The sequence below is a fragment of the Polypterus senegalus genome, chromosome 10 (genome assembly GCF_016835505.1).
Source record: "Polypterus senegalus isolate Bchr_013 chromosome 10, ASM1683550v1, whole genome shotgun sequence".
In the NCBI taxonomy this organism is placed as follows: Eukaryota; Metazoa; Chordata; class Cladistia; order Polypteriformes; family Polypteridae; genus Polypterus; species Polypterus senegalus.
Window position 1 is genome coordinate 15,429,311 of NC_053163.1, and position 288,358 is coordinate 15,717,668.

Genomic DNA, 288,358 nt, shown 5'->3' on the forward strand with positions numbered 1-288,358 from the left:
TTTTGTTTTAAAGCAGCTAACTTCATTATAATTGTACTGTCTCAAACGACCTTAGTCCTGCAGTAGCCAAATCAAATAAAATAAATAATCATCAATTATGTTGTCTGTAAGGCTTTCCTCTGAATGTACTATCTTACTCTTCTTTATTTATGTATTTGGTTTAGCACAATGCAATATACTGTATAAAGATAGGGTGAGAAGCTCAGAGTAGAGCCGCTGCTCCTCCGCATTGAGAGGAGTCAGATGAGGTGGCTCGGGCATCTGATCAGGATGCCTCCTGGTCGCCTTTCTAGTGAGGTGTTCCGGGCACGTCTACTGGGAGGAGGCCCCGAGGAAGACCCAGGACACGCTGGAGGGACTATGTCTCCCGGCTGGCCTGGGAACGCCTCGGGATTCCCCCGGAAGAGCTGGAAGAAGTGGCCGGGGAGAGGGAAGTCTGGGCCTCTCTGCTCAAGCTGCTGTCCCCGCAACCTGACGTCAGATAAGCGGAAGAGAATGGATGGATGGATGGATATATACTGTATAATCTGCCGTTCTTTCTTAAACTCTGTGAAGTGCCTTAAGTATCAGCAGGGTGCTATATAAATAAAATGTATTATTATTAATATTATTATTATTATTATTACATAAAAAAAACACAATTTAAACTGCAGTATGGGGCACCCTTGAACACCCAAGGCCGATCTTTCAGGATTCCTGTACCATTTTAGCTGCGTAAGGCAGCAGGCGCAGATCCTTTTTTTGTACCACAGGAATGCTTTTCTGCGAAACTGACACTTTGTAGAACTTGGATGATTTTTAGCAGTTTGACTGTTTAGCTACAAAAGTGTAAACCGCAAATAAGAATTTGAAATTAGCATGGCAGGTCTGAATGATGTGCCCAGTGCATAATAAAGACGGCTGCCGAGAGCACAGGGGGCCTTAAAACGGCACAGAGAGAGTGAGAACGCTACATGGAGCTGATTGCTTCGGAACGAGTCACCACATGTGCACTCCAAGTTCTCGGAGAGAAGCGATGTCTTCTCAGTAATTTCAGTATCTCACCCGCAGATACACGACGAACTACACAGCGTGGTGCAGAGAAAGCGGGGACCTCTTTAATCGTCGCACCTTTTGAGCGTCTCACGGCACCCCTTCCTGCGCCATTCACACTTTTATTTGTATGGAGACGTTCTGTTAGCAATAATAAAGAACGAGGAATCAACGCTCTTACTGTTCGTCTCCCATGCAGGTAGCTTGGACAAGTCTTTCTGTCTCCAGTGTGAGACCTTCTCATCTGACATTGAAATGGCTGCCGGCCAGCTTTAAACAGAACTCCTTGGTACTGGTAAATAATCCATTTTTTTCCTCAACGCGTATCTCTGTTATTCAGTCTTGAAGACTGAAGATTAATTCCGTCTGGATGCAGTCTCCTCTGCTTCTAGATGGGCCATCCGTTCACTTCCGGCTCTTTTACATTCTTCCATAACAAGTGCAATTTGACCCATCAACCAGAGAAGTGACAGAACACATCATGGAATTGCACCGTAAGACCCATTGCTTTCAAAATAGTTGAAAAGAACAATAGATGACTATAATTATCTATCTATCTATCTATCTATCTATCTATCTATCTATCTATCTATCTATCTATCTATCTATCTATCTATCTATCTATCTATCTATCTATCTATCTATCTATCTATCTATCTATCTATCTATCTATCTATCTATCTATCTATCTATCTATCTATCTATCTATCTATCGTCAAAACAGCCATAATTACTGTGGCCTAAAATCAAACAAACTACGATAGGAGAAGAGATTTTTATAAAACTGAACCAGCTGAATGCAATGCAAAGTGACCGCATGATGGCGAGAGAAGCAAACGTGCATGAGGGGATTTCTTTGAAGGCGATTAAGGTTCCTCTATTGTTTAAACATTCTTCTCAAAAACTTTTTGGATCAGACAATGGACATTCAAAGTGTCTTAGAAGAAGTTTACCAAATGAACGGTAGCCCTTGAGCCCATCAAGCTCAGATCTGCAGTTAATAGGTAAAGTGACCCAATGGCTCATCCACCTATTTCAGGCTGTATGCTTTTGTGCAAAGAAATGTGAGCAGTGCCCTCAAATACATGAATCACTAAATCTGTTGGATCAGCTTTATTGATCTTCTGAGAATTTTTAATTACATGGATTAGCTCTTCTCTGTCCCTCAGTCTGACAGTCTTGTCCATAGATATACCGGCTTACTCTCCTTTGGGTGTTTCCTAGAGCTTCTTATACATTATAATCACCAGAACCTGGAAGAGGTGTTGGTGGAGGTAAGGGGTCGCTCAACTTGGGGTCTGTGTGTGGTTTCCAATAACCCAGTGAAGAGACATGGACACTGTATTGCCATCCTTACGGCGAGACCTACAACTGAGGTCCTCACTCAATGTGTGCATAATCTTTCGAAAGGGGTAGGGTGTTTCCTGATGTTCTGGCTAAACTGCCTAGCACGGCCTGGTCGTTCTGAGCCCCTAATGACTCCCCCTGTCTCTAATTTGCTATCTCTTTCTCACCACCATCTAATCTGGTGTGCATTCTGGAGCAAGAATGGCTGCCATTGCATCATCCAAGTGGAAACTGCACATTGGTGGTGGTTGGACTGGACCCCCACAAGCTACGTAAAATGCTTTCAGTTGGTTAGAAAAGCACTATTTCTATATATATATAAAATCCAACATGTGTCTGTCTGTTGTCTGTCTGTCTGTATCTGAGATATTTCTTTGTTTTTCCAATTGGAGCACTGACAGATGAAGTAGTGACTTTCTGGAAGCCACATGGTGTCAGTAGTGGGATTTGAAGGCACAACTTCAGGGTTTGAAGTCCAAGTTCTTAACCCCTATGTTACGCTGCACGCCTTTTCTTCTGTATATATATATGTAATGTCAAACGTCTCTCTGTCTGTCTGTATCTCTGTCCGCTTTTCACGAGAAAACTACTTAACGGATTTAGGTCATTTTTTTTTTCTATAATTTGCTTGAACGTTCCGGTTGATTTTGTGACTTCTCTTATCAGAGTTCGCTTGCGGTACCGATTTATTTGCGCAAATCCGAAAGACGTGTAGCAGACCGAGGGGTGGGACCCTCCTCACTCACATGCCAGCCTCGGGGCCTGCCTTACCTCCGCTTAGCTAGCGATTGTTCTAGAATTTGCAGGAATATTCCGGTTGATTTTGCGACTTCTCTCATTGTGCTAAGAATCATAGTTCATCGTGTAGGAGCAATATATTCGCGTTGATCTGAGACAGAGGCTGCAGGCTGAGGTGAGGGGGAAGAGTGACGCCAGCCTCAGTTCAAGTTGGTCTATCCGGGCGTCTGCTGCCTCTGCTTAGCTAGCGATACCTGTTTTTTTATTGATTTTTTAAAGTTTGCCCTGTTTCACTACGTGGGGGACGGCTAGTATATATATATATATATATATACTGCGGTGGGCTGGCACCCTGCCCAGGGTTTGTTTCCTGCCTTGTGCCCTGTGTTGGCTGGGATTGGCTCCAGCAGATCCCCATGACCCTGTAGTTAGGATATAGCAGGTTAGATAATAGTATATATATATATATAAATGGTATGTCAAAAATCAAAATATCCAAGGCGTTCCCAAGGAAATGTAATTGTTGTACGCAGACAATGTAAAATATTTTCAAGATACAATCAAAGAGTTCAGTCAAATAATCTCATTGGCCACCAGTCCACAGTAATCAAGCTGAGTGGGCGGAGTTGTGCATGTTAACTCCCTGCTCATTTACATTCTTCCAAAACAAGTGCAATTTTTGGAGGATGAGACTCTAGTATGAAGCATAAAATCGCTATCTGGGAGGTTCCATTGGAGACAGAGGGAACGTTCTTATAAAAGTGAAGAATGAGCTTAATGTAAACGCTTCAAGACATAAAGAGCTGCTGAAGCGGACATCTGCAAAAACAAGCAGGATGAGGACCTTGGATCAATCTACTATTAACATTCAATTGAGCTTAAATGTTCTCATTTGTAGCCTTACATTCCAAGATGCCAATACAGGACATGCAAAAGTTGATATGTAAAATGTTACCCCTTACATAAGAAATAAGGCTTACATGAGAAATACAAAAAATGAGGAGTTAAATAGTAAAATCTTAAAGATTTCCATACAATATTGACATTCCTGGGTGGCATGGTGGCGTGGTGGGTAGCGCTTCCCGGGTCCTCCTTATTTGGAGTTTGCATGTTATCCCCACATCTGCATGGGTTTCCTCTGAGTACTCCAGTTTCCCCCCACAGTCCAAAGACATGCAGGTTAGGTGCATTGGTGATCGGAAATTGTTCCGGGCGTGTGTGTGCCCTGCGGTGGGCTGGTGCCCTGTGTTGGCTGGGATTGGCTTCAGCAGAGTGGGATATAGCGGGTTGGATAATGGACGGATGGATTGACATTCCTATAGAGAAGGTATAAATTAGAAAGAAGGTGTAAAGGAGAAGAGGATAAAACGTGATGTGTTGGACATTCAAAATGTTTCATTCAAAATACGAGTTCTCATGTAGGAGATAGGAAGCTTCAGATCAAAATATTATGGCCATATCACATTACACGACTTATAGTCGGAGGGGATGTCAAACTTGACGACTGCTGTTGTTGATTGTGTTGACCAAGTATGTCAAATTGCACAAACATGTAAAACATGAAACATCTGACAGACGTGCCAAGGTCCAAAACACCTGCTTTCCTTAATCTTTGTCGCTGCATTATATGCATTGGACTTCCGGGTTGAGCGTTCATTGGTTGTCTTCTCTAAAGCACACAGAGCCCAGCTCCTACAACTAAAGGCAAAGTCAAACCTACTTGATTTTGTCGGGGCGAGTCACAGACCAGTTGGAGTGAGTTGCTGGTAATGTCAAACTACACAACTAGCGGTCAAAAACAGCACATCCCTCTGGACTGCTGGGATTAATTAAATGAAGTCTATGATGGGAAAATTACTGGAGAAGTCATGTAATATGACATGGCCTCTAACTAAAAGGCTTGTGTAGGTAAATTAAAGGATACATAAATGTTTACATCAGAAATACAAATGAATATGTCCTGGCAAGCGGGTTATGGCAATGGATGGCTGTGTTTATATGAAGAAAAAGTGATATACAGAAGAAATTACTTTTAAATGGGAGATTCGGAGTCCTGGAGAAAAGTAAAGCCTTATTTTGGAGGTTTAAGCCTAAGGGGCCGTTACACATTTCTCAATATTCGTTTATCCGTCACCAAACCTACTTAAAATAATTTAAGGTTGTTAGAAATTTTACCGAAGAGCTGAAAAGTCTTCAAAACAGTTACAAAGTCAAAGATTAAAGGTATAAAATCTTACATAAGTACGGACTCTTTTCACGTCCAGTGCTCCTCTGAACCAGTTGCTCCAATTCCCTTCCAGTCTGAATACAAAATTCGACAATATGTTCCAATATGGGAGACACAAAGTTGGGCCTTTGCCACGTTTCTATAGCATGCCAGCCAAGCCCCTCACAATTCTAGTTGATAATAGGCTCTGTCCAATAACTACACAACATTTTCATTTTTTTCTACGGGTATTGTAGAAAAAAAAGATAAAACGAAAACCGGTCTCGTCGACTCTTCCTGAAATTTGAACGAATAAAAAAAAAAAAATATATATATACTGCATATATTAAACGTTTTTGAGGTGCATCTTCAGCTGCAGAAGAACAACCGACTTGAAGGAAGCCGCTCAACGGCGTTCCAGGAATTTGAAACCGCAGCCACTCACGTGTTCCAAGAGTCAGTGAAAGAGAAGCAAACGAGAAAAAAAAAAAATAAAGCCTCAGCCCGCTTTCAGCTGTGAACAAAGTGCAAATCCGATTCTTCCTAAGTCTATTTTAAAATTCCCTTTTGTGTCGTCTTCATATCATCTCTGGAGTTGGCAGGCAGCAGCATGGCAAAGCTTCTGATATGCAGCTGTGCAGGGCGATAGCAGATCCAAAATTGGAAAGGAGCGATTGGGTTAGGAATCTGCCATGTTGTTTCCCATCGATAATTCACTTCACCATTCCGGCTATGGTGACCAGCTCAGCAGCTCCTAACTGGCCAGCTCTCCATGAACCCTGAAGCGGTACACACACGTGTATTCTGGGTTGCCCCAATTACTCAACACGCGGAGCTCCATGACACCATAGATGTTGTTCTCTTCGTTCTGTAAGAGGAAAAAAAAAAAATAAGCGATAAACGATAAGTGAAAATTGTAATATTTGTAGAAGAACAGAGCCGTGTTTATACAAATGATACCACGGTAATAGAAGAGTGTTTTCCCTTTAAAAAGACACGCTCACTTCCTCTTCATATCTAATTCCCCCAAATAAACAAGCAAGTCTTATCTGCCTAACCAGTAAATGTCAGGATGATGAAGAGGTAATAAAGTACCTGAACACAATGAACAGCAGGAAATAAAAGCGAAAATATATCACCTACAAAAACAACTCACATTAGCCTCATCTGTCACAACCGGCTTCCATACATCATCCTACACATGTGGCTTTCAGGATTAAATCAGTTCGGCTAATATGAATGGTAAGTAGCTAACAAAGTTAAATGGGCTGTGCAAGCCTACAGGGCAACAATCTGAAATGAGCCAATCAGAGGGGTCATTGGGTAAGAGAATGAATGGCCGCTATACATCCAATATGTTGCGCCACAGGATATGGGTATTATGTAATAACTGGGGTTTGTTCCCTGCCTTAGAGTCATGGGGAAAATTTTTTACGTTTCTAACAATATTTGTGCAATCAAACAGAAGACTTTCTTGCAAACGGTATACTACAGATAAAGGCAATAGACTTGGATAGAGTTGTAGCAGTGCTACTTAAATTGCCAACAACTCCCAGCAGCCATGGCAGTATTATGACATTGGGCAGACTCAGGGGGTTTCAAGGGTTGATGGGGAGTTAATTAACCGATCTCTTTAAAAAGGTGCCAAAAAGACGCTGAAAGCAGCCTCATCTTATATATAAATGTTTAAACGTGGAAGTATGTTTGGCCCGGAAGTGCGAGGCAGCCTGGAATTGTGGAGTAGCCCTGAAGTGTGAGGTTACAGCATGAAGCTCAAAGAAAGCGATTCTGTCACCAAAGTGAAACTCGCTTAGCTGCTAATATACAAGCGAGGCGAGCACATCGGCAAAACGAAACCTCCGAGGAGAGAGAGAGAGAGAGACAATCTCGCTTAGCCGCTGATAGACAACGAAACCAACGAGGAGCTGCTAATGCACAACCGATGTGATTGATTGATTGAAGTGCTAGAATCCATGGTTTCTTGGAGTCCAGGCTTTTTACAGCATGGACTTACACAGGTAGTCTGTCTGTGTTTGCTTGTATGCATCACACACACTGTTAGATTACAACTACAACCACCGTGTGTTACAGTTTCTATCTGGATGTATGTGCTTGTCCTGAGCCTGCACGTCTGTGCAATTTTTGTCTTGGTTGGATATGTCATCTTTGCTGTGCGGTGTGTACTCCCAATCACTCCAGATCTTCACACTACAACTGGAACCTGGTAGGACAAAACTTTACAATTTCTTCAGAGGGCTCTTCACTGGGGGTTTTCAGTCCACACACCATCATAATCTACACCTGCAGTCCTGGACTGTGTTTGGATGTTATTGTTAGTATTAATTGTTTACTGAGTAGTGTCTGTTGTTTCATTCAGTTTCACATATGTAGTGTATGTAATAATTATCGCCGTCGTGGACCTGGGGAGGGCTTTTGCATACAGTGGAACCACGGGTCACGACCGTAATTTATTACAAAACTCTGGTCGCAACCCAATTTGGTTGTGACCGAAGTAATTTCCCCCATAGGATTGTATGTAAATACAATTAATCCATTCCAGACCGTACGAGCTGTAGGTATATATATATATATTTTTAAATATTTTTAAGCACAAAAATAGTTAATTATACCACAGAATGCACAGTGTAATAGTAAACTAAATGTAAAAACATTGAATAACACTGAGAAAACCTTGAACAGAGAAAACTAACATTGCAAGAGTTCACGCTATATCCTTACGAACCGTTCTCTGTAAACACTTTTTTTTAAATAAGTTTTAAGCACAGGGAAAAAAAATGAAAATTTGAAAAACCCGTAATTTATACAAAACCTAACCTTGCAAGAGTCGAGTTCTGGCATGAAGGAAGTGAGCAGGAAGCTGGGTGGAGAGGAGGTTACAGTTAGAGGCTCGTCCCTCTTGTCGATGCACGTCTGACCGAGAACAATGTACTGTACAGGGAGAGACTCAACATGTGTGGAAATCATCGGCGCGTACGAACCAGAAGGGAAAACGAAATAAAGCACAAAGAGTTCACAGCGAATGTACAGGGAGAGAATGAACATGTGTGGAAATCATCGGCGCGTACGAACTGGAAGGGAAACTGAATTGTTCGTCACCCGAGTGTGTGGTCGTGAACAGATGCAAAAGTTTGGCGAACTTTTTGGTTGTAACCCGATTTGTACGTGTCCCAAGACGTTCATGACCCAAGGTTCCACTGTATGTGTCTTTGGTTTAATATTGTTTGTTCTCTTCATTATTTGATTAATATATACTTTATTATCTTTATTATTGACAAAGTCATATGATCCACTTACCAGTGTATTTGTGTGTGAGTGTGTGCATACTGGGTCGAGGCTGGGTGTGTTCCTGGGGTCCCAGTAATACAATAAACAAATTATCATCTTCAGACAGTGTGAATCTTAACGTCCTTGTGAGCGCTACATAGTCACTCAGTCATTTATTCAACAAAAATATCAATAGATGGAATGGTCTAGTGGGGGAAAAGTAAGTCCACCATTGGCCCAATAATAGAAATTACTTTTTTGACCATTTTTTGGCCATACCAAATTCCTTTAGTTGTAAAATGTTTGTGGGTTTTCTTGCATGCACCGCCCATTCCACTACTACATCTCACTGGGATTCACATCAGGGCTCTGACTAGGCCAGTTTATAAACCTCAATTTCTTCTGTTTGAGCCATTCCTCAATAGGTTTGCTATGGTGCTTTGGATAATTATCACATTGAATGCTCCATTTCCAGTTCAACTTTTGGTCAGATGGCTTGATTTCTTCAAGCACACTTTGATATGATGCCGAATTCATGACTGCAAGCTGACCCTGACGTAGCAAAGCCCAAGCCAGAACATATCCACCACCGTGCTTCAAAGCTTGTATGAAGTTCTTCTTCTCAAATGCTGTCTTCGGTTTGCATCAAACATGTCTACTGTTGCTGTGCTCAACTCTATTTTTGATTTATCTGTGTAGAGCACATTGTCCCAGAAGGCTTGATTGTTTCCTAGATGTTCTGTTGTTTCATTCAGTTTCACGTATGTACTGTATGTAAATAATTATCGCAGTTGTGGACCTGGGCAGGGCTTTTGAATATGTGTCTATTGTGTAATATTGTTTGTTCTCTTCATTATTTGATTAATAATTACTTTATTAGCTTTATTATTGACCTAGATGTTCAATGGCAAATTGTTGTCTTACTCTATTGTTCTTTCTACTGACCCACGCCACATGCAGGTCAAATTTCTGCAAATCTCTTTCTCATTGAAGACGCAAGTACTTTGATATGAATAGTTGCCTACAGATCCCATGATGACTCTGTACTACAAAACAGGGTCTCACTGTTTATTCGATTGTTTCTGTTACACAAAAACTTTTCAATAAACTAACTGGAATAATTGAATAAGCCTAGGCTAGTGGTTGTTAAAACCATTTTGTATTAGATAGATACACCATGATACCCCAGGTCACTACAGGGCAGACGTCTGAGAAGATGTCTGACCTCTATCCAAAAAGAGAGGAAATCCAAAGCGGACAGAAAAGTGATTCTAGTGCCAGGTTACCCATTTAGGGATAAGAACAGGGAGGACAGGAAGAAACCAGAACCCTCCTGCTTGTTATACATTTTGGTTTTGGTCCTTGCAGAAATATCAAGAACCATTTTTCTTCAATCTCTGAGCTTTTTATATTCAGTTATATTCATCCAACACTGTTATGATGTGAGATTTTACATATAACTTGATATTTTGTACGTCTTTATTTGTAATTTAGGCAAAGCAATGTAATTTTTGTGTTTACCTCCCAAACCATACCCCCCAACCCGCCTTTATGGGTGAGTCGCTTTGCATTTTACGACAGAGTTGGGAGAGGATGTGTCATAAACCAGTTTGGCAAGTATTTCTCTGCTAAAGTCTTTCAACACCCCATCCCACAACCCCCCGCGCAAGGAAGCCAGGTTAGCTTAACATATGGTCTCTAGGTGTTAAGATGTTTTATTCCCTCATTGGTCTGAGGTATGGTTGTTTGGAATTGGCTTGTCTCAGAGGTCTTTAAGTACCATGATGTCCTATTGGCTGTAGGGGTTGGACAGAAAACCCATAAATTTGCTTGCTTTATCTCACTCTGTCTCTCTCTTGCTTGCTAACCAACATATGATGAAGAAGCATCTCTCTTACTGATCTGATGAAGAAGACCACCATGAACTGAAGACAACACAATGAAGAGCACAGCTTCAGCCATATTGAGACAGGCTTGAGGCCTGTTCTGAAGAAAGCTCAGCACCAATGATGCCTTAACTAGTGATATTTTAAGTAACTACAAGTCTGTGTGCCACCTGAAACAACAAATCACCATTTAATCAGGTTGTATGGTTGCCAGTATTCAAATGTACTTTGCATTTTGTTATTATTTATTAATATTATCAATAATACATTATCTTATGCGTAACTTAACTCCTGCCTGTCTTTTTACTGAGGTTATAGATATAGAAGGGAAGGTGGGGATAAGTTATAAACAATAATACCTTATAAACAGTGGTAAGTCTGTGAGATTAGGCATTCTAAGGCTACATATTAATAATACAATAGGGGGAAGTAGAGCAATATATATATTACTCTACCAAGATAAAACAAACACCATTGCTGGCTACAGTTTATTGGTTATGAAAACTGTGCTGTTGCTTCTCATGTGAGGTGCAGATCCCAGATAGATAGATAGATAGATAGATAGATAGATAGATAGATAGATAGATAGATAGATAGATAGATAGATAGATAGATAGATAGATAGATAGATAGATAGATAGATAGATAGATAGATAGATAGATAGATAGATCACTCTGCCACGGATGTCAATCTGTCCAGCTCCGTGCCTACAATAGAGCCTGCCTTCCTCACCAGTTTGTCCAGGCGTGAGGTGAATGTAATCATTGGGTTATTTCTGCTTTATAGGAACATGAAGGAAAAATGTAAAATCTTGATTAGTATGCAGTTCATTTCAATTAAAACTGTTAATTAAGTGATTACTTGTGATTATATTTTTTAATTGAGGATTCAATTTTGTGTCGGCCTTCAGCAAAAGTGGTGACTGCTGAGCTTCCCTCGTTTTAGCCCACTCAAGTCGTTTTCAACGTATTTTATAAATTCGCCCAGATTTAGTCCTGCATACACCTGAACGCCATAATCTTTTTCAAAAAAAGCAAATGTGTTACATTCGAATGTGTCTTTGAATTCTGTGCTCGCATATCCGACAATTTATTTATGTACAAATGTGTCCTTCATTTCCTTAAATTATTTATCGAGACCTTTTTACATAAAAAACAGGTTAAAAAAAAGGGTGACTCACAAAAAAACAGAGAGCAGCCAAAGAGGTGGGTGGGCATTATGGACACTGAGGGTTTGGCATTTATGTAACTCAAGCGGCGTGTGCTCCGGACACTGAGGGGGACCTCCCCGGACCTCAGCGTCTTAATAATACTGATTACACACTATGGACAACAAGGGCCATCACTACAAAAAAAAAGTTTGGAACTTCTGGCTGCTATTAATGCAGACAAGAAGAAAACAGACGTTGCCTTTGAGTTTGGCACTCCGCATTGTCAACTGTACGTGCTGAAAGTCCGCGCTATATTTCAGTTCCATTACAGCAAAATCCCAGTTATAACAAATTCTTTTTTCAGTCCCGAGCACTTTGCTCTAACGGAATTTGACTTGTAGTATTGAAGTTGTTCACTTCATTCAATTTCCTGTCCATTTTACTCTCCATTTGTGTTCATAATAAATATAAGTTAGTATACTTGCTTGTATATCCTTGTAGAGTACAATCAGTTGTGTTGTATTGTAAAAGCTTCGGTTGAGTGATTTTCTGCGGTGTCACTAAAGTGTCATTTGGTGTTGTATGGACCATTCCGTACTGATTCTTTGTTTAAAGAATAAAGGCAGAGGCCCACATGGCCTCCGCTTTCCACAGTGCAGTTTATCAGGCTATGCTTTCCATTCCTCTTTAATTAAGTGCCACACACGATATTACAAATGGATTCGTGAAACATTTCCTGACAAGTTCGCTGGCATGTTTCCAAGATGAAGTTTCAGATGATATTTGTATGATGGATGAGACAAATGCAGTACACTTGAGAGGAAATGAAAATCAGTTAAAAAAGAAGCTGTCACATCGGAGACGGGAATAAAGGTAAATGTCACTTGATTGTTATGACTACTGCAGGAACAGCAAATACCGGAGAAATTATTTATAATTCTTTTGCATTTCAAAAGCAAAACTGTGCAACAAACAAAAATAAATTAGAAATGTGCTGTCAGTTATGTGGGTTGCTTTGCAGTTCCCAGGCATTATGGGATCTGCTTAGCCTCCCTAGTTCTGCATGGGGTTTTCTTCGTTACTCCCTGTGACTCCTATATAGTTGAAGGACTGGGGGAGAGAGCATATTCAGGACAATTCCCCCTGCCCCTCTGCCCCCAGAACACTAGAGGGTAGCCCTCCTGGGTTGCAGCAGTGCATTGGACTCCCACAGGGCACCTGGGGAGCTGGAGTTCGGAAGCAGCCTCGATGGGTGCCACCAGGGGCGTGGCAGGGACAGCTGAACCCTGTGTGGCAGACCTGGAAGTGCTACCAGAAGAAGGTCGTCGACCACCTGGAGCACTTCCGGGTGCCCTATAAAAAGAGCCAGCTGCCACTACTCCGTGAGCCAGAAAGTGGTGGAGGTGGACAAAGCTTGCAGGAGGAGGAGTGGAGGTGAAGAAAGAAAGAAAGAAAGAAAGAAAGAAAGAAAGAAAGAAAGAAAGAAAGAAAGAAAGAAAGAAAGAGTTTTGTGCTGTGTTTAGTGCTGTGAACTGTGCTGTGCAGGTGGGAAACAGGGGAAAGTGTTTCCCACAAGGTAAAAGGAAAAAATTAAATAAATAAATAAAAGAGTGTGTGCTGCACTTGTGTCCAACATCTGACCGTGTCGGGTTTGGTCAGCAGTAGTGCCCTATGCAGGCCACACTACTTTATTCCAAAAATATCCCTTTTAGGTTAGATAGCCCCATACCTGTGAACGTGGGACAGTGTGTTGTCACGCATGGGCACCTGAGGATCACCATCCAGACTCTGTTAAGGTGTTTAATACCACCTCAGGACGAGAGGGGACACAGTTGCGAACCTTGTCATCTCTTTTTGACTCTGAAGCACCAAGAAACCGCCCATTAAGGTCTGCCGAACTCCACCCACAGTGTCCCAGAGGCTGCACCTATGTGGACTGTGATGCTTTTAAACCGAGATGCTCACAGAAAAGGGCATCTCACTTCAGGGAGAAGCCTCCACATGACTCAACTCTTCACTTTTTTCATGAGCCTAGTTGGCTAATAAGGAATTTAAAAGAAGCCTGATTTCCATACTTGTGCCCATTTTCTTGGACTATTGCACTGCATGGGGAGGCCCAGATGGTACCCCAACTTTTCTTTCCATCATTTCTCATACAGCATACTTTGTTGTCTGGGATAGACAACTGCCTTCCTTGGCCATTAACTGGACAAGCAGGTTAGTAAACGGTTGGATGGAGAGATGGATGAATGGATGGAGACTTGGATGGATGGATGAAAGAATGTATGATTGGATTGCTGGCTGGATGGATGAAAAGGTGGAAGGCCTATTAGTAATAGTAAAGTACCAATCACATTTTCCAATGGCAGAAATGCTGATGAGCTCCTAGACATGGAGTTTTCCTCCAACATCCCAAAGAAATGTGTGGTTAAGCTAAAACTGTAAGCGTGAAAGTTGGAGAGTGTGGCACACCACTCAGGTTAGCCACCATCTTAAAACCAATGCTGCCAGAAAAGACAAACCAGCTTCCCACAGCCCTGAACTGGATAAGTGAATTTGAAAACAGATGGTTTGATAGTTATAGGTGTATAAGGTCACTATTTTAGATTTTGTGAAGTATAGTGCAGTTCTTACTTGCACGTGTTCATCATCTTGCATCATGTCACCACTCATCAGTACCATGATTAATGTTAGCTGCTCCTTTAATGGTTGTCCCTTGTCATCAATAGTATTAAAATAACAAAAACATTTTAATATTGTACCCAAAGTGGTTGGTAATTGCCATGTCACACATCCATGGGGGCCTGCTCACCACATTGATTTTGCCCAAGCCCACCATGTCTGAATTGTATTTTCTCCAACATTCCAGACACTAACAATGGACTCTGCACTGGTTCAGTGTGAATTTGTCCAAACCGCAGCCAAGGTTGGTTCAAGTCTAAACAGGATTCGGCCACTGAACACTAGAATTACCAGAGCCAATGAAAAAACGTGTAGCTCCGTCACACCTTAAAACCCTTTGCACCTCTCTGTCAACGTCTTTTGTCCTTAAAATATGTTGATAAGCAGTCTGCTATCACATCCCCCACCCGGCACAGTTTTCTCAGCTCAAGTCTGTTTACCTGCGTGTCAGTTGCTTAGAGTTCTATAGAGTGAGAAGACAAGCAAAATGTGATGTGATAGCAGGCTGCTTGCTGTTTGCTGCTTATCAACACATTTAAAGGACAAAAGACGCTGACGGAGAGGTGCAAAGTGTTTTAAGGTGGGATGGATCTACAAGTTTTTTCAAAGGCTCTGGTAATTCTAGTGTTAACACACTGTGTCAACACCAGTAGGTCAGAAAAACAGATTCATAAGTTCTTCTGAGACAAATTTCACAGCTGGTCTCTAATTGAGACATCAAGTCTACTCACCGATAAGTAGAAGGTCTGCAGTGGCTCTCCATCTTGATCAAAAGCAAAGCTTCCCAAAAGTGTGCCTTCCTTCTGGGATTCATTCTTCAAACCCTGAGATGAAAAGTTTCATGATAAGAGCAGGTCCAAACAAGGCCGGCCTGTTATTGACCTGATTAACTTTTATGTCTAAGTTTACTCTTTAACTACACAGTTTACTAAATTGAGCAGGCGACTCTGTACCTGAGAAAAGAAGTCTCAGTTTGCTTATGATAGCAGTCCACGTGTGGACAAAGCACGAAAAAAAAAGATATATGATGTGTGACCAAAAAGTGGGATGAATGTTGATGCAGAGCACCATCCCAGAGCAACGCAAAACAATTCAATGCAGAGTCTGACATGTCCATCCTAGAGCCGAGTTTGTGACCAGTTTCAACTTGTTTGATACTTTCAGTCATTTGTGAGCCACTGTAGTGTTTTTAAATTTGTCATTAATAACAGATATCGAGCAATGCATTAACATGAAATTTTGTTTCAAATTGCAAAAAGCTCAGAAAACCCATCAGATGTTAAAATTGGTTTATGGTGACACTGCACTGACAATTAAGACTGTTTACAAGTGGCTTGATCAATTTCGTAATGGTGGTTTCTCGGTTGAAGACGAGAAAAGATCAGGACGTCCTTCAATATCAAAAACCGAGGAAAATGTTGAAATGGTTTAATTCTTCATCATGAGAATGCACCTTGTCACACATCCCCTATAGTATGACAATTTCTGTCGAAATAAAACATTACGCTGTGTCTGCAGCCACCTTATTCGCTGAATCTGGCACTGTGCGACTTCTGGCTGTTCCCTAAATTGAAATCGACCATGGAAGGCAAACGATTTCAAGCCATTGAGGACATCCAGGCAGCGACGACGACAGCTCAACTAAAGACATTCTCGAAAGAAAACTTCCAGAATTGCTTCACAAAGTGGCAGGAACATTGGGATAAGTGGAGGAGGAGAGTATTTTGAGGGGGACTAGTAGTTGGAATTCTTTTACTGGAATAAACGCTTCTTTGTTAAAACATTCACCGTATTTCTTGATCACACCTTGTAGAAAGGGTCTCATTTTGTTTGAGGCAACTGTTCACATGCTGGTAAAGCTGTACACATGGGTGGGTTATAAGGCAGATATGTCTAAAATTCATACAAACACCATAGTTATCCATAACTTTGTTTTCTTCTTCTTTCTGCTGCTCCCATTAGGGGTCACCACAGCGGATCATCTTCTGTCCTCTTCATCTTGTTTGGTTACACCCATCACCTGCATGTCCTCTCTCACCACATCCATAAACCTTCTCTTAGGCCTTCTTCTTTTTCTCTTTCGTGGCAGCTCTATCCTTATCATCCCTCTCCCAATATACCCAGCATCTCTGTGTGGTACAATATGGAGCCATCCATTAGATGGAGACGTGAAACAGAGGTCTTGACTCTCTGTTGTCATGAAACATCCTTCATAAAGAGTTGGGTGTATCCTGCCTACTATGATCTAATTATTCTGCCCATAATCATCCCCTGTCTGTAACTGTCTCTCATCACTTCACCATCTAATAGTTAATGTGTGATGAGTGTCTTCTTCTTCTTCTTCTTTCAGCTGCTCCCGTTAGGGGTCACTACAGCAGAACATCTTCTTCCATATCTTTCTGTCCTCTACATCTTGCTCTGTTACACCCATCAACTGCATGTCCTCTCTCACCACATCCACAAACCTTCTCTTAGGCCTTCCTCTTTTCCTCTTCCCTAGCAGCTCTATCCTTAATATCCTTCTCCCAATATACCCAGCATCTCTCCTCTGCACATGTCCAAACCAATGCAATGTCGCCTCTCTGACTTTGTCTCCCAACCATCCAACTTGAGCCGACCCCCTAATGTCCTCATTTCTAATCCTGTCCATCCTTGTTACACCCAGCGCAAATCTTAGCATCTTTAACTCTGCTACCGCCAGCTCTTTCTCCTGCTTTCTGGTCAGTGCCACCGTCTCCAGCCCATATAACATAGCTGGTCTAACTACTGTCCTGTAGACCTTCCCTTTCACTCTTGCTGATATCAGTCTGTCATAAATCACACCTGACACTCTTCTCCACCCATTCCACCCTGCCTGCACTCTCTTCTTCACCTCTCTTCCACAACCCCCCTTACTCTGTACTGTTGATCCCAAGTATTTAAACTTATCCACCTTCGCCAACTCTACTCCCTTCATCCTCACCATTCAACTGACCTCCCTCTCATTCACACACATGTATTCTGTCTTATTCCTACTGACCTTCATTCCTCACCTCTCTAGAGCATATCTCCACCTCTCCTGGTTCTCCTCAACCTGCTCCCTACAATCGCTACAGATCACAATGTCATCAGCAAACATCACAGTCCACGGGGACTCCTGTCTAATCTCGTCTGTCATCCTGTTCATCACCATTGCAAATAAGAAAGGGCTCAGAGCCGATTCGTGATGGAATCCCACTTCCAACTTGAATACATCCATCACTCCTACCGCAGACCTCACCACTGTCACACTTTCCTCATACATATCCTTTTACAACTCTTATGTACTTCTCTGCCACTCCCGACTTCCTCATACAATACCACAGCTCCTCTCGAGGCACCCTGTCATATGCTTTCTCCAGGTCAACAAAGATGCAATGCACCTCCTTCTGGCCTTCTCTATACTTGTCCATCAACACCGTCAGAGCAAACATCTCATCTGTGGTGCTCTTTCTTGGCATGAAACCATATTTTTTCTTCTTCTTCGGCTGCTGACCCTCATTTTGAATCCTGTCCATCCTCATCATACCTAATCATCTTTAACTCTGCCACCTCCAGCTCCGTCTCTTGTTCTTTGGTCAGTGCCACTGTCTCCAACCCATATAACATAGCTGGTCTAACTACCGTCCTGTAGACCAAGTAAATCAGAATAAAGATTGGGTGAACATTCACAATAATATATCATGCCCCTACTAATAGCTGTGCCAGGGCAACCTCCAAAGCTTAACTCTGCCGTCACTCAGTTTTCCTACCTTACTTAGGACTTGGGTGGCCCTATCCATGTCCTTACCTTGCCGACACTTTTCTTCATAACCTTAATATATACAGTGCTGTTTTATTTATGTTATATTTTTGACTTTTCTAAGTCACCTTGTCTACAGGCAGTCAGCCAAAATCACAATAGTAATAATGACAGTGAGTTAGTAAGAAGACAGGCCAATTCAGAAAGGACAGGCCCTACCTTGTGAGATGAGGACTCCATCCTTCAGGACACCTGTTTTCAGATACCCAAAGCAAACAATCATACGTTCTCCTTACGTGAAAATTCTCATAATAAAATAAGGCCCTTAAGAAATGTCAAGATTCAGTATGTCAGTCGAGCAGACTCACGTAAACAGCAAACTCGCGTGGTGCACTGTCGATCTTGTTCTGAGGAGAGATGGACTTGGGGATGTGTTCCAGGGTGACAGCGGTGGGACGGATCTGTGAAGCCAGCTCGATGACAATAAAGCCATGGGATCCTCGGAAAGCCCAGCAGTTCCCAGGGTGCACATCTGGCTGTGGAGAGGGGATATGGAAAATGAACAAATTAAAACAGGAAAGCACTCCTGCAAAATACTTCATAAAAGGACACAGTTTGTTTTTTTTCCCCTAGAATAAGGCCACCGATCCTAAATTATTAAAAATGAGTTTATTTATTTGATGAATAAATACTACAGAACAGCTGTTTTTTTAAACTATGAGTTGAGAATTCCAATTGTGGAGAAAACACAACCATCAGTAGACAACAATGTTATGTCAAAAATCATAGCAAGTAGCCCTACACCTGCCTGATATCCTCTCCTTATCTAAATTATTAAGTAAGAGTTGGATTGTCGAAGAGTTTTTATCCAAAGCTTGGATGTTATGAAGAGCATGTTGGCTAATTAAACAGCGTTAAATGATCGGAGATGTCAGATGGAGTCTGTCCTCGAGTTCTTAAGGCTGTGCTGATCAACTTTATGGTGTCCTCTGTCACCTGTATAGTCTGTCCCTAAGGCTTCAGAAAGTGCCCCTTGTTTTTGAAAATATCCCGCATTGTTCCTCTTCCTTCACCTAATGACTACAGACCAGTGACACTCACGGCTCACATTCTGTAAAAAGCCACATTCAGGCACATCATCTTCATTTCACTTCTTGCATTTTTGTTCTGATCGAACAGGTTTTTGCCTGGTTGGCCACCATAAAACACCTCACACTGCTCCATTCCCTCTGAACTAGTTAGTTGGCTGCAATCGGATCCTAATCTGGGGTCCTGAGTTGGTATGTCATTAGGTGGGTGCGGCAATGCTCTGTATCAGTGTGTGCTCCTAACCTCTCTCTCATGTACAGGACCTCTGCCATTGAATTTTTGCTTTTGCGTCCTTCTGGAGGATACGTGTTAAATGTTCTTGCACTACATTACACGCAAATGGGTTTTCATTGTATGAAACCAATATTGGAGTTGAATTAAATTCAAAATGACAAACTTACTTCACACTGGCTATCACATGCCTACTTTACCTGTATAACAACTCTTGGAGACTGGGATTGGTACCACAATGGTATTCCAAACAGGCTGATGAGCGCGGATTTGGTCTCGTAGGTCTCAGAACAGCGAGTGTTGATCACGCTGGCACCTTCAGAAGAAAAGTTAAAGTAAGCAGGGAACTGAATCAAGCACATCAGATCTATGCACTATTAGCTGAAGAACTGAGCATTTACAAAGTACAAATTGGATACATTAGTGACAAGCACCAACAATCTTATCACTTGATCATATTCTTAGCCATGTTTTAGAGATGGACAATAAAGAAAACATGGAGTGGGTGGTGCATGCAGTCATAAAAACAAGCCGTAGCTCAAAAGGAGGAAATAATAGTGTGTTGGACATAAAAATTAACCAATATGAAAATTGCAGCATTTTCGGAGACTTCACAATTTTTTGAAAACTATGAAGATGGAAGTAATCCAGGTATTTGTACTGTGGAAATTGCTGATGGACAACCAGGAATCTGCAATATCTGAATTATAAAGGCCTCTTTCTTTTGTGCACCACCACACCTGTTGACAATGCAAATCCTGCCGACTACGCCAAGTGTTTTTATCATGAAATAACATTGTGATCCATCCCAGTCTGGATATTTGCAACACTGTAACTGTTGGCCAGGGATTGGCTCCAGCAGACCCCCGTGACCCTGTAGTTAGGATATAGCGGGTTGGATAATGGATGGATGGATGGGTAACTGTTGGTGGCGAAGTCAGTTTTACACACGATACAATAAAGGATTTAACATGATATTTTTCATGAAGATAAAAAGAAAAGTAAATAAGTCTGGTGATTCTAAATTGTCCCTAGTGTGTACTTGGTGTGTGGCTGTGTTTGTGTGCCCTGCGGTGGGCTGGCACCCTGCCCAGAGTTTGTTTCCTGCCTTGCGCCCTGTGTTGGCTGGGACTGGCTCCAGTAGACCCCCGTGACCCTGTAGTTAGGATATAGCGGGTTGGATAATGGATGGATGGATGGAAATAGGTCAAGCAGGTATCACATCACTTCAAAAATAACATGACCTAAAAATGCTATTTCTGAGCTTAAACCATAATTTAACTTTTTAAATCTGATATATTAAAATTAGGTGCACAGTTAGTGTTAAGGCACAACTCAATAAATGTGGATATTTTTTAAATGATCTCACTTGGAACTAGCAGCTAGAAGAGCATTCACATGAAATGTTCCTTTTTAGAAGAACCCATAATTCCTTTAGCACATGAAAACAGCCCTATAGTTAGCATGGAGCATGCTGGGATATGGTTTTCTTGGTTAACTCACTGTTCTCCATCACTTCCACTCTGTGTCCCTTACTCTCCCAAATGTTTCTACACCTATCACCTCTATTCGGAAATATTAAGGATCAGCTCAGCACCAGACTTTACAAATGTACAAACGTTTGGCGTTGTTCCTGCAGAATAAAACCATAAACCAGACATCAGCTTGACATGTGCACCTGACTGGGAGAGTTTCTTTCTTTATTATTTAGGGTGATGTGGTATTTGATCAGATAAATGAGCACAGGGGAGGATATGTCCACCGATGACCTTCTATCATGAAATGAGCCAGGGCGAAGAGATGCGAACACTTAGTCTGCTCCTTTCGGAAATCTCACTAAATGTCCTGCAGTGAGCTGAAAGGCAATGTGTTAGAAGAGACATCGTGCAACCAACTTTTCAAATAAATGCTAAAATCCTTAACTCCCATCTCAGATTCATCTTTTGATCTCAAACCCAAATACCTTCAGAGTATAACAAAAGCAAATGAATTGGCCTCACTGTTCCAAAACCTTCCGAGGGGACTCAACACATTTGAGAAGACATTACAGTAACATGTAACATGATGAGTCCCATAGTTTACAGACTGAGCCTCCACGTGTCCTGTACTTCAGGGAGAGCTCTAGGGAGATGAAGTTGCATGCATCCATCTTCATCTAACCTCTTAATTTTTTTTCAACTTTTAGTATTTACCTGCAGACTCCAAGGCATAGTCCACCATTCCGATCCCATCTGCCCTGAACAGATTCAGGGCCCTCTGGACAATCCTCTCTTCATCCTGTAAACAATCAAACTGATCACTGATTGCTCACCAGTCTCAAAGGATGATTTAAAAAAAAAATTAAAAAAAATATATATATAATATATAATATAATATGCAAAAAGAAATTTTGTGCACTCTGGAAGCAATGAATAAAAGACACCGGGCAGTTTGAGCATTGGTAAGACGGGTTTGCCATCCCAGACATGCATTTAAGATCTCAGTTCGTCACATCTAAGCAGAGCAATTGATTCTGACATTTTGAGTTTGAAACAAGTGATGCTTTTTGACTTTGCTGCTTGGTGCACTGCAGAGAGGATCATGTGCCCCCTCTGACCCTGCTCGCTACCCAAACGCCCCCCCCCCATCCTCACCGCCTTGGTGATTCCTGCAATTCCAGCTCCCTGCAGTGTGGCTCCAACTGTCTGGGAAACAAGCACGTCGCTGCCCTTCTTGTCCTTGGCAACCCTGTCCAAAATCTTCCTTTCCAGGTCCAACAGTGCCCTCTGCAGATCTGCGTTGTGAATGACATCTGGATCGCTGTCACTAGGCCTAGTGGGGTTGTTGCGTTTGAGGAGTTCCTCGATCTCAGCCAATAACTGGAATGGTAAAAAGAGTAAAAGGAAAAATAAAGTGTGCAGTGCTCAAGCCTGCATCTGTTGAAAGTGGAGAATGTTTTAACTCTTTATTTCTATATTATATAATAACATGTAGTAAAAAAATATAATCAGAAATAAAACAGAAATACGTGCATCTCAGTATTATCCACCAATCCATTTTCTTAACCCACTCATCTATAGCAGGGTCACAAGGAAGCTGGCGCTTATGTTAGCTTGCCTTTGGTGCAAAGCAAGTGCAATCCCTGGACAGGATGCCAGTCGATCACATATACACACATATACACACACACACACAAGCATATGCAAACACACATATATGTAAATGCACACACACACACATACACGCACACACACCTGGATATGCAAACACAAACACACACACATATGCAAATGCACACACACACGGACATTTAAATACACACATGCACACACACCTGGATATGCAAACACACACACACATACACGCACACACACCTGCATATGCAAACATATACACACACACACATGTGAACAAAGACACACACACACACACACACTAGGGCCAATTTAGCAAGTTCTATGAAATCTTCAGGCTTTTCTGTCACATACAATAACCTTCATTTCTTATAACAACAACAGACTGATGTGTTTCTTTCTTTTTGGTCACCTTTCTAAATCCAGAATTGAACTTCAGTAATGCCAGCACCCTGCAACCCAGCGAAAGCCAATTTACTTCCTGCGCTATCACAATTTTAAGGTTTCTCTAATAACTATTTACTGTTTAAACTTGATGAATTGAAGATGAGCTAAGAAGGTTTGCCATTAGGACCCTAGAATAATCACAGCTGAAAATGGGGGCTTTTGCAGTCTTATGTGAATAATCAACGTACTGTATAATAAAGGGCAGATCTGTGTGTGTGTCCACCATGTGAGGGACTGGCACCCCTCCCAGGTGTTGTTACTACCTTGCGCCATGTGATTTCTGGGTACAACAACGGTGCCATGGATAGATAAGAAGGTTATGAAGATGGATGGATGGTGTCCACTACAAAGGTGCTGACATTGGTATTACTAAAATTGTAATTATCAACACATTTTTCGAATAACAGGAGTAAAATCTAACAATGAATTATTAAGAGGAAAAACGTTGCATATCTCTGTATATAAAAAAATCCAACGTCTGTCTGTCTGTCCGATTTTCACGAAAGAACTACTTAACGGATTTACATATAATTGGATTGAACATTCCAGTTGATTTTGCAACTTCTCTCATTGTGCTATGTATCACAATTCGCTTGCGGTACCGATTTATTAGCGCGAATCCGAGAGACACACAGTGGGCCAAGGGGACCAGGGCAAGGACCACCTCACTCATGTGCCAGCCTTGGGGCATGTGCCTTACATCCAATTAGCTAGCGAGCAAGAGAACTACTCAACGGACTTCTCTCATCACCCTAAGAATCCTAGTTCACTTGCAGGAGCGATATATTTGCGCTAATCCGAGGGAGGGGGAAGCGTGACATCAGAAGTGGGGAGCCGGGCAGTGCCCTCCTCACTGTCCTGTTTCACTTATACGCGGGGGACGGCTAGTATAGGAAAGAGAAAGGACATTGAAGGTGACCTTATAGCCATTACCCTGATGATGTTGTCACATGCTGGAGAATTTTGCATCATACTAAATAAACTAACAGTGGCACCAGTGAAAAACAATGAAAAAAGAGCAAATTCATTTTAAACATTGTCAATAAATGCCAGAATGAATAACAAATGCACATAATGTATCCACTATAAGTAAAAACCAATTAAACCATTTCCATTTTAGCAATCAATGAAATGCAAATAGGAATGACATTGTAACACTTCCCATCGTGACCTGTAGACCTGAAGACTTCAAATAAGGAGTATACTTTATGATTCAAAATACCTTTTACAGTTTCTTCTTTAAATCAGCATAGTCCCAGTCCCAGTCCCAATTCCTTTAACCCTTTATCCTTCTCTTCGTCCACTCTCCTCCAGAGAAGCTTTAGCCACTATTGCCCGACTCCAACTCCCCGCGTAAGATGGAGCAGCAGCTTATCATCCCGGACCTGAAGATTTCCTCATGGAAGCACTTCCAGGTCAGGTGGATCCTCCCCATGACAAGAGAACATGCCTCCAGCAGCTCACCCTAGTGGCCCCCGACAGGACTGCCCATCAAAACTTAAACTCCAATGCAGCCCTGCAGAGGAGTACTGCCACCTATTATACTGGGGGAACAACTCTTTCCTGATTGGAAGCTTCCCCAGTCCATCCACTAGTGAAGTGTGTAGTACCCATCCCAACCAGAATATGCATGTACTTGTGCTGTCCTACCATAGTGGCCATCCGGCCAGGTAAGAGAGCGTCCTCCATCCCAGTTGGGACGTCGGTCCTTCCATTAGGGCGATTACACTGTCTAGCTGGTTTGATTTCTAGTTTCTTGCTCTGACGATTAACTAAAAAAGCTCTGCTGCACTCCAGCAATGACACTGACCTTTGGGAAGACAGAATCGGACGCCACAATCTGCCAGTCAGTGCCTGTGCTGGGCTTTATGATTGTGTGTGTCGGACATTATTAATTACCTGGCTCCTAATGGTCCCCATCTTCTTGGGCACAGCACTCAGCTCACCCCTCATTGCCATCTGGCTCCCCTGGATCTCACTCATCTCTGCACGCAGGCTGCCGATCTCTCGCTCCAGGCCCACCACTTTGCTGAGTAATGAAGTGAAATCTTGGGAATGATGGCTGAAGAGAAACACAGGCGTGTAAGATTAGGCATCACATCTCTTAAGATCGCTGCTCTTTTTTTCTTCGTGTTATTAAATATTAGACTAACAGTAGTCTTGGAAGAAAATGACAAATGAACCCTGGGTTGATAAAATCCCTGAAATGAGTTCACAAATGAAACCACAAAATTCTTTTAATTCATTGAGTGGTGACGATATTCAGTCCAACTGAAAAAAAAAACAAAAGTGCAGTTGAATAGGTTGATGGATAAAAATATGTGTAGGTGGCACTATCACCGACCCCAAATCCAAGTAATGCTAAAAATACCAAGAAAAGGAAAGGGTTTATTATAACAAACATCTAATCAAATAGAAACATAAAAGGCTTTGGAGGTTTAAGTCTAAATATGAATGATAAAGAAGACTAAACCTTTCACGTCTCCCCATCTATAACTCCCTTCTCTGAACTCTCGCCCACTCTCCTCGCCACTCTGTGTTAAGCTGGTCAGGAAGGCATGGTTGTCCTGATTGAGCTTCCCCTAGTGGCCCTGCATCTCAGCCTTCCAATAAATGACCAGGCAACCCCCCACCAGGACACTTTTCCCTCTTACAGAGGAGTTAGTAAGTTAGCCACGCTTCTTTTGTCTTCGATGCTGCGTGCCCACCTGTTATAAAGCTTCCTCCATTGTTCTCTATCTTGTGCCACTTCCTCCAGGATTCTTCTTCTTGCTTCCTCTATTACCGTATCTTTCCACATCTTTCTTGGCCTTCCAGCTCTTGTCCTTTCTATGGGAATCCATCTTTCCACTCTTCTTGCTGTCCTCGAGTCATCATTGTGCAATACGTGTCCTGCCCACCTCATCGTTCTCGAGGTGCCTACTTCTCTCAGTCTCAGTCTGACCAGGCTTTTCTCTCAAATCTTCGTTTCTGTTAATTCTTGGCGATCATATTCCATTTTAAGCACCTTCAGTTAAAATTGGAGTCGGGAAACACACTTTAAAATGTCTCCCAGTTACCAAATAATGACATGCCTCACCTCAGACACAATTCTCATTGCCCACCATTAAGGTTTTCCATCTTATAGAGGAGTTAGGTAGTTAGCCATGCTTCCATCATCTTTGACGCTGGGACCCTACCTGTTATAAAGCTTCCTCCACCTCTGTCTATCTTGTGCCACTTCCTCCAGGATTCTTCTTCTTGCTTCCTCTATTACCGTATCTTTCCACATCTTTCTTGGCCTTCCAGCTCTTGTCCTTTCTATGGGAATCCATCTTTCCACTCTTCTTGCTGTCCTTGAGTCGTCCTTGTGCAATACGTGTCCTGCTCATCTCATCGTTCTCGATATGCCTATTTCACTCTGTCTCAGTCTGACCAGGCTTTTCTCTTAAATCCTCATCACTATTAATTCTTGGCAATCTTAAATCCCATTATTCATCTTAAGCATCTTCAGTTAAAATTGGAGTCGGGAAACACACATTAAAATGTCTCCTAGTTACCAATTAATGACATGCCCCACCTCAGACACGATTCCCATTGCCCATCATTGACGTTGTCCATCCTATAGAGGAGTTAGTTAGTTAGAGCCACTTCTGTCATTTTCAACTCTGGGTCGCCACCTGTTATAAAACTTCCTCCACCTCTTCTCTATCTTGTGTCACTTCCTCCAGGTTTCTTCCCCTTTCTTCCTCTATCACCATATTTTTCCAATTCTTTCTTGGCTTTCCTGCTCTTCTCCTTTCTACCAGAATCCATCTTTCCGCTCTTCTTGCTGTCCTTGAGTCATCCCTGCGCCATACATGTCCTGCCCATGTCAACATTCTCTACTCCTATTTCACTCAACTCTACCTGACCAGGCGTTCCTCTCAAATCTCGTTACAGATCGTTCTTGGCCATCTTATTCCCATAATCCATTTTAAGTATCTTCAGAAGGGGAAGCAGGGAGACATACTGTATATTAAAATATCTCCTGTCTATCACCTAATGACATGCTTTGCTTCCCATTGCACACCATTCCATTTTTTCCAATTTAGATATCTATTATTATTATTATTATTATTATGATTGTTATTGTTGTTGTTGGATGAACCTCCTCTGTTTTTTCATTTCCTTCCTCTGGTTACTCTGTGAGTTCGTTTTAGGTTGTTCCTATTAAGTACTTTCAGTTGTTTTCAATCTTCTAATAAGCAAATTTGTTTTAATTTGTTGTAGCCATGTGATTATGGGAGGATTATTCATCTTTTTCTTTCTTGTAATAATTAATCATAACACACCCAGCAGACATAAGAGTCCAATTAGCAACATGGAGAACAGGCTAGCTGCACTCAGAACTAGAGTTGTGGAGGATTTGTGAGAGCACCTTAATTACTAAGTCCACAACAATGGCGTGTCACACACATGCACATAGGAGGCAGTCAAAGGGCTTAACTGGGGGTAAGATGTCAAGTCGGGGGGTGATGAAGTGTACTAACCTCTTTTCTCCATCTTCTACAGATCATCAAAAGGGAAACCCAGATAAAACCGGCAGCAACTTCCACACCCCTGTCCAGACCACGCCCACCTACTGACCTCACTCCTGCCACTCCCCTCGCAGACCCGCCTCTTCCTGCACACCACCAATAAAAGCCAAACTCCACTCCTCCCCAGTTAAGTTCTATTTGGACTCTGTCCTTTGTGACTACTCAGGTGAACTTTGTTTTTCGTTCATTTATTGTTATATTGTATAAGGTGGATCCCCAAATCTTTTTCTCCTTGTCTTCTCCTTATTACTGGGGTCAGATAGTCCAGCCCTTCTGCTAAATTTCAGCTTTCCTAAACCCTTAGATTGAACATTTTTTTACATTTACTTATACAGTCGACACCTTCATCCAAGGCGACATTTGAGACACAATGGCTTCCATTTCTTTTGTTTTCCCAATTGGAGCACAGGCACGTGAAGTGACTTGCTCGGGGTCTCACAGCTTTTTGTAGCTATTTTAACCCACACCTTCTGGGCTTGAAGCCCAAAGTCTTAACCACGATGCCCCACCGCACATTCAACATTGCACATGGCGAGTTAGTTTTAAGAAAATCCATACCTTTGAAAAGAAGATTTTATTTGGGCCAGCTTAGCTTGAACTTCCTGGAAAAGAGAAGAACACAAAGCCATGAAACACGTTTGAGACGGAGAGCATATCATCTAAAGTTTTATTACCCTGCATCTAAAATCTTTTCTCTGTTTTCAGATCTCCCAAAGTCTTGACATCAATAAACAAAATCTTTCCATATATTTTTTCCCACTTTCTCTATATAATTATGTTCATTACTTCTTTACTTTGGCTTTGCAGTGGTTTCAAACAATATTGAGACCCCTTCACTTTCTGGACACATTTTATCGTGTAGTCGAGTTAAATTTAAATGGATAAAATTCACATTTTGTCCCATCAGTCTCCACTCAGTAAACCACATCGACAAAGCGAATGCATGCTTTCATAAAGGTTTGCAAATTTATTAAGAATCAAAAGCTGAAATCTCTCATTAATATACACATTCATACCGTTTGCTGTTTGTTCTAATTCTCCTTGAGATGTTTCTAGAACCTCATTAGAGTCCATCTGTGGCAAGTTGAATTGATTGGCCATCATTCAGAAAGGCACACATGTATACCTGTGTAAAGGAGGTCCAATAATTCACACGGCAGGTCAGGACCAAAACCAAGCCATGAAGCCTTAGGACCTCTCTGTGGACCTCCATGATAAAATGGTGGTGAGGCTAAGATCAGGGTAAGGGGATAAACCCATTTTTAAAGACTTGAGTGTTGCCAGTGGCCTCAATAACAGAAATGGAAGAAGTCTGGAGCTTCCATGACTTTTCTTAGAGTTGATCATGCAGCCAAACTGAATAATCAGGCAAGAAGGGCCTTGGTCAGGAAGGTGGCAAAGTACCCAATGGTCACTGTCATGTCCTCTGCTAATACGGAACGGAAGCCAACTCAGCAGCACTTCATCCAGATGTTTGTGGTAGAGTGGAGAACTCCAAAACAGTACTTAAAGGACTCTGACAGCATGAAGACCAGCTGCAATTATTCTTGTTTATTCTGAAGTAAATGATTACATTTCTCATGAACTCTCTAAAGATTTAGGGCAGCTTCTTCTAATTCAGACTTTTTACATGCTGTCACAACATTTTTGGAAATTGGTTTGTAGCTCTGTCAGCAAAGCCTCTTAACATTTTCCAATCTGTTTCTTTTTCTTAGACATTTCCTCCTAAACCTCCCTCAGTCTTTGTCAATCAATCCATTTGGTTTTACACAGCTCCTTTCAGGGGGCACTTTATAAAGTCCATAGAAATTCAGTTAAAAAATAAAAAACATGATACAGTGGAATAATCAGTCTATTCAAAGAGAATATAAACTACAAGGAAATACAGAGATAATGGACAGGGTGCCTAATGGGTTCCCCCATCCCTAAGGATGCTGGAAATTTTTGCTTTTTTCTTTGCTCACCTCCAGTATGACTGAGTCTTTAAGTCTGGCATCCTGGATTTGGATGGTCACCTTATCTTTATCCCAGATTTCGGCTCTCATCCTCATTGTTTCCTCTTTGTTCTTCACCAGCTCCTGCTCAAATTCATCAATCTTCTGATATAAAGCCCCATTCTCGCTGTTCAGGGAGGTCAGGTGCTGCTCCAGAGCAGCCAGACGAGACAGAGTGCTGGTGTCCTGCAGGGGGACATGGGTCAATATCATAGAGGACTTAGCTACAGTAATCTTACAGCTGCCCTGGTAGAGCAAAAAACTGATTATTATTTTAACATTAGGGGTCCATACATTTTAGGGAACAAAAACATGTGTCAAACTGGCCCACCAACACTATGGTCAAGCAGAAATGGCACAGTGAGTGTCCTCAATCTCTAAGATGAATGAGTAAGTGAGAGGGGAGCAACATGACCCTCCTCAGCCTTTACAGGCAGATTGATAACAATTTTAGTATAGTTGGCAGGAAAACATATCTATCTATCTATCTATCTATCTATCTATCTATCTATCTATCTATCTATCTATCTATCTATCTATCTATCTATCTATCTATCTATCTATCTATCTATCTATCTATCTATCTATCTATCTATCTATCTATCTATCTATCTCCTTAGCAAGAGATTAGAAGCCAGGCAACACCTTACAATATATATTCTTTTTATGGTATATGCACATATATGCTTTTTCATTAGCATTTCAGGAACAAGCAATAGTGTATTAAGAAATGTTAAAGTTAAATTAGCCAAATTAGTTGTAAAATTTACCCAAAAAGGTAAGTCAGTGTATTTAAAAGGTTATCCATAACTAGCCTAACTTTTTCAGGGTATCAGGAGAGGGAGGCTATACCAACCGCATCAGATGCACTTCAGAAACTATCCCCAGATGGTATGCCACACCATTGGAGAGCACATACGTCTTTACATTTATAAAGGACCGATATAGGTCAGAATTATAGATAAAAAAATATGTGGATGTGAGCAAGCAAACAACATTGATACACACAATGAGCAGGCCAGGATTCAAATCTATCACACTGGTGATACAAGGCAGAAGCAGCAACCACTACTCTCTCATACAGTCTTTAAAAGGACAGATATAGCTATATTTAAATCTGCACTTGCCTATATTATACTACATAAATTAATTGAAGGGTATCTCATTTTATTGTAAAGGCTTAAGAGGGTAACATTTGGCATACCGTAAATAACACAGATTTCCAGGAAAATAAATGATTTCAGCGGTCCCTGAATTTTATAAAGATGTGCTACACTCTACTACCACTAGATGGTGCCAAACACAGATTATACCTTTTAACAAAAAATACATTATACAGATAGATAGATAGATAGATAGATAGATAGATAGATAGATAGATAGATAGATAGATAGATATTGACTTTAGTATAGTAGGCAGGATAGATAGATAGATAGATAGATAGATAGATAGATAGATAGATAGATAGATAGATAGATAGATAGATAGATAGATAGATAGATAGATATTGACTTTAGTATAGTAGGCAGGATAGATAGATAGATAGATAGATAGATAGATAGATAGATAGATAGATAGATAGATAGATAGATAGATAGATAGATAGATTTTGATTTCAAGTCCAGATTAGTTTCTGATTCAGATGTTTATTTTACAATAATCACACTCCCATAAAACTTGTGGCTCAGTCTAAAACTGACTCTCAAGACACCTTACAGCGCTTTGGGCCTACCTGTTGCGGCACGTACACTTTGTTCATGGATTCTGAAGGCACTTTTGTCTTTACAGGCTGAGTGAAAAATTTTGGGACTCGTAGAGCCATAATCCAGGGGTACATATACCAGCCTCCTTGAACCAAAAGAGAGAAAAATAATAATTGTAAGAATTAAAAGATCTCCTCGAATGTCCTGCTAATTTATTTGTTACACTATTACAGTTATACATTATTATCTCTTCTCTGGCTTTGTTATGTCCCTGGCAGTTGAGTCTTCATCCTCATTCGCCATCTTGATTTTTGGCTCACTGGGCATCCTAGTAAGTTTTGTTTGTAAACCTCAAGTCATGTTTAAGCCTGAGTTCCTCCACTGGCTTATGTTTCAATTCCTGTTTATTCATTTTTAATGCTTTCATTTCTTTTGCTTATGCAGACATTGTTATACGTATATTTTTTATTATTTGTCTTGTTATGTATAATATATTTTATTACGTTCTCATGTATGAAGTATAAGAAAAGCATTGTAATCGTCCAAAAATTTGATTTGGAGATTGTGATGAATCTCAACGTTTTAGACCTCCCCGAGTCCGAAAATACAATTTTTGGAATTATGTCTGTGTGTGTGTGTGTGTGTAGTAACCTGAGTATGCTTTCAGTTAGGTTAACCAAATTTTCTATACAAGTATTAGGTACAAAACGTAGATTTCTATCAACTTTTGGGCTATTTCCGCTAACCAGAAGTGGTATTTTTTTTATTCATGCAGCTGCAGAGTCTGATTTATTCAACTTTACTTTGATAATAATTGTTCAATATATTATTAATTTGATTTGTTGTTGATGGTTATTTAATGTACATAATATAAAATACTGTATAATCATTGCCTTGCCATTTACTCCTCAAATATCCATCCCCATATCTGAGTCTATGAGAAAGTCTAAGGGAGACCTGATTTTTTGTATTGTGTGATAATTGAATTCTATGTGCGTATTTTTGGTTTGCCATGTGTCCTGGATTTTGTGGGTGGATCCCCAAGAGGAAGGACCCCCTGTCCAGCCCTATAAAAGGGTTATTTGTAAATGCACTCTGGTTTGAGGTGGTGTTGTAAGTATTGACCTCCTTTTTCTTGCTGGAATTTCTGAATTTCTTCTGATTCTTTATATGGTTTTTGATCTCTGGATTTGTCTTGGGAATTGGCTGCTGCAGATTGCCTTTAGGCAAATCCGTTTGCTTTCCTTTCTTGAGTATTATTATTTTTTTGTTATTGTAATAATAAACATCTCTTCTGTAAATATTATGTGTTTCTTCTCTTGTCAGATTTTTCATTGTCCTTCTTCTGGTTAAGACAAACTTCATGGTTTTTTGGCACTTTTTGCTATTGTTTGGAATGTTAAAGCCACTTTCTGTGGCTTTGCCAGGTCTCCTGGAGTCAGACCCGCCTTTCTTGCCCATTATTGTCTCTTCTAATTTGTTTTGTGCTGGCAGAGCAATCATAATACCTGAGGTGGAGGATGTTTCTGCGCCAATCACTGAAATCACTTCCAGGCTTACAGATACCCCTAGAGAGTGCTGTTACCATCTTAGCGGTGCTCCCTCTGGTGATCACAGGTGTTGCTGCATCCTTGAGCCCTCATGCTAATTTGAAGTTCAAGTTCAAGTTACCTGAACGGAGTACAGCGAAACATTTAGCTGTGTGTCTGACCAACAAGCAACATGGGACCAATGAGCTGGAAAAACCTCAACATAGACTCACCCCCCATAAATTGGTAGTGAGGAATTTTACACCGCTACCGTTCGATCCTGGTTTTTTCTGTAGAACTTCTCTCTTTTACTCTAATACTTTCAAATTATGGGACCCTGGGGCACTGCTTATCACACCTGGCTGACCATACAGGTCACTCAAGGGGCCTTCTTGTCGCCCGGTTTGGTTTCTACATTTTCATTATGACCCATATCTGTTATGTTCCTCCGATGACTTAAGACCTTGGTTTTAGTTTTCTCCTTAATCCTTTTATGTTTTATATTGCAGACTAAGGGGCTTTACACCCTGCTCGCTTCGCTTGCAAACCCCCAGGCCTGCTCTACGCGCGACCCACTTCGCAGATCTGCCGCTCGCGTATGGAGATACAATTTAAACAGATTGTTATTTTCATGGGAATTGTTACATATGCGTAATAGACCTAACTATTTTACATTAGAGTGAGTGATTAACTAGAGTAAAAAATAGTCAAACGTAATAATTTGAAAGAAAATTATGTTTCTTGTTGCGTTAGAGTTATTCATTGCGTTTTACGATTCGATCTGTTTGGATTTGAAATTAACACACAAAAACGTTTTAAACTTACACTTTTACTGTAAAACTTCAGTAAAAACTATTAACTTTTCATCGATATTGCATTGAATTTTGATTCTGTGTTTGGACTTTCATCGTGACAATGCAACGTATAACTGCCCGTGAGTGAATATCATTTCTTTCTCTCTAATAAATTAACCGACTTTTTTGAATATTTAGTTCTAAGATTTGTTAATTGTCAAGTCAAAAGTGTGACCCAACATTTGCGCGATAGACATATGCGCGCCGACAAAATAGCGCAGATTAAAACGCGCCGACAAAATTGTGCCGACAAAATTGCGAAAGTTTCATTAAATATGAATTACTAGTATAAAGCATATATAATAATGTTTATTTTAGAAGTCAATATTATGAGACGTGGCATGCCATCAGCACGGCACGCAGAGAGTCCTTAAGAACACGCCCTGCATATGTAGGAAGAATTGCAGCAAGGGCGTCCCACTCTCTTGACCTCTCTCGTGATTTTGTCGGCGCGCTTTTGTCGAAAACAAGTTAGCGGGTTTGTCGGCGCTCATTTGTCCGTCGCGGTTTTGTCGGGGCGCATATGTCTATCGTGCTTTTGACGGTGAACCATCAAAAGCTATTCTAACAGGAAACCGTTAACGTTTTAATATGAATGGCATATCAAGATCTCCTTTGTTGTCTAATGTTTTCCCCTGAAGATTTACTACATTACCTTTCTTGGATACATCCTACTTTGTACAGTAATTCGTGTGGTGGAAGACCAGATGGTGTTAACGGTTGTAGACATTCTTCATGATATTGTAAGTTGATGTTTTCATCTTCTGCACCATCACCACCATCTGTTTCAGCATAGTCTATTGATACACATTTAACCAATCTGTCGTGTAACCGATCAACAATTTTCACGTTAATTTGTTTGACTTCATCGTTTCTCGGTGCTAGGACTGCCCGTGTACTCATTTCTTCTGTTGATAACCCTTCGTGATGAAATTTTTCAATAAGATTTGGATATAATACATCTTCTTTAATTGGGAACTTAAAGTGAGGAAAACATTAAAATTTATAAGAGCTGAGACAGCAGGAACTGTGTTTGTCAAAAGCATTCACACGAATGAGAGGTGAGAGGACCGTGTGCGTGGTTGAATATGGTTGAGAGGAGGGCAGGACTTGAAAAAATCTCTTGGCCAAAGTCTCGTCCCGTTGCAGGATTATTTTATTATAGTAGAGAGATTTTTTTTTGTTTTTACCAGTGTTTTTGGAGATATTCCTAACATTATGACTTCATGTCTAATAACTTATGGATACTCCCGTCCAAAATACACGCGTAAGGCCAAAACTACTCACCCAAGCCAATTAAGAGCAGAAGCAGAGCTGCCAAAAGGCCTTTCTTCAGAGCAGCGCTGTACCTGGAATGTCAAGGGATGCAGTTGGGGTCATCTTATTGTCAGACAAGACGATCACAACACACTCACTCGGGCCTTACCTTGTCAGCACAAACACATCCAGCAGGGATGCTCCTGTGGTCAGGCTGTACCAGGCTGTACCCAGCCACCAGTAGATCATTCTCAAAGCATTCCCTGTGAAAGACAGACAGACAATGAGCGTAATGATGATTATGATGTAGGAATTAAGGCCACTTAAGTAAAACATTTGGAAATCAAACATCACTCCAAAGGATCACATAAAGAGTACGACTTCTGAAAAACATGGATGATAAAACAGCAGAAAGACACAGAATGTACAGCTGTATACCATGAATAGCAATCATATATGGATTGTGGGAGACGAAGAGCTGGTGTAGATGCAGAGGATTCATTGCAGTACATGACAGAAATCAGGCCGTAAGATACCCTGGCAGACAGAGTATTGACAATCTGTAATGCAGTGCCAGGGCAACTGGGCCATCACAACTAGGGCATATGGTGTTCCTTAACTATAGATGGAGCTTGGGAGTATGGGATGGATTGCATGATGAACACTCGATAATGGAGCAGCATTGAAGTTCTTAGTTTGGTAGGTGGTTGAAGGTACATCCACTGCTTTACACAGTTAGGTCCATAAATATTTGGACAGAGACAACTTGTTTCTAATTTTGGTTCTGTACATTACCACAATGAATTTTAAATGAAACAACTCCGATGCAGTTGAAGTGCAGACTTTCAGCTTTAATTCAGTGGGTTGGACACAAAGATTGCATAAAAATGTGAGGCAACTGAAGCATTTTTTTTAACACAATCCCTTCATTTCAGGGTCTCAAAAGTAATTGGACAAATTAAATAACTGGAAATAAAATGTTCATTTCTAATACTTGGTTGAAAACCCTTTGCTGGCAATGCCAGCCTGACGTCTTTAACTCGTGGACATCACCAGATGCTGGGTTTCCTCCTTTTTAATGCTCTGCCAGGCCTTTACTGCAGCGGCTTTACTTTCAGTTGTTGTTTGTTTGTCGGCCTTTCTGTCCGAAGTTTAGTCTTCAACAAGTGAAATGCCTGCCCAGTCGGGTTAAGATCAGGTGACTGACTTGGCCATTCAAGAATTTTCCACTTCTTTGCTTTAATAAACTCCTGGGTTGCTTTGGCTGTATGTTTTGGGCGATTGTCCATCTGTATCATGAAACGCCGCCAATCAATTTGACGTCATTTAGCTGGATTTGAGCAGACAGTATGTCTCTGAACACCTCAGAATTCATTCGGCTGCTTCTGTCCTGTGTCATATCATCAATAAACACGAGTGTCCCAGTGCCACTGGCAGCCATGCACACCCAAGCCGTCACACTGCCTGACTCCACCTTGTTTTACAGATGATGTGCTATGCTTTGGATAATGAGCTGTTCCACGCCTTCTCCGTATTTTTTTCTTGCCATCATTCTAGTAGAAGTTGATCTTGGTTTCGTCTGTCCAAAGAATGTTTGTCCAGAACTTTGCTGGCTTTTTTTAGATGTTCTTTAGCAAAGTCCAATCTAGCCTTTCTATTCTTGAGGCTTATGAGTGGCTTGCACCTTGCAGTGAACCCACTGTATTTACTTTCATGGAGTCTTCTCTTGATGGTAGACTTGGATATCGATATGCCGACCAAGCCCTGGAGAGCGTTGTTCACTTGGTTGGTTGTTGTGAAGGGGTTTCTCTTCACCATGGAAATGATCTGCGATCATCCACCACTGTTGTCTTCAGTGGACGTCCAGGTCTTTTTGCTTTTCTGAGTTCACCAGTGCTTGCTTTCTTTCTCAGGATGTACCAAACTGTAGATTTTGCCACTCGTGATATTGTAGTAATTTCTCGGATGGGTTTTTTCTATTTTTGAAGCTTAAGGATGGCTTCTTTCACCTGCATGGAGATCTCCTTTGACCGCATGTTGTCTGTTCACAGCAAAATCTTCCACATGCAAGCACCAGACCTCAAATTAACTCCAGGCCTTTTATCTGCTTAATTGAAAATGACATAGCGACAGACTTCAACACACCTGCCCATGAAATAGCCTTTGAGTCAACTGTCCAATTACTTTTGAGCCCCTGAAATGAAGGGATTGTGTTAAAAAAACGCTTTATTCGCCTCACATTTCAATGAAATCGTTTTGTTCAACCCACTGAATTAAAGCTGAAAGTCTGCACTTCATCTGCATCTGAATTGTTTCATAGATCTATCTATCTATCCTGCCTACTATACTAAAACTGCCATCTATCTATCTATCTATTTATCTATCTATCCTGCCTACTATACTAAATCTGCCATCTATCTATCTATCTATGCTATCCTGCCTACTATACTAAAACTGCCATCTATCTATCCTGCCTACTATACTATAACTGCCATCTATCTATTTGGCTGATGACCTGAGGGGTGTGTAAGTGCTCAGCAGAATTATCCGGCATCTCAGGAGAAAAGTGGGATGCTTACTGAGGAGGGAAGCTGAAATGGAACAACAGTGATAGACTGGCATCTACAGGGGATTCACTTGAAAGAGGCCCTAACTGTAAATATTCTGTAAATTCTGTAATAGCTAGGATGAAGCAATCTGAACGAAACAACGTGCAATGTGCTCCTCTGTCTATGGAGCTTCGAACAAGCCAGGATGCCCCTGCGTTGGAGCGATGATGTAGGTGCTGGACAGCCATTGCGATGTTTAACCTCCATTTGCAACTTCTGGGTGCACACAGCCCGTACCCCTTCACTCAGTCACTCGACTTCTCATCAGGATGGTGGTGCACAGTAGTGATCAGCGTGTCTTCATGGTGTGAACCTATTGGGTCACCAATTCGTTTAAGCGATGTCAGAATCAACGGGATGATCGTGAGTTAACGGAAGTTTACTTCCAGCAAGATGGAGCAACGTGTCAGACATCGGCAAGGAGCAGGGCAGAAACTGAGTCCTTCTTCGGCAACAGGGGCTTTGGCCACCATAGTCGCTGGATCTGACACCACTAGACTTCTTCCTTTGGGGTCTGCTCAATGGAAAAGTCTATCGGAACAAGTCTCGCACTGTGGAAGATTTGAAGGAAAACATCCAATGTGAATTTGCTGCTATCATCCCCCAAGAGACACTTGCTGATACTTTCAAAAACAGGGAGCGCTGCATCAAAATGTGTCTGGCAGAAAACGGAGACTACTTCCAGCATGGCATGTAATACAATCGATTACACTCACATCAAGGTAGAGAGCGTATTTTGTTTAGTTCAGATTGCTTCATCCTAACGGGAGTTACAACAGAATATTCAGGGTGTCTTTTGAGTGAATCTCTCTGTACTTTGAAACATGCTGCTCCCCTGGCAGCATCCCAGTACCTCAGTAATTATGCCGAAACCTGCAGGGCATAATGGGAGTTGTAGTGCCATGAGTCAGTCCTCCTAGATGTTGTGGGTGCCATCCGGGGGTACTGCAGGGATTCATGGTCCCAGTTTCTTGGGGCTTCTTTTCAATTTGCTTCTATCGGGCTATGCCCTGGCACTGGAAGTACTCATGGGTACAACATAGAAGGAAGCCGTCTAGTCTCCGCTATTTGAGTCAGAGTCGCATTCCTTGGAGGGAGGTGGATGGAGTGAGAAGAGATGAGAAGGAAGGAAGAAGAATTCAATTGTAATTGTGCTTATGCAACCTTAGAAGAAACCTTTGTGTGGTAGTTGAATATTAAAAACCACTGTTAGGAACCTGTGACTGTATTTGTGTTAGTTGTGTCCCCGGTTTGGGTCTCAGTGGCTCCCCCCATCTGTCACAGACTCTAAGACTGATTTATGCTCCTGCGTTGAGCCTACACCATAGCTACGCTGAAGCCTACATAGTCTGTGGTGTTGCTCTTTTGGAACCCCCCTCAAAAAATGTGACAACATGTCGCACCGATGTGGACCCTACGCAAACCCCCACGATTCTGATTGGTGAATTAGGTAGCTACATATTTCCTGAAATGTATTTCCGTTCTTCTTCTGCTATTCTGAAGTAAACATGGAGCAGATCAAGAAAAGACTTGTCAAAGAAGTTAGACGATATAAGCATTTATATGATATCTCATCGCATTGTTACAAGGACAAATAGATGGCAGCCAATTCGTGACACAAAATATCGGCTAACATTGGTTCAGAAGTCAGCGAATGTATGAAAAAGCGAAAAAATGCGAGGAACAAATATGTTCACCTATGTAAGAAAACGTATAGCAAGAGGAGCGGTGATCCTGGAGGGCAACAACTGCCTGCATTTAATGGATCATTTGCTTTTCTTGTGTGATACAAACGGCACCAGACGTGTGGTGTGATGCGGAAGTATGAACTGCTTTCGATGGCGTAGTCGGCAGTGTAGGCTCAATTCAGAAGTATAAATCACCCTTTATAGCTCGGATCCAGGAATTGCAAGGAAACCAACTAGAGAGAACCCTAAGAGAAAAGTCCCAGGAGTTCCCAATGGAACTTCTTGACCCTGGAAGTTATTTTTAAGACGTCCCCTGAAGTGATTTAAAAAGCCCCTTCTTAATCGATAGTGCAACTTGGAGTCGGGAAATGAGCAGAACAAACATTCTAGTGGTGGAAGGAAGAGAGTTCACAAAATAAAAACATAAAGTTACGTAAAATGAGACATAGGAGTACAGATAGGGTTATTTGAGATGGACAAATGCACAAGCTCGACAGACAAAGCACACATCCTGAATAGACAGGCCCAGTGTGGGAGCCAGGCTTTGTCTTCGGCCTTTTTCTTTAAAATTGTGTTACTCCTGGAATTCCCCTTTCTTGTGCTCTCTATTTTCATTAATACAAATGTCCTACTTAATATGCTTCCATATTGTGCACAGGATCATCCGAGAAATAGGAACACACAGGTCAAAAGATTTACCTGGTGAGAAGAGCACATCCTTCAGCTGTAGCGGCTTATTCACAAATGCCTCAGCCTGCCCATCACCTACGAGGAAAAAAAAAATACAATCAATAAATACACAAAACCTTGTTGGGACGGAGGAGCTTCAGTTTAATTTATATAACGACCCGTGTTGTGCAAGTTCACACCTCACAACAAGTCACCCAAAGTTCAGTTCACACAGATTAAAATGAATAAATTTTAAACATTCGTAGTTCACCACTTCAACTTTGAACTCGTTCACGTTCAGTTTATTTTGTATTTTTTAAGGAGTGAGAGTAAATGACCCATGAGTTCAATTTTGCATGCCTTATAATAGGCTATTACAGTGTTCTTGAATAAAATATAATAATTATTAAGACTTTTTTATTTAAATACACTTTATTGAGTTATACCTAGTGTGACAGGTGGCTGGCGTCCATGCCCAGCCGGGACGGCCCTGCACACCTCCTCCTGGATGCTAGATGGCCGCCCCCCTGGGGTGGTGTAGTGCCTCAGTTTCCCACAGGTCTCCCCGGGAGTTGGAGTTGGGGGCAGCCCTGTTGGGTCCCACAGGTACCGCCAGGGGGTGCTGTGTTTGGGACTCCTGAGCCCGCGTGGGCAACAGATTCATCACACCTGGAAGTGCCACAGGATCTTGGTGATCAAACACCTGGAGCACTTCCAGGTGACCTATAAAAGGAGCCAGCGACCACCACTCATCGGCCAGAGTCGGGTGGAGGAGGACAAGGTTGCTGGGGAGGAGTGGTGGTGCCAGGGAAGAGAAGAGTACTTGTGCTGTACTGGTGTTTGGGACTGTGTTGTGGCTGGGGGGAGTACGGGGAAGACGTGGCCCTCCAGCTGAAGAGTAATAAAAGTCTTTTCTTTTACACGTGCCTCCCGTGTCCAATCTGTGTCGGGTCAGGCGCTATATAGCATCTTATCACACTAGCAACAAACATGTATAACCATATATGCTAACATCCTCCCGGTCAAAAAAGAAATTGAATGGATGCAAGTGTACATATAAATTATCACTCTGTTTCCACACGTGTGACTCAAATGGTGATGGTGGAAGCAGAGTGTAGATGAACTAACCGATTACGCTGCCGGTCAAAATTCACGTCACTTATTGCATGTCCAATGGGGAAAAAATATAAAGTGGCCTCGTGAAGTGCAACATTGTCCAAAAAAACGAAAGCGGAGCTTCACCGCATGCTCATGTCAGCACAAGCAGGCAGACACAGACAGCACCAATTTTAGTTCATGTTATTTTTTCCGAATACAAATTAATGGCAAAAAATTTGTAAGAAATAAATATTCATAAAAATCCACTATTTGTGCTTATCCGAATGCCGTATTCAGATTCGGCTCCACCCCTGCATTACAAGGTAAGGCGAAACGTTAAATCTTGACCTAAACCAGATCTACACTGAACGAGCTCACGTTCAAGTTCTTCACTTGCAAATACGTTACGTTAAGTTCACCGTTCTAAGAACCATGAGCTTGTTCAACGAACGTGCTCTTTTGAACTAGTTCATGCACAACACTGATAATGACTATTTATTCTTAGGTAATTCTGTCACTTTGGACAAACAGATGACTGACTGTCCAATATTATAAGATGATTTATCACTCTCAGATGCTTAGGACTTTACATGTACAGGATTTCTAATACGTGCATATCAAATAAGAGCAGATGCTCTAAAAATACAGAAAACACTCAAATGCTGTATCACTTTATTCTTACCAACGTGGCCTTCTTCAGAGGAAGAGTAGCCAGAAGAGTTTCCAAAGGCATCTCCACCCAAGGACGAGTATGGCTTTGTCTTGATGTTCCATGCTTTTCTTTGATCAGAAGACTCCAAATCTTGAGATTCTGTGAGGGCAAATTCAAAAGATTAGGAAGAAATGGGGATCAGAATTTGGATTGCAAGGCCTGAGTGATTGTAAGGGGACAGTAATGAATTATAATTCTTCACATTTAAATACTTTTCTCATTACTCAAAGTACTTTATATAGTGAGTCGGGAGCCACTTCAACCAGTGCTAATGCGACAGCAGCCATTTATACACCATTACACTCAGGAGTAGCCGTGGACTGTGATGTTTGCTGATGACATTGTGATCTGTAGCGAGAGTAGGGAGCAGGTTGAGGAGACCCTGGAGAGGTGGAGATCTGCTCGAGAGAGGAGAGGAATGAAGGTCAGTAGGACCACCAAGACAGATTACATGTGTGTAAATGAGAGGGAGGTCAGTGGAATGGTGAAGATGAACGGAGTCGAGTTGGAGAAGGTGGATGAGCTTAAATACTTGGGATCAACAGTACAGAGTAATGGAGATTGTGGAAGAGAAGTGAAAAAGAGAGTGCGGGCAGGGTGGAATAGGTGGAGAATAATTATAATTGAATACTAACCCTCACCTATTCTGTTTCTTTTCTTGGTACCCAAATGTGGCAATTGGTGCCACGGCACACCTGCCAAGTTGTTTGCCTGCCTATGGTAAAGTCATCCCTGATGGAGGATCACAGGAATCATGGGAAAGAGGGGTCCTTTCATCGGAGCAACGTTTCAGCCGTGGCATGGCCAAATGGGGAGGCAGCTAGATGGATGAGGTCTCCAGGACTCTAAAAATATCCAAACCTAATTATGTCATATCATCTACTGTTAAACCGTACTTCTAAAATTTTTATTATTATGCTCTATTAAGGAATTGTTCTGTTCTGTGTATTGTATTGTATTGACCCCCTACTTTTGACACCCACTGCACGCCCAACCTACCTGGAAAGGGGTCTCTCTTTGAACTGCCTTTCCCGAGGTTTCTTCCATTTTTCCTACAAGGTTTTTTTGGGAGTTTTTCCTTGTCTTCTCAGAGAGTCAAGGCTGGGGGGCTGTCAAGAGGCAGGGCCTGTTAAAGCCCATTGCGGCACTTCCTGTGTGATTTTGGGCTATACAAAAATAAACTGTATTGTATTGTATTGTATTGAATAGTGTCAGGAGTGATTTGTGACAGACGGGTATCAGCAAGAGTGAAAGGGAAGGTCTACAGGATGGTAGTGAGACCAGCTTTGTTATATGGGCTGAAGATGGTGGCAGAGGAGACAGAGCTGGAGGTGGCAGAGTTAAAGATGCTAAGATTTGGTCTGACGAGGATGGACAGGATTAGAAATGAGGACATTAGAGGGTCAGCTCAAGTTGGGCGGTTGGGAGACAAAGTCAGAGAGGCGAGATTGCGTTGGTTTGGACATGTGCAGAGGAGAGATGCTGGGTATATTGGGAGAAGGATATTAAGGATGGAGCTGCCAGGGAAGAGGAAAAGAGGAGGGACAAAGAGGAGATATATGGATGTGGTGAGAGAGGACATGCAGATGATGGGTGTAACAGAACAAGATGACGAGGACAGAAAGATATGGAAGAAGATGTTCTGCTGTGGTGACCCCTAACGGGAGCAGCTGAAAAAAGAAGAAGAAGACACTCATCACACATTAACTATTAGATGGTGAAGTGATGAGAGACAATTACAGACAGGGGATGATTATGGGCAGAATAATTAGATCACAGTAGGCAGGATACACCCAACTCTTTATGAAGGATGTTTCATGACAACAGAGAGTCAGGACCTCGGTTTTACGTCTCATCCAATGGATGGCGCCATATTGTACCACACAGTGTACCCGTCACTGCAATGGGACATTGGGGTCCACATTCAGACCACAGGGACTGGCCTCACCAACACCTCTTCCAGCAACAACCCCAGCTTTTCCTAGATGATCTCCCATCCAAGTACACTGCAAAATATCCATCCGGCCATTCTCTACCTTTCTTTATTGAATTCTTGGTTGTGGTGTGGGAGGCCATCTCATCAACACTGGGTGCCAACCTGAAGGAAGTGCTAACTTGTGGCAAGGCGCGCACACACACACACACACATTCACCCTTACTGGGCCAGCTCCCCATAGCAGAATACTAGAACAAGAAAGACAAAATGATAGCAATGGTCCTACTGCCTTTTGTCCAGCAGGTGGCACCACAACGGGGGAACGTTGCATACTCCAGTCATCAGCTTTCAATGTGGTTAAATGCATGAGGGTGACCCAAATGAGTGCATTCCTAAGGTCTAGTAGGAGGCCTTCATGCGCACACACATATACAGGGTACCCAAGGCGGGTGTTTAATCCCAAATAAAGCAATCAACAGGCGGTGGCCATCGTGTTACATACCCCAGTACGTTTTGTTTACAGTTGATTCTTCCAGGGGTTCGCTGTTGTAGGTGGTCAATGACTCAGCAGAGTAGGTGCTGCTCCCGTACCGCGGGGTGGGCGTCGTACGTCTGCTTGTAGACTTCCTTTTAAAGATCCTGTCAATACATATTGTGTGCACAGATTATAAGTGGGGCAGTCTCATTTCAGAACGCTAAAACAATCCCACCCTTTGCAGTCGTGCGGAAAAAGTAACTTCCCCCTCTGTTAATTCTAAGCTTTGGAACAGCAGGACTTAACTAGCAATTGTCTTGTCCTTGGCAGATCCTAAAAGTAGACAAACCCACCCTCAACTTACAAACGACTCTAAATGTTGCCATTAATTATTCAGAGAATAAACAAACATGTACAAGCAGCAAGTGCAGCCTTACTGCTTCCAGGTCAGTTAAAAAGCCGTTCAAATCAGGCGTTATTAAAAGAGGCAGTGCTAGGCGGGGGCTTCTGGGGGCTTTAGCCCGAGATCTCAAGCGCTCGTCCCCGCGACCAATCAGAATTCTCCCCCTTACCCTTCCTGATTTTTGACTGCCCAGCCCTTGCTCAGTCCATTTAGACATTTGGATTGCGCTCTTCGACAATGCAAAAACTTCATGGGGGACCCCCCTTTACACTCATCAACAACGGTTTTCTATCTGACTGTTATAATTACAAGATACAAGTTTATTGTCATATACACAGTACAATACACACGTTAAAACCATGTAATGAAATTCTTACTTTGCTTGCTCACTTTCATATACAACAGCGGTTCTCAAACTGTGGGGTGCGCTGAAGCTGTACAAGGGGGGTGTCGAATAAATGAACAAGACATCAAAATTCATTTTTTACATTTTTATTTCAAATTTAAATTTGCAAGCATATAATCACAGCAAATGCATTGTGACTAAAATTAAAATAAAACATTTCTATGGCATAGATCTAATGTCTAACTGATGAGCGGCGCCGCTGCTGCTGCTTTTATAGTCGCGTATTTTCAATCCAGAAAGTTCGAGACGTATCGGCATCTGTCGTGAACATTCGGGTAACAGTAGATCAGGTGATAATGCAGTACGACTGCACCACATTGGCAGCGTAGCCAATATTGCCAAACTGAGTTAAGTAATTTACTGCGTATTGGGTTATTTTCATGATACAACTAACAGCGGTATATTATTTGTCGGACAAAAAAACGTTCGTCTCGCGCAGATTGACTTCATCGGTGTCCTCGTTTACGAGATTTTTAAAAATCAAAACATATTTAATCGTTTCTTTACATAAAAACATAATTAAATAAGAATAAATAATTTATTGTTTGTTTTTGGGATTAGAATTACTACCAAAAACCACACAAGGCATTTTAACAGTTATTAAAGCACTTTAAAAAAAATGAAATTGCAAATATTTCATCGGTTAGCTGAACAAATGCAAATCTTATGGAAGTAAAAATGATAGGATACTGCGATTCCGCGCACGAGTATCATACCTTTGTTAGTTGTATCACGGGTTATTCTCATCTACCTTATATTATGCAGGGGGCGCAGAATTATTCCAAATAGAAAGGGGGTTGCGAAATATGAAAGTTTGAGAACCGCTGGTATACAAAGACAGAAAGACAAAAGAAGTATAAAAACAAATAGCAATTACAATTATAAGATTACAAAATAAGGTGCGCATTGCGTAATGACATACCGTAGCAGTCCATTTTTGAGGCTATGAGTTGTGGTTTGGATTGACTTTAACTTTTAGCATTGTTGTGGAGTCCGATTGCTTGTGGAAAAAAACAATGCGTCAGTCTTGTGGTGTGTGATTTCACAATCCTGCAGCGCCTCCCTGAGGCAAGCAGCGTGAAAAGCGTGTGTTGAGGATGCGTATTGTCTTTAATTATGTTGTGCGCCCTCCTGATGACCCTACTGGTGTAGATGACCTGTAGGGAGGAGAAGGTTGCTCCAGAGATGTGCTGTACAGTTTTAATTACACGCTGGAGTGCCTTCTTTTCCTGCAAGGAGCAGTTACCGTGCCATACAATAACAGAGCAGGTGATAACACTCTCTATTGTAGAACTTGGGTGAGAATTTTGGTTGGCATGCCAAATTTCTTCAACTTCCTCAGAAAGAACAGTCTTTTGTGTGCTCGGTTAATGAGTTGTTGTGTGTTGTAAGACCAAGTCAGGTCCTCGCTGATGTGGGTTCCAAGGAATTTGAAGATTTTTACTCTCTCCACCTCAGCCTCAACGATGTAAATAGGAGTGTACTGCAACTTTCTCTTCCTCGGGTCGTTAATCATCTCCTTGGCTTCATCTGTATTTAGGGAGAGGTCGTTTTCCTGACACCAGGCCACGAGTCCTGCCACATCTGTCCTATATTATGCTTCCACCCCAGCAAATTTAATGATGCTGGTGTTGTTCTGAGAGGCCACACAGTCTTAGATAAACAGGGTGTAGAGCAGTGGACTCAGCACTCAGCCTTGGGGGGCAGCCTGTGCCGATTGTTCTTGTGCCTGATGTTTGGTTTCCCACTCTGACTGACTGGGGTCTGTCTGTAAGGAAATTCAGCACCCAGCTGCAGTGGGATGATGTCAGTCCAACGGAGACAAGTTTATTGCACAGCTTTAGTTGGGACGGGGCAAAGAATCTAATAAGTGCTGAAGTTAATTATTAATTGTAAGTAGTAGAGAAATTAGAGTCAATGGTTAATTGAGGGGTGGCACGGTGGCGCAGTGATAGCGCTGCTGCCTCACAGTAAGGAGACCTGGGTTCGCTTCCTGGGTCCTCCCTGCATAGAGTTTGCATGTTCTCCCCGTGTCTGCGTGGGTTTCCTTCAGGTGCTCTGGTTTCCTCTCACAGTCCAAAGACATGCAGGTTAGCTGCATTAGTGATCCTAAATTGATCCTAGAGTGTTTGCTTCGTGTGTGCTGGTGCCCTGTTTCCTGCCTTGCGCCCTGTGTTGGCCGGGACTGGCTCCAGCAGACCCCCGTGACCCTGTAGGTAGGATATAGCGGGTTGGATAATGGATGGATGGTTATTTGAGCATTTGTGGGAAGGTGGGAGGAAGACCCACACAGACAAAGGATGGACATGCAAAGCCAACACAGACAATAGCAGAACATGGGATTTAAACCCCCGGATGCTGGATCCATGAACCACAGTACTCTTTGAGGTGCTACCATCTCTGTACAAAAGTAAATCTGCAGCATTGAGAGCTGACTGAAGATGACAGATTTCGATGCATGAACTGTCACTTATTCCCATGTGGGCTCCACTCTTCTCCTGTTCCTACTTTGCCCAATTGTTTAATTACTTTAAGTTAAGGTTCCGCTTAATGAAAAGTTTGGATTCAGGGCAGTTGTCTAGTAAAAGTGGGCCCAGGGGCCTCACACAAAATGGATGGTGTTAATGCCAATACAAATAGGTGCTGCATATCATTTAAGTCCCCAGAAATGCTAGAAATGACCTTATCTGGTGCAATCAAACAAATATCAGAGGTCAGCCTGGTCTTACCCAAACAGTATGAGTGAAGAATTTTGGTGTGAATTAGCAGCCCAGATGGGCAGAATGTCATCCTTCTGCTTGGCCAACTAAGGAGAACAGTAAGTGCCTTGATATATTTTAGACTTGGGAGTGATAAAAGTGAACTTCTTATAGTGCTATCTGATGCAATTGAGTTATACAGCATATCCACATCTTACACATCTAGTAAGAACATATCGGCAAAAGCACTTGGGGAAAAAAAAGGGAACGTTACAACTACTGTATGTAAGATAGAAAACCGAATATGTGGTTGTATGATAAGCTGTGATAAGAGTTCAAACTGCTGGCTCCATGTCTCAAAATCTCTTCTTTGTGGTATCTAATCTTCACCATTCTTAACCTCAATAGTCTTTTTTTATTCTGTTTGCTGGTCACCATGTTTTTTTTTTAAATTTTGTTCATACATCCATTTTCTTAAACAAGTAAATTCATTTCAGGGGTCCTGGGAGCTGGATCAAGGTAAGGACAAGCACTGGTGCACCACAGGGCGGCCTCGCATGTGCACTCACTATCACTCATAAGGGAGAAATTTACTGTTGGCAAATAACATAACATAATGTAACGTAACGTAACATAACCTAATGTAATGTAAGCTAACATAACCTACTGAAATGAAATTCAGTGTAACGTACCATTAAAATATTCTAAACAAATAACTAAACAGAATCTTCAGCAATTATATGCTACCACACCTAGTGCAGCAGCAACAATAACCAGAAAAACGGGTGACTAATGGTGCAGTAAAGAAAACACACAAATAATAAAAAATGAAAAATATGAATATAGGTTAGAAAATGAAAGGCAATGTAAGTCCACATTCCTATTTACAAACCCTCCTGGAATCCTCCTGAAACAGAACTATGAATTTTACTTCCGATGTATAATACAAACAAACAAATAACTGAAAGCCTGGAAACAACAAACTGTTTTGAATGGATATAGTCCTTATAGGTGTCACCACAGAGGAACATTCTGTGTGCAGAGGGTGCAGACCTCTAAATACCTGGGAGTACAGCTGGATGATAAATTGGACTGGACTGTCAATACTGATGCTCTGTGTAAGAAAGGTCAGAGCAGACTATACTTCCTTAGAAGGCTGGCGTCCCTCAACATCTGCAATAAGATGCTGCAGATGTTCTACCAGACGGTTGTGGCGAGCACCCTCTTCTACGCGGTGGTGTGCCTGGGAGGCAACATAAAGAAGAAGGACACCTCATGCCTGGACAAACTGGTGAGGAAGGCAGGCTCTGTTGTAGGTATGGAGCTGAACAGTTTGACATCCATGGCAGAGCGACGGGAGCTGAGCAGACTCCTGTCAGTCATGGAGAATCCACTGAAGAGTATCATCTCAAGACAGAGAAGCAGCTTCAATGACAGACTGCTGTCACCATCCTGCTCCACTGACAGACTGAGGAGAACGTTCCTCCTGCACACTATGCAGCTCTTCAATTCCACCCAGGGGGGTAAACGTTAATGTTATACCAAATTATTGTCTGTCTGTTATACCTTCATTGTTATCACTCTTTAATTTAATATTGTTCTTAATAATGTTGTGCTGCTGGAGTATGTGAATTTCCCGTTGGGATTAATAAAGTATCTATCTATCTATCTATCTATCTATCTATCTATCTATCTATCCATCCATCCATCCATCCATCCATCCATCCATCCATCCAATTTATTAAAGAAACATATGATCAAATGGGTGGCCGAGTTTCTTTCCAAATGGGTAAACATACGAAGGACATTCAACAAGTTTCCACACTTTTTTTAAACTACTGTATATTTCTTAAGAATTTCAAAAACAAATTACATACAGTAACTTTTCAACACAGTCCCCTTCCTTTGCGATGCAATTTTCCCAGCGTCATACCAACTTTTAAATGCCCAATTACTTCTCCTCCCACCTTCACCATTTCCAACGAAAATATGAAAGTGAGGAAATTTTGTTGAACGTCCCTCGTAGCCTGAATTGCCTAACAGTAGACATCTTCACACAACACCCAAGCCCACTCCCAGCACTGTTTCCTTCCAGAAAACATAGAGGTTTGGGTTCATCAAGACGTCCTGAGTAATGAGGAGGTCCTAAGTCTTCTGCCCTTCTTCCTCTGTTATGTCACTCCCTTTTCTTCTTCTACTTGTTCTTTTACAAGAGATCTTCCCAAGTAAGCTCCATCCTTCGTATTCTTGATCGTTCCCAGAGGATCTTTTTTTGTACTTTTTAACCTGCAACACCTCTTTGCATCCCCAGCAAGACGAATGAATTATTATTTATTTAGAAAAAGATGTTACAGTAACAGACAAACAAGAAGTGTGCAGACACCCCTGACTTTTTACAACATAACATAACAGAACAAAACATGACTATTATGTTACATTCAGGTTTTGTTCTCTATGTTATGTTTATTTTTCTTTTCTGTGCCTTCTTTGTTTATTATAAAGTAATATTTTTCACGTGTCTGTTGTAATTATGTACAGTATTTTTCGTTAATATTAATGTTCTGTTATCATTTATTGCCTATGTATTCCTCTTCTGTGCTCTCTTCTATTCCTTGTCCTTTGTGGGTGGAGCCCTAAGAGGTGTGGCCACTCTGATGTCACTGCTGAAGGACCACCCTCAGCCTTTACAGTCTAAAGTTGGGAGCAGATCCTTCAGTTTTTCATTGATATTTGGAGAGTTCTGTTTTATTGTGTGTATCGTTTTTTTTCAATTCTGGATTTTGGCTTCAATTTAGGATTTCTTTTTGGGATTTGTTTACCTTGGATTGCCCTTTTAGGCAAACTCTTTTTACAGGTTTTTTTGTTCTTTTTTGGTTGATATAAATGATGATTCTTTGATAAAGATTCTTTGTAGGCTTATTTCTCAAGCCAAAGGTTGTTATAATGGTTTTTTATTTCTCACGAGAGGCATTTTGATATATTTTGATACATTTAAAGTAGTTTCCTATTTTTCTGGACTGGTTGGGAGATCAGGCTGCCTATGATGAGGCCTAATTTAAGCTGGCTATGGAAGGCCCTGAGCTGATTTTGTGCATCTTTTAGGGGACTGAAAGCATTTTTCTATTTTGTGTGCTGCTCCATTACAACGATAACATAATATGACAGAGCTTGGCATACGATAACATGACACAATATAACATGACATGACATAATCTAATAAAACAATTCTCAGACCAGTTCAGCAGATTTAGAATTTGCAGTGATAAATATCACTTGCTTGGGAGGCAGCCAACGGGCTCAGAGGTGAGTAAAATATCACGAGATATGGCGTTGGAACAGATCACTGATGCATCTCTCCTTCTTTAAACAGACCAGCAGAAGATTAATAATTCCTGCATTTATTTCTAGTAGAATTGACTACTGCAATGTGGTGTTCACTGGATGTTCAAACTGTTCTTTATACAGCCTCCAGTTAATCCAAAATGCTGCTGCAAGAATTATTACAAGAACAAGAAAATATGAACACATAACTCCAGTTCTTAAATCCTTACACTGGCTCCCGGTTAAGTTTAGGGCAGATTTCAAAATCCTTCTTTTAACATATAAAGCATTAAAAAGCCGAGGTCCGGCTTACTTCTCTGAACTTATCATGACTTACAAACCTGAGCGCACATTAAGATCTCAAGACGCCGGTCTGTTTATGATTCCAAGAATTAATAAAATTACATTGGGAGGTCGAGCTTTTAGTTACAGGACCACTAAATTGTGGACTGGTCTGCCTACTACTACAGTCATGTGAAAACATTAGGACACCCTTTGAAAGCATGTGGTTTTTTGTAACATTTTTAATAAATGGTTATTTCATCTCCGTTTCAACAATACAGAGAGATTAAAGTAATCCAACTAAACAAAGAAAACTGAAGAAAAGTCTTTTCAAGATCTTCTGTAAATGTCATTCTACAAAAATGCCTATTCTAACTGAGGAAAAAGATAGGACACCCTCACATGTATTCCCTCTTAAATTGGCTCAGATCTCACACAGGTATATCACACCAGGTGCACATAATTAGTAGATCGTTACTCTGCATGTTGAATGAGGCTTGCCCTATTTAAACCTCAGACATTTAGTTTGGTGTGCTCCTGACTGTTGAAGTGAGAGTGAGCACCATGGTGAGAACAAAAGAGCTGTCAGAGGACTTCAGAAAAAAGATTGTAGCAGCCTATGAGTCTGGGAAGGGATTTAAAAGATCTCAAAAGATTTTGAAATCAGCCATTCCACTGTCCGGAAGATAGTCTACAAGTGGAGGGCTTTCAAAACAACTGCCAACATGCCCAGGACTGGTCGCCCCAGCAAGTTCACCCCAAGAGCAGACCGCAAGATGCTAAAAGAGGTCTCCAAAAACCCTAAAGTGTCATCTCGAGAACTACAGCAGGCTCTGGCTACTGTTGATGTAGAAGTACATGCCTCTACAATCAGAAAGAGACTGTACAAGTTTAACTTGCATGGGAGGTGTGCAAGGAGGAAACCTTTGCTTTCCAAGAGAAACATCGAGGCCAGACTGACATTTGCCAGAGATAAAGTTGACAAAGACCAGGACTTCTGGAATAATGTTCTTTGGACAGATGAGTCCAAAATTGAATTATTTGGACACAACAGCAGAGGACATGTTTGGCGTAAACCAAACACAGCATTCCAAGAAAAGAACCTCATACCAACTGTGAAGCATGGAGGTGGAAGTGTCATGGTTTGGGGCTGCTTTGCTGCAGCAGGACCTGGTCAGCTCACCATCATAGAATCCACGATGAATTCTACTGTGTATCAGAAGGTGCTTGAAGAACATGTGAGACCATCAGTTAGAAAATTAAAGCTGAAGCGGAACTGGACCATGCAACATGACAATGACCCAAAACATACTAGTAAATCAACCAAAGATTGGCTGAAAAAGAAGAAATGGAGAGTCCTGGAATGGCCAAGTCAAAGTCCAGATTTGAATCCCATTGAGATGCTGTGGGGTGACTTGAAAAGGGCTGTACGTGCAAGAAACCCCTCAAACATCTCACAGCTGAAAAAGTTCTGCATTGAGGAGTGGGGTAAAATTTCCTCAGACCGATGTCGAAGACTGGTAGATGGCTACAAGAACCGTCTCACTGCAGTTATTTCAGCCAAAGGAGGTAACACTCGCTATTAGGGGCAAGGGTGTCCTATCTTTTTCCTCAGTTAGAATAGGCATTTTTGTAGAATGACATTTACAGAAGATCTTGAAAAGACTTTTCTTCAGTTTTCTTTGTTTAGTTGGATTACTTTAATCTCTCTGTATTGTTGAAACGGAGATGAAATAACCATTTATTAAAAATGTTACAAAAAACCACATGCTTTCAAAGGGTGTCCTAATGTTTTCACATGACTGTATAAGAGATGCCCCTTCACTCTCAGGCTGAAGACTCACTACTTCAGTTTAGCACACCCTGACTAGAGCTGCTGATTAACTGTACAGACTGCATCTCTGTTGTTAGTCATTAACACTAAAACATAAGTAACATGATAATTATAATTTGTTACTAACCCTCACCTACTCTGTTTCTCTTCTCTGTACTCAAATGTGGTCCTTGGTGCCACGGCCCACCTGACAAGTTGTTTTGCCTGCCTTAAGTAAAGTCATCCCTGATGGAGGATCGCAGGAATCGTGGGAAAGAGGGGTCCTTTCATCGGATAAGCGCTATTTCAGCTTTGGAATGGCCAAATGGGGAGGCAGCTTGATGGATGAAGTCTCCAGGACTCTAAACAAATCCAAATCATTTTATGTGATATCATCTACTGTTAAATTCTGCTCTGTACTTCTAAAATTTTTATTTTTATACTGTATTAAGGATTTGTTCTGTTCTGTGCATTGTATTGTATTGACCTCCTTCTTTATGACACCCACTGCATGCCCAGCCTACCTGGAAAGGGGTCTCTCTTTGAACTGCCTTTCCTGAGGTTTCTACCATTATTTCCCTAAAAGGGTTTTATTGGGAGTTTTTCCTTGTCTTCTTAGAGAGTCAAGGCTGGGTTGGGCTGTCAAGAGGCAGGGCCTGTTGAAGCCCATAGCGGCACTTCTTGTGTGATTTTGGGCTATAGAAAAATAAATTGTATTGTATTGTATTGCATTAACAATCCAGTTTTTTCCCCTATCTTTTAACATTTCCGGCTCTTCTTCATGATGTGACTCCAGACGTAGCCTTCACTTCTGACTCCCGAAGATGACGTCATTTCAGTCCAACTGCTTTAATGTCACCTCCGGTCCAACTTTGATGATGCCACTTCCGTCTGCCTTTGATAACGTTATTTCCACTTCCACCACCATTCTGTTTTCATTTCAGTTGTCGGCTGTTTTTTGAATATTTTGATCCTATCTTGCCTCTGTTTTTTCATCAGTCACTCTTTATGAGCTTCTGTCTCGCTTCATTTTGTGACACCATTAATATTTAGTGTATGTGGGCCTAGACATGGACTGCTTTCAGCTGGTAGAAGTGCAATACCAGCATGGCATCTCAGATTTCAAGCAACTTCAGAGTTGTGTGCTACCAGGAGACTCATGTGGTGATAACTTGGAGTCAGAAGCTGAGCAATTTCTCAAGCAAAAATCACCACCTTCTGGAGATAAGAAGTACCAGGGTGTGATCTTTCATCCCCCCGGAGCCTGCAAGTGCTTATAAATTGACTGGCTGCCAGAAGATGGGTAGCATCCATTTTGTATTCCAAAGAGTGATGAACACCTTCTGTTGGAAATTTGCAGCACTTGGTGTAACCTATCAGTCACTGCTTGTGGGCTGCTGCCAATGTGAACAACAGAGGAATACTCCTCACATGGTGATCGCCATGTAGTATAAAGACGAGAAGTGCTCAGCTTGCCCTGCACAAGCTCTGGTTAACAGCTGCCTGTATGTTGGCAGCACTAATAGATGATCTCTCACTCCTGGGAGATGTGAAGTGTTTGTGTGATACTCGCATGCTGCCAGGAAACGGCCGACACTCACGTGGTGAACTTGCGTCTTGAGGAGCTAACATGCAGGCAGAGAATTCCTTCTGCTGTGAGACAAGCAAGCAAGCAGAACCCAGTTAAATTAGGATGGTCTCCATCCATCATGCATCTGTTTACATTTTTTGCAAACTTTTTTTTTTTAAATACTAGGGGGCTTCACCCCCTGCTCGCTTCGCTCGCCAACCCCCATTTTTGTTCTTCCGGATACACACTTTTAAAATTTTTTTTTCTTTGAATTGTTGCTATTTCATTAGTTTCACTTTTATTTCAGAACTTCTGTAAAAACAATATTTGGAATCTTTTGAGTCCCAACGTGCTGAATCTTTTAAAGGAGGTCAGTGAGACGAGTGCTTAATGACTTTGTACCGTAATTCAGGATAGGTTTCTCTCTTTGGAATTTCAACACAGACAAAACAATCGAAATCATCAGCAGTTAATACTTTTTTTGCAAAGTAACCAATAAATGCATGTGAGGTAAACTCCGTTTTTGAAATTCTCTTGACTTAAACTTCAAAGCCTTACAATATTTACATAATCTGACATATCACCTGTGTCCATATATTTGATCTCTATTCGCCTTTTTGTTATTTCTCCGAGTAATAATTTCTCTTTCTTTGCGTTAATGCGATCTTTACTTTTTGTGGTTTGACCCTGTCTTTTTTTATGCTTTCTTATTCTGTATCTTGCTCTGCATGTGTTTCTACGAGTCTTTTGAATTCCAGTTTTCATTTTCTCTAACCTGCTCTGCATGTGTTTGGCCCCCTTGTTTTTTAACCTCTTTATGACGTTTTAATTTGTTTTCTACTCTTTGTCTTTTATTTCTGTCCTCGCTTTATCCTGCTTTTGTTTCAATGACATCTGGTCCCTGGTGATTACTTTCCCTTTTTTGAGTAATAATTTCCATTTGTTTGCGATACTGCGATCTTTACTTTCTTTTTTTTATACTTCCTAATTTTCCTACTTTCATATTCTTTAACTTTCTCCACGTTTTATTTTTTTGAGCCTTTCGAATTCCACTGCTTTCATAATCTCTAACCTGCTCCGCATGTGTATAGTGCCAACGTTTGTGAACGTCTTTATGAATTTCTACTTTGTCTTTTACTCTGTCTTTTAACTCTGAGCCCGATTAGAGCTGCTTTGTTTCAATTCCACTTGTTCCGGGCTGAATTCGCAGCTAGATTATTCATTTTCTGTCTCTCCAATGCTTTTGAGTCTCTTTTCTCCACGCTGCTTTCTTCTTTGCTTAGTCATCTACGTTTCATTTATAACGTATTGTCCTTATACGCTTTATATGCGCTGAGAGCCCTGGATCTGCATGTGCTCAAAGCCTTTGCACGACTGAGTGTGTTGCTGCCCGTGCACTTATTTTAAGTTTTAAGTAGGGCATGTCTAGCAAGAATCTCATGTTCTTCGTCATCACAAAACGGTCCTGGGTCAATCTCTTGGCACAAAGTCTCATGTTTAAACTCCCCGCGAGACGCTCCGTGGCCAATCTCTTTAGTCCTGCGAGTCTTTTAAGTGTCTTCCGTGATCATCACATGCAGATCACATCTCGTCGCCCTACTGTTTCTCTCCAGGACTTTTTTTATAATAGAGAGAAAACATTGAACAAAGTTGAAAGGAAGTCAAAGGAGTTTAAACAGTCAATACACGTCTAAACATCTCAGTGCTGCTTATGACGTGGTTTGCCACGTCTTCTTATTGACTGAATGGGAAAGTTGCTCGAGCTCTTTGGTGCTGTGCTTTATTGGTTTCAGTCCTATTTATCAGATCGTTCTTGACTTGTTCTCACAGGTAATAACAAATCTCGCTCTGTCCAAGTACGCCATGGTGTTCCAACAGGGTTTTGTCACGGGGGTCTATTCTGGTCATATCATGGGTTTTCATTGCTATGCAGATGACACTCAGGGGTTGGAGGCATGTACTGATAGTGTGTTGATGCACCCACCACATGACAAACTACCTGGATTGGGACCCGGGTGAAGCGGGTGACACCTCAGCCCCACAATGGAATAGTGCAAGTTTTTTTTTTTTACGGTGACCCCCAAGTTTTCCCTATAAGTTGGAGGACCTGCTTGTAGATTAACGTCACACCCAGGACAAAGCAATTGCAGGTTAAGGGTTTTGCTCAGGTGCTCAACGGAGTAGAGTCGCAAACTTCCAAATGCCGACGCAGATCCTTAGCCTCAGAGCCACAGTTGCTTCCAAAAAGAACAAAGCTATGGATGCAACACAGTTTTTTAACTTAATTTGAGGTTATTTCATTCTGCATTTCTATACAGGGTGGTCCAGATCTAATTATGCAGATCCAGATCGTCTGGATGACTTTGATTTGATCCTCACAGGTGGCGCAGTGGTAGTGCCGCTGCTTTGCAATAAGGAGACTGTGGAAGATTGTGGGTTCGCTTCCCTGTGTGGATAGTGCTTTGAGTACTGAGAAAAGCGCTATATAAATGTAATGAATTATTATTTGATTTATGCGGGGATGATTCCAGTTCGGTGCGAAGACGATTCTTCATGTCATCAATTTGCGATGGTCCAGGATTTTTCAGGTGATTTTCTATGTAATAAACTTAATAAGTTATAGCGTAATGAAAATTGCATAATTACATCTGGACCACCCTATACATAAACTTAACCATTTTAGTTATTTATTTAGTAATAATGGGTGGAGAAAGAAGAGCTGCTCAGGAAACAGCAAGCGCATCAACCTCTGAGCAAACGAATGCTAAACGTACAGAGAAAGAGGATGAAAACTAGGAATGCTCAAGTCAAGTGTATTCATGTCTTGTATTTTGTGACCCCGCTACCAGGGGAGAGTCAGGTTCCTGAGCAGTGCAGGCTTTCTGTTGCTTACACAACCTCATAAATATGCACAATTTCTACTGCTGACATCGATTTTGTTTTTAAGGGAGTACTCACTTGACAGGAATTTCCCGGTAGGTCACTTGGCTCCCCGCGACAGAACCTGCTGAGCTGCTGCTGCCCCCGTCGTCTTCGTTGTGATGGTACCCGCCGATGGCTAGCCGCTGGCTACGGCGGGAGGTCATTGTCGATTCCGAGTTTGACTGATGGCCTTGCCCTGCTGTCTCTGATCAGTCCGCAGGTCTCTAAAACGTAAATCACACAGCGCGTCAATGACATGAAGCATCTGGCTATCGGCAAATGGCTCTGAGAACAAACACACAAACCGAAACTGGTCAAGCAAAGAGGTGAACTTTGAGTGTAACAATCACGGGATTGTCTGGGATTCAGTAGCTGGAATGATCCCAGGACGGAGATAAATTACCAGAACTTCATTTTATGGTATGCCCAGTTTTTACACAAAATAAAATAACAACACTCTGAAACCCTCTCATCCAATTCAAGAATGGTAGGGGCCAGAGCCCATCCTGGCAGCATTGGCATCATATGAGAAATTACGCATCATCTTAATAATAATAAGTGACATTTATCAAGCGCCTTTTCAGGTTAGGTTTGTTAAGGATTGGGGCAACTGCAGCAGTTTTGAGGGCAGTAGGGACAGAACCTGAAAGGAAACATGCATTTACCAATGAGGCGACAGGAATACTAATTACGCATCATCTTAATAATAATAAGTTACATTTATTGAGCGCATTTCACAAACCCAAGTTCACTTTACATACAGTGTAAAAAAAAAAATACACAGATGATAAAAGTTTGCAGAAGAGGAAAGTTTTCAGTTGAGATTTAAAAGTGCAGAAAGAGGAGCAAACTCGGAGAGACTGAGGAAGAGAGTTCCAGAGTTAAGGGGCGGGGCTATAGCACTGAAGGACCTGCCCACCCAGGGTGGAGAGTCTGGTACGTGGGACAGTAAGAAACTGAGAGAGCGACAAGGAGTGCAAGGAGCTAGTAGCTGAGTGAGGTAGAGGGGGGCAAGGTTATGTAGGGCTTTGAAGGTGAGAAGAAGAGTCTTGAATTTAATCCCGGATGGAACTGGTAACCAGTGGAGCTGGGAGAGAACAGGGGAGACGTGAGCAAAACGCTTTGTGTGGGTGAGGACTCTGGCTGCGGAGTTCTGAATATACTGGAGCTTCTGTATAGATTTTGCAGGGAGGCCAATGAAGAGGGAATTACAGTAATCAATACGAGACATTGTGAAACAACGAACCAGAATTTGAGCATCATTAAAGGACAGAAAGGGACGGAGGCAGGCAATGTGATAAGAAGGACATTTTGAAAAGAGACCTAATGTGTAGCTCAATGTTAAGTGATGAATCAAACAAAACACCAAGATTTCTGACAACAGGAGCAGGTTTGACAGGTGGACCATCAACAGAAATAGAGAAAAAGGATGCCTTACAAAGTTAGGATTTTGGACCTACCAGTAACACTCCAGTTTTATTGGCATTAAGTTTGAGAAAGTGATTTTCCATTCATAGCTTAAGATCAGTGATGCAGTCAGTGAGTGTGCTGGGAGGTGAATCTGTAGAGGAGTTATAACTGCATTAAGTTATAACTGTTATGGCGGGCGGCTGGGAGTTGGGAGAGAGGGACTATGCCTCCCCCAGACCACAAGAGGGCAGCTGCCCTGGTTTGTGTGGGGGTCACGGGAATATTGAGCATGGAAGCTCAACCATATATGGGCCCATGGCCACCGCCAGGGGGTGCCCTGAAGACTATGAAGCCCTGGATATCAGCACTTCCGCCACACCCGGAGGTGCTGGCAGAAGTATTTCCAGGGATATCCCGAGTGCTTCCGGGTGCTAATGCAGCACTTCCGCCACACCAGGAAGTGCCACAGGAAGCTCATCAGGAGGCACCTGGAGGTTGTAGCCGCCTCCCTCCAGTTGTCAGCTGGAGTCGGGTGGAAGAGGACGAAGCTCGGAGGAGAGGAGTGGAGGCGGTGAAAGGAGACAGGGATTTGGAGAAGCCCAGACTGAGGGTGTGTGGTGTGTGGATCAGGGGCACTGGGTTGTGTGCAGGACACTTATAAATAGGACTTGTAAATAAAACGTGCTTGAACCAGTGGTGTCTGCCTGTCTGTGCCAGGGCTGGCCTCCACACTTTATATCATTTGCATACCATGTCTGCGAATAATCTCACCCAAAGGAAGGATATAAAGTAGAAAAAAGTAACAACCCAAGGACTGAACCCTGAGGAACACCATGTGACACACAGGTGAAGTGGAGGATTTCTATCAGCCAAGTGTGACAAAGTGTTGCCTGTTAGAAAGATATGATGCCCAGAGATGCCTACAGCAGAGAGACGTGACAGTAGGATTTCATGATTAGCAGTGTCAGATGCTGCACTTAAGTCACAAAGGAGGAGAATATGAAGTGAACCGCAATCAGCAGACCAGAGAAGATCATTGACTACACGGAGAAGAGCTGTCTCAGTGCTGGGCTATGACTGGAAAGGCTCATAGAGTGTATTGTCAAGAAGAAAAGCATGGAGTTGTGTAGCAACCACACGTTCCATCGCCTTAGCCAAACAAAGGGAGATTAGATATAGGCCTGTAACTGGAGAGAGAAAGGAAAGATCCAGGTTAGGTTTTTTCAGGATTGGGGTAACTGCAGCGGTTTTGAGGGCAGTAGGGACAGAACCTGAAATGAAACATGCATTTATCAATGAAAATTACGCATCATCTTGAAAGTAATGCGGCCTATTGAGCAGTAGAGGTTTGCACAACTGGCGTGAATAACTGTATTATGAGTAGAGGTGTTTACAAGGGGCTATGCTTGTAACAGGCAGCTCATATGTTATAGAGGAGCTGAGGCACACTTAACTGGGGTACAGAGTTTATTAGAATGAGTTGTGAATATAAAAGATATATTACATTGGGAACATGGAACTGGCTTACAACGAGTAAATAATTCATTTGGATGTAGTCGGTTGATAAGGAGTACACCATTTATTACGGGGACAGAATTATATTAAGGATTTGAAATTTATGAACTCGCAGAGTTATGTTTATTAGGTATACACACCTATTGAAGAATGCAGTTATGGTTACAAGGGGAGCACCATTTATCACCAGCAGTTGACTTATGCTTAAAAAGTGTGATAAATGCATTATAAGGAGTCGACAATTTATTATAGGGATTTATATTTATAAGGGGGGGCACAACTTTACTTGGATTTCACAGTTTATTATGAGGAGTTGTGCTTATAAGAGGTACACCTTTTAATATGAGAGACTGATTTATGCTTAAAATGTATTAAAATGAGGAGCTATGTTTATAAGGGGCACACAGTTTATTATGATGATTGTTATTTGTATGAAGATTATCCAATTTATTATGATGAGTTATATTCAGGTAAGGGGTAGACAATTTATTATGATGATTTATGTTTATAAAGAGTACTCAGGTTATTATAAGCAGCTACATTTGGTTGATTGTGGATAAGTTAATAAGCAAAACACAATTTATTACGAGCTGCGTACACTTATGAAGATTACAAATGTATCGGGAGGAGTGCCGGCTCATTAACCCAGCGTCCATTAATGGGAATCGACACGTTCTCCCTGTATAGGTCTACGTTTCACCTCCCGCATCCTAAAGATGGCTGTTTGGTAATTTGATGATTTCAGTTTCGAAAGGGGGGCATGCTTTGGACTGGGGCTCTAACGAAGGGTGGTACTCACTTTGAACCTCCGGCCCACTGCGTCCCTGATTGAGACTAGCCAGGTTTGAGAATAGAGGTACGTATGCATGTATATTTATCAGAGTACACAGGTTATTACAAGCAGCTAAATATATAGCTTATTGTGGATAAGTTATACAGCAAAACACAATTTATTATGAGTTGTGAGGATTACAAAAGTATTGACAGGAGTGCTGTCTCATAAATCCAGTGTCCATTAACAAGAATTGGCACGTGTGTACAGATGCCCTCTACAGGAAGGGGCAGAGTGGGCTCTTTTTATACAGAAGACTCCAATCATTCAACATATGTAACGAAATACTGTCTGTGTTTAATCAGACATTCGAGTCCGCTTTTCTGATGCTGTTTGTTGGGGAGGCAATATGACAGGTAAGAACACTAAGAGGCTGGACTCAAGGTGGTGAAGTAGGCTGGACTATGGACTCACTGGGAATTGTGGTGGAAAGGAGTATGGGGAAGGAGGTATGGGCCATCCTTGACAACAACAGCAGTCACCCTCCCAATAACATTTTGGTGGGTCAGAGAAGTAAACGGAGCAGTCGTCTTCTCTCACTGCGCTGCGGAACAGAATGCTCCGGAAGATCAGCTGGTCCTGCTGCTGCAGTGTGATTTTAAAACGCTGTTGTCAGTACAAGTGATTCATGACCTGGTCACCGCTGTACCTTCTGACACTGTAACTATTGACTCACTTGTACTTTTCATTTTTTATATAATTATGTTTGAACGTCCCTTAACTTCTCTAAGATGTATGAGTAAGTGGGAGGTGAGTAACATACCCCTCCATGGATTTAATAGACAGACCAGTGGAACAGGTTTAAAAATGTTTTACATGTAATGCAGGACAGATACATACCTAAATTTGGAATTAATAGGAAACTAAAAAAAACTCCACGATGGATTAATAAAGATTTAAAAAAGAAGTTGCAAAGGAAAAAACTGCTTTATAAGGTATATAAGACTAATGACTGCAAAGAGAACCGTAGCGCGTATGAGAAAATGAGGGCAACCATTAAGAAGGATATCAGAGAGGCTAAAAGACAGTTGGAGAGGAATAGAGCAGATAAGGCGAAAGAAGACCCCAAGAGATTCTTTCAGTATTTTAGTAGTAAAAGAACAGTTAAGGAGGAGGTCAAGTGCATCAGGAATAGTAAAGGGAATTAAAAGATACAGACAATGAAATAAACTTAACATTTTTCTGAGGTGTTCACAAGTGAGCAAGTGGATAACCTCCCAGCGGTAACAGGGACTACTAAGGAGGTACTGAGGGATTTGGAAATTGTAGAAGGAGAAGTGCTGCTCAGATTAAATAGACTGAAGTCAAACAAATCACCAGGACCAGATAATATTTATCCTCAAGTTCTTAAGGAGGCTAGTGAGTACAGATTGACACATATTTTTAGGAAGTCACTGCATGCTGGAGAGATTCCGAAGGACTGGAAAATATCATATAAAAAGGGAGACTGGGCAGATCCAAGCAACTATAGGCCGGTAAGCTTAACATGCATCACAGGAAAATCAATGGAAGGAATTATTAAGGATAAGATTGAGCAACACGTGGCAAGGACAGGAGTTATTAGGAACAGGCAGCATGGAGTCAGAAGAGGGAGGTCGTGTTTTACTAACATGTTGGAATTCTATGAGGAGGCAACAAAAGGATACGATCAAAGTGGAGCAGATGATATTATTTATCTGGACTTTCAGAAAGCATTTGATGAGGTGCCACATGAGAGGTTGGGCATCAAATTAAAAGAAGTGGGAGTTCAGGGTGATGTTTTTAGATGGGTGCAGAATTGGCTCAGACATGATCCAACCTGCGAACATTGCAACCAAGCCCCAGCCTCACTGGGTCACATGTTCTGGGCCTGCACCAAATTAACATTATTCTGGACAAAAATTTTTAATTACCTCTCAGACAGTCTTGGACTCACAATCCCTCCTAACCCATTAACAGCTGTGTTTGGGGTTCTTCCAGAGGGTCTTAAGGTGGAGAAAGACAAACAAACTGTGATTGCATTCACTACACTGTTGGCACGCAGAATTATTCTGATAAACTGGAAGAACCCAAACTCTCCTCTTTTAAGTCAGTGGGAAACCGATGTGTTATACTATTTGAAATTGGAAAAAATCAAATACTCAGTTAGAGGATCTGTGCAGACTTTTTTCAAAACATGGCAGGATCTAATCAGTAATATTTTGAAATGAGTTTATAAAGCACAGAGAATTTGTTGATTTAGGTATTTTTTACAAGCCTTAAATTTTACACCATTTGGCTTGCTCTCTCTCTCAAGGGTGGGGATCGATCTGTTCTTAGTATAATTCTTTTTTTTTTTGTAAAAACTTGATTACTATGTATTGATTATAATAAAATTAATAAATAAATAAAAAAAAAAAAAAAAAGAATTGGCTCAGACACAGGAAGCAGAGGGTGATGGTGCGAGCAACCTCATCAGAATTGGGTGACGTTAAGAGTGGTGACCAGCAGGGGGCAGTGCTGGGGCCGCTGTTATTTTTAATAAATATAAATGATTTAGATAGGAATATAACTAACAAGCTGGTTAAGCTTGCGGATGATACCAAGATAGGTGGATTAGCAGATAATTTGGACTCCGTTATATCATTACAGAAGGATATGGATAGCAGACAGGCTTGGGCAGATTTGTGTCAGATGAAATTTAATGTCAGTAAATGTAAAGTATTACACATAGGAAGTAAAAATGTTAGGTTCGAATACACAATGGGCAGTCGGAAAATCGAGAGTACACCTTATGAGAAGGATTTAGGAGTCATACTAGACTCTATGCTATCGACTTACAGACAGTGTTCAGAAGCCATTAAGAAGGCTAACAGAATGTCAGGTTATATAGCACCTTGATGTGTGGAGTACAAGTCACAGGAGGGTCTGCTCAACCTTTAAGATGAGGCCTCATCTTGAGTCCTGTGTGCAGTTTCGGTCTCCAGGCTACAAAAAGGACATAGCAGCACTAGAGAAGGTCCAGAGAAGAGCGACTAGGCTGATTGAGAGCTACAGGGGATGAATTATGAGGAAAGATTAAAAGAGCTGAGCCTTTACAGTTTAAACAGAAGGAGATTAAGAGGAGACCTGACTGAAGTGTTTAAAATTATGAAGGGAATTAGTACAGTGGATCGAGACGTGTATTTCAAAATGAGTTCATCAAGAACACGGGGACACAGTTGGAAACTTGTTAAGGGTAAATTTTGCACAAACATTGGGAAGTTTTTCTTTACACAAAGAACGATAGACATGTGGAATAAGCGACCAAGTAGTGTGATAGACAGTAAGACGTTAGGGACTTTCAAAACTTGACTTGATTATTTTTGGGAAGAAATAAATGAATAGGACTGGCGAGCTTTGTTGGGCTGAATGGCCTGTTCTCGTCTAGAGTGTTCTAATGTTCTAATATTAGTCTGTGTGTTACACATACGTAGAGGACTTTGGCTTATGAATGGAGTACTGTATAATAGCCTGTGTACTCATTTTTTTGGATAGATAGATAGATAGATAGATAGATAGATAGATAGATAGATAGATAGATAGATAGATAGATAGATAGATAGATAGATAGATAGATAGATAGATAGATGTGTAGGGGGCCTTGCGTTGGCCAGGGGTCCGGTACAAGGGTGCTTCTCACCTTAAACTTGTGCTTCTGGCCTCCAGCCCACTGCATCTCTGAATGAGGTTAACTGGTTTTTAGAATATTTGTATGCATGTGTATTTACTGGTGTACACATTTTTATGATAATGTATATTTATAAGGAGTATATAATGTATAAAGGGGAGCTAAACTGTGTTTGTAATGGATGCCCAGTTTATTAAAACACAACAGTTGTAACAGCAGGCCATTCCGCCCATCCAGCTTCCCAAGCCCATTCTCGCAACAGCAAGTCTAGAGCTGAAGACCCCCTAAAGCTGTCCTTTCCACCACACTACTCGGTCACTTATTTTACGTGTGTCTATGGTTCTTGTCATGAAGTAGAACTGTCTAACATTTGTACAAAATCCGCCCTTAAGAATTTTCCAACTAAAATGGGGGAACCATTTAGAAAAAAGTGTTGTGTGTCCAAAATGTATGCAAATCCCCTTTCAATGAAATTCTGCAATGTGCACTTTAATCGCATCTGAATTGTTTAATTTGTAATTTGAAACTGAGCGCGGGGGGACAGAGTGGTGGTGGGGGGTGTAACTCAAGTTAAAAATGTGTCTTTGTCCCAATCCTGACGGAGGGCGCCGCATGTGCACATTTCTGTGTAAGAAGCTGATCACATTTTGTTATCAGGCCACTCAGCCCCACTAAGTAACATCCCCTCCATTTTTTTATTTCACTCCTTACGCCTATAAGGAGTTGACAATTTATTATGGGGGTAACCCTTATGAGGGGCTGAAATTTAACAATTCACTTTGTGTGACTTAACCTGGGAGTCGATGTTTGCTTATCAGAAGAGCGCTATTGAGACAATGAGCTCTGCTTGTGAAGGACACGCTTATAGAGGTCTGCTCTGTTGAATATCGGCTACACATTCCATTCTAAAGGGCATCCTGCAGATTATGAGAGGGCAGCCTTTATTTTACAATGAGTACCCGCTGTTTATCTTTTTATTATTTGGGCGTTTTCGTGTCTACAACGCACACAGTGTTGATTTGGTCAGCTTTAAATCGAAGGCCTGCCCATGAATGTAAAACACATGCGTGCTGAGGTCTTGGAATTCTTGAGCGGTGCATCTGTTTCATTGCACCTGCTTGTATGGGCACTGTGCCCCTAACCTCATATAAACAGTCATTATAACACTCAGCAGTGGCATGTGAAGGGTATAATCACGTGGTGGGCACACAGAGAGTGCTACATTTTCCTTCATTTTGCTTTAATTACACATGTCTGAAATGAATCCTAACAGGGCATCATTGGTACCGGCAGACAGTCAAAGGGGTAAACTGCTTCGTGCCAAGGCTTTGCCATCCTCCGCCAGTAAATCTTCTCTGCACTTGTCGATGACCCTTAGAAGACGGAGTGTAACCGAGGAAAGCTGAAGGACCTGAGGCTGTCTGGACTGTGAAGCCTGAAATCTCAGCCCCTCTAATCCCTCGATTATCTTCTTTTTCTTTGTGTGTGTGTGTGTTTATGTGTGTGTTTTGCTCCCCTGCAGCAAGAAAATCGCGCCAAGGCAAGAGGCAGAGGCTGTGATAATGATCAGCTTCAGCGAGAGTGCCAAAGGAAGTCGTCTCAGCTCAAAGGGCCTGCTGGGGAGAAGTCTGCGGTTGTGATGTGCGCGCGGCGTGGCGGCTCTGCTCTGAGGAGCTTCACTCCTGCTGGGTGATGCAGGGGCACGGGGCATGACGTTAAGCCAATAAAGAAAACAGGAAACAGCAGGGGAATTAGACTGGCAAGAAAGAAAGAAAGAAAGAAAGAAAGAAAGAAAGAACTTGCAACCCTTGTATTTTTAATAAGGGGAATGGGTGGTGGAGGTAGACTGGCAAGAAAGAAAGAAAGAAAGAAAGAAAGAAAGAAAGAAAGAAAGAAAGAAAGAAAGAAAGAAAGAAAGAACCCTTGTATTTTTAATAAGTGCCTTTCATAACAACAGCAACATTAAAAGCCACAGAAATGAACAAAACAGAACGGAAACAACTTAAGTGGCAGGAAATGAGGCAGTGAGCCTGGCAGACTTGCCTGGTACTGTACCAGCCGTCTGAGAGGCGTTCACACTGTTTAGGCAAACAGAATCCTGCGACTGGTATCTGCTTGTCAACTCTATCAACGTACTTTCCCGTTTTATATAGCAAAGTTCATAAGAAAACACTCCATGATGTCATTTAATAAAATGTAACTTACATAAATCAGCCACTGAGCTAGATCTATCTATCTATCTAGAGTCTGGTATCTCTCTCTCTCTCTCTCTCTCTCTCTCTCTCTCTATCTATCTATCTATCTATCTATTTATAAGAATGTGTGAAAAAGCCACGACACAGCGTCTGAGTGCTGCCAGGTGGACTGCACTAAACCTGTAAAGCACTCCTTGAATGCTACAATGGGCACCGAATTCTCAGCATAGTAACTGGGACAAAAAAAGAAACCAAGAATGATGGGTTGCTGGGTTTGGGTACGACTAGCATCAGACAGTCAGTGACAGTGACGTTACATGTGACTTGAAATGACAGAAGAATGGGTGCTTTGAGCCAACCACAAGAGCAATGGGTGATTTTTTCAAAGAGTGTCTTTCATAGTCAGCGCTAAAACCAAATAAGATTTAAAGTTCGATGGAAGTTCAACCCAATTCGATGAGACATAGAGCAACAGAAAACAAAATGGTTGAAGCTTCAACTAAGGCTGCATATTCACTTGTTTTAAACTTTGCCTTCATTCATTGAGATGGCCATGGTGGTTTTCATAGCATGTAAAGTTTTAGAGGAGAGGAGAGGAGCCCACGCTGATACAGCGCATTGACGCACTCACCACATGACAAACCACCTCAGGATCCCAGATTAGGACCTGAGTGCAGCACCTCACCACCACACCAGTTCAGATGGAATGGAGCAATGGGAGGTTTTTCATGGAGGCTGGAGTGCCATTCCTGCCACCAACCCTTGCAGGGCTGGATGCAGATTAACGTCAAACCCTCGATGGAGCGATTACACGTTAAGGGCCTTGCAACGTATTAGACAGCCCTAAATATGTACAGCGCATGTCATTTTTTTGTTTTATACCTCACCCAGTCAGTTCTGTTTTGGACTCAAGTCTGTACACTACTGTAAAAATCATTTACCAAGTACACAGGTGGCTGCCCTAATCCTCTGTGTGGCCCTTTTGTTGTTCGTTTGACATTATAAGAAGGTCACTTCCTGCACAATATATGGCCTAAAAATGGAGGAGAAATGAAGGTTTTTTCAGGTCCCCTGTAAGCTGTGCGGGTGTTTGGCTGCACACCTCTTTTGAGGGTGTCACGCAGCACTCTTGACCTACCGTGGAACTATTAAGGTGCCACTCACCTCAGCTCCCGCGCAGTGCTGCCCACCTGTTTACCGCACACTTCACCCATTGGTAATTCACCCACGGCACCTGAAACTCCACGACGAACGCTCATGTTTTTTTTGTGCTGCTGCTTCTCCGTGGCCCCCATAACTCTTTGGCTCATTGTTTATTTGTTTCGCTGCTTCTCAGTACTTCACCAGAGGAGCAGCTCATGTAGTGGAGCTTCTCACCGCTCGAAATTCACAAGAGGATTGAAGAAATAGGTTGTGAATGGCAATTACCAGCTCTAGGGTTATTCACATCCAGTTATCAGTAAAAAAAACACATTAGAGGGAATATCGACCTAGAATGGGGTCCCCAAAAAGCTTGACGTTTTGCATAATCAGACATCACGATGGCTCATTACACGTAGGGGTTTTCTCGTAACGGTGAGACAGGAAGCGCTGAAGGGGTTTCAAAGCGTTCACAATAACAGCTCGGTGATATGAATTATGATACGTGGAGGCCGTCACGTTCCCTTTTTTGATCAAAGGTGGCGCCACTTCCCAGTTTCTCTGAGACGTTGCGTACAGATGTTTTAGAGTCGCTGCAAATATAGGCACATTCTTTTTACAAATCTCGTTGAGTGTGCTCATTTTGGGTGGTCTTTACACCCACTAATCGTTGCACACTCGCACGTCTCGTATTACAAGAACGTCTCTCTAATAATGTCTAATAAAAAAAATCTTGGGAGATGAGACTTTTTATCCTTCAACGGGACGTGACCTTTTGAAAAGAGACACTTTCAAGTCCCTTGAGACGAGTCTTGGTGCCAAGAGATTTAACCACACCCGGGGCCAGGGAGCATGCACTGGCACAGTGCATCACTGCATCCACTACACGACGAAACAACTTGGGATCCTTGTTAGCAACCCCCCTGGCAGACACGCGGCCCAGTCCCACCCACTGGAAATGACCCTCTATCTGCTGCGGCCATGTGTTACGTGGGCGACCACTTGGCCTGGTCCAGCCACTCAGGTCCCCAACAATAAGGATCTTATGAGCCGGATCACATTCTGGGAAATGCGCCAAATGGCCGTAGTGCCGTAACTGACGCACCCTCACAGTGCAGGTAATGTGCCTCATTCAGGACTCCATGAGCAACACAAAGTCAAACCAGTGGTACCCAAGGATTTTCCGGAGAGACACATAAAGTAGAACGTCGTAAAGAATTTAAAAGTGTTGGTGCAATACACAGGTTAGAGATAATGAAAGTACTAAAATTTGATTGTCTCAAAAAACTGATAGTAAAGATTGCATTAGCGCAAACAAACAGAAATTATCAGTCAGCGAAATAATGGAACAGTGAAAAGAGATTGAATATATTGTTTGGAGGGCGGCACGGTGGCGCAGTGGTAGTGCTGCTGCCTCGCAGTTAGGAGACCCGGGTTCGCTTCCCGGTCCTCCCTCGTGGAGTTTGCATGTTCTCCCGTGTCTGCGTGGGTTTCCTCTGGGCGCTCCGGTTTCCTCCCACAGTCCAAAGACATGCAGGTTGGGTGGATTGGCGATTCTAAATTGACCCTAATGTGTGGTTGGTGTTTGTGTGTGTCCTGCGGTGGGTTGGCACCCTGCCCAGGATTGGTTCCTGCCTTGTGCCCTGTGTTGGCTGGGATTGGCTCCAGCAGACCCCCGTGACCCAGTGGTTGGATTCAGCGGGTTGGAAAATGGATGGATGGATATATTGTTTGGATTTAAACTTTAAGTCGTAGACTTGTAAATCGTCTAATTCGTGTATTCGTCAAACCCTCGACGGAGCGATTACAGGTTAAGGGCCTTGCAACGTATTTGTATTTACACCGTCCATTCTTACAAATAGTGCACACACACCCCAAAAGTCCCCAAAGTCCAGGTCAACTATCAAATGCCTCACTCTCTTCGGGCCGCCTCCTTGCCTCTCCGAGACCTTGTCTTTCTCCTCACCCGACTTCAGCCTGCGAATGGAGGGAGGCGGCCCCTTTCATTCACACCCGGACGAGCTCCAGGTGCTTCCTGACAAGCCTCCACCGACACTCCCCAGTGTGGCGGAAGCATCAGCTGCGCAGCCTGAAGCACTCCGGGTGTCCCCGATCCTCTTCCCCAGTGTGGCGGAAGCGCTGAGGTCCAGGGTTCCAAAGGCATTGTGGCGCCTCCTGGTGGTGACCACAGGCTCCTACAGGGCTGAGCTTCAAAGCTTTGTACCCGTGGTCCCCATAGCCACCAGGGCGGTCACCTTAATGTGGTCTAGGGAAGGCGTAAGCCCTAACCCTAACCCTAACCCAGCCACCTGTGACATGGGGTATCCACGTGAATTAAAAGATTTGATGTTGGTGAAAGTGAAATCCCGCAAGAGAAAATTTCAAGCCCCCAGAGATTTGTAAATTTGTCCTGCACCACATCTAAAACATTTACAGCCACACACACGGTTCAATCATTTCTCATTTGTGTGAACGCCGTTGTGAGACACTCTTCGTGTAGAGAGAAAGAAACGATATTCACTCACGGGCCGTTATATATTGCGTTGTCACGATGTAATTTTAAACACGGAATCAAAGTTCAATGCGATATTGACGAAAAGGTAAAAGCGAAACGAGATCGAATACATGGACATAGGTGATATGACAGAAGGATGTAGATATTGTTTGGCTTTAAACTTTTAAGTCGGAGACTTGTAGATCGTCTAACTGGTGTTGCCATCAGGGAAAAAGTAGAGTCTCCTCCCAATGAAGAGGCCTATCCGCGAGAATTCAACGTTGTGCTGTTTGCGAGCGGCAGCGACGTGTGGCGTGTGGCCAGCAGAGTGAGCAGGGGGCGAAGCTCCGTAGTTTTCTTTCAAATTTACAATTCACCAGGAGAGGGGCAGAGCAGAGGTTGGCCAGAGGCTTACAGCTACCTTGAATTTAAGCACTTAATTAACACTGCTGGCATTTGTGCCAGTGTCGCCATATATGTGAACATTCAGAATAACAGAGTGACAGATGCTGCTATAAGTGGATTTTCGAGAAATGGCTACCATACTTCTCTTCTGAATGTGCGATTTACCTCCACTCCACTAGGAGGCAACACTCCCAACCTGATTGGCAGAGATGAAAAGTGACTTCTAATGCACGTCCTTAAGAATTCCTAATAAGACAAGAGTGACGGCGAGAGAGAGAGAGAGAGAGAGAGAGATGCCGAGCCGTGCTGCAGCAGTCACGTGTCGAGTCTTTAAGAAGCCATAAGCCTTACTTTGGGCCACACTAATGACTTTGCACTGTGCCTGCCTGCAGACACCCCCTCACAACATGTGGGTCCTGCCAATTAAGGGCAAATCCCACAATTAATCTTGAAGTTTCAAAGCAGTTCAACGTGCCTGGCTGCCCTCGTACAATCCCTGTGTTCTTAGGGTAGAAACACTTCAGGCCCTCATTAGATCTTTGGTAATATGGCATCCTGTTAAAAAGTGCCAGTCCTTAAACTATCATTAATAAAGAAAGGCTTTCCCGATTTTTATTTTATTATTTTTTTCTTTCTAGCAACAATCATGCCACCCTCCCCCACCCCCAACCTTCCAGGCAGATCTCTGGAATTTCATCAGATTAGCCATCCGTCGGCTTTTTCCTTGTGCCAAGTCAGTTGGCGACACAGGGCTGGCTTGCATGTGTACTCCTCGTTTGGCCAACCGCCAGGTTCTTTGTCATTGTGCCAAGCCAAAAAGAATGAAGGCAGACCGGAGTGTGGCAAAGCAAGCCTCTTGGCCGGGATGGGCCACAAGCGGGCATCAGGGTTTGACAACCCAACCGTATTTTGAACAGCTGTTTGGCATGCACTAAAAAAAAAAAACAGCAATCCAGTTTCCTCACAGCTTATCTATTTGGCAGTTATTTCTTTTTGTTCTTTATTTCGCCTTATACAATTTCTTGTATTAGGAATTTGTTAGTGTTCATATACCCGTTGGAGTCAGGGCGCAGGGTCAACTAATGTACAACGCCCCTGGAGCAATTACAGGTTAAGGGCCTTGCTCAAGGGCCCAGGAGAATAGGATCTCTTTTGGCAGTGACGGGGACTGAAACCGGCAACCTTCGGAATACCAGCGCATATCCTAAGCCTCAGAGCCACCACTAACAGTTACCACCAGTAACAATATCCATCCATCCATCCATTATCCAACCCATTATACCCTAAATACAGGGTCACGGGAGTCTGCTGGAGCCAAACCCAGCCAACACAGGGTGCAAGGCACCCGGACAGGGTGCCAGTCCACCACAGGGCACAAACACACACCAAGTACACACCAGGGACAATTTAGGATCACCCATACACCTACCCTGCATGTCTTTGGACTGTGGGAGAAAACCGGAGCGCCCGGAGGAAACCCACGCAGACACGGAGAGAACATGCAAACTCCAACCAGGGGGGACCCGGGAAGCAAACTCGGGTTTCCTAACTGTGAGGCAGCAGCGCTACCCACTGCGTCACCGTGCTCCCCTAGTAATAATATGCAAGTGTGCAATAGCATTGCCTTTTTCTAAAAATCTAAGGTGTTAACGTGTTAACGTGTTAAGGTGAATTTCGCTCTGTCGGTTATGTACAGTATAATACATCCATCCATCCATCATCCAACCTGTTATATCCTAAAACAGGGTCACGGGGGTCTGCTGGAACCAATCTCAGCCAACACAGGGCACAAGGCAGGAACAAACCTTGGGCAGGGCGCCAGCCCACCGCAGGGCACACATACACCCACACACCCACAAGCCAAGCACACACTAGGGACAATTTAGAATCACCAACGCACCTAACCTGCATGTCTTTGGACTGTGGGAGGAAACCGGAGCGCCCGGAGGAAACCCTATTTTATATAACCCAAAATCACACAAGGAGTGCTGCAATGGGCTTTGGCAGTTAGTAACATCTCTTATCTCTTTGGCAGTTAGTAACAATATGCAGGTGTACAATAGCATTGCCTTTTTCTAAAAATCTAAGGTGTTAACGTTAATAAGAAATATAGCGTCATCAGATAAATTCAGAGTTGCTGTCATGTGTAAACAGCGCAATAAAATTCCTACGTGTGTACCTCAGAAACATGGAGCCGACTGCCACTGTCCTTGTGCGACAGCCTGAATTTTGCTCTGTCGGTTACGTATAATACAATTTATTTTATATAAATCATACAAGGAGTGCTGCAATGGGCTTTAACAGACCCTGCCTTTTGAAAGCCCCCCAGCCTTAACTCACTAGAAAAAAAAAATAAATAAACCCTTGTAGGGAAAAGAAAATGGAAGAAACCTCAGGAAAGGCAGTTCAAAGAGAGACCCCTATCCAGGTAGGTGGGGTGTGCAGTGGGAATCAAAAATATATTCATTCATCCATCCAACTATTCATCCATCCTTCCATCGATACCCGCTTACAACATCATAAAGCTCTGCGGCTAACGATGTGTGCAAATCCCGTTCCCTCCAGGAGGGATCCCACTCCGTTGGGCCCCCTGAGAAAGGCCCTTAACCTGAAAATTGCTCCGGTAGCGAAGTACAATAACTGACCCTGCGCTCTGAGCCCCCCAAAGGTTATGCGAAAAGACAATTTCCCCCCAGGGATTCATAAAGTATATCAAGTCGAATTAAAAAAATATTAGGTAATGTTGAGCGATAAAGTCAATTTCCTTTTCACATTGAGTTTTTCCAAATCAACACGGAGCTTTGTTTCACATGGGATCTCATAACCTGCTGTCGGCTGGCACCCTGCCCGGGGTTTTTTTTCCTGCTTTGTGCCCTGTGTTGGCTGGGATTGGCTCCAGCAGACCCCCGTGACCCTGTAGTTAGGATATAGCGGGTTGGATAATGGATGGATGGGATCTTATAACCGTGTAACAAACTACAAAGGGTGTTTCAGAGTTTAATAGTTTTTTGGTGAGTTGAATGAAAGGAACATTTCTCCTTAAGGGTCTGTCACCTGTTTTGGACTTGTAAATTTCTTAAAAAAAGGTCTAAATGTAAATTAAGAGTGAAAAACTGCCATTTGGGACTTCAACATGGCTAAATGTAACCAACAATGAGACAAAATAACATACACTCTTAGACTGAAGCTGTAATGCAGTGAGAAAAGATGAGAAGAAACCTCTGTGCCTGTGGTCTGAGATGAGACCTGGCTTCGACCAGAAGGAAACTTTATACGCACTAATAACGGGGTCCTCCCATCAGCCCCAGCTCACTCCTACTAACAGACTGGAATTCTAATCCCCTGTATGGCCATGAGGTTTTGGGTTACCCCCCTCCTTTACTGTCCCTTACAGTCCATGACAGTGCACATGCAAAATTTAATAAAAAAACTAGTTAGGCCATTTGAAGTGATTGGACAAAGAAAGAGATTACAGTTGAATCTATTGAGATGAGCCAAGGTGTTGTAACATGTAACAACCAACATATATGGTGTAAAGCACAACATCAAAAAGAAATTGATTAAGACAGCTGGCAAACATCTGAGAGTCTGATGGCCAAAAAGCTCCATTTTGGTCTCATCAGCGCACAGAACCTCCTCCCGGCCAACTTTATTGTCTAACATTGTGCATCCTGACAAACTGGCTGTTGTCTACACAATGTCTCCAAAGTCAGCCACTTTAGCCTGTAACCCTCTGTACTTCACTTTGGATGGAAATGTCAGCTAGAAATTATTGGGCTGACCTCATTTTATTTTCTGAGGTTTTCTTTTTTTATTTGTACCTAGACATCAAGACGGGTTGAAATCTATGTAATCAACGTAGATCTCAGTGTTAACTTTGGCAGTGCACCATGCGATGTATATGTCTCTGTTATATGTCATTTGGAATGGGGTTTGTAACAATAGTGTTATGTCTGTGATGTGCCATCTGTTGGAATGACAAATGCAATGCATATGTCTATGTTATATACCATTTCATATGGGATTGGTAAAAACAGTGTTAATGTTTGTAATGCACCATCTGTTGGAATGAAAAATGCAAAGCATTTTACTACCAAAAATGTTTGTGATGTGCCATTTGTTGGAATAACAAATGCAATGCAAATGTCTCTGTTATATACCATTTCATATGAGATTGGTAAAAACAGTGTTAATGTTTGCAGTGCACCATCTGTTGGAATGAAAATTGCAAAGCATTTTACGACTAAAAAAAGTTTATGATGTGCCATCTGTTGGAATGATAAACGCAACACATATGTCTCTGTTATATAACATTTCGTATGGGACTGGTAAAAGCAGAGTTAATGTTTGCATGGCACCATCTGTTGGAATGATAAATGCAAAGCATTTTACTACTAAAAATGTTTGTGATGTGCACTTTGTTAGAATGACAAATGCAATGCAAATGTCTCTGTTATATACCATTTCATATCCATTCATCCATTTTCTAACCCGCTGAATCCAAATACAGGGTCACGGGGGTCTGCTGGAGCTAATCCCAGCCAACACAGGGCACAAGGCAGGAACCAATCCTGGGCAGGGTGCCAACCCACTGCAGCCATTTCATATGGGATTGGTAAAAACAGTGTTAATGTTTGCAATGCACCATCTGTTGTAATGAAAACTGCAAAGCATTTTATGACTAAAAAAAGTTTGTGATGTGCCATCTGTTGGAATGAAAAATGCAAAGCATTTTACTACTAAAAATGATTGTGATGTGCCATTTGTTGGAATAACAAATGCAATGCAAATGTCTCTGTTATATACCATTTCATATGGGATTGGTAAAAACAGTGTTAATGTTTGCAATGCACCATCTGTTGGAATGAAAACTGCAAAGCATTTTATGACTAAAAAAAGTTTGTGATGTGCCATCTGTTGGAATTAAAAATGCAATGCATATGTCTCTGTTATATAACATTTAGTATGGGACTGGTAAAAGCAGAGTTAATGTTTGCATGGCGCCATCTGTTGGAATGAAAAATGCAAAGCATTTTACTACTAAAAATGTTTATGATGTGCCCTTTGTTAGAATGACAAATGCAATGCAAATGTCTCTGTTATATACCATTTCATATCCATTCATCCATTTTCTAACCCGCTGAATCCGAATACAGGGTCATGGGGGTCTGCTGGAGCCAATCCCAGCCAACACAGGGCACAAGGCAGGAACCAATCCTGGGCAGGGTGCCAACCCACCGCAGCCATTTCATATGGGATTGGTAAAAACAGTGTTTATGTTTGCAATGCACCATGTGTTGGAATTAAAAAGTCAATGCACTTTACTATAAAAATGTTTGAGATGTGCCATCTGTTGAAATGATAGAGACATAGCCACCAGACAGACACACAGACACTTATTAATGTGACTAAAAGCAGATATTCCACCCTGGGTTTTTACTTCAGCCACTGGCTCCAGTTACGTCCGACTGTAGCCCCACTAGCTGCATGACGTTCTCTCTTGTTTCTAACCCTCAGTGCTGAGCGAGAGGTGTGACTTTGTTTCTGTTTTGGGGAAGAATATGTGAGAAAGAAACAAGAAGGTAGGTTCTGTTTGCAAAATTGTGATATTGTCACACTTCTGCTTTCCGCTGAGACCACTCAAGCAACAACAGGCAGTTTGAGCCTCCCACCTAAAAAAGGAGGGGGTAGAAAAACATGACGGCTTCTTGGACTTGCACCTCCACAACAATGATTTAGAGGGATTTAATAAAACTGGACTTGATGTAAAGTAATGGGGAAGTGACAGTCCAGCAAAGAAAAGCAGGGCCTGTCTGATCAAGCAAAGGGGGAGGTCCGGAGCACCACAAGTGGGTTTTGTTCCTCTGAATGTTCTGGTTTTCCTCCCACAATCCCAGAGGCGTGCTGGCTACGTGAAGGCCAGTTTCAAAATGGCCCTGTGTAGGTGTGTATTAGGGTGGGTGCCCTTCCAGAGCCGACTCACATCTTACAGCCGGTGAGACTCTAAAAACAGCTTTGCCTCAAACATTGGATTAGCTGTTAAGTAGGTTAGAGATCGTTATCTTCTTAAGCTTTAAATGGGTGACAAATGAAACAACTTCAAAAGTATTGATTTCACAGGTTCCAGAATAAATTCCTAAATGTGAGAACAGGAATCAATTTGTGGTCCACTCCTGTCTCCGCTGTTCTGTCAGTGCAGGTTTTCAGACGACTCCTGCACTCCGTGACCCACTGACCCGTGTGGCTTCGGCTTTCTGTTTAGCCGATTGTCCGGCGATCGGAGTGAAAACATCTCATGACAGTCAGGCTGGAGCCTTCAAGTGCTTTTCATGTGTCAAGTGTCCTTTAAGGCATTTAGAGAAAAAAGAAAAAAATAACTGAGGCTGCTACTCTAGAAAAATAGAAATGGGAGAAGGAAAAAAAAAATAGATTTTCGATTTTCACTCCGCAGACTAACCAGATGGGAAATTTGAACGTTTTTGTGTGGAAACACAGTTATCCATTGTTATCGGTTTTATTGATGTATACAGCCTAGTGAGTGAGTGGCCTCTTATGTTCTAGCGTACTAGCATTTTATAAAAGTCTCCAGGCCCTGATTCCTAAAATCATTATCCGCTGCGGGATGAAGCGGTCTGGAATGTCAGTCACTTCCTGATCCCAGCTGTAATGGATGGCACACATGGGCTTGGCAGGGGCCTTTACCCCATGTTGTCTGCTGAATACTTTCTCCCCAGAGTACGCTATATGGCAGCATCCCTCAGCTTCGGTCACCCATTCGGATACCCACAGGGCATGCTGGGAACTGGAGTCCCGGAGTACACAACCTGTTGTTGTTTCTGTGGGTGCCACCAGGGGGAGCTGTAGGAGTTTTACAATCCTGCCACCTGACCCATGGGCTGTGACCCAGCAGCAAAAGTACTCCCAGGGTCTGAGATGAAAGGAGCTGCTCTGCCTGTCCTCGAGGAGTCGGGGTCGGGAGGCAGCAGGCGACACTCCTCAGGAGGAGGAGAATCTCTAATTCTATGTGTGTGTGTTTTGGATGGTATTTATTTTCTGCAATAAATAAAAACCTTTTATTTGAAGTCGGGGTTGTGCTGGGTGACACCGTGTCTGTAGTTTGGGGCTCAGTGGCATCCCCTTGTGGTCACACAGCGCTTTATAAAATACTTCAGTGAAGCAGGAGGACTATAAGGGAAGCTTGTTATTCTGCTGTCTTCAGTGTCTCGCCGAGCTGATAACAGTAATTAGCACCTCTCGGCTGCTTGGCCTCCAAATTAATGCGTGAGGAGAATTTTCCCTTTTCTAGCGCTTACATCAGTGAGTGTGCTGCATATTCAGCTTAGTCACTCACAGCTGAAATAAAAAAACCCTGTCTGGTAGTTAAACTCTGGAACAGGGGTGTTGAACTCTAGTCCTGGAGGGCCGCAGTGGCTGCAGGCTTTCATTCTAACCATCTTCTTAATTAGTGACCAGTTTTTGCTGCTAATTACTTCTTTTTAATTAACTTGACTCAGGCCCTTTAGTTGTTTCTTTTTTCTTAATTAGCAGCCAAACAATAACGAGACACAAAAAAAGCCGCCACATCACACAATATCTGAAAATAAAGAAAGGTGAAGGTCTCAGTAAGGTCGATCTCTCGACTCACCAAAACACTTTGACGATGTTCTTATGAAAAACAGAAAATCAACAGTTTTGGAAATGTCAGCTGTGGCAGAAGGAGAGCAGCGACAAGTCGTGGAATTAAATAATGAGTTTAATTAACAGCAAGAAGTGGCTTCTCATTAAGAAACTGGCTGGAGTTTGAAGCCCCAGTTTAGCTGGTCATCTGTTGGCTCGTTTCACGTCTCATTTCTATTTGGCTGCCATTTTAATGAGGAAACGAATCAATTCAGAGGACTGAATCCTTCTAACAGGGCTATTAAAATGTGAATTAGCAGTAAAAACAGGTCACTGATTACGAAAAGGGTCTGAATGAAATCCTGCAGCCGCTGCGGCCCTTCAGGCCTGGAGTTCGACACCTGTGCTCTAGAAGAAACAAGACACCATTTTCGCATTAACAATCTGGCATAATAGAGGAGCCAGCGAGAGTGACAGAGTGTTGGGGTGGCAAGCGAGCAAACCCTATGTGATTGCCATGGGGCATCCTGGTTTGACTACGGCGTGACCTCTTGGCAAAATGGATGGTGCCAGAAGCCGGACGTTCCGGGGCAATTCCATCCTCCATATGTTAGGTGGCAGCAGTCCACTGGAGGCATCCCAGCTTGGACACCCGTAGGAGTTCATGGGAATTGGAGTCCGGGAGTGTGACCCTGTCAGGGTCCTTGTGTGGCACAAGGAGGGGTTACAAACAGGGTAGGACTGCCCTTGTTCTAAAACAACCATCCGGACTGGCAACTACACTGCCAAGACCTATGGCCTGGCAACCTGAGGGGCAATAGACTTAGACAAGCTGTAACTCTTCCAAATACTTCTCCAATCGTCGATCAAATAGGCGAAAAAGGCAAACAGCTAGTAAAGTGAATATCACTTTATTATTAAGGAAAATCTTGAGACGAGACGAGACTATTGCCAAGAGAATTTTTTCAAGTCTCGCCCTCCTCTCCACCATTTCCGGTTATCGACCCACTGCCGCAGCACCTCTCATTTGTGTGAATGCTTTTGTCGGACACGGTTCCTGCGCTCTCAGCTCTTACAAATTTGTATGTTTTCCTCACTTTAAGTTCCCAATAAAAGAAGACGTATTATGACCAAATCTTATTGAAGAATTTCATCCCGAAGGGTTACAAACAGAAGAAATGAGTACACGGGCAATCCTAGCACAGAGAAACGATGAAGTCAACGGAATTTACAAGAAAATTGTCGATCGGTTACACAGCAAATTGGTTAAATGCGTATCAATAGACTGCTGAAACAGTTGGTGGTGATGCTGTGGAAGATGAAAACATCAACTTAAAATATCATGAAGAATATCTACAACTGTTACCACCGTCCAGTCTTCCAACGCATGAATTATGGTTGAAAGAAGGATGTATCGTGATGTTATAGCGTAATTTATGTCTGAGTGATGGGCTATGCAGTAGGACAAGATTAGTTGTATGAAAACTGGTTGAACAATTCTGACGTGTAAAGATGTAACAGGCAACAAGAAAGGTAATGTAGTACATCTTCAGGGGATAACATGAGACACCAAAGGAGATCTTGATATGCCATTCGTATTAAAACATTTACAGTTTCCCGTTCGAATAGCTTTTGAAAAGACAATTAACAAATCACAGGGACAAACATTCGAAAAAGTTGGTTTATTTATCAGAGAGAAAGAAATGAAATTAACTCACGGGCAGTTATACGTTGCGTTGTCATGATATAAGTCCAAACACGGGATCAAAAGTCAATGCGATATTGACAAAACGTTAATTCCAAAAATTGTTTTAACAGAAGTTTTACAGTAAAAGTGTAAGTTTAAAAAGTATTTGGGTGTTAATTTCAAACCCAAACAGAACAAAAACGTACAACGCAACAAATACCTCGAACGCAACGTGAAACATAATATTCCTTCGATTTATTACGTTTTACTATTTTCTACTATGGTTAATTACTCGCTGTAATGTAAAATAGTTAGGTCTATTTAGCTGATGTAACAATTCCCATGAAAATAACAATCTGTTTAAATTGCACATCCGCTTCCCCATATGCGAGCGGCAGAGCCGAAAACTGGAGAGTGCGTAGCGCCCACACAGGGGTTGGCAAGCAAAGTGAACAGGGGGATATTGATGAAAAAAAGTGAAACAAAATGCCATACAGTATAAATATCTCACCTCCCCTCCCCTAACGCACGAGTGAACGGCGGAATATTACAATACACGGTGCAGCAATAAATATATCGAGTAAACCATCCCTCGATCCTACCCTGAATGTAAAACAGATATCCACCCATCCATCCATTATCCAATCCCTAACTACAGGGTCACGGTGGTCTGCTGATAAATTGTTGATAAATTTCAGTCAGGTTTTAGAACAAATCACAGCACAGAAACTGCACTCGTTAAAGTAGTAAATGACTTGCGGGTAAATGCAGACAGAGGCCATTTATCTGTTCTCATCCTCTTAGATCTGAGTGCCGCATTTGACACCATTGATCATAATATTCTTAGAAATCGCCTTAGTCAATGGGTAAGCTTCTCTGGCAGTGTCTTAAATTGGTTTGAATCCTACTTGGCAGGGAGAAAATTCTTTGTTAGTTGTGGTAATCAAATCTCAAAGACCCCTGATATCCGATATGGTGTTCCACAAGGCTCTATCCTGGGTCCGCTGCTCTTTTCAATCTACATGCTTCCGTTAGGTCAGATTATCTCAGGGCACAACGTGAGCTACCACAGCTATGCTGATGACACTCAGCTGTATTTATCAATAGCGCCTGACGACCCCGACTCTCTCGATTCACTAACACAATGTCTGACTTGTATTTCTGAATGGATGAATAGTAATTTTCTCAAGCTAAATAAAGAGAAAACTGAAATTTTAGTGATTGGCAATAATGGATACAATGAAGTTATTAGAAATAAACTTGATGCATTAGGATTAAAAGTCAAGACGGAAGTAAAAAACTTAGGGGTAACTGTTGACTGCAACCTGAATTTTAAATCGCATATTCATCAGACCACTAGGACGGCATTTTTTCACTTAAGAAACATAGCAAAAGTTAGACCTCTTATATCATTGAAAGATGCTGAGAAATTAGTTCACGCGTTTGTTTTCAGTCGACTAGATTACAGTAACGCACTCCTCTCAGGACTACCCAAAAAAGACATAAATCACTTGCAACGAGTGCAGAATGCAGCTGCTAGAATCGTAACTAGGAAAAGAAAATTCTAACACATTTCTCCAGTTTTGATGTCACTACACTGGTTACCTGTGTCTTTCAGGATTGACTTTAAAATTCTGCTTATGGTTTATAAAGCCTTAAATAATCTCGCTCCATCTTATATATCAGAGGGTCTTTCACTTTATATTCCAAATTGTAACCTTAGATCCTCAAAGGAGTGTCTCCTTAGAATTCCAAGAGCAAAACTTAAAAGAAGTGGTGAGGCGGCCTTCTGCTGTTATGCACCTAAAATCTGGAATAGCCTGCCAATAGGAATTCGCCAGGCTGATACAGTAGAGCAGTTTAAAACACTGCTGACAACACATTACTTTAACATGGCCTTTTTATAACTTCACTTTAACTTAATCCTGATACTCTGTATGTTCAATTCATTATAATAACTATTCATGGTGGCTCTAAAATCCGTACTGACCCCTACTCTCTCTTCTGTTTCTTTTTCCGGTTTCTTTGTGGTGGCGGCCGGCATCACCACCACCTACTCAAAGCTTCATGATGCTCCAACAATGATGGATGGATTAAAAGCCAGAAGCCTGCATGACCATCATCATCAAGTCCTTCTGTGAGAACCCTAAATCCAAAGAGGACTGTTTCATTTATGTTAGGTAGAATGCCCAGAGGGTTGCTGGGTGGTCTCATGGTCTGGAATCCCTACAGATTTTATTTTTTTCTCCAGCCGTCTGGAGTTTTTTTTTTTTTTTGTTTTTTCTGTCCCTCCTGGCCATCGGACCCTTACTCTTATTCGATGTTAATTAATGTTGACTTATTTTATTTTCTTACTGTCTTTTATTTTTCTATTCTTCATTATGTAAAGCACTTTGAGCTACATTTTTTGTATGAAAATGTGCTATATAAATAAATGTTGTTGCCAATCCCAGCCAACACAGGGCGCAAGACAGGAAACAAACCCCGGGCAGGGCACCAGCACACCGCAGGGCACACATACATCGCAATTTAGGATCGTCTTTGGACTGTGGGAGGAAACCCACACAGACACGGGGAGAACGTGCTTACTCCACGCAGGGAGGACCCGGGAAGCAAGTTAGCAGCACTACCACCGTGCCACCGTGCCGCCCTAAAACAGATATGACGCACACAAAACACATAATACACGTAAAGTCCAGGAAATCGTCCAGCGAGTGAGTATTGATAATGAACTTGAACCAGTTAGAAACTGTCCAGCGGTAACTGAGATATGGAAGAACTCAATCGTTTGCTCCTTTCCCGAAATAAAAAGAAGCAGCCTCACCATACGGTCCACGGCGTGTCCTGTCACTACTGAACCCCGGGGTTTTGTGAGAATGGCGAGATCATTACAGGTCCGGCATTGAGAGCAGCAAGCTGTGGAGAGGTGCATGACGACCCACATCGGCGTTTCTCATTTTTCTGTGATGCGTTTTGGTGTTATGTTCTGGTTTTTCTCCTCTTACCCTTCTATATTCCTTCTTTCTCTCCCTCCTTTTGTTTAAATAATAAATAACCTGGATGGACTTGATGGATGGACAAGCAAATTACCTTGAGGGGTCACAGTCCTGCAGCGTTCTCCATTCACCCTTTGTTTCCAGGGGGACAACATTTCCACAGACGCAGAAACGGGACAATGCTAGGACTCAGCACAATACATTTAAGAGGACGCTAATCATGTAGCACCGCTACATCAGAAGTGTACCTCACAAGTCATGCTTGGTCACCGGGTTCAGTATTAGAGGAGGCCGAAAGACAGGATAGAGTTTCGTTATTTGTATGGTTATTGGCTGTGCTTCATTGAAAAAATGAAAAGTGTCTGGTGAAGCCAAAATCCATTATTTGAACCTGCGACTGTGTTTGCACATTATTGGGTCTGGGGGCTTGGCGGTGCCCTCTACTGGTCACACCTATTTAATGATGAAAAGTAGGGAAAAAAAAATAACTGGTGCAACACAGCATCCCGGCAAAGTGGATGGGAAGATCTGTTTGTAATCTTCTCGGCGTCCATGTGATCACAGTCCAGACCGTGACCTGGGTGGGCCGGAAGTGCCATCAGGGTTCACCCAAACGGTCCTCCTCCACTCTTAAGGGAAGCAATTCAGATGTAATTAACGACTGTGCTTCCCCCTTAGCCTTTCCTGTTTCCCTCTGCGCTAAGCCAGGAAGACGCTCCCCGCGGCTTGTGTGTGTGTGTGTGACACTGCTAAGTCAGCGTGACTCAAAATATTACTCCGACTTGACCTCTCGGAGTGTGCAAATTCTAGTTTAGCTCGATGACTTCCGGTTTCAATGCTCAACTGCCAATTTCTGAGAACGTCTTGAAGGTTCGGACTTCTAAAAGACCCCACCAGAGACCATTCCACGCTTCTGTTTGTCTTCCATCCTGCTGATCCATCCAAGGTCACAATCTCCTTCGAAAGAGGGCATATCACAAAAACAAAGACGAGCACTTGAGGTCCACAAATAAATCTGAGGTCTCAAAGTGTCCTGTCTGCAGCTACGCAAGCTGAAAAAACAGCCCTGGATGTGACGCCTTCCACTTTTCTCAGGCACGTTAGCACATATTTGAAATATTTACGTCATTTTCTGTTTTGATTGTATGAAATACATGCAGTAAAGGGAAGCTTTTGACTGACGTGTGAACATAATTTCTAATCGACATAAATAAGGAAGGAATATGAAGAACCTTGTGAGAACCGAATGAGTCAATGACAGTCTTCAGGTTATGTAGAATTTAACAGTAATGAAATACAATTCAGGTCGAAAGGAAAGGAAAACAACCTGATTGATAGATAGATAGATAGATAGATAGATAGATAGATAGATAGATAGATAGATAGATAGATAGATAGATAGATAGATAGATAGATAGATAGATAGATACCAGACTCTAGATAGATAGATAGATAGATAGATAGATAGATAGATAGATAGATAGATAGATAGATAGATACCAGACTCTAGATAGATAGATAGATAGATAGATAGATAGATAGATAGATAGATAGATAGATAGATAGATAGATAGATAGATAGATAGATACCAGACTCTAGATAGATAGATAGATAGATAGATAGATAGATAGATAGATAGTGTGATCTATGGCCGGCTTCTCATCCTGGCCAATACCCCCAGGCCACCAGGTGGCGCTCTCCCTGCAGCATGGTGGTGTCCCGAATACCAGCAGGGAATAATGGACGATGGAGTTTTCCTTTACAGCCCTGCTGGATACCACAGTGGCCAACAGAGGACGCTGCAGGGAGGCCCAGAGAATTGTATGTGCCCTATAACCCAGAAGTATGTCTTAGGCAAATCGACAGGGGAAATGATGTACTTCCGGGATGAAGAAGAGGAATTTTTATCTGACCCAGAAGTGCTAGGAAGTCACATGGACTGCGGGTTCGGAAGCACTTCCGGATCAAGGACTATAAAAGGATGATAGGTAATGCCAGACGTTGAGCTGAGCTGGGTGGAAGGGTGGCAACGTGCCTGGGAGTGGTGGAGTGTTATTGATTATTGTATTGTGGATTTGTTTATGAGTATTGTGGAGAGGAGGGTGCTTTGTGCACTATATTTATTTAATAAAGTCAACATTTAGATTTTTACCTGGTGTCTTACGTATTGTCCGAGGGTTCAAGGGGACAACAGCGCCCTCAATCTGTCACAATAGATAGATAGATAGATAGATAGATAGATACCCTAAGTGTATATATATAACAATGGACGGCCCTGTTGGGAAGCCTGGGAGAGCAAGAAAACCAAGAAAAGGGCAAGCCATTCCCGAGGACGTGAAAGGACAGCCACCCTGGACTACATTGGGGCTACGAGCATGGGGCTGTAAAGCTCAAGCCTGTTGGGTTATGTGGCCACCACCAGGGGGCGCTGGGATAATTCCAGAGCCATGGTCTGCAGCGCTTCCGCCACACCTGGAAGTGCTGCCGGAACTTAATTCAGGAACACCTAGGGTATTTCCGGGTGAGGTATAAAAAGGGGCCGCCTTACTTCACTTGGGAAGCCAGAGTCAGGTGGAAGAGGATGGAGCTTGCAGGAGAGGAGTGCAGGGGGTGAAGAAAAGAAAGACATAAAAAGCTGAATCGATTTTTCACTAAATCTTGCGTATGTGTTTCTCTTGGTCCAATTTAAAATATAGGCCATATGGTGAGGAGAGGGGCTGTAACGGAGGGGGCAACCAAAAATCAGTGCCAATATGAAGATTCCAATTTTCATCAGGCAGCTAGAGAGTGCTAGTAGCTGATAGGAAGACAACATTTTCTGAGCTAAGCTGGATAAACATTTTATTGTCTCACTGCTGTTATGCTTTTGTCTTAGAAGATGTCTTTTTGTTCCACTGTGTTTAGCCTTTGGCTACGTTTTTCCCTGTTTACTTTCACTTGTTCCTTTTCCCGAGGAACACCTCGATCCAAAAGGGATGTACAATGTAGCCTCACTCATAAGGAGTAATGTTCCTTTCTTCGGACCCCTCAAAAAAAATCCTTAAAAACTCCAAAACACCCTTTCCAGTAAATTTCTTGGTTAAAAAATTCTAATACGAAAGAAATGTTCAGCATCAGTTTTGTAAAACTCTACGAGAAAATAAATGTGTCTGTCTTGTTCACCATGATATATTATTTTGTGATGTTACATTATTTGCAGGTTTAGAAAACAGATGGATATAAGGCCAGATTAAGACCTCACAGGTACTTCAGCTAATTAAGCTATATGACTGCAAAGACTCTTTAAAGAACTATTAAAGTCAGAACAAAACAAAACAAAAAAAAAAAAATCTGTGAATTTCCTTAAAAACAAAGGTGCTGAAAAACAGAATAATACTGGCCAGGAGGTGGCGCTAGTGTCACTGGGGTAGTTCAGAAGACTCAGTTCACCTAACAGCATGTCTTGAAACGACAGCAGGAAACTGGAGTCTCAGAGTGGCATGCTGGGAAATGAAACCAGAGCTTGTGTGTGTGTGTGTGTGTGTGTGTGTGTGTGTGAATATGTAGAGCAATGTAACGCAGCACTGCAGACAGCAGACTGAGGTCAGTTTTTCTTGTGTAACATCTTTTAAATGAGACTTCATTCTTTTATCTCCTTGCCTTACTTTCTCAATTAAGTCAATGATGATATAATCCAGTGACCTAAAATGAACACTTTTATTTCTTTGTTAGTTTTCATAAAATCTCCACTTTGTCTCCCTTCTTGCTTTTTTTTTTTATTTTAAAAATAGAAATGCGATTCTGAATGGTATGAAAGGCACTACTGTATAGTACATATAAAAAATGCCAAAATCATATCATGGTCTTCATGCTTTTTATTTTATTTATTTTTATGGAAGAAGCCATTATACTGGGATTTGCTCTTCCTCTTTGATAAAGGTATGACAAAATACAATTGATGGCTTTCATTTTTTTCTTTTGTTTCAGGCCTCTCAAACAATAAGACCATACGAGACCAGCCTTTCACACACACTGCCAGATTTCAAGAGCACCGTTAGCTATTTTCAGGTTTTTTTTTTTGTGTGTGTTTGATTTTAATTGTTTTTTGTTTCTTCCAACATTAACCAATTAAATAAGATCTTTCTTTCTTTCTTTCTTTTTTTAAATGATCTCATTGTTGCTTTCGTACTAAAGGATATTTCTAGCATTTTTCCCTTCTCCCTCGAGCTCAGTGGTGCCTAGAGCTCGTGCTTTGTCTCGGATTTGTGATTTCCATAATCTTGGCAGAAAAAGAACAGGCCGGCTGGGAGAAGATGGTGGTTGGAACATATGAGGCAACTACTACTAAAGTGAAAAGGGTGGATATCAGAATGTGTGAAAGGGCGTTATGAACATTGGGTATAGGAGAGGAAAAAAACACAGATAGATAGATAGATAGATAGATAGATAGATAGATAGATAGATAGATAGATAGATAGATAGATAGATAGATAGATAGATAGATAGATAGATAGATAGATAGATAGATAGATAGATAGATAGATAGATAGAACTATTTGGCCCTGAGGATTCTTACATAGGGAATCTGAGCAAATTATATTTCCTAAAGGCCAAAGTATAAAGACTGATAGAGAATGCATGTGATCTCTCAATTTCTCTCAGAAGATATGGCACACCATGATTCTGTGATGGATATAACCATAAGAGATGGGAACACTTCAGAAACCCGTTCTCAATAATCACAGTTTGATAAGACCATTTGAAATTAAGTACAATTTAATGTCAAAGTAACAACAGACCTCTGCAAAGTGGTCTCATTTGTTAACAAAATGAAACATCTAATAATTGATCACATAAATACATTAAGTATTGACCTCCACTCAAGTCGATATTTAGTAGATGCACCGTTAGCAGCCATGATAGCCTTGAGTCTGCGTGCTCAGGTCTCTCTCTCTCTCTGACAGCTTTGTGTATCTTCACACTGCCATTTTTTCCTCATTCTTTTATGTAAAATGCCTTATGCTTCATCAAGATGTACACTGATCATTAGATAGATAGATAGATAGATAGATAGATAGATAGATAGATAGATAGATAGATAGATAGATAGATAGATAGATAGATAGATAGATAGATAGATAGATAGATAGATAGATAGATGTGAATTTTAGCCTAGTAGGCAGGATATCAAAGATAGATAGATAGATTTTAATTTTAGTATAGTCGGCATATTCCCTATTATAATCCTTATTATATTCCCTATTATAACCCAGCTGTTCCCGCCCCTTGCCCCACCTTTTGATGCTTATTGGTCATTTGTTTGCAGTTAGTTTTAGCACCATTAAAACATAGCCTTGAATGAAAATGTAATATGCACATGGAGAAGTCACTTAAGTGAAATGCAACACATCTGCTTTCCTTTAAGTTATGACATGCAATCTATGGACTGTCACAGCTGGATGGAGGTGGTACCCAGCTGGTGACGCCTGAGAAGACAGGAGGAGGGCTGGTGCCTCCTCCAGACCTCAAGGTGGCGACCGCCCTGGAGGCCTTGGGTAAAGAGCTGGGAAGCTCGACCCTGTAGGGACCCGGGGTTACCGCCAGGGGGACCCCAATACCTGGAAGACCCTAGACCTCAGCATTTCCGCCACACCAGGAAGTGCTGGGGGGAAGAAAAAATAGGGACACCCGGAGTGCTTCTGGAGTGACAGCCGATACTTCCACCACACTGGTGCATGGCTTTGGGAGATTGCCGGAAACACACCTGGAGCACATCCGGGTTCTTATTTAAAGGGGCCGCCTCCCTCATCAATGACAGGAGTCGGGTGGAAGAGTGACTAGGTCTGGAGAAGGCAGGAGGCGGTCTGAAGAAAAGAGAGAGAGAGAGAGAGAGAGAGAGAAGAGAAGAAGAAAAAGTAGGCATTGGATTGGCCTGGACTGAGGGGTATTGGGGATTGGTGAGCAGAACTGTAGAGAAAAATGAAAAATAAACTTGTGTTTGTGGGTGACATGAACGTGTCTGCCTGTGTGTGTCCGGGGCAATGTTCACAGGACGTATAATTAAATGCAGTACGCATGTGTATTGCCTTTTTAAACTGATAATAAAATTGTGTGCTGTAGTTAAGAACAATCACTTATTTAGTTGATATGATAGACATTTTCATATAGGATTAGATAGATAGATAGATAGATAGATAGATAGATAGATAGATAGATAGATAGATAGATAGATAGATAGATAGATAGATAGATAGATAGATAGATAGATAGATGCAGCGGTCACTAATGGGCTTTTACCAGACTGACAGATAATAATTACATATTTCTTCATTAATTAATTATGTAATTATGTATTATGACTGTGGTGGGTTGGCACCCTGCCCAGGATTGGTTCCTGCCTTGTGCCCTGTGTTGGCTGGGATTGGCTCCAGCAGACCCCTGTGACCCTGTATTCGGATTCAGCGGGTTGGAAAATGGATGGATGGATGTATTATGAGCAATATAACTTCTGACTTTGAAAATTTGCAGAAGTTATTTAAAAACCAACCAAAAAATGCTAACTGCACACATCTGTATTTTCTCTTTCAAATTTTACAACGCTCAGCTCCTGTAATCTTTCCTGTGGTGTTTTGATTTTATTTCTCTTACTTTTCAGCCGAACCCTAAGCCTTTTGCTCTCTTAGCCCCGTCGAGTGTTTATTAGGCCACTGCTTCCTTCTCCACTACTTTTGAAATCCAATAAACCTTTTCAGCTGTCATCTTTAATGCTCTTTTCAGTCTCATTCACTTGTCTTAGTTCTTCACTTCATCAGAATTTGCTCTGAAATTGAAGTTGGAATTCTCTTCTGTCTTCTCCCCAGGATTTCTGATTCTTCTACAATATTCCTGCTCCCTATGAGAATGAATGGTGGGTTTGAGTTTACCACGGAGTCTTCGTAGGAAGCCGGATATCAAACACAGCACCTAATACTCTGAATGTGGCTTCATTAAATTTGGGGTAAATAGTGGCTGGAGAAGATGTAGGCAGCTTCGGGCAGAATGAAGAAGCCAATTCTGGATGCAGTCCTGCAATGTGTGCTGCTCTCATACCACTCATACTTTTATCATGTCTCCTCTTTAGTCATCATTAGTTAGGAATACTGTTGCCGTGAGCTTGTGGTGACACAAGAGGAAAAGAAAGAAGAGAACGAGTGAAGGAAGGGGGCCTCCTCCTCCTTCTTCTCCTATTTTCAAAAAGGTGGCAATTTGCATCGCTTGGCACATACCCATTGTGACACAGTTACCACTGAGAGGAAATGGAGCACACATCCGCACGAGCATCGGTTAGCACAACTGCAAGCTAGATAGTGCAGGCAACCTCTGCAGCATGAAAATGAGTGCAAACCTGTCAACCCATCTGTTCTTATTCCATCCCAGAAGATCTGACCATAAAGCAAGAACCAGCTCTGAGTGGGGTGTCAGAAACCCTTTGTGAATAAATGAACGTAGCAACCAGCTTGAGAAAGATCTCAGTATAGCATCTTTACCACAAGATTGCTTGCCTCTCATCGCACAAAACCACACACTGCTTCCCCCTTGATAGCGTCAAGGTAATAATTTGGGGGTCACTCGTAAAGTGAAGATCGGGTTGAAGCAATAAGGGTGGGAGGAATAAGCACCCTGTAAAGTCCCGATTGCGTAGAAGCAATAATTTGGGGTTACAAATGAAGTTGTGATTGCATCGATCCAATAAAGGGGGCTGGATAAGTACCCTGTGAAGACCCAATTTCAGTAATGTTAGGTTCCCACGTAAAGTCATGGTAGTGTCGAAGTGTAGTAGGTTCATTTTGGAAAGACTAGGCGATGGACATTTTCCATAACTGCAATAATAAAATGTCGAGGGAAGGGTAGGGGGGCAGAGGATTAAGGGGAAAACTAAAATCAGCTTCTGGTAAAATCCTGAGAGGTTGATATGACACCGTTTCAAAATTTGGGTTTTTTGGTACTTACCCCATACCGGTATACTGTACAACATTAGTATGCACTGCTGCCAGGACAAGCACGGGACCAACCAAAAGTACAGGTTACAAACTAGAAGGATGTTAAATTAAAATGGACAGACAAAGGGGACATATGGTGGGACATGCTTTCTACAATAACTACATAAACCCCACTGCAGTGACCTTCTCCATCTCTATGCTCCTGTTTGCTAGCTGAGGGTCTCTGATTCTGGCACTCTATGGGTAACAGGGCTTTCAGCTCTATAGTGCCCAGACCTCCCGAAATGAATTCCATCAGCAGACTCCATTCATTCTTTTATAAAGACAACTGCAAACTCATCTGTTCATAAAGAACCTGACATTCTTCCTACCTCCTCCTTCAGTCTTCCTCTCTGTCTGGATGCTGGGTGTTATGTCATATTATATGCTAGGCTTTTCTTGGAGTATTGAACTTTTTCTCATTTAACTCTGGTTTGTCTTTTATTCTATTTAATGCTTTGTGTATCCCATATCTATCTGTTTCAGTGTTCTATTCCCAGAAACATTTGTATCCAATGCTACATATGATGGCTTGCTGTTTCTTTCTGATACTCAGTGAAGCGCCTTGAGCATGGAAAAGGAACTATAGAAATAAAATGTATTATTATTATTGTCAGCATAAAAATATAGACCACTAATCTTTGAAGCAATTAAAATGATAGAATCTCCAGCCAGCCATTGACTTTATCGGAAGCCATTATGAGTGTACAGGGCTGTTGTTTTAAGTTGGAGGGACACCACTAACTTGTGACAAATAAGATAAAACCAGCATATAGTGGTGAAACAGCACAAACTTTAAAAATCAATTAAAAAAAGAATTTAAAAATATGTACTAATGTGTATTGAGAAGAATTTATATTGATAGCTATCGTATCGGAGGGCCTCTTGATATTTACATGCACACATACTTTATTCCTCTAAAGCAATGTTTTAGTCCTGGAGACCGAATGGAATGGCACATTTTCAGTAAAGCCCTGTGCCAAGTCTTCATCCATAGGCATCTGAGTGTTGTCACCTGGTCCTTTGGCTAGTTAAGGTGCAAAGAGGCCTGTCACTGGAGGTCTGAACCCAGAACTTCTCGACTCAGTCCAGCTAGTCTGTGACTCACTCTGAGTCCTGTAGCTGGATAGGCCACATAGCCGCCTGTCAATGGAGGTCTGCATCCAGACCCTCCTCGACTCAGTCCAAGTAGTCTGTGACTCACTCTGAGTCCTGTAGCTGGATAGGCCACATAGCGGCCTGCCACCGGAGGTCTGCATCCAGACCCTCCTCTACTCAGTCCAACTAGTCTGTGACTCAATCTGAGTCCTGTGGTTGGATCAGCCACATAGGGGCCTGCCACCGGAGGTCTGCAGCCACACCCTCCTCGACTCAGTCCAACTAGTCTGTGACTCACTCTGACAAACTCAGACATGGTTGATTTGGCCTTAAGTCACAGGGATTGGGCTTGTGTGCACGAGACCTGACAATCAACAAGTAACATCCAAAAGTGCAATGCATATAAGGCTTAGATGAGAGGAATAAGGAATGTATGTTTTTAAACTTTGCAAGAAGAGAAGCTTGTTGTCTTATGTTTGATGCTTCATCATATAATAGGACTGCGGCTGAACTTGCTGTACCTGTAAGCCCGTTGTGCGGGTGTGCTGGAAAGTTCTCAAGCAGTCATCTAAGAATAGAAGGAATGTGACTGCGGCTGAACTCGCCATACCTGTAAACAGTTCATGTGTCAGGCAAGTACAGTCATATGAAAAAGTTTGGGAACCCCTCTCAGCCTGCATAATAATTGACTCTCCTTTCAACAAAAAAGATAACAGTGGTACGTCTTTCATTTCCTAGGATCATCTGGGGTGTTTTCTGAACAAAGATTTTTAGTGAAGCAGTATTTAGTTGTATGAAATTAAATCAAATGTGAAAAACTGGCTGTGCACAAATGTGGGTCCCCTTGTCATTTTGCTGATTTGAATGCCTGTCACTGCTCAATGCTGATGACTTGCAACACCAAATTGGTTGGATGAGCTCGTTAAGCCTTGAACATCATAGACAGGAGTGTCCAATCATGAGAAAAAGTATTTAAGGTGGTCAATTACAAGTTGTGCTTCCTTCCCTTTGACTCTCCTCTGAAGAGTGACAGACAGCATGGGATCCTCAAAGCAACTCTTAAGAGATGTGAAAACAAAGATTGTTCAGTCTCATGGTTTAGGGGAAGGCTACAAAAAGCCATCTCAGAGGTTTAAACTGTCAGTTTCAACTGTAAGGAATGGAATCAGAAAATGGAAGGCCACAGGCACAGTTGCTGTTAAACCCAGCAGGTCAGGCAGGCCAAGAAAAATACAGGAGTGGCATATGAAGAGTCAGGATTGTGAGAATGGTTACAGACGACCCACAGATCACCTCCAAAGACCTGCCAGAACATCTCGCTGCAGATGGTGTATCTGTACATCGTTCTACAATTCAGCGCAATTTGCACAAAAAACATCTGTATGGCAGGGTGATGAGAAAGAAGCCCTTTCTGCACTCACGTCACAAACAGAGTCACTTGTTGTATGAAAATGTTCATTTAGACAAGCCAGATTCATTTTGGAACAAAGTGCTTTGGACTGATGAGAAAAAAATGGAGTTATTTGGTCAGAACAAAAAGCACTTTGCATGGCAGAAGAAGAACACTGCATTCCAAGGAAAACACCTGCTACCTACTGTCACATTTGGTGGAGGTCCCATCATGCTGTGGGGCTGTGTGGCTAGTTCAGGGACTGGGGCCCTTGTTAAAGTCGCGGGTCGGATGAATTCAACTCAATATCAACAAAGGATAGTGTTCAAGCATCATTCACAAAGTTGAAGTTACGCAGGGGTTGGATATTCCAACAAGACAATGACCCAAAACACAAAGGCATTCATGCAGAGGGAGAAGTACAATGTTCTGGAATGGCCGTCACAGGCCCCTGACTTGAATATCATTAGAAAATCTATGGGATGATTTGAAGCAGGCTGTCCATCAAATTGAACTGAACTGCAGAGATTTTGTATGGAAGAATGGGGTCAGAAAATACCTCCATCCAGAATCCAGACACTCATCAAAGGCTATAGGAGGACAGCGTCTACAAGTTCAAAGGAGCAAAAGGAGGCTCAACTAACTACTGATGTCATATCTCTGTTGGGGTGCCCACATTTACGCACCTGTCTAATTTTGTTATGATGCATATTTTCTGTTAATCCAATAAACTTATTGTCACTGCTGAAATACTCCTGTTTCCATAAGGCATGTCGTATATTAAAAGGAAGTTGCTACATTGAAAGCTCAACCAATGAGAAACAAAAGTCCAAAGAATTAAGCGGGGTTCCCAAACTTTTTCATATGACTGTATAATATTGGCAGTCAGCACTCCTGCGCTTGCCATACTTTGGGAACTGTGCTATAAAGTTGTCATTCCAGTCACTTAACTTAATCCACCCTGCGATTTCTTGCCATCTAATATCACATCCTCAGGCGGCGTGATCAGAAACTGCAGTCATCAAGTTTGACATCCCTTCCAAATACAAGTCGTGTAATACCACATCAGCTTTACTCTGTAGCACTTAACACTTTAAACAAGGGGTTATTATTTATTAAACATTGTTTATATATTCAATTATTATGTAACATTGTTTATTAAACAATCAAGCTCAGATGACGTCACTTTGCTGGTGTTGCCATCCGACGGCAATGTCCCCATAGTTGGCCATCGGCATGATACCAAGAAGTTTTACGAGGTTACAACACGCACTTCTTCCTCTTTGCCGTTGTTGTTCCTGCAACTTTTGGTGCACCTCCTTGAAAGGACGTGCTTCTACGCGGGCTGACGATTCAAACCTGTGAGCAGATGTGAGTGTGCATGAAGGTGCGCTGTTAGGCCATTTAGGGTGGGTTTACTCTGTGCATCAACTACGTAACCACCAAAAAAGAAAAAAATCATGATCAAACATGGCACTGCCAGGCCTTCACATTCATTCATAATTGCTTATGTATTCCACTTTTAGCAGTAGAAGCTTTTGACGGAACACCAAGCAGGAATGAGCAAGTCAAGTCAAGATGGGGAGCATGCACTGGTACAGTACGATGACGCACCCACCACGCGATAAAACAGCTTGGGATCCCAGATGGCAACCCCCCCGGCAGACACGCGGTCCAGTCCCACTTTCTGGAAATGATCCCATATCTGCCGCAGCCAGGTGTTATGTAGGCGACCCCTTGGCCTGGTCCAGCCACTCAGGTCCCCAACAATGAAGATCTTACGAGCCGGATCACCCTCGGGTAAACGCATCACATGGCCGTAGTGCCGTAACTGACGCTCCCTCACAATGCAGGTCATGTGCCTCATTCAGGACTCCATGAGCATCACAAAGTCAAACCAACAGTAGCCAAGGATTTTCTGGAGAGACACAGTACCAAAGGAGTCCAGTCTTCGTCTCAGGTCACTGGATAGCATACATGTCTCACCACCATATAGCAAGACAGGAAGCCCCAGGACTCTAAAGACTTGGCCCTTTGTGCTTTAGTACAGATATGGGGGGCGCCACACACACCTTTCCAGTGACCTCATGACCCTCCATGCTATCCCAATCCAACTACTGACTTCATAGGAAGAGTCACCAGAGACATAAATGTCACTGCCAAGGTAATGAGCCCTCCATGGCAAACACAGATGGCCACTAAAGGTCTAACTATTGTATACGAATGTAAACTAGAAAATCCAATGAAAACTACACACACACACAAACACTGTAATCAGCTTGGGATTTGAGATTTGAGCTCAGCTGTGAGGCAGCAGTGGTAGCCATTATAGCTTTGTGCTGCCCAGCGCGCCTGCCATTTTTCCAGCAACATTACCCTTCGTAACAAGTAAACAAGTGCTTCACTTTGCATGCAAAACACTATGGCAGATTGGCATGGCCAAACAAGCAAATGCTTAAGTTTGCATGCCTGTTACACTCATGACTGTCGTGAGGCCAGAATGAGACAGAAGTGGATCAAGATGGTCTCCACCACACACCAAGGATTCCTCAAGTGATGCATTCATCAGCTGTACACACAACTGACAATGTCTGGTGAGGTTCAAATTGTGCATCGGTGTGAAGATGTCCGAGCAAAGCTGTAGATTATCTTGCAGTGTGAGAGTATAGCTGAATGAAGGAAGGTAGATTGTGACAGCAATCACAGGCAGTACCCTCTGGGCCCCAGCAGGACTATAAATCCCATGGATCCCTATGGGTGTCCACACTATAGAGCCTTGCCAGAGGAGCACTGCCTTCTGGGTAAGGAACTGCTCTCCACAGACAGTCTGCCTCCATCCATTCATTAATCTTCCACACAGACTGGAATACAAATCAAGGCCTCTGCATCCATCCATTATGGCCCCCCAGGAATCGACAGGGTGTCAGTCCATCCCTTACTTAGGGTCTGATTTACATTAAAACAACTTACTTACTTAATTACTCAAAAGAAGACGCAAAAAGACACGTAACTGAGCTGCTGAGAAACTGGATGGACTTAAGTCGGTGCGTGTGATGCGACAACGGTGGAGTGAATTGGATCAGTTTCATTTTCGTTTATTGCTAACAGGCATGAGCTCCAAATTGCTACGAATAGGACTATGACGGCATTGTTATTAATCCTGCTGTAGACAAAAGCCCGTTCCTTTGTCTCCTCGTGCTAAAGTTATTTTATTTTTCTTGTGTAAACCCTTGGGGTGTTGACATTCTGGGTGTGGATTAGTGGCCGCAACCGCTTTGGATATCTCGTTGCTTCTCCACATTTTTGGCATAAATGGGACTCGCCTACCTTTCCGATCAAGAGAGAACTCTGGGTCGTGGGCACCTTCTTTGTGAAGCCCAAGCGACGATGCTCGTCTCACAAAGGCGCTTTGTAAAACAGATGTAGTGCCTGACGGGTTGTTTCAGGTTTGAGTAACAAGCATCTCCTTTTAGCCTCGGGCTTCTTTAATTATCGTCTGATGTTAGTCGAGGTGCGCTGCCACGTCAGTCCTCACAAACTATTAAACAAATGTGACTCTTCGAGTTTATGATTGCTTTTCGCGTCGGGCTGCAGTCTTGAACACAATAAACGCACATTTGCTCCCCTCGTCACTCTGCTGATCAGTGCAATTTTCCGATTTCGCTGAATTTTACCCACCCGTGCAATTTGTTTTTATTTAAAAAAAAAAAAGTGTGAAATTATACCCTCAGAGCTTGGCTGCAATCACTAATGCATCACACACACCAGCCTAGTCCCCACGGTCACATGCAGCTCCATTCTGTCACATCGCTGTCCACTGGGGATATACCATCCTGGTCTAATTCTCACCTCAACGGGGATTACCGCAATCCGTCTCCGCTCATCCTGCACTTGACATCTTACTAAAAGTCCATCTGCCCCTCTCGTCGATTACTTGTTTTTGCCAGCTGCACATGCCCGGGACACTTTTGCCTCATCTAGGGCACACCCCTCTAGCCGAAAGGTACACACTACACACACACACGAGAACAAGCAGCCCAGGTTAGGGAAATGCTCATTGCTAGATACGGGACAAGCTGTTTATGTCCCCAGCACGGTAACCGATAGGTAAACGTGCCTCACAGAAGTCCCTTAAGTGCATTATGTTATTGCATTCTCTCCTTTACTCAACCCTCTGACGGGGCGCGTTCACTGGCAGCGATCGGCGCGAAAATCTGCGTTCATACCCATTGAAGTTAAAGGCTCTTTACCTTGTGCGCAGTCGGCCCGGTTCTTCGTTTTTATTCTTCCTGTCTTTACTTCCTGGGCTCGTTCCGCTCTTTCTTTTCTTCAAACTATAAAGCCTTTGCCCTCGAGAATCCGTTATGCTACTTGCGCAACTGCGATCGCCCCGTGTTCTCGTTTGATCGCACGACGCATGCCCTGGGTGGTTTCTCTTGCGGCGCCTTTGCTCTTTTGAATCGCCAAAATGACAGGTCCCATACGATATCCGGGTCGCCGATCTCAGCTTCTCTCCCTCTCTCTCTCTCTTTTGGCTCCGTCCCTTTACGTGAAGCAAAGCCTACAAGAGCCGCCAGCTGACGGAGCGTCGTCTCCCCGCTGTGGACAGTAATGAGACAGCAGCTTCACACCGCACCTGAAGATTGGAAAAGGGTTTAAAGTTAGCATGAGACAAAGCTTGACATTGTTACATCAGATGCAACATTTCAGCAAATGAAAAATATTTTAATGGTTTTATAAATAATTATGTTTAATTTATATACCGCCTTTTAATGGTTTAAAGCGGTTCACGGAAACAACAACAATAATAATAATAATAATAATAATAATAATAATAATAATAATAATAATAATAATAATAATAATAATGTAGACATATCTGATGTATTATAATGTTACTTATAACTAAGTTTTTCCCACCACACTTTCTGTAGAGTCATGCATGATAACTGAATCGTGGGTGCTGTCGGGAGGTCTTGTTAATTGTTATAAATGCCTCAGCATGTTCCTGTAACTCTAGAAAGTGTTTCTATTAAAAAGTGCAGTTAAAACTTCTCCCTTCCTCTGAACAAATTTCTACAATAATAATAATAATAATAATAATAATAATAATAATAATAATAATAATAATAATAATATATAACACCTTTCCCACTACTCAAAGCACTTCAGTGAGTAGGGAGCTACTCCAGCCTCCACCAATGAGCAGCATCCACCTGGATGATGCGACGGCAGCCATTTTGCTCCTGTACGTTCACCACGTATTAACTGTTAGGTGGTGAACTGGTGAGAGAGCGATAGCCAATTAGAGATCGGGGATGATTAATGGGCTAGAATGGTTAGGCTGTGGTTGGCAATTTAACCAGGACATCAGGATATACCCTACTGTTTACGAAGGATGCCCAGAGATCTTTAATGACCAGAGACAGAGTCAAGTTGGGGAGCATACACTGGTACAGCGCGTTGCCGCACCCACTACACGATGAAACAACTCGGGACCCCGGTTGCCAATTCCCCAGGCAGACACGCGGTTCAGTCCCACCCTCCAGAAATGACCCTTTATCTGTCACAGCCAGGTGTTACATGGGCGACCCCTTGGCCTGGTCTAGCCACTCAGGTCCCCAACAATGAGGATCTTATGAGCCGGATAACCGTCGGGGAAATGCGCCATATGGCAGTAGTGCCGTAACCGACGTTCCCTCACAATGCAGGTCATGTGCCTCATTCGGGAGTCCATGAGCAACACAAAGTCAAACCAATACTAATCCAAGGATTTTCCAAAGACACACAGTACTGAAGGAGTCCAGTCTTCGTTTCAGGTCACTGGATAGCATCCATGTCTCACAACCATACAGCAAGACAGGAAGCACCAAGACTCTTAAGACTTGAACCTTCGTCCTTTTGCATAGATATCGGGAGTGCCACACACCCCTTTCCAGCGACCTCATGACCCCCCATGCTCTCCCAATCCGTCTACTGACGTCATAGGAAGAGTCACCAGAGACATGAATGTCACTGCCGAGGTAAGTAAACCTCTCGATGAGGTTGATGCTCTCTCCGCAGACAGACACACTGCTCATGGCCGTGTCCAAGAGGTCATTAAAGGCCTGGCTCTTAGTTTTTATCAGGACGCTCACAAGCCCAGACACTCAGACTCCTCACTCATTCTCTCAAGAGCCCCAATCAGAGCCTCCATTGTCTCTGTGAAGATCACAGCATCGTCAGAAAAGTAAAGATCTGTGAATCTTTCTTCACCAACAGATGCCCCACAGCCTCTGGACCCCATGACCTTGTGCAACACCCAATCCATACAAGCATTGAACAGAGAATTGAGAAGAAGTGAGATGTGGCAGAGATGAGAATGTGGTGATGGATGTTTTTTGGAGTTGTAAAAAGGCAAGAATAATAAATGGGACCATCAGGGGTACAACAGAAGTGGAAGAGACAGCTAAGAAGGTACAGGAAAGTAAGCTAAAATGATACAGACCTGTGATGAGGAGAGACAATGATGAAGATGTGGGCAAAGGAGTGAATGCAATGGAGGCCAAAGTGGAGGTAGATGGACAAAGTAAAAAAAAGATTGGATGGAAAAAGGGCTTGACTGGCAAGGAGGTGCAGGACCGACATGTTTGGAGAAGGCTGGTCAAGCACATCGACCCCACACAGAAGAGGGAAAAGATGAAGAGGAAGAGCCTTCCAACTGTGGACTCTTCAATCTATCACTACTGCAACATTAAGTTCTCTGTGCTGGTAACGACGCATGTCGTATCTGGGCTTGCTGGTTCAAATCCCATTACTGCCAGAAGGGATTCCTACTCCGTTAGACCCTTGAGCACGGCCTTTAACGTGAAAATCGCTCCGAGGGGCTCTGTACAATGGCTGACCCTATGCTTTGACCTCCATCCCAACCCCCAAAGATAATGTGAAAAGACAGTTTTTCCTTCAAGGACTAATAAAGAAAATAAAAAAAAAAAAACGATGGCTTTAATTCCATGCCAGCAGTCCATCCCGTGATGCACTCACTCACATGGGAGGTTTGTTGTCAGTAACTGACTTCACAAGCTTGCTATTGTGTGGGAAACAAACAAAAAAAAAAAAACACACGAGGATAACATGCAGTCTGTAAGTCGGCTGTAAGCGGGTCAGGCAGCAAAGGTAACCACTGTGGCCCCCCTGCACCCCCTTATTCATCTGAAAGAATTTCAGCACAAGATGGAGGAGAGTTGGGTGAGGGTGTGTAGAAGATAAAAAGTGGCAAAATCAAAAGTTTGCTCAATATTGAAAAGAAAATCATAAACAGATATAAAGTCGTATTGAGCAATTTGAATGTCAGGTCAACGGGCTCAGTCCATCCAGGCCAGAGTCGGAGGGGTGCTGGAGCCCACCCGGGCTAGAATAGGGGGTAAGGCAGGAACAAACTCTGGACAGGAGGCCACTCCATTGCATGGCAACCACACACTCACACCCACATCGAACCACACAAACACACACACACCAACCCCCCTACACACTACGCACACATATAAACACCACCCCACACACACATGCACCCACACCCACTCACACACACACACCCACACAAACATACATAAACACACCCACCCACACCCGCCTATCCACATATCCACACACACATGGATACACACACCCACCTACCCACACAGACATGCATAAACACACACCCACACACGTGCACGCACACACACACACACACACACCCACGTACACATATAAGCACACCTCCACACACACATGCACCCAGTCCAACACCCGCCTACCCACACAGACATGGATACACACACACACACACACACACACACTCCTACACTAAGGCCCATATAGTGTCACCAATTTAACTAACGTGCAGGACTTTGGAAGGTGGGACAAGACTGGAAGACGCGGACCTTTGCATAGAAACGTTTCTGAGACGTGTGAAGAATCGATTGATGCGGTGAATGAGCAACATGACAGCTGAACTCAAGGTGATTCTGCTTCTTGCTCTGAGTGATGGAAAATGGACTGAGCTTAAGGGGAACTATGTGGAACAAGCTTGAATGCCATGTTGAAGTGACCAATAAACGAGCTTTTATTTTGGGAAAACATTTCTGCCTTGAAAAGCGAAGGACGTTTTCAATGCCCCCCTTGTATTAATCAATTCATCCTTTCTTCTGGTGAAACGCTTCATAAAAATGCAGCATGCCATGATGGCCCGGGATGGGGCACCATTTTACAGCAGATTAAACTCACACAGACACCGGCACCGACTCATGCGGGCCACTTTTGGCTCACCTATGAACCTAACATCCATGTTAGACAACACCAGAGTGCTTTAAAAATCAAATAACTAGAGAAACTGTTCACACACGTGTTATATAACATGTGACTTTTTTAATAGGATACACCAGCCTACCTATGCCCTCTGTCCATATTTTTAATATCATTTAGTTCAAATGTAGGGTCATGTGGAGGATAAGCCTACCCAAGTAGCATTTGGGACAAGCCAGGAAATGACCGTTGGCGGAGCACCACTAGTCCTCATTCAGGCCAGTTTGGTCCAGTTTTGCACCAACCCACCCCTAACAAGAGTTGTCTAGGCTGCCCATTTTTTTTTTTTGTTTTTCTTGCATTTAGGACACTTGGTTTGCATTATTGCCTGATCATTCATATGTGTATTTTTTAAAGTTCTCTCTGTCTCTTTGTAGATTTCCTTCAGAGCATAAAGACATGCATGTTATGTTGACTGGCCACTCTACACTGGCCCTGCGTGAATTGTGAGTCAGTATGCCCTGTCATGGACTGGTGCCATGTCAAGTGTTGCTCCCTGCTTTGCACACATTGGAGCCCAGATCGGCTCCAGCTCCTTGCAACCCTGAACTTGAGGCACGTGTTACCAAAAAAAATAAATGTGTGAATGGATGGCCATCATTTTAGGCTATCCCAGATTTCACAAAACTGACATGCACAAAAGTGCACAATGGGGGGCAAGTGTTGCCACCTTACCACTCCACTCACCACTTCTACGTGTGTCAAGTTTGCACATCCTCCTCATGTCTGCATGCATTTCCCTCAACCCAAACACCCGAGTGTTAGGTTAACTGGTAACTCTAAGCCAAGTCGTGGTGGGTGTGTGAATGTGCCATACCCCAGGGTGGCATCTTGCCCAGACGTTGCTGCTGCCTTGCACCCAGTGTTGCAGGAATGGGCACCAGCTTACCTCAACTCCGAACTGGAGAAGAAAATGGGTGGCTCTGCTTGAACAGGCAAAAGGAAAAGATGTAGCAGTGTATTCTGTGAAATATTTTCAGTCAAATATAAGAGCAACACCCTTAGAATTTCACATTCATATTGGAAACCATTTAAGAAAATCGTGAAATTGGCGCTCTTAGGAAGGATGGCACGCTGAAAGCTGAATTTTTTTCAGCACCACCCTAACATAATTATATATGCTTTTAATGGCTAATTATCTTCACACAAATTAGTGACGGAGGATAACAATTAAACATCATGAAACATAAGCACGAGTAACGTTGTATTACAGCTACATTTTATTTTATAACTCAGTGCCCATATTGCTAGTGGGTGGACCAGACGTCCCGGTATGACGACGATAGTCCCGATTGCAGTCTATGAGTCCCCGCTTAGGCTAACCAGACGCTTTTCTGTACAATTTCGTTTTTATGTATCGCGTCCCGTTTAATAAAATGCTCTGAAACATGAAGGGGACCGAGTACTTCGAATTTTTATACATTTTAGGGGTATCACCCCCGTCTTCGGGTCTTCAGTTTTATCCCGTTTTGGAACCATGACAGTCTGGTCAGTGTTTGAGACTTTGAAAATCTGGTCATCCTATACTTGCTGGCGCTCGAATTAAACATTCTATTACTAAATAGTTAAAAATCAGAAACTATTTCTTACGCTTGTTATCACCTGAATATTTAAAATAAACATTTTGTATTTATTTGAATGCTATTGAGCAGTAAGCTAAGCAAAAGCAACGATATAAAAAGTCACTACTATTTATAATGTATTCAAAAAACGTTTACGGGCTGGGGCTCCGTAACTTTGCGAGTCGCGACCCTAAACTAAATTAAGTTGGTCTGAGATTACAATGTTATTTTTTAAAATCTTTTAAAAAGACACCAGACCATTCAATTGGTCAACCAGTACTTAAATGAAGGGGCGCACTGGTGTACTACGATTGGGTAACTGTGTTTCCGGAGGCACGTCACTGATTGGCGGATACAACTGCCAACCTCCCATTTCCTGAGCCTATTGGCCGACATCTTGCATTTTTGGAGTCCCCCCTTTGCTTCATGACTAGTACTAAAAGAATGAGTGTGGAGGTAATAATAACAAGACGGAAAGCTATATATAAGCGTGCTTACGTCACCTCGTACCGTTATACAGGAAATACTGCACTTTTGTTCTGTGACTAGGAACCTGTCAGTCAGTCTTTAAAACGTTATGGAGAAAAACGCCTGAAACCCTCTCGTTTACTTCTTAAGCGCTAGCCCACTTTTGGAATATAATTATCTCATTTATTTCTTTCAAATTCGATAGACCCGCCTCCCGCTTTTCAAAGTTGTTGCTATTCAAAGAGTCCGCAAGGACACGCCTCCTCACGTTTGCGATTGGCCTTTTTTTGCATAAAACCCACCTCCTGTGGTCTCTTGACAAACCGCAGATGAAAGCGATCGCTTCTGCCTGGTCACGTAAAACGTGTGTTTTAGCTCCCACAACTAGAACCTGATGCTTGCAGGTTCTCTGAATTACTAAGGCAGACTTGTGTCGGGGCTGACAGTCGTCAAATTGGTGGGCGGGTCATGTAGGTCCCATTCAGTGACGTGAATGTTACGTATATTTGCGCATGCGTGCAATACTAAGTGCCGCACACGTCACTCTCATTGTTTATTTACATCTGAATCATTAGGTTCCGATTAATGGACCGATTTGTCATTTATTGAATAAAATAGATGTCTTAAGGTAAAGAGACTGGGCCATGTGAAGTATAGTGTGGTGTTGGAATAAAGCGATTGTCTTAATTGTAAACCGAAATCGGAACGATGATAAATGTAACGTAATGGAAGTGAAAGGGATGCAAATTTAACTACTGTAATTAAAATTAAATGAAAAATATAATGTGTTGTCTACTTTTAATACTAGTCAGCCCTTAATTATTTTAAATTGGTAATTGTGATTCTGTGACGAAGCATTCAACCAAAGAGTTGTAGATGCAAACAACTTACTTAAAAGATCCCGTATTGTTGGCGCTGCAGCAAACCGATTTCTAGGGGTAAGTTTTTATTTGCAGTTGAGAAAAAGACTGTTGAGAATTGCAATCATTTGTCAGTTAATTTACAAATGAGGTGAAGGTAAAATGCATACAAAGGATATATGAATAATGCGCTGAAATCTTGGAATGATGGACTGGAGACTTTAAAGCTCTGTTAACGTATTTAGCGGACGTTTTAAATACACACGTTTAAATGTCATTTCTTTATTTTTTAATTTATTTTTAACTCATCGTTTTAATGTATTGATTGTTTTTATAAATGTATATTTTGGATTTCTGTGTTTCGTTTCTCTGCAATGGGTTGGCGCCCTGCCCGGAGTTTGGTTCCTGCCTTGCGCCCTGTGCTGGCTGGGATTGGCTCCAGCAGACCCCCGTGACCCTGTAGTTAGGATATAGCGGGTTGGAAAATGGATGGATGTTTCGTTTCTTTTGAAATTGTTATAGTCGGTTATATTGCACTTGAGGGTTTTCCTTAAATAAAGATTTGAAAATGAAACGTGAGTAACACAAAATAGTGTAAAGATGAAATAGAAATAATGCAAAACTATAGCGTTAAGAATACACAGAAATAATGCTAAAATACATGCTAAAGAATAAATCGGATTCAGAAAGTACTGAGAGCTTCTGTTTTTTTTTTTTTCACATTTTGCTATATTGTATATTTGTGGCAAAATCCTCATAATAAGCAACACTTAATACACCAGAATAGCTAAATGAAAACAGGATGTCAGACGTTTTTGACAATGTATTAAAAATTAATTAAAAAGTGAAATATCATATTAATACAAGTTTGCAGAGCCTTGGTCTTCATAAATTTTAAATGGAAAAAGTTTGGAATAACCACGACTCTTCCTAGATCTGGAAACTCGACCCCACTGATCAATCATGGGAGAACGGCCTTAATAAGATAACGTAATCAAAAATCCCGATGGTCACTCTGGCTGTGTGGAGATGGGAGAAACTTCCAGAAGGAAACCCACCACTTTAATGTCCCACTTATCTGAGCTTTGTGACTAAATGGTCAGACAGAAACCTCTCCTCGGTTAAAGCCACGTTGGAAGGTCGCTTGGAGTTTGTAAAAAAAAAAATCAACTAAAAGACTCACAGAAACGGTGTGACAAAAAAACGATTAGAGTCAGGTTTGGATCAGTCCAACCTGACTGAGATGGAGGGGACCTTCGAGAGAAGAATGGAAGAGCATCCCCAAATCCAGGTGTGCAAAACCAAAGAAGATTCCAGGCTAGAATCGCTGGCTCCCTCTCTATGGATTGTTCCTGCCTTGCCTCCGATGCGTGCTGGCCTAGACTCAGCTTCCCAATGATCCGACCCTGGATAAGCAAGTTAGGAAATGAATGGATTGATGGGCTTTACATCTTAAGACCCCAGGAAGGCTCCTACCCTTCGTGACCCTGAATTAGTTTACTAATTATATTTTTCACACCGTTCAGGATCTCGCTTCATTGTACTCTGAAGCGCTACCAAGATTGTGCAATAACTTAGTCTGACCACACGATGTCACTGTTTCTCCGCATTTCATAGTTTACCGGGCGCATAAACTGTACGGGTCTGCAGTCACATACATCAGGAGTGTCCAACTCTGGGCCTGGTGGGCCGCAGTCGCTGCAGGTTTTCATTCCAACCCTTTTCCTAATTAGTGACCAGTTTTCACTGCTAATTAACACCTTTTCCCTTCCCTATTTTTAAGGATTCAGCCCTCTGAATTGATTCCTTTCTTCATTAAATGTCAGTTAAATAGAAATGAGACAACAGATGACCAGCTAAACTGGGGCTTCAAACTCCAGCCAGTTTCTTAATGAGAAGTTGATTATTCTTGCTGTTATTTAAACCCGCAATTTAAAATCATGGCTTGTCGCTGCTCTCATTCTGCCATGGCAGGCATTTCCAAAAGTGTTGACTTTTCTGTTTTATTCTAAGAACACCATCAAATGTTTTGGTGACCTGAGAGATCAGTCTTACCGAGACATTCACCATTCTTTATTTTCAGATATTGTGTGACGGGCACTGGTGAGCTGCTCATATGGCGGCTCGTTTTGTGTCACATTGTTGTTTGGCTGCTAATTAAGGAAAAAGAGAGAGCTAAGGCTCCTGAGTCAAGTTAATTAAAATGAAGGCAAAAGAAGTTAATTAGCAGCAAAAATTGCAAGACGATGGTTAGAGTGAAAAACTGAAGCCACCATGGCCCCTCCAGGACAGGATTTCGACACTCGTGAATAGGTAGATAGACAGATAATTTTAGTATAGTAGGCAGGATAACATTGTATGATAGATAGATAGATAGATAGATAGATAGATAGATAGATAGATAGATAGATAAATAGATGGATAGATAGACAGAACATTTTAGTATAGTAGGCAGGATAACATTGTATGATAGATAGATAGATAGATAGATAGATAGATAGATAGATAGATAGATAGATAGATAGATAGATAGATAGATTTTAGTATAGTAGGCAGGATAAGATAGATAGATAATTTTAGTATAGTAGGCAGGATAACATTGTATGATAGATAGATAGATCAAAAGCTTTACACGGGCAGCGTTAGACAACCACTATATATACCAACGGTAGTGCTATTCTATATGTTATAAATAGGGTAACGCTACTGAAAGAAATACATTCGTTCTGTCAGCAGGGAGGGGATACGCTGCCTCCCTGTACTTTTTAAACTTTATTTTTTGGCCCAAATTTCCATGGACCCTTCTCAAAGTTTCTGGTGTAGCTTCTACGGACCGAACGTTTCATGTTACGTGACTGATGACACTTTAGGTCAATGGGAGTGTAGCCCGCAATGGACGGCCGTATTTCTCTGTGATGATTACTTGCTTGATCGTCACATCCCTATGAGGCAAAAAGATTGGGACGGGTGGTTTTATTCTGTTTAAACTAACTATTGAGAGGTTAGAGTTTATACAATTTACTCTAATTTGAGAAACACATTAATTCATATTTGTCATGAATTGGCACGGTAGAGCTGGCCCGGGAGGCAGCAATGAAGCTAGGAATGCACATGCGCCGCCCGATCTTGTGGTCGTTCATGTGAAAATGGTTAAAAAAAACATTCTGGACGGCATACAGGCTGTAATTGGCCATACCTCACATGCGTAAGTATCAAAACAGGGAGTGTAAGCAACTGGCAAGGTAAAATATTATAACTTACCTCTTTCTGCAAAATGCATTAGAGCCGCACAGAAGTATACTGCGATAAGAGCTTAATTGCAGCAGTGCTTCTTCTTTTATTACTTGTAATTACTAGACCTGTAGCATTTACTCACAATGAATGGGATGACATAAATATGCTAAGAGCTGATCAATGGACTGATAAGCAAGCTTGCACTTGACTACAATATACACAAGCAAGTGAGTTTTTTTAAGTATCCAATTAGACAGATAGATAGATAGATAGATAGATAGATAGATAGATAGATAGATAGATATTTAGTATAGTAGGCAAGATAGATAGATACTTTATTAATCCCAAGGGGAAATTCACATACTTCAGCAGCAGCATACTGATGAAAAACAATATTAAATTAAAGAGAAATAACAATGCAGGTAAAACAGACAATAACTTTGTATAATGTTAACGTTTACCCCCGGGGTGGAATTGAAGAGTCGCATAGTGTGGAGCAGGACGGTGACAGCAGTCTGTTGCTGAAGCTGCTTCTCTGTCTGGAGATGATCCTGTTTAGTGGATGCAGTGGATTCTCCATGATTGACTGGAGTCTGCTCAGCGCCCGTCGCTATGCCATGGATGTCAAACTGTCCAGCTCTGTGCCTACAATAGAGCCTGCCTTTCTCATCAGTTTGTCCACGCATGAGGCGTCTCTCTTCTTTATGCTGCCTCCCCAGCACACCACCGCCTAGAAGAGGGCACTCGCCTCAACCGTCTGGTAGAACATCTGCAGCATCTTATTGCAGATGTTGAAGGACACCAGCCTTCTAATGAAGTATAGTCGGCTCTGTCCTCTCTTGCACAGAACATCAGTATTGGCAGTCCAGTCCAATTTATCATCCAGCTGCACTCCCAGGTATTTATAGGTCCCACCCTCTGCACAGTCACCTCTGATGATCACAGGGTCCATGAGGAGCCTGGGCCTCCTAAAATCCACCATCAGCTCCTTGGTTTTGCTGGTGTTCAGGTGTAAATGGTTTGAGTCGCACCATTTAACAAAGTCTTTGATTAGGTTCCTGTACTCCTCCTCCTGCCCACTCCTGATGCAGCCCACGATAGCAGTGTCGTCGTCGAACTTTTGCACGTGACAGGACTCCGAGTTGTATTGGAAGTCCGATGTATGTTGGCTGAACAGGACCGGAGAAAGTATTATGTAAGTATTAGAAAGAATTATGTAATATAGGTTGCAATGTTCCTGTTTAAATTAAACAATTGTTTGATCTTTACTTCCCCATATGCATAGATGTATACTTATATTTTTTTTCATGATGGATTATTCAAAGTGTGGCATAGTGGCTAAGGCTTTGCATTAATAACCCTGACTTTATAGATTCAAATCCCACCGCTGACACTTGTGTGACTACGAGCAGGTCACTTCACCTGGCTGTGGTCCAATTGGGAAAAACATACAGAAGTGGAACTTATTGTACCTCAAATGCTGTAATTGGATTTTCTACCTATTATTATCTGTCTAACGACTGGGTGTGGGACGTCCCCCTTGGTACCTGGAGCACACATATCTTTGGAAACACAGCTGTTGCCCCTTTCTGCATATATTGCACACTTTTACTTTTATGAACAACGTTCACTTAATAGCATCAAAGTTTGACGGTGCCCCCCCGGGTTTACTTTTATTAACGCCGGCCATCCATTGTCATCATAGTCTGATGACTGGGGCATGTGGGGTCCTTCCTTAGTGTCCGGAGTATCCGTGCCTTAAGAAACATCCAAAATCATCCAAAATAAGTTAATAATAATTTGAGAATTCACTTTTCTTTATATGCAGTTTCACAAAAGCGTTGAACTACAGCATCCATGCAAAGCTTGGAATGCCACATGTTAAAGGAACCCAGAAGGACTTCATCCAGCGGCGTAGGGAAGCCCTCTTCCACTTGTCCTCGGAATGTTCTGGAGGCTTGTGTCGCAGCCTTTGTTTCCTTGATGTGCGTGTTTATGAGCCTGTGTGGGTTCAAGGTCGAGTCTCAGATGTCAAGCAGTTGTTGTGTCTGCCTTTGCCCGTTTGAAGACAATTTCAAAAGAAATGGTCATTTTTTTTTTTAATCCCCCCGCCACCCACCGCTTCTTCAAGGCATCAGGATACGTGTGATGCTTCACAAAAGGGTCCTGTTTCAAAAGGAAACCCTTTCAAGTTTACTTCATTGCGGCCAGGGACGTCTGGCATGTGCAGGCGCGACAAAGAAACCATTCCTCCCCAGCCCTGATTCAGCCACAAGCGACGTACAAGCTACGTTATTTTGTTCAGCAACAGACGTTTCTTTGTCTTCTGCGCTGCGTTTTTTGGCTTCGGAGCCCAGAAACAAACTGGAATGTCAATTTGTGATTGATTTTTTCAGCAATGCTGCTGTGAAGCCATGCTGGTGTAATATACAGCATTTGTCATGCCAGTACCTTTATGGTCTCTAAGCCCAACCTCCATGGATAAAGAGCCATAAAGGGGATTTCTACTTCTTCTTCTTCTTCTTCTTCTTTTCTCTTTCCCCCTCTTCAAGAGTGTCTCTGTTTCTCCATAAACAGCAACAGCTTTCTGCGGCCCCTTTGATTTACGAATGGAAGTTCTTTTTCTTTCTGGCAGGTCACACCTGACAGCTGCGCAGTTACGCCCACCTTTTACCATTCCTGCCCTGAACTGGGGGCTGTCCCAGGTGTGCTTAGTGATCCTGTCTTCTTCTGGCTACCAGCCCGCTAGGGAAAAGAAAAAGCCATTCAGCCTGCAGAGGGAATTATGTAATGGAGTGTGCTGAAGACAGAAACCTGAAATGATGAATTGTCTACTTGAGAGACCGAATGTGGGCTCTTACGTTCTGCCATCTGCGGCTTAGAATGCAGTGCCAGGTGAGCACTCTTTATATGCCACGATCAAAGCTTGTGTGCCAGTAGTAATGCTGCTATACTACAATATGATGGGCCTTCATGGTGTCGGTTGAAGTCCATTTGGAGCCCTAGGCCAGGTTGACACTTGTTGCCCTTCATTGTCCATAGTAGGTATTACGTATTATTAGACTTCAACCACCTGAGGGGTGAGAGGGTCCCTCGATGTCCAGAGCGCATGCCCCCTTTGATAGCACTGTATATACCGCAGACTTTAAGGAGTGTGCACCCTTTGGTTTTCAGAGTGTTAGCACTTTTACTCTCATAAATGGTTACCTACAGTACTCTGTATCATCAAAATTTGCTGAAAGGTGGGGTGCCCCCCTTGCATTTACTTTTATTAATGGTCCCCCCCCCATTATCATCATAGTTTGATGACTGAGTTTGGAGGTCCCGCTTGGTATCTGGAGAGCACTCACCTTCAGAAACACAAATGTTGCCCCTTTGTCCATCCACCGCAGACTTTAAGGAGTGTGCGCCCTTTGGTTTTCACAGCATTAGCACTTTAACTCTCATAAATGGTTAACTACTCTGTATTATCAGAGTTTGCCGAAGGGGGGGTGCCCCCCCTTGCATTTCCCCCTTGCATTTACTTTCATTAACGGCCCCCACCCATTATCATCATAGTTTGATGATTGAGTTTGGGGGGGTCCCGCTTGGTCTCTGGAGAGCACTCACCTTCTGAAACACAAATGTTACCCCCTTGTGCATATACCGCTGACTTTAAGGAGCGTACGCCCTTTGGTTTTTACAGTGTTAGCACTTAAACTCTCATAAATGGTTAACTACTCTGTATTATCAGAGTTTGCCGAAGGGGTGCCCCCTTGCATTTACTATCATTAACGGTCCCCACCCATTATCATCATAGTTTGATGACTGAGTTCAGGGGGGTCCCCCTTGGTATCTGGAGAGCACTCACCTTCAGAAACACAAATGTTGCCCCCTTGTCCATACACCATAGACTTTAAGGAGTGTGCGGTATGTGGAGCATGCACACTTCTACTTTTATGAAGGGCACCTACTTAATATCATCAAAGTTTGATGACTGGGGGGAGTGACCCCCTCAGGTTTACTTTCATTAATACTGCCCACCCATTATCATCATAGTTTGACGACTGGGGTCCTTGTTTTTTGGAGCAGATACACTTTCAGGAACTAAAGTGGTGCTCCTTTGTGTACACCACGGGTCAAAGAGGTAATACAATTGGGGAAATAATTATTTGATCCCCTCCTGAATGTGTAAGTTTGCTCACTTACTAAGAAATGACCAGTCTCTGATTTTTATGGTAGTTTCATTTTAATGGAGAGAGACAGAATATTAACCAAAAAACCACATTACATAAAAGTTATAAATTGATTTGCATGTCGTAGAGTGAAATAAATATTTAATCTCCTACAAGCCAGCCAGAATTCTGGTTCCCACAGATTGGCAATTACAATCAATCAATCAGTCTATCAATTACAGATACTTCTGATTTCAACTCCCTATGTCTATAAAGCCCACCTGTCCACAGAATCAGTCTCTTCTATCCCACCCTCCCCACCACCATGAGCAACACCAAAGAGCTGTCAGAGAACATCAGGGATTATTATCATACTTCTCTGACCCATGACATCAGTATTGAGAGCACGCTCCCCTTAACTTTCATGAATGGTTCACCTCAGGTGACAGCTCCCTGTGTCGCCTAATACATTGACCAGCTCTGGGCCTTCATTTGTCATAAATGAGCTGAGGCACAAAGAGACTAAATTTGCAGTGGCAAGGAAAAGACAATATGTGACCCCTTTGGAATCACCTGGTATTCTGCATTAATTGATCATAAAATGTGGTCTGACCTTCATGTAAATCACAAGTATAGACACACACACAATGTCTTCTTCTATCGTGGGTTGATGTGGCTGATCAACCTTCTGCATACATCTCAGTCCTGCACCTCTGCCCCAGTCAGACCCCTTTGTTTCAAGTCTTCTTTTGCTTATTCCATCCACCCCCAGTTCGAAGGCCCTCACTTTGTCTTTCCCTATTCTTCCATTCCTATCACTCTTTTGCCCACATTGTCTCTCCTCATCACATGTCTGTACCCCTCAATCCAATCTTAGACGTCTCTCCCACTTTTGTTGTACCTGCAATTGTCTCATTTCTTATTCTGTTCTTTTTTGTAACTCCACGTATCCATTTCCACATTTTCATTTCTGCCACATCTAACTTCTTCTCCTGCTGTGCTCCCTTTACTGCCCATGTCTCAGCACCATACATCCTTGCTGGTCTTACCACTTGTCTTAAAAACCTGACCTCTGATCTTTACATTAATTCTTCAAAAACACGACACCCCTCATACCTTCTTCCAATTGTTCCATCCACATGAACTCTGTGAGTTATCTCAGCATCTAATTGTCCATCTTGGGCTACCACTGATCCCAGATGTTTAAACTTCTCCACTCTTTTCAATAGTTCCATCTGCAGGCTAACTTCTGAATTCTGATCATCATGGATTCTGTCTTCTTCCGATTTATCTTCCATCCTCTATCTTATATCTTATACGCTGTCAAAGATGAGACACAAGAGTCACAAACAGGTTTGGGGTAGCCACCCGTATCATTTTTCCATGCTGGAAAAGTGACAATTAAAGAGTACTTAAGTGTACAGATTCGAGTCCAAAACAGAACTGACTTGATGAGGCAAAGATGATGGTTTCAAGGGAGAGTAGAGGAAGTGAGGTCATCTGGGCCTGAAATGGAAGTGAGGTCATCCAGGCCGGAAATGGAAATGAGGTCATCTGGGTCCAGAAATGGAAGTGAGGTCATCAGGGCTGAAAATGGAAATGAGGTCATTGGGGCCCAGAAACGGAAGTGAGGTCATCTGGACATGGAATGGAAGTGAGGTCATCCAGGCCGGAAATGGAAATGAGGTCATCTGGGTCCTGAAATGGAAGTGAGGTCATCAGGGCCAGAAATGGAAATGAGGTCATCAGGGCCGGAACCAGAAAGTAAGGTCATCGGGGCCCAGAAACAGAAGTGAGGTCATCAGGGCCGGTACCGGAAGTGATGTCATCAGGGCCTGAACCCAAAGTGAGGTCATCCGGGCCTGAAAACCAGAAGTGAAGTCATCAGGGCGGGAAACGGAGGTGAGGTCACCAGGCCCGGAAACAAAATGAATGTCGGGAGCAGGCAGAATTTCTTGCAATCAGTCTGCAGTGGAAAGAGAGAAAGGATCAGTACACTCCACTACGACCTGGTCTGCCGTGGAATTACCCTCATTCAGGCCCTTTAGATGCCTCCCATGTGCACGTGTCTGACAATGTTTACACTAATAACACACAATTATATTTTTTTATGTTTTTGATGATCACATCTATCTAACTTCCACAGTGTTCAGTGGAAAAAAGTAAGGGAACCCTTACTTGAATTTAATGACTGATAGAACCTCAACTGGCAGCGATACCCTCAAACAAGCAGATGAGACTTGCTCAATGTTCAGGAGGAATTTTGGACCATTCTTCAGAACTGCTTCATCTCAGCTTATGCTCTTAGGATGTCTGATGTGAATGGCTCTCTTGAGGTCTTGTTTGGGTTAAGGCCTGAGCTCTGACTGGGCCACTCTTTTCTTCAGGCCGCACTGTAATAGATTTACTTCAATGTTTGGGGTCATTGTCCTGCTGCATCACCCAACTTCTACCGAGCTTCATCCAACTTCTACCACTGGTTGGTTGCAGGTTCCTGTTCTTTACTGTACATTGGTAGTCAGTTGCGGTAGGTTGTGGTGGGTGGCCTAAGCAATCAGCATTGCTACACAATTTATTTCCATTTTCAGCTCCTCAGTTAACCAAAATGAATCCCACCCATCCCCATCATCTTCACCAAGGGACCCCCTCATGATCCGATCAGAGAGAGAGAGAGCTGGGGAGCATGCGCTGATTTTATAGCGTGTTGCCGAACCCACACCATGACGAACCGATTGCAGATCTGATGATAGTACACGAAATAGCAAGTGTTAAGACACTTGCATGTGAAAAAGTGGGTCGTGACATCAAAAAGGTTGAGAAACGGCGTTTTTTGAGCTATGACTTAAGATTTTCTCATTCGTCTTGAGTTTAATTTAAATCAAGAAAGTTTTTCACATTATGCTGCAACGCCATCTTTGTTTCCTTTGGCATCCTGTTTTGGGTTTTGGCATTTCCCGTTGTTATAGCAATCCACTCACAATGCCGAGGTAAATGTGTGTGTGCCACCTGTGATGTCATTGGAGAATCGGTTTAAAGGTTGCTCTAAAGATCTCCATAGTATCTGCCTGAAGATAATGGCCGAATGTACACACTCCACAAGGACAGGGACCGAGTTCAATATTCACACACAGGACTCCTTATCAATCAGGCAAAAGCACTAAACACTGTGCCAGCCCCCCTGCCCCAGTTTATGCTTAATGTAATAAAAAGGCACGTGTACCAGCCCTGACCTGACCCCATGTCGGGCAGCCTTGTCATAATGCTCTCTTTTGTCATAACCAGTCACTGTGTGTCAGTCTCGTTCCGCTGAGCACGATGGCATGTTTTTCTGCAAGCCAAGAGGATGACGTGACAGTCCTGGTATGCTTCTGTGTCTTTCTAATGAAGATGGATTGGGACGGCTCCAGGATCATATCAGGTGAACGCCTTTTACGTCTACTTTTTATATCAACTTTTTATATTGTTGCACTTCAAGTTGAACTCTGTCCCAAAGACCCTAAAATATTGGTTATGGGAGCAAATCGTGAATACAGTGCTGGTAAAGTGGCTGTCTCGGTGGCAGACAGGTCATGCAGCCATGATGTTGTGAGATAACATCTACTCAGCAAAACCTCTGGTGTTAAATGAGCTCTTAGAGCATCAAAGTAACACTTTGAAGTTTATATATGGGACCTGTATGTGAACTCTTAATGGAGATTTGGCTGTGTAGTGGACCCCAGTGCCTTTCCGCAAAGGATTACTTCATGATTTAGACATAACTGTGTAACTTGGCCAAAATGTGAAATCATCGCCGTCAGCAGAGGCACTCGTGTGGGAAAAACTAGAAGCTCAAGTTGAAAAACATCATCGCCGGTCAAGAGGTGGCAATGTGGTTACACAGATTTAGTTTCTAAAGGCTCTGGCCATGCCTGACCTGTAATGTATTATATTATATTATATTATATTATATTATCCATCTATCCATTTTCTATACCCACTTATCCTTAGCAGGGTCCCGAGGAACAATCCCTGGGCAGGGCGCCAGTCCACTACAGTCTGAACAGACACACACACACACACTGGGAGCCAATTTAACAATGTCAGTCCACCTGACCTACATGTCTCTGGACTGTGGACAAGGAAGGTAACCCAGAGGAACACTGGGAGAACATGCAAACTCCTCACAGGGAGCATTCAGGGCTCAATCCACACTCTCTTTATTGCAAGGCAGCAGCACTACAATTTTATTATATTTCTAGGCACAAGCTATAGATTGCATTTAAATATATTGTATATATCTGACATCTCTCTTCCCATGTTTACCTTCAGCACCTTTCATTTGTATTCTCATGTGTCTGAACTTCTTTTAGGCTTCCCTTAACTTAAAGCCTGACTTCTCAGACTCTGTCATTTTGAGGTGCCTTGGGAGGCAGTGGGCAGCATTCAGCAGAAGAGAGAAGAAGGAATTGTATTGATTTATTTTCATTCTGTGGCTTATTACTGGAGATAGGCTTGTGTTTAAAGGTGCTTAAGTGAATAAATGCCCTTTATTTTATTCATATAATGGTGCCTTTAAACTTCCCATCTTTGAAGGCGACTTTTAGTGAGCTTCCTACACCTTCACTCCTCCTCATGTGGCAGTGTTTGACAACTTTCTCTTTTGATCACATCACCACAGCCCTGCTGACACCCAGACTATATTATATTATATTATATTATATTATATTATATTATATTATATTATATTATATTATATTATATTATATTGGTGCAGTGGTAGTGCTGCTGCCTTGCAGTTAGGAGACCCAGGTTCTCTTCCTGGGTCATCCCTGCGTGGAGTTTGCATGTTCTCCCCGTGTCTGCGTGGGTTTCCTCCGGGTGCTCCAGTTTCCTCCCACAGTCCAAAGACATGCAGGTTAGGTGCATTGGCGATTCTAAAATGTCCCTAGTGTGTGCCCTGCGGTGGGCTGGCACCCTGCTTGGGGTTTGTTTCCCGCCTTGCACCCTGTGTTGACTGGGATTGGCTCCAGCAGACCCCCATGACCCTGTAGTTAGGATATAGCGGGTTGGATAATAGATGGATGGATATTAGCTCTGGTACCCTTCTAAGACAGGTCAACAGCTACATAATCAATGAAGACCACAGCATTAATTCTCACAGTGCACCTTCTGTTGGAATGCATTTTGTAATGCATGTAATCATAAAATGTATTGGATTTGTCATTCCAACCGAATGTTGCATCATAAACTTTTGCAAATGCTATGTGTTTCTGTTATATATCATTCGGTATGGGGTTCATAATAACAGTGTTAATGTTTGTGATGAGCCATCTGTTGGAATGACAGACAAATGGGAAACAGACAATAAACATACTTATATTATCCATACATCCATTATTCAACCCGCTATATCCTAACTACAGGGTTATGGGGGTCTTCTGGAGCCAATCCCAGCCATCATAGGGCACAAGGCAGGAAACAAACCCCGGGCAGGGTGCCAGCCCACCACAGTACTTATATTATATTAAATTATATTATATTAGTCATTTTACCAGCCTTATGCTAAATTCATTTACATTCATTTTTTCCTGTAACAGCAACACTCAATACTCCAGAATGACAAACAGGATTTTTAACATTGCAAATTATTAAAAACAAACAAACAAACAAAAAAAAAACAAACTGAAACCTCACATTGGCTCAAGTATTCAGACCCCTTGCTGTGACACTTGAAATCTGCCTCAGATGCATCTCATTCGATTGATCGTCACTCAGATGTTTTTACCTATTCTTTGGTATCCACCTTTGGTCAACTCAGTTTATTAGACATGATTAGGAAAGACACACACCTTTCTATAGAAGGTCCCACAGTTCTGTAAAAAACAAGCCATGGGGTTGAAGGGATTGCCTACACGTCTCACAGACAGGATTGTGTCAAGGCACATATCTGTGGAAGGCTACAAAAAAATCCTTGCAGCACTGAAGATTTTCCAGAGCCCGAAGGCCTTCATAATCTTTATTGAAAGAAATTTGGAGCAACTCTTCCTGCAGGTAGCCTCTGAGCCAAACCATTTCTCTTACTTAAGAGTGGTGATCAAGTACCTTGATGGTTACTCTGGCTGAGCTCCACAGAACCTGTGGGGAGATGGGAGAAACTTCCAGAAGGACAACCATCACTACACCATTCCACCGATCTGGGTTGTATGACAGACTTGCCAGACAGAAGTCTTTGTTCAGTTAAAAAAAAAAACACACATGGAAGCAGCTAAAGGACTCTCTGGTCTGATTAAACCAAGACTGGCATCATGTTCAGAGAAAACCAGGCATTGCTCATCACTTGTGTAACAGCAAACGGTGAAGTTAGGTGGTAGCAGCATGTGTGACTGGGACACTAGACAGGATTGAGGGAAAGCTGAAAGGAGCAAAGTATAGAGATCTCCTTAATGAAATGAGGCAATCCCAGCCAACACAGGGCGGAATCCAGTAAACAATCCCCGGGCAAAGTGCCAGCCCACATCAGGGCACAAACACACACACACACCAAGCACACACTAGGGACAATTTAGAATCGCCAATGCACCTAGCCTGGATGTCTTTGGACTGTGGGAGAGAACCAGAGCACCCGGAGGAAACCCACGCAGACATGGGGAGAACATGCAAACTCCACCCAGGGAGGACCCAGGAAGCGAACCCAGGTCTCCTAACTGGGAGGCAGCAGCACTACCCATTGTGCCACCGTGCCCCCCTTATTTGCCATATGTTTCATTTATTTTTAAAATATTTCTTCACATATTAAAATTTTGTTTTTGACACAGTCTAGCTTAGTTAGAGAGAATGCCCAGCTAGTTCCTTTTCCTAGAGAAACACTTATGTGTCATTTTTGGGACATTTACAATATACAGTGGAACCTCTAGATACGATCACCTCTGTATACGAGAAATTCAAGATAAGAGGAAAGTATGAGCGAAAAATTCGGCTCTAAATACGAGCATTGGCTCGCGTAACGAACCACGAGCCAGGCTGTGGTTATGCGTGACGCGTTTCCCAATCTGCCTTGACTCGGGGATTCACCCAAGCTGACGCTGCCAGCCCGTCAGCTCACTCAGTGTTCCTTGTTCTCCCGTAGCGCGAGAATCCACGCGTTTGTGCGCTTGTGATTTCATTGTATCGCTGTAGCAGTTCGCTGTATAAGCGTATCCAAAAATATCGCGGAAATGCAGACGGAGAATAGGAGACGATTGCCCGAGAGAGAGAGTGAGGCACGCGAGAGAGAGACTCGTGCGCGAGCGAGCGAGAGAGATAAGGAGAGAGAGACGCGCACTAGAGAGAAGAGCCATCAGCTCAGTTATAATCACATGACGCTCAGCAGACAAAGTGTATCCATACTACTTGTATTGCAAGACATCGCTCGTTTTATCAAGTCAAAATTAATTAAAAAATTTAGCTTGTCTTGCAAAACACTCGTAAACCAAGTTACTTGCAAACCGAGGTTCCACATGTATATATTATTCATCAGTGTTATTTGTTAGGAATATTTATTTTAATGTCGATATTTTTGGGGGTGTGGAACGAATTAACTGGATTTCCATTATTTTCAATGGGGAAGTTTATTCTAGATACGAGAAATCCGCTATTCAAGCTCAGTGCTGAAATGAATTAAACTCGTATCTCGAGGTTACACTGTAGTTTGAAATTCAGAAACCAAAACTCCTTTTAGGCCCATGTCGTCTGATGCCAGCCAGTTGTGTTTTGGGTCAGGCTGCCTGGGCTAAGGTGTACTTCTAGACAGGTTAGAGAAGACCCTGACCTGATCTATGGGTCTTCAATGAGGCTTCACTCCTTTTTGCTTTTTTACTTTCTCGTTTACATCTGAAAATTTGACTTTGAGATTTTGACGAATCTCGATGTTTTACACCTCCCTGAGTCCGATTTACTTTCTTGTTTGGAAAGAATTTCAATCATCTAAAGATTCAAGGTGGAGATTTTGATGAATCACAACATTTTAGATCTCCCTGAGTCCGATTTACTTTCTTGTAGGGAAAGTATTGTAATAGTCCAAAAATTTAATTTCGAGATTTTGATGAATCTCGACATTTTAGATCTCCCGTTTTTGGAATCAAGTCTGTGTATGTTAACCAAATTTTACATATATATATATTAGGTACAAAACGTAGATTTCTATCAACTTTTTGGGCTATTTCCGTTAACTGAAGTGGTACTTTACCTTTTATTCATGCAACTGCACACATTATAATAATTATTTAATATATCATTAATTTGATTTGATTTGTTGTTGATGGTTCTTTAACGTACATACTATAAACATATAATCACTGTCTTGCAGTTTACTCCTCAAATATCCATCTCCATATCTGAGTATACCAGAAAGTCTATGGGAGACCACTCCGAATTTATTTTTTTTGTCCACTCATTCATAACAAGTTCTGGACAGGAGAGAGGGTACCCATTTCAGGGCTCATTCATGGACTGAATCACACAGGGCCAGTATTGAATCGTACATCGGCAGAATATGCAATCTTTACACTGACAACAATGGACGCTATGTTTCTTAGAATCCTCTTCAAAATCAAATCCGCAGGAAATGCGATTATTAAAAACTCTGCTTTTTGCATATTGTTTTATTTCTATTCAAATGTTTAATTAAATACAATTGAGTCTCAGACTGGGCTTGGACACTTGCAGCACAGGCAGCACGGATATTATGTCAAATGCCGTATCGACTGCGGTGCCCATATAACATCTGGGGGATATCCTGTTCTACAGTTTAATAGAGCTAAGCAAATAATTAGAATAATAATAACGACAATGCATAAGAGGAAAAGAATGGCTAAGCACACATATGGTTCTGTGCTTAAGGACCAAAGAGGAAGAAGCTCTTTCAGCTTGAAGTGAAGCACCTGAGTGCCAGCGGATGTTGCTAAAGTACATTTTGGCATGTTCTCTTCTAAGCTAAGAACATTTTGTATAATTTTCATTTTCTCTTTTTTAACAGAGTAATTAGATATGTCCCATTAATTGTTGTTCTGCCTCATGAAAGCAGATGTGCACTGCACTCTGTTTAAGGACACAACTAGCATCCAGAGAAAATCTGCCATGACAATTACTAACTAATTCCATCTTCATTTAAATTTTTCCATGAAGTAAATGAAATGGTATATATATATATATATATATATATATATACACATCCATCCATTATCCAACCCACTATATCCTAACTACAGGGTCACGGGGGTCTTCTGTAGCCAATCACAGCCAATACAGGGCGCAAGGCAGGAAACAAACCCCGGGCAGGGCACCAGCCCACTGCAGGGCGCACACACACACCAAGCACACACTAGGGACAACTTTGGATCGGCAATGCACCTAACCTGCATGCCTTTGGACTGTGGGAGGAAACCCATGCACACACGAGAAGCAAACCTGGGTCTCCTCATCTCCTCACTGTGAGGCAGCAGCGCTACCACCATGCCGCCCTCTATATATATATATATATATATATATATATAGTGGCGAGTCGCTGGGGCTGCGACCTGGCCGGGACACCTGGAAAGAGCAGGAGGTGGTATGTATGTCCTCCGGGCCAATGACGGGGCAACCGCCCTGGATCAGAGGAGGACCACGGGAGAAGAACAAGGAGGCTCACGCCTATTGGGACCCATGGCCATCGCCAGGTGGCACCCTGACTCTCAGAGGGCCCGGGACTGATTTACTTCCGCCACACCCGGGAAGACGGAGGAGGATCCATTCAGGGACTCCCGGAATACTTCCGAGTGCTCTACTTACACTTTCGCCACACCAGGAAGTGTTGTCAGAGGGAGCACCTGGAGCACATCTGGGTGAGAATAAGAGGGCCCGCCGTTCTGCAGTCTGGGAGCTAGAGTCGGGAGTGGGAGCGGGTCAAGGCTCCTGTGGAGAGAGGAAGGACAGAGAGAGAAGCCCAAAGCAGTGGTGTTTGGTGTGAGGAGCACAGTGTGTTGTGCTTGAATGTGTTGTGATGAAGGAGAAAATAAACATGCTTTTTATAAAAATGCGGTGTCTGTCTGATGGTGTTCGGGCATGTCTCACAATATATATATATATATTTTGTGCTTTACTGTTTTAAAGCAAATGTTCACAGAATGCAATGTGTAGCGACGCCTGTATAGAAAATGCATACTGTTTTGTGAATTAAGTGCATTGTTTCATGCTGTCTGAGGATATATATTTTTTTCACATTATACAATTTCTTGCATTAGGAATTTGTTAGTTTTCGCATACCCCTTGGGGTCAGAGTGTAGGGTCAGCCATTGGACAGTGCCCCTGGAGCAATTGCAGGTTAAGGGCCTTGCTCAAGGACCCAGCAGAGTAAGATCTCTTTTGGCAGTGACGGGGAACAGGTTGAGGGAGGAGGATGGTGGAGTTGGGATTTGGTGTTGGAAATGGGCAGCAAAAGTTCACCTTTCCTCAGATGGCACTGCAGTCGACACTCCCCTTTAAATTGTTTAATGGTTCCCACTGCCATTGGGCTGAATGTCCACCTCTTGTCTCAATGATTTGATATTTTCTGGTGTTCTTATGGTTTCAGGTACTTCACACTACCAGCAGATTGAACTTTATCCATGCCCTTTATAAGGGTCAGAGGGGAAGGAATTCTGCTTTGCCAAGGCACCTCAGTTACAGATTTCAAATCAAAGTATGCCTGAACGGTGAATACGTGATGAAGTATCGACTATGGGCACTGAAACTGCTATCAGTATCTTAAATATAAACGTCTATGTGTGGAAGCGTCTGCCTGTCCATCAAGCCTGGAAGTGCGAGGCTACAGCATGAAGCTCAAAGAGCCCTGCGAGGCGGCTCCATGTTAACAAAGAAGAAAGAAATACAAGGATGCAGTATGAAGCTGAAAGAAAGCGACTCTGTCACCAAAGTGAAACCGTCGAGGAAAGACAAACTCGCTTAGCCGCCGATACACAAGCGAGGTGAACACATCGGCAAAACGAAACCTCAGAGGAGAGAGAAACTCACTTAGCCGCTGATAGATAAGGGGTGTCGAGCACATTGGCAAAACGAAATGGCTGACTCTGCATTTCAATTCTTTTTTCTGACGATTTCAATAGTTTCTAGGAGCCCTTATGAGTAGGATTTAGGAGTCATAGTGGACTCTAAGCTATTGACTTCCCGACAGTGTTCAGAAGCCATTAAGAAGACTAACAGAATGTCGGGTTGTGTAGCGCCCTGGTGTGTGGAGTGCAGGTCCAGGGAGGTTCTGCTCAGGCTTTGTGGTGCTCTGGTGGGGCGGTTTTGGTCTCCGAGCTGCAGGGGGGACATGGCGGCACTGGAGAGGGTCCGGAGGGAAGGGGCTGGGTTGGTTCCAGGGCTGCAGGGGATGGGTTGTGAGGAAAAATTGAAGGAGCTGAGCCTGTTCAGTTTTGGCAAGGGGAGATTAAAAGGTGACCTGACTGAAGTGTTTAAGATTGTCAAGGGAATCAGTCCAGTGGATCGAGACGGTGACTTTGGAATGGGTTCCTCGGGAGCACGTGGACACAGTTGGAGACTTGTGGACGGTGGATTTTACACAGACATTGGGAAGTTTTTCTTTGCATAGAGAACGATAGATACTTGGAATAAGCGACCATGTAGTGTGGTTTTATTGAGAAGAAATAAGTGGCAAGCTTTGTTGGACTGAATGGCCTGTTCTGGTCCAGATTGTTCTAATGTTCTAAACAGCACGGGCTTACACAGCTAATGTAACATACGAGGTGAGACACAAAAATAACCAGATTGGTAAAAAAATATATATTTATTGATGAATTACAGCATTTTAAACATTGCCACCTTCTCTATAGTCCCCCTCCCGATCTTTACACCGCTCCAGACGTATCTTCCATTGATTGAAACAGCACGGAAAGTCTTCTCGCTTGAGGCTCTTCAACAGGCTTGCCGTTTCTGTCTTCACTTCATCCATTGAAGCAAAATGTGTTCCCTTCATGTCACTTTTGATTTTCGGGAACAAGTAAAAAATCACAAGGAGCTAAATCGAGCGAATAGCAAGGATGATCGAGAACAGGAATGTTTTTGTCTGTCAAAACCTGCTTTACGGAAAAAGAGAAAATTCACGAGAAATTTGATGTTTATTCGCGGTTTGATTTTTTCACCCAACATTATCGCGGCAACTCGTGTAAGTGATTGTTGTGCAAATACTGACTGAGCTCTCCACAGGATATATACCTAGCCAGTTTGAGATGGTGTGTAGAGGGGAATATAGTTCCATGTTTCACAAATCCGGCCGACCTCCAGACGGTTTTCCAGGAAAGCCCCAAGCCCAGTCCGGTTATTTTTGTCTCACCTCTTATACATCCTCTTTCTATTCACTTGCCCTTCGTAACACTCCGAAAATCATCACATGTTGGTGCCCCATCAGTTCATTTCATTTGGACATTTCAGACTTTCACCTCAGTTCCCTCACCTCACAATCTCATCTGTCATTCCCTCTTTTTGCCCCATTTCTTATGCAAGTCTTTGCCTGTCAGTCATCTCAGTTTGACTGTTTCACTGGCTGTGACAGGTAAGGTGGTGACAGGGGGGGATAATTTTTTATATTTCTATGCTGTAGAAACAAAAGCTCTCTGCGATGAGTTAGCGGTGTTGTTTTACATGCTAAATAGAGGACAGGCTACTCCCAGTCCTATAAAGGATGATGGGAATTGTAGTCCCTCTGTGGTACACTGTATGTGCTTGGTGGTTGGTGAGTGTCTCATTTTTGCTGTTGCTTATTCGCTAGATTTACTGGCTTTTTGATATCCTGCTGTTCTATTTATGATTTACAATTTCTGGATCACGTGTTGGGTCTTGGTTTGTCTTGCATTGCCTTCAAACTCCTTTTTCCTCTTGTGCTCTGTGGAGCTTTATTTTCTTTACAGTGCAATTGTGTACGATGAATCTTTTACTGTTTTCATCTGTTAGTTAAGGATTCCTAGCTGGACATTTTTTGATATATTGTGAGATACACAAATACATTTTTAAACTTTGATTTGGAAGTAAATATTTTGGCGTGACGCCAGTCTTGGTTGATCTCAGGCTGCCATTCTGTTCTCCACTTTCTGGGCAGACCAGTGGAGATTCCGGCCTGCATTCCTAACCATTTTAGAAATCTCACACCACTTTTAGCATTTGCATGTTTGGGACACAACACTAAAGCCCTATTCGGAAGGGATGAGGTTTTGCATGAGGAAGAGGTAAAGTCATTTGTACTGGGAAGACTTCTGTCATTTTAGTCCCATCCGAATTGCTCACGTCAGTAAATTTTCAAGGAATGCACGTTCACGTCTTCTATTAAAAATAACCCCAGGTTCCATGTGATATGCACAATTTATATGGAAAAGATGATACGTGCAAGATTGTCCCCCCTAGAGGTGCAAACACACATATTGTTCTTATAAATAAGGGTTACTAATGTGGTTGGAACTGACAGTATGCATTAACTATGGGGAAAGGGGAAATGCCGGTACAGACTACAACTTCAAACACTGACTTTATACCATCTCATGGTGTAAAGCTAACCCTGTCCGAATACAGCCCTAAAAATTATAGAGGTCCCACTGGTAATTATTACTTTACCCCACCACGGATCCATATAGGGTTTTAGAAGCTTATGGAAAAGCAAACACATTTTCTCAATGCTTCAATATTTACCAGTCAAGGTAGCAACTCCTGTTGAAACAACTAGAGTTAGTTCACCCCAAACCTGTCGTGAGAAGGGATCAGAATGTCTAGTCAGCAGACCTCAGCATGGAACCAGCTACAAATTCCAGTGTGCCAGGGTCACTTTTGCTGCAAGCGTTCCAGGTAGATTTCTAACAGATCTCATCATGAACTTGGCTATGGGTCAAGTTTGGAAAGCTGTCTAGGTAGATTGCCAGAAGACCTTAAAATGGACATGGCCATGGGTCATGTGTGGAAAGCAGTCTTGGTAGATTGCCAGATGACCTTATCATGGACATGACTATGGGTCCAGTATACCAGTGTCTCTTTTGGGGAAAGCTGTCTTGGTAGATTGCCAGAAGACCTCATCATGGACACGGCCAAGGGTCAGGTTTGGAAAGCTGTCTATGTAGATTGCCAGAAGGCATTATCTTGGACATGGCCAAGGGTCAGGTGTGGAAAACTGTCTATGTAGATTGCCAGAAGGCATTATCTTGGACATGGCCAAGGGTCAGGTGTGGAAAGCTGTCTTGGTAGATTGCCAAATGACCTTACTTATCATGGACATAGCTATGGGTCTAGTACACCAGTGTCTCTTCTGGGGAAAGCTGTCTAGGTAGATTGTCAGAAGACCTTATCATGGACATGGCCAAGGGTCAGGTGTGGAAAGCTATCTTGGTAGATTATCAGATGACCTGATGACCTTATCATGGACAAGACTATGTGTCCAGTGCACCACTGTCTCTTTTTTTTTTTGAAAGCTGTCTTGGTAGATTGTCAGAAGAACTTATCCTGGACATGGTCAAGGGTCAGGTGTGGAAAGCTGTCTAGGTAGATTGCCAGATGACCTTATCATGGACATGGCTGTGTGTCCAGTACACCAGTGTCTCTTGGGGAAAGCTGTCTAGGTAGATTGCCAGGGAGCTTCTAAGTTCTGAGTCTTGACAATGATGTCAGTGACTTGGCATCGGTGCTAGCCTTGGGAAGTATTCTGCTTCTTGTCTTGTGTATGCCCTACACTGAAACACAATGAAAGGCCGTGCTGTTCAGATAAATGACTCTTTTGAATATAAAAAAAAAAAAAAGTGCCCGCTTTGTCAGCCTAAAAATATTTCTGCCACTACATGACCTTTCATGTCTTCAGACCTTTGCTAGCTAGAAGTGAGTAGATGTATCAATCAGTGCTGGAGCTCAACTTTTTTTTATACTCAGTTGCAGTTTTTGTGTTTTTCTTTATTTTAACTTTATTTAAGATAAATAAATTAATAAATAACATAAGCCAAAATCTTCTTGTAGGCGCCTCTCCCTGCCTCAGCTGAAAAGATCCCCGGCTCGGCTGGGTGTGTCAGCACAATTAAGAGAATGGCCTATTGTTGTAGAGTGATACGATGGTGGGGAGGGCCTGACATTTAAACAATTTAATCATACACACATTTTAATGGTCTCAGACAGCAGTGGTGCAAAGGTCTAACCGGGGGAATAACTGGCATGGAGCACCAATCTGGGAAAATGATGGAAAAAGTGAATCGAGGAATGAAAGAATAGAGGCCTCACAGTTGCAAAAAAGATGGGCTATTCAAAGGGCAGATTCATTGTCTCCAAAGCCGCTTTGCTTGCTAAATCTTGCCAACTCCTCAGAACTGCAGCATGGGACCCAATGACCAGTTACCAGAGGCATTGTGGGTTTTGGGTAACACATCATAATAACTTTCGTTAATAAGTCTTTAAGAAATGTGTCATGCTTAACAGATGATTAGTTCATGCGCATTGAAATAGTTAGAAATGTCATCAGATGTAATTCAGATTTTGTTAACACTTTACAGTAGCATGTATTACATTTAGACACTTTTATCCAAAGTAAACTATAAAAGGGGTCAACATAATTAAGTACAGGTCAATATGAGGGGCCTGTTTGCGAACAGCTGCTTACAGGACAAGGTTACAAAATTGACCATCAGGAATGAAGAGTTCAGTGCAAAACACAAGTGAGTTACAATTCCGACATTATAAAAGCCTTTCAGAGCCATTATCAAATAGAAATTCACCAGACATTGGGGTCTTCAAATGCTTTAAGGGAGTCTGAATTTCAATGACAGGTGGGCAGCTCATTCCACTAACAAGGAGCTACATATGAAAAGAATTGGGATTGAGATTTGATCATCAGACGCCATTCATCCACACACTTGAATGGTCAAGAATTAGGAAGGTACCTTGCAAGTGTCTCTATAGGTGCTGACCCACTCACTACTCTGTAGAGCATCAAGGATTCAAACTTAACAAGCACTGCTACAGGGAGCCATTGTAGTGGTCTGAAAAGAGGACTGACATGTGCCCACCTCAGCTGGTTTGGACAACAGGTGTGACATTGCATTTTGAATCAACTGCCTGGTAACACATGCTGGTACTCCTGCCAACAGAGAGTTACAGTAGTGCAGACGTAACAAGATCAAAGCCTGGACCAACAGGTGTGAGGCACATTCTGTCTGATATGATCTGATCTTGCGGATGTTGTACAGTGTGAGTCTGTAAGACAGAGAGACCCCTGAAATATGGTCAGAGAAAGACAAGTGGTCATTGATCACTACCCCAAGGATGATACTGCGGACATTGTATAGCATGAATCTACAAGGCCAATAGACCATTGGAGCATGGTCAGTGAAGGACAAATGGTCATCGATCACCACCCCAAGGTTGCCTACAGACTTTTCAGGTGTTGGCGATAAACAGGCCAAGCTGAATGGAGACGAAGTGCTGCAAAGATGGATGACCCAGGATAGCAAGGAGGTCCATCTTTATCAAGTCATTAACAAACATTGTATGATGCTCATTTACTTCTTAACATATCTTTTTTTTCTATTACTTTTAAACTAGGGGCCTCTGCCCCCTGCTCACTTCGCTCGTCAACCCTAGCGGGTCCTACACGCTAGTCATTTCCCGGATCTGCCACTTGCGACGAATCATGCTGTGCCTTTGGATAAACAGGAATATCAACTGTCTTTGATATCTCCGTCTTTCGAAACTATTATCGCTGACAATTTGTCACATATTGGTTTATTATAAATGTGAGTGTGATCTTTCGAATTCATATAGAAATCCAAGAAAACTTCTTTGTCCATGTTTTTCAGATACATTTTGTGTAAAGTACAATAGTTTTGAATGTATGGATTTGTATCCATTATTGGCTGTAGAATTTCTAATATTTCCGATCTTTTAAATCTTTCTAGTCTATGTTGCATTGCTCCTCCGTGATCACAAATATAAACCTGACCGAATTGTGGTTTCTTTGAAATTAAACTTGTAGTAAGCTCTGTCATGTCACCTATGTCCATATATTTGCTCTCTTTACGCTGTCCCATTATTTCACCAAACATTAATTTCCATTTGTTAGAGCTAATGTGATCTTCACTGTCAGTTTTTTGAGACTTTCGAATTTAAGTGCTTTCATAATCTCTAACATGCTCTGCATGTGTATCGTGCCATCGTGTTTGAACATCTTTACGACGTTCTACTTTGTCTTCAACTCTTTGTCTTTTATTTCCGCCCCCACTTGGACTTGTTAGGTTTCCAATTCATCTCTTGGCACAAAGTTTTGTCTCGCGGGACGTGAAATTATCTCTCTAAAAATGTTTCATCTCGTCTCTCTGAAAAAGTCTTGTCTCAATTTTTTATATAATAGAGAGATATTTTTACAGAACCTAATCTAAAGTAGACACTTTTAATCTTTTTTAAAGGTTTATTACTGAAACTAATTAGGTTTACGGTTAGGGTTAGGCTTAGGTTTAGGGTAGGGATTAAAGCATTACTGCTAGCCCTGGCTCACTACTCTCTCATTTAAACAATAATTCCTTTTAGTTAATAATCAATTATCCTAACCACAGGGTCACAGGGGTCTTCCGGAACCAATCCCAGCTAACACAGGGCACAAGGCAGGAAACAAACCCTGGGCAGTGTGCCAGCCCACTGCAGATAACAGAATACAGTAATTGTCAAACACAGCAGTGTGGCAAGTCTCTTACAGGTTTGGGAAAACGGTGAAGGATTGTACCACTTGTTCACACAGTATATCCATTTCCCACTGTATGACTGAGGAACACTGCCTGGAAGAACATTGGCATCACTTACGATTTGTCCCTTCTAGACCGAATGATTGAAATTGCAGTGCCATCATGGGACGTTGACAGGTGACCAATATAATTCTAAAGAACAGAGAAAGCTTACATGAAAACGTGACAGCCAATGACACACTACTTTGTGTTTATAACCTAACAAGCTTAACGTGGCATTTAAAGGGAGTTTTCCCAGATGGGACTCTGGCTTTTGTATGTTTTTGTGTCCTTCCATTGATATTATGTATTGGTCCACTGGAAGTGATTATGTGTGTGACTGTGCTCTGTTTTCATTGGTTCCTGCATTACACTCGGTACTGGCAGGATAGGCTGCATGCCCCTTACCTTGAAGCAGTTTTATGGAATTTAGTAATGAAAGGATAGATGGATATATGAGACATACAGAGAGTTGCAAATAGTTAAGATTTCTTCTGTGAGATGTGTGTAGGTTCTCTTTGTCTTTTTCTAGTAATACTCATCTTGTATTGTAATGTGAGTTACTCACAGGAAAATATGCTCACCGTGAAAAGTGCCGTACCAAATAAAGATTGTTCAATAGGAAACTTAAAATAATAAGTTTAGAATAGAATGTGTGACCTTGTGAAACAATCAGCTACCTCATTCTCCTCAAGGATGTACAATCATACCCTAAAACATTTTTTCGGAATCCCGTCTTCCCGTTGTTAAGTTATTATTTCATCCTGTTTGTAGCGTATGGAGTTAAAATCAGCATTGGTTCAACAAGAAACTTAAATATCGACTCAATCAGAGAGCACACACAAATTACTGGGAAGTGAAATATGTTAAATCGACTAAACAATTTGACTTTGAAACTGTAAAATAATTGAGAACTACCCAGTTAGACCAAAGTCGGTGTACCGTAACATGAAAACGTTTTTGATTCTGCAAACAAAATCTACTTCAGTGAAAAGGTGCGCAAAGTTTATGAGAGCATTGAAGCATATTACACATGGCACTGAAAATGACAATATCTGTTATTTTCTAATGTAACTTTTCTTTCTTTACAATCAGACTTACAGTAGCCAGTTAATAATTTACTTGTGCTGTTTCTTCACATACTCAAGTTATCCTGAAATTCCCAAACATGCACAGGTTACATTAATTAGTGTCTGGAGTGGTGGTGCTGTTCAAAAAGTGAGGGCTGAGTTTGAGAGCTCAGGTGATGTCACCAGGACATTGTAGCAGGGCTACCGTGGGGAGAACTTCACTTCCCAGCAGCCCAAAGTGTGGGGGTTACCCGCATAAGATGATGGGAACAAAATTAGGGGCAGCTGGGGACGAAAGAGGCCAGTGGGAAAGTTGAAAAGGGAGTCCTGACGGAGCAACAAGAGATTGGTGTTTTGTGTTTTCTGTCCAATGTGTCGTCTAAACAGTCAAATCATTTCACGTTAGATGAATGGATTGTCTCGTGCCTGCCTGTCGTGTTGTAGTAGTGGATTAATTGTCGTGCGTCTCCTGGAAATCTCACCCCTCGCCACTCAGGACTACTCATTTTCCTGTGATTCCCATCTTCACACTGTACCATTTCACCTGCTTTTGCTGTATTGGACTTTATAAGGAAATTGTCTTGAGTGTATATTGTTGTGGTTTGTTTGTGTTTATTGTACATTGTCGTAAGGGGACTGGGATAGGATTATTTAGCATGTACTTATATTTAGTTTATTAGTGTTTAATACATTCTTTAATTGTTTTTTTAACCTGTTGTTTTTTGTCTCTGCCTGTGAGTGTGTGCGGGTCGGGCCAAGGCTGGGTGAGTTCCTGGAAGCTCCACCAAAAAAATAAATAAATCACTGTCTCTTCGACAGTGTGAATCTTAGCGGCTCTGGACCACTACAACGTGCTTCACTTGAAGTGCTTAAAGACAGTTTCACTTTAAAGGAACCACTTCTGAAGGCCTTTCTAAACTAGATATTATGGATTAATGACTAACCAGTGGCACTTACCACAGTGCAAATGGCCAGGCTGGGATAGATCAAGGTTTGATTCCGTGATGAAACAGTTGGCGTAGTCGGCAGGATTACCACTGTGGATGGATGGAGTGTAGTTGTCTTTAAGCATAGGAGTTATTGCTGTAAAGGAGCTACTTCTGAAGGCCTTTCTGAACTAGATGTCATGGATTAATGGCTAGCCAGTGGCACTTACCATAGTGCAAATGGCCAGACTGGGATAGATCATGGTTTGATTCCATGACAAAACATTTGGCATAGTTGGCAGGATTACCACTGTGGATGGATGGTGTGTAGTTGTCTTTAAGCACAGGAGTTATTACTGTAAAGGAATTGCTTCTGAGGGCCTTTGCAATCCACATGTAAAAAGTTCATGTCTGGCCACCAGCAATTACTTGTTATACTTCAAAGGTTAAAAATCAAATGCTGTTTTTATGTGCGTTGTGTTCATTTTTAGTTCCTTTATTCATGGTATGTTTGTTGGTCATTTAGTTTCTGTGTATCTGTGTACCTTGTCCTATTGTACCATGTGTTTTGTTAGTGGTTCCCTAAGAAGCAGGGCCACCTGCTCATCACTGTCAAGGAACGCCTCTCGGCTCAATAAATGCAGGGGAATCCCACATTTCCTTGCAGCTCATTGAATGTGCTTGGGATAAATTTTCTTGTGTATTGTGCTTTTTGATTATTTGTATATTTTTTATGAATTACTGGATCTTTTGTCTCTATGCTTTGTTTTTAATTTTGCTTGTTATATTTGTGATTGGGACTCTGAGCTTTATGCTTTAACAAAGCCTTTTTTGTAACATAAATCTTTTTAAAGATTCTATTTCACCTTATGTGTTACTATCCAGGTTTTTGGTGATATTTCTCTCTCTAGTGGGATTTCTGAGTATTATTTAGACTTTATACTTGAGAACTTTCTAGTTTATGGATGCTTCTAAGGTTTTGCTCAGTGCTGATGGGAAAAGACTACATCCCCACTACCTTGAACCATGTCTTTTGTTAAAGCAGGTGAGAAGCCACGCAGTTGCTCACAGAAATAGTTAGGCATTCTGGGAATAATCAGAGACTGGGAGTTGATGGTTGGTCTGAGGGAAAAGAACCACATTTCCTGAGTTTATCTCTTCAGCCACATTTAGGCCAGATATAGTTCTGCTATCGGTGTCACCTTAAACTGAGAATTCCCAGAGAAGATGAGATGGAAGTGGTTTATGAAAGGAAGAAAGCCAGGCATCATGGATTGGTTAAGGAATTCCTGCAGCAAAGGTGCCAGGGCAGTGCCCATAGAGGGAGACAATACCTCTGTAAGGCCCTTAGTCAATTGGGTCCTGAAGAGGAGACAGAGAAGGATTTGTGATGGCTGTGAAGAAAGAGAAATGAACCTTAGCTCAGACACAAGTCAGGGCCCGATCCACCCCATGTGGGTCACCTATTCGAAAACGTATTATGTTTGAAAGCCTCAGAACACCCTATGACCCCCAGATGACATCACAGATGGTGTGCCTGAGTGCATTTCATTTAATGAAACAACTGCATTCTGTGGTCCCTTTATAGTGAAACGAATCCCGAATTCATAGAGACCTTTAGGTCTAGGTGTACTATTTCTCCATACATTCTGTGGTCCTGAAATATCCCAGACATGTTCAGTTTACACCAATTGTCTACCCTGAGTTTCAATCGTACCCTGATCAAGGCTGATTTCAGTGTTGTTTCCGATGCAGCCTGGAAAAACTGCATCCCTCATTACCACAAACTGAATGAAGTGGATTTAATAATTGATAATACATTAAGATTCCTTCTGTGAGGTGCTCACATGTCCTCTCTGTCTTCCCCTAGTAATGCTCACCTTGTACTGTAATGTGTTTGACTAACAATGAAATATACTCACCATAAAAGGTGCTATGCCAAATAAAGACTGATCAATAGGAAACTGTTACAATACTGAGGTTAGAAGAGAATGTGTCACATCACCAGATATTTTGCTGCTCCTGAAGGATGCACAGTCATCTCTTCATTAGTCGTTTTGAATCCTGACTTCCCTTTGCTAAGCTGTTGTTCCATCCTGTTTGTGGGACTTGGGGTCAGAAGGTGATATTATCAAGTAGCGGTTCAGCAAGGAACTTTAATGTGAAAGGAAATGTCACACACATTATAGAGAAATCAAATACGTCCAATCAGCGAATCAATTTGACTTTGGAGCTGTGAATATGGGATATGCAGTAAGACCCATCTAAGTGCTATCGTGACTTTTTTACATTTTCAACCCTAGTATTGTCATTTCCACATACTGTATGTTTCTAGCTTTGTTCTTTGTTTTATTGTTATTATTATTATTTTGTATTTGTTTATCCTGGAATTCCTGATAGTCTGCTGTTGACAGATGCGCTGCCAGAGATTAAAAAAAAAAAAAAAAAACAAGAACAAAAGAAAGGTGGCCCAGGAAAAAAAAAAGAAACTAAAAATTAAAACATTTCACCAAAACCCAAAACATTACCAATAATCTTAGTCCAAAGATGTTTGCAAGGTTCTGTCACAAAAGGTTAAAAAATATATACTAACAACCAACATAATTTTCTGAACAATATCTACCATCATGGGTGGCAAGAATCACGTGACGCTGACTTAAATATGGCTGAAGTGATGTGTGGATAACAGCAGACTGTTAATGTTAGCAAAGAAGAACCCAAAATGAGGCCGCCCATGAAAAACAAAATAGTGATGCATAAATAATAAAATTAATCATAAAAAAATAAGAAAAAGTCCAAAACAATTAGAAAGCAACTAATTGTAAAGGGAATGTAAAAAATCTGCCTACAAAACCTCCAAATATCATAAGAATAACACATGACCTCACAGCCAGAGCTGTACTTAAGGCGTTGGTGTGCTCCAAAACACACGCATTTCTGAATATTTAAACAACTCTGGATTGTGGGTTTTTAATTTAAAAGGGTCAACACACACCGGCCAATTTAGCATCACCAATCCAGTTAACCTTCAAGTATGTGTGAGGAAACTGGAGAATTTGAAAGAATCGCATGTGGGCACTGAGAGAAAGTGCAAAATCCAGACAGGGAGCACCAGGACTTGAACCCTGGTCTCCTTACGGTACTGCTACCACTACTCCACAGTGCTACTCTTGATGCGTTATATTATATTATATTATATTATATTATATTATATTATATTATGCCTCACAGTTAGGAGACCTGGGTTCGCTTCCCTGGTCCTCCCTGCGTGGAGTTTGTATGTTCTCCCTGTGTCTGCGTGGGTTTCCTCCGTGTACTCCGGTTTCCTCCAACAGTCCAAAGACATGCAGGTTAGGTGTATTGGTGATCCTAAATTGTCCCTAGTGTGTGCTTGGTGTGTGTGTGTGTGTGTGTGTGTGTGTGTGTGAGCCCTGCGGAGGGCAGGCGCCCAGCCCAGGGCTTGTTTCCTGCCTTGCGCCCTGTGTTGACTGGGGTTGAGTTACATGCTATAGCCTCGCACTTCCGAGCTGGACAGACAGACACACACACTTCCACACATAGACATTTATATATTATATTATATTATATTATATTATATTATATTATATTATATTATATTATATTATCCATCCATCCATCCATCCATTATCCAACCCACTATATCCTAACTACAGAGTCACAGGGGTCTGCTGGAGCCAATCCCAGCCAACAAAGGGCGCAAGGCAGGAAACAAACCCTGGGCAGGGCACCAGCCCTCTGCAGTATATTATTATTTCAAACCTAATTAATCCAATTACTTGTCACTGAGGTGCTACATACTACTGGTATCCTAAGATGCACATCTTTAGGACTTAAAACTGGAACACCAGGACAAAAGTCCAGGTAGATGTACGGTAGATAAAACATGCAAAATCCAGAGAGATTCAGCATCCCCGGATTGAATCCCATACACAGTGTTGTCTGTTTGAAACTTGTGTTTCCTCCTCCTCCTTTGTGGGTATTCCTTTAGGCAGTCAGGTTTTCCTTCCACATTAGAACAATATTGACAAGAACAGACCATTTGGCAGGACAAATGTCAGCCCTACTCACCTCCTTCTTCTTCTACTTCTTTTCCCACTTCTGTTCAAAGTCAATGTTTCCCATGAACCCTCTCCATATAGCTCGTTCCTGATCCTCCTTCTCAGTCAGACTCCATTTCCTCCAAGTCATCTTTTACTTTATCCATCTGCCTCTACTTGGGCCTCCCTCACTTTCTCTTCTCCTGCCCCTCCATTACCATCTCACTTTTGTCCACATATTCATTGTTTCTCCTCATCCTGCCATACCGTTTTACAATCCTGCCCTCACAATTTCAGCTTACTTTCCTTTACTTTCTTAGACTTCTGTTCTACTTTTGTTGTACCTCTCATTGTCTCATTTTTTATTCTGTCTTGATTTTTGTAACTCCACACATCCATCTTCACACTCTCATTTGTGCCACAACCATCTTCTTCTCCGGTGTACCATTTACTGCTCATGTCTCAGCTCCAAACATCATTATTGGTCTTACCACTCACCTTCAACCTTAGCCTTACTCCTGATATCTTGTTCCAGGTGTTCCATTCAAACTGCACTTGGTGGATTATTTCTGCATCTAATTCTCCTCATTGGGCTACTATTGATATTTGGAATTGAAATCTCTCCACTCTTTTCAGAAGCTTTCCCTGCAAGCTAACTTGTAAATCCCAGTTATAATTAATGTTAATCCTGTTCACCTAATCTCCCTAATTCAACATCAACTTTTTAAAGTCTAAAAGTTCTACTGTCTTCCACACAAGTCCAAGAAAGTTCTGCTGAAGCTTTATAGAGCACTGGTGAGGCCTCACCTGGAGTCCTGTGTGCAGTTTGGGTCTCCAGGCTACAAAAAGGACATAACAGCACAAGAAAAGGTCTGGAGAAGAGCGGCTAGGCTGATTCCAGGGCTACAGGGGATGAGTTTTGAGGAAAGATTAAAAGAGCTGAGCTTTTACAGTTTAAGCAAAAGAAGGTCAAGAGGAGACCTCACTGACATGTTTAAAATTATGAAGGGAATTAGTCCAGTGACTTTAAAATGAGTTCAGCAAGAACATGGAGACACAGCTGGAAACCTCATAAGGGTAAATTTTGCCCAAACATTAGGAAGTTTTTGTTTAGGCAGAGATCCAGAGACAATGGAAAAAGTGACCTAGTAGTGTGAGAGACAGTAAAACTTGAGGGGCTTTCAAAACTCAACTTGATGTTTGTTTAGAGGAATGAAGTGAATAGGACTGGCGCACTTTGTTGGACTGAATGGCCTGTTCTCGTCCAGATTGTTCTAACGTTCTACACCACTCGTTAATTTACTCCATGTGTCTATGGTTCTCTGTGTGAGGAAAAACTTTCCAAGATTTATGTGGAATTTACCCTAAAATTTACACCTGTGCCTCCATTTTCTGAGTTAGGACCAGGAGACAAAGAACCAAAAATAGAGAAGCAGTCGATAAATTGAACCAGAAGATTAAAACAAGTCAGGAAATTAAACCAAAATGCTACCCAAAAGTTGAAGGTCAAAAAAAGCGATAATAACAAGTGTTAACTATAATTGATATTCCTTTCCCTAAATAACAATAATCCTGAGATTCTTTGTTGAAGTTCTGAGATAATCCGAGAACTGGAATGCTGGGATATTCACACCAGCTGAGCACAATAAAGTCACCGACAGTGCAACACCAGTTCATGTGCCAAGCAACCAAGCTGTCTTGGAAAACAACACGGCCTTCACCATGAAACCCTTAACCTCAAAATGGCATAAGTAACTTATAAACATAATTTACTCATTTTATATGTCTCTTGTAGTACTAGGTTGTTGTACCGTGTTAGCCATTATGAATGTAGAGAAAAGCCAAGCAAAATGACACCTTTTATTGACTAACTAAAAAGATTACAATATGCAAGCTTTCGAGGCAACTCAGGCCCCTTCTTCATGTGTTTTTTGTTGAATGTGATGTTAGCCATTGAATGAGCTGTTACTGGGAAGGACTTGTGACCAATGAATGAGGCCTGGAAGCAAGTCTACACTTCAAATGCTCAGGCATGTTCCACTTTCATGTATGAGATCAGGTCAGGTCAGGTTGGGGAGCAGGCACTGGTACAGCACGTTTGGGGTCCTGGTTGGCAGACACGCGGTCCAGTCCCACCCTCTGGAAGTAATCATCTACCTGCTGCATCTACCCCTTGGCCTGGTCCAGCCACTTAGGCCCTCAACAATGAAGATCTTGCAAGGTGGATCACCCTCGGGAGGAATCGCGCCACATGGCCCTAGTGCCAAAACTGATGCTCCCTCACAATGCAGGTCATGTGCCTCATTTGGGTCTCCGTGAGCAACACAAAGTCAAACCAGTGGTGTCCAAAGATTCTCTGAAGAGACACGGTACTGAAGGAGTCCAGTCTTCATCTCACGTCACCAAAAAGCGTCCATGTCTTGCAGCCCTATGGAACACAGGAAGAGCGTGGTTCATTTGTTCCTGGTGCCAATGTATAATCAGGATGTTAATTCAATATGCTTATTAAACAGATTTTGTTATTGAGCAAAACTGAAAGAAAGAAAATCATTTTGAGTTACCCTGTGTAGTTGTCACGCAGAACAGAGAATCCTTTGTGCACATCAGCTACATGATATCTCGACTGGGTCTAACAATTTAGATCTTACACAATTTATTGCAATCAAGTGTCTCAGTTTCCATTTGAACTTCATAGTGGCGAGATGCTTATAGCTGAGAGATACCCCGATGGTTGTGGTTCTACATATGCAAATTCTTTTTGTAAAAAATAATGTTTTCTGAAATATGGCTGATAAGATAACACCAACTGACAGTGAACTATTCAGTTCTGTGACGAGACACTAATTCTTTCATTATTTCACACGCCCACTAACCCCTATTTACATCTGTTGGCACTGCAGCCCTGAAGATACTTTTTGAGATAACTTTCAGATGGTGTTCATCTAGAGATCACCTACTAGGCGTTAACTCATACTTAGCAGTCAACGAGTTCAGTATATCCCAAAAAACACACTGGAAATCACTAATTGGCCCTGTATGAATGAAAGTGTCAGTGGATGCAGATCCTGCAATGGAATGATACGCCATTAAGGGCTTTTTCCTACTTTGTGATTCTCGGATAGACAGTGATACTCCCATGAACCTGAATTGGATTTGGTGAGTTTGAGAACTGTTCTGTTCTATTCTATTCTATTCTATTCTATGCCCAATGCTGCAGGGTCCAGACCCTCACAACTCTGTGTCCAAGGCAGGAAGAGGCATGGAGACCATAATAAACATTGGAGAGACAGTCGTGTAACTCTGTTTAATGAAAACAAAAGTTCAACATAAAGGTTTAACAAAAAATGGGCCAATTCAGCCTCACAATACTTTTGAATTTAGACAACAGGTTTCAGGTAGCTTGGGAACTCCTTTCACTTTATAGTCTGGGTCCAAAGTGTGATGTCACTTTCTGGACACACCCCTTTTTATCTGGTCTGGACTGGAAGGGGCGGAGCCAGTCAGTTTCTGGAGTTTGTCTCGGGACTGCAGGTGGAAAAGAAAGGAGAGTTAGTGACCTAACCCTCACCCCAAATCCTAACCCTAACGTCATTATTATTAGGCCGTGATGTTAATTAGTCATTCGAAGGGTCCCTGAGATTAATTTGATTATCCTTTCTGTTTATCCCTTTGGACTATCCCTAATGTTAAAAAATTCACCTCTAGTCTCTTAGGTTAAATTTATATAGATGAATATAGCCCTAAGATATGCCCAACCCCTCACCCATATCCTAACCTTAACGTCACTATTATTAGACCCTGATGTTAATCAGTTACCTATAGGGGCTTTGAGTTTAGTTTAAAAAGATTTTTATAACCCTAATAAAGATTAGAGGAGGCCAAAACAGTGACTAATAGGAATCAGTGGTTAGGTTTTTTGATTAGTTTCCCCCATCTTTTAATTGTATATAGGATTTATTTATTTATTTATTTATTTATTTATTTATTTATCAATAGATTTCCCACTTATACCTGGGTATTGTTTTACTTGGTTTGAACCTTAATTAAGGTTAATTAAAAATACCTTAAAAGATCATTGATCTATTGAATTGAGTAGGGTAATAACCGGAAGACATATAAAACCTAAAAATAAAATTAGAACTGTTTTTTGATTTAGACTGTGTCCCAGTGCTTGCCAATTCTGGCCATATCCCCTACCCTAATCCTAACCCTCCTCTCGGTCTGGGGTGGTATTGCTTACTATTACTGAGACCTAAAGGTGATCCCCAGGTGCATATACGTCACATCTGATTAGAACTAAGTAGCACTTAGACCCTGGTTTGAATTTGTGGTTATCCTCTGTAAAGGACTTCTGTTGTCTATAAGCTGTTTTTGACTGGTCAGTGACACTACATGGGCTTTGTAGGTGTGAATGGAACACCACCCTGAGCTGGAGGTTGCTTTACACCAAATGTTATGGAGTTATGATGATACTTCCTACCAACTGTATAATGGAGAAAGCGTTCAGAAGGATAGATTAATTTTAATTTTGTACAAAGTTGTGGCCGAAGGTATTGAGAATGACACAAATATTAATTTTCACAAAGTTTGCTGCCTCAGTTTTTATGGTGGCAATTTGCATCTGCTACAGAATGTTCTGAAGAGCGATCAGATGAATGGCAATTAATTGCAAAGTCCCTCCTCGCCATGAAAATGAACTTAATCCCAAAAAACCACTGCATTTCAGCCCTGCCATAAAAGGACCTGCTGACGTCATTTCACTGATCCTCTCGTTAATACGGTGAGAGTGTCGAAGAGGACAAGGCTGAAGATCACTCTGTCATAATGATTGATTAGAATATAGAGGTTCAATTGTTGTGAAGGAGGCTTCAGGGCACCCAAGAAAGTCCAGCAAGCGCCAGGACTGTCTTCTAAAGTGGATTCAGCTGGGAGTACCACCAGTGCAGAGCTTGCTCAGGAATGGCAGCAGACAGGTGGGAGTGAGGCAAAGACTTTTAGAGGTTGGCCTGGTGTCAAGAGGGGCAGCAAAGAAGCCAAGAAAAACATCAGGGACAGACTGATATTCTGCAAAAGGTACAGGGATTGGACTGCTGAGGACTGCTGGGGTCAAGTCACTTTCTCCGATGAATCCCCTTTCTGATTGTTTGCGGCATCCAGAAAAAATGAATAAAGAATGAGACCAAAATATCCTCCAAGTGCAACTTCTCCCACCCATCCAAGAACAGTTTGATGACCAACAATGCTTTTTCCAGCAGGATGGAGCACTGGGCCATGAGACACAAGGGACAACTGAGTGGCTCGGGGAACAAAACTGTGAAATTTGGGGTCCATGGCCAGGAAACTCCCCAGACCTTAATCCCATTGAGAACTTGTGGTCAATCCTCAAGAGGCGGGTGAACAAACAAACACCCACAAAGTCTGACAAACTCCAAGTATTGATTATGCAAGGATGGGCTGCCATCAGTCAGGATTTGGTCCAGAAGTTGATTGCCAGCATGAGAGGGTGAATTGCAGAGGTCTTGAAAATGAAAGAAGGGCCAACACTGCAAAGATAAATTCTTTGCATAAACTTCATGTCATTGTCAATAAAAGCCTTTGGAACCTTTGAACTGCTTGTAATTCTACTTCAGTATCCCATAGAAACATCTGACAAAAAGACCAAAAAACATTGAAGCGGCATACTTTGTGAAAACCAACACTTGTGTCATTCTTACAACTTTTGGCCACGACTGTAGTATTTACCTGAGGTATTCACATAAAATGCTGGCCTTCCGGTTTGCTACTGAATAAATAACATTGAACATGTGTTTGAATGAAGAAAGAATGAAAGAAACAGCTTCATATTTGCCTTAAGTGTGATAAGAAGCTTCAAACGCAGGAAAATAAAAAGAGACAAACGTGAAATCAGGGCTGGATAACGGAGTTTGAAAGGGAACAAACGCAGCAAAATCATGAGGACAGCAAAAGGAACTACAAAGCCCTGAGATTAACATCTTCCAGGTGATGGCAACTGCTGATTTAATTTTTTTATTTTCTTGATTTTTTTTTTTTTTTTGGCTGAGGTAAGCAAAGAATCAAGAGTACAAAGCTGAGGGTCCGTATCTTAGATGGGGGCCGCGGGGAGGAGTTATGTGGGCCATTGTCTGTGCTGAAACAGATGGTGATCAAAAAGAAATGAGCGCTCCCAGTAAAGCCTTCAAATTACAGCGTGCTCTGATCAGACAGTGTCAGCTTTATTTAGCCATGCAGGAGATAATGATAGCCGATCTGCGTATCTGGAGACTTTGGTCCTCTAAAGTTGACTGCAAAAGATTCAATCTGCAGTTCCTTGGCAGGTCCCTCTTCGTTACACAGGCAGGCCTCCAACTATATTACATAAAATTAGCTGCAGACCATAAAAAGTCATATCCAGAAGCCATTTTGCTTTATTTTGACAACTTTCTTCTCACAACAGCTGGGCTTCTGAAAAATGAAGAAAATAATAATAACAAATAGTTTCTGTAAACAGCAGGTGTCAGGCCTGGTCAGGAATTTTTCTCACCCTGAACGTGTGACGGAGGTCCAGCCGTGAATCCCCCAGGGAGTTAATCACATGGCTCGGCGCCGTACTCCCCACCACTTCATGAGTAAGTTGTGTTTACGCTCTATGACGTTCCTTGACCCGTACTCACGTTTATGAAAAGCGACCTGACGCCCCTATCAATATGCCATTCCTTACAATTACAAGCTGTCTGACGTCTGTGTCATGGTGTTCTGCTCCCTAAAACAGTCTGTCGATGACCTTAAGGAGGAAGAATGGGTTGTTACACACATGCGCTTTTGGAGGCAACCAAAGGGAGCAGGAAACGCCAATTCCATGCCAGGCCAGGGGGCGCACAGGGTGCACTAAACCTCTCTGTTTTCTCTCCGTGGACCAAACACGAGAAATCCTTCCTGTCCCAGCCCCAAAGACATCACTTCCCGTGAACTACCTATAAAAACCCCACATCCTCCATACTTTAACAGTTCTGTTTTGGACTCTAGCCTGTACACTTTAAAGTCTTTTTGCAGCCAAGGAAACTATACGGGTGGCTGCCCCAAATCTTCGTTGTGTGTCCGGTAGTTTCTTTCACAGGGTACTTTTGAGTGACATTACAGTAATTCGATTTTTCCTTTCCAGTATATGGCGTGGGTGGCCAGAGCTAAACCTGGCAACGTCGGGCAGAAGGTAGAAAGGAAATCTGGAAGGGGCATCAGCCCGGCCTGTGGCACACGAGTATCAAAAAGCAGGAAAGGAACGGTCAATGTTTGCCAACCACAGGTGTGGACACATTTGTTGGTCCCCTTACAGCTCATTGAAAAAGTACAGTGTGACTCTTGAAAGGTGACAAAATGAAAAGCAGTTGTCCCTTGTAGACTGTGAAGAGAACAAAGGCACAAGAGAGCAGATTAAGGGTTGGGGATCCGTCCCCGTATACTGTAGGATGCTCAGGCAATGAAAAATAAAAGTACTGAACCATCAGTCAAAATGCATAAATCTTACACGGATGGTTGACAAGGGGAGTTTTTATGGAGTCGGAACTGGAAGGTTTGCAGAGACAGAGGAAATGAGGATGACGTGAGTAGACTGGGACGGAGGTGACGTCATCATCAGGGCCGGTGGGGGGGACATCGTGTTTTGTATTGGTAGAGATTGCACTGAGTTTGACAAAGATGGATAGAATTAGAAATGAATACGTTAGAGGGTCAGCTTAAGTTGGACGGTTGGGAGACAAAGTCAGAGAGGCGAGATTGCGTTGGTTTGGACATGTGCACAGGAGAGATGCTGAGTATATTGGGAGAAGGATGCTAAGGATAGAGTTGCCAGGGAAGATGAGAAGAGGAAGGCCTAAGAGAAGGTTTATGGATGTGGTGAGAGAGGACATGCAGGTGATGGGTGTAACAGAACAAGATGATGAGGACAGAAAGATATAGAAGAAGATGATCCACTGTGGCAACCCCTAATGGGAGCAGGTAAAAGAAGAAGAAAAAGCCTTTGTCAGAATGCTTCAAATCACACAGACTTACTGTATCACTGTTTATAAGGTATTGCACCATATAAGTTCTCCCCACCGTCCCTTCTACATTTATAACCTCAGGCAATTAGGTGTAGTAAAAGACAAGCAGGACTTAAGTTAAACACTTTAAATAATGTATTATTGACAATATTCATAAATAATAACAATATGCAAAGTACATTTGAATATTGGCAACCATACAACCTGATAAATGGTGATGTGTAGTTTCAGGCGGCACACAAACTTGTTAGTTACTTAAAATGTCTCAAGTTAAGGCATCATTTGTGGTCAGCTTTCTTCAGAACAGGCCACATGCCTGTCTCAATATGGCTGCCGAGCTGTGCTCTTCATTGTTTTGTCCTTTTCAGTTCATGATGAGTGATGGTCTTTTATTAGTTTGGTAAGAAAGAGAGGGTGAGGTAAAGCCAGCAAATTTATAGATTTTCTGTCCAACCCCTACAGCCAATAGGGCATCTTGGTACTTAAAGGCTTCTAATACAAGCCAGTTCAAAACAGCCATACTTCAGACCAATGGGGGGATAGAACACCCTCACACCTGCCACCCCCCAAAACCATTTGTTGAGGTGAAGCTTGGCAGTTTGGCAGCCAGGCTTTCCTGTGGGGGTTGGCTGAGAGTCCTGCAGATAAAAATTAGCCAAACTTATTTGAGGCACTTCACCCAACCCTGTTGTAAAATTACAAAGAGACTTCTAAAAGGGAGGAATGAGTTCTTAAACCATCAAACCACTGCTGTTATTATCTATAATGTAACACTAATATTACATTGCTTTGTCTAAGTTACAAATAAAGACATACAGAATATTTATCAACTTGTTTGCAACATTTCACATCACAACAGCAAAATACAAGTGAATATTGGCAACCATACAACCTGATAAATGCTAATGTGTAGTTTCAGGCGGCACAAGGACTTGTTAGTTACTTGAAATGTCTCTAGTTAAGTCTTCATTTGTGGTCAGTTTTCTTTAGAGCGGGCTGCATGCCTGTTTCAATATGGCTGCCCAGCTGTGCTCTTCATTGTGTTGTCCATTTCAGTTCATGGTGTGTAAGAGAGAGAAAGGAAGGGGTAAAGCAAGCAAGTTTATAGGTTTTCTGTCCATACCCTACAGCCAATATGGTGTCATGATACTTAATGGCTTCTGATACAAGCCAATTCCAAACAGCCATACTTCAGACCAATGGGGCACAGAACACCTTCACATCTGCCCCCCAGAACCATTTGTTAAGGTGAAGCTCGCCAGGTCGGTAGTTGGCCTCCATGTGGGGATTGATTGAGAGAGTCCTGCAGAGAATCACTTGCCAAACTGGTTTGAGGCAGTTCCCCCAACCTTGTTGTAAAATAACACAGACTCACAACCTGCCTACAGACCGACATTGTATTGAAAAAAACATCAGAAACTTCAAAAGACTTTGTTGGACAGTTATCTTATTCAAAGATCTTGGCCACACATTGTTATCCTCTCTTACTAAATGAATCTTAGCCTGGAGAAGTTTATTCATTTTTTACATTTAAGATGTCTCATGTAAAGGTTTTCCAATGCTGCATCTGTCCCAGTGTCTATAGAAACACAGAGAATTCCAGTTTCTGTAATTACATCTCACCTGAAAAAGGGGCCTGAGTTGCCTCGAAAGCTAAAAATATTGTAATCTTTCTAGTTTTCCAATAAAAGTTGTCATTTTGCTTAACTTCTTACCACAAAGACTCAGTCCTCAAAGGGGGGAAGGGGTTCTTAACCATCAAACCATTGTTGTTCTTATCAATGATAGACATTAGTGTTATAAGTTACAAATAAAGACATACAAAATATTTATCAACTTATATGCAAAATTTCACACCACAACAGACTGGAAATGAAGTCATCACTGAAGGACGACGTTAAGCTGAGATCAGGGACGTTCTTAGCAGTTTGGGGGCCCTACGCGGTTCAGAAATGTGCAGGCCCCAGATTGGGGTGGGGCCTAGATTGTGTCCGGATGGGCGGAGCCCCCACCGGAGCTCAGGAAGGTGTTCTAATAAAACATCCAGAAAAGGCCTTAGATGACCAGTAGGCCTACATGTATGCTTGTGTGTAAAATATTGATTTTGTTCTGGATCTGGTAGGCTGGTAATAAAGGGATGTTTCATGATTTTATGGGGATCTCTCTGAATGAATCCAAAACGAATCTCTAAAATTAACATTTGCTATAGTACATTTGGCAAAGTTACGACGGTGTGACAATATTATTAGAGAGTTAGGTGAAGACTGCAATTTGGACAATAAATTACCATCTATACTAATAAAAGGCAAAGCCCTCACTGACTCACTCACTCATCACTAATTCTCCAACTTCCCGTGTAGGTAGCAGGCTGAAATTTGGCAGGCTCATTCCTTACAGCTTACTTACAAAAGTTAAGCAGGTTTCATTTTGAAATTCTACGCGTAACGGTCATAATGGTCAACAACGTCCACCATGTTAAACTTTCGTATTTATGGCCCCATCTTCATGAAATTTGGTAGGCGGCTTCCCTATGCTAACCGAAACCAATGTACGTACTTATTTTGGTGGTATGACGCCACTGTCAGCTGCCATATTGAACTTTCCAATGTCACTAATTCTCCAACTTCCCGTGTAGGTAGAAGGATGAAATTTGGTACTTATTTCGGTGGTATGATGCCACTGTCGGCCGCCATATTGAATTTTTCAACAGTCTTTGTTACTTATGGGCCCATCTTCAAGAAATTTGGTACACGGGTTCCCAATGCTAACTGAATCCTACTTACGTACATATATACGTCCATAGCTTGCAGCTTGGTCACCGTGTGAGGCGGCGTTGGGTCCCCCATCCCAACGCCTCCCACGTTGTTGGCTGCCTGCCTATATAAGGCCGTCCGTCGCTCCAGTCTCTACATTCCCTTCCTTGCTTCACCACGGGATTCACGTCTCCCTGCTGATAACTACAGCCTTTTTATTTAATCCACAGCTTCCTCGCTGTTTTGTTGTTCATTTATTACGATTATAGTTATTGTTTAGGTATTTTAGACTTACTTTACATTGTTCAGGTACCCATTTCCTTTATCATTCCGACCATACCCCCATTAACATGTCTATCGAGGTGATCACCATCGATCAAAGAACTGTCACTTACCGAGTGATTTCCATGCCCGGAGATACCACCTGCCTTTTCCACTCTCTTTGTTACATATTGCACAGCCATATCAGGCTCACTCGTGATATCTGGAGGAACATTCTGTCTTATGTATCGAATGACTGGGACGGGTTCAAGGTGTGGACTGATGATGGTACAGGAGATAATTATACTACACAGGAGCACTAGAAGAGTGAAATGCTTAAGCCCTTCACCTATAGTTCTGCATGTGAGTTAATGGCTGCCGCTGAATTGTTCAGTTGTCGCTTTCAAGTGTACCGAAATGGCCAAATATTTTACACCTTTCGACAACCGCCAATGCCTTTCAAACATCTTAGATTGACAGGTGACGATTTCAGTAGTGGACACTTTGATGTTTATGAATGTTTAAACTCTCAAAAGCTGGATGTGATTTATCGATGAAACCGGTTGTATGCTTACAACGCTTGACAGATGCCGAATGTCACTTCAACACAACAAGTCCTGCAAATACTGTCGTAATTGAAACAAACCATGAAACTCAAACCGATTATGACAGCAGCAATGTGAGATTTCAGACAAGATTACTGTTCACATGGCCAGCTGTACGTTGCATGCTCAAGAGTAAGCTCAGCGCACAGCTTGGTCATGTTACAACCGGAGGGCCGAACTCACAATGTGGTATACAAAGAGATCCTTAACAAATAATTATTGGTATATTTTCCCTCAGTTTAAGAAGGTTTAATTTTCTTCTTAATAAAAATTTTAAGGCACTACTTCGCCGCTGCGAAGCGCAGGTATTTTGCTAGTTGTTAATAAGACAAAGAGATACCCATTCCAGACTAAGAGATTGCTATTTATACATTCCCAGTCCCACGGCCATGCCCCCGATTCCCTGCCTGCTGCCCCCTGCTCCTACCCTTCCCCTCCGAATTCGACTCAGAACAATAAAATTTAGGATGAGGAGGTTATCGTGACACACGATGTGAGGGACTGGCACAGATGGCTGCACTGCCAGGGGCATGACAGGGTTCCAGGCTCACAGGCCGACAACAAAATAAAAAATAAAAAATTGTAAGTCGGGGCCCTACATGAATGCGTAGTTCGCGTATGCCTTAGAACGTCCCTGCTGAGAAAAACGGGAGGCGGAAGTGGAGTTATTTCTTGGTGTCGGGAGGCCATTTTCGGGAAATCAAACTCACGTCAAGTCGGACCTCAGATCTTCGGATTTTCTGGTGAGGAAGAGAGAAAGGCATTAATGCATTGTCCCATACTCCCATCCCACGTCTTTTCACGCTTCATCAGGCCCGTTGACTGCCCCCTAATCGGCGTGTATGACAATACCTGCATGCCTTTGATATGTCATCGAGTAAAGCAAAGCAAGTCAAGATGCTGTGGAGGCGGGGATTCAAAACAGGCTGTACACACACGAGAACCCTGAAACATCACAAAAATTCTTCATGAAGGAGTAATAAACATTTTTTCCCACTCGGTGTCAGAGACATCTAGAAAATCAGCTTCCAGTAAGTTCTTTGGTCTGAAGCTCTGTTAGTGTGACCATTGAGTTCTTGGTCACTTACCTCACCAAGACTTTCTTTGGCCCAGTTGCTCGGTTTGGTCAGATGGCCAACTCTAGGAAGAGTCTAACATCCTTGCATTTCACAATTGTTGAAGCCAATGTGCTCCTGGGAAGCATCAAAGCTTTATAAATGGGGTTACACCCCATTATATACCCCACAGTTCTGTAGAGATGTGTGAATAGTAGGACCTTTTCTACACAGTTGTGTGCCTTTCTTAATGGTGCCCACTTGATTCAGTTTGCCACAGTTGGACTCCAATCAGGTTCTTGACACGTCTCAAGGAGAAGTAAAGCAAATGGGAGCCACCTAAATACTTTCTGACTCCACTGTAGGTCCCAGGGTTAACAATAACATCAATACAATGGGCGAATCTGGAGTGTCCATGTCTTATGGCTGTTTCCTCCATTGAGCATATCATTTAATTGTCTGGTCCATTTGTGTTAAACTCTTATACAGGGTGAGCAACAATAAAGTACTGCATTTCTCATAGTCATTGCTCGAGGTAGAGGCAGCTGGGTGGGCTGGGGTTGGGGGTCCTTTGATAGGCAACCCCTTGTAATTTTCAGTCAGCAACATGCTTTGTTCTGCTGCACACACTGTGCTTTTGCTGTCGAAGCGTTCTTCAAAAACAACAAATCCATCATCACTACGCAACGTACCTTCTGAATGCACTTCAGCATTCTCGCTAACGGTGATATCACAAATCAGAAAACAATTCTTCAGTGGGTGGCTAAATTTAGACAAGATGGGTACAACATTGAACAGAAAATTTCTAAGCCATCCTGGGACTGTAGAAATGCCTAAAAACATCCAAGTTTTAAGGGCATTCATTTTTCAGTCTCCTAGAAGTTCAGCGCATCTGCCTTAGGCATTTCCAACACATCTTTGAGAGAAGAATTTCCACGAGGACCTTATTTTCCAACCACACAAAATGATGGGAGTGCAGGAGACTGTGAGAGACTGGGAAAGCCATAGAGCAGCGTTTCTCAACCTTTAAGTATTTGTGACCCGAGTTTTCATAACAGTTTTAATCGCATTCCCCTAATGTTTTTTTGAAAACATTTATTCCTATATTTTTTGCTGCAGATACACTGCTACAAGTTTTATTATACCTACTTAACGTTTATCGACATTTATCTAACTCTATATTCATTTTCTAGTATCAGAATGTAATTTAAGTTAATTTGTTTTGGTTTCAATAGATGTATTTTTCATATTTTCGATTCTTGTTTTCTTTTTTCACATCTTCGCGCCCCTTTTTTGTTACTTCAGAGGTATACCCACAGGTTGAGAACCGCCGCTGTAGAGAGTTGTGTGCCAACATTCTGCAAACAATTCATTGAGATCCTTTGGTCATGTGCAACGATGACGTACGTTTCCATTTGAATGGATGCACAAATAAGTACAATTTTCACTACTGGGCTGAAACCAACCCTCATGATCTTCATCAGAGACCCCTGCACAGTGAGCATGTTACAATTTGGTGCTCCGTTGCAGAATTTGGCATTGTAGGCCCTTCCAGTTTTTGTGGAAGAAGGAGCAGCAGTCACCATCGTTTCAGAACGTTACATTGAAATGCTAGAGAACTTTTTGAGGCCCCAGCTGGGAGAAATGGTTGTGGTGGATGCCTGGATTCAACAGGATAGAGTGACAGTTCATACGGTGCTGACATACATGCAAGTTTTGAAGGAGATTTTTCCGGGGAAGCTGATCTCCCTGTGCAGCGATGTTGGGTGGCCTTCACGTTCACCTGATCTTGCTCTGTGCGATTTCTTCTTCTCAAGTCGAAGGTATACACACACCGACCTCAAAACCTTGAAGCCCTTCAAGGACTCTATCCACCATGAAATCGCTGCTATACCCCTTGAAATGGCCAAACAAGTCATGCGAGCGTTCAGAAATCGTCTCGAAGAGTGTATCGCTAATGATGGCCACCACCTTGAAGACAACATTTTTAAAACACAGTGAAAAAAAATCTATCTTGTATACCCTTCCTTGTGTCATAAGGAAATTTATTGTATCTTGTGGCATTTTTGTAGAATAAACCTTTGAAATGCAGTACTTCTTTTTGGTTCAATTTTTCTGCGCTTATATATAGTAAAGCCTAAATATAACATTTACTGATGCCTCTGCTGATGCATGGTGGCCTGCATCGAATTTTCCTTGCACATTCCTGAGTTCTCTGGTGACACAGTTCACCAAGGCCTTTAATGTCTATGAGGCTGAATGCAGCTCTGTCATGACGTACAATAGGGTTGCTCATCCTGACACACTTCATAATACCTCAGAGGGGAGCCAGTCCTTAATGAAAATGCCTACACCATGAAAAGTCCCCTCCGGCTGCCCAGGCCCTCTGCTCCACACTGCTGACCCGCTTAAGCCAGCCTGGGCCTCCTATTTGCACTTCTCCCATGGCCACTTGAAAACAAGCAATGCCACTCAAAGTAGCGTCGTGTTTGATCAACCGGGAGTAGTTCTGGTTCAGGGACGCGCTGACTCACTTTCGGTGAGTCAGAGGCAGGGTGAGCATTCCACATCTGCGAGGTCACTGAGTTGATCTCAGCTCCAACCAATGCAGAGTGGTGAGCAATCAGGGAATTCTGTTATTTTTTTTTTCCAGACGGCAACAAGTTTGTGTAGAAAGGGAATCACCTTCATGGAAAACAGGCTTTTGTGTTTGAAGGGAAATAATGATAAGAAGTGCACACGGCACCCCGCCCCTACTCTTCCACCCGTCGTCGGCCCCTGAGGCCGTGTGTTTTGAAACGTACCGGCTGGAAAAAAAAACAATGCCACCATGCTCTGAGTGCAGCTATTAAAAGCCGGCAGCAACTCTCTAAGGTGTCATTACGTACTGTACAATGGGAAAGTCTCCTGGACCGAGCCCACTTGCTCAGAATTTCTAATTAATGACAATCAATTGGTGTCCATCAAGTGAAATTTAATGGGGCACCCTTTTTTTGAATTTTTTGGGGGATTGGGGGGCAGTTCACCTGTGAAACACACAAGCTCTCCCCCTCCATGATCTTCTAACGACGGCCGTCTTGAGGAAAGTCAGACCTATCTATTGCAGACCGCTAAATTACGTAGGAATTCAAAGAAAGTGCTCGGTCATAATCCTCTAGGAATTCCTTAGGGATTTACTTCAGGGAGGCGAAGCGTGACTGTAGACTTACATCAAAACAAACTTTTTTTTTTCTTGTAAATTTCATCACTTCCTCGCAGTAAACTTCAGATATCCAATTTTACCCTAATGGTGAGAGATTCGACAGCGTGTTACATTTATCCACGTGTTTACCTTGTCCATCCAACAATTCCAAGCCTGCTTAATCTAATTTAGGGTTGCTAAAAGCTGAAGCCTTTCCTGTGTAGATATTACATTGGCTGGACGGGCATCCTGGCTTGGAGATGTGATGGTTCTTTACCTGGGACGGAAAACTCCTAAGGGGAGGAAGAAAGGATCAGACTCAAAAGGAAGGACCAAAAGGGATAGACAGACAACCCACTGGAAAATAATGACATTACTGGAGGCTTTTTATTCCCCCAGCACGCTAGATGGCAGCAGCCACAGATGCCAGTGCCAAGTAGGAACCCAGGAAGGCATGCCAGGAGATATTGTCTGGCAGAGCAGACTTGCTGGAGTCACTGGGAGCCACGAGAGGGCACTGCAGGGAAAAAGCTCCTTGTTATAATGGACTTCCATGTGACCCGGAAGTGCTTCCATTGGCAAACCCTCACACTTGAAATACGGGTCTGTTATTTTCAGGTGAGTCGGAGCTGAGAGGTAGACAGGCAACACTTGACCGGAGGAGGGCAGTGCGGTGGTGAAAGAAATTATTGTACGTAGAAACAAATCTGTTTTTTGTGCTTTTTGTAACTTATAAAGTAGTGTGGTGCAATAAACCAACCTTTATTTGATCCCGGGACTGTGCTTGTGTGTTCGTGTTGGGCTCTGGGTCTTGACACCTTGGTTTCCATCACACCTGTTAGTGTGGGGTGGAACATCAACACATCCCAGGGTACATTCACGCTTGCTGGGATCATTTAGAGTCATCATTCAGCCTAACCTGCACATCTTTGCAATCTGTGAGGAAAAACTGGAATCCTTGGAGAAGAAAAACATGCAGACACAGGGAGAATGTGAAAATCCCTGACTCTAAATTGCCCATTTTAATATTTGTCTCCCTACCCTAGCAAACCAGAGAGACACACTGATACACAGACAGACACATAGGCACATGTCCTTTTCTTAAGGTGGATAAGCTGTTTTCTGTTCTGTCAGGCAGTTACTCTCTGTTAGACACGTTCAGTGTCTACATGGCGCATCACAAGCATTAGCACTGCTTTTACAACTCCCATATCAAATGGTATATAACAGAGAAATTGCAAAAAAGATGGACACGCAGATGCACAGACACTTGTCCTTTAGTTTAGGTGGACACTGTAGCAGTTGCAATGACCCTCGGATTCTTGCTGTTGTTGATCAGTGATTTGCTTATTTTATTTTGGAGACCCCAAGAATGCACCCAGCCTTGACCCAATAAATAAATAAAAAAAAAAAAAAAGATTATGAAGCAATCAATGCGTACACAGTTGCCCTCCCCAATTCCTCGACAGTGACAATTATTTACAAACATGCATATGCGCAAATGAAACTGAATGAAACACTTGGCACTAGACAGTGTGAGACATGCCCGGACACCATCAGACTGACACCACATCTTTATAAAACACACACGTTTATTCTCTCCGAAATGTACAGTCCCGCACAGCACACAATGCTCCCAGAACCCCTTATCCGGGCCTTTCTCACACTGTCCGTGGGCCATCTTTTCCTCTATCCACGAGAGCTTCGTCCTGCTTCCACTCCCAACTCTAGCTCCCAGACTGTAGGGAGGCGGACCCTTTTATTCCCACCCGGATGTGCTCCAGGTGCTTCTTGTGATGACACTTCCTGGTGTGGCAGAAGTGTCAGGAGAATACTCGGAAGCACTCTGGGCGTCCCCGGAAGGATCATCCTCCATGTTCCCGAGGGTGGCGGAAGTAGATGTTTCCCGGGCCCTCTGAGACTCAGGGTGCCCCCTGGCGGTGGCCACAGGCCCCAATGGGCTTGAGCCTCCTTGCTCCTCTCCCGTGGTCCTCTCCCAATCCTGGGTGGTTGCCCCCTCATGGCCTGGAGGACGTACACGCCACCTCCAGGTCCTTCCAGGCGTCCCAGCTGGGCCTGGTCCCCAGCCGCTTGTGACAACAGTAAATAGTTAACACTTATGACCAGGGCTGTCTTAACAGCATCATAGGTCACCTGGGCAAAGTAGAGCACTGGAGCCCCTGTTTTGATAGCAAAACGGAAACATACATAGACATCAAAAAAATGTAGAATCCTATGCAATCCTGGGCAACTGCCTAGCATGCCAATGCGTTAAGACGGCCCTGCTTATGACACAGTCCAGTACAGCAGGTGTGGATGACTGTGAGAAGGAATTGAGATGCCAAGAAAACAGTTTCCTGAATGTTATGAAAGTTTTGTCCTACCATGTTCTAGTTGTGGCATGAAGATCTATAGAAGCTGAGATTGAAGGAAAGATGGATGGCAGTAAATAAATGGCAATTCTTGAGGAAAACCTGCTTCAGTCTCCTGGAGAGTAGAGACTGGGATGAAAGGTTCACTTTCCAGCAGGACACTGGATGATGCTAAACACACTGCTAAAGCACATCTGTCTTGCTTAAAACTGTCCAAAATATTTCCAAGGTAAGATCCAACCTGCGAACGCTACAGTCGAGCTCCAGCCTCACTGGGCCACATGTTCTGGGCCTGCACCAAATTAACATCATTCTGGACCAGAATGTTTAAGTGCCTTTCAGACAGCCTTGGTGTCACAATCCCTCCTAACCCATTAACAGCTGTGTTTGGTGTTCTTCCAGATGGGTTTAACCCCTTGTAGATGATTGTCGTGAAATCGCTTCAAACCACTTCCGGCGTGAATGCAGCTGAGGTGGCGTATGTATCCCACCAGTGCCGGTCGATGCGTATTCGATACATACCAAGGATCGTATTGGAAGCACTGGCCACGTCATCTAGCAGTCGCAGTGGAACATACATCCGCTTGATGGAAGAGAAGTGTTGGCGTGGCCGTGCACGTGGATTTTGGCTGCTAATTTCAAAAAATTATCCAAATTTGAAGAAAGTCGTGCTCAGATAAAAAAAAGTACCATCTTATTGTTTGCTTGAGTGCAATATTCAGATTAACAATCTCCACTTAATTTAGCATCTGCTTGACAGCAAAATCACACATAATTTCTTCTTTTATATAATTGTGAATAAAATTAGGCAACAAGGGGTTAAAGTGGAGACGGACAAACAAACTGTGATGGCCTTCACTACACTTTTGGCACGCAGATTTATTTAGCTAAACTGGAAGAATCCTAACTCTCCTCTTTGGGTAACTGATGTTTTATATTATTTGAAATTGGAAAAAATCAAATTCTCAGTTAGAGGATCAGGCAGGATCTAATCAATAATATTTCAGAATAAGCTCTTAAAGCAATGAGCAAGCAGGTTCTCTTCCCATTTCTTTTTCTTCTCCATTTATCTATATCCACTTATTAAAATAATCAATTTATTTATTTTTTACTAGCTTTAAGTTTTACTTCATTGGCTATGCTCTCTTTCTCAGGGGTGGGGGTTGATTTGTTTTCAATCCTATTTTTTGTAAAAATTGATCTATTTGTATGGAATAATTACAATAAAATCAATAAAATTAAAAAAAAAACAACACACTGCTAAAGCTACACTGGAGTGGTTTAAAGGGAATGGCCAAGTCAAAGCCCAGAACTCAATCCAACTGAGAATCTGTGGCATGACTGGAAGATTGCTGTGTACCAACACAAGCCGTCTAACTTGAAGGAGTTGGAGCAGCTTTGCCTTGTGGAATGGGCGACAATCCCAGTAGCCAGGTGTGCTAAGCTAATAGAGACCTACAGCTGGAATTGCAGCAGAAGGTGTCTATACAAAGGGGGGTGAATACTTATGCACACTCAGGATTTCAGCTTTTGTTTATCTCGATTATTGTTTGTGTCACAATAAAAATGTTTGGCACCATCAAAGTGTGTAAATCAAATGGTGCTCACCCCCCAAAAATCCATTTGAATTTCATGTTGTAATGCGACCAAACAGAACAAACACTAAGGGGGATGACTGCTTTCACAGGGGGCACCTTACTAGTGAGATCACATGAGAGGCACACAAATGACATCCTCCAGGAAGATCAACTCTCCTCTACCTTTGTTATTTTCTTTTTTTGAGATTTAATGTTGTCTAAGAGCTGGGGGGGCTTACGCTGGAATTTAGTGTTAGCTGATGAGTGCCGGGCCACTGCCAGGTTCCACTAAACAAACCCTCTGTGTCAACAGCCTGCTCAGGTCTCTTCAGCCTGTTGTCCCCCCAGCCATTTACACACCGCCCTGCGTCAGTGAAGTTGTGTAATGAAATGTTTCCCATCGCTGCGTACGGCTCACTGATTCAGAGGTGAAAGTAACACATACCTGCCCGACGTCTCAATCACTTCCTGAAGCAGCCCCGTCAACCTTGAGATGCCAGCCCTGCTGCAGGAAGGTTAATGTTCAACATTAGCAGCATTCCTCGCCTCCTATTAATGAAAGTGACTCTCTCTCTCTGTCTCTTTGTCCCAGCCCTGTGACTCCATCCTCACAGTTGGCTTTCCTTTTTAATCGTTCTACTGGGCTTTGCATTCATTGGCATCCATGTTTTTGAACTCCCCTCACACCGACCTGCCAGTAATGTTAAAGTTAAGCCTTAACGTTTTTGAAACAGTCACTGGGTCCCCTTGCAAGGCCATCATAAGCTTGAGGTGCACCTCACACACAATACTTTTGTCGTGTAGCTGTAGACAGAACCCATCAGCCGCATACAGAGGACCCTTTCACTCTCCCCCTTGCAGTCTCCCACATCCGCTTTGTAGTGCCAACCTCTCTCTCTGAGCTCTGACTCCTGTGACATTTCAACATTTTCCATTCAATTAAATACCCTAAGTTTAGAACCCCCCTCCGTTGTACTCATTTACAATGCCTGGCAGGAACTTATCTTCACCTACACCACCCACACGGGCAGACAGAAGATCCTGGACAATAGCCGACATATCTGTGGACGAAGGCATGTTGCTAGGCAACAGCAGCACGCGGCTGAAAACTACGACTCAGCGCTTTATGCCATTGAAATTGATTGGCCAGTGAATATAACCCTAACTCCTTGTGGCGCTAAGATGCCAGTCTTATTTGATGATGTCATCTACCAAGTTGCACAATGCTAACCCTGTGGTCCAAGAGTGCAGAATTAGTAAGAGCACACAACGACGGGAGCCTGGGGCAGAAGGGATGCCATGGAAGCTCTGGCTAAAGGATCAAAGACGTGTTCTGTAATAAACCATTGAGATGACTTTGAATTGTTCTGCTTCTCTGAATTACCCAAGTTTTTGAACGCCAGGCCATCATTCCAAACTGCAGTCTGGCCAGATCTTGTTTAGTCTTAATGATGTTTTATGCCTTTATTCGATTTGCTGACAGGCTCGTTCATCCTAATATTTGAACCTATGTACAGGATCTAATCCAAAAGATCATATTTGTTTTTGCAGAGCCTGAGTGATTAAGGTCATGCCTTTCATGTGTGTGACCTTTGACTAACAGGGTCAGATCTGCAGAGGGGATCTTCTTGAGTTATGATCTACCTGGACTAAGTGTTATTCATCGTAGAAGGAGCTCTTCCGTTGGCCCCTTAAGCAAGGCCCTTAACCTGCAATTGCTTTGTCCGGGATACGACATCAATCTGCATCCAACACTACAAGTAGGTCCTCCAACTTACTGAGAAAACTTGGGAGTTCGTGGCACGATTGGCACTCCAGCTACCGTAAAAAAAAACCTCATACTATTCCACTGTGGTGCTGAGGTTCGTTGTGTGGTGGATGTGGCAACAAGCTATCAGTGCATACTGCCAGCCTCCTCCTCCTCCTCCTTCTTCTTCTCTAATATTAACAGATGGCTATGGGTCAGATCAGTTTAGGAAATATCGTCTATATTTCCATCCGCTCTTTCAATTTCTTATCTAGCTTAGACAGTACAGGGTCGTGGGGCAGATGGAGCCTCATCCAAGCTATCATCAGGCACGAGGCAGGAACAACACTTGGACTGGGTACTAGTCCATCACTGGGTAAACGCTATCACACAAGTGTGCATGGAAGGCAGCTAAAGGGCCTGCATGAAAGTAATTCCATGCCAGACTAAGGGGTGGCAGTGTGTACTAGCTCTTTCTCTCATGTATCTGCAGACCAGATACAGGAAATTCTGCCTGGGACCAATGACATCACTTCTGGTCCGGGGCCCAATGACATCACTTCCAGTCTCCCGCATGAACCCTACCTCCATTCCAACCTTACCATAGATGACATCACTGCTGGCCTCGGGCTCAATGACATTACCTCCGGTCTTCCTTATAAACTCTACCTCCATCACAGCCTTACCATGGATGACGTCACCTTCGGTCCAGGGCCCATTGACATCACTTCTGGTATCCCCCATAAACCGTACCTCCAACCCAACCCTACCATGAATGACTTTACCTCTGGCCCCGGGCTCGATGACATCACTTCCGGTCTTCCTTATAAACTCTACTTCCATCCCAGCCTTACCATGGATGACGTCACCTTCGGCCCTGAGCCCATTGACATCAATTCTAGTATCCACCATAAATCGTACCTCCATCCCAACCCTACCATGGATGACTTCACCTCCAGTCCCGGGCCTGGTGACTTCACTTCCAGTTCAGGCTCCCTACTGATGATGTCATTTTCGGTCCCAGCCTACCAATGACATCACTTCTGGTTTCCAGTCCCACTATTGGCGTCACTTCCTCTGGTTTCCCATAAAGCTGCCATCTTTGTGCCAGCAAATTAGTTCAGTTGTGGACTCCAGCCTGTACAAATCTATCCATTTGCAGCCAGGAACAATATGCGGGTGGCTGCCCCAAGCCTTTTTTTCTGTGACTTTTCGTAGCACTGACAACACATGCACTTACACATACGCACAAGGACCAATGTGAAATGGATGGTGGTGGGCAACGTGACGGAGATGATAGAATGAAATTTTGGACAGAGACCTAATGTGGAGCTCAGAGTTGAGTGATGAATCAAACAAAACACCAAGATGTATGACAACAGGAACAGGTTTGAGAAGTGGACCATCAACAGAAATAGAGAAATTAGATACCTTAGAAAGTTGGGAGTTTGGACCTACCAGTAACACTTCAGCTTTTTGGCATTAAGTCTGAGAAAGTTATTTTCCATCCATAGCTTAAGATCAGTGATGCAGTCAGTGAGTCTGTACTAACATATAACTACAACATCTGCATAACAGTGGAAGTTAAGGCCATTTCTGTGAATAATCTGACTCAAAGGAAGGATATAAAGTCGAACAAGTAACGACCCAAGGACTGAACCCTGAGGGACACCATGTGACACACAGGTGAGGTGGAGGATTTCAAGTGTGACAAACTGTTGAGAGACATGATGTGAGCCACTGACAGGCTAAGCCAAAGATCTCTACAGCAGAGAGACATGATAGGAGGATTTCATGATTAGCAGTGTCAAATGCTGCACTTAAGTCATGAAGGAGGAGAACATGAAGTGAACCCCAACCTGCAGACCAGAGAAGATCAATAACTATACGGAGAAGAGCTTTCTCGATGCTGGGCTATGACTGGAAAGATAAAGTGTATTGTCAAGAAGAAAAGCATTAAGTTGTGTAGCAACCACGCATTCCATCACCTTAGCCAAAAAAGGGAGATTAGAGATAGGCCTGTAACTGGATAGAGAAAGGAAGGATCCAGGTTAGGTTTTCTAAGGATTGGGGTAACTGCATAATACAAGTGATGTAGCTCAAAGTGCTTTACAGGATGAAGAAAGAAAAAATATACAATAATGAAATTAGGCAATACTAATTAACATAGAATATAAGTAAGGTGCGATGGCCAAGGAGGACAGAAAAAAACAAAACAAAACTCCAGACGACTGGAGAAAAAGAACAAAATCTGCAGCGGTTCCAAGGCCACGAGACCACCTGGCCAGCCCCCAGAAGTGTATCTAGTAGTCGTAGTAGCGTCACATGAACCGAGTGAAATTTTCACTTGCATGTCTGACCCACATGAAACACATAACCAGCTAGTGATGAGCAAAACAGCTTGTGCCAAACTCACTTTTTAGTGTTCTTAATTAAATTTGCACTAAAATGATCTGCATGAACGTACATTTGCAGCATGCAAATTTGAAGCAAAACCTCAGCATTTTGCGTCACCAAAAAAATTGGCAAAAACAATTACGGTTCATTGCCAGAGGAATTCACGCCATTCAAGTGAGAAGAAAAACACATTGCTCCTCTCTGGACACATTTTCATACAGTCATTCTGCATGAGTCTGCCTGTCATTTCTATTGAAATAAGATCTTTATTGGAAAATAAAAAAAGTCTGCGGAAGTGTACATGTCCTTAACTAGTTTGTGTGAGGATGGCAGTGTCGACTTTCCTGAACTTTCCAACAAGGAAAACATCAATGTGAACAATGGTGAGTGTTAACATGTTTGTCTGTGGACAATACAGTGGATGTCGTCACATTTTTTAAAATGGTGATGTGAATGATAGGCAAAAATGGAATGGACTGTAATTGTGCGGAATGGTTGACGTACTTTACAAAGCTGAAGAAGAAAACACAGGCAAACACACAAGTGCACGGGTTGATTCAGCAGCAGGATCAACTCAGGTTAGTGTACTTTGCGTGGGTTCTTTATCTCTTCCCCTTATGCTAAACCAAAAAAAACGCCCACACGCGCACACCCCTCAAATGGGTAAACACTCCAATATGGGAGAAACAAAACAGCTCTTAGCTAGACGTTCTATTCTGACTTAACTCCTTAAAACAAACAGCTGTGAAGATAAGCGTCAAGCCAGAGTCTCGGGTACATCCGGAACAAGGTTGAGATTCGGCTTTTGTGCAGGTGGTCTGGTTCTGAGATAAATTTCAAAGTCTGAAAGGCTCGATGAATTTCTACATGACGGCACTAGACAGTGGTCAGAAACAGACAGCCACATTCAAGACAGTGATTTGTTGAAAGAACTAAATTCAGTTATGTATTAAAATTCCACGTAAATGTACTGAGTAATTAATCAGGTCAAATGAGTTTCTCTAACCACAATGGGAAGAATACGGTGAAAGTAACTTATCCATCTTAATAAAAGGATGTCTATCTATCTATCTATCTATCTATCTATCTATCTATCTATCTATCTATCTATCTAATCCTGCCAAATACATTATCTATCTATCTATCTATGCACCTTAAGCATGGAAAAAGCACTATAAAAGTAAAATGTATTATTATTATTATTATTATTATTATTATTAGTCTAGTATAGTATAGTTGTTCTATCTATCTATCTATCTATCTATCTATCTATCTATCTATCTATCTATCTATCTATCTACCTTAAGCATGAGAAAAGCACTATAAAAATAAAATGAATTATTATAATTATATTATTATTAGTCTAGTATAGTATAGTATAGTTGTTTACTTGTCTTCCATTTGTTCTATACAATAAAATGCAATACAATTTATTTTTGTATAGCCCAAAATCACACAAGAAGTGCCGCAGTGGGCTTTAACAGGTCCTGCCTCTTGACTAGCCCCCTTAACTTTGACTCTCTAAGAAGACAAGGAAAAACTCCGAAAAAAAACCTTGTAGGAAAAAAAATGCAAGAAACCTCGGGAAAGGCAGTTCAAAGAGAGACCCCTTTCCAGGTAGGTTGGGCATGCAGTGGGTATCAAAAAGAAGGGGGTCAATACAGTATAGCACAATACACAGAACAAGTCCTCAATACAGTATAAAAATAAAAATTATAGAAGTACAGAGTAGAATTTAAGAGTAGATGATATCACATAATATGATGTGAAAATCTATCTATCTATCTATCTATCTATCTATCTATCTATCTATCTATCTATCTATCTATGCTATCTATACTATCTATCTATCTATCTATCTATCTATCTATCTATCTATCTATCTATCCTATCTATCTATCTATCTATCCTATCTATCTATCTATCTATCTATCTATCTATCTATCTATCTATCTGTATGTTGCACTGCACTCCTGGAATGTGTTATTCATGCCACTATATGCTATAATATGTTTTGTGGATGGTATTTATGACAGTAACGCCACTTGACTTGAATTAACTTGAAAAGGGCCCGAGATTTAATGCTAATGAACTAAACTTACGCTAATAAGATTTTTTTTCTACCAAAAATAACTCCAAATTGCTTAAACATTCTGAAAAATATCCCAAAAAATAGCACTTTGTTCAATCCTGTTTATCCCACATTGCAAAATGAATAAAAAAAAATCATCAGATTTTATACCAATGAAATTCATTTGTTTTTTATAATAAAAAATGCATCTAGTAAATATGACATCCACCTAAATCATGCATTTTGTTCCTGAAATTGATAAGTAAAGCCTGCAGACCAGCTAATTTTCAGTTGAATCAAATCAAAGTAGTTGCGTAAGGACAAACTTTCTCAAAAATCATTGTTTAAAGCTTGATAGCCTATTCTTGAGTCAAGTATATATGAGTCAAGTCCACCTACGGGAATTGGCTAATGGCAATATGCTGTATCAGTGGTTAGTGTGAGAAGTATTGTTAATTGAAGCAATGGCATCAATTTCTATTGTTTCTGCGTAAATTATACTTCTTAAGGTGACACTCAAGAAATTTAAGTCAGTTGTACTAGAAATGGATACATAAAACCTCAAAGCCCATTCCTTTTGTTAGCTGAGTGATTGCTGGGTACCCCAAGAGTAATTTTTTGAATGCAGCAGGATGTGATCGTTGTCCTGCTTTTTATTATCTTACCACAATTACCCAATAAGTGACACAATTCTTAAAACGGCCTCAGTCTCTTTTTGGGTGTTTACATCTTAAATAAGCCTTTTGTTTTTTACCAGCTCGTATAGCACGGTACCAATAGGTGGATATATCCAAGAGAAATCTACGTATAAATACAACAAATCACCTAACCAATTAAAGCATAAATCACAACAACGACGTCCTAATTATTGATTATATTTTCCGTGCTGCACTTTGGCCTTCTATTCGCACGATAATCTGATCAGATCTCAGGTAAAATTTTCCTGCCCGGGGGTAGGTGTAACCAAGCCAAAATGAGCAAGAAGGTTGCTTGTGTTTCTGCCTGGGTGACATCACCCTTGTCTGAAATCCAGTCACCTCAATAAAACTCAGGTGTGGTGCAGAGGAAGGCGGGCGGGATTCTTCAAAAACTCTGCCGTTTATTCATAAAAACAAAGACAGTCTGACATGGAGTAAAGTGCTGAGGAGCTGGCCCATGAACCACGTGTACTAGGAGCCCATAAACGTGCCGCTAACAGGACACCCCAGGAGTCGTACCCAACTAACCAGGCTGAAGCGATGTTGCACAATGGGAGGCATTGGCTCAGGGGGGCAACTTGTACACTCCAGGCTGCGTCTAGTCGCCTAACTGCCACATACTTTTGGCTGATGAGCGTCAGTGAGTAATTAATCATTATCTCACTGCGAGCAAACAGCCAGTGGAGCTGCCAGGGACTCTGCTGTTAAGTGAGTGTTTGTCTGGAAATTTGTCCCAGTGATGTACAAAAGCCTCGCCCTCAGAGTGCAGAAAGGTTGACCTTTGATTCTGCCAGACCTGAGCTCATCTGAAAGGCCAGACAAGACTACAAGCCCGCCATTGTGTCCCACTAAAGGTGAGCTACCAGGTGCGTTCACTCCCTTTCCTTTTTGCGTTGGGTGATCTACTTGGAAATGTCTTTCTCTCTCACTCTCTCTAATTTGCTCTGCGCCAACAGTCGCTCGACTGGTTGTGGATGTGGGAGAGATTTCACAGATCCTAGTAGCTGAATTGACCGTGTGAAAGATGCCCGGACACAGACAGACACTGAGACAGCCAGATGTCCAAAACACACACATTTTTATTCTCAGTTCTTCCTTCTCACACCACTGTGCACCAAACAGTACTTAAACTCACAAGTCTCCTGCCACCTCTACTCCTCCACTCGCAAGCTCCATCCTCTTCCACCCGACTCTGGCTCTCTTTTATAAAACACCCAGTTGTTCTCCAGGTGCTCCCTGATGACCATTTTGCAGCACTTCCTGGTGTGGCAGAAGTCCTGCAATGACAACCCGGAAGCACTCCAGGTGTACCTGGTGCCTGTTCCGACAGCACTTCCTGGTGTGGAGGAAGTGCTGCAGTCCATAGCTCTGGAACCATCCAGACACCCCCTGGCAGGGGCCATGGCCCCCCACAGTGTTGAGCTTCCACGCTCCGTATCTGTGACCCTGATGCAATCCAATAGGGGCTGCCCTCTTGTACCCCAGGGAAGATATTGCCCCTCTCCCGGTCCTTCCCTTCTCCAAGTGTCCCGGTGGGGCAAGGTCCCCGGTCGTCTGCCACTACCATTCAGATAAAGGTGCAAATGAGAATTGCGTCCTTTCCTGTTTTCAATAATTAAGGAGCTCACCTTACGAGATGAGGTTTAGGTAGAATTCCGTTCCTTCTAAAATAAGGAAGGTTAGTCAGGCCGTAAACTAACCATAGGGACTTCCTGTCTGAAACGTAATGGTGGTCAAGCTGAAAGGATTTGCTTCCTGTTTGGTCGACGCCTGAAATGGATGCTAGTCCAGGCCAGAAGCACCGAGGGAATCTGTCTTCCGTTTCCTTTGGGGATGAGCCAAGTAGTCAATTTGAGTTCTAGTTCAGAACTGATGTCTTTCATGTTTCCCCTCATGTTTCACTGTTGTGGAAACTACTAATTAAAGAAGAGTCCGGAACAATCGTTATATGTGAAATTCAAACATGGTCATCCTTCATTTGCACCTATGGGTCGAGCCACGAAGTATTTTCCTCATACATTTACATTTTCACCAGTCAGCTTTAGATAAATGGTATACTCCAGAAACGCGCCTCTGAATTATGTATTGAAGCAAACTAAAAATTTTACAGGTCACAAATATACTGTGAAGAAGGGGGCTCTGCACACCCCTGGAGGACGGGGTTGCTCCTCCAAAGCCCCCTCTCGAAACGCTGTTGCAATGAGAAGAAATAGAGTTTTCCTCCTCTTTGCCCCGTTAGATGCTGAGCTGCTGCTCTATTGTGTGATCTGCTTCTCACGCCGCACTTCGTATATTTAAAAGCCTGCAAAGCACCTGTCCTTTTTGCTTCTCCCCCTGACATCCTCTGCTTTATGCTTTGTTATGCTGTTAGTGAATAAAGTTTATGTTTCTTGAAAAACCTGAATGAATCTGTGCAGTTGTGTAACCCAAGCGTGACAATATGTAATAAGACTTCTCATGTGTAAACTGCGTCACACACGTGCACTTGGGGGGCAGTCAAAGGGTCCAAGTGAACATGAAGTAATAAAAGATAAGGGACTGAAACGAAGCACTAATACTTTTCTTGCTCTTTTAACAGAACGACAGAAGATTAACAACTCTTCTCTACTCCAGTCCCACTTGGTACCATCTTTTCCGGCTCATTGTAAATACGCCACTAATGACCCACCTTTGATGAAGTCACTTCCACCTCTCATGAAGTCACCTCCAGTCACCCATGATGACGTCACTTCCAGTCCATCTCTAATGATGTCACTTCCAGCCACCCATGATGATGTCACTTCTGGCCAGCAATGATGACATCTCTTCCGGTCCATCTCTGATGATGTTAATCCCAGCCAGCCATAATGACATCATTCCTAGCCAATCTCTGATAATGTCACTTCTGCGCAGCTATGATGATGTCACTTCTGACCCACCTTTGATGAAGTCACTCACAGCCATCCTTGATGATGTCACTGCCGGTCCACCTCTGATGATGACACTTTCAGCTACCTATGATGATGTTACTTCTGGCCAGCCATGATGACATCCCTTCCGGTCCATCTCTGATGACGTCACTGGCCACCCCTGATTCTTTGGTTAGCTACAGTGTGGATTCTCAGTAATTTTATGTAGGAAATTCATATTGACAAGTGCCACATAAACAGAAACAGGTCTAGGGTGGAGAAGTAATTACGGAAGCTTAGAAAATTGTGCACACTTCAGCATTTCCAGTAGCAGCTTACTGTGTATTTTTTTGCTTTTAATTAAATAGAAAGAATACAGAGGGAAATCCCAAAGAGACTAAAATTGAAACTCAATGTGCCAACCAGCGTGACATTTATGTAAGACCAAGTATAGAGGAAACTATAACTAGGCACTCACTCTCTGCATCTAGAGATATCTATCTATCTATCTATCTATCTATCTATCTATCTATCTATCTATCTATCTATCTATCTATCTATCTATCTATCTATCTATCTATCTATCTATCTATGTGTTTAAAACAGAATTAAAGGCAGTTCAGTCAAATTTATACACTGCTAATGGTTTATTTCTTGCTCATCTCCCTACTTAGATGAGAACATGTAAATCTTTTTCCCGGTCTGTTGCTCTGAGCTTGCTCCTTAGACTGTAGATGACTCTGATTGGTGGGATTTCCGCATCAGCCACTTTTTCCTACTCACAGACCCGTTTCACTGCTGGGCAGCAGATCTGAAGCTTTGTGTATAGAAACACCCAGATCCAGTATTGTTAGATCTGCTCAGTGATGTGTTTTTGTTGGGAGGCTCTTGCTATTGGAAAAGGGCGGATCAGTAATCAAGTCTTTATATTTATATATTTTTGGCCATAAATGGAGAACTGCTTTGATTAAGAAAACAAATGAAATTTGCAGAGCCCCCACATACTGAGTCATACAGGATGACCGGCTGTTTGTTTACCGCCAGCATCAGGAATTCCTACCATTATGGTAACACCTGCAGTGTGCAGCAAACAAACAGCATCTCTGCTGCCTCGTTCTCCTCCTCCTCTTTCTCCCAGTAGTTGGCTTCCTTTGGAAACTCCGGTGGCCGCCTTGTTTGGTAAGCATTCAGGACTGCTTCCACATGATCAGAGGTAAAACCAGTGGACCGAATAAGCAAATAAGTGAAATGTGCAATGATTTAATTTCCTATGCTTTAGTGGGACATCTGCTGAAGTGAATCACATCTTTGTGCTGGGTGATGTTTGGCTGTACAGCTAACGCTTCCTCGTGTCCCTGCTGTGAGTGAGCCAAAGGGTTGAAATTTCAGAGCAGGTGCAGTTAGTTGAATTTTTTTACTATGTTGGCTTTGCAGTGCAACCACCTGGTGGCATCAGCATACCTTTACCTTACCTGCCATACTTTACAAAGTCTGACCTCACAGGATAAGACAGACAGACATACAGGTACAGTAGATAGATAGATAGATAGATAGATAGATAGATAGATAGATAGATAGATAGATAGATAGATAGATAGATAGATAGATAGATAGATAGTGTCAGTGCCAGATGGGTTAGACGTGCATCCCAGCCAGTGGAAAGGAAGGAGCCAGACCTGAAAGTGATGGCCAGCCCACCGGAAGTGGAAGATTTTACTGAGAACTTTTTATTCCCCCAGAACAGGAGATGGCAGCAGCCCTCCATTTCAGCACCCATTTGGGAACCAGTACGGAAGGCTGGGAGATGTAGTCCAGCAATACAGCCCTGCTGAGGAGCCATGGGTGCCACAAGGGGGTGCTGTCGGGAGATGCTCTCCCTAAAATGAAACTTCCGTATGATCCGGAAGTACTTCCATCGGGCAGTGGCCCTGGCACCAGAAGTACTCCCATGTCCTTAATAAAAGGGGCCGCACTCTCTTGTCCAGGTGGGTAAGAGTCGGGGGTACGTAAGCAGCACTCAATTGGAGGAAGGCAGTGCAGTGGTGAGAAGAATTGGGAAGAGGTACTGTGTTTTGTAGAGAGACAGTCAACCCGTCTTTGTATTGTTGTTACCTTGTGAAGGTGAATTTAATAAACCTTCCGTTATTTGAACCCAGGAGTCACTGTCTGTGTTCGTGTAGAGGTTTGGGGTACACTGACATCCCCAGGTTCCATTACAATAGATAGCCTTACACATTACAGCAGCCACTGGGCTTCTGTAGGCCCATCCTCAGTATTGTTTGGCTTTTAAGAGCCTCATTACCACCACCCAGTATGAGCGTTTTGCACTTCTTCATTCAGGCTTTAAGTTCGGATTGCATGTGGTGGGGTTTATTCTAAACAATTCCTTTCATGTCTGAACCATAGGCAGTGGCTGGAGAGGATTAAGATGGTTAGTGAGCTTAAAGTCACATGGTCAGGCCAGCGTTTGATCCTTGAAGCTCTTCATCTGAAGCTTCTCTTTCATTCCCAGACCACCTGAAAGGGCAGGGTCACAAATTTCTCTTCTCTTTTGAGTCCAAAATGATCTGTGCGTTCAAAGAAATAAACTCTGGTGGCCATGTTAAGGTTAATGCAAACCTGACAAATTATTCCTTGATTCTGTTGGATCATTGAAAGTCATCATATACTCAAGCATTGGGGATACTATAATGGCGGTGTTTTTATTAAACTTTATTGTTAATTCCTATGGAAAAGCAAATTGTGATAGTGAAAGTCACTATATAAAAACATAGCTTGAGGAATTGGTCATTTTTAGCATATAGTAGATGGCATGATAGATGGCATTATAGCACAGTGGCTAACAATACACTCACATGGAGCCTCTCTTTCTCTGGTCTGCCTCCACTCCTCTCCTCCTGAGCTCCGTCTTGCTTCCTCCTGACTCAAGCCATCGAATCGAGGGAGGCGGCCCATTTTATACACACCTGGACATGCTCCCGGTGCCTCCTGATTAGCTTCCGCCAGCACTTTGGGTGTGGCGTAAGTGCTGAGGGCCAGGGCTCCTCAGGCATTGGGGTGCCCTCTGGCGGTGAACACGGGCCCCTATAGGCTGAGCTTCTAAGCTCTGTTCCCGTGGTCCCCAAAGCCACCAGGGTGGTCACCCCCTCTTCGTGGTCTGGAGGAGGCGTAAGCCCTCCTCCGGTCCTCCTGGGCATCCCGGCTGGGTACCAGCCCCAGCCACACGCCACAATGTGTATTGTGAAAGAATGAGTCTCAACACACGAAAATGGTGCTTGGGCAGCGGCCCTTATATTGTCCCTGGCTGCAATAGGATATTCGGATAAAGAATGAAGTGCTTTCTTTGAGTTCCAAGACTGAACTGATTTAGTACTGTCAAGATGGTGTCTTTAAAGGCCAGAACTGGAAGTGATGTCATAGAGGGCCGGAACCACAAGTGACGTCAGTCTGGGTACTGGATTCAGAAGTCACGTCAGTCTGGGCGCTGGAACTGCAAGTGGTGTCAGTCTGGGTGCTGGATTCCAAAGTGATGTCAGTCTAGGAGCTGGATTCAGAAGTGGTGTCAGTCTGCACGCTGGAACCACAAGTGACGTCAGTCTGGGCGCTGGATTCAGAAGTGGCATCAGTCTGGGCGCCAGAACTGGAAGTGACGTTGTTGATGTTGAATCAGGCCGGATTTCCTGTATTTGGCCTGCAGAGACAACAGAAGTAGGTTTAGCGCACCCTGCCACCCCCTGGCCTGGTTGGTAATTACCTCCACTTGGTCCATTCAGCTTCCTCCTAATTGTACGTATGTGACAGAATTTAATAATCTTATTTTTTGCATGGCTCTGCAATCCGTTCTAACCCAGACTTTCTCTTCTGTTCTTTTTCCGGTTTTCTGTGGTGGTGATCTGTACCACCACCACCTGATCAAAGTACCGGGCAGTCCCTACATTGATGGATTGAAGGCTAGAGGTCCACATGACCATCATCGTCTAATTTCTTCCATGTGAAGCCTGTAAACCATGAGGACTCATTGAGATCATTGATGTTAGGTAGAATGCCTAGTAGGGGCTGGGTGGTCTCGTGGCCTTGGAACCCCTGCAGATTTTTTTGTTCTCATTTTTTGTTTTTTCTGTCCTTCCTTATTTTATTCTTTCTTACTTAGTATTTCCTAATTTTATTTTTATATTTTTTTCTTTCTTCATCTTGTAAAACACTACATTATTTGCATGAAAACGTGCTCTAGAAATAAATGGTGTTGCTGTTGTCTAGAAACGTTTGGGTCTCACCTTGTATGTCTGGTGAAGGCCGGGCAGTGCTCATCACCTACCTAACACCACCCCTATGGTGAAGTTTAGTGGTGGCAGAGTCAAACCATGGAAGTGCTTCTCAGTGAGAAGCACTGGGCGACTGGTCAGAATTGAGGGAAGGATGAATGTGGCCAAATATAAAGAGGTCCTTGAAGAAAATCTCACAACCTCAGACTGGACCACAATGACCCAAAGCATACAGTCAAGAGTGGCTTGGAGACAAGTCTCTGAGTGTCGTTGAGTGGCCCAACCATAGCCCAAGTTTAAACATCTCTGGAGAGAGCTGCAGATGGGAGTTTACAGACACCACCCATCCAGTCTAAGAGAACATGAGAAGATCTGCTAGGAAGAATGCGATAAACCATTTAAAACCTTTAACAACTAACTGTGTCAAGTCTGAGTGCCCTCCTAGTGTGTGCTTAGGTGTTCCTCCCACATTCCAAAGATGTGCCGACTTTAAAATTTGGGGTGGTGGAGGATGAGTTGTATGCACGAGTGGACCATCAATGGGCTGGAATGCCATTCCAAGTTGTTCTTGCCTTGCACCCGATTATCCTGGATACGCTCTTGCCCTTGTTGACCCTAAATTGGATTAAGGATTTTTGAAGTGGTTGTTTTAAGATGGCAGAGGTCAGTGGTCTCAAACTCCAGTCCTGGAGGGCCGCAGTGGCTGCAGTGGCTGCAGGTTTTCATTCTAACCTTTTTCCTCATTGGCGACCAGTTTTCAGGACTAATTAACTCCTTTTCCTTTCATTTTAATCGACTTGTTTGTTTAAGATTTGTTCCTCTGAATTGCTTCATTTCTTTCCTTAATTGGCACCCAAACAGAAATGAAATGTGAAGTGAAGGAGCCAACAGAAGACCCACTAAATCAGGGCCTCAAACTTCAACCAATTTCACTCAAACTAGTTGCGTAATTAGGCGCAGAGTCTTATTATTAATTAAATGCGTACTTTCATTCCATGGCTTGTTGCTGCTCTCATTGTGCCATAGCAGACATTTCCAAAATTGTTGATTTTCTCTTTTCTAAGAGCACTGGTCAAATATTTTGGGGACCTGAGCATTCCTGAGACCTTCATATTTCATTATTTTCAGATATTGTGTGATGGACACAGTTTGCTACTCCTGTTTTGGCTTCTTTTTGCATCTCATTATTGTTTGGCTGCTAATTAAGGAACAAGAAACAATTAAGGGGGTCTGAGTCATCAGGAGCAAATCAATTCAAATGAATTCAAAAGAAGTTGAGGAACAGCAATAACAGGTTACTACCATATATACTCGTGTTTAAGTTCTCCCATGTATAAGTTGGGGCTTGATTTTGCCATATAATTTCTTGAATTTTATAATGTTGGTCGTATAACATATACAGAATTTAAAACCAGCTTCATATTTTCTTCTGATCAAACGCTCCATAGTAGGTAAGGGATGCTCTTACGATAAAGGTGTGTGAGGCTGTGAGATACAAAAAACACAAAACAGTGCAATTGTCACTTCGGAGTAGTTTGGATATTACCGTGTGGTCACGTAGGCACAATACATAGAAATAAAACGGCGGTGTGCTCCGTGGTTACTGTCTCAGGTGGGCGGGCGTTAGCATATCATAATCTCTTGGACCAATAGCGTGAGTTTTCCACAATCGACTTATATCACCGACATTATAAAATACCAGAAACTATACGGTAAAATCAAGTCCCGACTTATCCTCAGGAGAAACTTATCTGCGAGTATATACGGTAGTTCGAGTATTAGCGGGTAGTCACGTAAGCATAATACATAGATATAAAAGGCTGTGTGCTCCGTGGCAATCGACTTATACAAACGACATTATAAAATATCAGAAACTATACGGTAAAATCAAGTCCCGACTTATCCGCGGGAGAACGTATGTACTGTAAGTCAAGAATGCGTGCCAAGTTACTTTTGGGTAACCTCTTGTATTTTGCTTGAAAATGTGTATATGTCTTTCTGCTATAAGGGAGCCCTCACATGTGTGCAAGTTACCCCATGCCATGGTCATTAACACACCACCATACCATCACAGACACTCACTTAACGCTGAGAGAAGTCAAGCAAAATGACTTCTCATTGCATCCATAATGGCTAACACAGTGCAACACCTTACTAACTACGGACTTAACGCTGATAAAAGCTTCGATGGACCTTTTCCTGTTGGGCCCTGGGAACACAAATTGTTTAAACTGTTGACTTGTCGGAGCACAAAACACGACTGTACTGTTTTACTCTCCGTCTCGTGTGACTGGGGCTCAGAGAAGTCGGCCTTGTTTCTGGACCGTATTGACGTGTGGCTTCTGCATTGCATTGTAAAGTCTTAACTCAATCTGAATGGCTGACAAAGGTTTATGATGTATTCCTGAGCCTACGCTGCTATATCTATTACTGACGCATGATGGTTTTCAAAACAGCGACGTCTTAAGGATTGGAGATCACGCACGATCAAAAGGCATTTTTGGCCATTCTCTTTGACCGGAGTCACAAGAATGAGACAAAGACATCAAGAAAGGTTTGGGACAGCCACCCATGTCGTATTCCCTGGCTACAAATGGATAATTCTGTAGAGTCCAAAACAGACCTGAACTTCAGTGGGAAAATATGGTGGCTTTAAAGGCCGTGATAGGAAGTCATGTCATCAGTGCCTCTGATACCAGAAGTGACGTCATCAGTGGCACCGGAACCAAAAGTGACATCTTCTGGACCGGAAGTGGCATCATCAATGGCGGTGGTACCAGAAGTGATGTCATCAGTTGCAACAGTACTGGAAGTGATGTCATCAGTGGCGTCAGAACCAGAAGTGGCATCTTCGGGACCGGAAGTGACATCATCAGTGACACTGGAACTGGGAGTGACGCCTTCAGGACCAGAAGTGACCTCATCAATGACGCTAGGACCTAGTGGGATTTTCCATGGATGATCTGCAGAGGATTGAGAGACAAAGTTAGTGCAGCTCGCCACCCCTGGTCTGGCGTGGTACTACTATATTATTTAGGCCCTCTAGCTGCCTCCTAATCACACATGTGTGCCACCGGATTCCTTGAATATTTTAATTATATTGTATGCTGTAGACCTGCAATAGACTGGCACATGGTCCAAGTGTTGTACCTGCCTTGTGTCCTGTTCCTACTGGGATAGGCTCCAGCCCCCCAGCAAACCTGCTCAGGATTAATGGTATGGTATGTGTACTGCAGGGGGAGAAATGTCCCAAAATATACTGATTTGTTTTTGGGGAGCGTCATTATCAGATTGTTGAATCATTAACTGGATTAATTGGAAAATTGGCGAGCCTTGACCCTTCCTTGCTCTTGAAGGCCTATGCTTTTGTTTTTGAGGCTACTTATATACTAGAACACGATTGCCTCCCTTCGTTATGTCAACTTATCCCCTTATCATTAATCCTAAACTACCCAATCCTCACTTTTCTGCAGGCATCAATTTCTGAATAAATGTATACAGGAGGAATAATAGCCGCACAAAGCATCTCCCACCAGCATCAGCTTCAAGGCCCTGTAAGGTTAGCCAGTCCGTCTCAGCCCATATTGAACAGGAAATGAGAAACATTCACGATTATAAATGACACTTAAAGCTCTCTACGGGAGCCGAGTCAAGCTGACGCCAGATTTGCTTAAAATTGCTTCTATTTTTCATTTCTCTCTGTATTAAATTTAGCATTAATGCTTATAGCCGATCCATCAGCATGTTTATTATTTCCGCCACCACCATGAACATAAAGAGTTGATGTATAGCATTTACAACAGGAAAGGAAATGGATGTATTTACATCGAGACTCTAAAAATAAACTGGAGCTGCGAAATAAGATGATAAACGTGGCCTTGTGATGGACCGGCACCTTGTTCAGGATAGGTTCTTGTCTTGTTTCCCAGAATGCTCAGCAAAAATCTACATGTACATTTTTGAACCTGCACGAGTCCAGGGTTATCAGGAACCTCTCCTGATTTCCTGGGAGAATCTGCTGTAGGACAGGAACCAAGAGATTAGTGCAGTTTAAGAATACCATGCCGTGTTTTTGTTTTTTGTTTTAAAATTTCTGGTTGAATATGACTTGTAAAATAAATACCTATAAAATAATCCACAACTTTACCCTACTAATATTGATAAACTTTAAAAAAAAAAAAAAAGTCATGCTGCTAGCGGTCTCAGTAAGTTTACCATTAAAGAAGCCATAGCCTGAAAAGGTCAAGATTGTCCCCCAACTCTTCAGTGGTCAAACAGTCTTTCTTCTTTATGATTCTGAGAGGTCAGTTTTCTCAGGTTTGGTAAATCAAACTCCTCGGTTTAGTTTGAAAAAGGTGCCTGCACTTATACACATAGTACCTCTCATGTACAGTATAGCCCACCCTAATAAAAGGACAAGTGTCTCTGTGTCGGCGCATCTATGTGTCTGTCCGGTTGCTGTGTGTTTGTCATACCAACAGATGGCGCATTACAAATGATTTTAGTACAAAAAATGTATTGCACTTGTCATTCCAACAGATGACGAGTCAAAAACAATTATATTACTTCCATCTCAATTCATCTTAATAAAAATGTAAGTCTACGTGTCTGCCCGTTTGTCCCTCCAGATGCTATGTCATCACAGCGCATCACAGACATTTTGAAAAATAAAAGGCATTGTTATTCCAAGAGATGGTGCTTTTATGATTCCTGTACCAAATGATATATAACAGAGACCTATGTGCTGCATGGGGCACTGCAAATGTTAACATTGAGGTCTATGTTGATTAATTTAATTTTCTGTGTGTCTGTGTATCTCCGTGTCTGTCTGACTGCTATGTGTCTATCAGACCAAAATATGGCACATCACAAATGCTTGTAGTCCAAAAATGTATTGCATTTGTCATTCCAACAGATGGTGCATGACAAACATTAACAATGCTTTTATGGATACCATAGTAAATTGCATATAACAGAAATAGTAATTAAATTTGTCATTTCAACTCATGGCATATGACAAACATTTGAAGGAATGCATTTTATTACATCCATCTTTGTCTGCCTTAATAAAAGGATAAGTGCCGGTGTGTCTGTCTGGTTGCTTTGTCTCAGTCATTCCAAAAGACGGTGTGCTACAAATATTTTGAGTAATAAAATGCATTGTATTTATCATTCCAACACATGGCCCATCATGAACATTAACACTGCTTTTCTGAATCCCATAGAAAATTACATATAACAGAGACATATGCATTGAATTTGTCATTCCAACAGATGGTGTATCACAAACATTTGTAGCAAAGCATTTTATTGCTTCCACCTTAATCCACCTTAATAAAAGGATACGTGCTTGTGTCTCTGTCTGTGTCCAAGTGGTTGTTATGTCTCTGTTATTCCAAAAGATGTCGTATCGCAAACATTTTTAATAATACCATGCATTTTCATTCCAACAGATGGTGCATCACAAACTATAACACTGCCTTTATGAATCCCATACCAAATGCCATATAACAGAGACATATGCATTGCATGGCATGCTGTAAATATTAGCACCTAGGGTCTACATTGATTACTTTAAGTGTCTGTGTGTCAGTGTTTCTGTGTGCCCGTCTGGTTGCTATGCCTCTGTCAATCCAATGGATGGTGCATCACAAACATCTACTAACTAATATAATAAAATGCTAAGGTTTGTGTGTCTGGTCCCTCAGAGCGATCTGATTGGTCAGTGTTGCTTTTTTTGTTATATGTCAGCTTGGCTTTTGTTAACACGTTTGAAAGAGGAAGTGCAAGAATGAGACACATGAGGTGGAGTAAAGGAGTAGGAGGTATGCTGAGAGTCGCCTTCAAAGACGAGTGGTATAAAAGTAGGCACCTCAAAATGACAAGATCTGAGAGGCAGGCTTTATGGGAAGGCACACAAAATAGGACGTGCCAGTCAAGTGAGAAAAGGGCCTGAAGGTACATGTAGTGCAAGGGATATCAATAGTTTTTAAATTTATTCTTTTACCTGTCTTTGACAGGTAACACGGCTAGTTTGTAGTAATAAAATGCTTTGCATTTGTCATTCCAACAGATTAATATTTTTCTCATTCCTATAGGTCTGTGTACACATTCATGGATGGTGCAGACACCCTGGTGGGGCTCTGTCACCTGAGGAAGAGGATTGACATGTGAAGTATCGATTAGTACGTACAAAGCCATGCGTGGGCCCAAAGAAAGTTCAGGAGAAATTTACATCAGTGGGGTTCAGGAAAGTAGACTGGAATATAGATGAGAGCCTGCATACATGGGACGATTTGAGACCCCATGAAATAGAAGACTGAATGCAGCGGCACAAACTTGGCAGCATGTGAGTTTGTAGGTGAGACTGTAGAGTTGGCCAGCCGGGATTGGCTGCAGACATCCCACAAGAATATTAAAAACTCTCTAAGGGCGAGTCTCTCTGTCCTCTCACTCTGGTGACCCCGGTACGGCTACAGATGCCAGTTGTCTAAGCTATGTGTCAGGGGAATGGGGCGTCACAGGTTGGAGCAGTGAAGTTCCCTTTCCACCTCATTAGAGTCACTAGGGCCACTCATTTTCCTGACTCTAATGCCCAAATAAACACAACATACTAGAAACGATGGTCTGCCAGAGTCATTCCACACACTGCTTTTATGTGACAGTTGACACATGCGTGTCACCCTCCAGGCTCATCTGAGGTACAGTATGTAATACCACCCTGAGACGATACAGAGTGTTGGTGCCAATTATGTCCTCTTCCATTCCTGGAGACCCCCAATGAGCACAAATGACTTACAAACCAGAGCGCACATTAAGATCTCAAGATGCCGGTCAGCTTATGATTCCAAGAATTAATAACATAACAGTGGGAGGTTGAGCTTTTAGTTACAGGGACCCTTAAACTGTGGAGTGGTCTGCCTGCTATTATAAGAGATGCCCCTTCAGTCTCAGCTTTCAAATCTCACAAGTTCAGTTTAGCACACCCTGACTAGAGCTGCTGATTAACTGTACAGACTGCATCTCTAAAACATAAGTAATATGAGAGTTATAATTTGTTACTAACCCTCACCTATTCTGTTTCTCTTCTCGGTACTCAAATGTGGTACATGGTGCCACGGCCCACCTGCCAAGTTGTTTTGCCCGCCTAAAGTAAAGTCATCTATGATGGAGGATCACAGGAATCATGGGGTAGAGGGGTCCTTTCATCGGATTGGCTGGTACAGCGTTGTGGAATGGCCAATAGGGAGAGGTGGCCTGATACCCGAGGTCTCCAGGACTCTGAACAATTCCAAATCCTATTATGTGATATCGTCTACTGTTGAATTCTGCTCCGTACTTGTAATATTTCTATTGCACTATTATATTGTATTGAGGATTACTTGTGTTCTGTTCTGTGTATTGTATTGTATTGTATTGTATTGACCCCCTTCTTTTTGACACACACTGCACCCCCAACCTACCTTTGAACTGCCTTTCCCAAGGTTTTTTCTGTTTATTTCCCCTACAAGGGCTTTTCTGGGGGGCTTTTTTCCTGGTCTTCTTAGAGAGTCATAGCTGGGGGGCTGTCAAGAGGCAGGGCCTGTTAAAGTCCATTGCAGGACTCCTTGGATGATTTTGGGCTATACAGAAATGAATTGTATTGTATTATAAATGACTCCGCCCCTTCCGGTCCCCCGCTTTTAAATCCCGAGACGTCACTCTGTGATTAGAGCACCAGCCTCGTGACTTTCGTAGACGGAACAAGCCACAGGCGTTCAACTTTGCTTATTTTTTTAAAGGTCTAAAATTGCACCACAGTGCGCCTGTTTGTTTCTTTTTGTCTGGTGTCACATAACTAGCAGTTTAAGGGCTCTAGTGACAGTAATTCTCTACCGCTCCAGGGGTTGGCGCTGTGTGATAACACCTTCTCTTTGTCCTCTCAAAGCAAAACAGGAAGACTGAAGGCTTTTGCCACCACTGACGTCATTTCCGGTGCCCGCCCGCCTGGACCCAGAAGTCCACCTAACAGGACGTTCTGCCACCTTTTGCGTCTGAAAAGACGTCCTCAGTTAATTGTGTGTTGCTTTCTTGCTTGAAAGTCAAGTATATTTGTTTTGCCCACAGGTGCCACCAACATTTATTCTCTTTGAATTGCTGTCCCTCACTCCACCACAGTGACATACGACAATTTGGAAAGCAAAATTTGTGTTATGTTGGAAAGGTGGATGTAAAAAACTGTCAACTATTGTTAGCTGGTTAAGAATTCGCTGAGATTCTCAAACCTGCTCAGTCCCATTCAATGTCATGACAGGAGAAGCTTATTCTAGCAAGTCTTCACGGGGTGCCAGTCCATTACGGTGCCCACCACTCACCAATCATATTAACGTGAGGCCAACTATAATAGAATAGAAATCGTTCTCATTAACAGTTAACTTGATACTTTGTGTTGTTGTTTTCCAACATGCTGGCGCCAAACACAAATTATTGGGCTTTTCAGAAGAAATCCCACAATAAGTCACAAGGAGTCTTTGGCTCTGCCCCGAGATGAACTTGGGAAGGATCCTGCATTCCGACTTCCAGACAGACTCAAGGTAATGATGTCAAGAAAATTCAGATGCTTAGACGAGTCCAGAAGAGCTTCGGATTACAGCTCCACTTCACACTGAGGTTACCCACCAGACCCTGACGAGAAGCCAAAAACAGACGTGAAGACGGTGGAGTGTTTGTTCACCTGCGGCATGCATAACAGTTTGGGGTTTGTGAGAAACAAGCACATTCACATCGTGTCTACATGGCTTTATTGAATGATTGTTTAAAATAATTTTTATCTTAGCTCAATGGAAAGTTTGCAGAGCAAATGTTTTAAGGTCTATCAATATAATAAAAGATGGTTGCTTCAGGACATTGACAGCATAGAAAGTCTTCACGTGAGGACCCTTGGTTAGTGAAGGGACGTTTCATGGTACTTACACAAAAAAATTTGTGTTGCAATTATGAAGTGCAAAATTCACTAAAGAAAAATGTTGTGGGGGGCTTTTGGGGTAGAAAACAAGGAATACTGCTCAGTATTGCATAACTGTTCACCTGTAGTCATGTAATACAATGTGACAGATAGGGAGTGCTATCGCTCCCTTGAACCTCTGTCCATGACTCCAGACACCCGGTAAAAGTCCAAAGGTTGACTTTATTAAATCGCCACAGTGCACAAAGCACCCTCTCCTCCACTATACTCATAAACAAATAACACAATAATCACAGTAATACAATCCTCCGACTCCCAGATGCGTTGCCACCCTTCCACCCAGCTCAGCTCGCCGTCTGGGAGCTCTCACCGTCCTTTTATTCTCCCTGACTCGGAAGTGTTCCCAATCCCCAGTCCACATGATTCACTATCACTTCCGGGTCAGGCACAAGTCTTTTTTCTTCACCCCGGAAGCACGTCGCTCTTCCTCTGACACACTTCTGGGTTATAGGGCACAATGAAGTCTTCGCTCCTCCCTGCAGCTCCCTCTTGCGGCCCCTGTGGTGCCCAGCAGGGCTGAGGATAAAAACTACAAAGTCCATGACTCCCTGCTGGTCTTCGGGGCACCGCCATACTGCAGGGAGGGCTCCATCTGGAGGCCTGGGGGTATTGGCCGGGATGACAAGCTGGCGAAATACCACAACAGATAATCATCTGCACGCCAATACAATCCATTCCATTTATGCATTCGTTGACATCAATAAAAATGTGACGTGCACGCAACCTAAACGGCAAAGAGGGTGTCTGCTTAACGGTAGAAACGTCTAAACGTGTCTGATGATGCAGTAAGATGTCTACACGTGACAGCAAATGAGTCTGATTATATGTGTTATACAGCATCTGACAAATAATACAAAGAGTACATGACACGGGGCTCGTCAGGTGTACGGTGATCCTTATGGGGATCGAACCTTGGACATCGGCGCCTGAGGCGAAGCCTGTGATTTAGCACCACGGCAGCTGGTTTGCTTATTTAACAGGGAGAAGATCGGAGTATTACATCCTTAGGACAGAATCACAATCTGATCATTTGGGGGGTTTAACTGCCTGGTAACGCTTTTGGTTGGTCAGCCAGTCGGTCCTGTTCCAGCAGCACTTCCTGGTGTGGCAGAAGTGCTATTGTCTTTGGCTCAGGAACCATCCAGGTGTCCCCTGGTGGTGGCCACGAACCCCCACAGGGCTGAACTTCCCAGCTGGGTATCCATGGCCCTGATGGAATTCAGTGGGCCTGCCTTCTTATGTCCAGGGGAATATATTGCCCCTGTCTGGGTCCTTCCCTGTTCCAGGCATCCCAGTGGTGCAAGGTCCCTGGTCAATATATGTAGTTATTAATAATGTGAAATACTAAATAACAGGAATTAATGTGGAATTAATACATTGAAATGTTTCCAGACATGAAATAAGCACTTTTTTGCAAAACAACCCTTACTTTGCAAATTTTATTGACACTTTTCTTTTCACTGGTAGGCATTTTTGCCATGTCTCCCCTGGTTGGGGTTCTAATGTTTTCTTTTTTTGTTCATTTTTATTTCTCTTATTTATATTGATTATGTGCGTCATTCTTTATTTTTGATTTTGTCTATGTATAGAAGCTGGCTTTGTTGTGTACCACGTGTTTTGTGGGTGGTCATCCCAAGAGGTGGCATCACCTGCCAATCACCATCAGAAACTGCCTCCCCCACTTCTATAAATCTGGAGGGTTTCCCAAAATTTCTGGTGGTTCGTCGTGAATGCTCTCAGGAGTTGGTGAGTTCTTGTGCATTTTGCTGTGCTTTTTCTGGATTTTGACCATTTTGCTCTGTAGGGAAACTATTGGAATCGTCCAAAACTTCTGATGAATCTCGATGTTTTAGACGTCCCTGAGTCCGAAAATGCCCTTTTTTCGAACAATGTCTCTCTGTGTGTGTGTGTATGTAAACACGATAACTTTAGTATACTCTTACTTAGGTCAACCAAATTTTGCATACAAGTATGAGGTACAATACGTTGGTTTCTATCAACTTTTAAGCTATTTCCGCTAACTGGAAGAGGCACTTTACCTGAAATGTTTCCCCAAAAATATTAAGAATTTGATAATTTCACATCATATTATGGTAAAGCACCCTTGATTCAAACAATTTTTCAAACTTGTTTAGCATGGTGGGAATTACAATGTTGTTGGTTTTATATTTTATGATGAAAGTAGCTATTCTATTAAATTGATTGAATCAATTCATTTTTGTGCACTCCCATGATTTTATTTAGTCACATATAATCATGAAAATTTTGGATAAAGAAAAAAATATTTTTTGCTTTTTAGTGTACGGGGTGGGCCATTTATATGGATACATCTTAATAAAATGGGAATGGTTGGTGATATTAACTTCCTGTTTGTGGCACATTTAGTATATGTGAGGGGGAAACTTTTCAAGATGGGTGGTGACGATGGTGGCCATTTGGAAGTCGGCCATTTTGGATCCAACTTTTGTTTTATCAATAGGAAGAGGGTCATGTGACACATCAAACTTATTGGGAATTTCACAAGAAAAACAATGGTGTGCTTGGTTTTAACATAACTTTATTCTTTCATGAGTTATTTACAAGTTTCTCTTTGTTTACAGCCATTGACATGTCGCAGAGGTTAACACGTGAGGAGCAGATAGAAATTGTGTTGATGTCTGGTGAACGCAGTAACCGGGTCATTGCAGCAGATTTCAATGCAAGACACCCTACGAGATCACCCATCTCCATGCTACAGTTAGCAAACTGCTTGCTAAGTTTCGTGAAACTGGTTCAGTGTTGGATTTGCCAAAATGTGGACGCATGAAATCTGTCACTAATGAAGAAACATCAGTGGCTGTCCTAGCTTCATTCAGCAAGAGTCCACAGGGTAGCACTCGCTGCATGTCACTGGAGATTGGCATTAGTCGAACATCCCTTCGGCGGATATTAGCTACTCACAAATGGCACCCTTACAAACTCCAGCTACTGCAGCATCTCAACGAGGATGACCCAGATCGGCGCACTGAATTTGCAGAATGGGCAAAACAAAAATGGAACAGGACCCTCAGTTTACGGAGAAGATTTTGTTCAGTGATGAGGCAAACTTTTATGTGAATGGTGAAGTTAACAAACAAAACCACCGCTATTGGTCTGACACTAACCCACATTGGATAGATCCCTCCAAGACTGTTGGAACAAAAAAAATGGTATGGTGTGGTATATGGGGTACAAAGATAATGGGGCCATTCTTCATCAATGGAAACCTCAAGGCCACTGGATATGAGAAATTGCTACATGATGATGTGTTTCCCTCTTTATGCACTGAAGCTGGCACGTTCCCTGAGTTTTTCCAGCAAGATGGTGCACCACCACATTATGGGTGTCAGGTCCGAGCATTCCTAGATGAACAGTTTCCTGGAAAGTGGATTGGTCGTCGTGGGCCAGTTGAATGGCCCCCAAGGTCTCCCAATCTGACCCCCTTAGACTTTTATCTTTGGGGTCATCTGAAGGCAATTGTCTATGCTGTGAAGATACGAGATGTGCAGCACCTGAAACTACGGATACTGGAAGCCTGTGCTAGCATTTCTCCTGTGGTGTTGCTATCAGTGTGTGAAGAGTGGGAGAAGAGGGTTGCATTGACAATCCAACACAATGGGCAGCACATTGAACACATTTTATAAGTGGTCAGAAACTTGTAAATAACTCATGAAAGAATAAAGTTACGTTAAAACCAAGCACACCATTGTTTTTCTTGTTAAATTCCCAATAAGTTTGATGTGTCACATGACCCTCTTCTTATTAAAAAAACAAAAGTTGGATCCAAAATGGCCGACTTCCAAATGGCCACCATGGTCACCACCCATCTTGAAAAGTTTCCCCCCCTCACATATACTAATGTGCCACAAACAGGAAGTTAATATCACCAACCATTCCCATTTTATTAAGGTGTATCCATATAAATGGCCCACCCTGTATTTATAACTAAAGTAAAGAGAATCATTTAACTTAAAAAAAAAATACTCAAAACAAAAAAGTAAAAAAAAAAAAATACTGTATATACAGTGTAACAGTTTGCGAGCCTAATTCATTCTGGAAACATGCTCACAATCTAAAGCACTCGTATATCAAAGCAAATTTCCCCATAAGAAATAACTCTGGAAACTCAAATGATTCCTTCCACAATCCAAACCTATTCATATAAAAATGATTAATACAAAATATTAAGTAAAAATACATAAAACAAATTCACCTGCACTTTACCTTTGAAAAAAACCACGGCTGGTGTGAGTGAGTTTCTAAACTCTTGTGCGATTCCACCCAACGGGACGACACGAAGAGCGTCATGGAGTAACCGCAGGGTCCCAGCGCTGTAGCAGTTCGCCGTAAAAGTGAATCTGAAAAGATCGCGGACATGCTATAAGCGCCTGCTGTTGATGGGTGATACAAGGAACATTGTAAATGCGCAGGGCACAGTAGTACTTGGCCACTAACCTAACTGGTCACGACACTGCCCGATTGCTGTGTCTATGTATAGGAGAGCGGCAGATCCCGCTACAATAAATAACCGTGCTGTTCTCGTTTCAAGCAGAATAAAAGATGGTTTTGCTGAAGTACTGAGACTCAGCTTCGTGCTTTGGGGTGCAAGACTGAGACTGAGTTGAGTTGGGAGGAAGGGTGACGGAGCTGCTGGGAGTGGAGGATTGATTATTGTATTGTTATTATTATTGTTTATTGATTATTGTGAGTATTTTGGAGGTGGAGGTGCTTTGTATGTGCTTGGTGTGTGGGTGTGTTTGTGTGTGTCCTGCGGTGGGTTGGCACCCTGCCCTGGATTGGTTCCTGCCTTGTGCCCTGTGTTGGCTGGGATTGGCTCCAGCAGACCCCCGTGACCCTGTGTTCGGATTCAGCGGGTTAAAAAATGGATGGATGGATGGGTACTTTGTGCATATTATTACAATAATAAAGTCATTCTTTGGATTTTTACCTGGTGTCTGACGTATGGTCTGCGGGTTCAATGGGTTCAAGCGCCCCATATCTGTCACAGTAGGTATAATAAAATATGCATCTATTATATATCATTAATCAATAAAGAACAAATTGGTATTAGTGGGCTCCTTTCAAAAAAAACGTTGGGGGTGGGGGGAGCGATCAAAACTGTTATGAAAACTCAGGTTGCAAATACATAAAGGTTGAGAAACGCTGCTCTAGTATCAGTAACTGCTTACTAATTAAGAAACTGGCTGGAAGGAAAACCTGCAGCCACCTGGGATCTGAGTTTGAGACCCCTGGTGCAACTCACAACGCTAAAAATTGATTTCTGCTTGAGAATTAATGAGGAATTGTTCACAAAACAACCCAGTTAATCAGTGAATGTCTCATTACTGGACGTTATCCTGACATCAGTGTGGCCTCGTCTGTTCAGGCTTGTGTGTGATGGGTCTTCTTCCACAATAATTGAATCTTCATACCTCAAAGATCGGTGGGATCAAAGCTTAGCAACACTAATCTGGATGGGGTGCCAGTCTGTCTCCATGCACACTTTCCCGCTGTTACCGCAAACCATTCAGAGTTCCAGTTAGACTGGTAATGCAATTGGGTTGTGGGATGATAACTGAAGTACCCAGCAACACAGGTAGAAAATGAACACTCCACGTAGAAATTGATTCGAGCCCAGAGCTCCCGTCATGAGGTAGCAAAGAAAACCGCGCTTCTCCAGAAATACACTAGGATTAATTTAAAAGGTCATCACTCCTGGCATCAGGTATCCTCGCTTTAGTAAAGCGTATATAAAATCACTTGGACGAAGGCCAGTTCTACCAACTTATCCTTTTATAGTATGGAATGCATGTGTGGGTCATCTGAATGCACATGAGTTTCAGGCAGTGTCAAGACGGTGGGCCATTTCAGTGTCGGGTAAATCCAATGAGTCACAGACTAAAGTACAACAGGAAGGACTTCCTTAGGCTCCACGCAGAAGACAACAACAAAGCTTTTAAGGAAGGAGGCTGATTTCAGGTAACTGAGCTAGCAGGGCGGAATAGGAAGTCCTGGGCATTTTTTATCCATCTCAAATGATGTTTGTTTATTAAATGATGAGGCAGAAGGGGTCAGGAATAAGACTATTCAGGAAATAACAGGAGTCCTCGGTCTCTCCAGTTACAATGAACCCTTGGCTTAGGTGGCTAAGGTCATCACAGAGGAAGTTATGATTAGACGTGAATGTGTTGAGCTGAAGTCAGAGAAGAAGTGGGCCTTAGCAGTTCTGCCGATGTTTACGGACCATGGAGACTGGAGCCCAGGCTGTTCTGGTCTTGATCAAACCAACGAGGAGTGATGAGAAAAGCAAGTATCAGGGAACGAAGTAGGAGAAGGTAAAGATTTGGCTTGGTGTTGATTCCGTAACTCATTTATAACATAAGATTCATGTGTGGTGCACAAGTGGAAAAGCATTTAATGTGCTCTGTCTCCACTGTACATGTTATTGCTGTGTCAGCATCCCAAAAATATACAAGTTAATAATAAAAATAATCACTTTATTTATACTAGCTTACTTGTCTAAACTTATCATGACTTGCAAACCAGAGCGCATATTAAAATCTCAAGATGTCGGTCTGCAAGAATTAATAAAATAACAGTGGGAGGTAAGAGTTTTTAGTTACAGGGCCCCTAAACTGTGGACTGGTCTGCCTGCTGCTATAAGGGATGCCACTTTGGTCTCAGCTTTCAAATCCCAGCTGAAGACTCACTACATCAGTTTAGCACACCCTGACTAGAGCTGCTGATTAACTATACAGACAGCATCTCTGTTGTTAGTCATTAGCATTAAAACATAAGTAATAAGATAGTTCTAATTTGTTACTAACCCTCACCTATTCTGTTTCTCTTCTTGGTACTCAAATGTGGCACTGGGTGTCACTGCCCACCTGCCAAGTTGTCTGCCTGCCTAAGGTAGAGTCACTTCTGATGGTGGATCACAGGAATCATTGAGTAGAGGGGTCCTTCCATTGGATTGGCTGGCCCAGCACTGTCTTAGCTTGGAATGGCCAATAGGGGGAGGCGGCTTGATGGCCGAGGTCTCCAGGACTCTGATCCAAATCCTATTATGTGATATCATTCAGTCAGTCAGTCAGTTTCCAACCTGCTATATCCTAACTATAGGGTCACAGGAGTCTGCTGGAGCCAATCTCAGCCAACACAGGGTGCAAGGCAGGAACAAATCCCCAGGTAGGGCACCAGCCCACCGTAGATTATGTCATATCATCTACTGTTAAATGCTGCTCTGTACTTGTAATATATTGTATTGAGGATTACTTGTGTTTTGTTGTATTGTATCGACCCCCTTCTTTTTGACACCCACTGCACGCCCAACCTACCTGGAAAGGGGTCTCTCTTTGAACTGCCTTTCCCAAGGTTTCTTCCATTTATTTCTCTACAAAAGTTTTTTTTTGTCTTCTTAGAGAGTCAAGGCTGGGGGGCTGTCATAAGGCAAGGCCTGTTAAAGCCCATTGTGGCACTTCTTGTGTGATTTTGGGCTATAGAAAAATAAATTGTATTGTATTGTATTATATTGTGCTTATGAAAATTTTGCAAGAATAAAAGCGTTAATGAAATGATGATGAGGGAGAGAAGAACGTCACAAGTTACAGTAAGAAAGGAGATTATTTTAATAAGCAGTGACTTTTGAGAGGGCTCCATATTAATATAGTCACATGATTAGTATGAGATTTATTATAGTCACTTACAAAAGCATTAATATTTACAACACAAAGTGTAATGTGAACAGGTTAACAGAATATATCACACCCATCCTGCTCCGTCTTCACTGGCTCCCTGTGTCTTACAGAATCGAATATAAAATCCTGCTAATAACCTACAAAGCCTTAAATAACCTCACGCCAAACTACATCAGTGACCTTCTCCATCACTATGTGTCTGTCCGCTCACTAAGATCCTCTGATTCTGGCCATCTTGTTGTGCCCCACACTAATCTACACTCCATGGGTGACAGCAGGGCCTTCAGCTGTATAGCGAGTGCCCACACTCTGGAATGACCTACCGAAATTAATCAGGTCAGCTGACTCTATGAATTCTTTTAAAAATCAACTCAAAACTCATCTGTTCAGGAAGGCTATTAGCTCTACTTGACTTTATTACCCTTCTCTCAGTTTACCTCCATGTCAAGACGCTCATGTAACCTGTGTGTGTGTGCTAAACCATCAATTAGGTTGGCTGTTAGACTTTTTTCCTCTGAATTCACTGTCGTAATCTTCTTTCTTTATTTATTTGGTTTGTACAAAGCTATATGTTGTAAACCCTGCCGTTCTTTCTTATATTCTGGGAAAGGCGCTATAAATAAAATGTATTATTATTATTATTATTAAGAAGGGAAACGCAGGGCACATGTGTGTCAGTATGTCTGAAGTGTAGCCATCAGGTAATGTAGCATACCGACGTCTATAATAATTGTCTGAAAACGTAATTTGCTGCATAAAAATTATTGTCAGCGAAAATATTCCCCTGTGTACAAGTACCTGTACATTTAACCGAGGTTTCGATGTAACTCTGGAAAATGTAGGATACAACTGGCCATGGGTGAAAACAGAGCCTGGCAAATAAACTCTGATTTTATTAAATGTTTGTTGCTATTACTTGATGATTGTCATACAATAAACAAACGGGGAATTGCTTACACCTGTGCTTCCCAAAACTCGGTCCTGGTGACCCACCGTGGCTGCAGGTTTTTTGTTCCAACCAGATTCACAATCGGTGATAATAATCGACAACAACTGATCTCATTTAATAAGCTGTTTTCGTTTACTCTTCTCTTATTCTGCATTCAGAAAAATAACAGCACGAGTTTTACATTTATAAGATCCATCCATCCATTTTCCAACCCGCTGAAGCCTAACTACAGGGATCTGCTGGAGCCAATCCCAGGAACCAATCCTGGGCAGGGTGCCAACCCACCACAGGACACACACAAACACACACTAGGGACAATTTAGAATCGCCAATCCACCTCACCTGCATGTCTTTGGACTGTGGGAGGAAACTTGAGCAGACACGGGGAGAACATGCAAACTCCACGCAGGGAGGACCCGGGAAGAGAACCCAGGTCTCCTAACTGTGAGGCAGCAGCACTACCACTGCGCCAATATAATATAATATAATATAATATAATATAATATAATATAATATAATATAATATAGTCTGTGTGTCAGCAGGGCTGTGGTGATGTGATCAAAAGAGAAAGTTGTCAAACACTGCCACATGAGGAGGAGTGAAGGTGTAGGAAGCTCACTAAAAGTCGCCTTCAAAGATGGGAAGTTTAAAGGCACCATTATATGAATAAAATAAAGGGCATTTAGTCACTTAAGCACCTTTAAAAACAAGCCTATCTCCAGTAATAAGCCACAGAATGAAAATAAATCAATACAATTCCTTCTTCTCTCTTCTGCTGAATGCTGCCCACTGTGAACCCAGGTCTCCTAACTGCGAGGTAGCAGCGCTACCACTGCGCCACCGTGCCGCCCCATTTTAAGATGTTCAGAAATATTTCTATTTTTTTTACTATAGCTGTAAATGCTTAATTCTCTTTTGCTGTTTTCCTGTTATTTTCCTCTTTTCCTGTGTAGTTTGCTCCCTTCATTTAACCCTAATAATGACAATTAACAACCAGCATAGCAGACACCAGGGATGATGAAAGCAGCAACGACTTCAATGTGAGATTAGTAAATGATTAAATAACCAGAACACCTGGAAAAGCAAATTGACAATTAGGTTGAAAATACTGTTAACAACTTAAATAAAGCTACCTATTCCCCATATAGCTGCTTATTACATTTTAATAAAAATCTACCAAACATTAATTTCTACATTGACTCCAAAACACAGAAACTGGGAAATAATGACTCACTTAATTAGGCTAAGAGTCCAATGAAAAAAACCTGCAGCCACAGGGGGTCCCCAGGATCGAGTTTGGGAACCAGTGGCTTACGCCATAATATAAAGGGAATATCTTGTTTTAAGTTGTCAGTGTTATGGAATCCCTGTAGTTTTTCCGCTGTGATGTTTCTTCTTGTCTGGCAGTTTTCCTCTGCTGTTCAGAAAGACTGAGTGTGCAATTCATTTCTCGTTCACTCTCTAGGTGCGAGACTTGCTGCTGGTGATCTTCGGAGAATGTCGGTCTGTGGTCTGTCATACGTTGTCTTTGTTTTTGTCTATGCTGGTTGGTCTGCCGAGATGTCGATGTTTCGACTTCTGTGTGTTGCAGCGAGTATGTAGGCCGGCGAGACCGTTTCTGTTGGTCACAGCTACGCTGTATGTGCCTCTTCATTTTATCAGGAGGCTTACGTTGAAGAGAAGGAAAAAGGAGGTGTAAAATGGTAGTGTCAGAATGCTGCATCGGTCAGAAACAAAGTATGCACCAAATAAACAGTTAAATACTTGACTTGACTTGACGATAAGCCTAAGACCAAAACTCTGCCAGGAACCTGGATTACCTCGCAATTGTTGTGGAGGGATACAGTAGTTGTGGCAACCGTTGTTTAAATTGAGCGTGGACGAACACAAGTGAAATAATACAAGGATATCACCTTATCACAGCGGTTCTTAAACTGTGGGGTGCACCCCCCTGGGGTCATACAAGGGGGGTGTTGAATAAATGAACAAGACATCAAAATAAATTTTTTACATTTTTATTTCAAATTTAAATTTCCAAGCATATAATCACAATGACTGCATTATAACAAAAATTAAAATAAAACGTTTCTAAGGCATAGATCTAATGACTAATATGTGCCTGCTTTAACGTACACAGCCTGTCCAGGTTTGGTTTGATATTCGAGACATCGTGACACTCTGAGCTCCTTTTCTATTTAAAGTTTGTTTCTATGATGAGCGGCGCCGCTGCTGCTGCTTTTATAGTTGCGTATTTTCAATCGAGAAAGTTTGAGACGTATCGGTATCTGTCGCGAACATTCGAGTAACAGTAGATCAGGTGATAATGCAGTACGACTGCACCACATTGGCAGTGTAGCCAATATCGCCAAACTGAGTTAAATAATTTGCAGTGTATTGGATTATTTTCATGATACAACTAACGAAAATATGTTCGTCTCGCACAGATTGACTTCATCGTTGTCCTTGTTTACGAGATTTTTAAAAATTAAAACATATTTCATCGTTTTTTTTTACATAAAAATATAATTAAATAAGAATAAATAATTTATTCTTTGTTTTTGGGATTAGAATTACTACCAAAAACCACACAAGGCATTTTAACAGTTATTAAAACACTTAAAAAATAAATTGCATATATTTCATCAAAGTTAGCCGAACACATGCAAATTTTATGGAAGTAAAAATAATAGGATACCGTGACACCGCACAAGTATCGTACCTTTGTTCGTTGTATCACGGGTTATTCTCATCTATCTTATCTTATGCAGGGGGCGCAGAATTATTCCAGGTAGAAAAGGGGGTGATGGGCGCAAAATACGAAAGTTTGAGAACCGCTGCCTTATCATACCTTTACATGCAGCTCAAGGTGCTTTCCACAGATTAATCAAGAAAAACAATAAAGATATCCCATAGTTTCTGGGATATTATCATTAACTAATATTACGATCATTTCCAATAAATGTAAGTATGCTAAACAGAAAATCAACCATAACGTCTACAACTCTGGGATGGCCAGTGTGATCTTCTACACTCTAGTGTGCTGGGCATGTAGCATAATCTCAAGAGAGGCCCAATAAGTTAACAGGCTCATTAAAAGGGCAGGCTGAGTTATAAAATGCTTTCTGGATTTGTTGGCGGTAGGAGAGGAGGAAAGAATGAAAACAAAACTGAGTGCCAGCATGAAAAATGCTGCACTTCCAGTTTATTACACACAGATTATCTATCTATCTATCTATCTATCTATCTATCTATCTATCTATCTATCTATCTATCTATCTATCTATCTATCTATCTATCTATCTATCTATCTATCTATTATATAGTGTCATTCTCATCTATCTATCTATCTATCTATCTATCTATCTATCTATCTATCTATCTATCTATCTATCTATCTATCTATCTGTTTTGGACTCAAATCTGTGAACATTAGGCTTCCCCAAACCTTTTCATGTCTGTGGTCTGCTTTTGTGACACTATATAAACCTGCACACTGGACCACATTTGTAGGACTTTCATCCTACTATCTTTTTTATATATTATTGACCTTGTATGCTGAAAAATCTTTCATCATTGTATATGTTATCTTTTGTATTCTGTGTCCTTGTATGTTGCACCAGTACTATCAAGACAAATTCCTAAACACACATTAGTATACTTGGACAAAAAGCTGAATCCTAAGGCCGGGTTTATACTTCACGTGACGCAATGCATTCTGCAGTGGACACTCTTGCTAGGGCAGCATTTTACTTTTTGTACTTGCGCGCGTTCTTTACGACTTTTTATGGCAGTGTGAGATATTATCATGGTGAAAAAAAGTTCGGCTTTGCTGTGCTGTGATTTGCCTGGAACACCCATTAAATTCCAATATCAACTTTCCGCAATATCTCTGAATAGGATGTTTAATGATTAAATCAGGAGGCATGGTGGCGCAGTGGGTAGCACTGCTGCCTCACATGGAGTTTGCATGTTCTCCCCGTGTCTGCTTGGGTTTCCTCCGGGTACTCTGGTTGCCTCCCATAGTCCAAAGAAATGCATTTTAGGTGCATTGGTGATCCTAAATTGTCCCTAGTATGTGCTTGGTGTGTGTGTGTGTGTGTGTGTGTGCCCTGCGGTGGGCTGGCACCCTGCCTGGGGTTTGTTTCCTGCCTGGCGCCCTGTGTTAGCTGGGATTGGCTCCAGCAGACCCCCGTGACCCTGTAGTTAGGATATAGCGGGTCGGATAATGGATGGATGGATGATTAAATCCATCGATCCAGGGATGTGTCCATTCCAGCTAGCATTGGGCAGGAGGCAGAAACAATCCCTAGATGAGGCATCAGCTCATCGCAAGGTGAATACAAGCACTCACATACACTTGGTGTCATTTTAGTGTCACCAAATCTGCATATCTTTGGAAGGAAACCGGAGCTCACTGTGGAAACCCAGCAGGAAAACATGCAAACTCCAGGCAGAGAACACCAGGGACGTAAACTCCCTGTGAGACAGCAGTGCTACTGCACCATCCGTGTCACCCCCATGCAAGCCCGGTTCTAGAGGCGAAGCCGCCATTGTGCCATTTAATTTCAGCTGCCCCCTCACCCTATAATACCTTCACTCATTTTCTAAACTAAAATGTAAAATTTTCGCAATTTTCTTAATGTAAAAAATAATGAAAGAAAATTTCTTCGTAGGTAGAAGAAAACTTGACTTACGCATTTAATGAATCGGCGACAATTTTAATTAATTCGTCAGTAAAATCCGGAATATAAAGCGAGTGCCGATTATAGACTTAATTTTCTTGAGAAAGACGTTGCCTCATATTCTCGCAAATAGAAAATTTACCAAAAGTGAATTTCTTCATATCACACCTGTGAAAGATATCTATAGGAAAACAAAATATGAAAATGCATATATAGTTAAACAACTTGAAAAGTAAGCGTTTATCATTATTTTACATGTATTATAATTATTTCATTAAATAAAATATTACATTAAAATTGAACTCTCCTTGCTTTCTCACTTGTAAGTTGGTCAATAATGCCATCTAAGTTAATTTCTTCTGACAGATCTTTGTCTATTGCAATTAAACCTAAATTAATCTCTCTTGGCACAAGATTTAATTATTTTTAGTTTAGAGAAATTTCTTTCGCTTGTTGCAGCTGTGACTGGCAGGGGTAAATATATTCTTAAGGCTACAGAAAAGTTGGAAAGTGATTAAATTAAATTATTTACCGACATTTGACGGGAAAAGATGAGCCCCGTGCCGAGCCTGCGTTTTGTTGTTCGGCCGCCCGAACCCTTTTCACGACCGGCAGAACCGGGCCTGCCCCCATGTATGTAATTATTAACAGTATTCATTATTTAAACGAAATTAAAGATTTATCTGTAAAATGTAACAGAAATATTTTAATGCATTTCATCATGAAAATGATATCAAGTATAAATCTAAGGATTCTAAATGTGCAGAGAGTTGTAATGTCATACAGTGTGGTCCACATCTAATTATGCAGATCCAGATCGTCTATGCAGGAACGATTCCAGTTCAGCGCAAAGACGATTCTTCATGTCGTCAGTTCGCACACTTCTCGATGGTCCGGGATTTTTCGTGTGATTTTCTATGTAATAAACTTAATCAGTTATAGCGCAATGAAAATTGCATAATTAAATCTGGACCACCCTATACATGTAATGTGTTCTGTGTGATGATCTACTTCTGCTTGCCGCTGCTGTCAGGTCAGGAGGAAGTCTCAGAAGCTCATAGCAATTAAAAACAGGGATGACGTTTACGACGGTCTACTTTAATGATAGTGATTCTATCTATAATGATAGAAGTAAACTACGAGGTTAAAATGGACAGTTCGAGATTAAAGCCAAAATTTCCACTTCAATCATAAAATACACCTTTTCACTGTGTCCTTAATTTTTTTCTCTGTGGCTCAAGTACAGCTCTGTACATTATGATGCTGTTGTGAAGTTCTAAAAAATAAAAAGACGGCACAAAAGATGGTATGTGAGACTTTTAAAACGTATTGTGCGAATACGATTAAGAATATAAAAGCACCACGAATGCATCTGTATGTCGGCATTTTGCTTCACCACATCATACCATTCATCAAACATCGAAGCGTGCACATCGATCCCGTAGGATCTGCGTAGTGGCTTTCTGTCACATGTAGATAGTAAACAGAGACTCCAACTTTTACCACAGTGCGCCCCCTGACTTTTTGCTTGTACTGCAACTCGCGTTTATTTCTAAGGACCTGCTCAGAGGACGCGTCAAATGAATGCTGAAAACGTGTGGCAGCCATGATGATTGTGCGTGAAGTATAAATGAGCCCTAACTCCGATTCGCTGATTCTCCATAGTTCTTCGAAGCTCCGGAAGGCTGGGTTCAAATTCCATTGACAGTGTGGAGCTTACATCGTCTCGGGGTGTCTTTGCGGGTTTTTCTGCGGTTGCATGTGAATTGTTGACTCCAGGTGTACCTCATCTAGAGTGCCATGCCCACCACCTCAACTGTATGAATGGAGTAAGCAGGCTCTGTGAATAATACAGTTTACATTTAATGGGACTTGACGTCCAATAGCACAGAAGAAACTCTCACCAGGCTGATCAGTTTATCTAAAACATGCTCAGATGACAGAGTGAGGAGGCAAATCTGTAATTAAAGCAACAAATGTGGGCATCTAATCAGCCTTGTGGACCACAGTAGAAGAGCAAACCCTGGCTTACTCCCTACACTTGCAGATCTCCTACAGAGGCAGCTGAGGTAGAACTGTAAAGCTGCAGGCTATCTTCTTTTCAGCTGCGGTCTCCATCTTGTAAAGCCTGCTCCCATAATTGAAACCTTGGTTGTTCAGAGCACCCATCACCTGCCTCATCTTGCCTTGCGGACGGTTGTAATTGAAGGGTTGCAACATATACTTTCCAGCCGAGTGCTGAGCAGAAGACAAAGCGCTGCCTGTTTAGGGAGCTGTGTGGATGTCTCTAGGGGATGTTAGATAAGCTGGGCCTGCCAGCACTGCCAGAACGCCCACCTCAGTACCCCGGCAAAAGGAGAAAGAGGTATGGATGAGGAGAGAGTTATGGTGTTAGCCTAATGTGAGGCGCTGCTGCCGTTTGGCCCAAACAGGAACTTATAATAAGGTGCAAGATTTAATTAAGGGAATGCTGCAGACATGAGGCGATGTTTCCGCTCATAAGACTGAAGCTCAGGCGGGGTGATCTGTTTAGAGCGGAAGAACCGTACAGGCAAATTATATTTAAAGTGTATTAATGTAACATGTCAGACTTTAGGTCCGCTGTCCAGACTGGAGGATCGAGCAGGCCCGCTTCGTAATTACTGTCTGAGGGAAAACAGCTCTTTATATCAGTCCGTTCCATAGGATTACTTGAGCCATGAGGGCGGCGGACTTTAACTGGAGAAGTGCACCCGGAAATGGGTGAAAACTCACAAATCCTGTACACTGTATATAATGCCATTAACAGAAGGGGTTTTCAACGGCGAAAAAAGACGACTCCAGCATGCTGGCCTTAGTCGCGGGGTTTCACAAAAAGAAAAAGTGAAAAGGTGAACGGGCAAAAGAACGCAGATATTTTATGGAACATACCGAGACCCTGCAGTCGCCTTTTCTCTGTCGCAGACGACACCGGCATGTGGTTTTGAATTTAATGAAGCAGAACACTGAGAATGTGTGAGCCGTTTGTTTCTCACACTGATTTTCTTCTCCTCTAATGCAGTCATCCATCCAGGACTTTCCCCTTCTTTTTATTTGATCCTGATTTCATCCTCTTTGCCCACTTCTCTCGAGACTGTAATGGACGCCATTTGTTTGAAATCTCCTGTTTTTTTGGTAATCTGTCACTTGGAATGATATTCATCCTACAAAACAGCAATACATTGAGATCTTTCGTGAGGAAGATGATGCATTTTAAGACCAAGAACTGAACTTTAAGAATTCCAGTACCTTACAGCTCAAGTGAAGACAATGGACTTACTTTATGGAATGGAATAAAATGATTAAGTAGTAGCAGTAATCTACTCTATCTATATAAAATCCTAAGCCTAAAAATGCAATGATTTATGTAACGTTTTTATGTCACGCTTTAAATCGGGCATATTGTAAAACCTACATATGTATGATTCTTTTCTGAATTTATCGAACTTTAATGTGATATTGTTAGATTTTCAGATTCTTATTCCATTTTTAAATTATAAACTAAAATATCAAGACGTCACGTCCCGCGAGACGAGACTTTGTGCCAACAGATTTAACCACGCCTGGGGCTGGAAATAAAAGACAAAGTTCGATGTGCTGTGTTAGATGGAGATCATGCGACATGGCACAGCACAGCAGCTGATTGAGCAAAGAGGAGGTAACAAATAAAACTGTATTTGTTTCCCATTGTATCATCGTTAAAGAGGGGGTTTCAGAGGAGTGACTGCATCTCCTTGGGGTGCGTTCAGCCCCCCTCTTCACAGCACGAGGGGCAGAGACGTCAAGTGGCAGGCATGCACTGCAGGCCACTGGGGTTGGTTGGCGAAGTGAGCAGGGGGCAGACCCCCTAGTACAATTATAAAGGTTATCCTAATAAGTGATTAAACATGGCTAATTATGGATGAGCTACAGGACCTGACCATTACGACACTGGAGGAATGGCTGCTGAGAATGGACCTTGTAGTAATGAGAGAATGATCAATTAAAAATCAATGAAAATACTGAAAATGTCCCTGTGATGATCCCATATTTTTAAATGCTGTTGTGCATAAAGTGCCCATCATGATCTTAGGGACAAATCCACTGGCATAGACAACTGAAAAAATGGGTTAGACCATCTTTTTATATACAGTGCCCCCCATAATGTTTGGGATAAACGTATCTTTTTTCCCTTGATATCCCCTTCTGCTCTCCAGTTTAAAATTACAAATCAAGTAATTCAGACGTTGTGATTAAAGTGCACATTGCAGACTTTTATTTAAGGGGATTTGCATGCATTTCGGTCACACCACAGTTTTTCTACATGCCCCCCCCCATTTCAGGGCACAGCAATGGCAGGTTTATTAAAGCTGTTGTCATATTTAGTTCTTTGTCACATATCCCTTGCATGCAATGACTGCTTGAAGTGTGTGATTCATAGACATCAGCAGGCATGGAGGGTCTTCTCTTGTGATGCCAAGCCTCTAATGCAGCCATCTTCAGTTCTTGCTTGATTTGGAGGCTTTCCCCCTTCAGTTTTCTCTTCAGCATATGGAAGCCCTGCTCAATTGGACTGAATTTGGGTCATTCAAGACCTTTCCATTTTTGATAAACTCCTGTGTTCCCTCAGCAGTATGTTTGGACCTTTATCTTGTTGCAGGATGAAATGCCATGCAGTGAGGCATTTACCGGAAACTGAGCAGATGAGATATTTCTCTACACCTCAGAATTCATTATGCAGCCTCCATCAACTGGTCCATCATCTATAAAGAGAAGTGTGTCAGCATCTGTGGCAGCAATACATGCCCAAGTCATAACACCCCCCACCAGTAGGTTTAACAGATGAGGTGGTCTGCTCTGGATGTTTGGCACTTCACTCTCGTTTCCACACTCTGCTCTTGCCATCACTCTGATGCAGGTCCATCTTTGTCTCGTCCATCCACAAGACTTTTACCAGAGTTCTGCAGGCTCTTTGAAGTCAGTCAGTCAGTCATTGTCCAACCCACTATATCCTAACACAGGGTCATGGGGATCTGCTGGAGCCAATCTCAGCTAACACAGGGCGCAAGGCAGGAACAATTTCCGGGCAGGGTGCCAGCCCACCACAGGGTCCTTTTTCTTAAACTGTAATCTGGCCGTTCTGTATTTGTGGCTAACTAGCGGTCTGTATCTTGCCGTGTGGCCTCTGTGTTTCTGCTCATGAAGTCTTCTACTGATAGGCATCTCTGACACGTCGTGACCCTCCTCAATGACTGTTTCTGATCTGTCGGACCAGTGACTTGTGGTGAGGTTCATGGCTGGCGAGGCATTGACTCTTTCAGAGTGAGATTTACAAATATGTGAACCCCAAAGAGTTACTTATTCACTATTCAATTGGCAGCATGCACATTGAGTACTGGTTATGTTTCATATCTCATCATCATTCTTTACACACACACACAGGTAAGGAGCATATTTGGATAAGAAAGAACGTTACATTTATGGAGACGACAGAGAGCGGAGAGAACGCATTTGCTCCTCACCCTCCATGTGTTCTCGATTTACTGTTGCAATTCCACAATTCATACTCATTCAATACAAATGAAATTATAGAGTGGTGTACAAAAAAGAAGACGGATTACAATTTTGACCTTAACAAGATAAACAAAAGAATAATTTATTTAAGGTCAAAATTTAGTTTTAAATATTGGATTGTTTTTTTTTTCTTAGTCTGATCCCATTATTTTATAAAATCTAAAACCATATATGGTCTTACACTTTATCTGTAAAGGAAGTCCATGCGCCTATCCTTCTCCACAAAAATCACCGTCACTTCCTTGTAAAATCTTTCTTATTTTCCTTTAGTTTTAAAAAATCTTAATCTTCCATTTTGGCAATCAGTCGTAACAAAAAATCAAAATAAACAGACCACTGCAATGCACTTGACTTTCTGATATCACTAACTTATTGGCGTCTCTGGGTCAGCAGCAATGAGCACCTGTTGGGCTCACATGCGCCCCCTTCAGGTCATCACGGTACTGTCTGCCTCACCTTGTGCCTTTTCACTGCAGTTTTATGTTCAATCAGCAAGACTAAATATGTCACACACAGTCATTAAAGATATTAGCCAGACTGTGGAAAGGCAGGGTGTATAATAAACGCGTGTGCAGACATTATATTTGCAACATACTGACAGACAGCAACAGGCACGCGGCAATTGCATGCATCAACCCAGCAAGTGAGGGAGAGTGCAGTCCGAGATGAGGTGAGGCTCGTCGCTCCCACACCTCGCGTTTCTCCCCTGTATCTGAACAGGAAATGCGTCAATTCAGCGATTTTGAGTATAAAAATGATCAAAATTAAAAGAATCATACAGAAAAATTTATAGCACAAACCAATGGATACATTTATTTTATGTTATCGTTATTAGTTTTTGTACTTTTCATGATGACAGGTGAGGCTCTGCCTCACTTGCCTCCCCTGACCGCACATCCTTGCTTGAAACTACTAAGTAGCTTGTTTTAACATTTTGCTCAAGTAACCACCAATGATCTACCATGTAGCAGACAGAGCAAATGGTAATTGAGTTTGAGGTCCTGAAATATAATGCAGATGTAATACACACACACACACACACAGACACGAAAAAATATTACCTGTGACACATGGCAAGAAAAGAGGTATCAGTCTCACCAATTCTTTTAAAATTTTCATGTGAAACACAAATAAAATCAGTGATCATCGGAGAGCTACAGTTATTCATTTCCCAGTCTAGAGTTGAAGGTAATTTTATATGCTATCACATTAACCTTCTTAAATGAATGTACAGTATATGCTTCCCTGTGCATTATAAATACAGGATGGTCCAGATCTAATTATGCAGATCCAGATTTATGAGGGGACGATTCATGTCGTCAGTTCGCACTCTTCTCGATGGTCTGGGATTTTTCGGGTGATATTCTATGTAATAAACTTAACAAGTTATAGCGTAATGAAAATTGCATAATTAGATCTGGACAAGTAAATCATTTGAAATTGTGTCTGAACAGTAGGAGAAAGAAATGCCTTAGGAATGTCTTGTGTATGAACTGAATATGTGAAGGAAGCCAACAGTCGGAGTGTTAGTGACAAGAACCGTCCACATCAGAAAAAGGAAGGACTGGCTAGAGTAATGTACCTGCTCACTCACACACTCACTCACACACACACACAAGAGAACTCTGCACCATGATCTTTATAGAATTGCTTCATGAACCAGCTCCACTGCTGTATGAATAAAGAGCTTTTTCTTACTTGATTTCACAAGAGTTTCTGAGTGCTTCTTCCGCCCCATGACAGAATTAAATAGCAAAAACAAGAATTAGGAAAAAGAAAAAAATACAAATTGATAATAATAATAATAATAATAATAATAATAATAATAATAATTGTACCACGATTGCATGGCTGCCTTATATAAAGGAGAGTAGGATTCATATGTGTCGGACAAGCTTTTGAGGCTTTATGTTGATCATAGTGAGGATTCATTAGCAGTGGTGGTTTTCCTTGGCCTACCAGTTCCTTTGTGATTACTGAACTCACCATTGTATTCTTTCTTCTTCGTGACCTTCCAGTCAGTTGACTTAGGTCATCCTAAGGTGTTACTGATGTCTCTAATGGTTTGATTCTTATTTTTGAGCATCATAATGGCACCCTGCCTGGGGATTTGTTCCTGCCTTGCATCCTTTGTTGGCAGGGATTGGTTCCAGCAGAACCCGTGACTCTGTGTTAGGAGATAGCGGGTTGGATAATGAATGGATGGATGGATAATGACTTCTTTGACTTTCATTGGCACAACTCTTGTCCTCATGTTGAAGGATTTCAACTACAGACTCCAAAGGGTAGAAGCAAGCCGATGTATCTTATGAAGCCATGAAACACACCTGAGGAATCTCAAACATCTGTGATGCCAATTGCCCCCAACATTATGGTGCCCTGAAATGGGGGGGACCATGTAAAAAAAAATGCTGTGTGGCCAAAATGTATGCAATGTGTAATGTGCACAATAATCATATCTGAATTGCTTGATTTGTAATTTTAAACTGTGGAGTAGATGAGTACATCAAGGAAAAACATGTCTTTGTCCCAACCATTATGGAGGGCACTGTATATGAATAGTGTGACCTGTGTAAGGAGCCAGTTTGGAACTGTAAAGAATCATTGGGGTGTCAACCCGGTAAACCGCATTTAATTAACAGAACAAAACAAAATGACAAAAAAGACCCTGACCAAAAATCAGGGTTTTTCGTAGCGTCTGAGTTTTCATGCTCCACGCTCATTCAGATTCAAGTTTAGGTCGCACATGAGATGCCGCCCTTCCAGGACTGCCCATCTTTAAGGTCCGAGGCTTGCTCAGGGCACCACTGCCAGGGTGGCAAACCCTCTTTGAGGGGGTACCCCAACTCTGTCTTATAAACAGTATGGCCTAGCGGCGACTCTGGTTTCCCACTATTTTTACTCCACCTGGTCCTTCTTATGGGTGGCACGGTGGTGCAGTGGGTAGCACTGCTTCCTCGCAGTAATGAGACCTGCGTGGAGTTTGCATGTTCTCTGCGTGGGTTTCCTCCGGGCACTCCGGTTTCCTCCCACAGTCCAAAGACATGCAGGTTAGGTGCATTGGCGATCCTAAATTGTCCCTACTGTGTGCTTGATGTGTGTGTGTGTGCCCTGTGGTGGGCTGGCACCCTGCCCAGGGTTTGTTTCCTGCCTTGCACCCTGTGTTGGCTGGGATTGGCTTCATTACCCTGTAGTAATGGATGGATATCGGAATGACAAGTCATCCTGCAATTTTACATTATTATGTTTTTATGTCTTTCTGTCTTCATACAAAGAATGCCTTGGTGTCTCCTAGAATTAATTACCATCATTACTCAAACAATGGATACATTTGCTACTAACATTTTCAAATAACTGATTAAACAAAGCAAATCATCCAAGGTGAAGGCTTTCCGTATGACAGACGTTAATATGAAAATGATAGGTTCAATAATCAAATTACAGCTATTAATGTGGCACGATCAGCTCAGCTGCTAACAGGTTGTAATTATGAGCCTGCCAGCTCATCAAAAGAAAAGGGAGCAGGAGGTTCTGCACTTCACAAGGGATTCTTCTTATAAAAGAGATTGCAAAGAATCAAATTTGTTTTGACTAAAGGGATTAGTTGATCACCTGAAACAATATTTTTGCTTCAGCGTGTAGCTGAAACTCCTTAGAAGATATCAAAAATTGGCTAGAAAACTGTAATCAAAAATACGAGGGGGAGTCAAGCTGAAGTTAGAAAAATGGGATTTATCAGAAAATGGAATGAACCTTCACAAAACCGATGCTGTCATTTCTCAGTGTCGTCTCCACCCTTCTCAATGCACTTGGATGTGCCAGGTTTTGTCTTGTCCTCACCATCACTCGTGCCCCCGAGTTATTGTCAAACACTACATGCCAAAGGGTACTACAGTCACTAGTGCAAGTTAGTGTGAGACCAATGTGAAGCCTGCTATTCGATCCAAGCGGTGGGGACTGCTGTCTCAAGGAGTCCTTTTTGCTGTCAGACAATGACACACATACTGCTAAGAAGACCAAGGCTTGTCTGGAGACACTGAAGTTTGAGGTATTGCCACATCCTCCTTATTTGCCAGATTCGGCACCGTGTGATTTCCACCTTTTTGGATCGCTAAAAAAACATCTGGGTGGTCGTCGATTCAAGAAAGATGGCGACGTGAAGAAAGCGGTGCACGAGTGGTGGTGAGGATGAGACAAAACCTTTTATTCTGGTGGAATCCTGGCACTTCCAGGCAGGTGGCGCAAGTACATTGAGAAGGGAGGAGACAACACTGAGAAATGACAGCATCAGTTTTGTGAAGGTTTGTTCCATCTCTATACATATAAAATCCAACATCTGTCTGTCTGTCTGTACGTCTGTCCGCTTTTCACCAGAGAACTACTTAACGGATTTAGATTGGGATTTTTCCATAATTTGCTTGAACATTGGTTAATTTTTCAACTTCTCCAATTGCACTAAGTATCATAGCTCGCTTGCGGTACCGATTTATTTATGCAAATCCAAAACATACGCAGTGGGCCGAGGGGAGGGGGACGGGGCCCTCCTCACTCATGTGCCAGCCTCGCGGGTATCTTACATCTTCTTAGCTAGCAGATGAGAGAACTGATTTTGCGACTTCTCTCATCGCACTAAGAATCATAGATCGCTTGCAGGAGCAATAGATTCACGCTAATCCGAGACAGAGGCTGCGGGCCAAGGGAAGGGGAAGTGTGAGGTCAGGAGTGGGGAGCCGGGTGGAACCCTCCTTGCTGTCCTGTTTCACTTCAGCGCTGGCGAAGCTTTGGGGTCAGCTAGTCTCTCTATATATATAATATCCAACATCTGTCCGTGTGTCTGTATGTCTGTCCGCTTTTCACAAGAGAACTACTTAATGGATTTATCCATCCATCCATCCATTATCCAACCTGCTTTATCCTAACTACAGGGTCACGGGAGTCTGCTGGAGCCAATCCCAGCCAACACAGGGCGCAAGACAGGAAACAAACCTCGGGCAGGGCGCCAGCCCACCGCAGACTTAACGGATTTGGATCGGGTTTTTTTCTATAATTTGCTTGAACATTCTGGTTGATTTTTTGCCTTCTCTCATTGCGCTAAGTATCATAGCTCGCTTGCGGTACCAAATTATTTATGCAAATCCAAAAGATACACAGTGGGCCAAGGGGAGGGAGACGGGGCCCTCCTCACTCATGTGCCAGCCTCGCGGGTATCTTACATCTTCTTCGCTAGCAGATGAGAGCTGATTTTGCGACTCCTGTCATCGCACTAAGAATCATAGTTCGCTTGCAGGAGCAATAGATTCACGATAATCCGAGACAGGCTGCGGGCCAAGGGGAGGGGGAAGTGTGACGTCAGGAGTGGGGAGCTGGATGGGACCCTCCTCGCTGTCCTGTTTCACTTGTGCGCTGGCGAAGCTTTGGGGTCAGCTAGTCTCTCTCTATATATATAAAATTCAACATCTGTCTGTGTGTCTGTATGTCTGTCCGCTTTTCACGAGAGAACTACTTAACGGATTTAGATTGTTTTTTTTTTCTATAATTTGTTTGAATATTCTGTTTGATTTGGAGACTTCTCTCATCACGCTAGATATCACAGTTTGTTTGCGGTACCGATGTATTTGCACAAATCCAAGAGACACAGCCTGCAGGCCGAGATGAGGGTGACATCAAGAGCGGGGAGCCAGGTAGGGCCCTCCTCACTCACGCTCCAGCCTCCGTTCCAGTTGGTCTACCTCTTACACGTTTTAGTGTGTACCTTGCTTCCACTTAGCTAGCGATACCTGTTTGTTTATTGATTTTTAAAGTTGGTCCTGTTTCACTACTACGCGGCGGGAGCCACAGGGGACAGCTAGTTTTCTAATAAATCCCATATACTAACTTTAGCTCGTATATACTGTAGTGCATACCTTACCAGGAGTGTCTATGGAGATGATGGCCAGGACCTTAAGAAGTGATTTGGATTTATACCACCTACCTTATCTTTGCTCCTCTGGCCCTTCTGTCCTCTCCCCTGAGTTCTACTTAGTTGTTTCTTTCCTTGAGGTGATCCACAAGCCACATGTAACTTGAAGGCCAAGTGTGTTGGAAGCAAAGAAATTAGAGAGACCACTACTGTGTGAGAGGCATCTTGAAGTTTGGTCATTGGGTGGATGGTGTCCACATGTGGCCATCGACACTGAACCTGGACATTTGAGGCCTGGCAGGAGTGCTTCTTCTACATACGAGGAGATGAATTCAAGGATGGATGCTGGCCATGGGTGTCAAGATGCAAGAGTGCAGCTGGCTCAGAAGGTCATTCTGCAGCCTAGACGAGAGGGAGGCGACGTCTTTAATAAATTCACAAGCAGAGATCAGCTTCTGGAGGCAAAGAATGCAGATAAGAGGACAATGCTCCACATGGAGTAAGATCATCGGTAACGTCCCTCAGGGATCTGACCTTGTACCGTTACCTTTTCTGATTTAAATTAATGACGTTGACTCTGGTATAATTAGTAAACTTATGAAATTCACAGATAACACTACAATTGGAGAAATGGCAGCAGACACAGGGCAGGCAGCAAAACCAAATCAAAACCTGGGCAAGCTTCACAATGGGGCAAACATTTGGAAAATGCAGTTTCATGCTACAAGCAGGCAAAAGGAGAGCCAATTATAAATACAAGATGGCAGGAAGCAACCTCTAAAATGATTTCAAGGGTTTATGATGACACAACATTTTCATCATCTAAGAAATGCTCAGAACCTCCTAAAAAGAAAAATAAAATGTTAGGTTATATTAATAAAAAAATCGTCATCTTCTTCTTCATCATCAACTTCTTTTTCCACTTCCACGTAGGGTCGAATGGTTTAACCAACCTTCTCCAAACACCTCCTCGCCAGTCAATCCCTTTTCCTTTAAGATCTTCTTTAACTTTATCTCTACACCTCTGCTGTGGCCTCCTCACTTTCCCTTCTCCTGTACTTCAATTCCCATCACTCTTTTGCCCACATATTTATTGTCTCTCCTCATCACATATCCATACCACTTCAACCTACATTCCTTACTTTCTTGGATATCTCTCCTACTTTTGTTGTTCCTCTGATTGTCTCATTTCTTTTTCATCTCCACATTCTCATTTCTGCCACATCCAACTTCTCCTGAGCTCCTTTTATTGTCCATGTCTCAGCTCCATACTTCATTGCTGGCTCTACCAGCATCTCATAAACCATACTTTAAACCATCACCTTAATTTTTTGACCACACAAAACTCCTGATAACTTTTCCTAATTGTTCCATCCACACTGTAGTCTGTGGGTTATTTCTGCATCTAGTTTTCTATCTCTGGCTACCAGCAATCCTAGATATCTCAACTAATCCACTGTTTGTGCTCAGACTGCAATGCACATGTGAGACAGGAGTCATCTGGAGTGTTATGTGCATGTTCTGGTCACCACGTTACAAAACAAAAGACATAGCTAGCAGCACTTGAGGCTCTGCAGAGGAGAGCAACCAACTGTATCCCAGGACTTACTGTGGTAAACTCAAAGAAATAGACCAGTTCAGTCTTGTGCAGATGATACTGTGTGGAGACCTAATTCAGGCCTTCAAAATTCTTTCAATTTAATCATGTATCACATACTCAAGGACATCAATGGAAATTAAACAGGAGTGCATTTAGGACTGAAACCAGGAAGCACTTCTTCCTGTGCAGAGTTGAGGGAATCTGGAAAAATCTACCAAGACATGGAGTTCAAGCAGAAGCCTTGACAACCTTTAAGAAGAATCTAAATGAGATATTGGGACAGCTTAGATATTAGCTAATAAAACGGGTTTGACGGTCTCCTCTCCCCTGTCAAATTCCTTATGCTCTTATTAGGGAAAGAGAAATTCCCTTTAGCTCCACTGAAGAAGCTGCAGCTTACTGATTTGGAGGCTCCTGGTTCCTTGGCCACCAAGTCTATGTGAGGGTGTGAAACCGGAGAGTGGTGTCTGCCTAAGTAATTTCTTACCAGTGACTGCAAGGCTGAATGAGAGAGAGACAAAGAGCATATTTTATTATATCATATTATTTTTATTATTATTTTTTATTTTATTATATCATTATATCATACGTATATTAAATTCAATGCCAGTTCACAGGATATTAGTCAGAATCACACTTTTTTCACTTGGGGGGATTCTCTTTAATTTAACTGGCAAGCTTTTTGACTCAGCAGGTCTGTGTCTGCAACCCACCTCTCCATGTAAGGATATGAAAAAAGGAAGAGGTGAGGTGACGTGTCAAGTGGTTTCTTTGCTAATAACATCAGAATGATCATTTTCCTAGCCTTCTAATTTTGGTTATAGTGATTAATACCCAAGTGTAGTTTAACCCCTCCTCTCAATTTAGTGTCACCACCTTGTAATGCCAGAATATACTGTGACACAGTGTTGTCTTAACCCCAAGACATGATAAGGCGTCAGGGTCTCCTAATAGATCCCGTTTATTAGCAGCAAGGCTAATAACCAAAAAAAATATATATATATATATATATATATATATTTAGGGTGACTCAAAATTATGTTAACATTTGAATGGTGGAATCAATTGCAACCTGTACGCCATCATGTTCAACACATAAATTATCCACAAAAATTGTATATAAGTATATACATAGCAGTACCATTAGTGTTGACATAATTTTAACTCACCTTGTGTACATATATATACTGTATATAAATATGTATATATTGTCACACACGTGCGCATGGGAACCAGCTGAAGGGCCTAAACACTAGTAGTTCTACGCCAGGCCAGGGGGTGGCGGAGTGTACTGACAATCTCTCTCAGTCCCTTGCAGACCTTTTCTGGGAAATCCCGCCTGTTGCCGGCCCCAAGGATGACGTCACTTCCGGGCACAAGGACACCACTCCCAGTTCCAGCATAGATGACGTTATTTCCCTACCAGCCCTTTAAAACTGCCATCTTGCCTCAGTACAGGCAGTTCTGTTCTGGACTCTAAACTAAGCACATCGTGCTATTTAAAACTACTTTTACAGCCGATTCAATTATACGGGTGGCTGCCCCAAATCTTTATGATGTCTCCGACTCATTCTTATTACAATATATACTATAAATATATATATATATATATATATATATATATATATATATATATACATATATATGCATATATATATATATATAGTGGTACCTCTTGTCATGACTATAATTCATTCCAAAACTCTGGACACGACCCAGTTTGATCACGACCCGAACATAATTTCCCCATAAGATTGTATGTAAATACGATTAATCCGTTCCATACCGTATGAACTGTATGTACATTTTTTTTTTAGATTTTTAAGCACAAAAAGAACAACAGAGAAAACTAACATTGCAAGAGTTCATGCTAGACCAAGTTTGCGCTAGACCCTTATGGCCCACTCGCTGTAAACACTTTTTTATGAGTTTTAAGCACAGGTAAAAAAAAATAAACTTTGAAAAATCCATAATTTATACAAAAACTAACCCTAAAGAACCAAGAAAACTAACCTTGCATTAGTCGAGTTCTGGCGTGAAGGAAGTGAGGAGGAAGCTGGGTGGAAAGGAGGTTACAGTTTTGAGGGAGAGTCTGGCTCCTCGATGGAGGGACGATCTCCTTCAGGTGTTTTCTCTCTTGTGATTTCTTCTATTTCAGGGGTTTCTGGTGTTTTTAGCCGTTTAGCTGGTGGACCAGACTTCACTTGCTTAGAGGCCATGGTTAATTGCAAAATGAATGCAAAAGCACACAAGATAAAACACAAAAATTTCACAGCAAATGAACGCACGTCTGACCAAGAATGATGTACAGGGAGAGACTGAACATGTGTGTCGTCTTTGTTAGGCCCTGTATACATAAACAACAGAGAATGGGAAATCATTGGGGCATACGAACCGGAAGGGAAAGTGGCCGTCAGTGTATTTGTTTGCCACCAGAGCATGTGGTCGTAAATAGATACAAAATTTTGGTGAACTTTTTGATCATAACCCGATTTGCACGTGGTCAGAAATGTTGGTGCCCAGAGCTTATACTGTATATATATATATATATATATATATATATATATATATATATATATATATATATATATATATATATATATAGTGATTGGCTGCCACGGCTACTGCCTGGCCGGGACATCATCAGACTGGAAGGACCAGGGGAGAGGGCATTGGTGAGGCAAAACCTCTCCTGGGACACTAGAGGGCAGTCTCCCTGGGCAGCTGTGGCACCACGGATTCCCACAAGGCATTTCAGGAACCGGAGCTTGGTGAAGCCTTATTGGGTTCCATGGGAGCCACCAGGGGGAGCTGTAGAGCCCTATAGAAGACCTCTAGCATATCTGGGAGTGATTCCAGGTAATTCTGATGAACCTCCTGGAACACTCCCAGGACCTGAATAAGAGGAGCCGCCTCACTCCATTGAGTCACCAGAGTCGGGAGGAAGAAGACAAAGCCTGAGGAGGAGTGGTGGCGAAGGGACTGTTTATTGGTATTGGTATTGGTGATTTTAAACTGTAAATAAACTGGATGTTGTGTTGAACCTGCGTCCTGCCTGTGTGTGTTCTGAATTTACTGGTGTGACCACAAAGGGGTGCCAGTGAGACCAAGACCCAAGACACAGCAACCTTCAACACATTTTTAGAATTAAATAAAGGATTATTTATTCCAAAAAAGCACCTCTTCACAATCTACACTCTAGTTATTAGCCACAATTATAAACAATCACAAAATACCCAATAATTCTTCCTCCTTTCATCCTTCTGTTGAGTGTTGCCCACTGCCTCCCTTTCTAACTCTTCGATGTAAGGAAGCAGGCGCTCTGAGAATACTTCTGACGCTATGCTGTGTCTCCCTGGAAGCACTTCTGGGTCATAGAATAAGTAGGGTGGTCCTCCCCTAATAGCGACCCAGAGACTGCAGTTCTGGAGCACCCTGGTGGGTGTCCCAGCTGGGTTACCATATGAGGACCACTGCCACCTAGCATATGGGGGTTGGAACAATTCCAGATCTTCTGCTCTTACCAGTTTGTCCATTAACCCATTCCAGCAGGGTACAAATTTATTTCCTCGTCCTACTGGCAAATTTGCTTGTGTCATCACTCTGATCTCCCATCTGAGTAATGAAACATCTCCCATCCCATTTGCAATGCCCGTTCTCCTACACTGGCTATGACAATTTTTCTGCCTTCTTCTGTTTCTTGGCTCTTATTACGTGTACCCTTCTCATTCTGTTCTTTGATTGCTATCTCCTTACACCCTGAGCTTTGTTATGTAATTATTTTCTTACCGGTTGTGACCCTTACATGAATTCTGAACTTCTTTCTACCATCTTCTGCTTCCATTCTTTCTTCCAAAGTGTCGTCACCCAGTGCTAGCCGGAGAGTGTGACTGAGTGTGTGGTTGTAACCCTAATCCAAGGATGTTTCCTGTCTTGAGCTCAGTGAAGTCGGAGTCCCAAAGCCATGCACTGGACAAAGTGGGTTTGAAAATGATAAGATTCTACCTGTCTTGTTCTCAGTTTAACAACAACATCCCCGCTGTCCCACACAGATTTCCATATAGGCCCCCACAGTTGTGTGTGTTTTTAACTGCCTTGCAGGGCTCTGATTACATTATATTATCTTTATCTGAGTCTGGAATTTTCCACCAGTGATGGAGCACAGAGTTTTCAACCAATATTTATCTTTAATTTTCCAACAATCAGAATAACCTTTAGTATAGAATTAAAAAAAACAATAATAATAAAAAAAAAACACAACATAAGCAATGTCCCTCTGTTTAAAAATAATTGATTGCACCTCTAGCCTTTTAAAGGCCCACCATTATCTTTAATTTAGGAAAATGTTGAGCAGCTTCAGTGTGTGCCTGAAAACGTTTACATTTAGACTAGATAAGATCAGGAAAATACCACATAAAAATAAGGAAAATTATTTTATTTTCACAAAATGTTGTATTTCTGTGGATGTTTAAATAGCCCAGTGGTTACTACTGTAGTGCTGCTTCACAGATGCAGAGGCCTGGAGTCAAATCATACATGGTGTGCATTTTACATGTTCTTCCTACATTTGTGTGTTACTCCGGGTGCTCAGGCATCCCCAAAGACATTAAGGTTAAACAAACTGGTGATCCCATACTGTGTGTGTGTGAAAATACATGTGCGGGTGGGCCTTGATATGAACTACCACCCTGTCCGAGTCTGTTTGCACCATGTACTTGGTGCTCCTGGAATAGACTTCATTCCCCTGAATGGAATTAAGCAGGATTGAGAAGGTTCTGATGAATGTTTTATTATTTTGTTGGATTGGACTAATAATTAATTAATAACAGCCACTATTAATTAATTAATAATTAATTAATTAATAATAGGTGGGGCACTGGGCAGCATGATGGAAGCTGTGTGAGAAAGAGCTCAGCTGACATCACCAGGAAGTGCTCCACTAGCAGCATTCGGTAACTCTAGTTCCTCAACCCAACATGGAGCGGCCTCCTTTAGCTCAGGCTGATAAGAACCTCCTTCTGAGGGTCGTTGTAATCCAGACAATGCTAGTCTGCAACTGACCACCGCCTTTTACCGCAGTGTAAATCTGCAAAGTGAGATGCCTTGTGGTGTGCGTGAGTCCACAACAAAACACGGCGTAGTCAGCAGCATTTGTCCTCTGGAGAGGTGAAGTGTGGATGTGGAGGTTGCTATGATTCCCAAGCACAAAGTCCCACAACTTCTATAACCGCCGACTAGAGTGGGATCTTATTCTTCTTCTTTTGACTGCTTCCGTTAGGGGTTGCCACAGTGGATCATCTTCTTCCATATCTTCCTGTCCTCATCATCTTGCTCTGTCAAACCCATCACCTGCATGTCCTCTCTCACCACATCCACAAACCTTCTCTTAGGCCTTCCTCTTTTCCTCTTCCCTAGCAGCTCTATCCTTAACATCTTCTTCCCAATATACTCAGCATCTCTCCACTGCACATGTCCAAACCAACACAATCTCGCCTCTCTGACTTTGTCTCCCAGCCGTCTAACCTGAGCCGACCCTCTAATGTACTGATTTATAATCCTGTCCACCCTCATCCCACCCAATGCAAATCTTAGCATCTTTAACTCTGCCACCTCCAGCTCTGTCTCCTGCTTTCTGATCAGTGCCACCTTCTCCAGCCCATATAACATAGCTGGTCTCACTACCGTCCTGTAGACCTTCCCTTTCACTCTTGCTGATATCCAGCCTGTCACAAATCACTCCTGACACTCTTCTCCACCTATTCCACCCTGCCTGTACTCCCTTTTTCACTTCTCTTCCACAATCCCTATTACTCTGTATTGTTGATCCCAAGTATTTAAACTCATCCATCTTTGCCAACTCTACTCCCTGCATCCTCATCATTCCACTGACCTCCCTCTCATTCACACACATGTATTCTGTCTTGGTGGTCCTACTGACCTTCATTCTTCTCCTCTCATATCTCCACCTCTCCAGGGACTCCTCAACCTGCTCCCTACTCTTGCTACAGATCACAATGTCATCAGCAAACGTTATAGTCCACGGGGACTCCTGCCTAATCTCGTCTGTGAAACTGTCCATCACCATTGCAAATAAGAAAGGAGAACAAACATAGAATCTTTTTAAAATGAAAAGATTTATTTTTCACTAAAATGTTCTAAACAAAATCTAAACTCTGTTGAGCAAAGGCAAAAAGGAGTTACCTGAAAAACACAAAGCAAACCAAAACAGAATCCAGAAAGTGAAGTCAAAAACAGCGCATGAAGACAAAAATCCAATAAATCAGCAAGCACAAAAAAATCACAAGCACACTCACCATCTCCCAAGCACATTTGAATGAACCGCATGGGACTGTGGGTTGTGCCCACCGATATTGAGTGGAGGGCAGTCCCTTATGGTGATGGGTGGGTAGCTCTGGTTCATGGGAAACCACCCACAAAGCACAGAGAACATAACGGTAGATACATAAATACAAACTAAATCATCAACAATCTTATATATAAACGTCTACGCGTGGAAGTGTGTGTCTGTCTGTCCGGCCCGGAAGTGAGAGGTGAAGTCGGGGTAAGTGCTCCACCTCCGAGGATAAACAAGCAAGGCGAGCACGTTGACAAAATGAAACCTCTGAAGAAAGACAGTAACTCGGTTATCGGCTAATACAGAAGCGAGGCGATCATGTCTGCAAAACAAAACCACCAAAGAAAGAGACACTCGCTAAGCCGCTAATACAGAAGCGAGACAAGCGCATTAGCAAAACGTAACCTCAGAAGAAAGAGACACCCAATTAGTCACTAATACAGAAGCGAGGTGAGCACATCGGCAAAACGTAACCTCAGAAGAAAGAGACACTCGATTAGTCACTAATACAGAAGCGAGACAAGCGCATTGACAAAACATAACCTCAGAAGAAAGAGAAACTCACTTAACCGCTAATACACAAGCGAGGTGAGCACGTTGGCAAAACGAAACCTCAGAAGAAAGACAGTCACTCGCTTATCAGCTAATACAGAAGCGATGCAGCACATCAGCAAAATGATACCTTACGAAGAAAGAGACACTTGTTTAGCCACTAATACAAAAGCGAGGTGAGCACATCGGCAAAACGTAACCTCAGAAAAAAGAGACACTCGATTAGTCGTTAATACACAAGCGAGGTGAGCACGTCGGCAAAAGTAACTTCAGAAGAAAGACAGTAACTCGCTTATTGGCTAATACAGAAGCGAGGCGATCATGTCTGCAAATGAAACCACCAAAGAAAGAGACACTCGCTAAGCCGCTAAAACAGAAGCGAGGCGAGCACATCGGCAAAATGTAACCTCAGAAGAAAGAGACACTCGATTAGTCACTAATACACAAGCAAGGCAGACATGTCGGCAAAAGTAACCTCAGAAGAAAGACAGTAACTCGCTTATCGGCTAATACAGAAGTGAGGCGAGCATATCGGCAAAATGTAACCACAGAAGAAAAAGACACTCGATTAGTCACTAATACAGAAGCGAGACAAGCGCATTGGCAAAACATAACCTCAGAAGAAAGTGACAATCACTTAACTGTTATTACACAAGCGAGGTGAGCACATCGGCAAAACGTAACCTCCGAAGAAAGACATTAACACGCTTATCGGCTAATACAGAAGCGAGGCAAGCACATCGGCAAAACGTAACCTCAGAAGAAAGAGACACTCGATTAGTCACTAATACAGAAGCGAGACAAGCGCATTGACAAAACATAACCTCAGAAGAAAGAGAAACTCACTTAACCGCTAATACACAAGCGAGGTGAGCACGTTGGCAAAACGAAACCTCAGAAGAAAGACAGTCACTCGCTTATCAGCTAATACAGATGCGATGCAGCACATCAGCAAAATGATACCTTACGAAAAAAGAGACACTCGATTAGTCGCTAATACACAAGCGAGGTGATCACATCGGCAAAACGTAACCTCAGAGGAGAGTCACTCACTTATCAGCTAATACAGAAGCGAGGCGAGCACATCAGCAAAATGATACCTCCGAAGAAAGAGACAGTCGCTTAGCCAGTAATACACAAATGATGCGAGCACATCAGCAAAACAGTATCCCTTTTACTTTTCCTCCCGCTGCTAATAAACAAGCCTCTGCAAAATAAAACCTCCTGGGAGAGAGATGGCCAGAGTAGTTCCTTTCAATTATCTGACATCTCTACATTTCAATTTTTTTTCTGACGATTTCAATAGTTTCTAGGACCCCCTGCTTTTTTGCAGCACGGGCTTACACAGCTAGTATTATAATCAACAAAAGACTTAAAAATGATCAAAAAGGACATATTTCAACCCCAGCCATGGGAGGAACCCCGAATGAAATACAACAGAGGTGCTGTGTAGCAAACTGAGGACTGAGTGAGACAGAGACAGAGAGCCCAGCTGACATCGGCAGATAGCATTCTACTCCCAGAATTCAGAAACACTATTTCCTCAGCCCAAGGTCGAGGAGCCTCCTTTAGCTCATTCGGATAAGAATCTGCTTCTGTGGGCCAACCAGATGATGCTAATTTGTGGCAGGCCACCAAGTGTTAGTCACCACAGTGAAAATCTGCAAAATGAAATGGCTTGTGGTGTGTTTGAGTCCACGATAAAACACTTGGCGTAGTCGGCAGGCTTCAAACAGTGCAGGAGTGGAGTGTGGAGGTTCTTTGCAGTAAGGTGAGCGAAAGATATAGAGTTCAGCTGACATCACCAAGAAGCACTCTGCTCACGTTAGTCAAAAACACTTCTTGGTTGGTTCAGTTTGCCATCGTCAAAGGGATAATGATTGTATCGGAGAAGACGATCACAAGGCGAATGAGCCAGTTTGATATACGGTAAGCTGCAACGGCTGTATTAGTTTAGGTACTTTGAAACGGAATGCCCAAAGCAGCTCCACCTGATATTTTGAACTCCTTGTGATCGTCTTCTCCGATACACCATATAGATTTGCAATCTGTCGTACTTTTAAACCGCATAACAGAAGGTGTTCTATTGACTCAGCTGGAATGTCACAGGATGGACGTCCAGAGCAGGGTACTGCATCACCTGAACTGGAGTGCAGTCGAGTCCGTTCCATCTGTTCTTTGATAATTTCAAAAATAGTTTCATCTATATCGGAGTCTAAAAGGGCTGCCAACATTGTAATTTCTTCCGATAAATCTTCAATTCTCTCTCTGAAATACGTAATATCTTCGGCAGAATCCATTTCTTCGGCAGTAGTAAGCATTTTTCTAATTAATTCTTGTGCTCTCGATTCATCAATCAATAACCAGAGGGTGTGTTAGAGCCCACCCTCTCAACTTTGACGAGTGAAAGTGACAGTTTTATTTCCAAGTCATATTTCATGACGGTTTGCAAGAATGTTACAGACAAAATGAAATAAATAAATGAATAAATAAGCAACGAAAAACATATTTCGTGACACATTTATTTATTTATGCTGTCATTTCATGACATATTTATTTATTTAGACTCTCATTTCATGACACGTTTATTTATTTATGCTCACATTTCACAGTACTTTTATTTATTTACGCATTTATTTATTTATTTATTTATTTAATTTTGTCCGAAATATTCCTCCATAGACAATAACTCTGAACATCAAATTAAATCTATGACAGAATGGCTTCAAAAGGAAAAGATAAATGGTCAGCCAGAGCTCAGACCTGAACCCAAGTATGAATGACCTCAAGAGAGCCGTTCACATCAGACATCCTAAGACCATGGCTGTGCTGAAGCACTTCTGTTAGTTAAGAATGGTCCGAAGTTCAATGTACAGGCCTCCTTCGCTTGTAAATGGTTATTGATGTCAAAGGAGGTTTGGCCATCATTAAATCCAAGGTTTCACTTATTTTTGATGTGAAAGATTATAACTTTTTTTGTGTTATTAGCATAAACATATTGTGTTTGTCTATACTTATGGCTCAGGTGAAGATCAGATCAATTAATGCGAAAATCCAGGAAACTCTAAATGGGTTGACAAAAATCTTCTTGCCGCTGCAGCACTACATCTATCACAAAAGAAAAATCCATTGCTGCCCATGTAGATTGAACATCGATAGCCGCTCACACTTGTAGATATTCAATATTTTCATTTTTGCTACCCGCCTGCAACTCTTAACTCCATTAAAAAATATTTTTAACACTGTAACGGCAGAACATAAACTTATGCTGGCCTCCATTACAGCTACTTACCTCCACGAACATCTGGACTGTAGAGGCCTAAAATTCAACCGTGAGCTCAGGAACCCTAATGCAGTGAAGAAGGGAAAACACATCAAAGTGAGGGTGTGGTGAACCTGTAGAGTATTTCATTAAGGATGCGTGCATTCAGTCAAAAGCACATATGAGATTCGGGAAATTTTGCACAAATAGTAAAACTCTCCATCAATTAATCACATCCAGTGGAGCAGATCTATGTCTGCCATATTCCACTGGCAGCTCAATACGTGATGTGCACCTGCAGATCCTTCTGGATTCACTCGGTTGCCATTGTGTGGTAGAATGGGGAACAGCCAACATGACATGTGCAACTGTGACAAGGTACTGAAATTGTAAAAATATGTTTCTTTTTTTTTGAATAAAAGAGTGCCAGAGGCTTCTGTTTCAGAATAGAAGTGTGTGATCACTGGCCATGCAGGCTTGTTAGCCGTAGATGTCAATTTTAAACATTTGGTCTTTTGGGACTGAAAATGAAATGAAAATCTGCGAAGTATAAAAGGAATAGAATACCTCTGGCCTTCATCCATGTGCTAATTTTCTTAAACCGGTCAAAGAGTTGTGACAGGCAAAGCTTTAGGCACAAAATAGGAGCCGTCCCAGAATGGGGTGCCAGGTCATCACAGGACAAACTCACTCCAACTATGAGAAGTTAGAGCTGTCACTTAACCTAATGTGTAGCGTATTAGGCTATGAAGGTATTCACAAGATGTAATTATTTTGGGGTGTGCCAAAGTACCACCTGCAGTACAGTCCTATACCACAATGCAAATTCCACACTTGGAATCAATTCCAGACCTTCTACCTGCTTAATAGTTAATGAAATAATGAGGGGACTGCTCCAGCCTGGCTATGGAACAGCTTGTCAGTCAAATGTCCAAATACTTTGGAGCCCCTGGAAATCGGGGTGCTATGCAGAAAAATGGGTGTCATTCCTAAACAGCTCATACAACATTTTTGGTCAACTCCTTAAAAAGTCCATGCTTTAATCACATAATGCTTCAATCACATAATGACTGCTTAATATCAGATTCATTGCAGTTGTATACAGTGCAAAAATTATGAAAACTGTGTCAACTGTCCAAATACTTGTGGATCTATCTATCTATCTATCTATCTATCTATCTATCTATCTATCTATCTATCTATCTATCTATCTATCTATCCTGCCTACTATACTAAAATGTAAGTCTATCTATCTATCTGGACTACTATAATAAAATTAATATCTATCTATCTATCTATCTATCTATCTATCTATCTATCTATCTATCTATCTATCTAGCTAATCCTGCCAACTACACTAAAATACCTATTGATCTGAAAAAAGGAAAAATAATAATAATAACGCGTTGTCATTTTTATTACAGTATTTTACTAACTATATATAAAGTTTTTCACATCTATTCATTTCACACAGCACCTTGATGTCTGTTTATTCATTTCTATTTCATTGGTCAGATCTTGTTTGGTTTGTGCAGTGCTTTGTGATTAAATGAAGTAATGCAATGCAATACAAAGCTTTGTTATGTTAACATTTCACAGAATAATCCATATTGTTTGCTCCTGTTACTTTTTCCACATGGTACCGGAGATGCAAATCATTCTCTTAACAGACTTTGAAGCTTTTCTCTTGCTCTTTTCTTTTTTTGGATAAACTGCTGCAGTGCCCACTGCCCAGCCTGTCTCCATGCGAGTGCCACATTTGGAATGGCCACATGGTCTCTGTAAACACCTTCTTCCTGTGCGGCCTCAATTCTGTATTGAATAGCCGGGCCATTTTTAGCCAAGTGATTATAAGACGTTTGTGACCAAAGCTGATGCATATCCGTTTCCTGCAGCGGTATTTTTAAATATGTGAGGTAAGGTTTTTATTTTTTTATTTAATTCTTTTTTTATTTTTTCCTCTTCTGAGAAGAGACTAAGGCAGAATCAAGTTTAAACATATCACACGCTGAAAGTTGGAAGTCCCCAGTGCTCTAAAACATACCAAGTAATCACACAGTGAGAAACAGAGAGAGAGCGAGAGCACTAGGTCTTTATTCTTTTGAAGATAAATAACGTTTTGAAGTGAATGAGTAAATCTTCTGTGCTGAGTGTCATGCTGAATTTCCTAGTATTCTGAACATCAGCACCTACAGCGCCTTTATGTTGTGTTTTACTAGAGATTGGAAAACTGACCATAAATAATGGTGCTGGGGCTAATGCAGCCTTTATTTTTATTATTATTTTCCAACCTTTTAATTTACATCAGAGGTATTAATTCAAAGTAATTAAAATAGGATCCAAAATTTCGGTAGCAGAATAAGTCACAGAGGTTGAACGTTCTTCTGAATTTTAGTAAAGAGATGATTCTTCTTTTGGGGTCTTGAAGGAATGAGGCGGAATAGTAGCATGCAGTAACGGTGCTATCCCCACTGGTGTGAAGTGATGGAATCTGTTGTGATTTTAGTGCCTTAAAAGGAGCACTCGGGCGAAGGACATCGGCCACCTCCTCATAAAATCAATGTCACAAGACAATCGTGTGTCATTTAAGCTTCTTGTTGTTCAGAGATCGCCTCTTATTTTGGGTTTTATGAAGAGCTGATTCTTATTTGTTAGATAGATAGATAGATAGATAGATAGATAGATAGATAGATAGATAGATAGATAGATAGATAGATAGATAGATAGATAGATATGAATTTTAGTGTAGTAGGCAGGATATCATAGATAGATAGATAGATAGATAGATAGATAGATAGATAGATAGATAGATAGATAGATAGATAGATAGATAGATAGATAGATAGATAGATAGATACTTTATTAGAAGGGGAAATTCAGTCATTTTTAATTAGTAATTAAATAATTAGTAAATAGTGACTCTGTCTGTGGCTCTGCCAACGTAGTAGTTAAACAGGACAAATTTTGAAAATCTATTTGCATTGAGAAGAATTTATATTGATATCTTTTGTATCCAAGGGCTTCTTGATATGCAACATTTTCAGTTTTGCTATCAGGGATGAGAATGTAGCTGTGATCTCTTTGCGAAAATGTATAAAGTTGGTAAGGTATCTCTGGTCGAGCAGAAGGTAGGTATGCTCGACCTTCAAACGTTGGCACTGTATCTGATTCAGATAGCATATGGCCGTGATATCTCTGCCAATGAGCAGGTACCCTCTAAAACACGTGTAGCTGTAATCTCTCCATCTCCCAAAAATGTCAAACGTTACTCTTTAACAGTCTCCAGATGATAAGGTCTGGTGAACAAACAGGTATCACTAGCTAAGTGGAGGCAAGATACGCTCCAACATGTGGTGAGAGGTAGAGTGACACGAATGGAGGCTGGCGCATGAATGAGGAGAACCCCACCCTGGTCCCTACTCCTGAGGTTCTGCCTTCCCCTCCCCTCGGCCGGCTGCCTCTCTCTCAGATTCATGCTAATAAATCGGTGCCACAACTGAACTCTGATGCTTAGCACGATGAGAGAAGTCTTGAAGGAGTTCTCTCGTGAAAAGCGGACAGACATACAGACAGACAGAAAAACACTGGATTTTATATATGTAGAGATATTATATAATGGTGCATCTGTCGCCATGTTGTTTTGTTGCCATTGTTACGATATGATGTCAGTTGCTATGGAGCACATCTCAGGAAACACCATAATCAATGTAATTGACATCAACAATATAAAAAGAAGCGCATCAGACACGTCATTATCTGAATGTGTAGAGATCTTCAGAAATCAGTCTTCCATGATGTGTGTTTAGCTCTTACGCTTTAGATTCTCTGGTTCCTGACTCTTTGAATTTCTCTTTTCTTTCTCTGATTCTTTGATTAATGTTCTGGTAGCAGTGAATGGTTAGATAGATCTCTGGATGTTTATGGGTAGTATAGTAATTTGTAAAACTAGGAGAACCCTTATTATCTGCAACCCAGTTAACTGAGGTTTCTGCAGTATCTGAGTCGAACTTGAAAGTGCAATACACTAGAGTCCAGGGTTGAACCCTAACCCTAACCCTCTGCTTCCAACTGAATTATGCATTAAAATGAATTCAGTCCAAAGACATGCAGGTTAGGTGCATTGGTGATCCTAAATTGACCCTAGTGTGTGTTTGGTGTGTGTGTCCTGCGGCAGCCAGGTGCCTTGTCCGGGATTTGCTCCTACCTTGTGCCCTGACAATGACTGACTGATTGACTATCAATGCAAATCCTTGGAATCGTTCTGATTTATTCAGAATCTGTTATATTGGTGGCTCTCAACTTGGGGTCCCAGTAAATTTCAACAGAACAGGGGGGTGGCAGCAAGATGACTGAAAATAATTATAAAACTGCAGTAAAACACTCAAGCTACAGCAGGGATGTTAAACATTAAAGCAAACCACTTCATTAATAACCAAAATATTTTACAAACATTGTGTAATGTCTGCCGGTTCTCTCAAAGACCCCTTAAATGTTCATCTCACAGATTTTATCCGTACTACAAATAATTGAGCCAGAATACGTTCATGTTTACCATTAAACTGCGTCTCCAGTGTCTGCACGTGTTATTATACAAGCATGTGGGTAGAGCGGGAACGGGTAGCTTACAGTCATCCCACAAGTGAAAAGAAGTTGGCACACTACACTGCCAAACGGAGTGTATTAGTGCAATGCCAAAGGCATGATGCTCTCATGAAGGATATGATAGGTGGTCTTTACTCACACCACTGCAGCCAATCTGCTCACTTTATATTTCTTTATTCATTTATTTACAGTCATAAGAAAAAGTTCGGGAACCCCTATTAATTCTTTGGATTTCTGTTTATCATTGGCTGAGCTTTCAAAGTAGCAAAGTCGCTTGTTGTATGTAAATGCTCATTTAGACAAGCCAGATTCATTTTGGAACAAAGTGCTTTGGACTGTAGAGACAGTTTGGGACAGTTTCCTTTTAATATCTGACATGCCTTATGGAACCAGTAGTATTTCAGCAGTGGCATTAAATTTATTGGATTAACAGAAAATATGCAATATGCATCATAACAAAATTAGACAGGTGCATAAATGTGTGCACCCCAACAGAGATATGACATCAATACTTAGTTGAGTCTCCTTTTGCTCCTTTGAGCCTCTCGACCCTGTCCTCCTATAGCCTTTGATGAGTGTCTGGATTCTGGATGGAGGTATTTCTGTCCATTCTTCCATACAAAATCTCTCCAGGTCAGTTCAGTTTGATGGCTGCCGAGCATGGACAGCCTGCTTCAAATCATCCCATAGATTGTCGATGATATTCATGTCAGGGGACTGTGACGGCCATTCCAGAACATTGTACTTCTCCCTCTGCATGAATGTCTCTGTAGATTTTGAACTGTGTTTTGGGTCATTGTCTTGGAATATCCATCCTCTGCGTAACATCAACTTTGTGACTGATGCTTGAACATTATCCTGAAGAATTTGTTGATATTAGGTTGAATTCATCTGACCCTCAACTTTAACAAGGACCCCAGTCCCTGAACTAGCCACACAGCCCCACAGCATGATGGAACCTCCACCAAATTTGACAGTAGGTAGCTGGTGTTTTTCTTGGAATGCGGTGTTCTTCTTCCGCGCAAAGCGCTTTTTGTTATCACCAAATAACTCAATTTTTATCTCATTAGTCCAAAGCACTTTGTTCCAAAATGAATCTGGCTTGTCTAAATGAACATTTTCATACAACAAGTGACTCTGTTTGTGGTGTGAGTGCAGAAAGGGCTTCTTTCTCATCACCTTGCCATACAGATGTTCTTTGTGCAAATTGCACTGAATTGTAGAACGATGTACAGATACACCATCTGCAGCGAGATGTTCTTGCAGGTCTTTGGAGTTGATCTGTGGGTTGTCTGTCACCATTCTCACAATCCTGCTCATATGTCGCTCCTGTATTTTTCTTGGCCTGCCAGACCTGCTGGGTTTAACCGTAACTGTGCCTGTGGCCTTCCATTTCCTGATTACATCCCTTACAGTTGAAACTGACAGTTTAAACCTCTGAGATGGCTTTTTATAGCCTTCCCCTAAACCAGGAGACTGAACAATCTTTGTTTTCAGATCTTTTGAGAGTTGCTTTGAGGATCCCATGCTGTCTGTCACTCTTCAGAGGAGAGTCAAAGGGAAGGAAGCACAACTTGCAATTGACCACCTTAAATACCTTTGACCACTCATGATTGGACACACCTGTCTATGAAGTCCAAGGCTTAATGAGCTCATCCAACCAATTTGGTGTTGCAAGTAATCAGCATTGAGCAGTGACAGGCATTCAAATTAGCAAAATTACAAGGGGACCCACATTTTTACACAGCCAGTTTTTCACATACACCTAAATACTGCTTCACTAAAAATCTTTGTTCAGAAAACACCCCAGTGCTCAGATGTTTCTAGGAAATGAAAGACATACCACTGTTATCTTTTTTGTTGAAAGGAGAGTCAATTATTATGCAGGCTGAGAGGGGTTCCCAAACCTTTTCATATGACTGTAATTATTTATAAAGCACTTTAAAAACAACATCAAGGCTGACCAAAGTGATGTACAATAAAACCTAACATATAAGACACACAATATCCAAAAGGTAAAAGTGCTACCGTATCCAGCCCATATAACATAGCTAGTCTCATAACAGTCCTCTAGACCTTCCATTTCACATAAAATAAAAAAAAGATAAAGGAAAAAAAGGGGATCCTAAATACTAACCGAAGCTAAACCGTGCGGCAAAATTTGAAATCAAAGGGAACAAGCAAGAGGTCAACATCGAAAGGAACACGAAAGAAGATTTTTGAAAGAGAAACCCTTGCGATTACAAACAGGGAACAGCCCAAGAAACGCGAGATGCGGACCTATTGACGGGTTCTCAAAATGGTGTCGATCAAGGACCTAAAATGGCATCCAAGACACAATAAAACAAAGCACAGCGCTTATACAATTAGGAGTTTCGAGCAGTAAATGACAGGAGCCAAATCCTCAACCCCTAAACCCCTGAATCAAAGTATACGATAATACCATTTTTATCCAAGTGAGACAACAGAAAATGTAGATCATAACAAATGATCTGCACTTATTAATTACAAAATTAAATCATGCAATCATTTCACGCATAACTAGCTGTACTAAGAAATCTAAGAAATCGACGTAGAGCTTGCATTCATATTTGCAGTGCACCGTTTACTGGAGTGTATTCTGTAATGCGTGTAGTAATAAAATACATTGCATTTTTCATTCCAATGGATGGTGCATCACAAACATTAGCACTGCTGTTATGAATCACATACCAAATGGCATATAACAGAGTCATAACAACAAGACGGACGCACAGGCATTATTAAGGCAGATTTACAAATTAATACTTAGGCTGAATGTTATCAAATGTCACCCACGTGCAGATAGGAGGCAGGTGAAGATCTTAATGACTAATAGTAACACATCTGCCCAGGGGGCGGCGGGGTGCACTCTCTTTTTCTAAGTCTCCTGCAGACCTTTCCTGGGAAATCCCACCAGGAGTGTAATCAGAATATAAAAAAAATATTTTATAAATCCACTCACATGTACAGGCCAGGCATAAGTTACCACACGAGGGCTTTCAGCATTTAGAACTGCTAGGCAAGCATTTGAAGAGAGAAGGGGACAACTACAAAAATGGGTATTATACTATTTCTGTATGTTAGAGATTGAAATTGAATCCCCTTCTTGCCTTGTTTGGAACCTAGGTAAGGGCCTGCACGTGGAGAAAACTATAAAAGACTTGGACAGCAGCCAAACACCTCGAAGCCGATGGACGAATGGGTGATATCGTCATCCATTCTGAAAATCCTTCCATCGCAGCGACGAAAATGGCAGACTGTATACATCAAGATCCCACCTTGATAAAGTCTTGCTATGGCTTCCTCGTCTGCAATGCCGCGTAAATCATTATTAAAGAAAGCAAAGTTATTTTCTCTTATGTGATTTCTTACCGCTGTATCACTATAGGAGGGATATCACCTTTTAATATTATATCTATATAGTTTCAGGTTACTTAAAATGCTGCAATTACAAAAGAACTTATTCCAACTAGGGAGCTATCGCCCCCTACAGGAAACAGGAGCCGCTGCCTCAGCTCGGGACATAGCACTTCCAGTCCCGGCCCCCGAGGATGACATCACCTCCCCCCAGACCTACTATAAAAGATCACTCCATTCCTCTGGATTTCAGTTCCGTTTTGGGACTCTGTCTTGTAAACATTACTCTCTACCAAACCTTTTACTTTTGCAGCCAGGAACACATTATACGGGTGGCTGCCCCAAACCTTTGCAATATCTGGTGTCCTTTCTTTTCATACAAAAATACCTGAGGTGACAAATTCTGTAATTCAGTAATTACTGATTATTTATTATTTATTGTGGCGGAGTGGTGGCACTGAGGCTAGGGATCTCCATAAATAAAACCTCCCACTGTTCCGTTCCATGTGAACTGGTGTGGTGCTGAGGTGTCACCCATTGCATGGCTGCACTCAGGTCCTAATCTGGATCCTGAGTTGGTTTGTCATGTGGTGGATGCGGCAATGCACTGTATCAGTGTGGGCTCCTAACCTCTCTCCCTCCTCTCTGAGTATTTATCCCATAGGTAGGACCAATTTATTTTATGTTATGATTATAAAATTCATCCATCCATCCATCCATTTTCTAACCCGCTGAATCCAAATACAGGGGTCTGCTGGAGCCAATCCCAGCCAACACAGGGCACAAGGCAGGAACCAATCCTGGGCAGGCTGCCAACCCACCACAGGACACACACAAACACCAACCACACATTAGGGCCAATTTAGAATTGCCAATCCACCTAACCTGCATGTCTTTGGACTGTGGGAGGAAACCGGAGCGCCCGGAGGAAACCCACGCAGACACGGGGAGAACATGCAAACTCCACGCAGGGAGGACCCGGGAAGCGAACCTGGGTCTCCTAACTGCGAGGCAGCAGCGCTACCACTGCGCCACCGTGCCGCCCTATTATAAAATTCAGGTATTACTAAAAAAAAAAATAACATTAATTTAATAAATACACACAGGCTGCTTTTGAAGTGGCTTCCTAGACTAGCAGTAAATGTGTTTTTATTATTAAATGTAAGTTCAAAGAAGCTCCTTTGTTAAAAATCCAGCAAAAGTACAAGGCGGTAAAAATCATGGCCTAGGTAAGCATTATGACCCTCTGGGGGACCTTGGAGGAATAAAGTTTGAGAACCATTGCCTTGATGAAGCGTTTCCCTCACGGTAATGTCGACCCCTCACCAAGTAGACCAAAGCGCTCACACCATTTTACCCTGAAAAATACACCAGCAAAACAAGTCTGCCGACCCCGCCGGCTGAGTGAGTATCTCTGAAGAAGCATCAAGTGTGCACATGAACAGGGGGCAAAGGAGAGATATGAAAATTACAGCTGTGCAAATTATTACTTGTTGAAAGCAATGGAAAAAAAAGGAAAAAAAAAAAATAAAAATGCATTACCTGTCTGAACAGACAAGTGCAGAGAATGGGCAGAAGTAAGATTAGATGGTCTTCTGTGGGACTCCTCCCTTTATCTTTGAAGGAAGAAACTTTGTGGGCAACGGAATGGAGCATAAAAATACGGCATGAAGCAATATGTTTTTAATTATACATGTGGCACTGTGCAGAAGTGTTAGGCCACCCAAGAAAAGCTAGTTATCTGGGCACTAAGTGTTTATGTACTTGGAAAAACACAAGACACAATTAAAACAAATACATTGATACGAGAAAAAGTAAGACAAATTTCTTGGGTTTTTCAAATTCTTGTTGATATTTTGTGAGATGGCTCAGAAAACACAAATTTAGCTCCCAAACCTCTACTGAAGGCATGCCATCCATTCCATGAATATGTTCAATTCCAGCAACAGCACATCCATCCATCCATTATCCAACCTGCTATATCAGAACTACAGGGTCACGGGGGTCTGCTGGAGCCAATCCCAGCCAACACAGGGCACAAGGCAGGAAACAAACACTGGGCAGGGCACCAGCCCACTGCAGGGCACACACACTCACACACTAAGCACAATTTAGAATCGCCAATGCACCTAACCTGCATTTCTTTGGACTGTGAGACATGCAAACTCCACGCAGCGCTACCCACTGTGCCACTGTGTCACCCCTATTTTTGAAATTCTTAATAAACAGAGTTAAGAAACAGCGCAGAAACTTATATAAATGGGAATTAAGTAGCACTGCATATGCTCAAAAAATCCCTAAGCATTTCTCTGAGGTTATGCTACTAGTCGAGCTGCCACTACTTCTTCCACTAAACTGGTATGGACCTCGGAGGTATTCCTCAAACTGCACTTATGAAATCGTGACTTAGCCAGAGACATTTCACTAGTATAAGTCTTGTCGACCAACCGAGTGGCACAGATGGAATTTCCATGAATTTCAACCAAACTCCACGCAGGGAGGACCCGGGAAGCGAAAAAAGGTCTCATTACTGCAAGGCAGCAGCGTCACCCACTGCGCCACCAGCAATAGCACAGTAATCTATATATATATATATATATATATATATATATATATTCCATACCATACCATTTTCTAAGCTTCTAAGGTCAGGGGCTGTTGCCTTTCCCATTATATATTATCATCACCATGTGCATCAGTGGGTCACCTTCCAGGCTCAGCTGAGGTATGTAGTACCATCCTGATGTGAGAGGGGGTGCTGTCGCTGAACTTGTCACAGGTTTTTTCCTCCACAACTCAGAGAAAATGCTTAGTAAGGGCAACTGACTCTGCCCCTCCTGGGTCATTTGCTATAAAGCTGGGTATGTTTTGTCAGTGAAATCAGTGGGTCGCCTTCCAGGCTCAGCTAAAGTATGTAGTACCACCCCAAAGTGCGAGTCGGTGCTGTTGTTAACCTTCTCACCTGTTTTTGCTCTGAAATAGCAGCCAATGGGTCCTACTGACTCCTCCCCTCCCAGACCAGTTCCTATAAAGCCGTGCACCCCCAGAGGAAGGCGTCTCCCAGTATAAACTGTCATGCATACACGTCAGTGAGTCACCTTCCATGCTCAACTGATATATGTAGTACCACCCCGAGGTGAGAGGGGGCGCTGTCCCTAACCTTTTCTCCTGTTTTTGCCTCCACAGCTCCGAGATAAAGGCCGCTGGGGCCTACTGACTCTGCCCTTCCTGTGTCAGTTGCTATAAAGCTTGGGCATCCCCAGAGGGAAGCGTCTTCCAGTATACACCGCTATGCATAGACCTCAGTGGGTCACCTTCCAGGCTCAGCTGAGGTATGTAGTAAATAAATCCTTATGCTGGCTCCCGGTTAAGTTTAGGGCAGATTTCAAAATCCTGCTTTTAACAGATAAAGCCTTAAATGGCCAACGTCCGGCTTACTTGTCTGAACTTATTGTGACTTACAAACCAGAACGTACAGTAAAATCTCAAGATGCCGGTCTGCTTATGATTCCAAGGATTAATAAAATAACAGTGGGAGGTCAAGCTTTTAGTTATAGGGCCCCTAAACTGTGGACTGGTCTGCCTGCTGCTATAAGAGATGCCCCTTCACTCGCAGGCTGAAGACTCACTACTTCAGTTTAGCACACCCTGACTAGAGCTGCTGATTAACTGTACAGACTGCATCTCTGTTGTCAGTCATTAGCACTAAAACATAAGTAACATGATAGTTAGAAATGGATACTAACCCTCAACTATTCTGTTTCTCTTCTCGGTACTCAAATATGGCACTTGGTGCCACGGCCCACCTGCCAAATTGTTTTGCCTGCCTTAGGTAAAGTCATCCCTGATGGAAGATCACAGGAATCGTGAGGTAGAGGGGTCCTTTCATTGGATTAGTGCTATTTCAGCTGTGGAATGGCCAAATTAGGGAGGCAGCTTGATGGATGAGGTCTCCAGGACTCTAAACAAATCCAAATCATTTTATATGATATCATCTACTGTTAAATTCTGCTCTGTACTTCTAAAATTTTTATTTTTACATGTAAAATGACCAAGCTGTCTGCTGAGCTCACACTTGAGCATGTTAACGTACAGTCGGCCATGTGAGAAGCAAACTTGTGTCAAGTCAATGGCGACCTTTCTTAGAGTCTGGCCCTGTGACTTATTTATTGTCATAGTGAAGCAGACCCTTACTGGAAATTGGAGGTGTTTGAACTGAAGTGGGAGGTCAGAGGGTATGAGAGAGATGCGATTTTCTGATCCAGTTCCAGAGATGACCATGGCCTCAATGAGGTTCTTGTGCAGAGATTTGATCTGAAGTTTTGGCGGTTGTAAGTTTCGTAGTAACATAATTGGTGTGCCGACCTTCAAGAGGCCTGCCCGGTGAATTAAGAGTGTGAAGAAACTAAATGAAAAGCCAGGAGTCACCAGCAGGGCGACGTAAAGCAAGGCCAACAATAACAGGCTTGAAGCGGTGGAGTAAAGAAGAAGGGAGCAGTGAGCACGACGAGCAGTTGAGGAAAGTAAGGAAGCGAGTGAGGAGGCACATGAGCGTGGGATGTCATTAATGTACTGTATATAGGCAGGGAGCCAACCACGTGGTAGGTACACGGACAGCGTCCCTGCGGAAAAAGGAATGGGGACCGGGGATGGCCCTTGTGTGTCTCTGCCGTGAAGTAAATCCTGTGTTAATGGAAATAAGGAATGAAACCACCAAAAGAAGAGGTCAGTTCCTAAAGTTCCTTACGGCATAATGGTGAGATCCGCCAAAAAGAAGACGTTATTTTCGAAAGTTCGTTACGGGGCACGGTCGCGAAATGAAACATACTTAACGTTTGTAAGTACAATGTAAAGGATGAGCATGGGAAATGTGGGCTTCCTACATATGTCAATGTCAACTTTATTTATATAGCACATTTAAAACAACATAGGAATGCTGTAGCCAAAGGGTTTTACAATGATAGAATAGAAAAAAACATATGATTGACATGAATAACATAAACAGAAAATAAATGAACATAAATAAAATAAATAATCAATAGAAGTATTGTTCTGCGGTGGGTTGGCACCCTGCCCAGGGTTTGTTTCCTGCCTTGTGCCCTGTGTTGGCTGGGATTGGCTCCAGCAGACCCCTGTGACCCTGTAGCTAGGATATAACAGGTTGGATAATGGATGGATGGAGGTCACGGAATGGAAGTGAATAGAAAGGAGTCTTTAATCTCATTTTGAACAGTTCAATTGTAGACGACTCCTTTATGTGATGAGGTAAAGAGTTCCACAGGCGAGGAGCAGCAGCTGCAAATGCTCTGTCCTCCTTAGTTTGACACTCGGTACGAGGGACAACAAGAGACAACTGACTAAAAGATCTCAGCACTCTGGATGGCTGGTGTAAAACACACAATTCGGATAAATAGGCAGGAGCCAAGCCCATGTAAAGATTTAAAAATTAGCAACAAGATTTTAAAATCAATTCGAAAACTGACAGGCAGCCAGTGTAAAGAAGCTAATATTGGAGAAACAGAGTCAGACTTTCTTGCCCCAACCAGAAAGCGAGCGGCAGCACTCTGGACCAACTGTAATCTGCGTATCAGGGATTTGCTAATCCCAGAATACAGCGAGTTGCAGTAATCAAGGTGAGAGAAGATAAAAGCATGAGTAGCTTTCTCAAGATCCCTAGAAGATAAAAAAAAGTCTTGATCTTACCTAATAGACGAAGCTGGAAAAAGCAACTCTTGACTACAGAATGAACTTGTTTCTCAAAAGAGAGGTTACTGTCAAAAATAACACCAAGATTGCGGACTTAAGGTTTGCAAAAGACAGAGAAAGAGCCGAGAAGTCCAAGACCAATTTGGGCTTTAGCTGATGGACCCACGATAAGCACCTCCGCTTTATTTTGATTCAGATGAAGAAAATTATTAGCCATCCAGGATCTTAGTTCAGAAAGACAGTTGTGGAGTTGATTTATTGCAGAGTTGCAGATGGGAATATTAAACCTGAGTATCTTTAGCATACTGTATATTGGAAGTCGCAGAAATAGTGAGGAGGGGTTTCCCCATCTATATATACAGTTTAGGGGGTACACCCGTTTCCCCCCCTTGAGTGTTGCAGTAGGACATGACACATACCACACTTTTGTACGCACACTGTAAGGAATGAGCACGCGAAATTTCAACTTCCCACCTATATGGAAAGTGGGAGAATTAGTGATGAGTCAGTGAGGGCTTTGCCTTTTATATGTATAGATAATGGATATTATTATTATTATTATTATTATTATATAAATATGATTATGATTTTGATGATAAGCATAATTAATCCAACACGACAGAGTGTGATGACCACTGCGGCTGGGCAGCCCTGCATGATCGTTCTGTGACCGGCGTCGTGCTGAAACTTTTGTGAACTCATAAATGCCAGCTGCATGAAGTCAGCCTTCGTTTAATCATTGTTAGAATGCCATTTATCGCTCTCTTCTGTCTGGTTAATCGTAGGCAGTTCTCGACGTGAGGTAAAGCATTTGGATTACGATCATTCAAGGCTGATCCCTGGGGGCCCATGGTGTCACATTTACAGTGGCACTGGTGAGAAACCCGTACAGACTTTAAAAAGCTTGATAATGGTGGGAACAGGTCAAGCCTTGGTAACAACAGCACACTATGAATGTCTCGTTTTAATAGTTTGGTAAACTAATAAAGAGCCACACTTAACTGGACTTAATAAATGAGACCCTGCAAACCTGAGAGCGGGCCGTAGCAGGATTAGCACGGACACAGGGTCAGTTTAGGACAATTCTTTTGAGTGGGACAGACTAATTCTGTGTAACTGAAATGGATAAAAGGCCACAACTGTGTATTATTTTGGTCATAAGGAAAAAAACAGTGAAAGGTTATTTACGAGGGATGTTCAAAAAGGTTTTTTAACTGTTTATTAAGAATTTCAAAAACAAATGACATCATTTTTTTACACAGCCACCTTCATTTGTGAGGCAATTTCCTCAGCGTCATACCAACTTTTAATGCCATCAGCAAAAAATGTTTTTGCTTTCACTGTTTCCAATAAATATAAAAGTGTGGAAACTTTTTGAATGCTCCTTGTATATAAAAATAATGTCAATTCAGTACATTCGTGTATCATACCATTGGCAGAAGCTAAAGTTATCGACTATCTGTTTGTCGTGGCTGCCTAAATCATACAGAGCCCCTCTTGAGTTAACAAGAAACACTTGAAATTTGTGGAACCAACTGTGCCACTCGATTGGTCGACGAGACTTATACAAGCGATACGTCTCCGGGTAAGTCACGATTTCATAAGCGCGGTTTGAGGAATACCTCCAAGGTCCGTACCAGTTTAGTGGAATAAGTAGTGGCAGCTCGACTAGAAACATAACCTCAGAGAAATGTTTAGGGATTTTTTAAGCATTTGCAGTGCTACTTAATTCCAATTTATATACGTTTCTGCCCTTTTTCTTAACTGTATTTATTAAGAATTTCAAAAACAAATGACATCACTTTTCTACACAGTCACCTTCATTTGCGATGCTATTCTCCCAGCGTCGTACCAACATTTTAAGGCCCACTCACTACTCCTCCTCCCTCCAATGAAAATTTAAAAGTGCAGAAACGTTCTGAACGTCCCTCATACATGCCAAAGAAGAAAGATAGTAGAAGGCGCTGAATTTTGGCTATGTCAGCCTTCATGAAGTGAACTATTATGCCGAAACATTTCTTTTTTCCTTTCCTGACACTCACTGACGCAGCCCAACACTGACATCATTTTTGGTCAGCTCCTCTTAACTTGTCACAGCGTACGTCTGGAGGCTGATCAGTTTGCTATTACTCTACAGTTAACGTCCATCCAGATTTTCAGATGACTACGTTCTTCACGCAACATATCTGAGAGTAAATTACGATGGCTAATACAGGCTGAGCTTATCAAGTGAAATGTCTTTGTCGCCATACAAAGCACATACAAAGAGAAAACTAGGAATCCGTCCGTCATCTTCCACACAACTACAAATGTGAGCCACTGTTTCAGCTGCCTTCAGCCACCTGCCATTCCAGTGTCCCAGTGAGCGGCCAAGGACCCCCACACTTGTGGTCCTCTGTTATCTTCCTCTCATCGGATGTGAATCCACTGGCCTGAGGTGAGACTTGAGGGCTGAGCAGTTCCAGAAATCTGCCTGTCCGCTCATTCCAGTGCCTGGTCTCCATAATTGACCTCATTATTCTGTCAGTAAGACATGCCTTAGATGTCTTTCACTGTCGTTGTCTTTAAAGAATGCTCCTGGATTAATGGCCCACTCATCATTTTGTGAAACTGGGCTCTGATAAGAGGAGGGGTGGGGGGGTCAACCTGGATGCTACATTCTGTCCTTTAATGCATTTATTTACTTTGCTGCAGTGCAGGAGGATGTCTGCATACCAAGCAGGAGGCTAAAGGCAACTGTGCTTGAAAACGGGCGTAAGATGGTCCTCAGTCTGGGTGGGATGTCACTATGATAGATGGAGGGTGTGTTCTGTTTATTTGGATACGCAGTCTCTGGTATTTTATACTGGCTATGTCTGGGACTGTCTTTTCTGACTGACCTTTCTGATCCTACTGTGGTGGTGACGACTCTGCGGTGCACTTCATCTGCTTATATTGTCCACCCACTTCAATGTATAATTAATGCATTCTTTTAATTTTGTAGGCCACCCTGTGATTTATTTTACTTATCTTAGATAGATAGATAGATAGATAGATAGATAGATAGATAGATAGATAGATAGATAGATAGATAGATAGATAGATAGATAGATAGATAGATAGATAGATAGATAGAGTGCACCCAGAAAGTATTCACAGCGCATCACTTTTTCCACATTTTGTTATGTTACAGCCTTATTCCAAAATGGATAAAATTCATTTTTTTCCCCTCAGAATTCTACACACAACACCTCATAATGACAATGTGAAAAAAGTTTACTTGAGATTTTTGCAAATTTATTAAAAATAAAAAAATTGAGAAAGCACATGTACATAAGTATTCACAGCCTTTGCCATGAAGCTCCAAATTGAGCTCAGGTCCATCCTGTTTCCCCGATCATCCTTGAGATGTTTCTGCAGCTTCATTGGAGTCCACCTGTGGTAAATTCAGTTGATTGGACATGATTTGGAAAGGCACACACCTGTCTATAGAAGGTCCCACAGTTGACAGTTCATGTCAGAGCACAAACCAAGCATGAAGTCAAAGGAATTGTCTGTAGACCTCTGAGACAGGATTGTCTCGAGGCACAAATCTGGGGAAAGTTACAGAAAAATTTCTGCTGCTTTGAAGGTCCCTATGAGCACAGTGGCCTCCATCAACTGTAAGTGGAAGAAGTTCGAAACCACCAGGACTCTTCCTAGAGCTGGCCGGCCATCTAAACTGAGCAATCGGGGGAGAAGGGCCTTAGTCAGGGAGGTGACCAAGAACCTGATGGTCACTCTGTCAGAGCTCCAGAGGTCCTCTGTGGAGAGAAGAGAAACTTCCAGAAGGACAACCATCTCTGCAGCAATCCACCAATCAGGCCATATGGTAGAGTGGCCAGACGGAAGCCACACCTTAGTAAAAGGCACATGGAAGCCCGCCTGGAATTTGTCAAAAGGCACCTGAAGGACTCTCAGACCATGAGAAACAAAATTCTCTGGTCTGATGAGACAAAGATTGAACTCTTTGGTGTGAATGCCAGGTGTCACGTTTGGAGGAAACCAGGCACCGCTCATCACCAGGCCAATACCATCCCTACAGTGAAGCATGGTGGTGGCAGCATCATGCTGTGGGGATGTTTTTCAGTGGCAGGAACTGGGAGACTAGTCAGGATAAAGGGAAAGATGACTGCAGCAATGTACAGAGTCGTCCTGGATGAAAACCTGCTCCAGAGCGCTCTTGACCTCAGACTGGGGCGACGGTTCATCTTTCAGCAGGACAACGACCCTAAGCACACAGCCAAGATATCAAAGGAGTGGCTTCAGTACAACTCTGTGAATGTCCTTGAGTGGCCCAGCCAGAGCTCAGACTTGAATCCGATTGAACATCTCTGGAGAGATCTTAAAATGGCTGTGCACCGACACTTCCCATCCAACCTGATGGAGCTTGAGAGGTGCTGCAAATAGGAATGGGTGAAACTGGCCAAGGATAGGTGTGCCAAGCTTGTCTATCTATCTATCTATCTATCTATCTATCTATCTATCTATCTATCTATCTATCTATCTATCTATCTATCTATCTATCTATCTATCTATCTATCTATCTATCTATCTAAGATAACAGAATGTGGAAAAAGTGATGCGCTGTGAATACTTTCTGGATGCACTGTAGATAGATAGATAGATAGACAGATAGATAGATAGATCCACATGTATTTGGACAGTTGACACAGTTTTCATAATTTTTGCACTGTATACAGCTAAAATGGATCTGAAATTAATCAATCATTATGTGATTGAAGTATGGACTTTCAGCTTTAATTTAAGGGGTTTACCAAAAATGTTGTATGAGCTGTTTAGGAATGACACCCATTTTTCTGCATAGCACCCCCATTCCCAGGGGCTCCAAAGTATGTGGACATTTGACTGACAAGCTGTTCAATAGCCAGGCTGGAGCAGTCCCCTCATTATTTCATTAACTATTAAGCAGGTAGAAGTGTGGAATTGATTCCAAGTGTGGAATTTGCATTGTGGTATAGGACTGTACTGCAGGTGGTACTTTGGCACACCCCAAAATAATTACATCTTGTGAATACTTTCATAGTCTAATACGCTACACATTAGGTTACGTGACAGGTCTAACTTGTCATAGTTGGAGTGAGTTTGTCCTGTGATGACCTGGCACCCCATTCTGGGACGACTCCTATTTTGTGCCTAAAGCTTTGCCTGTCACAACTCTTTGACCGGTTTAAGAAAATTAGCACATGGATGAAGGCCAGAGGTATACTTCACAGATATTCATTTCATTTTCAGTCCCAAAAGACCAAATAATTAAAATTGACAGCTATGGCTGACAAGTCTTCATAGCCAGTGATCACACAGGTCTGTTCTGAAACATAAGCCTCTGACACTCTTTGATAGATAGATAGATAGATAGATAGATAGATAGATAGATAGATAGATAGATAGATAGATAGATAGATAGATATTTTATTATAGTAGACTGAAGAGATAGATATATGGAACATTAGGTTGGTTTTTACAGAAACTTACTAAATAAGTTAATAAATGAATGCATGAATTTTATTGCAAAAACACAGAAGAATTTGTTTTGTTTTCAGGCACAAGTTTCACTGGCTTCCTAGTTTTCATTTCAGGCTTTGTTACATCTACCTCGGTCACAAACATTAACTCTTTCAGGGTGGATTTAGACTTTTGTCGAAATTCACAGGTAGAGGTCAGGCAGCTGGCCCATCACGTATTTCTGCTGGTCAATGAGCTGCTGGCAGAGTCGCCGAGCGGGCGCCGACCCCAGCCGTGACATGCAGCAAAAGACGTTTTATATTGATTTCTGTGTGAAACTGTTTATTTGTGTGTTTTTCAGAAAACTGGAAAAAATATTCATCCCTCAAAGAGTTAAACAAGTCCGCTTTCTTGTGATGGCCCTGTCATATTATACAGCTTCATTCATTTAGTCTTTGAGGCAGTCGAGGAATGCTCCTGTGATAACTAGCCGTGTACTCTGACCTACCCAGCGATTTAGTCCAAGTAGTCTGTGAGTCGCCCCAATAAAATCACTTAAATCTTTTAGAGGGGTCTGTATATGAGAGTTGAGACTCAATGAGCGCTCAGCCAGAAGTACGATGTGTGTAATGAAGCTCTAAGGAATATGGACTGCCAGTGTTTTAGAACTCACAGACAGAGGAGAGGCTAATGCCTTGAGTTTTGTACCTTGACTGAATGGAGAAAAAGAAAAAAGGAAAGGCTGAGACTTCAGCTGAGCTCACTGTCCATGAAAGCATTAGTACAGCACCGGATCTATCGGGCAGCACATTATTGGCTGCCAGCTAAAGGGGAGATACTTTGGATTGAATGTTATCATGGAGTTAAGTAACCTGTTATGCCCTTTGATTGCTAGTTGTGTAATCTGACACACTCAGAAGACAAGATCAACAACAGCAGGCATTATGTTTGACTAGAAGTCGTCTAATGTGCCACTAGATTAAGAAAACCCCTAAACTCCTGTAATTGCCTCTTACACGTCATGAAAGGCCGATGGATGCATAGACTCCTGTAGTTTTTGAGAGATGCCTTCGGCCTTAGACCTTTCCTGTAAGTTATTGTAACTGTTGCCCCCTTCACATTGGCATACTGGTCCACACAATCTTTCTGGAATCGTATAATAAAAGGGTGTGAGAGGTGATGTGACTTCAGGATACAAAGAGAGTTAAGGGGTGACCCGCAGTGGAGACCTTCAGGGTCCTGCCTATTACACTCTTGTGCTTGTGTCCTTAAAATTTCTGAAACCAAGGGACAGTTAATTGTGAGTCGTGTTGTTTCAGACTTTGTGACAGCAATAAATTATCTGTAAGATAAGAGAAAATGCAACCAAGATTGAACGAGAGAGAGAGAGAGAGAGAGAGAGAGAAGATAGGAATTTGAGGAATGCTGCCCAAAATGAGGGAATGTGGGACAGCTGTGATTGTTAGGGGGTGGGATTGGGAGCAGATAGGTGGCACAAACAAACTGACACGTGACTGAAGCCCACTGAAACACCAGAGGCCTTAATGAGATGAAGGCTGAGGAACACATGCTTAGTGCAGCTTTCTTTTTCCGGCTAATGCTCCTGGGCAGGTCACGTACAGTCAATGTTGCTGCACATGTTAACAAATTCCTTTTAAGCTAATCTGACATCTTGAGATGCCATTCAGGATTCCAATTTACAAAAGCTTGACTCTGAGAGGTAGATGACTCTCTTTCCACTTTGTATGGCTTGTCATAGACGCCCAGGGACTTTGCCCCGCCAGGACGCCGGAAGAAGCAGGGGACCGGAAATGGAACAATATTTTCCCTTGAGCACAGATGGGTGGCCTCCCTGGAATGCATGGGGATTACGGAGCTGTGAAGCCAAACCCTCTGCGAAGACAGAATCAATTGCCAGGGGGCACCCGGACGTGGTTGGGACCTCGGAGGGCAGCACTTCCACCACACCAGGAAGTGATGCTGGAAGAATCACTGGAGTGCTTCCGGGCGCTCTATTGACACTCCTGCTACACCAGGAAGTGACATCAGACGGAGCACCTGGAGCCCATCTGGGACAGTATAAAAGGGGCCACCTCCCTCCAGAAGGGGAGCCGGAGTTGGGAGGAAGGAGACAAAGCTTGTGAGGAGGGGAGAGGAGGTCATTGTGAAGAGAAAGAGAGAGAGAGAGACTGAGACTGTTGATAATGTGGTGCTGTGTACTTAATAAAAGTGTGCATTTTGGACATTCTGGTGTCTGTCTGTCTGTGTCGGGGGCATGCTTTTCACAGGCTTTAACTATTGTGTTTTTGGTAGCAGACAAGGCAAATAAGTTACAGAAAGACCAGAAAATGGATAATCTTTTAATTCAAGAAGCATAGAACCTGCAGGGGTTAAATGCTAAAAAAATATTAGAAAGCCCAAGCACCAAAACCAAAAGAGGAGAAAAAAAAAAGTTATCCAAAAATCACACACACTTATCAGCAAATATCACCAAAACCAGAAAATCGCACTGGCCATCACAGAGTTGTAGAAGATGTGATGGATGTCACCACTCACATTAAAGGAACAAAGTCTCTTAAGGAAATAAGAGTCCACTCTGCCCTTTCTTCTATAGCTCATCGGTGTTCCTAGACCAGCCCAGACCACATTGATGTGGATTCCCAAGTACCTGCAGCATTCCACCACCTCTACATCAACTCCCTGAATAGTAACTGGACATGGAGGCTCTTTGGTGTGGAGAAAGTCAATTTCTAGTTCAAGGGTTTTGCTGGTGTTAAGTTGCAGAGAATTCTTTCTGCACCAAGAAACAAAATTCTCCACCTGACTCCTCTACTCCTTATCAATACATCTCCTAAGTTTGGAATCATCTGAGAATTTCTGCAAGTGACATGACCTGCTGTTGTATTCCTAGTCAGGGGTGTACAGACTGAAGACAAAAGGAGACAGAACTGTTCCTTGTGGTGCTCCTGCATTGTTAACATCCGTAAAAGAGACACAGTCCTTGAGTCTCACAAACTGTGGTCTTCCCAACAGAGTCCATTACCCAGGACACCACAGGCTCATCCACCTGCATATCTCTGAGTTTACTGCTTAACAGGGATGACTGAATTGTATTGAAGGTCCTGGTCCTGGTTAATTCTTCATTGGTGCTGCCAGATTTGTCCAGGTGAGAAAAAGCCTGGTGGAGCAGTCAGATAATTGCATCCTTCACTCCAATCATAAACCGACAGGCAAAATGAAGTGGGTCAAAGTGGTCTACAACAAGAGGTTCTTATATATTCTAGGACCAGCCTCTCATGGTCTTCATAATGTGAAGTGTGTAGTCATTATGTGAAAAGGTGCTTGCCCTCTTTGGAACTGGAACAATGCGGGATCTTTTCCTTAACAATGACACTTTCTGGAGACATAGGGAGAAACTGAACAGGTGACAGAGGACCCCACTAAGTTAGTCAGCACAGGCCTTAAGAACATGGAGGACTGACTTCATCTAGTAGCATGGATTATCTTGTGTGTAGCTTCTGCAGTTGTCTCTTCACTTGGTCATCAGTTTTAGGCATAGTGATGGTCAGTGGTGGACTCATCAATGGCCATTTCAGTTGAAATGCAGTACAACAGCAATACCCCCGATCTATCCATCTATCTATGATATCCTGCCTACTACATTAAAATTCATATAAATCTATCTATCTATCTATCTATCTATCTATCTATCTATCTATCTATCTATCTATCTATCTATCTATCTATCTATCTATCTATCTATCTATCTATCTATCTAAATTCAGTACTGTTTCCTATCACCAACATTGAAACTCTTTATCCTGAATGACATAGAAACAGTGTTCACTTCAATGGGGTCTTTTTATAGCAAACATCATCCCAAGGCACTTTAAAAGATGTATACTTTGAATGCTTATTTACAAGAAGAGTTTGTCACATTCGGAGCACATGCAATTTTTTTGTGGCTTGCTGAAAGCCACATGGTGGCTCGGACATGAGAAATAAATCACTGCAGTTCTTCCCGACAAGATTTAAACCTATGGGGGAATCCTGAGTGAATTTTAAACTCATGCCCATGATCACTCGGCCCTTTCACGGTCCTGTAACTCTCCAAATAAAGAACAATTCTAAAGAGTATACAGTCATATGAAAAAGTCTGGGAACCCCTCTTAATTCTTTGGATTTTTGTTTATCATTGGCTAAGCTTTCAAAGTTGCAACTTCCTTTTAATATCTGACATGCCTTATGGAAACAGTAGTATTTCAGCAGTGACATTAAGTTTATTGGATTAACAGAAAATATGCAATATGCATTATAACAAAATTAGACAGGTGCATAAATGTGTGCACCCCAACAGAGATATGACATCAATACTTAGTTGAGCCTCCTTTTGCTCCTTTGAGCCTCTAGACGCTGTCCTCCTATAGCCTTTGATGAGTGTCTGGATTCTGGATGGAGGTATTTCTGACCATTCTTCCATACAAAATCTCTCCAGTTCAGTTACATTTGATGGCTGCCGAGCATGGACAGCCTGCTTCAAATCATCCCATTGATTTTCGATGATATTCAAGTCAGGGGACTGTGACGGCCATTCCAGAACATTGTACTTCTCCCTCTGCATGAATGCCTTTGTAGATTTTGAACTGTGTTTTGGGTCATTGTCTTGTTGGAATATCCAACCTCCTGCGTAACATCAACTTTGTGACTGATGCTTGAACATTATCCTGAACAATTTGTTGATATTGGGTTGAATTCATCCGACCCTCGACTTTAACAAGGACCCCAGTCCCTGAACTAGCCACACAGCCCCACAGCATGATGGAACCTCCACCAAATGTGACAGTAGGTAGCAGGTGTTTTCCTTGGAATGCCTTGTTCTTCTTCCGCCATGCAAAGCGCTTTTTGTTCTGACCAAATAACTCCATTTTTGTCTCATCAGTCTAAAGCACTTTGTTCCAAAATGAATCTGGCTTGTCTAAATGAACATTTAAATAAAACAAGCAACTCTGTTTGTGGTGTGAGTGCAGAAAGGGCTTCTTTCTCATCACCCTGCCATACAGATGTTCTTTGTCCAAATTGCACTAAATTGTAGAATGATGTACGGATACGGTGGCGCAGTGGTAGCGCTGCTGCCTCGCAGTTAGGAGACCCGGGTTCGCTTCCCGGGTCCTCCCTGCGTGGAGTTTGCATGTTCTCCCGTGTCTGCATGGGTTTCCTCCGGGCACTCCGGTTTCCTCCCACAATCCAAAGACATGCAGGTTAGGTGGATTGGCGATTCTGAATTGGCCCTAGTGTGTGATTGGTGTGTTTGTGTGTGTCCTGCGGTGGGTTGGCAGCCTGCCCAGGATTGGTTCCTGCCTGGTGCCCTGTGTTGGCTGGGATTGGCTCCGGCAGACCCCCGTGACCCTATTCGGATTCAGCGGGTTAGAAAATGGATGGATGTACAGATACACCATCTGCAGCGAGATGTTCTTGCAGGTCTTTGGAGGTGATCTGTGGGTTGTCTGTAACCATTCTCACAATCCTGCTCATATGTCACTCCTATATTTTTCTTGGCCTGCCAGACCTGCTGGCTTTAACAGCAACTGTGCCTGTGGCCTTCCATTTCCTAATTCCATTCCTTACAGTTGAAACCTCTGAGATCGCTTTTTGTAGCCTTCCCCTAAACCATGAAACTGAACAATCTTTGTTTTCACATCTTTTGAGAGTTGCTTTGAGGATCCCATGCTGTCTGTCACTCTTCAGAGGAGAGTCAAAGGGAGGCACAACTTGCAATTGACCACCTTAAATACCTTCTACCACTCATGATTGGACACACCTGTCTATGAAGTTCAAGGCTTAATGAGATCATCCAACCAATTTGGTGTTGCAAGTCATCAGGATTGAGCAGTGACAGGCATTCAAATCAGCAAAATGACAAGGGGACTCACATCTGTACACAGCCAGTTTTTCACATACAACTAAATACTGCTTCACTTAAAATCTTTGTTCAGAAAACACCCCAGTGCTCAGATGTTCCTAGGAAATGAAAGACATACCACTGTTATCTTTTTTGTTGAAAGGAGAGTCAATTATTATGCAGGCTGAGAGGGGTTCCCAAACTTTTTCATATGACTGTATTGTGTGGTCCCGCTTTTCCTATCAATTTCCCAACATCAACACCAGGACCAGTTTGGTGCCGTTCAGTGGTGTAGTCCTCTGTAGTCCTTTCCTAAGTCTGGTAACCTCTTTCATGAGAAGTGTTCACTTGCACTATTGAATCTTTTTTTTTTTTACTTGCGTATACGTCTAGTGACACGATTGCCCCCCCACCACCACCCCCTTCAACAATATATCACTTGCTTTTCAGCACTGTACGCCTTCACCCGGTTCTGCTCTGCACTCTCCCATTATTGAACAATAATCCGACACTTCACCCCTTTCCCTATTGTTCGGTCCTTTATTTCAATGTGTTATCCCCCCTTTATTCTGATGCATCATCTCTTACATGAATCCTGGAGCCTTCCCTCTCACACCCTGTACCCCAATTCCCACTCCTCTTCTTATTGAGGGTCCTTAATGTCCACTGTTTTTTTTTTTGTCTTGAGCTAACGCTTCATTTAGTTTGGATTTAACACTACAACAGCTGAAGAGCAGCCATGCGCTGAATGGGCTTTACAAGTGCCGTCTTTATTTAACTACCTTCTCATTTTCGTTTTGTCCGGTCGCTAAGGAGCTGATAGCTGCCAGACAGTGACTTTCTCAAGAGAATCAAGTATATTTATGGCATGGTCTGCCACAAAGAAAAGCATAACAAGGCATGTGACCCACATTTGCCTGCTGTTAGTTGGGTGTGTGTGGCCCCCTTCAAGACAAGAGCCTAATGATGGCCTTAGAAGATGTTTCCTTCCTTGAGGGTCCAGCTTGCAGGCTACTTACTCCCAGAACCTTTTTCATCCTGTAATCAAGTACCTTAAATCTTAACTGGAGACATTTCCAGTGAATATATCAAAGAAGAAGTAGGAGTTGCAACCCATTGAAACTGTAAATATCAAAAAATAAATAAAATTATGCTGCTTCCCCTTCCCTGTTTTCCTCTTCCTCTTCTTCCTTTCTCTTACTGTTACCTTTCACCCTTGTATTTAAAGAAGAATACACATTTAATTAGCATTATCACATATAAAATGGACTTTCTGCATGCCAGACAATAATGAGGCTGTTTTTACATTAATTACAGTCCAGGTTCGGCTTTATTTTAAAACATTCTGCTACCCAAACTCCATTAGCTCCATGCCACTTCCATATGGCTGCACACACATTGTGCTCAGAGTGGGTCACTTCATTATGTGACATAGGTGGCTGCCAGGGCACCCTTTATGAAAGTTATGGGGTACACACTTCAGACACCAGGGGGAACCATCTATGCTGCTCACGCATGCTCTGGGCACCAAGAGGGACCCTCAGCAACCTAGGACCCCAAATGGGCGATGACCGGCACTACTTGTTCCCTTGGGCGAGAGCCAGCGGACACGGCCATGAATCATATTTTGGTTTCTACTGTAAAATCAGAAAGCATTCAAACTCCTTCACTTTCTGCACACTTCATCAGACTTCATTTGAAAATGGATGCATTTGCCACATCCGTCCCCCAATCTGAACTCAATAACCCATAATAAGAAAGAGGAAGCTTGGTTTCAGAAATGTTTGCATATTTATTAAACAATGAACATCTGCCATTGCTCCAAATTTGCAGAGTGACAACTAAAAGATTGGAACATTGGCCTTTTTATTGCTTTCTTGGCAAATGAATCCTTACTAGAAGAAGAATATATTTGTTACGATATATTTATATAGTCTCATTATATTTTAGATAAACTTTCAAGTATATTGTAAAAATACACAAAGAAACAACAAGAAGAGTACGGGCACTTAATCCGCTTAATGTCCATTGCTGAGGAGTGAAAAAAAAAGAAAACAGAAGAGATGATGAGTTGATGGGCCTGTGCGATACGTAACTCAGGCAGCTGCGCTTCATTTAATGAGCAGCTTTAGTTACAAGGGAAAAATGAAAACCTAGCAGGAATAAAATGCAATGTGCGATGGGTGTGTAGAAGGCTTAGGGATGAAGCAATTTCCACAGTCTGGATATCCAGACCGCTTGAGAAACGCAGAAGACTGCTTGACCGAGCACCCAGACTGTTGGTACGAGGTTAAACTGTTCCAGTAGTGTGAAGAAAAAATCAACATTGCTGGATATGCATGTGGTCCACTAGTCTGAAAAGTTTGAAATAGTACATAAGGTTATGCTGTAACGATAACAAAATCCAAACTTGATTTAATGGCTGAGTGAGTGATAGATAGATAGATAGATAGATAGATAGATAGATAGATAGATAGATAGATAGATAGATATGAATACTAGTGAGATAGATATGAATTTTAGTGTAGTAGGCAAGATAGATAGATAGATAGATAGATAGATAGATAGATAGATAGATAGATAGATAGATAGATAGATAGATAGATAGATAGATAGATAGATATGAATAGTAGTGAGATAGATATGAATTTTAGTGTAGTAGGCAGGATACCACAGATAGATAGATAGATAGATAGATAGATAGATAGATAGATAGATAGATAGATAGATAGATAGATAGATAGATAGATAGATAGATAGATAGATAGATTTCTTGTGATGGCTTTACAATGAAGTCCCTGTCATATTATCCAACATCATTCACTTAGTCTTTGGCCAAGTAGTCTGCGACTCACCCCAATAAAATCACTCAAATCTTAGAGAGGGGCTCTGTGCATACAAGAGTTGAGACTCATTGAGCTCTCAGCCAGAAGTACGATGTGTGTAATGCGTCTCTAAGGAATATGGACTGCCCATGTTTTGGAACTCACAAACAGAGGAGAGGCTGGTCTGTCTGATGTCTTGAGTCTTGTACCTTGACTGAATGGCGAAAAAGAAAAAAGGAAAGGCTGAGACTGCAGCTGAGCTCATTGTCCAGGAAAGCATTAGTACAGAACCCGGATTTATCAGCTGTTGTTATAAAGGAGCCCCCGTTGCATTACTCAACGCACTTCTGCTGAATCATTTGTTAGCTGAAAGTCCTCAGTGTTGGTGAGCAGCATTGTTCATAATGACATTCAGTTTTGCTTTCATTCTCTTTTTCTTTTTGACCTCCAGGGGGTGCAGATTGTGTCCCTTACCTGTGTTTGGCTTTTTAATTTCCTTGATAATTCGGTGGGCTGCTCTTGAAGTGATGTTACCATCCCAGTATTTAACACTCAGGTGTATTTAGAGACTTGGTTAGCTAGTTTGAAGGCAATACAATACAATACAATACAATACAATACAATACAATTTATTTTTTGTGTAGCCCAAAATCACACAACAAGAGCCGCAATGGGCTTTATTTAAATTGAGAAGATCAATGAGAAGATTCGTGGAGCATGACTTTGATGGTAGGTCATGTAGTCCAGAGTGATGACAACTCATTGGCCCTGTGATTAAGCCGGCATGGCTAACAGCCATGTAGAAGACCAAAGAATATACGATAGGACATATGACAAGTTGACGTCTCCCCGGATCGCAACAAATTGACCCTTCACCAACACAGGATAATAACTAGGAGGAGAGAGAGAAGCAGCCATGAGGTTGTTTTTAGTGCAATGGAAATACTCAATTATCTACTGTGACATAAAGTATCATCCTTCTTATATTTCTCTATAATTTGATTTGATTTGATTTTTTTACCGTCACGGGCATGAACTTCATGTCACGTACCCACTTCAATTTCAAAGAGCAGGAGAAGCAAGACACCACGCTGCCCCACAGACAAGTGTGAGAAAGGGTGGAGAGAGATGCCAGAGTGTGTGCAGTTAATGAGACCTCCACATGTTCATTCTGGTACAGTAAGGGGCGATGACAAAAAAAATATTTACTCTACATTATGGCCATAATGCAAAAATAAAAAAAAATATTAGTTAATTGAATAGATAAATGCACATTTAACTTCCTACGTTCCTTAAGTGGTGATACTCTTCCACCACTGACCCAATCCCATCCCGTGTCCAGCAATGAGATGTTTTTGCACCACAGTCAAGACAGAGAGGTACACTAGTGATGGGATGCAGAATCAGAGTTAGAGGTACCGAACTGAACAGAAAGGATGGGAAAGTCATATATAAACCTGGCTTCATGAAGGGATAGAACTACAGCACTGAGCGAGTATGGGAGGCTCCCTCTGCCCCTCCTTTCCTCAAGTCGCAGGCCTTTCAGGGCCAGTGTGTTCTTCTATTTTTGGCACTCTTTGGAAAGAAAGCAGGTATGATTGCTTTTAATAGCAAGTACAGTGAAGCCCAAATTACTAGAAGGCATGTTATCGTTTATTCGTTCCCACAGGGTCTCCAAAATGCCAAGTCGGCTCCCTGGACGTCACGCCTTTTCAGACTGAACAATCTGTAAAAGTCACAACCAGGAGATAAGGCTGCTTTTCCTCCAAGCTGGGCTCTGCTCACTCACTTTGGAGATATCGTAAAGTTCATACTACTCCCTCCACACCCCCCCTACTACCAAATCCCCCCACTTTTATTGAGAAAGTTGAACAGAATTGGTGATACCAGACGCACCTGAGGAGCGGCCTTGCTGGGCGATGTCAGAAGAGGTGCTTATCAGTATTTTCTCACTGCACTAGTTTTCCGTCTGCCAAAGCTTGCAAAGCATACGTTCAGTTGGAGACCAGTATCCTGATTTTTTTAATGAATAATGACCAGATATGCTATTTCTGTCTGCTAATATATCCTAACCCAGGGTCCCGGGGGTCTTCTGGAGCCAATCATAGCCAACGCAGGTGCAAGGCAGGAACAAATCCCGTGCAGGGCACTGGCCCACCGCAGGACACACACACACTCACCCACACACTAAGCACACACACTAGGGACAATTTAGAAAAATGAATTCTGCAATCCATCTGTTCAAAATGGATTCTGTAATGTGAGCTGCACGGGCCCTGATGCAGCAAAGGATCGCCAAGCTATTACACTTCCACCACCATGCTTAACAGTTGGTATCAGGTTCTTCTGGTCAAATGTGGCCTTTAATTTTCACCAAATTTGTCTTCTGTTATTGTGGCCAAATAAATTTTCCTCACCAGCCAGAAGTTCTTGTCTCTGCCTAGGCATTCTTGGCTAGTCTCCTGATGTTCGGTCTCAAATAGATATGAATTTTAGTGTAGTAGGCAGGATAGATAGATAGATAGATAGATAGATAGATAGATAGATAGATAGATAGATAGATAGATAGATAGATAGATAGATAGATAGATAGATAGATAGATAGATAGATAGATAGATGTCAAATCCCGGCTGAAGACTCATCACCCTGACTAGAGCTGCTGATGATCTATGCAGACTGCATCTGTTGCTAGTCATTAGCACTAAAACTTAAGTAATATCCATCCATCCATTATCCAACCCACTATTTCGTAACTACAGGGTTACAGGGATCTGCTGGAGCCAATCACAGCCAACACAGGTGCAGGGCAGGAACAAATCCCGTGCAGGGCGCTCCCCCACCGCAGGACACACACACACTCACCCACACACTAAGCACACACACTAGGGACAATTTAGGAAAATGAATTCTGTAATCTTTCTGCTCAAAATGGATTCTGTAATGTTATCTGCAAGTGTGAGCAACATGTTATTTATATTCTTACCATCATCTTATACAGAACAAGAACCTCACGCCTAAACCCTTAGCTTCCTGTGTTAAAACTAACTTTCTACAGTGATGAATAAAAGTGGTCATCTATGTCAAGTTTTTAAATATAGATCCATAAAGTGGTCTCTAATAGCCTGCTAAGATAGATAGATAGACCACAAAGGTCAAAAGGACAGCATCATCTGCAAACAGCAAAGATAGATAGATAGATAGATAGATAGATAGATAGATAGATAGATAGATGGCAGTTTTAGTATAGTAGGCAGGATAGATAGATAGATAGATAGATAGATAGATAGATAGATAGATAGATAGATAGATAGATAGATAGATATTAATTTTAGTATAGTAGGCAGGATACTATAGATAGATAGATAGATAGATAGATAGATAGATAGATAGATAGATAGATAGATAGATAGATAGATAGATAGATAGATAGATAGATAGATAGATAGATGTCAAATCCCGGCTGAAGACTCATCACCCTGACTAGAGCTGCTGATGATCTATGCAGACTGCATCTGTTGCTAGTCATTAGCACTAAAACTTAAGTAATATCCATCCATCCATTATCCAACCCACTATTTCGTAACTACAGGGTTACAGGGATCTGCTGGAGCCAATCACAGCCAACACAGGTGCAGGGCAGGAACAAATCCCGTGCAGGGCGCTCCCCCACCGCAGGACACACACACACTCACCCACACACTAAGCACACACACTAGGGACAATTTAGGAAAATGAATTCTGTAATCCATCTGTTCAAAATGGATTCTGTAATGTGAGCTGCACGGGCCCTGATGCAGCAAAGGATCGCCAAGCTACTACACTTCCACCACCATGCTTAACAGTTGGTATCAGGTTCTTCTGGTCAAATGTGCCCTTTAATTTTCACCACATTTGTCTTCTGTTATTGTGACTAAATAAATTTTCCTCACCTGCCAGAAGTTCTTGTCTCTGCCTAGGCATTCATGGCCAAACTCCTGATGTTTGGTCTCAGATAGATATGAATTTTAGTGTAGTAGGCAGGATAGATAGATAGATAGATAGATAGATAGATAGATAGATAGATAGATAGATAGATTAGATAGATAGATAGATAGATAGATAGCTTTAAAATCCTGGCTGTAGACTCACCACTTCAGTTTAGCACACCCTGACTAGAGCTGCTGATGATCTGTGCAGACTACATCTCTGTTGCTAGTCATTAGCACTCAGACTTAAGTAACATCTCATCCATCCATTATCCAACCCGTTATATCCTAACTACAGGGTTACGGGAGTCTGCTGGAGCCAATCCCAGCCAAAACAGGGCGCAAGGCAGGAATCAAACACCGGGCAGGACGCCAGCCCACCCCAGACTTAAGTAACATGATAGTTATACTGTGTTACTAACCCTCACCTATTTTGTTTCTCTTTTTGGTTACTCAAATGTGGCACTTGGTGCCACTGCCCACCTACCAGGTTGTTGTCTGCCTAAGCTAAAGTCATCTCTGATGGAGGATTGATGAAATCATTGCTTAGAGGGGTCCTTTCATTGGATTGGCTTGCCCAGCGCTGACTCAGCTTGGAATGGCCAATAGGGGCAGGCGGCTTGATGGCCGGGGCTCCAGGACTCTGAACAAATCCAAATCCTATTGTGTGATATCATCTATTGTTGAATTCTGCTCTGTACTTGTAATATTTCTATTGCACTACTATATTATATTGAGGATTACTTGTGTTCTGTTCTGTGTACTGTACTGACACCCACTATACGCCCAGCCTACCTGGAAAGGGGTCTCTCTTTGAACTGCCTTTCCCAAGGTTTCTTCCACTTTTCCTTGTCTTCATAGAGGGTCAAGGCTTGGAGCCTGTCACAAGGCAGGGCCTGTTAATGCCCATCGCGGCACTCCTTGTGTGATTTTGGGCTGTACAAAAAAGTTTTGAAAATGACACAAATGTTAATTTTCACAAAGTTTGCAAATTGTATTGTATTGTATCATATTATACTGTATCATTTCTCAATAAGTGGACTCATAGAGGCCCAACGTCTACTGGAGGAGATCAGGTGCAGAGCTTTTCTATCCTTACCACAGCACACAATATACTGCTTTTCCTGAATGGATGGACCCATTTTATCATGCTGCAAGAATTATATTACCCCAGAGGAGCAAAGATTAGCTTAAAGAATGTGTTAAGAATGTCCTTACTTTTCTAACAAATCATTTAAAAAGGAAGGTAGCAGAGAAAGACAAGAGAGTTTATTATTGTCTGTTTGTCACTCAGGCTCTTCTGACCAACACAGCTGCAGCTGTAATCTTCAGAGCCTAAAGACTTTAACTTGTTTCTGCACATTCCTGACTAACTGAAGACCCCCCCCATACACACACACACCCACCCACCAGTCTGCACTCCCCAACACACATGGGCACAACTTGAGACAGCAACCAAGCTGGCCAGACAAAATTCTGGGGGCGCCTGTGTAATGGAGCAGGGAGGTGCTGGCTGCTCATGGCCTGTCTGGCTGGACAGTGGCTGGAAGTCTGAGTTACAATGGCACTGCATTTGTGTTGCAGTCCACATAGCTGACATTCTCTAGCTCGTCCGACAAGATGCCCACGGTCTGAGGAAAGCAGGATAATGGCACTCTAATATGATTTAATAACACTTTTCTTTCATCTCATTTCACTTATTTATAAATAGGAACAATGGACAGTATCGCCTTTAGCACAGAAGCATTCACTGTGTCTTCTTTCTTTCTTTCTTTCAATCTTAGTTGATGCATTAGGGTAATAATTAAAGTAAAAAGTTTATTAGAAAGCAGACGACATGCTTGAAAATATTTAAATATGCTGTATCAAATCAGGGCGGCACGGTGGCGCAGTGGTAGCGCTGCTGCCTCGCAGTTAGGAGACCCGGGTTCACTTCCCGGGTCCTCCCTGCGTGGAGTTTGCATGTTCTCCCGTGTCTGCGTGGGTTTCCTCCGGGCGCTCCGGTTTCCTCCCACAATCCAAAGACATGCAGGTTAGGTGGATTGGCAATTCTAAATTGGCCCTAGTGTGTGCTGTGGGTGTGTTTGTGTGTGTCCTGCGGTGGGTTGGCACCCTGCCCAGGATTGGTTCCTGCCTTGTGCCCTGTGTTGGCTGGGATTGGCTCCAGCAGACCCCCGTGACCCTGTATTTGGATTCGCCGGGTTAGACAATGGCTGGATGGATGGATGTATCAAATCAGTAGTTCTATTGTAAAATATTCTTCAACTTCTATGACAAGCCTGGATGGTGATTCACAAAGGGGCCTGCATGACAGAAGGAAAGCATTATGGTCCACACTGGTGGAGAATTAGGAGTGGAGCAGGTTATATTTTCATTTGCATGTTTTTATAGAATTAACAATTTTTGTTTATATAGCACATTTTTATATAAATGTAGCTCAAAGTGGTTAGCAATAAATCAAACTGGTTACAGCTTGTTTGCATTTTAACGTGAATAAGTCATGGCAGCAACAAGAAATCCAATCTGCTCCTTTGTACACATTTAAGAAGTTTCTGATCTCAAGGTTAATGTAAAATACACTTTTTTTTGTCTTTAACTTTTAATCTCGTAGAGGTAGAGTACATATTGTTTCTGGACATCTCTAGTGCCTTCAACACCATCCAAGCTCTGCTCCTTAGAGACAAGCTGACAGAGATGGGAGTAGATTCACACCTGGTGGCATGGATCGTGGACTATCTTACAGACAGACCTCAGTATGTGCGTCTTGGGAACTGCAGGTCTGACATTGTGGTCAGCAACACAGGAGTGCCACAGGGGACTGTACTTTCTCTGGTCCTGTTCAGCTTATATATATCGGACTTCGAATAGAGTCCAGACTTCCAGAGTCCTGCCACGTGCACCTAACCTAATCAAGGACTTAAATGGTGCGTCTCAAACCACCTACACCTGTACACCAGCAAGACCAAGGAGCTGGTGGTGGATTTTAGGAGACCCAGGCCCCTCATGGACCTCCTGATCATCGGAGGTGACTGTGTGCAGAGGGTACAGACCTATAAATACCTGGGAGTGCAGCTGGATGATAAATTGGACTGGACTGCCAATACTGATGCTCTGTGTAAGAAAGGACAGAGCCGACTATATTTCCTTAGAAGACTTGCGTCCTTCAACATCTGCAATAAGATGCTGCAGATGTTCTACCAGACGGTTGAGGCGAGTGCCCTCTTCTATGCGGTGATGTGCTGGGGAGGCAGCATAAAGATGAAGGACGCCTCAATCCTGGACAAACTGGTGAGGAAGGCAGGCTCTATTGTAGGCACGGAGCTAGACAGCTTGACATCCATGGCAGAGCAATGGGCACTGAGCAGGCTCCTGTCAATCCACTGGACACGATCATCTCTAGACAGAAGAGCAGCTTCAGCGACAGACTGCTGTCACCGTCCTGCTGCACTGACAGACTGAGGAGACCCCACACTATGCGACTCTTCAGTTCTACCGGGAGGGTTAAATGTTAAAATTATACAACGTTATTGTCTGTTTTAACCTGCATTTTTATTACTATTTAATTTAATATTGTTTTTTGTATCATTATGCTGCTGCTGGATTATGTGAATTTCCCCTTGGGATGAATAAAGTGTCTATCTATCTATCTATCTATCTATCTATCTATCTATCTATCTATCTATCTATCTATCTATCTATCTATCTATCTATCTATCTATCCTGCCTACTATACTAAAACTGCCATCTATCTATCTATCTATCTATCTATCTATCTATCTATCTATCTATCTATCTATCTATCTATCTATCTATCTATCTATCTATCTATCTATCTATCCTGCCTACTATACTAAAACTGCTATCTATCTATCTATCTATCTATCTATCTATCTATCTATCTATCTATCTATCTATCTATCTATCTATCTTTGCTGTTTGCAGATGATGCTGTCCTTTTGACCTTTGTGGTCTATCTATCTATCTTAGCAGGCTATTAGAGACCACTTTATGGATCTATATTTAAAAACTTGACATAGATGACCACTTTTATTCATCACTGTAGAAAGTTAGTTTTAACACAGGAAGCTAAGGGTTTAGGCGTGAGGTTCTTGTTCTGTATAAGATGATGGTAAGAATATAAATAACATGTTGCTCACACTTGCAGATAACATCAAAGTGGAATAGCAGATAATGTCATAATGAAGAATCAACTGAATCTTCACAGAGGTGACTGGACGGAATAAGAAGTCAAAATGTTAGAGCTCAACTCACATTGTGAGGCCTTCAAACCTGAAAATGCAACTTATACGAAGGACCTGTCAGTGTCATCCATATCCACATCCATTCAGTGTGCAGAAGAGGATAAGAAGGCTAATAGCATGATATGCAAAGTAGAACTCAAAGGAAAATTATGATTGTGAGTATAAGTAAAAGCACAAATGAGGCCTCACCCAGAGTACTGTGTGTGGGTTTAGTGTCTATAGACAGAAGTACTAGAGAAAGCTGAGAAAACAGCATCTCACCTTATTATAGGACTATAAGGTTTGAGTTATGAAGATAGATTGAAGGATCTGAACCTCTTCATTTTAACCCAGGGGTGTCCAACTCCAGGCCTGGAGGGCCGCAGTGGCTGCTCGCTTTCATTCTAACCCTTTTCCTAATCAGTGACCAGTTTTCACTGCTAATTAACTCCTTTTCCTTTCATTTTAATTGTCCAGTTTTTAAGGATTGATTCGTTTCTCCATTAAATGGCAGCCAAATAAAAATGAGATGTGAAACGAGCCGACAGATGACCAGCTAAATTGTGTTGTCAAACTCTAGCAAGTTTCACTCCAACCAGTTACATAATGAGAAGCCGATTCTTGCTGTTAATTAAAGCCATTCTTGAATATCATGACTTGTTGCTGCTCTCATTCTGCCACAGCCACAGACTGTTGATTTTCTATTTTTTCCTAAGACCACGGTCAAGATGTTTTGATGACCTGAGCAGACCAAAATGACAGAAACCCTTCACCTTTCTTTATTTTCAGGTCAGCTGGTCATGTGTCTCATTATTGTTGGTCTGCTCATTAAGAAAAAAAGAAACAAGTAAAGGGCCTGAGTCACGTCAATTAAAACTAAAGTAAAGCAAGTTAATCAGCAGCAAAAATGACCCACTAATTAAGAAGATGGTTAGAATGAAAACCTGCAGTCACTGCAACCTACCAGGACTTGAGTTGGACACCCCTGTTTTAACCCTTAAAAAGTCTTTGGGTCAAATTGGACCCTTTTTGTGTTTGACATCAGCAAAAGCACCCTAAAATTCTTTTCTTCTTTGTGAATCTCTCTTTCTCTCTCTCTCTATATATAAATATATATACAGGTACAGTATATATATTGTGGGAGATGACCTGGACACAGACAGGCGGACACCAATGGTTTAAACACCCACACACGTTTATTATACATAGTCCCTATTTACAAGTGCACACAACCCCCAAACTCCCCAAAAGTCCAGGACCTCAAACAATCCCTCTTCTTCCTTCAGGCTGCCTCCACTCCTCTCCACCAAGACTTTGTTCTCTGCACTCCCGACTCCAGCCCCCAAATGAAGGAAGGCAGCCCCTTTTATCCCCTGTCGAGGATGCCAGGGGCCACGATCCGGCCGGGCCACCTTGAAGGACCGGAAGTGGGCCTGCGCCCATCTGGGATCACGTGGGGGCCGCCTTCCTGGTTGCTTTGGGGGCCACGGGTTCAGGGCATGGAATCCCCACCCTGTAGGGGCCCATGGTCATCGCCAGGAGGCACCCCAATGCCTTGGGGACTTGTGACCTCAGCACTTCCGCCACACCAGGAAGTGGTGGGGGGAAGATTTATAAGGACACCCGGAGAGCTGCCGGGAGAACAGCCGGCACTTCCGCCATGCTGGAGCGTGGCCAAGAGGGGAATGCCGGGAATCACCTGGAGCTCATCCGGGAGAGTATAAAATGGGCCGTCTCCCTTCATTCAGGGCTAGAGTCGGGTGGAAGACGGTCAAGGCAAGAGAGAGTGGAGGCGGCCCAAAGAGAGGCATTTTGTGGCCAGGACTGAGTGTTGGGGTTCATGCATTGTATTCTGGGTCTGAGTGAACATATTATTTGTAAATAATTTTAAATAAACACATGTGGTGGTGAAGAACAACATGTCCACCTGTCTGTGTCCGGGTCGGCTCCACACTCCACTTGGACGTGCTGCATGTGCCTCCCGATAATCTTCCGCCGGCACTCCCCAGTGTGGCGGAAGTACCGGCTATGCACCTGGAAGCCGGTCTTCTTCCCCCCAGCACTTCCGGGTGTGGTGGAAGTGCTGAGGTCCAGGGCTTCCCAGGCATTGGGGCGGTGAGCATGGGTCCCTATAGGGATGAGCTTCCAAGCCCTCTTCTGGTCCTCCTGGGCATCCCAACTGGGTAGCACACCCGCCACTCACCACAATATATATATATATATATATATATATATATATATATATATATATATATATATATATATATATATATATATATATATATATATATATACCTGTATACTGTATATTGTCACACATGTGCACGAGGGAAACAGCTAAAGGGCCTAAATAACAGTAATTCTACGCCTGACAAGGGGGTGGTGGAGTGTGCTAACTGTCTCTCTCAGTCTCTTCCAGACCTTTCTTATGAAATCCCGCTTGGTTCCGATGCCGATGATGATTTCACTTTCTGGTCATGAAGATGTCACTTGTGGTAAAGGTGCACACAATGATGTCACTTCCGGTCATGAAGATGCCACTTCCAGTTCCGGCCCCAATTACATCATTTCCCGTTCTTTCTGTTAAGAGCACCATCTTGTCTCAATGCAAGTCAGTTCTGTTCTGGAATGTTCTGGACTTCCTTTTCAGGGGTATCGATGCAAGAGCCAAAGGATATAGTCAACCCTCTGGCCCCTGCTAAGGTATTGAAACTGAGGTGGTCAACCCCAGCCATATTGCTAATGTGTTTGACTTGTGCGGCCTTTTCGATGGTGATGATTCTGAGGGAAAACCGGCAGGACTGTAGCACTTGTCTTTGCTGAGATAATTTGAAAATGTCACCTTTTCAGGGGTAGTAATACGGGTGTCCCGACAGTAGTGCAGGTTGTTAGCAGAGTGACTTCAGTCCCTTGCTAAGGTATTGAAACTGAGGTAGCCATCCACAGCCCCTGAAATATTAAGGCTGAGCTAGCCAGCCTCGGCCTCTGCCGTCTGTGATGAGAATGAGTGAAGCGTGAATATTAAACAGGTAAGTACTGTGGGGTGTACATATAAATCATGGTTAATAATTTAGCCTTTGTCCACCAATATAAAAAGAATCAAAGAGGTTAAAGTAACTTCCAAATGAAAAAACAGACTTGCAGCCACATTATTTCCTATGTGATGTTGCAGGCTCTTTGAACAAAGAGGTGTTACTAAAAAAGTGCCCATTAAGTGCATGAAAACTGATTGTAATTTGTTTTGAAACAAGACAACAGTAAAATATTCAATATTCACAGAAGAAGTATGGAGGAAAATATCTGTCCTACCCTTGACTCTCACATTTCAAAGAACTGCCTTGCCTTTTTCTTGAGCAGAATGTGAAATAAATATTGACTGAAGCCGTCATACCTATTTGTGCTGGCCTTGTGCTTTTAGTCACCTTTGATCACACCTGGCACAGCCCTCCCCAGAGACGCATATAAATCCGAATGACTTTTTATTGGAGCCGCCACTGGCAAACGCCACTGGACGACAATGAGAAGGTAAAAAAATAATTCCAAGATTTACATGGCTGCAACATAACTAGTGGCTAGCAGTGAATCTGACTCGGCTTACTTGTATGGTATAGTTACAGTATCTAGGGTCTGACAGTCAAAAATAAATAAATAGTTAAATAAAGAAAAATAAAGTTTAACTGCAGCCCGGATGAGCAAACCGGAATAAACAGAAAAGGAACACAACGCCCTTTTCCTGTTCACCAAGTCAGCTGTCACCTTGAAAGACGTTCAGATTCGACATGTAAGTCATACAACATCTGAATTAGTCATTATAAGACTTAAAAAAAAAATAATATAATAATAAAGTTGTCCAGCCTGGATCTGCTAAGGTGATTATTTTGCCTGGCCAACAGATGGAGGCAGGAACTAGGAGGCTAATTAGTGGCGGCCGATGTTCTGTTTGCTTCCTGTTTCATGGATATGTTGGGAATTTCCATTTGATGACTACTTTTGTTCCAAACCTTTCTTTCTTTCTTTCTTTCTTTCTTTCTTTCTTTCTTTCTTTCTATCTTTCTTTCTTTCTTTCTTTCTTACGTGCTGAACAAATTCTATGTGTGGTGTGATGCTATGAGCAACCCACCACCTCCTGATGAAGGAGCAAAAGCAGTGGCAGTAAAACTCTGTGAAAGGTGAATCCACATGAATCTACAGAACCAGACAAAGTACTCAGAGACTGCACAGACCAGCTGGTGGTGGTCCTGACTGAACTCTTCAACATTTCTCTATATCAGGCCAACGTAGCTTCATGCTTCAAATCCACCAACATTGTACCAATGGCAAAGAAGTAAATTGTCTCGTGCTTTAATGACTATCGCCCATCATCATCACGTGTTTCGAAAGGCTGGTCATGGGCCACATGAAACCATAACTCCCTGCACCACACGACCCCCTGCTGTTTGATGAGCCCAGGGATGTGCATGCTTGGCCCACTAACTGAAGGCTGTACTGCGAGGTACATCACCAACAGTATCCTCAGGTTTGTGGATGACATGACAGTAGTAGGTCTCATTCGTTATGATGATGCAACAAAATACAGAATGGATGTGGAGGAGCTGGTAGAAGTCCAACACCTTGTCTCTCAGTGCTGACAAAACTAAGATGATAGTGGATTTCAGAAAGACCCATCCTGAACCATATGCCACTTTACATCACTTTACACGTCCTTGGTGTGCATCTGGTAGTCTATCAATTCATTCTCCTAGACAGCACAGCATCAACTTCACTTTCTATCCTAGCAGAAGAAGCTCACCATATTCTACTGGGGCACCATTGACTGTGTCCTAACCAGTTACATCACTGTCTGGTGTGGGAACTGTAAATTGTCTGATCGCAAGTCCGTCCAGTGGGTAGTTAAACACTACGGGGACCATCTTTAGAATTTCTCTCCATTCCATCAGAGACATGTTCACAAAGCGCTGCGTCCTTAAGGTCTCCAGCATTGTGTGGGATCCCTTCCACCCTCAGTCTGCTTGCATCCAAAAAAAGACATCCGAGCCTGCAGACCAAGTCTGCCAGACTGAACAACAGCTTCTTCTCATAGGAGGTTAGACTTTTGAACACAATGTCACCCCCTGTCCCTGCGTGTGCATCCTTATCATAGGCTCTTACCCAATTACTTGTTCTGTTCTGAATTCTCTTGCATTCCTTGCCTGTTATACATCTTCTATCATCTCCTATCATCACTGACTGCTGTTTCTCTATACAATGTGGATTTGTCCAGATGGTGTTCCTTGTTCTTCATTCCATTATATTTGGGACATTCATAAAGTTTCTGCACTATTTTTTAACTCTATATATTAAGAATTTTTAAGAACAAACTACATCACATTTCTACGCAGTCACCTTCGTTTGTGATGCAATTTTCCCAGCGTCATACCAACTATTTAGTGCCATCAGCAAAAAAATGTTTTTGGTTGAGCGTGTAGCCACTGCTACAGGGTTCTTTCTTCATTCCTCGTGGTCGTGGCTGTAGCTTGACATCCAGAGTGCTTTGCATCCGTCACACTAGTACGACCATTTTTGAACATTTCAATCCACTCATAGACGACTCTACGAGAGAGAACTTTATCCCCATACTGAGCATACACAGATGAATTTGTGCTCTCAGTACGCCTTCTGTCCACAAAAATGTGTATGACAGAACGCTGTTCCTCTTTGCTGCAATTTATAAGTTTTGCAGCAATCGGTTGTTACAAATGCAGAGGGTGTGGCAGCACTCTTATAAAAGCACAAGCTTTTTGTTTTGTTTCTTCACCTCATGAGAAACGCCTTCTCCGTTTCCCACAGGCACAACACAGTCCCACTAAGCCCAATCAGCACACCTTAAACACAATACTCTATTTCTCTATTCTTTTCCTTCTCTTTTCTTTTACTCCTCCACTCCCCATCACCAAGCTTTGTCTCCCTCCTCCCGACTCTGGCTCCCTGAGTACGGTCTGCTGGCTCCTTTTGTAAGTGACCCGGAAGTGCTCCAAGTGTTTGATGATCTACTTCCGGCAGCACTTCCGGGTGTGGTGAAAGGATCCCCCATACGGGCTCTGGAGTAGCTGCAGCGGCCCCTGGCAGTGCCCCCTGGATCTCAACAGGGTTGTAGTCAACTCCATCTCCCATGAAGCCCTGCAGGAGTCCGAGGCATCACTTCAAACCATGGGGGCTGCAATCTAGTGTCCGGGGGGAGGTACTCTTCTGCCCATGCATGCTCCTCTTAGTGAAGAGGCATCCTGGCCAGGCAAGGACCCTGGCTGTCTATGACAGGTGACAACTCTTATACTAAACTGCAAGGGCAGCCGGCTTTCCAGACATTACTAGTCACATGACCTTCTCTGACACGATCAATCACTACTCTTCCAGCCTTCACTATTTCCAATGAAAAACCTTTTGAATGACCCTTGTATAAAATTAGCCCAACCATATCATTGTGAATTTTAGGCTGTGGCACTGGGAGATGTAATTCCATATCATTCTATAATGTGTTCTCTGAGGTGTCACCAGGGTCCCAATCCAGGTGGTTCGTTTTGTTTGCATATGCTCCCAACCTAACAACAACTATAATGTACCACGGTTTGTGCATAGACGGTATAAAAATAAAGCCCACTTGACGTTACTTGACGTGAGTTCCCATTCTTTGATTGGACATGGATGGGACTGCTTGTTCAGTCCTAAAGATAATTCAAACAAACACAGAAGACTTCATCTTGACAGGACATCTCTGGTGTTGGCAGACCATTTCTTGCTAGCTGTGGCTAAATGAAGTTGGTAGTATGCAGGCCTATCTGAGAGCCACGCTTCCTGTCAGCATCATGAAACCACAAAACTTCACCTTCCTGAGACACTCAGAATTAATCAGGCGTAAAAATAGAACTGGTTACTCATTCTTTCTAAAATTAAGTTACACATAAAATAACATAAAAACACAGAATCGACGAGATATGCCATACTGTTATTTCAGAGATACATTTATCTGTTCAAAAAGAGCGATTCAGTCAGGGAGGAAGCTGAGCCGAGAAGCTGTTTCTATGAATAAAAATCCATAAATAGTCACAGCCCGCCTCATTACGCTGCTTTCAGAGTCATTTTCCATTCACCCTGCAGTCAAAAAATCCAGCAAAAGAATGATAAATTTAACCTGAATCAAATCGTTCTCAGAACAATGGTGAATTGCTTAACCAAGATTCTGCTTGGGGTAGGACTCTGCAAACACAGGATTTTGTCCCGTTCAGTTTTTTCAGATATGCTGGGGAAGATAATGTCTGTCCTGCCTCAATGGAGATGTTTGCCCAGCTCTCCATCCACTGTACTGAATGGGGCTGATAAATTACTAACATTTGAACAGACCTTGTAGAGTGGGAAAGAATTACGGTTCAGAAAGGATGGTCAACTGTCAGACAGTAGTCAAAAATATGTGAAAATCTAGAAACTAATAACCCAAATTAAAAAAAAAAAACATGATCTCGACTCCATATTAATGCCTATAGTTTTGGAGCAGGGTGTCCAGTAAGCTCATCTTATATATAAACGTCTACACGTAGAAGTGTGTGTGTCTGTCCGGCTCAGAAGTGAGAGGGAGAGTCAGGGTAAGGGCTCCACCTCCGAGGAAACAGAAAACTGGCTTAGCCGCTAATAACACAAGCGAGGCGAGTACATCAGTAAAATGAAACCTCAGAGGAAAGACAAAGTCACTTAGTCGCTGATACACAAGCGTGGCGAGCACATTGGCAAAACGATATCACTGAAGAAAGAGATGCACGCTTAACTGCTAATACAGAAGCCAGGCGAACACATTGGCAAAACGAAACCTCAGAAGAGAGACACTCGCTTAGTTGCTAATAACACAAGCGAGGCAAGCACATCTGCAAAACAAAACCTCTGAAGAAAGACAAAGTCGCTTAGCTGCTAATACACAAGCGAGGCGAGCACATTGGCAAAACGATATCACGGAAGAAAGAGATGCACGCTTAACTGCTAATACAGAAGCCAGGTGAACACATTGGCAAAACGAAACCTCCGAAGAAAGAGACGCACGATTAGCCTCTAATACAAAAGTGATGTACACACATTAGCAAAATGACACCTCAGAAGAAAGAGACACTTGCTTAGCTTCTAATAATACAAGCGAGGTGAGCACATCGGCAAAACTGTATCCCTTTTAATTTTCCTCCCGCTAATACACAAGAGAGGTGAGCACATTGGGAAAATGAAACCTCTGAAGAAAGACAAAGTCACTTAGTCACTAACATCGTCAAAACGGGTATCCCTTTTACATTTCCTCCCGCCACTAATGCACAATTGATGCGAGCACGTCTGTAAAACGAATCCTCCTAGGAGAGAGATGCCCAGAGGAGTTCCTGACAGCTCTACATTGCACTTTTTAAATAGATTATATTGTTATATTTTGATGAAGTCCACATGTTACTTTGCAAAAATGTAGCTGAATAATGTAATGAGAAAATCCAGTGTATGTATACAGTTAACATTATTTTTATTTAATTTGCGCACAAGTTTATACAATCCACACATACCGGTAACAGTGTTTGACGTAACCAGCCCCGCATGGGGTTGGTCAGCTCTAGGCCCTAGCTTAGCGCCCCCTACTACTGGGATTTTCACCCATTTCACAAGGAAAAATTACTCCCACTTATTCAAGTTAGATGAGTTGTGTTGGTGCACAGAAATTTTCAAGTCGTGCCACAGATTCTCAGTTTGTCTTGAAGTCTGGGCTTTGAGTAGGCTATTCTAAGACATTGAAATGTTTCCCCTTAAACCACTCCAACATGGCTTCAGCAGAATGTTTAGGGTCATTCCTTGTCCTGCATCTTTGGCAGACTGAATTTGGATTTCCTCAAGAATTGCCCCGTATTTAGTGCCATCCAACTTTCCTTCAGGCCTGACCAGTTATTCTGTCACTGCTGATGAAATGCATTATGCTGTCACCACCATGCTTCACCTTGGGAATGGTGTTCTCAGGGTGATGGGAAGTATTGGATTTGCACAACACACGGTGCTTCCCATGAAAGCCAAAGAGTTTAGTTTTAGTCTCATTTGACTAGACAGCCACCTTCAATGTGTTTGTGGAATCTGCTACATGGTGTTAGGTAAACTCCAAATATGTTTTCTTATTTTTTTCTTTAAGCAAACCCTAAGCCTAACCCTAATTTTCTTTCCACTCTTCCATTAAGCCCAATTCTGTGGAGTGTATGGCTCTCTACATTTCAATTTTTTTTTTTCTGATGATTTTGATAGTTTCTGGGACCACAGGATATTTACAGCATGGGCTTACACAGCGAGTATATGTTTAATGGTTAGATGAAATCACACACATGCGCATGGGAGACAGCCTAAGGGCTTAGGTGGAAGTAAGATGTAGACTCTGGGGTTGGCTACTTGCATTAGCACCTTTTCTCCCTCTGCCACAGATCTCCAAAGGGAAAGCCCGCCTAAAACTCCTCCTACTTTCAGCTTCAGTCCACACCCTTCTGACTATATTTCCCCCTGAAGACCCACCTCTTCCTGCCCTCCACCTATAAAACCCAACCATTCCTCTCCTTTACTCAGATTCGTGCCTGGACCTGTTGAAGTTTGGTTGCGAGGCTTGCCAAAATTGCATTTAGGTCTTGTTCCTCTGGCATTCTGGAACTGATCCTGCTGATTACACCAGCTGTAATGAGAGAGGTAAAGATTTGGGGAATCCACCCCGTATAGTGTAAGACTCTGAGCAAAAAAAACAAGAATTCAATACAGAAATCGTCAAAGACTGAGTCATACAAAGACTGAGTAAAGGAGAGGAACGGTTGGGTTTTATAGGTGGAGGCCAGGAAGAGGTGGATCTTCAGGGGGAAATGTCTTCAGGAAGGTGTGGACTGGAGATGGAAGTGGGAGGAGTTTCAGGCAGGCATTTCTTCTGGTGATCTATGGAAGATGGAGAAAAAGCACTAGTGCAAGTAGCCATCCTCAGAGTCTGCATCTTACTTCCACATTGTCTCCCATGCCCACGTGTGTAACAACGTCCATAAACTTTTGGCCCGATTGTAAGACAGATGAAGCTCGTCTAGTTTTTAACTATTCTACCCACACGTCTTCTTAGGCGTTGGCGTACTCATTTCCTCCATTTACCTTGAAGGGTGGTATTGTATGAGGAAGTCGGGAGTGGCAGAGAAGTACGTAAGAGTTGTACAGGATATGTACGAGGGAAGTGTGACAGTGGTGAGGTCTGCGGTAGGAGTGATGGATGCATTCAAGTTAGAGGTGGGAATTACATCAGGGATCATCTTTGAGCCCTTTCTTATTTGCAATGGTGATGGAAAGGTTGACAGACAAGATTAGACAAGAGTCCCCGTGGACTATGATGTTTGCTGATGACATTGTGATCTGTAGCGAGAGTAGGGAGCAGGTTGAGGAGACCCTGGAGAGGTGGAGATCTGCTCTAGAGAGGAGAGGAATGAAGGTTAGTGGGAACAAACAGAATACATGTGTGTAAATGAGAGGGAGGTCAGTGGAATGGTGATGATGATGCAAGAAGTAGAGCTGGTGAAGGTGGATGAGTTTAAATAATTGGGATCAACAGTACAGAGTAATGGAGATTGTGGAAGAGAGGTGAAAAAGAGAGTGCAGGCAGGGTGAAATGGGTGGAGAAGAGTGTCAGGAGTGATTTGTGACAGACGGGTATCAGCAAGAGTGAAAGGGAAGGTCTACAGGACGGTAGTGAGACCAGCTATGTTATATGGGCTGGAGACGGTAGCACTGACCAGAAAGCAGGAGACAGAGGTGGAGGTAGCAGAGTTAAAGATGAATTGGGTCTGATGAGGATGGATAGGATTACAAATGAGGACATTAGAGGGTCAGCTCAGGTTGGACGGTTGGGAGACAAAGTCAGAGAGGCGAGATTGCGTTGGTTTGGACATGTCCAGAGGAGAGATGCTGGGTATATTGGGAAAAGGATACTAAGGATAGAGCTGCCAGGGAAGAGGAAAAGAGGAAGGCCTAAGAGAAGATTTATGGATGTGGTGAGAGAGGACATGCAGGTGATGGGGGTGACAGAACAAGATGCAGAGGGACAGAAAGATGTGGAAAAAGATGATCCGCTGTGGCAACCCCTAACGGGAGCAGCCGAAAGAAGAAAAATAAAGAAAGAAGAAAACAGAAGAATTTGAGGCAGAAAATGTGAGCTAGGACAGGAGGTAGCAAAGAGATAGTGATGCCGCGCAGCCCCGGTTTGTCTTGTAAGCCAGAGCCCTGGAGAATCATTAACCTGAAGCCTCCCTCAATGTGTCAGGTGAAAGATGGCTTATTTCCTCTTGAAAAATCATTCTGCTCTGGCGCTTAAGTAAACAGAGCTCTCTGTTTTCAGCCCACTAATGGCCTTGGTGTTTTCACTTCCTCGACGATGCCCCCTCACGCTAATCACTCCTCTGTCTGTGGCAGGATGATGATGTGTCTTCTTTCAGCAGACACTGACCCGCACCAATAAGGTGCAAAAGCTGGTGTGCTGCAGGAAAGTTTCCTTTAGCAATTACAGTGCCTTGAGAAAGTATTCATCCTCCCTCACTGTTGGTCCTGTCTTGTTGTATTACAACCTGGAATTAAAATGGATTTTTTTGTGTGTGTGTGGGTTGGGAGCTGGTTGGCACCATTTGATTTACACATAGCATGCCTATCTCTTTAATGGTGAAAAATATTTTTTATTGTGGCACAAACAATAATTAAGCCAAAAATACATCTCCCAAAAGCCAGCCACATTCTGCTGCAAGTCTCTTGGGGAATGTCTCTATTAGCTTAGCACACCCTGCCACTGGGATTATCACCCATTTCACAAAGCAAAACTTCCCCAACTCCTTCAAGTTAGATGGGATGTGTTGATGTACAGAAATCTTCAAGATCCTTGAATTTGTTTTGTGGTCTGGGCTTTGAGTAGGCCATTCTAAGACATTGAAATGTTTCCCTTCAAACCACTCCAGCATGGCTTTAGCAGTATGTTTAGGGTCATTCATTGTCCTGCTGGAAGGTGAACCTCCATCCAAGTCTCAAATCTCTCACAGACTGAAACTGGTTTTCCTCAAAAATTGCCCCATATTTAGTGCCTTTCCAACTTTTCTTCAGTCCTGACCAGTTATTCTGTCCCTGTTGATGAAATGCATGATGCTGTCACCACCATGCTTCACCTTGGGAATGATGTTCTCAGGACGATGGGAAGTATTGGGTTTGCACAACACACAGTGCTTCCAATGAAGGCCAAAATGTTTAGTTTTAGTCTCATCTGACCAGAGAACCTTCTTCCATGTGTTTGGGGAATCCTCTACATGGATGCTGGGTAAACTCGAAACGTTTTCTTATTCTTATTCTTTAAGCAAACCCTAATTCTAACCCTAATTTTCTTTCCACTCTTCCATTAAGCCCAGCTTTGTGGAGTGTATCGCTCAAAGTGATCCTAAGGACAGATACCTCCATCTCCGTCCTGCATCTTTGTAGCGCCTTCAGTGTTAGCCTTGGTGTCTTTGTTGCATCTCTGATTGATGCCTGGTCTCTAAGTTTTGGTCGACGGCCTTCTTTTGCCAGGTTTGTAGTGGTGCCATATTCTTTCCAATTTTATATAATGGATTTAATGGTGCTCGGTTGGATATTTTTTTTTTTACGTAACCTCATCCTGATCTATACCTCTCCAGAACTTTGTCTCTAATGTTTTTGGAGTGCCCCATGGTCTTTATGTTGCTTACTTAGAGTGGCTGCACAGTTAGGGGCCTTATATGTGGCACTTTGATTGCACACCCTATTCAACAAATTTTGTGACTTCTGAAGGTAACTGGTTGGACCAGATCTTATTTTGGAGTTTCAGAGGGAAGACAATGAATATCTATGCACTCACAACTTTTCAGTTTTTACTTTACTTTACTTGTTTTGTTATATACAGTGGTGTGAAAAACTATTTGCCCCCTTCCTGATTTCTTATTCTTTTGCATGTTCGTCACACAAAATGTTTCTGACCATCAAACACATTTAACCATTAGTCAAATATAACACAAGTAAACACAAAATGCAGTTTTTAAATGATGGTTTTTATTATTTAGGGAGAAAAAATCCAAACCTACATGGCCCTGTGTGAAAAAGTAATTGCCCCCTTGTTCAAAAATAACCTAACTGTGGTGTATCACACCTGAGTTCAATTTCCGTAGCCACCCCCAGGCCTGATTACTGCCACACCTGTTTCAATCAAGAAATCACTTAAATAGGAGCTGCCTGACACAGAGAAGTAGACCAAAAGCACCTCAAAAGCTAGACATCATGCCAAGATCCAAAGAAATTCAGGAACAAATGAGAACAGAAGCAATGTATATAAGGGAGCATGTGGTGTAGCGGGTCCACAGTCAGGTCAAAAAGGCCACTTTTTAAATAAATAGTCGCCGCACTCATGCCTTAGCGAGGCATAGTGTGTGTGTGTGTGGCCAGAGCAGTTCTCGGGTGACTCGTGCACAGGTGAGGAGTCATCTGCATCCGTAATTGATGACAGGAGCTGCTAAATCCCCGTGATAAATAATAGAAGTGTGAGGCGACTAAGGAAGGGAGGTTTAAGGTTGAAGAAGACAACAGGAAGCAGGATGGAGAAAGCCAGTGAAGGCAGCGGGAGTCGGAGGTTTGGAGTAGATCCCAAGCGTGAGTGTCCTGGACGTTGAGAGGAAGCCAAGTCTCGGTCTGGCAGGTGCTGAACGAAGCCAGGGATTGGAAGACCACCAGATCAGAGGAGTGAAGAAGCTCAGCTGCAGGTAGGGTGACTCCCCTGGTGCATAGCCTGGATGGGAGAAGCAGGGGAGTCGCCACTAAAAGAAGGCACCAGGCTTTGTTTTAAAAGACTGCTTCCTGCATTGCCACAGAGCACCACTGAACCCCATGCCCCAGGCCCAATAATACCCAACGCAGTCACAGTTCAAATAATAGATTTTTTAATCCATTCAGCACTTTGTACATTGAAGCATGGCCAATGACTAAAAAACAAAGAAACTCTGCCCTCTCCTTCCACCTCCAGTTGAGTGTCACCCTCTACCTGCTGACTCTGACTCCCTTCTACTGGACCTGATGACCTGGCATGATTTGTGGGGCGCACTTCCAGGTTGTTGCGGTGGGCTGGCGCCCTGCCTGGGGTTTGTTTTCTGCCTTGCACCCTATGTTGGCTGGCTTTGGCTCCAGCAGATCCCTGTGACCCTGTAGTTATGATATAGCGGGTTGGATAATGGATGGATGGACTTCCAGGTTGTTTGAGAACCAGGGCAAGTCCTCCCCTGACTAGCACCCCCTTGAAACCTCCAGGGAAACTGACAGGGTTGCACTTCTGGACTCGATTTCCCATGAGACCAAGCTGGGACACCTCTTGTGGACCACTTCCACCTAACGTACGGGGAATTGAACTGCTACTGGTCTCTGGCTTCTGCTTATCCATTTCAGGGTATCTTCCATCTTGTCAAGAGGTCATGACGTCATCCAGCCGGGACGCCTATCTGTCCTCCATGGCACACAGAATATACAAGGTACACTATATTGGCAAAAGTATTGGGCCCCCTCCAAATCATTGACTTCAGGTGTTCTAATCACGTCCATGGCCACAGGTGTTCAAAATCACGTACCTCGTCATGTGGACTGCTGGCTTCTACAAACATTTGTGAAAGAATGCCTTGCTCTCAGGACCTCAGTGAATTCAAGCATGGTACCGTGATAGGATGCCACTTGTGCAACAAGTCCATTCATAAAATTTCTATGCTAGTGGAAGCAATTGGGAACAACAGCAACTCAGCCATGAAGCGGTAGGCCACAGAGCGGGGACAGCGCATGCTGAGGTGTGCAGAAGTCACCAACTTTCTGCAGAGTCAATAGCTACAGACCTCCAAAAGCTCAAGAACAGTGCAGCGCAGAGAGAGAGCTTTATGGAATGAATGGGTTTCCATGGCCGAGCAGCTGTAGCCAAGCCTGACATCACCAAGTGCAAAGCAAAGCACCAGATGCAGTTGTGTAAAGCCCACAGCCCGTCACTGGACTCTAGAGCAGTGGAGACATGTCCTCTGGAGTGACAAATCACACAATCCGATGGACGAGTCTGTCCTGGAGAACGGGACTTGCCTGACTGCTTTGTGCCAGGTGTAACGTTTGGTGTCTTGGGGTATTATGGTGTGGGGTTGTTTTTCAGGGCTAGACCCCTTGGTTCCAGTGAAAGGAACTCTTGATACTTCAGTATCCAAAGCCATTTCGGACAATTTCATGCTCCCAACTTTGTGGGAAAAGTTTAGGAATGGCAATATGACTGCGCACTCACCAGTGCACAAAGTGAGGTCTGTATAGAAATGGAGGAGCAAGTTTGGTGTGGAGGAACTTGGCAGGCCTGCGCAGAGCCCTGACCTCAACCTGACAGAACACCTTTAGAGTGGAGCCAGGCCATCTCTTCCAACATCAGTGCCTGATCTCACAAATGCTCTCCTGGAAGAATGGTCCAGAATTCCCATCAACGTACTCCTACACCTTGTGGAAAGCCTTCCCAGAAGAGATGAAGCTGTTATAGCTGCGAACGGTGGGCCAACTCCATATTAAAGTGAATGGGATGTCATTAAAGTTCATGTGTGTGTAAAAGCAGGCATCCCAATACTTTTGGCATTACAGTGTATTTTGTTTTCATTCTACTTTGACAATTTACACTACTAGGGGGCTTCACCCCCTGCTTGCTTCGCTCGCCAACCCCCGTTTTTGTTTTTCCAGATACACACTTTTAAGATTATTTTTTTCTTCTTTGAATTGTTGCTATTTCATTAGTTTCACATTTATTTCAGAACTTCTGTAAAAACAATATTTGGAATCTTTCGAGTCCCAATATGCTGAATCTTTTTAATGAGGTCAGTGAGACGTGTGCTTATTTACTTTGTACCATAATTCAGGAGAGGTTTCTCTGTTTGGAATTTCAGCACAGACAAAACGATCATCAGCAGTTGCAAAGTAACCAATAAATGCATGTGAGGTAAACTCCATTTTTGAAATTCTCTTGACTTAAACTTCAAAGCCTTACAATATTTACATACTTCTGACATATCACCTGTGTCCATATATTCGATCTCTATTCGCCTTTTCGTTATTTCACCGAGTAATAATTTCTCTTTCTTTGTGCTAATGCGATGTTTACTTTCTTTGTTTTTGACTCTGTCATTTTTTTCTGCTTTCTTATTCTGTATCTTGCTCTGCATGTGTTTCTACGAGTCTTTTGAATTCCAGTTTTCATTTTCTCTAACCTGCTCTGCATGTGTTTGGCCCCCTTGTTTTTTTAACCCCTTTATGACGTTTTACTTTGTTTTCTACTCTTTGTCTTTTATTTCTGTCCTCGCTTTATCCTGCTTTTTTTTTCAATGACACCTGGTCTGTGGTGATTACTTTCCCTTTTTCGAGTAATAATTTCCGTTTGTTTGCCCTACTGCGATCTCTTTTTTATACTTTCTAATTTTCCTACTTTCATATTCTTTAACTTTTTCCACACGTGTATCGCACTAATGTTTTTTTTGACCCTTTTGAATTCCACTGCTTTCACAATCTGCATGTGTATAGCGCCAACGTCTGGATTTGACCTGCTTTTTTTTCAGTTCCACTTGTTCTGGGCTGATAATTACTTTCCTTATTTTCTGAATTTGCACCTCAATTATTCTCTTTCATTTTTGTCTCTCGCAACGCTTTTTAGTCTCTCTTTTCTCCATGCTGCTTTCTTCGTCGACGTTTCATTTATAACGTATTGTCCTTATACACTTTATATGCGCTGTGAGCCCTGGATCTGTGTGTGCTCAAAGCCAAAACACGACTGAGTGTGTTGCTGGCTGCCCGTGCTCTTATTTGGTTGTAAGTAGGGCGTGACTTGCAAGAATCTCACATTCCATGTCATCGCGAGACGGTCCTGAGTCAATCTCTTGGCACAAAGTCTCATGTTTAACGTCCCCGCGAGACGCTCCGTGGCCAATCTGTTTAGTCTCGCTAGTTTTTTAAGTGTCTTCCGTGATCTTAACGTGAAGATCACATCTTGTCGTCCTACTGTTTCTCTCCAGGATTTTTTTTTATAATAGAGAGTGTGACAGATAGGGGGTGCTGTCGTCCCCTTGAACCCTCAGACCAGACGCCAGACACCAGATATAAGTCCAAATAATGGATTCATTATAATAATACAGTGTACAAAGCGCCCTCCACTCCACAGTACTCATAAACAATCAATAATCCTCCACACCTCCCAGCAGCTCAGTCACCCTTCCTCTCAACTCGGCTCACTGCTGGGATCTCCCACAGTCCTTTTATACTTCTTGACCCGGAGGTGTTTCTCTCTCTCTGTCCATGTGTCTTTGTAACACTTCCGGGTCGGGTGAAAACTTCTTTTTCTTCAACTCGGAAGTACGTCATTTCTTCTGTCCCCGTGACTGGGACGTACTTTCGGGCTGTATGGAAAATATAAGTCCTTGAGCCTCCCTGCGGCGTCCTCTGGCAGCCCCCATGGTATCCAGCAGGGCTCTGAGTTAAAACTCCAAGGTCCATGATGCCCTGCTGGAATTCGGGGTACCCCCATGTTGTAGGGAGGGCTCCACCTGGTGGCTTGGGGGTATTGGCCGGGATGAGTTACTGGCCATAGTCCACAAGAGATATTGTTAAGACCATTTCATAAAATCTAAATGAAAATCCATTTTAATTCTGGATTGTATAGCAACAAAACAGAACAAACTTTTGCAAACCACTGCAAGTCTCTGTTTCAGCTAAAAACTGGCTGCTTAGTAAACTGGGCCAGGAGGTAGGCCTGCATGTCCTTTGAAAAGGAAGAGAGACAGAGAGAGAAAAAGAGAGAAAATTTAAAAAGCAATCAGGCAGGTAAAAGGAGACAGCTCAGTTTCAAACTGTCCAAAAATGTGACAGATTTGAACACCTTAAATTCAGAAGGTACTCTCCCTCAAATTGAGTCTAGAGATAGAAAAACCTAATTCTTCTTAATGCTAGAATGTTAAACAACTGGTCAGACTGCTCCGTGTTTCGACTTTGGACGGAGAGCTTGTTTTAGATGTGCTTGTGTTAAGAGTGAAAACCGTAAGAATATCCAAATGGGAATCGATACGAAGATTTGAGGATAAAGGTTCCAACTTGACTTGAGAAAATGTACAGCTAACTGAACTAGGATTGTACAGATGGAGCAATTCATTCTGAAGTCTGAGAGAGATAAAAATAGAGTAAGAGAGAGACAGGTGCTCTTTCACTGCAGGCAATGCACGCCATTGATCTTTCGTGAAACAGCGATGACAACTTGTCACTGATGGCAGACTAGTAGATAAGCTTCCAGCTGCAGAAACAGCCAGCACCTGGAGAACAAGTAGAGTCTTCTCCTGTTAACTGCTTCCCTCTTGAGCTGCAAGTGAGTGGATATAATAAAGCTGTGATTTCGTCTGCAAGGAGAGACAAGGCCAGCTGGGTCCTGTCTTGCTGTCATCAACTTCCTGATGTCCACCAGAAAACAAATACTGCTGGTAAAGACCGGCGAGTCTGTTTAAGAAAGAGTTTAACCAGACCAGAGAAAAAGGTGACCCTAGAGGGTGGCAGAAACAAACCTCCACAAAGTAACAAAATCACAAGCACAAAAATCCTTTCTCTCTCTCTTTCTCCCCAATACCTTTCTTCTTCTCACCACCACACTGCCGTCCTCCAGTTGATTGTTGCTCCACATCCTCCCATCTCCGACTCGCCTGGACAAGGGATTGCGGTCCCTTTTATTAAGGACCCAGGAGAACTTCCGGTGCCAGGATCAATGCCTGATGGAAGTACTTCCAAGTCATATTGAAGTTCCATTTATTAGGGAGCTCATCTCAAATCAAATCAAATCCCAGTCCCAAAGGTATCACGTCCTAGTGAGCTGAATGACTTGCAGCCTGTTGCTCTGACGTCACATGTGATGAAGACCATGGAGCGGCTGCTGCTTCACCACCTGAGGCCACAGGTCTGTTGCGCCCTCAACTCTCTGCAGTTTGCATACCAGGAGAAGGTGGGAGTGGAGGATGCCATCATCTACATGCTACACCCATCCCTCTCCCACTTGGACAGAGGCAGTGGTGCTGTAAGAATTATGTTTCTGGACTTCTCTAGTGCCTTCAACACCATCCAAACTCTGCTCCTTATTGGCAAGCTGACAGAGATGGGAGTAGATTCATACCTGGTGCCATGGATCGTGGACTATCTTACACACAGACCTCAGTATATGCGTCTCAGGAACTGCAGATCTGACATTGTGGTCAGCAACACAGGAGCACCGCAGGGGACTGGACTTTCTCCGGTCCTGTTCAGCCAACATACATCGGACTTCCAATACAACTCGGAGTCCTGCCACATGCAAAAGTTTGCTGACGACACTGCTATTGTGGGCTGCATCAGGAGTGGGCAGGAGGAGGAGTATAGGAACCTAATCAAGGACTTTGTTAAATGGTGTGACTCAAACCACTTACACCTGAACACCAGCAAAACCAAGGAACTGGTGGTGGATTTTAGGACACCCAGGCCCCTCATGGACCCCGTGATCATCAGAGGAGACTGTGTGCAGAGGGTGAAGACCTATAAATACCTGGGAGTGCAGCTGGATGATAAATTGGACTGGACTGCCAATACTGATGCTCTGTGCAAGATAGACAGATAAAGAGGGCAGAGCTGACTATACTTCCTTAGAAGACTGGCGTCCTTCAATATCTGCAAGACAGTTGTGGCGAGTGTCCTCTTCTACGCAGTGATGTGCTGGGGAGGCAGCATAAAGAAGGACGCCTCACGCCTGGACAAACTGGTGAGGAAGGCAGGCTCTATTGTAGGCACAGAGCTGGACAGTTTGACATGTGTGGCAGAGCGATGGGCACTGAGCAGACTCCTGTCAATCATGGAGAATCCACTGCATCCACTGAACAGGATCATCTCCAGGCAGTGGAGCAGCTTCAGTGACAGACTGCTGTCATCGTCCTGCTCCACTGACAGACTGAGGAGACCTCACACTATGCGACTCTTCAGTTCCACCGGGGGGGTAAACGTTATCATTTTACAAAGTTATTGTCTGTTATACCTGCATTGTTATTACTCTTTAATTTAATATTGTTTTTTATCAGTATGCTGCTGCTGGAGTATGTGAATTTACCCTTGGGATTAATAAACTATCTATCTATCTATCTATCTATCTATCTATCTATCTATCTATCTATCTATCTATCTATCTATCTATCTATCTATCAAATCAAATCAAATAGCCTTTTATTGTCAATTTCCTATATGTACAGAACATACAGAAGAATCGAAATACTTTTTCTCTCTCATCTTCATAGTACAATAAAATATAAATACAATATATGAGTATAACATATATGATAAATAAAATTAGAACTTGTAAAGTAAACCTAAGTGCAATAATCAGTAGTGCAAAAGCCACTTACTGTACAGTAAAAAGTGAGAAGGTACATTATAAAGTAACTAATGAGATGTACAAAAAGACAGACAGTTAGCAGCAGATGTAATATGAGTCTTTATATAAAATCCGCTGAAGTAGGGTACTTGGTAGATAGTGACTCTTGTTACGGTCCAGGGCCAGGGGGCAAGGGGGGAAGATAGTGGACAGAGTTCAGCATCTTGACAGTTTGGTGGATGAAGCTGTTCGACAGTCTTGTGGAGCGGGCCCGGATGCTCCAGTCCTTTTCCCTGAGGGGAGTGGGCTGAAGAGGGAATGTAAGGGATGGGAAGAGTCCCCAGCAATGCTGATGGCTCTACGGGTGAGGCGGGTGTGGAAAATGTCCTTGAGGGAGGACAGTGGGGCACCAGTGTTGTTACTGGCCACATCCACTATGTGTTGCAGGGAGGTTGCAGTGCAGCCTCCATACCACACAGGGATGCAGCTAGTGAGGATGCTCTCGATTGTGCCCCGGGAGAAATAGCACATGGTGGAGGGAGGAACTTGTGCTCTCTTCGGTTTGCCTAGAAAGTAGAGGCGGGTTTGAGCTTTCTTGGCCAGTGATGTGGTGTTATCTGACCAGGAGATATACGTCCTCAGGAACTTGGTACTACTCACCCTTTCCACAGCTACACCATCGATGGTCAGTGGGGGATGCTGTGAATGAACTCTCCTGAAATTGACCACAATCTTTTTGGTCTTATCCACGTTCAGAAAGAGATTGTTGTCTTTACGCCACTGGACCAATTGACTCACCTAGTTTCTATAGTTGGCTTCGTCATTATTGGCGATGAGGCCGACCACAATTGTATCGTGACAATGTGATTGGAACTGTAGATTGGTACACAGTCATGGGTCTGCAGATTAAAGAGTAACGGGCTGAGCACACACCCTTGTGGAGCCCCTGTGCTCAATGTGATGGTCTTAGAGGTGTTATTGCCGACCCGAACATTTTGTGGCCTCCCTGTAAGAAAGTCCAACACCCAGTTGCAGAGAGAGGTCTTGAGTCCCAAATGGCTGAGTTTTTGTATTAGCTGCTTGGGAATGATTGTGTTGAATGCTGAACTAAAATCTAAGAACAACATTCGCACATAGGAGTTTTTGCGAGTCCAGGTGGCTGAGGGCTGGATGGAGAGCAGCAGAAATAGCATCCTCTATGGACCTGTTTGACCTGTACGCAAACTGAAACGGGTCATGGGAGGGAGGAAGAATGGACTTAATGCTCTGCATGACCAGCCATTTAAAACATTTCATGATGGTGGAAGTCAGTGCTGTGGGCCGATAGTCATAATAGCTAGATGAGAGGGGCTTCTTAGGGACAGGAATTATGGTTGTGACTTTAAAACATGTAGGAACAACAGCCTGTTACGGGGAGATTTCCCTGCAGTACCCCCATGTGGCACCCATGGTCCCCAGCAGGGCTGTGTTGCCAGACTGCATCTCCCAGCATTCCCTGCTTGTTCCCAAATGGACACTAATACGGAGGGCTGCTGCTATCCAGGGCCAGATTAAGGTGGGTGCTATTGATGCTGCAGCATTAGGCCCATTCATGAAATAGGCCCAGATGAAAACAGACGAGAATTTTCCGGAAGCTGGACAGTTATCCTTTGCTATATTAACCTCAAAATAATTCTTAGAATGAAATTTGGAGTCCGACTTTCGGACGCCTAGACACAGCGTTACTTATTATACAGCTACTATTGTTCTTTGCGCTGTGACGTAACTATAACGTCGTTGTGTTTATTGTTAACTGAAGATTTCAAGTTAATGCTATCAATTTTACGTTAAACAGTTTACTTATTAATTTAGCTGAGTTTTTTGCACTATCTTGGGGATTCTTGCCACTTTATTATTGTTTGGTAAGTGCCACGTAGTAAATTTTACACCTTGAAAGTTAGTTGTACATTAAAAATCGATGGCTATTTAAATGGTTATCTGTAAAAGTAAAACTAAAAGCTGGCTCGCGGGCCAGGCATGGATGTTTAGAATTTTTTAAATCCTCGACAGGATTCTGGTCTATTATGAAATTTAAATCATGGACAAATTTTTACCCGCAAGAGCCTGAACTGAGTCACTTTGACCTAATGTCTCTGCAAATTCATTTTTTCTTACTTTGTTTCGTAAGAGAATTGTGAAATTGTGTGTATTTCATTGTTAGGTTTTCTGCATTAAGTGCACTTTTCAGACAATTGCTATTGAATGTTGATATTACATAGATGTTAATCTCGAGTTGCTACGATACTACATCGTTATTATTCGTGTTCAATAAAGGCTGGTTGGTTGCATCGCAAGCAATTAAGGCTCCTTGGTCGGTCTGAGTGCACATGTACGGTGAGTGTCGAAAGCACATGCACCAATGGCGAGAAAAAATAGGCGCTGCAGCATCAGGCCCAATTTCGTCTTAATCCGGCCCTGCTGCCATCTAGCGTACTGGGGGAATAACACATCCCCTGCAGCGTCTTTCACAACCGATGGGCTATCCGTCCATCCCTTCTGGCCATCTCTCCTGGGTCTGGTTCCTTCCTCTCCCCTGGCTGGCATGTGGCTTGTCAAAGACGTTACATAGACTCAAAACAAGTAGACAAAAATGTTCTTTGGTATAAAAAAACCCCTAAACATATGTATACGTTTTTGCAGGAAACATTTCTAATACTCATAACAGATGCATGCCTACATAAAGAGTAGAATTCAGTTTATTGTTTTTAAATTTAAACTCAACGTTTATCTGCTGCATCCACCAATCAACAGCCCTGCTCTCTAAATATTTCCGTCTGTTAGAAAACAACTGCACCTCCCGTTGTGTGTTGGAGTCACAGACATGACAAATAGGAGTGTGAGGACCCCAACATGAGTTACATAACAGGTCAGGACCACCACCAGCCTATGCAGAAAAGACTCACCGCAGGTCAACTAGCTCCAACTACAACCAGCAGGCTTTGGCCTAAGCAGACCCAAAAATGGGGAGCTGATTTTTTAAAAACCTCAAATGCAATAAAACAAAGGAAGCTGTGAACAAAAATAATAATAATAATAATAATAATAATAATAAATAAATAAATAACAGGTGAAACGTACACAAATGAGGCATGGCTTTCTTTCTCTTTGTTTCTCTTGTGTATCAGGGTCCTGTATGTTACAAATTCAATCCTTGATGACCTCACACTGATGTTATTATGCTATTTTGCGTTAGCAATACCTTTTAAAATGGTATGGTAAATTGGGATCAGTGGTCCATGCCCCCCACATGTAGAGGTTCTTCGGTTGCCTCTGTGTGTTTATATTATGTTTCAGCTGGGGTTCACCTCTGGCTGTGGTTCACATGTCACTTTAATGTCTGCTTTGTTCATTTTTTTAACTTAACATTCTGGATTATTTTTATGTCTAAGTATCTTTTTCCATATGCAATGTGTTTTTTGTGGGTGGTCTTCCAAGAGTCAGGGCCATCCTGTTATCACCATCAAGGGACTGCACTCACCTTTGAAAACCCACAGTCCTCTGCAGTTCATTGAATGTGCCGGTGCTGCTGAGTTTCTCTTGTATTTTTTTCTGTATTTTCTGTTTCTTTACTGGATTTTTGGACCTGATACTCTGTTTTTCACTTTGCCTTCTGGATGTTTGTATTAAGACTTTGTTTGATATTGGATTTCCTTTTTTGGGCACCTCCTTCTGGGCCTTTTTGTGCTCATTGGAGGTTTGATGGTTCCCCAGCAGTTTTTTTTTTCTGAAGAGATCCTCTGTTTGCCCTTTTCTGACTTGCCAGGGTTTGATGTTTTTTTCCCCATCTAGTGGGTATTTTATGAGACATTTGTGCTTAGGAACCCCAAGTTCCTGACATTAGTTTCTCTGACTCCTATCATTATTTTCCTCTTGGGTGACAACCTCAAACTTTACAAAAGCATGCCGACAGAGGAAGCCCCTTGACAATCCTTAAAAGGCAACTGAGATGGATTTTGATGACTGACTCTAAATCACCTGTGACGGTTTGATGAGTTATAAACTAGCAAACATTGGGATTCATCCAATGAATAGATAAATCCAATTTCAAACTCAACTAATTCTTCTTTTTAAAGCCTTGAACTACTGACATTGGACCACATACAGTAATGCAGGGCAGGTTTACTTTATTCGGTTTTAATGGATCATTGAAGATTTATTAATTATAACAGTTCTCTTGCTACTCAAAGCACTTTAAATAGCGAGTGTGGAGCGACTTCAACTACCACTAATGTGTAGCATCCACCTGGATGATGCGACGACAGCTATTTTACACCAGTATGCCCACCACACATGAGCTATTAGGGGTGAGAGAGGGGACCAATTAGAGACAGGGGATGATTAGGAGGTCAGAATGACCAGGCCGTAGTGGGCAATTTAGCCAGGACATCGGGATACACCCTACTCTTTACAGAGAGGCAGGACCTCAAATTTACGTCTCATCCAAAGGACGGCACCATTTTTACAGCACAGTGTCCCGTCACTGCTCTGGGGCATTGGGATCCACATTCGGACCACATGGTAAGAACCCCTCTGCTGACTTCACCAACACCTCTTCCAGCAGCAACCCAAGCTTTTCCTGACTGGTCTCCCATTCAAATACTGGCCGGGGCCCGAACACGTTTAGCTTCGAGTGGATGACCTGTTCTGAAGTCCATGTGGTATTTGTCAATGAAGGGCAGGCAGGACAGCCAGATTGTCCAGGTTCACCATAATTTCGAACATTTAAAGGGCTCATCACAATTTTATTTTTTCAAACTTTACACCGTATAACCTAGTCATGAGCTTACTGGGCATGTAGCACAGTATATGTGCTCGATTGAAAGTATTCAGACCTCTTCAGTTTCCCCCCCTGCACACTTAACTCCTTGGGCAGTCTCTGCTGCCCCTATATCAGTAAGCCCCGAAAAAGGCCGGTCCTCTAGTTCTTGTCATTGAAACCTCCTCCCCCTGACTTCTCCACATTGTGAATGGCCCCCATAAAACTCCAAACTCTGACGTAAAGATGATTGCAGTTTTGACTGTCATCCTGACATGGTGGTCTCTGAAAGCCCATGACCAGTGATTGCACATCCTTGGCTAGAGACACAGCACAAAGGAGCGACCCCTCTCTGCTGGTATTCCTCCATTCAAGCTTCTAACAATCTTCCTGTCACCCCTACTTTTAAAGGTGGGCCTATTTATTTTTTTCCTTCTCTTAACCAGACACCACCCCTGCAAGTTCCAGCACGACACAGGTCTGAGTTACCTTGTGACCATGTCGGTGTTATGACTGCTTTACCCTACATAGTCGCTCTGTTTTGATACCACCAGTTGGTGTGAATGGTCAGACGCGCTCTTCCTTCTGATCAGGGAATATCAACACTGAGTTAGCAATGACTCTTGGCCTCAGAAATGACTTTTTTGAAGAATTATTTTAAAAAAAGAGAGACAGAGACTTTACCTCTTTGTTTTCCTTCGAAGGGGAAACATTTTTAAGAATGATGTCAGGAGACAAAGTGCTTAAAGGGAAAACAAACGTGTATCTGAAGGTCCTGTCACCCGCCATCAGCAAGAGTGACAGCAGAATGGCAGTTTTTCGAGCGATTAAAAACCCACCCTGAATGGCAGGGCTGCGGGTGCTTCAAGAGATGAGATGACTCAAGCCCCTGTCTGGCACATTTTTTCATCTGTACAGTGCTGTGCCTTTGAAGAAAAATCATAAATTAGTATGTTAAGACAAACTTAGGGGTGGTCTGGAGGAGATGTTGGAATTAAGATGCAGGTGGATGGAGCAGTAATGTCATTACTCTTGGCTAATCTTTCAGTTGATATTTCAAAATTAGAACTCCACCTAGGTGTTCTATAAAAAAATAATACAAAAGAGCTTTATATTTACTTGTGATATTTACCCGTAGGTATTTAAACTGATCTGCGATGATAAAAGGGAAGGTGTCCAATCTGATATTGTATGCTTGAGAATTCACTGGAAAGAGCAGATTTTTATTCAAATTAATTGTGAGACCAGCGATCTTTTGAAATTCTGTTAGTGCTGTTAAGACTGCAGGCACAGTATTTTGTGGGTCTGATATATACAGTACCATATCATCTGCATATAGAGAAATTTTCTTTTTTTATTTTAATTTTATTGATTTTATTGTAATCATAGAGACATTTTCTGTTCAAGTCCTTCTCTGATAATCCCCTTTATCAGAGCATTTTGGCAGTGAACTGCCAGTGGTTGAATGGCAATTGCAAATAGCAGTGGTGACAAGCAGCATCCTTGTCTGGTACCACATTCTAGTTTAAAGTAGTCTGAACAAATGTTGTTAATATACACTGAAGTTTCCGGATTGGTACACAATGCACAAATATTCGGGACAAACCCAAATTTCTCTAATGTAGTGAAAAGGTACTTCCATTCAATCATGTTGAATGCTTTTTCTCCATCCAACGATAATAATATCTCTGAGTTGTTTGACTTTACTGGTGAGTATATTACATTAAACGGGTGTCGAAGATTGGAAGCTAAGTGTCGGCCTTTAATAAATCCAGTTTGATCTTGTGATATTATCGAAGGCAGCACTTTCTCCATCCTTCTATCTAGGACTTTGAAGGGTATCTTAACATCATTATTCAAAAGTGAAATTGGTCTGTGTGATGCACATTGCAATAAATCCTTATTTTGTTTAGGAAAGATGGTGATTAATGCTTGGTGAAAATTTTGAGGAAGAGTTTGATTGTCTCTAGCTTCTGTAAATGTTGCTAATAGTAGGGGAGCTAGCTGAGCCAAGAATTTCTTATAAAATTCTACAGGGTAGACATCAGGGCCTGCTGCTTTCCCACTTTGAAGTGACTTTATAGCACCTAGTAATTCTGACAGCGCCAGAGGTTTATCCAGTTCCTCTGCACTAAAAGTATCTATTTGTAGTATCTGTAATATATCTAGAAATGCATTAGATTGTGTGTTGTCTTCTTTAAACTTAGTAGAATATAACGATTTATAGTAGTCTTTGAATGTGTGCATTATATTTTTATAGTCAATGATTTTATCTCTGTTCGTGTTGGTGATTGCTGGGATTGCATTGTGATCTTCTTGTTGGTGGATTTGTTGAGCTAAGAGCTTATTAGCTTTCTCTCCATGTTCATAGTAATGATGTCTTGATTTAAAAATGAGTTGTTCAGTTTCTTTGGTTGTTAAGAATTGAGCTCTGAATGCAGGGCCTGCCTTTTCCTATGAAGGGCCTCACTTGGACACCTGGCATGTTCTTTATATATTCTAGTAATGTCGCTGGTTACCTCTGATACCTTATTAGTTTCTAATTTATTTCTGTGGGAAAGATATGAAATAATCTGTCCTCTTAAAAAGGCCTTTAGAGTTTTCCAGAGTTTTCCTGCAGAGACCTCTGAGGATGTATTTTCCCCTAGGAAGAAACTGATTTGTTTGAATATAAATTCTGTACAGTTCTTGTCTGCTAATAGAAGAAAAAATAATAACAGGGTTTCAGCTCAGTCATAATAGGTGGCCCATGGACAACAAAAGGACTCAACCTTTGACTCTCTTGTTGCAATGAGCCTGAAGTCGTCTGTCCTTCTGGGTAGATTGTGTTATGGCCAGTGTGGTTCAAATCCACACCGTAATGATCAAGCAGAGAAGTGACAATAAATAACAGATAATAGTGAGCACCAAAGAGAAATTAAGAGCTGAGAATGGTGGCCCCTTACATTGCACCGACTCCTGACCTTTCATTCCTTTAGCTACTAATGAAATGTCCGAGCCTGATGTGAGCTCATCAATCACACCACTGGCTTCCGCTTTTCTTTCCTCACTCCTTTGCTAGAAGGTCCTTGGATGAAATTCTCCAATGCCAGCTGTGTAACCGGCCCGATGCAGCTAAAGAAGTACGAGATAAGTGGGGCTTATGAAGACCACCCCAATGGAGTATTTGCTTGGAGTTTTTTTTTATGTTTTTAAGTTATTTTTTCGCAATCATTATATACAAGGAGATTCACACAAAAAAGAGGCCCAGAATATTCTGTAATAACTCTCGCTAGGAAGAAGCAATCTGAATGAACCAATGTGCAATGAGCTCCTCAGTATATGGAACTTCAAACAAGCCAGGATACCCCTGCATCGGATGAGGTAGACGCCGGACAGATATCACGCTGTTTAACCTCCATTTGCAACTTCTCAGTGTCTACCACCCATATCCTTTCGCTCAGTCACTCAACTTCTCATCAGGGAGGTGGTGTAGAGTATTGAGCAGAACGTCTTCATAGTGAAAACCTATTGGGTCATTAATTAATTTAAGTGATGTCAGAACCGGATGATAGTAAGTTAATGGAAGTCTACTTCCAGCAAGATGCAGCAACGTGTCACACAGAGGTGGCCTTAGGGGTGTGCGGGGCCTATGGCTGACCAACCCCATGCGGGGCTGGTTTCGTCAAACACGGTATGTGTGGACTGTGTAAACCTGTGCGCAAATTTAATAAAAATAATGTTAACATACACCAGATTTTCTCATTACAGTGTTCAGCTGCAGTTTTGCAAGATACCGTATTTATGCATGTACCACGCGCACATTTTTCCCGAAAATTAGCATTAGAAAATCAGGTGCGCGTCATACATGAGGAAATGTAATTCTGTAATGTTTACTTCTGCTTGGGCTTGCTCGCTCGCGCTCTCTCTTTCTCGCTTTCTTGCTCGCACACTCGCGCTCTCTCTCTCTCACTCACTTGCTCGCGCACTCGCGCTCTCTTTCTCTCGCTTGCTTGCTCATGCACTCGCGCTCTCTCTCTCTCTCGCTTGCTTGTGGATTCACGCTCTCTTTCTCTCGCTTGCTTGCTCGCACACTCGCACTCTCTCTCTCTCGCTTGCTTGCACTCTCGCGCTCTCTCTCGATCGCTATCTCTCTCTCTAAACGCTTTCTATACAATCACAACACACGTTGTACATGGGGAAAAACGATTTTCGCGATTTTCTTTGTAAAAAAATCAGGTGCGCATCTTAGACGATGGTGCATGGTACACAAATAAATACGGTAACACACAGACTTTATCAAAATATAATGAATGATATAATCTATTAAAAAAGTGCAATTCATAATTCATGACAATACCACGACAGTGCGAAATGCAATATGGTGTCATGCAGAAAACGTCCTCTTCTAGAAAAAAGTATCCAAATTGCAAGTATACTCTGAGTCTTCATATGCAGGATGTCATAGTCATAACTTACATTGATGTCATGTCAGCTGGTTATCATTAGCGATACATGTTTTTGTGCATTAATATTTAGACTATGGAATGTTTTCAAAGACGTACATGTACGGACTGTGAACTTGAAGAGGGATTTTAAAAGGGCTCCTGTTAGAAGCATCTTAAATATATACTGTATATACTAGAGAATATAACTTGACAAATCCGCTCCTTAGGCACGGGGCCTGGAGCGGTCGCTCCACTTGTCACCCCCTAACTCCGCTCATGGTGTCACACATCGATAAGGAGCATGGCAGAAATTGAGTCCTTCTTCAGCAACAGGGTAATTTCAAAGGGGCTTTGGCCACCACCATCACTGGATCCAAGACCACCAGACTTCTTCCTGTGGAGTCTGCTCAATGGAAACGTCTATCAGAACAAGCCTCATACTGTGGAAGATTTGATGGAAAACATCCTGCTATTCCCCACTGAGACGTTCAGGAACATGGAGCTCCGTGTTGAAATGTATCTGTCAGAAAAATGAAAACCACTTCTAGCATCGCATGTAATGCAATCGATTACATGTACGTCAAAGTATACAGCGTATTTTTTTTGGTTCAGATTGCATCATCCTAACGGGAGTTACGGCAGAATATTTGGGGTCTCTTTTGATCTCTCACCACTTTTGTCCTGGTAAGTTATGTTTTTATTTGATCTATTAAAAGTATATGCGGGACTTGTTCTTACAGTTCAAAATGGCGCCGGTAAAATTGTGAAAACAAAAGTTCTGAAACATAAAGAAAACATTCAGTTTAGGGCAGAATTTTTTTCAATTTCAAAAGAACGTGACTTGTGCTGATGCTTATGACACCAAAATTAAAATGGAAATATGTGACATTGGCACTGTTTATCCTGAAGTACACGTTGCTATTCACTTCTCTTGCATGAAATCACACGGGGTGGCACAGTGGTAGCGCTGCTGCCTCGCAGTTAGGAGATCCAGGTTCGCTTCCCGGGTCCTCCGGGAGTTTGCATGTTCTCCCCGTGTCTGCGTGGGTTTCCTCCCATAGTCCAAAGACATGCAGGTTAGGTGGATTGGCGATCCTAAATTGTCTCTAGTGTGTGCTTGGTATCTGGGTGTGTGTGTGTGCCCTGCGGTGAGCTGGCACCCTGCCCAGGGTTTGTTCCTGCCTTGTGCCCTGATGTTGGCTCCAGCTGACCCCATGACCCTATGTTAGGATATAGCAGGTTGGATAATGAAATCACATGTGTGTAGTGATAAGTGAAATAATTCCTGCAGAACTGAATTTGTCAGTGTTTCACTTCAGAAAAATTAATTACTTTTCACTTCTGTTCACACCAGAAGAAAGTCCTGACTGGAAGCGTTTACATGAATTGCAGTAATTCTGCACATGTCTGCAAGTCATATTGTATTTAAATAAAGATTTCTAGGAAAAGAAAAACCCTGGAATTGTCTAGGATGAGGTGGTGGCTAGGCAAAGGTGACAGGAGTGGGAATATCTGAAAACAGAGAACCACGAAGATCTCGTCTTGATGTACATAAGTCCATAAAACATTTGGACAGTGCTCTTAGTAAAGAGAAAATCAACAGTTTTGGAAATGTCTGCTGAGTCAGAATGACAGCATCAGCAAGACATATAATTAAATAAAGGGTTTAATTAACAACACGAATTGTCTTCTAATTAAAATGGTTGGAGTTTGAGGCCCCAAATTACAGCAGATGGTCATCACTTCACATTTCAATTCTCTTTGGGTGCCATTTAAAGAAGAAATGAAGCAATTCAGAGGACTGGATTTTAAAAAACAAATCAGTTAAAATGAAGAGGACAGGAGTTAATTAGCCACAAAAACTGGTCACTAATAAAGGAGAAGGTTAGAATGAAAACCTCCAGGACAGGAGTAGTGGCCCCTTGTTTTAGACACTAATATACAGATGTAAAATCACATTTCCAATTTTCGTTTCCATGTCCACATTTACATGTTTTGTGATCAGAAGTATTTAGTTTTTTTCCTTGCATTTTTAGCATACTGGTGAAATATTTTGTTTTCAAAATCCATACTGTAAGAAGAATTTCATCCGGTCAGCCAGTTTGTCGCCCACTCCCATTAGGACACCTTTAGCTCCACGGAGAAAGTATGCACAGTGGGCATGTCATCACAAGGCACAAGACATACAGCTAATAACATTTTAATGTGCTGGCTAACCTTTACGTAATCATTCTAACTGTACACTAAATTACATTTCAGCATTTTTCTCCTCAGTAACTGTCTGAGATGAAAAGAGCAGCCCACTAGTTACTGTATCTGCCACATTCCCGTTGTCACAGTGTGCTTTTACTGCTGCACTATTGTCCCTCATTCTTTTGTTGTTCCACTGATGTACTCTTCGTAGTGTAAAGTGAGATGGAATCAGAAGATGCAGCATAATCTCTCTATGTGATGAAGACCATGGAGCAGCATCTGCTTCACCACCTGAGGCCACAGGTCTGTTGCGCCCTCGACCTTCTGCAGTTCACATACCAGGAGAAGGTGGGAGCGGAGGATGCCATCATCTATATGCTACACCAATCCCTCTCCCACTTGGACAGAGGCAGAGGTGCTGTAAGAATTATGTTTCTTGACTTCTCTAGAGCCTTCAACACCATCCAACCTCTGTTCCTTAGGGAAAAACTGACAGAGATTGGAGTAGATTCATACCTGGTGGCATGGATTGTGGACTATCTTACAGACAGACCTCAGTATGTGCTTCTCAGGAACTGCAGGTCTGACATTGTGGTCAGCAGCATAGGAGCGCCGTAGGGGACTGTACTTTCTCCAGTCCTGTTCAGTCTATATACATATATATAATTAATAGTGAGGATGAAGGGAGTAGAGTTGGCGAAGGTGGATGAGTTTTAATACTTGGGATCAACAGTACAGATTAATGAGGATTGTGGAAGAGAGGTGAAGAAGAGAGTGCTGGCAGGATGGAGATGAGTGTCAGGAGTAATTTGTGGCAGACGGGTATCAGCAAGAGTGAAAGGGAAGGTCTACAGGACGGTAATGAAACCAGCGATGTTATATGGGCTGGAGACGGTGGCACTGACCAGAAAGCAGGCGACAGAGCTGGAGGTGGCAGAGTTAAAGACTCTAAGATTTGCATTGGGTGTGACGAGGATGGACAGGATTAAAAAATGAGGGCATTAGAGGATCAGCTCAGGTTGGACGGTTAGGAGACAAAGTCAGAGAGGCGAGATTGCATTGGTTTGGACATGTGCAGAGGAGAGATGCTGGGTACATTGGGAAAAGGATGTTAAGGATAGAGCTGTCAGGGAAGAGGAGAAGAGGAAGGCCTAAGAGAAGGTTTGTGGATATGGTGAGAGAGAACATGCAGGTGATGGGCGTGACAGAGCAAGACGACAGGAAGATATGGAAGAAGATGGTCCACTGTGGCAACCCCTAAGGGGAGCAGCCGAAAGAAGAAGAAGAAGCAATAATGATGATGATTACACTCATGTAACACATCTCTCGTGTCACGTAAACAACAAAAAGGGGGAAAAGAAACTATGTCCAAGCAGATAAAAATGGTTAGAAACTCCTAAAAAACAGTCCTGCGTCATAAATAAAATTAAACACATCACCAAACCCACATGTGACAATGCGTTATTATTGCATTGCCTACAATGGCAGTCTTTACTTTACAATGTCTTCATACAGAAGTGGTCAACAACATTACTATTTTGGTGCTTACACTGAGCAAATGACATTTACTTGCTGGAAAAAATAAATGGACTGATAGATAGTTCACTAACACACCCAACGCACTGCTTACTTCTGTTCTGAATGGGCTTATCAGGTAATTACTGAGACCACCCTTTCACATGGACACCTTGCTTTTCTTTTGGGGTTCAGAATTGTTAACAACAGCAAGCCATTACCATCTCCAAATCATAATCCACCCCAGGGGGCGACGGTGAGCCCAACTGAACACACTTCAAGATGCAGGTGTGAATGAGGTATACTGGCTTTGATCACTGCTGGGACACTTTAAACTGGGAAATTCCCAAAGTGCCGTCTTTTTTTTTTTTCCTCACATCAAACACACGTAGTGTCGTCTCATGCCTCTGATCTCTTGTATATGCCTCCGGGGCTCAAAAAGCTTGCAATGCCTAGAAACAAGCCTAACTAGCTTTCTGATCTGCCGGCAGGAGATTCTACTGATCAGCACCTTTAAACATTGTAAACATTTTGAGATACATTTAGCGAAGACCCCACAAAACAGATTTATCTTTTTTTTTTTTTTTTTTTTTAGGTAAACAAAGCGGCGCAAACAGAAAACTCTTAATCTGAATGGCAAGCGTGTTCATGAGGTGACTCATAATAATGGAGCATGCATTAGGTGCTTGTCATCTCCGATGTTTCCATTTGGATAAAAGCTATCAGTGCTATTACTGAACGTACTTCACCTGCAGATGGTACATCTTACATTGAAATTTCCAAAGCAGTATTTCACATACAGTACACCCTCAAAATTTGTGGGGGTTATGTTCCTAGAGCAGTAGGCCCCAAAGCACTTTCATTTTGTTGCAAACTCAGCTTAATAGATTAATACATTGCCTAAAACATTACCTTAATACATTACCCAAAAATAGAATGTAAAGGTAAACCCGTATACTGTACTGCTATTTCTCTCGCAGTGCTAGAATGTAAAATACCGATGTTACCGCTATACGTACTGTAATTAATGCAAGCGTGTTTTCTTTGGTATGCGCTGTCATTTTCTTTGTTATAAGTAGAGTAAATACATAATAATTTCATTTAATTAAAATACAGTAAAATGTACGGGTACTCACCAATGATGGATGATATTGATGATGATGATGATGTGCAGTACGATGCAGAGGATTTAAAACTCCTCGGGTGGTGCCAACAACAGAACTGAATCCAAGCAGAGGTTCTCTGGCTTTTAAAGCAGGTCGATGGAAGTGACGTCTTTGGGTGGTCGCGGTTTGAACCGGAAGTGACATTCTTGGCCCTGGAATTGGAAGTGACGTTGTCAGAATCAGTCAGAATTTCTCATGTCTGGTCTGCACAAATAAAAGAGAAAGGTTTCTTTTTTTCAATTAGTGTACAAAACATAAGAAATTTGACAAATGAGAGGAGGCCATTCATCAACCTCATTTGTTTAGCTAATGGAGAAGCCAGGGGTGTCCACCTCTGATCCTGGAAAGCCACAATGTCTGCAGGTTTTCATTCTAACCATCCAATTTTTGCTGTTTCATTGAATTGATGTACTCTTTAAGACTTAGACTCTTTAAATCAGGAGTTGGCAATGCTGGTCCTGGAGGGCCGCAGTGGCTGCAGGTTTTCATTCTAACCATGTTCTTAATTAGTGAGCAGTTTTTTCTGTTTTGTTTAATTGATGTACTGTTTAAGACTCAGACTCTTTAAATCACAGGTGGGCAATGCAAGTCCTGGAGGGCCGCAGTGGTTGCAGGTTTTCGTAATTAGTGACTAGTTTTTGCTAATTAACTTCATTTAACTGATTTGCTATTGAAGACTCATGCAGACCCTTTATATCTGGCTGAGCTACGTTCGTCCTGGAGGGCTGGAGGGGTTGCAGGTGTGTCTTCCAACCCAAATGCTTAATGAGAAGTTGTTTATTGCTGATGAAGCCCTTCTTTCTCGTTGCTTCTTTTTAGTCATCTAACCTGTTAGGATTTTGAACCCTAAATTGCTTGTTTCTTTCTTAAATAGCTGTGTTCACTGCTTTCAATGGATCCTTATCTCTATCTATTCTCTATATATATTATCCAAAGCCTAAAAGTGCAACGATTTTATGTGACATTTTTGTCACGCTTTAAATCAGGCTTATTTTGAAACCTACATATATATGTTTGGTATCATTCTTTTCAGAATTTATCAAACTATAATGTGACATTGTTAGATTTTCAGATTCATATTCTGTTTTTAAATTATACACTATAATTTCAAGAACTCACGTCCCATGAGACAAGACTTTGTGCCAAGAGATTTAATCATGCCCGGGGCTGGAAATAAAAGACAAAGAGTAGATGACAAAGACAGCTGCTGTACAGGCTTTTAAAAGTTCAAAGCGCTGCGCAAGATGCAGATCACGCGGCATGACAGCAGCAGCAACAGCTGATTGAGCAAAGAGGAGTTAAAAAAAACTGTATTTGTTTCTCATTGTATCACTATTTAAGAGGGGTTTTGGAGGGGCAACTGCATCTTCTTGGGGTGCATTCAACCCCCCTCTTCACAATACGAGCGGCAGAGATATGAAGTGGCTGGTGTGTAGCACAAAAAAGGGGGGAAGGCGAGTGAAGCGAGCAGGGGCTTAATCCTGGTATATATATATATATATATATATATATATATATATATATATATATATATATATATATATATATATATATATATATACTAGCAAAATACCAAGCAGCGGAGAAGTAGTGTGTTAAAGAAGCAATGAAAAGGAAAGGAAACATTTTGAAAATAACGTAACCTGATTGTCAATGTAATTGTTTTGTCACTGTTGTGAGTGATGAGTGTTGTTGTCATATATATATATATATATATATATATATATATATATATATATATATATATATATATATATTACACACACACACACAAATACATATATATATATATACATACATACACACACACATATATAAACATATATATACATATACATATACATACATATCTACATATATACACACACAGCTATTTCGTATCAGTGCAATATGCTGTTTGTTAAAACGGTTGACTCCCGCTCTTACGTGCAATAACAAATCAAATCATTCAGTTGTCTTTGCTCATATGTCAT

At 42.4% G+C, this 288,358-nt stretch overlaps 1 protein-coding gene across 1 annotated transcript; it reads right to left on the bottom strand.

Moving 5' to 3' along the window:
• Nucleotides 1-4,349: 4,349 nt before the first annotated feature.
• Nucleotides 4,350-104,573, bottom strand: si:dkey-92f12.2 (SUN domain-containing protein 2). The gene is made up of 18 exons (XM_039765292.1): nucleotides 104,530-104,573; nucleotides 98,123-98,508; nucleotides 57,504-57,691; nucleotides 44,079-44,215; nucleotides 41,611-41,739; nucleotides 39,861-39,926; nucleotides 35,034-35,127; nucleotides 34,895-34,956; nucleotides 31,254-31,369; nucleotides 29,491-29,706; nucleotides 28,085-28,128; nucleotides 24,867-25,029; nucleotides 22,041-22,265; nucleotides 21,600-21,684; nucleotides 19,608-19,723; nucleotides 18,456-18,623; nucleotides 15,059-15,151; nucleotides 4,350-6,191 (listed from the first exon to the last, which is right to left on the bottom strand). Exons 3-18 carry the CDS (start codon nucleotides 57,629-57,631, stop codon nucleotides 6,078-6,080), a joined length of 1,956 nt encoding a protein of 651 aa, XP_039621226.1. The 5' UTR covers nucleotides 57,632-57,691; nucleotides 98,123-98,508; nucleotides 104,530-104,573; the 3' UTR covers nucleotides 4,350-6,077.
• Nucleotides 104,574-288,358: the final 183,785 nt, after the last annotated feature.

Bases quoted from the DNA above. Each gene is read 5' to 3' on its own strand.
- si:dkey-92f12.2 (XM_039765292.1), bottom strand. From the start codon at position 57,631: ATGACCTCCCGCCGTAGCCAGCGGCTAGCCATCGGCGGGTACCATCAC. The intron at 18,624-19,607 runs GTAAAGTAGGCA...CCCTCTCCACAG, and splicing joins CTCCAAGAGTTGTTATACAG to CCAGATGTGCACCCTGGGAA. The intron at 15,152-18,455 runs GTGAGTCTGCTC...TTTTCATCTCAG, and splicing joins CACGCGAGTTTGCTGTTTAC to GGTTTGAAGAATGAATCCCA.